General features: G+C 46.4%; 2 protein-coding genes across 10 annotated transcripts; one reads left to right on the plus strand and one right to left on the minus strand.

The window, feature by feature from the left end:
• Positions 1-54,320: 54,320 nt before the first annotated feature.
• TSPAN18 (tetraspanin 18) lies at positions 54,321-178,581 on the plus strand. 6 transcript variants are annotated; one of them, XM_032998529.2, is made up of 10 exons: positions 54,321-54,564; positions 115,939-116,069; positions 152,730-152,819; positions 157,448-157,539; positions 158,300-158,500; positions 164,126-164,200; positions 170,023-170,121; positions 171,313-171,492; positions 174,023-174,106; positions 174,861-178,581. In XM_032998529.2, the coding sequence occupies exons 4-10, from the start codon at positions 157,477-157,479 to the stop codon at positions 174,906-174,908; spliced, it is 750 nt and encodes a 249-aa protein (XP_032854420.1). In that variant the 5' UTR covers positions 54,321-54,564; positions 115,939-116,069; positions 152,730-152,819; positions 157,448-157,476; the 3' UTR covers positions 174,909-178,581. The 6 variants fall into 6 exon arrangements, with proteins under 6 accessions (XP_032854420.1, XP_032854424.1, XP_032854425.1 ...); XM_032998533.2 differs by having other exon boundaries at positions 158,300-158,494; XM_032998530.2 differs by lacking the exon at positions 54,321-54,564 and adding an exon at positions 115,670-115,734.
• On the minus strand, positions 178,572-203,781 carry TP53I11 (tumor protein p53 inducible protein 11). 4 transcript variants are annotated; one of them, XR_006165133.1, is made up of 8 exons: positions 203,591-203,781; positions 186,103-186,548; positions 185,343-185,401; positions 184,879-184,927; positions 184,390-184,486; positions 183,606-183,707; positions 181,801-182,432; positions 178,572-181,550 (listed from the first exon to the last, which is right to left on the minus strand). XR_006165133.1 is itself a non-coding variant. In XM_042790700.1 (7 exons), exons 2-7 carry the CDS (start codon positions 186,229-186,231, stop codon positions 182,299-182,301), a joined length of 570 nt encoding a protein of 189 aa, XP_042646634.1. In that variant the 5' UTR covers positions 186,232-186,548; positions 203,591-203,781; the 3' UTR covers positions 178,572-182,298. The 4 variants fall into 4 exon arrangements, 3 of the variants coding, with proteins under 3 accessions (XP_042646634.1, XP_042646635.1, XP_042646636.1); XM_042790700.1 differs by having other exon boundaries at positions 178,572-182,432; XM_042790701.1 differs by lacking the exon at positions 203,591-203,781 and adding an exon at positions 194,629-194,757 and having other exon boundaries at positions 178,572-182,432.
• Between the last annotated feature and the right edge of the window lie 74,377 nt (positions 203,782-278,158).

Below are 278,158 nucleotides of genomic sequence, written 5' to 3' on the forward strand. Positions count from 1 at the left end.
AGTATCCTAAATTGTGGGAAAAAGTCACCCATGCTTCTTGAAGTCTCCACAATCCTTTCTTTGTGTCCTCTTCCAGGGCAGAACAGACAGGAACTAAAGGAGACAGCAATCGGCCTGTATACTTAATTAGTGTAATTTCCCTTGAGTGGCCTGTTGCTTTTAGGCATAGATGTAATCTGCTGTGCATGACATCCATATCATCGATATTAGAAATAAAGGGGGGGAAAACGTCTCCTGTTTCTCTACACTATCATCTCATCCATTCCCCTTTGGTCGTTGGGAGATTGTCCTCTACAGTCAAAACAGGACTGGGGAAAAGTACTGATGGGATCTCAAAGGCATAGACTAATATATGTTGCTAAAATGACTACTTGGGGAAAGGCACAGGATTTCCTCTGTCCCTGTAGCTCCTCCATGCAGCAGAAACTAGGTGCATTGTTGCAGATGAGTGCAATTAGAAGGTCCATGCTTGTGTCTTCAAAGAGGATCTAAATACCAAGAGCGGGAGCTTGGAAGAAGTTTTAAACTCCCTACAGAAGCTGTAGGACAAGCAATTCAAGAAGCAGGTAGAAGCACCTCAATGAAGAAGAAAATCTATTATGTAGTGAGTATTTCACCTGTGTAACATTGGCAAAAGAGCCATAATAAGACAATCAGGCACTTGAGATACCTCCCAGTTCAACAAACCTACTTGTCTTACTGTATCTGTATGTCCGCTACTTGGTGCCTCCTTGTCCTGGCCTGGTAATCCAGGCCTGCATATCCAAGGCCTTTGGGATTTCCTTGCTTTTTCCCTGTTCCTCTTGAAAAGATGGCACCCACTGACCTTTGCCCAACACCTGCAGTAGGCACACAGCTATATTATAACTTGTTTTCTGATAATCTCCCTCTTAGCTGTTGGGACCACTTAAGAGTGGGGTCATCTTACCCGTGTGCCACTATTCCACACGTCTTAAGAGAGGACTTGTATCTTTAAAATAATTTTACCATGCCATGTTCTGGTCCCCATCTACAGGACAACCACACCAGGCTTTGTTGTCTTCAAGTCTAGTGGTCTGGCATCAAAGCAGCTCAGATTCATTCTGCTCCTATAAATTACCTCTGCTCAGCCAATGCTCAGCAGAGTCTAGTTCATTCAGTCAATCTGCACTTGGACATGGCGGGTAGCACAGCAGCTCCTCACTCAAATGTAGCTGCACTTTAATGTGGTCTACGTTATCCACTTATTGCTATCAGCAATGACTAATCCTATAATACGGTGTAAATTGCTCTACCACTTTTCTTATCTAGTTCCTTTGTTCCTACCCACATTTCAAAAAGATGGTTTTTTAAACTCTGGTCCTACTTCTCAATTACTGTCATTTATGTTTCAGGGAGTAACCTGCATTGTCATAAGGAGGTGTTGAAAACTCAAGGGGAAGCTTAATCAAAACTTTCGTTTAGAAACTGGTAAAATATGAGTGATAGTTTTTCTTCCCTTGGGGCTGAGGAAGAGTTAACAATTTCAAGACAGTAAAACATTGATTCCAAACGGGGCCGCAACCCTTTCAGATTGAATGTTTTTTTTTTTTTGATAGGTATTTGGATGGGAGGATTTAAAGAGGCTTCTAAGCAGCAATTTGGAAGGTAAGTATTAACTAGTGGTTAATACTTTATTACAGTGCTAGAGGGCACTGTACTGTTGAAGGTACTGTTTTTGGATCAAATATAATAGCTAGGAGCTAGACAGTTTAATGGCTTGAGATTCCTTTGCACTTTTTGTTAGAGAGACATGTTAATCCTGACAGTGTTGTAACTCATAATAATTGCACTCTTCCTGTCTCAGACATGCTGTGTTTAATTCTTTGTTGTCCTGACCCTGTGGACTCCTTTCTTCTGAAGATGTGCAAGAAAATGTAAACTGCTGCCATTCTGGATCGAAAAACATTCCGCGTGCAGTTTGCACTAGTGCCTTCGTGTTGTTCAGGCCACATAAAGTCTGTGATGCCTGGAAGACCATCAGCATTTGCCTGCCTAAGTACAACTGTGGGCAGCAGCGCTCCATAAAAATGGTCTCCTATCCAGTTAGATCAGCTTTACAGTTGATAGATAAGGATGAAATGTACTTCTAGCTGCTGTCAGCTCAGATAAACAGAACTTAAACCCCTTTTTACAGAATGCCACCAGTTGTCTTCCAACACTGTTACAAAGCTGGTGTCCATCTCTGTGACTTTAAACAGTTCTTACCTTGTGCACTTCTGTGTTACATGTTTTTCTGGGGAAAATTGCTTGTTTCATCTCTGTTGCTGGACTTTTAAACTGAAAATAAGGAATAGTGTCAGTATCTGAAAAATTCATACCTTGTCTACAAAGTTCTTTTTGCATGTTTTGTTCACACTTGTTTTTCTTTTTTTTTTTTTTTCCATTAAAATGTTGTTTCATAAACAAAATACTCATACATTTGTCTAAAATATTATGATGGCTTTGTTTTTGAATCAGAATTCAATTTCAAAGTTAAAGATGAATTTTCACTTTTGAAAATTTGTTTTGATTTTTCTATTCTCAGTTCTATTTTTTCTTACTAGAAAGGGAAAAAGGGAAGCTGGGAATTCTACCTGATTTTTGAAAATATTTGTAATTATTAGATTTCCTACAAGTATTTGTTTTCTTCTTAAAGTTTTGAAACCTCATGTTTTCACTTAGAAAAGTCTCTTAAAGTAACTTGACTAGTTCTCTTTTTGAACCTCAACCAGTGTTTATAATGTAAGTTCTTCCTATATACAAAGCATGAGGAAAACTAAATTATGCTGTTTCTGGCTGATTCCATTACCCGAAATATCAGTCCCAGACTGTGGTATCATGACAGCAAGCAAGTCTTGAATGATGAACCGTCTGTGTGATTACATGGCCCCAATTATAAATCCACATGGTTAACAGATCCATGAAATCTACTGTCCAGAAGATCTGGTTCAGTGGGAGAAAGTGCCCTGGGAAAATGCTTTCTGGCAGCAAGTAGGTTGTGGATTTGGGCTTGGGTCGCTACCCAGGTGCTGTGAAGGGACTGCATGCTACTGGTGGTTAGGGAGACGTGAAATTCTGAGGGTAAGCACCAACAGAGTAGATATCGCTATTAAAAAACAAACAAACAAACAAACAAAAAACCAGTAAATTTTATTGCGATTTTATTTTTTTTCTTCTCCAAATTGTGGGAATTAACTCTGGAGAAAGATGATCACACAGGACACCTGAACTCTCTTCAGTGGCCCTTCCTACCCTACAGAATACAGCTTCTTTCTCCACCTTGCATAGCTGTGCCTGCAAATCCCATCCTGCACGTTCCCAGGCGTCTGCTTCCAGTGCAATTTCTGCTTGGCAGTGAACTGCTATTTTTCCTGCTTCCCCTCCCATCCCCCAGCTCATGTTCTGAGCAGCTGTGAGGTGGGCTGATCCTTCTCAGAAAAAAAATCTAGCTGTTGCCCTGTCCTAGGAAGAGAATTAGCTATCCATGCTGCTCTGCATCCCATGTTTCTTTCTTCTTCCTTCCCTTTCCCTTCTCATCTCAGCTTCACTTCTCACTCCCCTGCTGATACGTTATAAACTATAATTCCCTCGTTTTAATCTCTCTTTCCCCCCACCCCCCATCTTAATGGATTGAAGACGTCAGAATCTTATAGCAAATTATTCCAAGTCCTAAGGATTCTTTCGAGAAGTGTCTGGGAAATTTTGACACATTGGGGTTTTCTGGAGAGATATTTTTATGAGTGTGCTGGGTTTGATTAAAATGGCAGCTCGTATCAGGAAAGTGAGAAAGACTCCAGCACTGTCTGACAGTCACCTGGAAGGTAGAGAAGGAACTTGAAGCTGAATTTACATTTCGGGAAGTTTCCTCCAGGTTGTATTCATCTCCTTCTCCAAAATATGTGAAATTTTGAAGATGTCCACATACTAGAAAATGTTTTCCTTCCTAGCTGTTGCACATCTGTGATTAGTTTATGACAGTTTAATTTTGACCTTAGCTCTTTATCCTGCAGTATGATGAAGTATCTGAGTTGTTGTTTTTTTTTTTTTTTAATTTATTTTTTTTTATTTTGTGACACTGCCAGTGACAAATCTTTATGCACAAAATCTTTCTTGTAGGAGATCTCATCATTCTGTATTGCAGTGGATGGCACAGCCTTGGGTGCTACAAGATCTTGCAGAGATGCAAAACCACTGGACTAAGATAACGAAGTTTGCTGCTTGTAAGAAAGCCTCGGGTAATAGTGACTGCAAATGCTCCTCATTAGCGGATACGTGCTCCTGCTTTTTTGGCTTATTCAATCCCTTTACAGCACAGTTGCATGCTCCTGGGTGCCGTTTCTGGTCTATTTTACCCTTTTTTCCAAATGTAGATGAAGCATGGGACGGTGGCCAGCACACAGGGAAGCAAGCGTAATGGCTGAAATGGGGAAATAGCCAATTAAAGGATCAAAGTCAGGGAAATTAAGCCTTGAGAGGAAAGGGCACAAATAGGGTGGGGTTGGGAAGAGCAGGATAATAATGGCCCTCAGGGGAGACACCGGGGTAGGAAATGGGACTAGAATCAAAGCAGCAGAGGGCAAAACGCAACTGCTATCCCTTGCAGGGTTTGTCCAAGAAGGGAGCGAAGGAGCACAGGAAGAGACACACCGAAAAACTGCGTAATATAGAGGCCGATTTTTAAAGCTATTGAGCTACGTTGTCTCAGTGGGGCCTACCTGCAGGTAGGGCAGTGCAGGCAGCCCTGCCAGGAGGTTTTGGTGGCTGAATTAGCTGCCATTTCGGCAATCAGCGGGCCCTGGGCACCGCCGCACAGCCGCTCGCTCCCCCTCCTCGCTGCCAGTGCCTGCATCCCTCCTCCCCCGACCTCCTCAACAGCCCCCATCATCAGACCTTGCTTTTGAAGTAATGCTTACTAATACCCTGCTTTTGGCAAGCTAGATCCTTGTTTCTAATGCCTTAGCTCTACGTAGTTTGCGACCCTGCTTAACTAATCCAGATATTTTTAACTTGGCGCAGCATGGCAGTGAGAATATTCATACTTGGGAGTCGGGGGAGCCTACACTTATTCTGCTTAAGTCAACACGAGGTGACTTGAACAGCACTGAAATAGGACATTCCAAAGATAAAATAAGAGCGTCCTTCCTGCTTAGGCTTTAATGAGCCTTTTTTTTTTTTTAGGAATGAGCTCATACTGTGCATAGGCTAAAGTTACCCCAGAGACACTTTCGTTGTAAACGATTTTTCATGGAAAATTAGATGTTTACAAAACAGGGAAAATACTGAAATGTTTGTTTGGGTTGATTTTTTTTCCCCCTGATTCATTTTAAATGGCAATATGCAAAGCAAAGTAGTTTTTCTTGTATGTCACACTGTTTCATTAAGGCACTAACAGAAGACACTTGATCTAGAAATTAAGATAAGTTGCTTCAATCAGTACTAAGTAGCAGGTGCCCTTAGTGATTAAATGTAATAGAGTATTTCCATTATTCTATTAAGCTTTATGTCAACAGTTGTTATAATTTCTCTCATATCCTGAAATACTGCGAAAACATGTTCAGAACAACATTTCACAATCCTTGAATGATTGCTTTCTGATAGTGAGGAATATAAGCATTTTCACTTCATAGAAAATTTATAAAATTTGTGTTTGGTCTATAGCAAATTAAGAAGCAGGAATTGAAATATTTTCTTTTCCTGTGAAGGATGAAGTATTCAGTTTGATAGTGCAATGTATTGCTGACAAAGTGTAGGTGCTATTCTGCTCCTTGATTTACTCTATTATCTGTTAAGAGCACAAAAGCACCTTTCTGCTGAGTAGCGTGCTCTTTCCCAGCCCTTTGGTGCTTCTCACACGTGTTGAGGGTGGTGGGGAAAAAACCCCAACACCTTAAGCCCATTACACAGCAAGCTAATTTATTATAGCAGCAGATACAGAAAGAGAAAAGCAATGGAAAAAATACTTGAATGATGATTAGGTCAGTACCCTGGGCTTTTAGCTGCCATTTAAATTTAAATACACACTGTACCAGGAGGTAAATAGGCCAAATGAGTCTACAGAGAGCCTTGGTAGCATGCAGCCTGGGACACTCATAGCAAGATACCTTTGCAAATGACAGTGGCCTGGCTTCTTGTGGTCAGCTGCCGGGAGTGACTGGCCTGTATCACACCCTCCCACATAAAGCACTGCGTGGAACAAAATAGAACTGTAAAAGCCGATAAAACTGTAAGCAATACAGTTAGTGAGGCAACAGCAAAGGGGCTCGTGCTTGGTGCACTGAGCTCTCTCAGTCCTCTCATTCATATCACGTCTACGTTTAGGTTTGACAATATCTTTTCTGGGTGTATATTACATTACAGAACTTGACAACTGTAGAATTCCAAGTCTGACAATCTTATAAGTTAATAACGGACTTTTTTTTTTTTCTCAAAGTAACCAGGAGGGAGGCATAGACAATGACTTATCTACTTAATTGAAATCTGAGGAGTTAAGTTCTGTTTTTATTTCTGTCAGCACAATCCCAGGGAAGTCAATCATATGGAACCAAGTGTGCAATTTAATTCTAAGTTGTTTGTTATATTCAAGACACTTGTGGGGTGGGATTTTACCAATCCAAACCAAAGTAATTTAATTTCTTTCTCAGCCAAGTTTTCACTGATTAAAAACAAAACCCACATCGTTTTCCTGACAACTGGTGCAAGACAGGTGAGGTAGCAATTGTGTAGGAAACAGGGGTGGGGTAGGTACCCTCTCCCACAGACTAGCCTCTTGCAAAGTGGGAAAGAAGTGAGGAAGGCTTGTGATAAGACATGGATCTACTTTTCTTTCATCTGCTACCAAAATAGTAATGTGATTCTGTTAATTTAGATAAATATCTAAGGGCCTGGTTCTACTTTGGCTTACATCAACTATTTGTTATACTGATGTGTAATACATGTGTTGCCAATTCTGAGATAACAGCTCTAGTTCAGTGTCCATTTTGGCTGCATTACTGTTCTGAGAGACATGCTATTTGCCCAGAAACATCAGTGAAAGAAACCCACGGGCTGTGGTCAGGAAAAATGGCATTCTTTGAAAAGGTTTCTCCAATAGCCAGTTAGGCCCATGCTGACCAAGATTAAATAGATATACTGCTGTGATCTTGGCTGTTGTTACACATAATTCAAAACAAAAAGGCAAATTCAATGGTGATCTGGTGGCAGGAATAAGCCCAGCTCCTTCCATAGTGCCTGGCCCCAGCTGAGGATGCTGGCCCACATGCTGTCAGGCAAAGCCTGACTTGCCTGCTGTCCTGAGGAGTCCTCAGGATACGTTCTGCCTGCGTCGAGTGTCAGCATTCACCTGCAGCACCGATTTTTGATTTCTGCAGTTTGCGGCAGAAAAAGCTCCATAGGCAAACCAAAGGTTTGCAGACCCGAGTCTGATGGAAACCTGCTGGATGCATGAGCCTCTCAGGCCACAACACAGGGAAAGAAATTTTAATCCAGGTTTCCCATATTTTCACAAAGTGGCTTTCCTCGTTAGGAGGAAGATAGAAATATAGAAAGTCTAGTCTCAAAACACAGGTTATGCTTCTGGCCTGGATGCAGGATGACAAAGACCATGTTTGCTGGAAAAAGTCATAGACCAGCTGAGGACAACAGGGACCTCTGGGCGTCACCCAGTCCAACCCCCCCCAGCTGAAGCAGGGTCAGATTTGATTAGGTTACTCAGGGCTTTCTGTGCATTCAGGTTTTGAATATCTCTGAGAACGGAGATTCTTCCACTTCTCAGGGAACCTATGCCAGTGTTTAACTCCCCCATTATGAATATTTTTTCTCCCTGATATCTAGCTGAAATTTCTCACGCTGCAACTTGTGTCCATTGTCTCTCAGACTGTCACTGTGTACCTCTGAGGGAAGCCTGGCTCTGTTTCCTCTATGGATTCCCGCTATATGATCAAAGACAGCAGTAATATCTTCTATTGAATATCTCCTATATCTAGTGAAGAAACCCAGCTCTCAGCCTTTCCTTGGTTGTCAAGTGCTCTGGCTCTCCACTTAATTAATGTGGCCTCTGTTGGACTTGCTGCAGTATGTCAGTGTCCCTCTTGTGCTGGGGTCCCAAAATTAAAGCAGTACTCCAAGTGCAGTCTCACCAGTGCCAAACTGAGGAGAATAATCACCCCTGACTAGCTGGCTCCAGTCTTGCTAGTATAGCTCAGTGCATGGTTGGCTGCCTTTGATGCAAAGGTACGTTGCTGGCTCATGTTAGATTTGTCTTCCATTAGAATCCTTTTCTGCCGAGTTGCTTTCTATCCAACTGGTGCCCACTGGGTGAAAGAACTCCTTGGTTGTGGTCAGGACAAATGGCACTGACTGAAATGTAGATTCTTAAACTGCTGCTCTTGCATGGGAGTATCCTGAACCAGCTAAAGGATTTAGAATTTCTCCTGAAACTCCATCAGGTTCCTCTCAACCCATTTATTTAGCTTGTCAATGTCCTTTTGAATAACAGCCCTGTCATCTAGCATCCAGATTTGGTACCATTTACAAACTTGCTGAGGTGCACTCTGTCCCAACGTCTACTTTAATAACATAGACAACACTTGATATTAATAACTACTGTTGCCAGCATTGATCCCTAGGAGCTGCTTGTCACCAGGCACAACCCTTTGAGCCTGGAGGTTCCTCTTGTTTTCCACTTACTTCATAGTCTACCTATTCATACCAAATCTCATCAGTTTGACTATGAGGGTACTATGGGAGACTCTGTCAAAGACATTTCTGCACTCAAGGTAAAACAATATTCATCACTGTCATCCACAAGCATACAATTTGCTAAAAAATGGTCACTTCATGATGAAATCCAGACACTAGTCCTCAGGGAGAGGCAATGCTGAGCATGTTCTCAGTGTTCCCTGGCTTCTGCCTTCCCTCCAGAGGTCTTCCATCTATCAGATCAGTTCCAGCACATACCTTCATTCGTCCAGGCCCCAAAGCCGTACACTAGTTTCCCATGCAGAGCTCAGCTTCCACATGCTTTTCTTCTCATGTTAATAAGAAAGGAAAGACGCCAAGTACTTGGGAAAGTGTGTCCCAAACCACAGTCGCACGTAGGAAGTCTCCTTTTGGACTCACTTGACAGTGTTTTGTTTCCATCCAGTCTCTGCACAAAATGTGAAGATGATAATGTCCTTCAGTGGGAGAAAGCATAAATGTTCTGTGTCAACCTGACAATCCCAGTTTATCTTGAACACACTACTAGAGATGTTTATCCCTCTATCTATCTCCTAGCATGCTGGTAAATCTCTCTCCCATTTGTCTCTAAGGTACTAAACAGTGTGATCTTTAGAAAAAACTTTCAATTATCATTATTACCAAGGTGTCTGGAGATGCTGGCGAAGTTCGTGATGCTTCTATAGTAGGTGATATCCAAACATACTTTACCCATTTTTTAGCTAAATAAGACAAAGGAAAGGCAAGACAAAAATAGAGAGTAGTGAAGCAACTTGTACAACATTGTTCAAATCAGGAGCAGAACCAGGATCTAGGGATGAAAAATCTATTTGATCACCTACTGGACCACAGCTTCTGTAAACTCGCTGTGGTGGTTGTCCACATGCCTGGGTTGCTAGTCCAGGCCACAGAATGCATTTTATATTCCTTTAATCCCTTGCCAGTGCCCCAGAGTTACCCAGCTCTTCCTAACAGCTACCAAACCTAAGGTCACATAATTCACCTCACAGGAACACAGGAGTTGTGTAAATAAATAATAATCCCTGCTCTTGCAGGCATTTCTAGAACCCAGATCCTATGCATATCAAGCTTTATCTCTGAGTCCTTCTGTTCGCCTCCTTAGACCTCTGTGTTAGGATTCGATGCTGTATGGCTCCATGCTATACATACGTAATAGTCTGCTGGTCTCAGAAGTTGATTCTGAAAATGTGTGGAATCTCTGGCCTTTGGGATGCCAAATCTTCTTCCGTTACCTGCAGAAGAATGACTTCTCTTGCTGGTCCTGCAAGTACATAGTACATTTTTCTTGCCTTCCAAAATTTAAATTACTATATTCTGCCAAAATTTCCCTCGAGAAAAGACAAACATATTCCTGGCACAGCGTGATTAGTCCCAGGGGCTTTTGCTGAGGTGTGCCCTCCAGATATTTATTTGCCCTGCAAAATCATCCTGGACGTGGCAATAAACGCAGCCTGTGTTCAGCCACCAAATTAGTGCCCCTGAAACCCGGGGTAAGAGGAGCTGGAGTGTTGGTGCTGTATGTTTATCTGAGTTGTGGGTTTGGATTCTGCAGGACCTGGAGGTGGACTCTAGCTGGAGAAAAAAACAACCCAAGGACAAGCTTCTGCTGCTGCCACAACCTTAAGGGGCAGGAAGAAAAAAGGCAAGCAGGAGCCCAGGCTGGCCTTGAAATGCTGAGTGGGGCTTTCGGAAGGAAAGGAGAGGATGAGGCGATTGGATTGTTTAAACAGCTGCAATGAATCAGCAGCGCTCTTCCCCTGCCCTCCCCTTGCTGAACAGCAGCCCCCTCTGTGCCAAGGAAAACAAAATAATCCCAAAAAGTGCAATCTACCACAGCGCAGCCGAATCACACTGCAGGGCAGAACCAGCCCACAAACGAAAGAGAAAGAGATGTTTTCAGAGGAGATACGAAGCTGACATGATAGTGGGTTTCTTAACAGGAACCGCAAAGACGATTTGTACCAGCAGCAAAGGAGAACAGGAGAAAAAATAGAGTGAGAAACACAAAAAAAAGGAAAGGGCCAAACTTAGCTTTGCTGTAAGCAGAGCCAACCGAGATAATCACAGTGAAAGTTCCTTTCAGTTACAGCAGGATGAGATGTGCTACTGCTGCCATCTGTAACCTGTGGTTCCTGCATTAGCTGGTTAGCCCAGCTAGCTAACGAGCTGCTGCTCGCTAATGTGGCACCTTCTGTGTTCTAAATCAGTAGAGCCCTCTGGGAACTTGCAGCCTCTGAAGCCATATTTAAGCCACAGTCAAAAAGTTTGGATTACAGAGAGAGCTTGGGGGTTGCTGTCCTGTGTGGATCAAAGCAGTGTTTTGAGGATGAACCCCCAAATATGAGGATCCGTAGGAAATCAGTACGAGAAACAGGTGAGTGAACATTGCTAACACTCGATATACAGTAGCACTCAGCTTATTGCTACGAGGCATCTACTCTTCACCCTGCCCCCTTCCCAGCCACTCAGCTTTTTGTCTGTGTGCCGTTCAATCTGTTAGGCCAGTGCCCACTTAAGGACAGTTATTGCAGGGAGTGCAGTTAGAGTCTTTGTAATTGCTCAGCTGATGGTGTAATGGTCTCTCTGAGGATTCAGCCCAGCAACAGTAATGATACAGCTGGCCTGTCTTGCCTGATGGGATCATTTCCACTTTATTATAACTGTGATTTTCAGCTCAATAATTCCAGAGTATTTTTAGACCCTTTGAGATAAAAAAATGTGCTGAATTTGCAAAGTTTTGGGTTTGTTTTTTTTTTTTTTTTTTTTTGGTTTGGTTTGGTTTGGTTTTGTTCCCTCTTAACTGGTGACCAGGAGAAAAATACATCTCCAAGCAAAGTCAGGCAGGGATCCCCCAGTTCAGCTTTCTTCCTGCACCCTTTCCAGAAGAGGAGGGAACCCTCAGCAAGCTGCTGAAAGATGTCAGTACATTTCTGGGGATGAACTGGGAGCCCAGGTATAATATAAAGTGGAGAGGAATATCAGCAGAGACCACTTTTCGTTCTGTCATCTTGTGGAAAAAAATCCCCCGGTGAGAGGTGAGCTTCACTTGTTCGTTTAAAAACCCGGCCATAAGAATCTCTGACCAGAAAACTGTAGGAAACAACATACTCCTAATCGTCACCACCAGCAGCCGTCCTTTTCAACCTCCAATTGCTAGAATCACCTCAGTAGCCCTGTCTTTCCTCCAGGTCATTTGCCTCCTGTGAGTCCCCAAAAAGAAAAAGCAAAGGGTTGCCCCTTGGCAGCTCCCAGAAGACGCCTCCTCCTCCTCCTCCTCCTGGCACAGGATAGAGCACGACAGCTCTAACTTACTTCTCTTGCACCTGTTTGACATGGGATGAAGCTGTGTCCTGCTGTGTCTAGGAGCGGGGGGTACAGCTGTGAAAGCTGCTTCCCCTTTGTCGTTGTATAGATCAGCAAGGGATACCTTGTCAGTTGTAATTTCAGTGTATGTCTGCTTTATGTTCTGGTATTAAAGCCCAGGGCCTCGGGCATCTATTGGATTTTGTTTAAATGCTTTATTGGATTTTATGAACCTCATATACACCAGACAGACCATAGGAGACATATCCTGGTGATATCCACAATAACCAATTAAAATCCCAGCCATGTTTTAACTCCATTTTCAATGAACTACGGAGACACAACGTTCTTCTCTATAGGGTGAACAGAGATCTCATTAACTACATTTAATTGAGAGTGGCAGCTAGTGGATTTTATACATTAGGGAGCACTTCTGTAGACATCGTATCTCAAATGCATACACTGAAAAATTATAATGAATCCCATGATCGATACAGAATCATCTTTCTTGTTTCCAGTATTGCTTCAGTTCCAGTGTTACTTGAATGGATGAGCTTCAGTTAATAAAATTCACGTTTTCCTCACCCTACAGTATTTTTCCCAAACTGACTCTTATTCTTTTCTCTTTCTTTTGGCATCATCTTTATCAATTGGCCTTTCAAAATAAGCTAAAAATATATATATATATTTTTCCCTGCTTCATTTTGATGATTTGACTCTAAGTGCATGATATTGTTTCTGTTTTAGAGAAGGAAATTAAGGGAAAGCACGGTTAGGTGTTTCTCACATCGTGTGGCACACAGGAAGGCAGTGGTTAAGCTGTCAGCCGAGCTCTGACACCCCGGGACACGGAGCATAGCACTAACAATAAAACACCTTTCCTCCATTATTCATTGGAGATTCCAGAGAAGGTGTGTGAGCTCCTTCATGTTATTGAGTGAGAGGACCCACCAGGAATGTCATCTGAGGTCGGTAATCCACTGAATGCAATGAAAAGGTGGTGGGAAGAGCTGCCATATGGCATGCATGCTTGTACACGTACACGTACACACACCCACAGACCCGCTTTCCATACCCTGCTGCGACTGAGTCACAGTGATTCCTTATGTCACCTTCCCTTGAAAAGTGTATGAATGGGAAAGTATGTAAGAAGACATTGTATTAGAGACTATGTTTAAGACGGTGGCAGCCTTTCTTCAATGAACTGTGCTAACCCAGTTAATTCTACGAGAGTCAATCATTGTTTCGGTCACTTGGTACATAGTCTCTAGAGAATCCTATTCATCATTGTAGGTCAGCTTCACCCTGTGGATTATCTCTCCGGGACGTTAATTCCCTTTTGAGCATGACAGCTTTGTAAAGGTAGTTACGTACTTCCTACAGGACATTCTAAGACCCATTTTAATGTATGCTCAGAGCTTTGAAAACATCTGCTTTCTGACTGAAATGCTTCAGGCTTGGTCTCTGTTTGAAGTTTAATTATTTTGGAAAGTTTGAAGAAATTCTTTTCTTCTGTTTGTGTTTTTGAGTCAGGAGAAAAATGAATGTCTGCCTGAGAGTCTAGCAAGAGCAATCACAGTATCCCAGTGGGGCTGTGCAGGTAGCAGATCGCTCCTAGCAGGGAAAGGCTTGCGAGCAGGAGGGCCAAGTTGCCCCTGCTGCCTCTTTCCCTGGCCCTCTGTGTCTTCACTGCCTTGCCCCCTCTGAGTGGCGACGGGAGGTGCAGCTTGTGCTTGTGAAGAGCTGGGAGCAGGGTGGCTCCCTGGCAGGAGGGAGGTGTGAGGCAGCTGCCAGGCCGTCGTGCCATCAGCTCAGTGGCTAATTGCTTGCGGAGCTTTGCCTTCCCCAGTGCTCTGCCCCTGTGTCCTGTGCTCCTCATGTGGTTCCCATTAAGGTCAGGGTGGGGGAAGGGAAGCATGTGAGTTATTGCCGGATTTACTCTCGCTCACCATGCCAAAGCTTGGAGTGCTCCGTGGTACAGAGGCTGCAGGGAGCTGTACGCAATGCACACAGGCGGTGTTTGACTGTCATTGATTGAAAAGCAGAAATTTCCCTCCCCCATCCCTTCACAAGACCCTGACCATCTCCTTTTCTTACCGCGGGCTGCACAATAAGGAACATAAACTGACTCAGAAGCGCATGAGAACCAGATCCTTCATCCAGCTGAAAACAACATGACAGGTTAAACAAAGCGATAAGCCAGGGAACGGGGCTACCATTTCCAGGTGGGAGGGATTGGGCACGCCAGCAAAACCAGCACGAGCTCATCCACAGCAGGGCAAGGGGCTGATCTCCCTCTGTCTCCCCTTCTTTGTATGTGGCTGGCCTAAGGACCAAACTGCCTAGTTGATCTCTTCCCGAGAGACTTCTTCTCTGGCAATTAGTGAACCTCTCAGAGTATCACCTCAGTTGTCATCTGGCTCCTTCTTTTGCATAAAATGAACAAAGTCTTTCAACCCTTCACGTGTAAAACTACTTTCAGGTAGTCCAAGTAGGCTTTAGTTCCCTTCCTTTTCTTTTTCTGCTTTCTGCGGGTGGGTATTCCTTGCCTTTAACTCCAGCGGCGTGGGTAACTGGCAAAGCAAGTTGAAGTCTTGGCACTATGTGCCTGCTGATTGCATTTTACTGGAGATGCTGCAATTTCTGGAGTTGGGAGGACAGTCTTCTCTTGGGATGGGGTCCGACGATCCCTTTCTTATACGTGGCTCCAAAGTGTGAACCTCTCCTGGTGTTTTGAATACTCTTCTGATGAGTAGATTCTAGATTAGAAGAGGTACCGGGTATAGGTCAGTGACCCAGAGCAGCTTGATACTGAGAGACATTAAAAACACAAAAGCTTGAAAAGGAGATGGTTACAGCCTGACAGCTCCTGGCTGGGTTTTCCTAGACAAACTCCCCATCCTCCTCACATTTAGTCTTTCCTTTGATGGATGACATGGCAACATTACATGTGTGGATTAATTTTCTTTCTGTTACATGGATAGGTTTCTGTTGGGGGTTCAACAACTTGCATGAAAGAAAAAGTTGCCCAGGGTAAAGATGATAACAAGAAGGAGACAGTAGATCAAGTAAAAGCACTCCCCTTTGACAGAGACAGCTGACAAAGTGGTTCTACACAGTCTCTGTGTATATTACAAACCTTTGTAACACAGGGGTTGTTCCTAAGGAGGAGGCTTTGAATCTCCCTCCAGCTTCATTGGGGGATGGTTGACAATGGGGCAGTTCATAAGCTGGCCTATCTTCACATAGGCCAAGATGAAGAGAGAAGGAAAATCAAGGAGTAGAATGCAGAAAAGGTCAACTTTTAGTATCTGTACAGACTTGAAAGGAATCACGAGGCATGCACAGCTCCAGCAGTAGCCTAAATATTGACTATTTTGTATCATGAACTGCACCCTGTGATGGCAGGAATATCCTGACATTTCCTTTGGGGGCTAAAGTCTTCACACCCTAAAGCTAGAGTGATGCAGTGCTCTTTGTACAAAGATTAGCCTAGAAGCTAGTCACAAAAACGACAGCAAGCCCAGAGCAAATCGATGCTCCAGGTGTGAGGTGCGTCAGGGACTGGGCACGCCAGTGCCGGTGTGCGGCACAACGCTTGTGTGCCAGGGTACCAGTGCACCTGGGGGGTCACAGGCTGGTGCATCAGCAGGGCTAGATTGGACCTGTAGACATCAAAGCTGGCTGGAAGCCAAAACTTAAGCATCAGCATTTTCAGCCTGTTCATGGTATTGGTTTCCCACAGGGCTGATTTCACATCTTTTAACTTTTTCAGCAGAACTATGATCCTCAGTGCAATAGCACCCACATGCCTTGTTACACTCGGTGAAAATGAGTATGTATGTAAAAAGCGACCTGCTGTAAGCGACTTTAGCTGTACAGGAGAGCAGGTGGGTCTCCAACAGGCAGAAGGGACAGCGCAGAGTACTGGAGGGGTAGAAGCCAGCGTGCCTAGGTCCCAGTCTCATGTCTGACTGCGTGAAATTGCTTGTGTCTTTTCAAACAAAGATGTCTGCATGCTTCGCTAGTAGCCTAAGAATGTCAGTCATACAACATTAAAAAAACCCCAAACCCTAAAAATATATAGTTCCGTGAAAATCTGGTTTTAGTTAACATTACAGTTCTGAAAAGCAATCTAATGAAACTTATAGCCGCATTGGACTAGTGACGCCTGGCTTTTTGCAGTTCTCTCAAGGTTGACAGGGTTCTCTAATGTGATAAGACATAAGTAGCTTTAAAAAAATTTTCTCCCCATAGGAGCATTTACAACTATATTGTCTCCTATGGAGTCTCTGGTATCTGCTAAGTCCCAAGCTCATGCTGCAGTTTTATTTCAGCACAGGATGGGTGCACTTAGTAGGGTTTCTCTCCCATACCCAGCCACTGATTTTTTTCTGAACTTGTACAAGCTGCATAGTTTGGGGCCAAAATCCCCTCTTCAATTTGGTTTAAACTGTCCAGCAGAATCAAAGTTTTGCTGGGATGGTAGAGGGACAAAAGGAGATCTGGGTTTCTTATGCCTTGTTTCCCTAGTAAAACGAGGCTAAAAACAACTTTGAATGAAAAATTCCAACCAGCTCCAGTCACTACTTGGCATCCCATCAAAAGTTGCTCCCTTGCTGTAGAGAAATAGGGCTTCATGGCTTCGTGAGCCTGAAAGAATGGGCTGTAGCCTATACTGTTATATAGACTACATTGTCTCAGATTTCTGTTTCTCAGGATCACCAATAGTAGGATAAAAAGACAATAGCTGGTAACAGGATTTTCTGGGAATATTTCTGAGTCTGTATTAGTGTGCTGGGGTAGAAGTGGGAGGGAATGAAGGGGGCAATTTTGTGGATTTTAATCTTCTGGATAAATAGAAAAACACCTGCAATTTGTTAGCAAGTCAGTAAAGGTGGACTAGTAATTCTAACATTTCCAGGAAGGTTAGGAATGAAACCCATAACTAATCACAGTTTGTGGGGAGGACGTGGTGATGGTTTGTCATGAACTGGGGCTGTGCCTTTCAGTGTGAGATTCTGCAGCAACCCCAAATTCCAGCAGCAAAGCCTTGCATCTGTCTCACACATGATGCATTTTCCTCCCGCATCTCCTGATGAAGATTTCCTTGCTAAAGGAGAATCTCCGGGATGAGAGGTTTCCTTGCAGGTCCAAGCTTTTGTAGGAAAAAACTCCCTGCACATCATCGGCCTGTGGTGAGCTGAGTGAGCTAACCTTAATGGTATCCCAGTTGTTTTCCAGTAACCACTCGATACATGGATGGGATCATTTTGCCATTCACCAAAGTTTCCTCTGTGCCTTCTTCTTGCAAGTGGAAGCAGACTCAGTGTGTTCTAAGGGACAGTTTCGCATTATCCCAAGACCAGGCTCCCTGACTAAATACTGTTCCTGCCAGGAGGGGCCCTGGTGCAGAGGTGGCTGTTCTGGAGCGTGTTGCTGGCGCTTCCCAGTACCTCCAAACGGCACCAGACAGACAGACTGCAGGCTGCTGGGAGGGCTGGGGTGGGGATGGAGCATCACTGGCTGTCTGCAAAACAATTACCGGCAGATAAAGCCACCATTTCTAGATGCTAGGCATGCTTGAAGAGATCCTACAACACACTTAAGAAGAATAAAAAAGCTTTATACTTCGGCAAGGAGTTTTAAATTTAATGATAGACCACTGGTTCCTGAGGGAAACACTCCAGCTGTTCCTCACCAAATCTTTTTGGCTTTCATGGATGCTGGAGTTTTCAAGGATAGTGAACCTTTCAATGAATTTCCAGATCATCAACATTATACGCTGTAGATCTGTACAGTATATTTTGCCCAAGCAGATGTAAGGCAAATTTCTCACATCCCTGCTGTCACCACTACGTGCTACAGAGGATTTTGAGTGACTCTTGCTGGCTGTTGAAAGTTGGATCAACTTCTCTGAGTCACTCAGAGTTTGTGAGGTTGTCAGTAAGGTGTAGTGGTAGTTTTTTAAGCTGTTCTTTCTGTTTTCTAGAACGAGGAAATCTATCCATATTTTTTTGTTAAAGGGACTCCTCCCTGTCTGTTTTAGCCAGTGGGACTCATACTCACATTATCCTCAGGAAAGGCTAACTATCCTATTCCTTCCTTTTGGAGCAACACACTCTCACTGGAATTCAGCCTATATACAATTTCTCTGAGTTATAATTTGGGAATTTTCTTGTGGAAGGTCCCTGTGTGCTTGCTTCAAAAAGAAACATTGTGGGTTAAAACAAAAATTAATTAAGCATCTATAGCCAGGGAGAATTTGAGTTTGGATGGAGAAAAGTATTATTTTTCTGTGAATCTCTAAAGCTTTCCCGAAAGCATTTCAAACCATTCAAATGTCACTTTAATCTGTCAGTCCTGGAGAAATACAGTAGTTTAGTTCAACAAGCTTCCTTACAAGTTGTTCAAAGCAAGGGAGACTGTGTCTTTCTCAGTGCTTCAGAGACACTTGTGTCAGCTCTCTCCCCTCTTCTTGTTACTGCTGCATATGGGCTGAAGCAGAATTTGAGTATTCGCCAGCCTTCAAAAACAGAAGTTTTAAGCCTCCTGTTGCCAAACCCAAAATGTCGTGAAATATTCAGCAGTCAGGGAAGCAGTGGAAGTGTGAAATAGCATTTCACCTTTGGGACTTTGGGATTAGGTTTTGACAAGGTCATGTCAAGAGGGTTTGTTTACCTGATCATCTCAAAACGTCCTGCTGGTGCAGACTCCTCCACAGACTTACTCAGATTATTTTGCTACAGTCAGTAGCTTTTAATCCACTGAGGCTTTAGACTGGAATAGAGGAACAGAAACAAGAGTGTTTAGGACTGAATCTCAAACAAGATGAGACGGGACTGGAATTAGCAGGAGGGTCGATCTGCGTGCATCGGCTGAGCTGGGGCACGGGAGGTCATGGGGCTCTGAACTGGAGCACTGGGCATTGTAAGGACCTGAAATGCCTAAGCAAAGCTGCAGAACAGAGCCAGGACTGATCGGTCTCTGATTCAGCTGGGCACCACACTGAAAGCATCCTTCCCTTTAATTCATTTGCAGTAATGCAAGGTTTTAAATGAGAGTCCAGGGCATCGCAGCTCCTGGATGGACTTACAGCAGATGCTGGCCCAACTCTGCATGTAGTTAACAGTATCCTGGCCCAACAAACAAAATTGTGTGGCTGTTTGGATGCTAATCTGATGTCTTGGCCGCCTAAATGCTTCATGGGCAGTCGCCTGCAAGGCTCACAGTCTTTCCTCTATGAGCACAGCCTGTGCAGCCACTGCCAACTTCCCTTGGTTCAGTTCCCCGCTGCATCCCCCAAGCCTCCCTCAGCGCTCCTACGGTGGATACCACAGGCAATCTCATTGCTCCCAACCTGTTCCACTGCAGCTCCCGTCAGTAGAAATATTCTTCTAAAGGCACTTCCTTTGGAGGAGCCTTCTCCTCTGCAGTTGCCCTCAGCACTTGCAAAGTCTCCCCTCCTCATGTGTACTCAACAGGACTTCCTTTCCATTCATTTCCTTTATTTGGGGGAACAGCTGGACAACTCCAGCTGTTTCCCTCCAGGAGCAGTTTCGGAAATGAGGTGATAACCTCAGCCCTTCTTGAGCCTTGAGGTTAGCTGGGGGAGGGTTGCAGATTAAATTAACAGTCTGCAAAATATTTGAGGTTAAGGGCAGAGAGGTTGAGAACCAGTGGAATTTTCCATCTCGCCTGGGCTGTATCCCTTTCACCCTGTGCTGCTTGTCAAGCCTCAAGGGCGCACAGCTTGCCTACTTTTTTTCCAATTATTTTAATCCTTTGGTAGTGTTAAAATGGGAAGCCTTCTAATTAAATCTGGAGCCTCACACAGGAATTAGCCCTTAAGGGCCAGCAGGATGCACTGTCAGGGGAGCAGCACATTCAGAGGCGGGGCGGGGGGGCATTACTGAGAGATGATTTTACTCAAGCACAACCCCTTTGGACTTTTCTCTGGGCACTGGTGCTGAGGAATGGATTTTCTGGGCTACTTAAAGTGGAGGATATGCAGGTTAAAAGAGGTTTATTTTGCTGTGTATACCCAACTGGAAATACATTTCACAGCCACGGAAATGGCCGATGTGCTTCTGAACTATACAATAGACAAAGAGCAGTCAACAGCCCATAATAAAGCATTGGGCCTTCTGCTCTGACTTTTCTTTTGTATGCTAAGGAGCGGTGATTAGCAAGGTTCAAAGAAAACCATGGTAAGGATGAAATAAGTAGTTTTGGAAGACAACCTATATATATATCTAAGATGTCACCAAAGATAAAGGAAGAAGGTGATTTACTGTGTATTTTGTAGTTTCTGACAGCTGTCACCAATGCATCTCATCTTCTAGAGGTGTAAGGGATGGCATCATCTGTTGGGTGATATCCTGCAGCTCTTCAATATACACTGTCATTTCTGGAGCGGTGTGAGGCCTGGAAGTTGTTTTCTACCATCTAATGCTTTGTCCCCTCTTAAGGCCATGAGCACCACAGTTGCTGTCAGGTGTCAGATACTGCAGTAGCATTTTATTATCCTTGAAGCCTTGAGCAGTAGCCACTCCATCTGTCCAGGCTGTTCTGCTTTTGGGAGCCAGCCTCCAGATGACTAGCAATGGCAAGAATCTGCCTGGAGCAACTTCAGCCAAGCTGAAAATAGCCTGCTTTTTTTTCTCTGACTGCGGAGATGTGTGAGGAAGGTCTGCTCTGGTTATTTACTTGTCAAAAAAAAAGGTAGAACAGGTGGCATCATCAACTGTCCTTCTTGATGGCAGTGAATGACTAGACAGTGGTTTTCTTGTGGTCCGTCTATCACTGGATTGTTACTTTTAAGTGGTCGATGAAAGGTAACTGAGAAAGCAAGCCATCTGACTTACATTTGCTATGCGGGGAAATTAGACAGCAGGCTGCAAGTTAAAATATAATTTTCTTTGGCTTTCTGGAATGTTCCTCAATAAACATTAAGTGGGGAACAGGTCTGTCTGTCATGTCATCGCTCTTACCTCATTTTTTGAGAATCTGGGATAAGTGTTTGTGTTCATACAGCAGAAGAGTGCAGGGTTTAAGAGAGGTGGTCAAGTAGAACTGCAACACGCTTCTGTTGAATGCCCTCAAAAGGGCTCCGAGACAGTTTCTTAAGAATATGAAATGGTAGTGGCCCTATTATTAGGAACCTGACTTTGAGCTCAAGTACCTGTTGTTTATTTGCACTGGAAGTTCCCAAGCTGTTGGCTGCCACAGACATGGGAGAAGAAAGACACAGTGAATCCAGGCCCACAAATAAAGAGAGCAGAGGGGTTTCTGCTGAATCATTGAGAAAAATCCTGCGTTAATTCATGGCAATGTTTCTTTCAGACCAGTATTGTCTTTACATGAGTTCAGTCTGATTCATATTTTTGCCACTAATATAAGAATTTATTAATGAGAGTGATCAGTGGGAGTCAGGACAACAGAGGACATTGGGAAGTTTTTATATGTAACTTGCTGTTTCAAATACGGCTCAGCTGGATTTGTAGTGATTGGTAGTTATTAGTGTCTGATAGTCCTTGGTAGGCCCTGCATGAAATAAATTAGCAAATCTTTCATTCAGTTCCCCCTCAGAAAAAACATCAGCCATAACTGACATTAATTAGATGCCTCATTGACAGTGTTGGAGGGAGAGCAAGAACTGATAGACACCGTGCTCTCATTTTTCTCCTGAGTTATCAACACACTCAGAGAAAAGGTCCTTGCAGGTCAGGTTGGGTGTATGATGGTGGCCTGAGCCATAGACTGGAAAAGTGTATCCTGATGTGGGTTTAAATGAGATTTTGATACTCTGTGCTCCAGGGAGACTAGCATTGCTTGTAATACACTGAAGGTTTTGTTTGGCTAGAGAGCCACCTACTACGGGTGCCAGCTCTCTGGGAGTCTGAGCTGTTATTCCAAGAGTAACTGTGTAGATGGTAAGCATCTGTTTCTTCTCCAGGAACCCAGCTGGCTCTGAGTCTCAGCTAGAGCAAGGGACCACTGAATATTTGTTCCGTGGATGACAGTCAGGCAGTTTCCAAAAGAGAAAAGGATTTCCTATCAGGGACCATGAGTACAGCCTCAGAGGCTGATAAGAATGTTGTTGGGTTTTTGTTCTTGAAGTGATTATTGGATGAAGCATAGGAGAGTTCTTCACCTCATAACCAGAAAAGGTGGAAGTTTGGAATTAGCTACCAGCAAGTGAAGACCACTTTTTTTTTTTTTTTTCCTTACAGACCCATTCCTCTTTCCACTCTAGCATGGTGGTTTGCTTACTTCTTTGACACCTTTTTGGGGCAATTGTAGGACCCCTTGGAAAGTCTCCCACTTGCACACCTTTTCCCTGGGATATGAGTCCCTGGAGGAGGCTTCCTGCAGACTGTTTGCTTAGACACCTGTGCATTATAATGTATGTCTAATTGAAATTGCATTAATGGTATAATTCCATTACAGGCGAGCAAGATGTTTGCTGCAATAACACTCCCAGTGGCCCCTGAATCAGCTGCAATAGATAATTTATAAAGTGCTGCGGATCTGCTCAAAGCTTCAGTGTTAAGTACAGGAGACACAGGGCTATTCATTATTAACAAGATATTATGCTTTTTGCTCAGCAAAAAGTGTGGGTCTGGCATGAGCTAAGCTCTATCAAAGGTGAGATTTGAGACTGCCAGTTTGACTGAGCTATTCCTCAGACACTGCCTCTAAGTCCGTACTAGCTTCTGAACTCTCTTTGAAACATAAAGTTCACATCTTTGTTTTGACCCGGTATTCCAAGAGTTTTGTAGGTTCTCTTTGGATTTTCTTAATTTTCATTGCAAGTTTGATGAAAAGACCAGGAGTGAAAAGAGCTAGCAGCTGATTTGAGGTAGGCCTGCTGTAAAGCAGCAAGTCAAGTTTCTCTGAGTCCAGTCTTCTGTTATCACAAATTTGGGTTTCTCTCCTCATTTCCCCATTTCTGCATGTATTTCCTAGCCTGCTTCTTCTTCGCGCTTTTGCTGTCTCAAGCATAGGCTACCACTGTTCTGACAGGAAGAAACGTGTAGACAGAGGAATGGTTTTCTGGTGTGATGGTAGGGTAGTGAAAGGGTATTCATCTTAGGAGTGGATATCCAGGCTAAATGATAGTCGGGCACCACAGAAGTGCCCAAACGGGAGGATGGGAGAAAGAAGATGTGAAAGAAAGAGGGAACTGTGGGCTTCTGAATCTTCAGCTCCCTGTTCCTCTTGCTGTCGTTCTCCCTCCCTGGAGCCTGCTGCCATGCCTGCCTGGGCAACACTGCTCTCTTTGGCAGCTCCCCTCTCTGAAGCAAAGCCCCAGACAGGCAGCACTTACTGAAGAATCTGTGTCGACAGAGACCATGAAAGGAAAGCATGTGCGAGGAAAAACTAGATGCAGCTTGGCCTTCTCTGAGTCTTGCCTCCCCTTTCTCCAGAACTCTGCAAAAGTACCTGTTCCATTGCCTTTTCAGTGATTATTCATGCTAGTCTCCTGTCCTCCTGCAGCAGAGCACTGGCAGGTTGAGTTATCCTTCTGCTCTCAGCTCTACCTCATGTTGGGTATATTTTACTCAAGTATGTAAAGGTATATTAGCAACCTGAGACGTTTCAATTTAGAACTTAAAGCAAAAGTCAGGGAAAGCTGAACACTTTCCATAAAATCTTTGCACGATCCTGTGAGGATGTTCCAGGTTATTTATCCTTTTCTCAATAGACTGTAGGAAACATTAGATGTTTTAATCTTCTGAAGAGACAGAACATTCTTTGCAAAATTCTAACCTTCTTGGCCTCTTTGTAATTAGCTCTACTAGCAAGTCATTAGCAATTGTTCTTACAACAAAATCTGAAGTCAGAGGTGAATAATCAGCATGACCTTCTTATTCTTCACTCTTCTCCCTCCGCTCCACTACATGTATGTAGTCAGAGTTACCACCAGTGTTTTGAGTAATAGTTTAATTTTAACTGTGCATTTGAGAGGAAAGAAGGGGAGGTTCTTTTGGCACTGAATCTTCCAAGTCTACGCAGGACTTTGGGTCTCTTGGCAGGAAGATGTGCATTTTTAATGGGTCACACATTGAAATTATCAGTAGAAAGTTTGCCCTCTAAAAGAAGAAACTTAGAAAAAGTTTGTGGGTTGGTTGTTTTTTTTTTTTTTTTTTTTTTAAACTATTTTTTCTTTAAAAATAGAAGGAAAGTGCAGGCTTCAGAGCTTGAGAACTGAGATCAGACACACACCAGGAAGCATGGCCTTTTCAGTTATTTATTGGGTTGCATTTTTCATTTGTAGAGCTTGGTGGTTGATCTCTATGAACTGCTTCCTCTCCTCCCAGTGCCTTTTCTTCATCTGTCCTTTACACAGCTTGAATACTTGTGGGAGCAGCTGGATTAACAGCTCTAGAGACTTGCAGGGCTAAAGGGACATGTGCATTTGTTGGGTCTAGCAGCTGAGAGTCTGACCCGGGCTCTACCAAAAGTCATGGAAGAGAAGAAGGGATCAATGTAGGGGCATAGGAACTGCTGTTGTGTACAGTGCCTGTCAGGTCTGTCTGGACGTACAGCTGCACCCGCAGAAACCCATCTGCTGGCCTCCTGACTCCCTGCAGAGATCACTAGGGAGTGTGGCTCTATTATATTAGCTGTCTAATGTTGTACGCTGCTTAGCTTGCCAGTTTGCTGCTTATCACTTTGGATTTTTTTTTTTTTTTTTTTTTAAGTAACTGGTGGCTTTTGACCTTCTGTTTAGTTTCACCACATATTCTATCGACACCAGTGGACCATCAATCAAGAATCTCTAATAAGGTCAACGTGGCCCTCCCTTACCACCTGTCCTTGAAAACAGCCCAGATAGTCTGTTATCAGCACAAACATCTTCAGAGGTGCTTTTTCTCCACCTGCTGAACTGTTCTTGTTTCCTTCCTCACCTCCAGGTATGAACATGAACCAACAGGGAAATCAAGACAATAGGCTTGACTGTGGGTCTGCCTGCAGCCCAGAACCCCACCCTGGGAAAAAGTCTAACAGCAAAACTGTTTGTCTTCCGTGAGACCAAAAGCTGTAAGTGCTAGCGGTTCAATTTGAAAAATATAATCCAAATGCCTTTCTTTGAGTTTTTAAAATTAAGCAGACTTGTCCAAGTGCCTCAAAGTTGCCGCCACTTTCCTTTCAAGCTTGCTGCCACACAGCTGGGATCCTAGCAGCCCTGGTTGCCCTGGCTCAAACAGGGCTCCTTGGCTTCCAGGCTTTCTGCCAGGAAAATCTTTAGTATCCCAGCTGGAGCTAGGTTTGTCAGGCTCTCGATTCTGCTCACTGATCAGGTACACAGGAGAACCTGTGAGGAAAAGGGCAGATTTCTGCCAGAAAATTCAATTAAGCAAGTACATTCCCATGAAATAGTTTGATTCTGTTAAACTGGCATTTTTCAAATGGAAAACCTGTTCTATCAGAAAGCTTACATCCAGCTCTGCTCATTAGTGCATCCATCCATGAACAAAAAGAAGGTTGTGCTGGAGACCAATAATTGAAATACCTAAATCCCTTCCATCAAGAGCAGAACACAGAGTTACACTTTGGTGTCTGGCTCCATTTTAGCACTTTAATGTTTACTGCAGATATTAAATCTTACAAGTCCCCTGTTAGATAGGGATTACTATCCCCATTAACAGATAGATACAGGGCTGAGATAGGGCAGGGAATAACTTGGTCCCGTAGTGAGTCAGTGGAGACTCTGCAGGAGCTTCCAGTCCCGACTGAGCTTCTGCATCAACTATGCCAGTTTCTAGAAACTCTTGCAAAAGCCCAAATGATCAGTATTTCCCAGGGTTTGTGTTACAGGATACAGATTGGGTTCGATTATAACACTTTTAGAGCAAATTCATGCCTAATTTTAACCTCAAAATAGCAGCATCAGAAGGCCACAGGGTAGCGGACAGCCCTATAAAACCACCGACTTGGGCCATCTGACATCATTCTGCATCCCAGCAAGCAAAAACCGTGGGGAAGTGGCCTCTAAGGTTCTCAGCACTGTATGTTTTGGGTAGAAGTACCTGTAAGTCTGTGCTGAACAGACAGTAACACATGATAACCATTTAACCATTGCTTCCCACTTGCAGCCAGCTTCCCTATGGCAAAAAAAAAAAAAAATAGTTTATATAATTGCTCTCACACCTTTTGAACCAATTTCAGTGAAATGTTTCAGAAGCAGGAGTTTCAGAGATTGCTAAGCTACTACAGATACCTTTTTTTTGGAAGTGGGACATTTAGGAAGAGGTGGCCTTTGAAGGAGAATGGCAATATTACTTCATCTGCTATTAGACATCAGAAATTCCATATGAAAGGAGAGAGGCAGAGAAATAAAAAGCTTTATTTAAAACTCTAACCATGGGACAAGCTTCAACTGTATTTTGAACCTTAGACTTGAAATCTAATCAAACCCAAGTCACCATAGGTGGCCAAGTTTCTTAATTTCTGGTGCCTGTGAGGAAGCCTTCGGCAAGGTGAAAGTGCTGCCGTGAAATAGTGGATATGAATCTTCTGGAAATCACAGGAGATTTTATTAATAACAAGCATCTCTAGAGCGAGATGCCCTTTTCTTTGAAGGTTCTTCAGGAGGAATTCTCATGGCACTAACTAAGATGGGTATTTCTAACAGCGGTGTTCAGAAAGAGTCTTGCCTCATCCCTATTACCGAGGGCTGAAATTGTTTGTCACGCACTTTCCATCCAGATCACGTTTCCGTACTGACTCTCCTGCCTGGTTCTCTCAGCTGCCTCATCCCCGTTTGCTGCCTTTTTGCCTTCCAGTGGAACTGGATCACACAGTCTCTTGTGATGGGTCCAGGGCAGGAATTTGAAGAGGAAACAGGAAAGACTGAGCACGTAGCCCTTGCTGACATCCCACTCAGCACTTCTCCTATCAGTGGCTGATTTAAGTGCTGCTTGCTGGTAACCACTGCCTTCCAGATTACAGCTTTGAGAGATTTCTTATCCTATTCTCCCATTTCATCCTGATTGTTGGAGCTGAAGTGGATGCAAGCCATGGGAAGAGGGGTTTATGAAAAGGCTCTCAAACTAAATTGCATGTGTGTAATGAAACTGGTGTTATTTTTCTACTCAGATTTTTTGCTGCATCAGTTAACAGTGGCATATGAATGTCTCACTGGTGCAGAGAACCGAGAGACTTTAGTGTTAAAAGCACCAGGACCCAGCAACGTCAAAGATCTAATTTAACAGGCTCAAAGGTAAAAGGCAAATTCTTAGCTGGGATTGCAAGCAGAGATGAGGAGTGAGACAATTTAATTATTTAACACCTTGTGATTTTTACATTGATGCAAACTGCTACCATTCTTATTTAGTATCATCTCACAGTCACTTTGCAAGTGATGTAAATTACCGCCAGCAACTGATAGTTACGCTAGCCATCCAAGTATGAGGTTAGTAAGAGTGTGCAGACAAGTAACAAAGGATTCCCTTCATTTCTTCCTATCTGGAGGAGAGAAAAATAAGGATAGAGACCACTGAGCTGAGAGAAGTCAGCCCCACTGTAAGTTAGGTATTGCTCTTTGAGGATAAAAATGAAAATGGGTTTTGGTTAGTGTGAGGTTGGTAATTTCTAATTAGGATTTATTGGCTGGTTACCAAACCTCTGATAGAAATGAAGACATTTGGTTTGGTACAATTGCATTTTAATTGAGCCTTCTTGCATTTCTAAGCAATCTTTAAGTGGTGTATGAGCCTTGAGTTAGGTTACATTTCCTAAATAGGATATATCAGCTCAATGCTTTTTAGCAACATAGCAAAGTTCCTGTTTAGGGAACAACACTCTGCAACATGTTCATAAAGCTTTGTTACCCCTTCTACAGAGGAGGGATAACCTTCCTCCCCACTTGCTGGTGTTCTTGTACCAAAAGCTGGGCAGAAACATTTTGCCATTTTTTTCCGCTTTTCCCTTTTCCTGCTTACCTTCAAGGGAACTCACTTTATAAACAATGATAGAATCGGGCTGGGAGGCCTTCTACACACAGAGAAGTGGTCCCAGTGAAGACTGTCTCCTCCATATGGCAGCATATGTTTCTGTGCATTTCCTGATAGAGCAGCCATCTCCCTGTGGCATTTGGGCATGGTATAATTAGCTGTGTACAGAAGCAGAGTGTTGATAACATTTTGCTGGAAGAGTGCCATCAGCGTGACTGTTCTCGGTATTGGTTGCCGTAAGTAACACTGTCTTTAGAGAACAGTCATTGGAAATCTGTGGGCTGCTCTTGCACACCCTGAGCTCTTTCATGATTTTATCGTTAGTGGCGCCTAGAGAGTAGTCCTTTGAGTTTTGAAAGTTTAACGTGAGAGAGGTTCTGGCCTGTTTGTTTAGCTATGTATTTTATTGACTGCAGTTTGACAGGATTAAGCCCAGCTGCAGACTGGCATCACGACTGGATATGCAGACTACTCCCTGTTCTGACATACTTGCTCCTTGTTTAATCCCAGCTGCTTTTATCAGTACAGAACATGACAAAAAAAAAGGGGGGAAAAAAAAAATTAATCCAGGGATATTTCTCCTTAAAAAGCTCAGTCCCTTGAAAGGTCTCTCCCCTGCCTTCCCTATAATCAAATCTTTCTACCTTTTTGCCATCCCATGCAGACAGAATCCAGTGATTATAGTGGACGATGCAAGAACTACCCAGAGTGTTATATGAAAATATGAGATATATATATATATGGAAATAAGCCTGTCTCAGATGGTACCCAATAACAGAGCTTCAGAGAAGAATGCGGAACATATAGGGCCACCACTGATGAGTAGGACAGGGTAAATTCCATCTTCCTGTAGGTAATTAGAAATTGGTTTATGGGATTATGACATCTTTATTCATTTTACACTGTTTACAGTAACCTTGCATGTCCCATTATTCATGCAAGCATCCTGTAATCTTTTGGGTATTTTTAATCTGTTGACTTCTGTGCTAACTGTAGAAGTGAGACCCAACAGTTAATAATATGATGGCCAAAATTTTTTCTGATCAAAAACGTACTGCTCTTGACTTCCTCTTCTCCATTTGTAAAATCTCCTTCTGTGCTTACGCAACGCTCGGTTTTTAGCAGAGCTGCTGAGGCATGTCTGTAACACCTGTGGGAAGAGAGGGGAAGAGCTCGTCCTGAGTTCTGAACCCACAAGTCTATGCAACGCAGCACAGCTCTGTGATGGCTTCCCTCTTTATTTGCTCACCAACAGCACTGAGTGATGTGGCTATGTTCCTCCTGATCCCAACCTAATTCACAGCTTTGCTGCCTCAGCATGATGCGCTTTCAGCTCCAGGAACATCATGCGAGGTGTTGGCTGGGGATCACAGTGCCCACGGTGCATCTATACCCTGCTGGTGGCTGTCCTGTGGCCGTGATGGATAGCCAAACACAGCACCAGCTCCTCTAGCTGGATATTCTTTAACAACAAAAGCAAGATCAGTTATTTTATTCTGCAAATAGTAGGGCTATATGATCTCACACACAGTCAGAGCAGGCACCCTGCTCAACAGACATTCTTGTGTACTACATTGTCCGTGAATAATGCACGTGGATTTTCAAAAGGAACAAAAGGAGCCAAAACTTTAGACTGGGAAGAGGTCTCTGTATTTCCCTGCTTTCGCTTGGGGTATGTCAGGGTGTCCCAAAGAAAGCTAAAGACTCAAACCAGCTGTTTTGTCTCAGAAGGACTGACTGAAGTTGGAGAAAGGAAGGCTGAGTCCTTGAGGCATGGTAAGATGATACAGGCAAGATTTTAGAGCACAGACTTAAAATGTATTTTGCTGAGGTACTACTGGCAAAGACAACAGCAGCTCCTGCTTCTACACATGTACTGGAAAAGACTTTTTTTAATGCTCAGTAGGTGTTTTTATGCCAGTTTAAAACAACCTGTATATAACACCAGAGTTTGAAAGCCCAGATGTTCCAGATTGTGTATTGAGAGAGGGAGCATATGCTACTTCTCTGTATTTATCTGATTTGAGTCTGAAGTCTAATCCTTGGGGCATCATTTATTTTGACACCTTGTTAGGTCTGAAATTGGAGAAGCTATCAGGTCAAAGTAATGGGTGCACTTTTAAGGTTTGTTGTCTGTTCCTTAACACCTTCTGACTGGGTCAGCACCCCAGAACAGCACAGTTTACCAAGTATTTTGTCCATAGCTGCAGGTAGATGCAGAGAAATTTGTCCTGACCTTTTGTGTTTCTGCAATATTAATAATGGTTTCTTCTTTGCTGTGTGTGCAAATCTGAGTTTGGCTGCCTCTGTGTTCTACGTGGTAGGTACATTTGCTGGTGTTGTGTGATGATCCTAGAGTTTGTGTAACTTTTTTCACTTTATTCCCCAGCCCTCTTGTAACTCTAGAAGCTGAGCAAATTAACTTTTGGAGAAAGTATGACTGCAATCTCAGTAGCAACAGAACAAAAAAAAAAAGTTGGAAAGTATAAAATACTTCATTTTCTCAGAGGTTGTCGGGTCCTCGAAAAAAAAAAACAAAACAAGGGCACATAAAATTTTGCCTTTTCCTAGCAAAATCACTAAAGAGATGCCTGGGATTTGTGAAGCCAGAACAGAGAAAGACAATGTTTTGGGCTTGTCTGCTGGAACATTGACTGAAAGGCTCTGGAAAAGCAAGGTCAAGTCCTCCATGTGTCCTGTGGCTGTGAAGCAGGAATGCTGACTTGTTTGAAGGAATTGGAAAAGCAGCCTGTACCCCAGCTCCCACCCTCACCCATGTTAGTCTGAAGAACTGGTGAAAAACAGCCATGCGTGCCCAGCCACATTTATGCTGTATTTTCTTCCCCACGCGACCCCACACTAGAGAGCAGGGACTGTTGGGCTCCATCTGGGGTACACTTCTTGGCCAGAATTTGGTAGTCACAAGAGGTACAAAGAGATTTCCGGCTTTTCTGACCTGCAATCTTGACAGGAAATAGAGTGGAGGGAAAGATAAAAACAAGAAGGGAGCAAATGAGGTTTTCTCAAGCCAGGGCTTCTCTGCCTTGAATTGGTGCAGATAGAAGAATGGGAGGAAGCAGCCTTTGAGGGCTGCTTGAGAGGCAGGCTTCTATTAATAACCTTGTTTATGTGATCCCAAGGCATTGTTAGAGAATTTTCTGCAGGCTGCGAGTTTCTTCTCTTGTTGCTTGGGATTTACCCACCTCAAGTTTTTGTTTTACTCAAAACACAGCATGTTTAGAGAACGCTTTTTTGGAGGAGACTGCCTTTATATCCCCTTTCTCCCCATAACCTTTGGTGTCCTCTAGAGAGACATGAAAATCTTCACGTTGCCTCATACTTAGACTTAAAAGAGCCTCCCTTTTCAGCCACAGTCCCAGTTGAAGAGAAGATTCCCTCCTTTCCGCTGCAGAGCAAAGAATGTTGGCTTGTAATTGCAAAAGCCTTTCCGTGCCAGTTCTCCCCTCACCTGTGCTATTAGCAATTAGTGTTTCCTTTAAGCTCTCCCTATTTATTCCCACCATAGCAAACGTTCAGAAAGGAATTGTGGTTGGTTGTTCCACATCCTCATGAACTGCCATTGTTTGAAGCAGCAGTGGACAAAGGCTTCGGGAGTTAAAAAAAGAACACGCGACAATAATCTTTGGCAGTACAGTAGAGTTGGAAAGTATGCTTTTAGGCAGTGATGCATACTGTTTATTGGGATATATTTTACAGTAATGAGTTAGGGCTGTCTTTAGCCCTCTCAAAGCAAGGCATCTGTGATAAACTGCCCTGCTATCACTTTATTTCCCTTTTTCTGCTTTTCCCCCTTCCCAGAACAGTGCTGGCTTCAGATATTTTCTGGTGATGATTACTCTATATGCAAAAAAAAACCTTTTAGTGATACAAGGGAATGTTCTAAACAAGTAACAGAGTGCCTCCAGATCACAATTCCTGAGGAGCCTGGGAATGTCCTTTATAGCTGCTGCTATCAGGCCAGTGCTTCCACACTAAAACCAAAAGAGTTTTAACCCTTCCCAGTGAGAGCCTGAGGGGATGTGGAGGTGCACAGCAGCTCTTGAAATTGAGCATCTGAGCTTGGTAATAGGACTGCAATGTTCAAGCTGTTGCTGAAGAACTTTGAACACAGCTGGAGCAGATGGAAAAGACATTTACCTTGGTGCTGTTAGGACGGGAGAGCTTTTCTGCAGGGTTTGTTTTTTTTTTTAATCTCTGCTTTATATTTTATTGAGATACTTTCTATATTAAATTAAATGGGCAACTACATTAATTCAGGCATGCAGCTTCCAGCAGCAGTCCCATAGTCACAGGGGTCTCTCTCTGCATTAACATATCTATGTTCAAAGCTAAGCCACCTCAGCAACTTACAGAGCAATGTACTGTATAATTTAACAGAGAGCAGAAATGGCACAAAACAAAGAACCTACGGTATGTGAGAGAAGGGAAGGAAAGCATGTCAAGAAAGCTATTAAAATGTTACCTTTTCCCCAAAGCCTACCAGCAGAAAAACCAGCAAGCCCTGCAATCTGCTCATAGCCCCCCACACCCAGCAACCATGTAAATCTGTGTCACTTTGAGGTCCACTGGCAGCAGCCTTCCTCCAGTTTTGAAAAATTCAGACATCCAAAGGCTAGTACAGCTGCCTGAGAACTGAGGCAGGAGCACGCTTATAAGGACAAGCACACTATATAAAGTACATCTGTATGGTCTGGTAACCAGGATTGTTATCTGGGGTTTGGTATAGTGTAAAAGGTAAAGCCCACGTGATGTGAACTGAAGCCAGACCTACCGGTTGTCTGGTAAAGCAATTTTTTTTTGCCAGCTGCCTCCAGCTGCAGCCAATACCAAAGGAAGACAAGTATGTCTGAATGCTGCCCTTGACTCAGTGTAGTGGGCGGGTGGCAGATATCTCAGGAATTCTTCCACGGTGATATATAAGATTATTTTAGAGCGCACCTGTAAAGATCTGGGACATCAGAAGCCTCAGGTGTGTCCTCCCATGGGCCTCCTAGGAATCACCCACATCCTAAAGGGACTGGCTGGCTGAAAAGTTTACAAAAGACCCCGCTCTGTACCACCTCTGCTGCCCTCAGCCAGAGCAACTGTTTTGCTGGTATTCTCTGTGCCTGAGCCCACTGGAAACCTATAGGAAAATCCTGCCTTCCCCCAGCTAGTAATGAGTAAGTGCTGGAGGCACTTTCCTGTATGTATTGACGCTATGTCTTTTGAAGCTGAAGTTCCCACAGTGTATAAAGGCGGTATCCCTCCCTTTGATGCCAAATGAAGGCTAGGGTCACTGTATTTGACCTCAGTAACTCAAGGTTTGAAATGGAACAAAAAACCAGTCAGTAACCGCTAGAACTGGCCCATGAGGTCTGATCTCGTGTAATACAATACTCCATGACAAAGAGCTTCCACTGTTGCCAGAGCAAAAATAGTGTGACATACAGCATGGGCAATCTCAATTCTTCACAACAGAGAATTGGGAAGAGCCTATCTGTAGAGAGACTCAGAGACAAACATCTCCTCTTACCCCCATCTGTAAACCCTTCCAGTGTGATGAAATTCCCGCTACTGGTCTAGTAACAGAATGTCTGAAGCTATCTGTCAAAATTAAACTTAGGGGGATTTGCTCCTTTTTTCAAAGAATATGTACATGCATCAAACTCTGCAGTGTTTCTAAACTATTTTACATGGGAGAGGCCTGCAAAGGGCTCCTTTGTCCAGTTTCTGGTATAGTAGCTAGCAGTGCTGACTTTCATTTCTTGAATCAATCATTCTCATCTGGGTGATGATGCTTCCCTGGGCTGTGGCATTATGCCATCCCGTTTTCCATAAGCCAGCGTGCAGACACAAAGAGTCTGGATTGCTGGCCAAGTGTTGAACAAGGAGAAAATCAGCAGGTCTAATGTTGAAATTATTGATATTGTTTTAAAGTGGTCTAGTAAATACAGTGGAATCAGCCCTGCCATCTCAGTCAGAGCAATCAAAACAGTCATTAAAGCTTAATAAAGTTGAGTGATTCATCTTCTGCCGTAATACTTTCAAATAATTATCATACTTAAGATTTAAGATCCTTGAGAGTGTAAAGTGAGAAGAAAGGCTGAGTCTAAATCCAGTGCTACCTCCTGCCCCTCCTGTCTCCTAGACCTTGTACCTTTTATTCCTGCTAATACTGCTTTGCAGTACTGGTTGTTTCGAGCTTATTCTTGGTGAACGCTGTAGGTGTTCAAGCAGTTACAAAACCCAGGTGGAAGCTTGGCCTAGATAGTCCAGGATCTCATCTCCAACAAACCCCCATCAAACCATGCACCCTTGTACCCTGTCGGTGGCAAACACCCAATATTCAGTGCTTCTGGGGAATGGGACGGTCCCGTCACGCACGCCGTGATGCAAAGCACGGTGCTGCATGGAGACATGCAGATGTGGAAGTGCCGCCTACAGTGAGGACTAATGCCTGTCTTCTCATTTATTCTGCCTGGCAGGTGTTTACCTCTAAATGTTGATTAAAACTTGGAACAGCTTTCTGCCCAGGAGAGGATATAGCTGCACACCTTGACTCTCTGGTACAGCAGATGGTAACAGCGACTGTTGTGGCGTGTTCAATGGTTAGGTGTTTCCAGAGTCTCAGGTTGCTGCTTTGCTTGGCTGAATCCCTCTTCATGAATATTGACTTTTGAAAGAGGCTTATTTAGAAGGGGGAAAATATGGCACAGATAACTGCAGTCACCAGAAGCAAGGAGCTTAAAAGCACGTTCTTATTTCTATCTGCAAAGGCAACAATAAAAAGACTCGGCAGGTTAGCTATTATATCTGCGTATTAAATAAAAGGCATTCACTGTAAGCAGAGAGTATGCATAGTTACTTCGGTTCAGCTGATGCACACTCATTAAACTGTAGCAACTAGTTTACCTGCAACTATTCTTCCAAGCCCTAAATCAGAGCCTTTCAAACTGTGTTAATGCCATACCTTCCTTTCCCTGGCATAGAAGGAAGGTCTAAGACACTGATTTATCAGAGGCACGAAAAACAATCTTGGCTGAAACCTGAACATTAAAAAAGTACACCTTAGATCCCAGCTAGGCGTTTTAGCCTTTTTCTCAGCCCAAATAAGAATTGAGTTCATAAGAAATTTTGGTCAGAGGATCAAAATATAACTTCCAAGTTTTTCTCGACATGTTATGCATTATCCTTGGTGGTGGATCACTGGACAATATCCCTATATTTATCTCACTCTCATGGAGACTTCCACCAGAAGGAATCATATGTACTTTGTTTGTGCCCAGGCTGAAACTATATTTCTTGGAAGGAATCTGTTGGTAAGATGAGCTTTTTAACAGTGAAAGTCTGCACAGTGTTTACCAAGCAGTGGGACCAGGCATCTTGATAAAGACCAGCCAGCTTATCTGCTCCACAGCACCCCAGAGTGAGCAAGTCAGGCACATTTCCAGACCCTGGAGTACTAATCAGCACCATAGTAATGAGTCCAGGTACTTTGATAATCCTTGTAAGGTACAAAGAGTAAGAAGTAACTGAAGAGCACACGGAGTGGCTGGTTCAGACCCCACCTCAGCCATTCTGCTGCCCCTGAGGCACCAGCCTGACTGGGGATTACCAACCACTTAAAGCTCTTTCCTCGCACGGATGGGAAGGGATTCAGAACTGCCTTGCTCTCCTCTGAGTGGAGAAAGTACGTGGAGCAAACAGGCACCACCTTGTTTTATTTCCTGATGGCTCCACAGAAATTGAACTGCCTGTGAAAAATGTTCTACTAAGACTGAGAGAGTATTTGACTTTAAATCACCCGGGTAAGGTGCTTTAAATCCCCAAACTAGACGGTCAGCTGTATCTCCTACCGGGGGCAATCAGAGACTCAGCTATGAGCTGTGTATCCGTTCTGCTATCCCATGATTATCTCATGTTTGTGGTATTGGACTGATAACGCAGGAAAACACTGTTCTCTGATAGGGAGCATGTACTCCTTGACGCTTAGCCAGATCACCTTACTTTTCACTGAGGAGATGGCATCTTTACAGGTAGGATGGAAAATCCCTTTCTGGGGAAAACTAGTGCCTGAAATTTCCGACCTTTGTGTTAAGGCAGAACTAAAATACATCCATTGAGTTCATGCAGGAAATTAAGCAGCACTTAAATGAATGGTAGTTATCTAGCTTTTCAGTGATGAGTTATGTTCAGTTTTGGAAAGCACTGCGTTCAGAGTGGAAGTCTCTTAAGCCAGCCTCTGAATGCGTGCATTTCTGCATTTTCAGTGCCTAAATATTTGCCATTTCCCACACGGGGATGCTGATATGGCATTAACTGTCTGCAAACATTCCCTGAAATGGCAGTCTGGGGACATTCAGTAAAAGGCTTAGTCTGGGTTATAGAACTGAACATGCCTGTGCTCTGATGCTTGAATCAGCAAGAGAAAGGTTTAGGTCCATTGTCCCTACACAATTATTTTTTTTTTTACTTTGTATAGCATGTGACTCTGCTAACCAGTTGCAGAGTAAAAGCTGGTCTAGAGCAGTTTTAGGGTTTGCTCTTCATTTTCAAATGTAGGGAAAGGCAGCCAAAACCAGCTGAAGATGATAGTCTGAGATTAGAATTTAAGGATCAGCTTCTCTGTTCATATTCAGTGAGGGGATTTGCTGAGTAGCGTGTAACCTTGTACTTTGATTTTCTCCATATGATGGGAGAAACACCTAGCAGCTCCCATCGTTCTGACTTTGATGCTGTCCCAGCATATTTTGCTTTCTTTTCTCTCACCAAGAGACAGAACATCTTGTCAAATGGAGATAGCTATTTTGGTTTGTTTACCTCCATTGGGAGGTGGGTAAAAAGCGCAGAGTTGGGACATTCAGTAGGAACAGCAGACACCATCTGCCTTCCTCCTTGATAACCACCATGGAAGGGAAATAATCCTGACCCCATAGATGAGTGACTGCATCACGCAAAGTGCCTAGAAATCCTTGGCCAAGCAACAGTGGAAAAGTAGCATAGAAGCATTCCTGCTGTTCACTCAGAACTGCCCCCCCGTGAGCTTGCCTGTTTTTTTCAAGGAGCAGAGTCAGCTCTGTGATATGCCAAAGAATTTACACAGACAGTTCCACAAGATCAGAGGCAATTGTACTAGGAATTGCATGCCCAGTGTTTATATTCCAGGAAGAGATGAGAAGAGAGAGACCTTAGCAGTGCTCCTCATCCCTGCCTCTTCCTGTACCTTGAGCTTCCATACAGTGGTGTCTGTTTATTTGACACGATCCAGAAAATGTAAACAGTTAGTTTAAAATTAGATAGAAAGCCTCCAGGGGAACAATGAAATAGAAACATCGTAGATGGCTGTGCTTATGCTGTATGTTCACTTAGGAACGGAGGCACAAAGATGAATGCGGTGGCTTGTTTATCACTCACTAAATGTATGTGAATGACTTGATGAAGTGACACGAGCATGATGTGCCACTTGCCAGCAATCTGCAGAGACTGTGCACTCCGGTACGCTGTGAAACCAGTTAGTTTAATCTAAGGGGCATGCTGTATGGTGGATCATGTGGCTTACAAAAGCTATATCTTTGTATTGTGGTGGCTTGGCCTCACCTAAAAGCCAAACTGCCCCCCAGCCACTTGTTCACTCCCTCCCCCGGCAGGACAAGGGGGAGAACATAGGAAGGGCAGGAATGAGAAAGCTCATGAGCTGAGATACGGACAGGGAGATTGCTTACCACTTACTGTCACGAGCAAAACAGATTTGACTTTGGGAAATTAATCTTGCCAATTAAAATAAAAATGTAATTGCTAATTTGGGTAGTGGAAAACAAAAAAACCCAAACATTAAAGCATCACCTTTCATCCCCTCTTGCCCAGGCTCAACTCTACTTCATTCCAGTCTCCTTTACCCTCCCCAGGCAGCGCAGGGAGATGGGGGGTTATGGCGAGCACGCAGTGGTTTCTCTCTGCTGCTCATTTCCCTCTCATATTTTTCCTCTGCTCTGGTATGGGTTCTCCATGGGCTGTGGTTCCTGTCAGGAAAATCTGCTCGTCAGTGGGCTCTCTCATCATGGGCTGCAGGAAATATCTGCTCTGGTGCCATGGAGCACCTCCGCCTCCTCTTCCTCCTCTGACCCTGGTGTTCCCTCTACTGTTTCTCACTCTTTTGTGCTCCATCCTCTCTCTCAGTGGTATTTTCTGCCCTTTCTTAGATATGTTTTCACAGAGATGCCACCAATTTGGCTGATGGACCCAGCTGCATCCTGCAGTGGGTCTGTCACGGAGCTGGCTACATCTGGCCTGTGTCCGGCGTGGGGCAGCCCCTCACCCCTTCCCACAGGAGCCACCTCTGTAGCCTCCTCCTGCCCCACTTCCAGAATCTTGCTACATACACCCAGTACCTGTATGCAGATAATTTCAGATCTCTAACGACTAGAAATACCTTGATGGCTGTACAAGCCCCAGGAAAGGCGAGCTGCATTTGCCCTGGCCCTGCGCACTTTGCTGGGGGAAAAATTCCTTCCTGCCTCCAAGTCCTGTCTCAAGGAAGAAAATGGGAAATAAAGACTCTGGAGCTGAGAAGCTGGCCCTGGGACCGAGGTGAAGTCTTGGTCACAAGCTTTTTGTGTTTTTTTTTTTTTTTCTCCATACAGTAACATTACCAGAGCCATCCCCACTGGTGGCTAGGTGATATTTTCATGATGTGGAGTTGTAATTTTGTGTGAGGAGTGGCCTGAGCAGTGAATTTTTGAGAGAAAAAGCACAGGAAACTGTGTGCAAGAGCTGATGAATCCAGTGGAGCGAAGTAGGGTGGAGACAAGAGGAATATGCCAGTATCATGAAGGGAATGATGTCTGGCAAGCTTTTTCCAAGTTTCCTGATAGCAAATGTGGTAGGATGACCACAGGTGTCTGGATCTACTGGGACAGAAGCCTGAAGACTTACTGGCACTTGAACCTTGGATCCTTGGTGGGTACATTTATCCTCTTACTCTTCTTCTTCAGCCCCACTTCCCTTTATCCAGTTTTCATTCCACCCTTCCAGAGCTGTCGCATCCCTCCAACCACCATGATTTCCTTGTTATGCCATATGATGCTCATCTCTTGGCTGGTGCTTCAGCTGTAAGATCTTTGGGAAGTTCTGATCAGTGTAATGCAGGGAAGGGGGTCACAGCCCACAGCTTAAAACTTCTAGAGGATGCAACATTATAAGGAAGAGATTAATCCAAACCCCCTTTCAGTCTGCATCCCTTTATCCACACACGGGGATCTACCACATTGGTCCCAAAGACCTTGTCAACTTTAACTGCAAATTCATAAGAAGAGCTACCCATCTATAATTTCTAAACTAAATGCACGTGGAAGAGCAACACTGGCAAGAGAAAGCAGCCTGCCAGGCTGTGGCTGTGCAGTTAATGAAGGAAATGAACCCAGCCCTATGGAACTCCCTTATGCTCTTCTCTCAACCCAAACCCCACAAATGCAACGGCATGTTAGTGGCAAGGAAACAGTAAATCACGTTTTTTCCACCCTGAGCTACAAGCTGCGGCAATCAGACCCCTGGGAATTCAGACTTCTTCTCCAGCTCAGCTGGAAGGATTAATGTGGCAGACTTGAGGGGGTTCCGCTTCAAATCCCAGCTCCCTTGACTCCCTAATTACTTCCATGTGTATTTGTGCAAGGCTGCATGTTGTCTGAGGTCTGCAGGTGGCATAGTGACCTTTGGGCTATAGGTGGGGTTTCCATGCTTCACCATATGTTACATGAATGAGTCAAGTAGTTAGAAGGCAATTGTAAGCATCCACAGCCAAGCAATCCTTCCCTGTACAGTGACTGATGGATTCTGTTTCGTTACCCTCGCTTTTCCCTTTATGCTTTCTCCAGCTGTGAAAGAAGAAGAAGGAATTTCTGGCCTTAGTTTATAATGTTTAATTAAAAAGAAAAACCTGCGTGCAAAGATAGCTTGTTTCCACAGCTTTGATGTTAGTGCCTGTGGGAAATAGATGAGCTGGAAGTGTATTCTGGGTAACAAAATGTAAATGAGCAACTTCAAGCTTTTTTGTGAGTTTCTCAGATCTCAAAATCAGTAGAGCCAGATCAGTATATTTTCCCAGTGAATTCCGTTGTGCTTGGTGCACTTGTACTGCTGATTGCACTGCTTCCTCCAGCTCCCTTAGAAGGCCTTTCCAGAAGCCACCTCAGATACGCGGCAGCTGGATGTCAGTGAGGCAGCCGTGCTGTCATGTGAGTGCTCTGCAGGTAGTGCTGTGTTTGCCAGGAAAAAGAAGCAACAGTGGCTGCAAAATCTGCTCCTCAGTGCTCCTAGGGAGCACCCTGCCACCGGGGTACAGTCTAGCTTTGCAACAACTTCTGATGGTTCTTTCCTTCGAATGGAATGGGGTAGCGCAACAGAAACTCCTCTTTGGTTTTTGCCATTTGTCTTCTTGGTTTTTGTTTTGTTTTGTTTTGGTTTGGTTTTTTTTTGACAGAAAGAAAATATAAATGAGATTGTGTCTGGTGTTTTAGAGAATATGGAAAACCTGTCAAAGTCTTTTGGGGCAAAGGAAGTGGCCCAAAAGAATGGCTCATCTCAGAAGTTTGCAGTGCTGGCTACTGGTTCCAGTGGGTTAATTCACATCCACTACTAAGGATTGTTTATGTCCTGCCTTACACTCTAGACAGCCTGGAATAGAAAACATAATAACTTCTAATTTATGTTTTTTCAGCACTTTCTTCAAATACATTTTGCTAAGATCTCTGGTCTAGTTTCACAGGATTCTTTTTTGCACAGTTTTGTTAAACTCACCTAAGATGTGTTACACACTGAAAACGGATGTATAAAGGGAATAGATTCACTGGCTTTGGATCTTCCTGGAATGAATGCTTGCTCCTGCTCTTGCCTCCTTCCTGCTGTTAAATTGCCACCAAGAGGGACAAGGTTGAATGAGAAGCTGCTGCCCGCTGTGGCAGGAGAACTTACCCTCACTTGGCTCAAGTGTCCTGCTGTCGTCTGAATCACCACATGGAGCAAGCCTTTCGCGATGGGCTGTGCTAAGGAGGACTAATTTTGTTTATTAGTATCTTTGCAGCCCTGAAGGCTACCCGGTCACGTCACCCGGGTGTGAAATTCCTGTATGTGTCACTGGTCCTTCAGTGTATCTCTGGAGCGTGCCCTCAAGAGCTGTCTTCAGGCAAGGCAGGCACCATCTCTCCAGACCTTGTGGCAGTGTCATTCGAGCCCTCTCACACTTGCACTGCCTCTGATCCTCTTTGGGCTTTTCTTGTGAACCACCAGAAGGTCTACCTAAAATGTGCTGCCCGACTTACACCCTTCTCTGCCTGTGCCCCAGAGCAAGAGGGAGCCAGGTTCTCCGAGCGTTTGGCCTTTTCCACCGCTCCCCCAGCACATCTCTGCTGGGACCTGTTGGTACCCACTCTGGCTTTCCCCGGTCTCTGTGTCCTGTGTGCTGGCAGGTATGGTCTCCACTGGTGAAGAGAAGACGGGGCATGGGAGACGTGTCTGAATAGATGCCAGGAGTGTCCCGTGATTTCTGACAACCTCGACTCGCTGCTTGGCTCACAGTATTAGAGGAGGGTTCCCAAACCTGTGCTGTCTGTGATGGCAACCTTGGCTGCAGCATCTGCCAACAAGATGAATCTCTTCTCCCCATCACCAGTTCTTCCTCTGGGCAAGTCAGGTAAGGAATCTCCCTTTGACGTGGGCTTTCGTCTTGTTGGCATGCATCCTAGGACAGGTGTAGCTGATCAGTGGGCCCCGTAAATGGGAGCGTTGACAGCTTTCCTGTGGCATAAAGGAAAAATCTTCCTGTACAGAGCAGCTGATGTGATTCAGAGCCCTCCAGGCAAGGTGCTGTAGTTCCTGATGTGGTGCCTTACAGAAGTGCTTTAGCTAGTGTGGTTTGTCCAGACTGCATGTGATGGTAATGCGCATCACCGCGCGTGGAGAAAACGGTATGAGTCAAGGTCACGCAAGCTTTCTTCCCTATGACTCCATCTGAGGCACTCTCCCTCTTTCCCTGAGGGCCCAGCAGTGGGGACAGGCAGAAAACTGGCCCCAAAAGCACTGTCAAGGCGCTGTAACGATCTGTTTGATGTCAGTCAAACCCAGCCACTGGTACTCTGTTCTGCAGGGTGTCCGACTCCCCTCTCCTCTCGCAGACCAGATGGGATCCTCGTGATTCCCTGATTGTATTTGTGGGTAGGCTGAATCGGAGGGAACATATGCAGAGGACAGTGTCTGAGTAGATTAGGGCCGTTTCAATCCATTTGTTTTCAAACACACCATGTTTGGTTTGGGCCATGTGGGGCTTGTTTGATAAAGGAAGAACCACACTAATTGAATTCGCTGGGTCAATGGCAGTTCACTGGGGGGGGGGGGGGGGAGGGAAGTGGGGGGAAAGGACTCTGCCAGAGGGATCCGTTATTAGGCAGGAAACTGCAAGAGTTTGGCTCTTCATCCTGGCAAAACTCACGGGTCCTGGTCCCCCAGCGAGCCTCACGTGAGAGTGGGAAGCCCACTGCCTAAGGAACTCGCTGCATCGTCAAGGCTTTTGCCTGATGCAGGAGGATAAAATGAGCTCGGGCTGTGTCTCTGAGCTGCCAGTCTGTCCAGTTTGCTGGTGGTGCGGGAAGGACCAAAGGTAGTGCTGAAGAAAACTCTTTTAACTGTTTCAGAGCCAGTCCCTTCTCCTTGCAAACCTTATCAAAAGGAGTCTGATGAGCAGCAGCAGCTCCCCTTCCAGACTCCCTGAGCACAAAGGCTCTGTATCCCTGAGCTAGTCGTGGAGAGTGAGCCAGCAAACGGAGAAAATCAGGCAAATAGGGAAGATAAAAAACAAATGAGTGTCTCTACTGCAGACTGGAGGTGGGATCACTACGACTAGAAGCAAGAGGTGATGTAAATAATTATTAAAAGAATCAATGAGAATAGCAGCTTTCATTTTTCTGCTGGAAATTGCCACAGGCTATGTTCAAGGGCAAAATCTATAGCTCTGCATGTGCATTCTAGTGGGGAACATTCCATCTGCCCCAATAACCTCTCTTAATAGTCCCCCCTGGCTTCAGGGGAGGCTGGCAGTGTTGACTGAGCACGAGTCTAGTCTGCTGTGATTGCCCTACAAATGGGAGGCGAGCGGAGGAACAACGGGGAGTCCCTAATTACTTCCACAGAATATAAATCCACAGTGGCTTTGACAGCTTCTGGAGCCGAGAGCGGTATCCCACTGCCTGGCACACCTCGTGTCAGAGAACAGCTGGCTGTGGTCCCACCTCCATCAACACCCCCGTCAGCGCTCTGGGAGGAAAGGGAGAAGCAGGAACACGCGCACAGTGTGACACTTCATGGAGAAATTGCCTATTAGCTACAGCAGGGCTGGCCTTATGGGTCCCGAGGCTCTGACACTACCTGAATTTCAGTGAGTAGCTCTGCCTTTCCTCCTTGGCCTGTGATTTGTGCTCAGTACCTAATGCTGCTGTGGAAGACATGGCCTCCCATGTGCCGAGAGGATGTCTTGCTATCATAAAGTCACACTAGAATGTGAAAATGTTGGTCACCATCCAGTGGGGATGTAGCCTCATTAAAGCCGTGGATTCAATTAATCTTCAGGATAAATCCTGGAAGATGGCAAGTCATAAGTCTGTACTCCTTTTCCTCCTCCATAATTGCCCTTTATAGTGATCCTGTTAAAGGAAGCAAGCTTTAATGAACATGCCTGATTGATGAGGAAACCCATTGTGAATAGAAAAACAACAGCTCCTCCTGCCTCCTTTGGGAGCTGTTCCATCTTCCTCAGGTACATTGGCATATTCCAGTGCAAAGATACAGATAGGAATAAATTGCTTTGATGTAGTTTTATCTTGGGTGCAAGAAATAGGTTATGACAAAACATTTGTATCGCCCGATGGTGTCTGCAAGGCATTGTTGAGGCAGAACTGCAATATGTACAGCAAATTTTGGTGTAGATATGTCCCAGCAGCTATCATGATGAAAGATAATGGAAACTGGCTGGTACCTGCTGTTTGGAGATCACTTCAGTGCAGTCTCTCGGAGCAGCAGTTTTTTCCAGGTGACAGGATTAGTGGCTGCTGGAATCTGAGATCGTGGTGCAATAGGATGAGGGTCTTGCTATTGTTCTGAAGAAATGATGCTCATGTCATCCATGTATTTAACTGGTTTGTTGGGTTTTCCTGTAATAAAGGATTGGTGCTAATTTCACTGACCGAAATGAAACTAAAGCACTCACTGAATTCCTGCAGCCTCTTGAATCGGTATATAAATCTCATTCTGAATCTCACAGTTTGGATGCATCTCTAACGCAGTGGAGTTACTTTAGTCTTTACTGAAATGAAGCTTCCTCTGAGTGAATCACAGTGGACTGGCAAAGCAGTGTTAAATGGCACTCTGGCAGGAAGTAAAGAGGATAATATTTCACTGGAGGAAAATTGCAGGAAGTCAGTAGAATGTCTGTTATCTTAGCTGGAGCTGGCATTTGGCCCGGTTACTAAAGATAACACCTTTTCTTTCCTCCAAGACTTGTCACTAGCTGCTTTATGACCATGTATCTTGATTTACATCTCACTCAGAACACCTCCAGCTGCAGAGCATCGCCAGTGCCTGGGGGTGACTGAAGGCTTCTCAACAGCATAGGCAAAGTTGAACTTTTCAGCCCCCGAGATGAGGGGCGGGCACGAGGCTGCTTTTTCCACAGGCGAGAGAAGACTAACAAGGAGGTGTGCGACTGTAACCGCAGGCTGAAGGGGGAGAGCACCGGGGAGCTGGGGTTGCTCCAACGACTGCTGCCGGGCACCTGAGAGCCAGCAGCAGGTAAGTGACTGCTGCGTCTCCCCCAAATAACCCTGGCTTCTGCCCGAGTGATCGCAGCCGCCGCCGGCCTCTGCCTTCCCCGAGCTCCCACGGGGACCACGGGGCCAGCGTGCCGTCCCCGCGCAAAAGAGGAGAATCACATCTGACTCAGAGCAATTGCCAAGACCTGGATTTCTTTTTTAAGGCCTAACAAGCTGCTTAATTTCCAGGATCTAACGGGACTGCTGCCCCCAGAAGATAAGTGCAAAATGTGCACCGTGATCAGCTGGATGTTTCCGTATAATTTTTATAAGGAATATGAAATAATTAATTTTAGAAACCGTTGATTATGGATGGAGGTGTATTTTCCGAATTGCACACTGCGTGTCATGCTGAGCACTGAGGAAATGCCACTCTTGCTTCATAAATGGTTGATGGGGTTACCAGGGAAAGTTACTTGTCAAGGGACGTGCATTTATTCTACAACTTGAAAAGTAAAAAGGTTATATCTCCAGCTGATATTCTCATAAATCAATTTATGACTAAGTCCCTGCTGACTGTGACAGGCCGTGATGTGAGCTTACAACTGCTCTTAGTGACTGCAGGAAGTTGCCCCATTTCTACCACAAAGATCTCTTGTGACCTTGATAGCAGCTCATCTTGGACGACTGATTACAAAGACTTTAGAACTAGATGCTTTGCTGCTTTGATATTTTCGTTCACACTCCTCTTCTGAACCCTTTTCCTCATTTCCTCGAACTTCTCTCTCTCTCTGTGTTGCCAAAACGTCATGTGTGCCTCTGGGAGGCATTCCAACTTCCAGTTGCAGAAGTGGGTCACTCCTTATACACGCACATTTACAGGCTTTTGCAGATGCCCAGGCTCTAAGCTCAGCACTAGGAGAACCTAAGCAGTGCTGTCATAGCCTGTTGCTTTCAAAGATTCACAGCATTGCCAGCCGGCATTAACTCTTATATTTGTTCTCTCTGACTGACTGTCTACAAAAACAGATCTTGTTATGATCTCCCAGCTAAGGATGAATTATTAATTTGAGATGTTGAAGGAGATTTGTGTCAGAGCCCAGCTTTGGATGGGTGACTTACACAGAGCTTAAAAGCATCTCTAGCTCATCTCCCTGCCTCATTCTGCATTCTGTGCCATTTCTCTCACTGCCTCAGGGCAGAACGTTTCAGAAAGTTGGAGTGGGAATATTTTTATTCATCCTGTTACATGAAGTTAATCTCGTGTAGCAAAGCAGCTGTGTAATGTTTTGTATTAATTCTCATGTCTTCCCTTGGGTGTGATTAAAATACAGGTGAAGGGTTTTTTTAATTTTATTTTATTTCCCCACTCCCAATGCTCTCAAGGGGCCATTAGGCTTCATTCTTAGCAGCTTGCCATCCCCTTGCCTCTGCTGGTCCTGCTGCACACGCGACTGCACTTCTCTGACTGATGGAGGGTGAAGGCTCTTTAGTGACTTGTGCACATGCTGCACGTTTGTGAGGCCATTTCTAGCTCAGGTGAAGGGACGGCTGCTCCCTGGCATATTGAATAAAGCCTTGGTTGGCGAATTCTCTATTTGCCTGATTACAGCCCTGGAACACAACAAATCCCAGTTGGAAGGAGACCAGCTGCTCTATCAATACCCCGGGCTTCCCAAAACTCTTGCTTCATTTCAGTGGTTGTTTCCAAGAAAGCCAGGATTTCCATTCTCATCCTTTCTAAAATGCCATTGCTTCCTCCTGCAACAGAGGTGTTTACCCCCATTCTGTCAGGTTAAAAAGAAAAGACCCTTCTAACTGTCTCTGACCCTCCTTTCCCTACTCACTCTCTGCATTGTGTCTTTATCTGTGGAACCGAAATGGGATCATCTGGAAGACAACACAGAGACCTGATAAAGAGTGAGTGAGAGGTTATCACAGGGGCACATGGGGGAAAAGTAGAATGTTAAAGTCCAACAGAGAATGCAACAGGGCTGGAGGCGGTAAGAGAAAACGAGCCTAGAGAAAAGAAGAGAAAACGAAAGCAGGAGAGAGGCTGTGAGACGGATACTGAGAAGGAAGAAGATGGACTATACAGACCGGACTGCAGATTGCACAGAAGGAGCTAACCTGAGGGCTCACACTGCTTCTTTCCCTCGGCCTCTCTGCTAGAGCAAGTGAAACTGTCTTAGAAGAAGTGCTGCAGAAGCGATTTGGGCAAACCCCCGTTCCCCTCTAAACTCCTTAGTCTTGACTCATCTGTACTTTTCGTGATTTCAGAAAAGTCCGGTTAACATTTTCTTCTTAATGTCTTTAACTTTCACAGCCACTTCTGCAATTTGTTATCACAGTCAGGATCACAAGTGCCGAAACGTGGCACGAAAGGCTGCACAAAAGGGCTGGTTACAAGAGGGAGGAACGGGACGCTTCAGAGCCTTTGACAGGCTTTCCATACTTCTTAGGTCGTGGGGGTTTGCTCGATTCAACCTTCTAGTAGACTGGAAGAGTATCTTGGGGATCTTTCAAGCAGCATCTAGATTCTGGACCCTTCTCTGAGGGTAGCTCAGAAAAACAGGAAACAAGGAGATGGTTCTTTTCTCTTGCTTTGAAAGCTTTTGTGTTGTACGCACAATGAATTAATCTCAGTAGGTAACTATGGGCTACTTAGCTAAGAGAATGTGTCCTAGGCATTATTTCATTGAAACCAGTCTAGTAAAACCAAGGGTGATGTTGGCTCCAACCTTTAATAAATCCACAGTTTATCTCTTCCTGATAGGAAACAGAAGCCAGTAACTCACAATGTTGTTTAAAACATTCACAGCAGGGATCAGGCAGATAAGGGACTAGCATAGTTCCAACCTGTGTTCCACAGTGGCCTACAAGAATTCTTATTTTTAAGCTGTAAAATAACCAGATTTGTACAACAGTTGTTCTGACTGATGAGTGTCCAGCCAGTGAAAGGATTTCCATCTTCAGGTAAAGAAATCTCATGTCTGAAGGAGCTGATAGAGGTGCAATCATGTGGTTTGATCACAGGTTAGGAGCCCTAAAGTCTAATCTGATTAATTAGTGCCTGGTGAAGGGTTCACAAGGACCATTCATTTTATTAATACATTTTAAAAAATAACTGATCTTAACCTAGCACCAAGTCTGCCTTGATCCCACTGCACGGCATTCGGCAGTTTCACAGCTCCCATACAGCATGGATGCTCTATTCACTGACGAGTTTCCTTTTGCTGACAGAAGAGCAGGGCTGCCTTACACACACATGCACAGAAGGACTCTTGAGACTGAGGAAAAGGAAGCAGAACTTTTGTTTCTGCCCTGGCTGTGTGTATGCTTGGAAGGGGGGTGAATGACAAGTGAAAAGAGGCCTGCAGAGATGTGCTATCTTTTATTAAAGAAAGTAGCATAACTGTGAAAAAAACAGAGAAGCTACTGGGAACAAAAGCGAGCTGTGTACTTTTCTATGACTGAGGTTGTAGTAGCATCATCATCCAACCATTGCTTCATGGACTTGTTAGGATATGACATCTCCATCTGACACAGGAGATCAGTCCAGATCTTAAAAGCCCACGTAGGGCACTGAATCCGAACATTAAAAATTCTGGGATCGTGTGTGATGTGCAGCAAACTTTACACCATGCAAATTGAGTGCCAGTCGTAATGCTCCAGTCACTGACACCGTGGTTGCGTTTCACAGCCTTCCTGTGGTCACTTTACACAGCCAGATGTGTTTATCCCAGTGTTTAGACAGTGGACAGTCCAATTTTCTGGACTTAATAAAACTCTGCTTTATGTGAAACCAGGAAAAACTTCAGGTCCTTCCATGCCAGAGGTCATAATTTCAGCGATTCCTCAGCTAACCCGGTTGCGCCCATGTAAGCCAACTTCTTCAGAATGGAGAATAGCTTTGCCATAGGACACTCTGCCACCTCCTCTTACCTAAGGGCCCAGTGGGATGATTGATTTTGAGTCCTGGTGATGTGCTGGTTTGTTTATCATTTCCTTTCCCATGCTACATGTGCTTCAGAAAAATTTGCTTGGATAGGACCTTCTCCAAGGTCAAGGGGAGCTATCACCACTTTTCTGGCTAGGGATCCCTTTCTTTGTATAGACGTTGGAATCCTTTGCTTCAGTTGGCTCTCTGGAGGGAGTCATTTGGGGAGAAGGGAAGCAGTGAAATAGTTTGATGAATGCCATCAACTTACATCCCCCAGGAGGATTCCAGATGTTTTTAGCAGATGTTTAACAAGTTATGGCAACACAACCGGCTGTGTTGAAACAAATTGCAGGGTGACCATCTAACTGTTGCCAGGAGTGGAGTTTTCAACACTCCCATCTGCCCCCTGGCAGTTACTGCTTTTCTCTGTAGATATCTGTGAACTGTGTACCATATCTTTGACAGAAAAATCATGAAGTTCTCTAACTGTCCAATAAAGTGTTATTTAATTGGAACATCTCAAGGAACAATAAACCCTGAAGCTATGTTTGTTAGCTTTCTTCTTTTTTTAAAAAAGGAGAAAGGTGCTTTGTGAAGTCTTATGAGAATAAAAATAGCTTCAGGATTTTAGTGTCAGCTGGAGTTTTTAAAGTGCATTTGAGCCTCCTCCCTTTGTGTTATAAGAGAAATGCAAATGCCAAGAGGCGTAAAAACATTTGAGGATAGATGGTTGGATGAGTAAGGCACTTGTCTGGGATCCAGGATCTCCCAGCTCACGTCCTGGAGCTGCCACAGACTTCTAGTACTTCTTCAGCATTCATTCTTCGTGCCTCAATCTCCTATTTGTAAATGGGGATAACTGTTCCTCTGTATTGGTCTCTCTTGTTATGTTTAAACGTATAGGGGAAAGGGACTGTGTTTTTTTCTGGTACAACGGGGCCTCCATCTCCATTTTGCTTGTCCCCAGTAGAAATTACTAAAAAGATTGTGGGAAAGAAATGTTGTTTCCACGTAGGGTTCAAGAAGTACAGAAAAAGCTCGGCTGCAAATTTCAGAGGAAATACGAACATTGAGAACTTTCTCAGATGATATGCAGTCGGAAATCTTGGGGTTTTGGCATAAGATCCATTTTAGGAAACGCAGAAAAAAAAAAATAGCAAGCAGTGGACAGGCTATTTTCTGTTTTGTTTTGTCTTTTTTTTTTTTTTTTTTCAGTTCAGTAACATACAGCTTTACCTATTGTTAGCAGTGGCGATGGCTATCATCTTAAATATGTTAATTTTGCTTTAAGAGTGTCCCTTCGATACTGAATATTAAAATTATGTCAAAGAATTCTCTTAATTGAGATTTTTTTCTGGGCAGAGGCCAAGGGTTCATTCAGTCGTTGCTTTTGGAGTTTTGGTTTTAGGCACCACTGCCAGTTCCTTTGTGTAATCTTGCAACTTCAAAGACAAGGAAGGAGGGAGGTGGGCAGGAAAGCATTTAGGAAAATGATGTCTACCTCTTTGAGTATCTCAATGAGCATGAAGTGTTGTTCATGGATTGGATAATCTTAAGAAGAGCATGCCTTTTGCCCTAGAAGACTGCTTCCCATCTTGTGGTCTGTGGGTCTGAGAGACATAAAAAAGTCATATGTGAAATGATGACAAAACATGAGTTTTCACTTCAGGAAAACATACGTGGATGTTACCACGTGATCAGGTAAATATGTAAACAAAGTTAGGAAAAATCAATCTTTACATGAATATTCAAAATGCGGCTTAGTTCTTGATTAAAAAAAAAAAAAAAAAAAAATTACCATGGCAAAGCTGCATGAGGGCCTGTGATATTTTTTTCTCCAAAATGTTGCTTGGATGAAAATGATTGGGAAATGCTGATAGTGACAAAGAAACAAACTCATAAACAATTTAGCTTCAGTTTTCCCAGCTGAGCCTGGGAACGCAAAACCGGGTTGAAAAATACACTGGCAAGGTTTTAATTATGATTTTAATCATGAAGCTTGAACAAACCTCTCACTACCAGTACATCAACTGCCCCCTCATGCTGTTTTCCCAGGCCTGATGGAGGGGCCCTGGGAAAGCAGTCTGATAGCAGATGAGAGAACATACTGATCAGTGCAACTTCAGTCAGCGCTACAAGTGCTTGACATTTCGGAAAAAACAAGATCGCTTGCTTTGCTGTCTTTATCTGGGAGCAGGTGATCAGGTTCAGACTGTCAGTTTGTCATCTTAAGCTCTTTGTGGCTAAGCCCTTGTTTGTTTTGCGCTCTCGGAAGTGCCACTCAGTCTGATGGCAGAGTTAATAACGTCGTGTGATTTCGACTGAGCACAGATTGCTCCTGGAATGGGTTATCTGGAAATAGTGCGGTACCCAGGTTCCAGCATGCAGATGCCAGAGAGTTTCTTTCTGCCCATCTGCCTAGGCAACGAGCTGGGCTGTGTGACAGTCCAGCTCTGGGAACCACGGCCAAGCTGGGCTGCGGTTGAATCCCTTGCTTCATCCGCCCTCACGGCAAATCGGGAAAGGCATCAGTAGAACTACTGAGAGAAAACAATCGGAAAAGAAAGGGAACGGTCTGAGGGCAAAGGAAGCGGGAGGAAAGGTGGGGAGGCTGGGGAAGGAAGCAACAGGGAGACTGTGAAGTTGAGAACCGAGATGTGAAGCACAGACAGGAAAGGGTTCATCACTAATGGGCTCGCTGTATGGAGAGACATTCAATTTGCTCAAAATCAGTACAGTTACACCGGTGAGGAACCTGCCCTGACCTGTTCATGGCTTCCCAACATTGCAGTTTCTGCCTCTGAAAACTCCAGCCTCTCAGAAACGTCACGGAGAGACTATTCAGGTTATGATACAGATGATGTAATATTCAAGGGACAGACCCTTCAGACAGTGGAAGGGCTGCAGCTCTAGGCACTTGTGAAACAGGAGAAAGTGGCTTTAGTGTTTTGGGCTAAACCGCGGAACTATTTCCTTGTTCTGATGTCAGTTCAGTGTTGTATTTCTCAAAAACCAAGTAGAACAGCCCTCTCACAAGTTTATCTATCACAAAATTGTTTTTATCCGGGGTTGCTTTTATGCTTTAAGTTCACGGAGGATATACTATATCCTTTATACATAACAAAGAATGCAAACCCCAGCTTTAAATGCAAAACTCACTTCAGTGCTGGCTGGGATTCACAAAGCAGTTCCTTCATGACAGTGAAAGCACTATAAACTCGGGAAGCTAATTTTCAATAGTGGCCCCTTAAATTGCACAGTTGAGCATGTAAGAGCACTATTGTGTCTACGCGAGCATGTGGAAGACTTGAAAGCTAGGGTCACATATAGTTGACTTTTGTTCATTTACAAAACAGTTTCATAGACTCAGGATGGAAAACAGAAAACACATACAAGTCTTAGGATACATTGTCCTGTACTTTTTTTTTTTTTTTTTTTCCAAAATATCAGAATAATGATGTCACTGGAAAAGGGGGGGAGAGGAGGGACGTTGTTGGAATAATGCCAAGAGTGCCCATGATGAGGAAGGGATCTTGTCTATAGAATTTGGAGCTGTTTAAAATACCATGGTGTTTTGGGCAAGACTAAGCCTACTCAGTTTCCTAGAAACCCTCTGCATGAGGTCTGAGCATCAGGTCGCAAAGCAGGGACAGGAGCTGGGCGGCTGGGCAGATATACACAGAGTTTCGCGGTTTATTCACCAGGGACACAGCAAAATTGCCTGGCATGTGGGGTCCTGAAACGGTCCTGTGACAGTGCAGGGGTACCGGCGGGAGGTTGTTACGGGTGAGCTCAGAGGGAGGGCCAGAGGAGCCCAGTTTGACGGGTCTGTCGAGCACAAATGTGGTCTGTGCCTGCAAGAAGAGTGAGCCGCTGCTCAAGGGGTATGACAAGCCAGCCTCCTGGAAAATAGCACTCTGAGTCCTTTGCAAAAGAATCAAATGAGGAACAAGGCTATTAGCTTGTGTCAAACTGTGTTTGATAAAGAAATGGAAATCCCTTACTCTGCCACAAAGACCAAGGAGAGGTAGGATCATGCTGTGACACAAATAAATGAATAGTGAAACAGAAATGGAAAAACACGGGCCCAAATATTACAAGAAAATATCAGACCTTGAAATGATTGCCTGTCTTAAGCAATAGACTATAACAAAACATACGTTACAAATACGATCTAGTTGTGTAATCTAGTTTTGCTATTACACAGAAATGGATTTGGGACCATAACTGTTAAATTCTGCACCTATCTCCCTATTTTTATATCACATTAGGAAAAAAAGAAAGCCAATGCCAACAAATACCTGCACCTGGGGAGCCTTGTAACTGTTCATTACCAGACATATGAGGCATTAGCTGAGATATTTATACAGAGATGCCGGTGCTTCTTTTTTTTTTTTTTTATTTTTTCCTTTGCACTGCACTGTTAGACATTCCTGTTGTCTCTTGTTCTTCTAATAAGCTTTGAGGGTCCAGAGCCTCATCCCCCCCATCTTGTAGAAATAAATATAATAATCAGGGCTTCTTATCAGCACAAGGACACGCCTGCACAGGACCGCTTGCAGGATGTGGCCCTTGCAGGATTGCTATCTCTGTTGTTACACACGAGCACCACGTTCAATTTACTAACGCCTTGCTCCTGAGCTACGGATGGTTACGGAGAGTAACCGTGTTATTTCTGCACACTTTTTCCTCCCTCAATTTCTCTCCTCCCAACCCAGCAAGGACTTTTTTGAGCATCGGGACCGGTGACGTGGGGTTTCCCTAGGGGATAGCTGAGTTGAACTCCCACTGTGGATTCCCCGGTGTCGGTTGGATGCTCTTGGACTCGGCATACAGACGTCCCACGCGCAAGAGCAGTAAAAAATATTGACCTCTCCTACACGGCTATCCATTTTTCTGAAGTTTGTAGCCTTCAAAACGCAACTGAAATTGCTTAACTGGCTCAGGAGTTGGCACGCACACAGAGCACCACCGCACAAGCCGCATTTCCTTAGGAAATCAGGGTTGGGAGGGCTGGCTTTTCCTCTCTCATAACCGGGGGCTCTCCTTTCGCTCCGGTGTGCGTTTCTGAAAGGCTCTCCAATCCCACCCTGCGGTTTTTGCTTTTTTTTTTTTTTTTTTTTTTTTTTGTGTGTGTGTGTGTGTGTGCTGGCAGGTTCCCTGACAGATCTCCGAACGCTTTGCGGCAGCTCTTCCCTAAGACCCTGGCCAACGAGAGACTTCCCACCTGCCTGGTCTCTTTTGCATCCCAAGAATCATCCCCACCCTCCTCTTCCTCCCAGCTGCATCAGGTGTTACGGCGGGGGGGGGGGGGGGGGGGGGGGGGGGGGCACCCTGGGGATGGGGAGGAGGCAATTTTTCCTCCCCACGGTGCCTTCGGCGGGTTTAGGACTCACCCCCTTGGGCCACTCTCCCCTGGGAGTAGGAGGCGGGGGGGGGGGCGCTCCCCAAACGAAGGGTTTGGCGAAGTTTTCTGGCGAGGGATGGGGCAAACGGCGAGGAAGGAGGAGAGGAGGGAGGGAGGGAGCCGGGGCCGGGCCGGGCCGGGGCGGGGAAGAGAAAAAAAGGGGGCACGGCCGGGAGGTGGAGCTGGCTTGGGCGCTCCGCGGCTGCCGGGCACCGGGCGCGGACGGCAGTGGGAGCCCAGCGCCGGCGGAGAGCCCGGTCTGTCCCCCTCGGGGGTGCCCGGTTTGTTCCCGGAGCCCGGTCTGTCCTCCCCCCGGGGGAGCTCGGTCTGTCCCCTGAGCTCGGTCTGTCCCCCCGGGGGAGCTCGGTCTGTCCCCCCCCCCCCCCCGCCGCCGGAGCCCGCTGCAGCCACCGGCAGGTAACAGCTCGGAACCGGGGGGGTTCGCTTCTCTTTGCTTTTCCTCGGGCTCGGCCAAGGGTGCCGGCTCCGCTTTAGGGGGGGATACCCACGGGAGGTTGAGGTTGGCGGGGAGGGGGGATGTGTCTCGGCATGGCGCCGTGGAAACCCCGGGGTGCTGGGTGTGCAAGTTTTCGGGGCTGAAACGCCAGCCCGCCTGACAGCAACGCCAGGAAGGGGGGGGGGGGGGGGGGGGGGGGGGTGCCGGGCTAACCCCCACTCTCCCCACCGGTAACACCGCTCCGGGAGCCCCTCTGGCTCGGTACCCGGGAGCCTCAGCCCTTGTCCTCAATATTTTTGTATTTTATCTCTCCCCCCCGCCGCTTCCCACTGCGAGCCCTGTAAAGACAAGCAGCGCCGGAGTGGGGGGGGGGGGGGGGGGCTGGAGGCTCAGCCATGTGGTCGTAGCGTTTTGGGGAGGGTGTGCCCCCCAACCCCAAGAGTTGGGGTGAAGAAGGCGAGAGGGTTACCCCCGTTCCTGACTTCACGCCAGTCCGGTAGGAAATTTGCTCTTTCCCGCTTTTGCTGCTCGGCAAGCTGTAACCCCCCCCCCCCCCCCCACCCCGGGTCAGGCCCGGCTTTTGGATCGAGATTTACAGCTGCCACAACATGTTAGTGAGGTGCCACCCCCCCGGAGAGATGCGGGTTTTATAAGCTGTACAGCTGGGCGCTTAGAGTTTTATCATAACTTTGTTATTAAAATGTTGTAGCAAGCGGGCAGACAGCATTTTCAGTACTTGGGTGGTTTTCTGGGAAGTTGAGTTGTAATTTCTTTTTTTTTTTTTTTTTTTTTTTTTTTTTTTCTCCAGCACTTCTCTCAGCAATTAGTAAGCTCAGCCTGATTACTACTTGTATTTCTATAATGAGAGGAAATTTGGACACAATTAATAGACTCTAGGCACATATTTCACTGAATAGCCAGTGGCTACCAAAGCTACTTGGCCAGAAGTGTGCTGGAGATGGCTGTGTGCCTGGCTGGGTGTACGCAAATCGTGAGCACAGGCTCGCCCTGGGTTTATACTAGTGGGTAAAAAGTGCGTGGAGTTATTAAAGAGTTGTCTTAATTCAGCAGGGCATATCCAAGCATTTGATGGATTCTACCAGTAAAATGCTTATTTCGGTATTTAGGGCTTTTGTAAGGAGCAGCAGTAGTTCTGTCTCAAAAGTAAAAACTGATAGGGATGTCACTGGGAGAAACAGGTACATTCTTCATCTATTTCATAATTTGGGGGGAATCTTTCAAATCTGACTGTGTGGCATAATGTACAGATGCACTTCTTTATAATCTGCTTTCACTGAAGTATTTGTGCAGCGTGTTAAAATAATTCAAGTGTTGGACCCTCCCTGGAAGGCAGTTAATGTTTCTGTATTTGTTGTGGCCGAGGTACAGCTTTCGTTGGCGCGGCCCAAAACACCACGCCGCACAGTTGCCATGAATTTAAGCGTAGCGGGGTGAGAAGAAGAAAGGAAGAGCTTTAACTTTTCCGAGATACTGCTGGCTGCCAGGAAAAGCGAGATAACATTTCTTCTGGCTGCCCCAGCCTTTCTCCAAAGCAGACATCTGCCACGAACCGCTTGGCTCTCCCCAAGTTGTGTGCTTAAACCCCTTGAGGGGTGCAGGTGGCCGGGTGGTTGGTATCTTTGGGAGAGGGACCGATGGCACCCCAAGGGTACTGGGGGCGAGGGGGGGGGTTGCCCAGGGCCGGCTCCGAGGGAGGAGGGGGAGGACTCGAGTGGGTGATGCTGGCGGTTTCCACGAGAGGGCTTGCTCGCCGTGCCGGGTGGGCAGCAGAGCCTTTGTGGGGACCAGGCACGGCGGGGGCAGCGAGGAGCTTGGGGGGGTTGGGGAGGGGGTGGCTTCCACTCGCGGGGTGAGTATTTTAGATTTCCTTTGTAAATTATGGGGAAATCCCTTTATTCATTCCCCTTGGGGTGCGAGGATGAGACATCCTGGGAAGAACACCAGTCTTCCGTTTCCAGGCTCACTTAAAACTTAGAGGGGATCCCAGGAACTTAATTTCCCCACAGTGGAAACGAAGAGGCTGAGTGTGTTTTTCATAAAAGAGGAGTGGGGTCTGAGTGTTTGCATCCTCGCCTCAGCTGATGGCAACGAATGACTCTATCCTGGCGTGATCTCATTTTTTGGCTGCTTTAACATGTATTATACTTCTCAGGGTGGGGCTGAGCGAAAGGGAAACGGGAATCATTGTGCGCGTATGAAAATGCTGAGCTATCCTTAAGTCCTTTGACAAGTTGCCCGCATATTGTTTAATTCAAATAATTTCATACATGCAGCATTGCAGGTTTGTTTTAAAAGGCAGAAGCTGTATCTGTAACCAGGAATAATACTGCAGTTCATAAAACATGAGGAACATCTGTTACTGTGACTTCAATTTGTTTCTCTCTCCTTGGAATAACCAAGTTGACAGCTCAGACAGTCAGGTTTAATGTCCTGTGCTAAACCTTTGGTCCTGCGTCCCGTGGCTAACGGTGACTCACAGAATCAATAAACCCAGCTCTGGCTCGGCGGGGGAGCAGGAAGGGCTTCAAACCACCTCACGCCGTGGAGCTGCTCCCCAACAGCAGGCGACGGCCGGCAGATTAGGGGGTTCGGGAAAACTGGGTCCAAGCACGTGCACTCGCCCCTTTCGGTGCGGTAGAGCTGGCTGGGATCTTGGCTTTTTCTCAGGATTAGGGCTGAGCAAGCGAGGGAGAGGGTCTGTCCTGCTGCAGGGGTAGTATTTTCCCTCCTAGCACCTTTTATCTTGCCTTAATCTATCCCAGGTTGAATACTGTAGGCAGTTGAAGTGGAGCCATCTCGTACTTTGATGTGTGTTCATTGGCTCGAACATCTCATTCTCTTGCCTGTTTTTTTTTTTTTTTTTTTTTTTTTTTCCTTTTTAAGTTAGTCAGCTCCCTTCCCACCCCACCTCTCCAAACAAAAAGAATTACAGCAGGGGAGGCAAAAAGTGAATTAAGTGATTTTGTATTTTTGTGAATGGGTTTTCTTGCTTTGCCCCTGCCTGCCTTCCTGCCTTCTGTAAGATCCCTTCCTAATTAAAATATTATGACTATCCTTATGGTAGCCCTTCACTTGTGGCAAGGATCCTAATTTGACGTCAATGAAAAAATACTAGTTTCTGGCATAGGGGCAGATGACATTTCATCAGTTAGTGCATGCCCATTTTTTTTTTTTATTTTTTTTTTAAACCACAGTGCTAAGACCATATGGGCAGATAATGAGTTTAAGCTGATGAACAGCTTTGCCCAAATAAAGGACTTTCTTCCTAGAAAACACGTTTTCCCTTTAAAATAAATAATGCAGTTCCTGTGTTTTTATTTAATTATCTTGAGTCCTGTCTGTTCTCACCAGGCTGCAAGAAAACAGACACAACTGCTCTGGGAACAGAAGCTACTGGATTTATGGGGTCGTGGGTCTTAGATGAGGAAGGACTTGAAAAGAGAAGTTCAGATGCTACAAAACTGAGGCTTAAGGTATCTAAATAAGCAGATGGTGGTCTAAGTTGTATTTGGAGAGTTTTGTGAGGTAGTGCATAGTTCCTTACATCTTGAAGGTGAGTCATTGCATGAGGTGGTAGTAGGTCTAAGGTCTGTTTGGGAGCTGTAAATAAAACAGATGAACATCTCTACTCCTTGCTAATCCTGTGAGGCTGCGAAGCAGTCCTTGTTTGGGGGTGTTGTGGCAAGATAATCCCTACTTTTGCTTTTTCAAGAGTTTTTGACTAATGTCAAATGATTTTTTTTTTTCCTTTGTTTGTTTAACTTAAACTGACTTATCAATAAAATGGGAGGGAAAGATTTTGGATCCATTTTTCTGGTTTTTGAAAAAAAACCCACACGAGTAGTGCAGTAAGGATTGGAAAGTAACTTGCTTTGGGAAATTGTGGTCTTTAGTTTTCACTTTAAAATAGTGAATCAAAACCAAGTAGTGTATTTTCATGAGAGGACAAAGCCTCTGTGTTTCTCCCCCAAGACACATAGGAAAGCGCTGTTTGGGATCTGAAATAGCTCAGTCCCTTTTAAGCTATTTCTTAGGAGTCCTCTTTTTAATTTTTTTTTTTCTTTCTTTTATTTTTTTCCCTTGGAAATGATTGTTAATCTTAATTGGAAGTAGCAAATGAAGGGAGAAAGAGGTTGTACAGAAAAATCAGTCCAGACAATGCCATTCTTTCTCATGATGCTTATTCCTTCTAAACCTTCCTTAAATACTTTGTGTTGTCCACTCCCTCCCTTCCCACCACTTCTCAGCACTGGGAAGACTACTGGACTTTAATTGTATTTCATATGAGGATATGTTCCAGATGTCTAGAGCTTTTCTTTCTGATGGTCACTGCTATCTCATTTACAATTGGTATGACAGCTGAGTTGCATTTGGTCCTACCATTGCTTGTGACTGCACAGTTCAGCATTCCTCGTGTCCATTCCTTCCCCTACACCAACACTTCTTATTTTCTTTTCACTGCTCTTACAGTCTTGAGTTTCCAAAATGATGAATGAGTTATCCTATCCTTTAGTTCCAGAGGATTCAGGTGAATTCAGTGCCCACCAAATAGTTGATGAGACTTCTTTTTTCCTTTCCCCAGGCCCCCCACCTCTTGCCTTCAAGCATTTAGCAGCTGCTTTGTTGTTTATCATTTCTGCATTGATAAAGATCTGTCATGGGCTAATTTAGTATAAATTGTCTGAGACTGAAAGAAGTGGCTATAGGAAGGCGGTGCATTGATCTTTTTTTGTTAACCCAACCAGCTGCTAAGCCAGTTTCTCAGCATGTTTTTATTTATTTTTGCACAGATAAGATTTAAAGAAACAAAGCATAGAGATATTTTACTCTTACAAGTTGACCCCAAATGGGATTTGCTTCTGCACCTCTGCCACTTTCTGTTCTCTAGCAGTGGGTGTGAAGGATTTCCATTTTCCCAAAGATTATAAGCAGCAGCATGTACTCTTCCAGGGCAGTGGAGCTGTGATGGAGGTGATGTCCTTCACTGGCCTTCCTCAGAGCTAGAGGCAGAAAGGCTCAGTATCCTTGTGAGTAGTATATGTGTGGGTTTTTTTTTAGATCTGAATTGCTTCTGCAGGTGTCTTGGTACAGGAAGCTTTGGATGACCACGTGCCTAATGTGCATGCTTCATGCTTGGTGGATTAATATGCAGCGGCTATTACACGACAATTGAGAGTATTTAGGTGGTGTCCATCTACCCTTACCAAATTCAGTTAAAAGAAAACCAAACCCACTATCTTGTCATTGTCCTCAGAGATGATGGGAGTGGGTTTTTGACTATCACAGGCTTTTATTACAGGGCTCATTTCCACACAGGATCCCTCCTGTCTGTGTAGTCCCTCTAACAAGCATTCCAATGATTGATAAGTCTCTGGGAGTTCTTGTCCTTTGGGGATTTTTTGGGCCATAAGGATGTTCCCTTTGATATATATTTACTAAATAAACCTGGTCTAAAATGGGAGTTTCCAGCTACTCGAGAAATAAATTGAAAAGTCTGACTGTAGAAGAGCCAATTCTTAAGCCCAAATTAAGTTCAAATTTTTTAGACCAGAGTATCATTTCAGCAAGAAACAGAGGATGCTTTTGATGAAATAAAAAGTGCTGAAACTGAATCTTGTCCATGTGCTTGATATTACTTGGTTCTGTCATTATTAAAGAGGCTGCACAATTTTGTGAATTAGGGCTTAGGTCTGAGTTTGTTCAGCTCGGCTGTCAATCGACTGTGTTTAGTTCATCTCTGTTCCTGCCCTTCTGTCTCCCTCATTTAATCAGCGCATAGCCACGTTAGAGAGGGACTTTTTTGGGGTGTCTGTGGTGCCTAGTGTGATCTGGAGTCAGCCCTAGTTAGTCTTCTGGAAGCAATGTAACCAGTATCCTCTTCGCTCTTGATGCCTCTGGTGCTAGGGTCAGGACAAAGTCTTACAGTCGTTGTTGATCCTGGGGAAGTGGAACCAAACCAAGCCGCTAATGTGAAAAGCCACGTAGTATAGCAGAGATAAAAATAGCTCGTATATTCTTCCAGACTTCTCACTTGAGTCATAAACAGCTTTAAATACGTTTTATGCCATCCCAGATGTCTGGAAAGCCAAGGAGACGGATGAGTGGAATGGGGTACGGGCCCATATGGTGACTTGTTAACCATGGGTCGGTGACAGGGGCTCGGGGGCTTAGAGGCCCTGGCCGCAGCTCGGGTTGTATAGATTGTGCATGATTACAGTACTGACTGCTTCTGTAGCTCTTGTGCTTCTCGTAAGGCTCAGCACTGAAATTGTAACGCTAGCAGCTTTTATTCATGGCCCAGTGCCCAGTTTGAAGAGGGGTGATTTTGGTCATGTTGCTAGACATACGTATTTATGGCCCGTTCTATCTGTTGAATTTAATCTGTTGGGGTATTTTCAATGTTATTATGGAAACAGTACTATATTTACTCCTTAGGAAAAGTTCAGTGTATGACAGCCTATGAGGAGGGAGTTTTAGAGTAATAAAGATTGCACTAAATGACGGTGTCTACACTTCTTCAGGAAAAATTATCTAAATGAACTGACTGGCATTTTGCCTGTTCTTGAGACATGGACCTTACAGGGCACTGAACTGGAACACGCTATGCTGGGAAAGCAACAACAGGGTTTGTTCTTGGCACACTTGTTGGCATATCTCATTTTCTTGGGGAGCGAAGAGAACCAGATCTTCTTGTACAGAGAGAGCTCATGCCTGTACTGGGCTGGTTTCTCAGACCCGCGGAGAACCTGTTTCTCATGGAAGTCTCTGGGACCTGTGGGTACCTGTCAGAGGAACTTCTCAAAACCTGCTGCCAGGGTAAATGAGATAGCGGTATGGAAGTTCAGTGGATTTTGGAAGAGGAGTCACTGTCACTGTTGTTGATGGACTTATTTCTGCAATCAGTTGAAAACAGAATGCTTTTGGATGTCAGTCTTGCAGATAATAATTGGTGGGGCTTGATAGTGATAATAACGTGGTGAGTCCACACTGGACATGTATGAGAAATAATTGAGAATAAAGGATCGAATGTCTCAAAATGATCTTAAAAGGGGTGAACTTCATATCGGATGTATTTTGAACTGCAGACCGCCCTCCGTTCCTGTTAATGTCAGAGGGGAATCTTGGAGCTGCTTAGGATGAGGTGCTTATTTTATGTTGATCGACAAAGCTTTTGCTTCCGATGGGAATATGGCAGAAGCACAGGCATTTAACGAGGGTCTTCTAGAGTTCCACCAGGCTGTTTTTTCAGACTAAGACGCAGGAAAAGCTGAGAGCTAGTTCTGGAAATGCTCGAGGCACGATGCTGGAAGGAAATGCTGGAAGCACCAATAGATCTCTTTGACCTACATTTTGCTTTGGCAGCCCGAGATTTGACAAGGTAATACCTTGCTGACGTGATAAATGACTGGGTTCTCAGTCTTGATAAAAGACCTTCCAAACTGATGACTTCAGCTTACAGTGATGCTTTGCCAATTAAAAACTGATACTCTTCAATGTTAAGGAAAGCATCAGTCAGGAACAACAGTCTGATGAGATTAAGAAAGACAAGGACTTCCCAGAGACTGGCTGGATTAAGAGGGTGGTTTATGTTTTTTTTTGTGCCTTTTTTATTATTTTTTTTTCTCCTCACTGTGCTGAAAGGATCAGAAGGTTTCATGCTCTGCATTTTGTGTGCGCATATTTTGATACTGCAGTGGGAAGGGCTTGGCAGGAAAAGAGTCTGAGTTTAGTTTAAAAACATTCATTTTATTTGTTAATGCTGCTGCAGATAGTTCCAAGTTTCACTTCGTAGTTGATTTCTTGTCGTATTTCTGTAACGTGATGCTCTTTGGGAACAGCTCTGGAGCTCTGCACCGGCCTTGGGAAGCAGAGGGTGTTGGGAGGGGGGTTGGACTCTCACTTCCAGGTCCTGTCACCGATTTTACTGCTCAGAACTGAGAGGTGAAAATGCCAGCATCGCTAACATCAGCGTGCTGTAGAGCCTCTTTGGATTTAGGAAGGTTGCGTTGTTTTTCTGAACATCTGTTTCACCAGCTGTGAAAATTAAGACGGTACCCTCAGCATGTGGGTATGATGAACATTCTTGTTAGCTAATCTCGGTAAAGTGCGCCGGAACCGTGACTGAGTGGTTGCTTGAAAGTGTGAAGGTTTAAAATGTTGTAAGCCACAAGCCTGCATCTTTGTTAGGGAAGAGAAGTGCCAACTGGGAGTCCTTCTGGGGCAACAGGGGCAAAGGGTTTGAGGGAAAGAAGAGGAATTTGCCTGTGATGGAGGACCTGAGTGAGAATTATGCCTCATTCTAACCTCTTGCACAAGATCCAAATGGATTTACTTGGAGCTTTGCAGAGAGTCTGTCCAGGGCTGGATTTTGCCCTCGTACCACAGGACGATGCAGTTGCATTTCCTTTTGTTATTTTTCCAGTTCCCCCTGCTCCACACACTTGCTTTTTATGATCAAAGCTTCAGTCTTTAAAGATATGCCAATGCCTTGTAATAGTGCTTAGAAGATCCCCCTTGGGGAACAGTTCTGATTAGACACTGAGGAATTCTTTAATTCTCTTCATACTTCTTACTATTAGGAACATCTTGTTGATAAAAGGTGTGGCTTTTTCCCCTTGCTGTTACTATTTCTTCTTTGTCTCCCTTCCTCCCCAGACAGTATACTTGTTCTTTATGCTCTCCCGTTGTCTCATCTTATGTAAACTTGGTTCCTTGGTTCTTGCTTTCAGTTCACCCTTTTATCTTCTACAGCACTCAATGAATGCTTAAAAATAATAAATATTAATAATAGGGCTCTTTGAACCAGCAGGTTCTCTGCTGCTTAAACTCACCTTTTCCTGCTGCTTATCCCCTATTAAAAGTTGCTATAATCTGCAGATTGTAGCTGTAATAACTTCTGTAGCCGTGGCTGGGTCTGTGACAAGTGTAGGATTATAGCTCCAGGTGGGGAAGTGGCAGCAGGAGCAGAGATCCTCAAAGGCACAAAGATGTTGTTTCGGTTGAAATATTCTTAGCAATAAAGGAAGAGAAGCCACAAAATTTAGTGTGGGAATAGAGCTATTTATCTAAATAGCTCTTCTTACACAGGTTTCCATGGAGTGTCAGTGACCTATATAGGCTAATCCTGTATTGCACATAAAACCCTATGTTTAGAAGGGGGAAAGTATTCTGTGAAGAATGTAGTTCAAGAAGGATGTACTTGTGGAGATGCTTTCAAGAAAATTCATCAGAAGTGTCTTAAATCAGGAAGACAAACTGTGAGATACATCTGTGATACTGCTTTCTTTTAATTCCCCCTGCAGACAGGTTTACCTCTCCCTAGAGCTACAGAAGAAAAAGATGCTGTCTGCCTCAGTACGTAAAGTTGTCCACATAATGTACAGGCTGGGCTCCAAAGCTTTTACCACACACATATGTACACGCAGACGTTCTTTTGGACATCAGCAGCATTTTTACTGTCTCAAATCCCACGGGCTAAGGCATGAATAAAGTAAGCAGGGACGGAGTGAGTGAAGTTTTCCCACCACGCCTCCTTTCCTCTGTTTCATAATACAGGCTACTGGTTTAGGAAAAGAAGAGACAATCCCGAGGTGTCAGGGCAAACTTCAGGAAACCTTATTTGTTTCTTCTACACGGTGTTGGCTTGTCCCTCTTTAGGGGAGGTGAGCTGTTCCTAAGTAAAACCTCGGTTGAGTGTGTTGCTTCCAGGCTTATGTCTTCAGCAGAAACCATACTAGTTACTACCTGAGGCTAGGACTGGCTGGGAGTTTCTCAAGGAAACAGTTTGTGTGCAGAAAATGCTGATTTATTGAAACCAGTACTGCTTTGTGGGAAAGGGTTGGTCTCCACTCAGTTCTCCTTGGGTGAATGTCTTGCGTTTGGGATAGAATTTCTTAGTCAAAACCGAGATGCTGGTTAGGAGCCAAGTGGTTTGGGTTTTTTCACCTATGCTGTCACAAATCCAAAACAGGGTCCCGAAAGCAGGTTTCCGACGTGCCAGAAATGCGTGTCCTCACCGCAGGACTGCTGTTCTAGAGCACGTGGGTTTTTGCATGAAGGATTCCAAGGTAGATTCCAAACCTTCATCCCTATGTGAAAAGAAAAAATATTTTAAGTCTCAGAAAATGTGGTGGGATGGGAAATTAAGTTCCCATCCAGGTGTCCTTGCATCTCTTTCAGTGGCCTTGCTGTCTTTCTTCACTGATTCTGCAGGTCTGAGTCTCCCGTGGATGTTGTCTTCACGGAGTAGAGAGAAGAATCTCTGGAGACCTTGGCAAAATAATCAGTGTGTCAGTCATGGGAGGAGAGCGACTGACCCTGAAGCGCTGCCGGTGTTTCTTGGCAGGGTTGAGGCTATACAGGGCGATGCAGCTCCTAAACCCCTGCTAAATCCCTGGAATATTATGAGAAAAGCACCTTAAGCAGCCAAGGAAAATATAGCTGAACGCTGCTGATATGTTTGTGCCTGAGCCATTATTGTTGGGCAGGGTAGGAAAAATAATGCTTAGGGCAAGAGAGGAGCTTCTTGGAGCAAGATGAAACACTCTCCTGCTGGTTTGATTGCAGTGAGCTCAGCAAAGACAGGGGTAACACGTGGTTTCAGTAACAAGCCTCTTTCTTCCAATTTCTTCTCTCCCCCCATTTTATGGAGAGGAGAGGAAAGCGGTCGTCTCTTCATCCCTTCTTAATTCTCCTTGGGGAGTGAGGAGATAGCAAGAAAAAAGCCAGGAAGGGATCTCGTATAAGCTAGGTGTGTGCTTAGCCAGGGCATTTGCTCTCTGCATCACCAAACCCCCTGGATCTGGTTATTCCAGGGCAGCTCAGCCACCTGAATCCTGATGTGCTGAGTACTGCCTTGGCTGCCGTGGGGAGCTTCCAGGGGCTGCTTCTGTTGTAAAAGGTGGGATTGCAAAAATGAGGTACCTGTTCTGATGGTGTGAGAATGCCACTCTGCCTTTACTATGTATTTTGTTCTCCCTGCTTTTAAAAAAGCGGGGGAAAAAAGACCGGGGGTTGATGCTTCATCATTGCCCAGGCAAAGACAAAACACTCCTCTTAAAGGCAAAACATTCCAGGCTCTTGCTGTGTATTTGAGGTTCAAACAATGGGAGTTTCCTGTTTCCAATAAGCCAAGTGCATCCTCAGATGGTCTCTGCTAACCTGTTTTAAGAAGACTTTTGTTCACCTTGTGGTAGATGAGGAGCCTGAGCTTGCCTTTTTGCTTTCACCCCTCCTTCTCCTTCAAGTTAAAGTAGGAGGCACAAGGTTTGTCTACAGCACACAGAAGCATGGGGTGGCAGAAGGCCTGAGCTAGTGGAAACCAGAACCAGGATCTCCATACAGCTCCGATGGGTGCAGCATGCAGGAATCCACAGCACAGAGTCAGCTCTGGAAATGGTAGAGTGGCAAGGCACTCCTGGATGTGAGATGAGCTCCAGTGTGTCTGCCCTCCGAGCAGGGATGCAGTCCCCAGATACGGCATGTTTGAAAGAACAAATAAAAATACCCTAAACCTTGCTTTTATGTGTGGGGCTTTATTTGGGGTGATAAAAAGGCAATATTTATTTTCAAATATTAGATGACAACAATCTCTTCATATGTCTTCACAAAAAAATTGATCTGAGAAAATAAAATATTTCTCTTAAATTAATCAAGTCTAAGTCTTCTATCTTTGATTGAAATATCAGCAGATTTCTGCCTCTTTCTTCTTCTGGTTATAGTTATTAAAGGAACCTCTAAGAGGCTGATTGCTAAGATTCGTTAGATCCCCAGGAGGATGAAGGTAAGCTGCTGCTTTTCTTCAGAGGCTTAGACTGGGCTGTTAATGATAGCTGGCATTTGGGAATTATATGAGAGCTTTTTAAGGACTAGACTGCTTGCCCACACAAGTCAGTTTGCATCTTCTAATCAGTGAATAACCAGACTTCTTTGCATCCATTTCATGCCCGTATTCTGCACATTTGTTAAGTATATTTAAATTCCCGAGAAAAACAAGCTATTGATCTGAGACTTCACCCTTTTCTTCTTCTGAATCAGGGATGGAGAACTGAAAAAAAAAAATCAGGATAGTGGGAAAAGAGTCCCAATGAGTTGAGAACTTAGCTGTATGGTTTAGCTGCCCTGCAAATTCAACCTCTTGAAATAAGGACAGTCTGCACTAGGGCAGTGTTGCAGAGGGTTTGCCATAACTCAGTTCATGGCTCCATCCCTGAGATTGATTTGCAAAATCCCCTCTGTGGCTGGAGCTGTATTCCCGTGGGCTTCCATGTTGCAGTCTAGGACTGGTCATTTAAAGCTGAAGGAGCCCAAGAGAAGCCATGTCGTGGGTGTGTTTCCCTTAGCATCCTACAGGATTACACCTGTAGACCGTCTTTTAACGTAAAGCTGCGATCTTCAGCTGTAATCTTTGATTCTTTATGAAGTGCAGCAGTATAGAGTGGGACCACACATTGATTTTTAATTGGAGTATGGTTAAATGTAAGAGCGCCTGAGTCTGGCTATCTTGCAGCTTTGTAGATAACTCTGCAGGGAACAAGATTTGTCACTTTCTTTCCTTTTGTATCGTCCCTGGGATTTTTTCCTTGTGATGAATTCTGCCTAGTACAGCAAGGGTTTGTCCAGATACACTACTGTTTAGCAAGGAGGTGGTGAAACAGATGCAGTTGTTGAAACTATATGATGAGGTAATTTTCTTATCCTTCTAATAACTAAATGAGTTCAAAAGAGGATTTGCACTGCAAGTAACATTTGTTATTGTGTGTATATTCCTAGACGTAAATCAGAGATTGACTGGTGGATAATGAAACAGTGCACAGATTGGGCAGGCACCTGAACTGTCCATGTGCCCACCAGAATGAGTTTGTTGCTCAGAATTTTGCTGGCAGATGTAGCTTCTCTATTTTGTGTCACGGTGACTACCTACCACTTGGGTATTGAGTTTCTGTGTGGTCCACATTATCTGAACATCTCACGGTTGCAGATGGATTGTAGCACCTTTTTGAGGCAGAGAATCCTGTTTACCAGTTTCCATTGTAGTGATGCAAGTGAAATTGAAATTCGCCAAGGGTGTTACAGGAAACTTGTAACAGACTAGAAAAGAAGACCCTTGCTTTTAAGGAAGAGCCAGAGTCACTCTTCCTTCATAGCACCTTTCCAAATTTTGCTCCTAGAAAAGATATGTCAGGTTGAAAAAATGGGGAGGGAATATTTCATGTATTATAGGAAGATTTCTCCCAGCTAAATAAGTGGCTTACGTTGCTGTTCTCTTGAAGCCTGATGTCCCATATAGCCTAGTGATATGTTGTTAAGACCTTCTCTTCTTTAGATTCTGTTAATCATGCATTTACTAAATTTGGATACAACACCTTTTTCTCTGTAAATTAAGGTCTGTGTGAAGTTTAGGTGGTTTTGGCTTTTTTTTTTTTTTTTTTTTTTTTTTTTTTGAGAGGGGAGGAGGGGGAGTGTTGTTTGGTTGGTTGTTTCTCATAGAGGAACAAAGATCTTCTGAAGTTTTGGAAGGATTGAGGGAGGGACGGGTGGAATTCTTACCTCGGTCAAAACAGTCAATATTTTGTTGTTTTGGGATACGCATTGAACTGTGGGAGACTACAGGTGATGGCCCTGGGATGTGAACCTCCTTTGTCCACACCGTACTGCAATGTACTCACTGCTACTCTTGTCTTCCTCTAAGAAACTTTAACAGGTCAGAAGTTGGTATTTAGAAGTGTGCACAGGTCTACAACAATCATTTTTCCTTTGAACAGGCTGGCTTTTTCAGGCTGTTTACCCCCCAAAAGGTTTGCGGAGAGGATCTACTCAGGCCAAATAGTCCTGAAGAAGTTAGTGACTCCTTGAGTCGTACCATTTAGTGGTATCTGAGGGGTGATGTGGTCCTGAAGCATTTGCCTGTTTTCACTGCAGCAATCCTAATCAAAGCCAGGAGGAGAGATGACTGCTTTCTCTGCCCTGAGGAGCTCCTGGGTGCTTCCTTGAGAAAGCGATTTGCTTTGGAGTCATTAAATAGGCACACATAAAAAAAAAAAAAAACAAAAAAAAAAACCAAAAAACCAAACAAACAACAACAACAACAAAAAAACCCCAAAAAAAAACAAAACCAAAAAAATCAAAAAACCAAACAAAACCCCAAACCAACTTCCTAGGCACAGGTGTGGAGCTGCTGAATATTAATGCCAGTTGCGCAGGTCGAAATCACGGCTTTGTTCTTGAGATTTTAATAGTGTTAAAAAATTCAGCCTTGATCTTGATGGGAGCTCGAGTCCCTGAGCTTGTGTTGAACCAGGGTCAAGGTTTTTAATTTGTTTGTTCTTCAGAGATGCCGGGTACCTTCTGTGGCAGCTGGAATTAGTGGGGGCTGTGTGTGCTCCGCGTTTTAGAAGGAAAACAGCGTGTGCACAGGTTGTGAGCTGCCATGTACGGAAGCCAGGATCTCTATGGGGGCTGCAGTATCTAAGATGATGCCCCTATAATTGTTTCTTAATTAAACCCCAGACACTTTACATGGTTTCTCTTGAACTTCAGGACTCTGCTTTTCGTGAGCATATTTGAGACTTCTAGCCCGGCAACTCTTCGGAGCTGTCTATTAAGGTATTAAGGGGAGGAAGACTGGTTGGTTGCCTCAAGCTGAGGAGGAAATGCTAGACTTGAGGGATTATCTCAGTGCAATGAATTTTAAAGACTTTTTGCTATACATGTGTGGAAAGCTATCAAAATGCTAATGGTTCTGCTGTCTTTTTTAACTCTTTCAACATATGGAGCTGTTGGAGGGGAGGTGAGAATGATGTTATTAAACTGCAAAAGGACGGTCCAGCCAGAAATTAAATTTTAAGTAGCTTTTAATCTGTTGGGCACAACTTTTCCCAGTGATAAGGGAGAATGATGCGCCCAGCGTCTGGACAGACCAATTCTGTATGCTCAGTTGAGCCCGTCTCCAGGTGTGGTGTAGGTCAGGTACTCCCTGCAGTTGACATCCTACAGGAAAGGGGACCTCCCTCCCTCCCCACCCACCCCAACAAAAAAAAAAAAAAAAAAGGTGAAGTTGGAATGAGGTTGCTGTGGCCGGATGATTCCAGCAGCCGCTTCCTGAGGTGACTCAGGGAGCAGGCTTGGAGGCTTGGTGCAGGCGTGTCCTCCCTTTGCTTACTCCAGTTTTTCACCGAGGAGACTCTGATCCTCCTGGCTATCTCGCCTCGCCGTCCTAACCGAGGGAAGACGAGGGCTTTCGGTGGACATGCAGCTCAGAGCATTGTGTATACTTGCTGGTCCCTGATACTGAGCAGATACTGCCTTGGCTGCCGTGGCTACCCTGCCGTCGCTGCCCGGAGCAGCCGGGCTGCCTAACTCTGCGCAGGAGGCAGGCAGGCATCTTCCTCTGGGATACCACCTGTATTTGTGAGGAACTGCTGTTCCATTTACTTAGGGTTTTGGCTGAGGTTTTTTGACATGTGGGGAATATCTCATTCAACTCTAGAGGTTCTGTTAGTGTTCTTCTTTGGAGCCAGGTAAATACTTGGATAACTGGCGATATAAATAACTGAAAATGTGAGTGTTATTAAACCCACGAGACTCAGTCATTCCTTTAGCTGCCTCTGAAATATCTTAGAGCAATGAGTCTGTCTGTGCTTATCTTTTTAATCAGGACTAGCCAGGCAATTTCAGCCCCCAGGAGAGCCCGAATCACTGAGCTGCAGGGTTATCTTTGCCATTAAGGTTGTGGCCTACAGGTTTCATTGAACTTTCAATGTTTTGCTTTGGTTTTATTTTTTTTTTTAAAGCCATATTTACTGTTAAATATTAGCTGCTGGCTTATTTCATATCTTCAGAGCACCAGTGAGTTCCATTTTGCAGCTGAAGAGTATGGTTGCCAGCACATCCCACCTGGGGTACACTATAAAAAGGATGGCTTGCAGGGATCTGTTTGGGGTTCGTACAGGGAGGGCACCAGATGAAGCAAGGTAAAGGGACTGGATAGCAGTGAGGGACTGTGGAATAAGCTTTTCCCTTCTCACTCAGCACAATTATGATGAGGTATTGCTTTGCTTGGGGCATCCTAAGCTAGATTGGATAGGGCACTGGGGAAATCAACTTTAGGGAAAACTGGTTTGACTTGGTGTCACATGGAATGGTTGTGGCAGAAAATAAACCCGCTTGCATTCTAACACTTCTCACCAAGGTGGGCGGTTAGGTGCGGCTAGGTTGAAATTCTGAGTGATATCCAATTCACCACTATGAGTCCAGTCGCGTTTAATGTATTAAACTGTTATGATTTGGAAACAGTAATAGTGGACTGCGCCTTCAGTTTAGTCGTGCTCATGCACTAGCACCACCACTCTTTGGTTGCATTCAGTGAGAAACCAAAACAGCTAGCTACTTAAACAGTGCAGTTTATGTAAGCAACAGATATAGAGGTACTTACGATTGCTGGTGATAAATACACTGTCTGCAAAGCACACGCAAATAAGAGTATATATAAAGCGCACAACAAAGTTCTAAACAATACAGCCTGGCTATAAATAAGGAAAAGAGACTCTCTGGAGAGATTTCTGAGTTCCTAAGTCTTACCCAAAGGCGTCCCTATGGGGGGGGAAAGAGAGGCTCAGCCTGTAGACTGGTCCCAGAAGTCAACAAGATGGTGTTTTCCCCCTATCCCCCACTTCCTTGGGCTATTTTTATACTGTTTTTTACCTTCGATGTGGAGTTTGAGTGACTTTAGTCATAAATACCTGTATTATGATTGGTGTAAAATTCTCTCGCCTCACATTTAAAGGTACAGATTACGAAAAACTCACGGCGCAGACTCAAAGAGAAGTGGTTGCACCTTGGAGGCGGCTAGCCTCGGGGATGGAGGTGTGTTTCAGTATTATAATGACATTATAATGAGCAAAGTTTGCACAAAGGACAGCATTTCATCAAAATCCAATGGGAAGTTGGCTCAGGGTGGCAAGTATGCAGCTTATTGTTTCTGTAGTACCATCCTGTTCCCATATCTGCTGTACCATCACAGGGAGAGACCGTGAACCCTTCAGTCCACTTCGCCCCCCGTGTTGCTTTGCAAACAATATTGTCCCGGGAATCACAGATGACCTGGTGGATTCTTCTCATACCAGCTGCAGCTGTATTCTACCCTAGAAGCCTTTTGATTTTATACCTTTCCTTAATGTGTGAACAATGCTGTATTTTGGTCATTTTAGTAATTATTCCGCACTTGGATTCTTCTAAACTATATGAAGATATGGGTGGTGCATAGTGCACTAAGCATTGGGGTACCTGGGATATCTAGTATGTGTATTGACCATGATTTCCTGTGTGACTTTTAGCAAATTTACTATCTTGAGACAGTGTGTGTGCATTTATATATTCAGAAGAAGGAATAGATATTCCCCCTCCCCGCCTTATATTTTTCCTAGCATGGACAGTTACAAACTGCTTGTCAATCTCATGTATATTTAAAGGCTGTTTTCCGTGGACTCCTCTCTCCGATTCTTTGATTTCTCAATGGGTGTCTTTAGGTATTGCAAACAATATCTTTTAATAAGAAATTATTCTCCCGGAAATGTTTGTGATCACTGGAAAAAAAAATCTCGTTACCTTTTTCTAACTTAGGCTTACTTGTTTTCTCGCACAAAGTATATTTTGCTTAGTCTTAAAAAAAAAAGAAATAAGATTGCATGCATAATTAGATGGCTCTTATTGTGTCCATAGTTATTTTGCAGACAAAAATCCTAAGGTGTGCAACTGCTTTTCAGTTTCCATTTGTTTTTATTTTGTGCTGCATGCGCGCGCGTGTGTGTGTGTGTGTGTGTAAAGAAAAGGAAGCCTGCATTTTCCCATCACAACCCCTTCTTCCATGCTAGAAGAGGAAGGTAGGAAGGTATTGGCAGTTGGGAAAAGTAGGATTTAGAGGAATGTATGTACGTGACATATCAACCTCACTTCTGTGATTATGCAGTTAAGCTCTGCAGATTAAATACTAAATGCAAATGCAAACCAAAATCCTCTACTGTTTCTGAAGAAACATGCCATTTGGCGTTGGGCTTTTGGATGAGCCTGTGAAGCGGGTTGCTGGGCTGGATGAAGGGGCAGAGGGATATGCAGGCATGGCAATAATCCATGATGATTATTGGAAGGGGATGGTTCACCCTCTTTGATAGAAAGCAGTGCAGGTGTTCATTTCATTTTAGGGTTGCCTTGGGAGAGTAATTCTTGTGCAGAATAGAATAGGAATCTCTGGCTTCTTCCTTTTTTTTTTTTTTTTTTTTTTTTTTAATTGCCTGCACAACTTAAAAGCCCTAATTCTCCTTTCTGTTGAGGAAAGAAGGGGTGCTGAAGTGTTGATTGTCAGAAACCACAGTCTAAAACTTGCAAGTTGCCATCCCACAGCTGTTGGCTTTGTCTGCCTGTACTAGTCCATGTTTCTGAGGTGAGAAGGGTTGTAGATCTAGTCCATGACAGTAAACAGGGAAGGTTCCCTGTTTGCTCATACTGGACTGATCTGTGCTGTCCTATGAAAGAAATCAAGGTTTGGCATATTGGATTTGTTACACTCTAAGAGATTTCAGATTTTCATTGTAGCTGTAATTATTTCCACCAAGAAGTTTTGTATTTCCAGATTCCCAAGACTGAAGACACATTGCCCCAGGATATGCACCAGCATGATGGGTAAGACACCTTCTGGGAAAGTGCTTGGTTCAAATATTGTCTTGAAGTTAGGCAAAAAGGGTTTATGAACCGGTCTGGAGTATTCCAGAAGCCAGGCACTCAGTTAAATTATCAGCTGTTGGATGAGTTGTGGTTGTCCATGTGTGTGGTCTTAGCCCATGGCAAATGAAAAGTAATGCTATTTAGCTGAACTCTATCATTGCTAAATTAAATTACCTCACATCAGCTGCAGGAGAAGAGCATGCACATGGAGAGCTACCACAGCTCAGCTGATGTACAGCCTACTATAACTCCAGAGAGCCATAACTTTTCTGGGGCCTCTGAGTGTCCTGGTGACCAAGAAATAGGTAATATCCAGTTGCAAGGAGAAGTAAGATCTAGCTGTGCCTCCAATTTGAGAATTTTGTTCCTAAATCTCACAACATTTTTAGTTTGGGGAATTCAAGCTGCTGAGTTTGGGGCTGATGGAAATAGAGGTTTTCAGCAATTATTGTACCTACATAAAAAAAAATAAATAAAAATTGCCTGTTCCAGCAGATGTTGATTCCCTTACCAGTAGGGAGGTCCTCTTGCCTGTAACAGGCACTGGTGCCAAACACATTTTTGTTCTCTTGGGACTGTGTTTCCTGAAGGGTTCCTTTCATCTGCAGTGAATTCTTGTGCTTTAAACACAGGAAACATTACTGGGGTTTTTCCAAATATCTGTGAGAACTTTTTTTAATGACTGAATTAAAATTGTCCCATTTGATAGACCAAGCAGCAGTCCGTTCTCATCCTCAGTTGCTTTGTCTCTCGGATCAGTGCCTTGCCTAGGAATGCCAGGAGGTGCCTTGCCCACGGATGATTCAGCAAGCCTTGGAAGCCTGGAGCCATGCCCAGTTTGGCTGCCATAACAGGGTTTGAAAGGGAATTGGTGTAAAATGATGTTGGAAAGGACATAGGCTGGCACTTTGACTCCCTTGCATTTACAATGGGAAGACCTAGCTGTTAGCAAAAGCCTTTGTAGTGAGTCTGTGTCCATTCAACTTGAGGAGAGTTTGGTACCGGTGATGTGGCACTGGCAGCACCACCGCAGCATTACGGGACCAGGGACAAAGATGCCTCTACATCCTTGTGATTTGGCTACGCATCCTGCTCTCTTCCAGGCCAGGGCTGAAATCTCCTCTTACTGGCTGCTAAAAGCTCTTAGGCTGGAAATTGTCCCATTTTCATCATCTCCCAGAAATCATTCCAACTTGGCCTACTTTTTTTTTTTTTTTACCCAGCTCCAGCCTTTCTCCTTTACTGGGATTTTCTGGAAACCAAGGTCAGAATGTATTTCTTAAACTTACATGAGGTTTAGCATCTGTTGTTTGTAACACAGATCATTGCACGTGGAAGAATGAATGTGCAAATTCATGCGCAGCCAGCTTTCACTGCACAATGCAGATGTGGTTAAATGGGAATTAGGATTAATACTGGATTTAAGATTCTCGTAGTTGTCTGATAATAACCTAATGTCCTCAAAGGCTGCAGGCAGGCTGGCAGCATTCAGCTGAAGGCCGTTGTTGTTTGCAAAACCTAAAAGAAAATGAATTTTGGTACTAAGAGTGCTTTAATTGGAGCCTTTCAAGATAGGGATGGGAAGAGCGTATACTATCTCAAATGCAGTCCTTTAATTTCTTTAATGTATGACAGTCACCTAGGCTTCTAGGTCTGATGGGTGTTTGACAGTAATATTTTTCATTCCCTTTTGTAAGAGCTTAGGGATTCTGACTGATCTTACAAATGTATAAATTGCATTCTGAAAGTTGATAGACCAAAGTCGCTGTATAGGCAGAGTGAGATATGTCTGTGTAGGGCAGCAAGCATGCCCCAGGTTAAAGTGTTTAGGGTGCTAAATGTCCTTCAGGTGAGGAGCCTCAAGAGGCCACACAAGTGTGGAGCTCCTCGGTGTGATGTGGTCAGTTCAGTCCAGCCTGGTTTGATTGTTGCTGTGGTGGAGATGACCAGTGAGAAATGCGTTGGTGAGTCTGTGCAGGTCATAAAATGAATCACTGCATTTGACATTAAGGCCCATGTTGGAAGACAGCATCTTTTAAGATGATTTTTTCTTGCTTCTCCTGTTTACTGTGGCTGCAATGCAATTTTCTGTATATCTGAGTTCTACTGAAAGTCAGACATTTAGTTACCTAAGTAACTTGTATCTTCAATTAAATCTTGATTAAGGTAGAGTTTATGCAGGCTTAGCCCTGCATTCTCAAACAGGGCAGAGGTGTAAAGTTAACCTATATATCTGGTTTTGGTTCCTGTCTTCCAGCCTTCTCTTGGATAGCAGTTTTGATTGGTTCTGCCCAAACTTGGAGAGCTGTCCTTTGCAAAATGCTTTTCTGTCATCTGCATCACTGCTACTGGTAGCCTGGCAAAGTGACGTGCCGACTCTGTCTGCTTTTCCTTTGTTTTAGATCAGCAGCCCATCCTGTGGATGGGCCTCCTTTGCAGAGGGTATCAAAGGTCTCTGCAGTACAATGATGTGTGCTACTGTCAGTCAGAGTCTGTATCTGAGCCACTGAGGCTGGAAGGAGCAGAGACATATCAACTAGATTTTAGTAGAAAGCTTGTCCCGATGCTGCTGACACAATTCAATATCCATGTTGCCAAAAAGAGAATGACTCATCTGCAGAGGTGATGATGAAGTGCCTTTATCTAGACCTGAATCCACTCTATTAATTTGTTTTTTCTTAAGCCTACTTATTCAGCCCTCACCTTGATTGATTTCTTTTGAAGTTTTTCTGCTGCTTTTGCGCTCGTCCTCCTTGCTAAGGTTGCCTTTGCTCTCTCTGTCACCTTGTGTAGCACCTGTTATCGAATAATCCTGTTCATCTTCTTAGATAATCTTTAAAACACTTACCATTAAGCAGGACATTTTTTCAGAGGTATGAAGTTTCCTTGCATACCTTAAGCCACCTGGCTCTCAGGATGTGAAGTTGAGAAACGCACGGAAGTTTTGCCTTCCCAAGGTTTGGGGCCCACACGATGACTTGATTAAGATTTGAAAGACAGTGACTTTAATGAATTTATTATTGGAAATGTCTCTGCCCCCATTGTTCTCAGAGAATAAGAGAGTGTCAGAAACATTAGGTCAACTGGAATTCAGATCTCCGCAGGGGCTCACAAGTCCCTTAAAGCACAAGTTTGTCAAAGGCAGGTTAATGGGGAAGCTTCTGTTTTAGTTTGTGTTACGTTTTTAAAAGCCATAAGCCAGGCAAGCTCTTGGTCTTTCAGCTCCATTTCTTCTTTTATTCCACAGAGATTAATTGTAAGGAACAGTGGATAGAGAGGGAACCCAGACAAGTCTGGCACCCAGCAGCAAAGGTTAGCAGAGAGGTGCATGAACTGTACCAGCACAAGAAAGTTGGTTTGGGGTTGTGAAAAGCATCCAACTTTCACTGACTCCGAGAGACCTTAGCCCTCAGCAGGAGCCAAACAGCTTGGCTTAAGGCATGCAACAGTTCATGGAAGTGCTTGTGAGCATCTTAAAACTGTTGCTTCGTTCAGCATTACGACTGGTTGGGGGAATATCTGCGTAACTTCAGCTTGCATCAGTTGCACAAATAACTTGGAGAAGAGCAAGCACAGTGATAGTGTTTAAAAAAAGAAACAACCACCAAACAAAACAAAGCCTCAGACCCACGGCAGCAACAGCCAAACCCTCTCACACGTCAGCAGGATGTGTCTACCTCAAATGTGAGACTTCAGGAGGACTTGGGTTCTCATACTGGCTGGTTTGAACTGCGCAACTATTAGGGGGGAAAAAAAAGTGGCATGCTGACCTGGTCAGTAGGTGCGTCCTGCCATTTAGGTTAAGCACTCCTTGAAGTCAAGGAATTTTTGGTGGCTGGTTTGGCCAAAGCCTTGGTCTGACAAAAAAAGAAATTGTGCTGTGTCTCTTTTGTAATAGCTGGTAGAGATGTAGGCGTGTGAGTGAACGGCTGTGTGGCTCATAGTACCTTGGAGAGCCCAGGGTGATGGAAAATGTGTCTTATGAATGCTCAGTGGCAATTTCTTATTCTTTCTTCAGTCGAGTCCACTCCGTTCTCAGCAGTGAGACTGATAGAGGCCCTTCACCAGCACTTGAAGCTGCACCTCGGCGCTAGCTCTGCTCAGAACAGACCTACCTGATGAGGCCGTGCTTTTCAAAGCGTCGGCAGCCTTGCCTGTGGAAGGCCGGCCAATGTCACCACAGCCAGTACAACTCCACCAACACTTTTTCTTTCAAGATTTCCCAACCGGGGCCAGGAACGCGCAGCCCCTGAGCCCTCCCTGTGCCCTGGCCAGCTCCGTGGTTTGATGCGGATGAACGTGGTGGGATGATCTGTACACATTGCCGCGCGTTCTGGTGGCGAACGTATGCAAGCTGCTTGCGCGGCGCGTTACTCATTTATCCCGCCATACCCCCTGCGAGCTCAGCTGCTGCTTTTATCACTCCTGATAAGCGGGGGTGTGATCTGAGGCAGAGCCAGCAGCCAGAACCGAAGGCAGGCAGGAGTCCCACGTGCATAGTTTGGGGGGCAGCTTGGTTTCTTTTCTGATAAGCCTGTGCCTCTTGCGGCAGTACAGGGCACGCTCCTTTTAAACCGTAATCATAATCCTCTTTGCAGCCGGCGCGGCTATCCCCACAGGAAGCATTAGCAATATCACAAAGTGCGGAGACTTCATTGTTTTCCCCTAATCTGCAAAGGGAGCTGAGACAAGACAGAGGAAACTTTAACCTATTGCGTGCCTCAGTGGTAAATAATTAGTTTTTTACTGAGTGGGAGAACAGGGGAAGCCTCTTAGTTAAGATAAAGTAAGCGCAAGGCTCACAGGCTTATCTTGCTCTGTGGAATTCAGGAAAGGACGTGCCCTTGAATTCGCCTGTCTGGTGTGCCCTGGTTTTGTGTTCGGGAGAAATGAGTCCATTAGAGCTGCCCTAAGTGATTGCTGGGTATAAGGCACCTCTTGCCAGGAAATGCAGTAGCTATGCTTTTGTTTAAGGCCCTTGAACAAAAGGCTCTGAATGCTTAATAATGTGCAAATTTGGGTGGGTGGGATATGGAGAAGGTTAATAGGGCAGACTAACAGAGGAGGAGCTGAGCTTGGGAGAGGAGGAGAGGAACGCTGAGGACATGGCAGCAGGCAGAGGGAAGTAAACCAGAAAAAGCCCCTTTTTGCCATGTTGAAGTTAACTTAAGTCACCACTCATGATTTTGGGGTAAGTGCAAGCTGTGTCTGCTGAAATAACGGTATTTCTAGCCACAGCAGTGTGACTCCAAGGGGCGTTGGTGTGCGACCCTACGTGCTGTTTAAGTCCTGGCTAGACCTCAACCCCTCACAAGGGAGGGGGGGGGGTGGACTTGCTGTGGGAGTGCTCGTGGTGGGGAGGAATTCACTTTGGGTCAACCCTTTACCTTCGCCAAACTTCTCTTTGCGAGCAGCCTGCTGTAAAATCCTTCTTGTCACACTTGGTTCTGCAGCTGCGGCTGCGCTGCGCTTTCCCTGAAAAGGAAAAGCTGAAGTTGGGGGGGGGGGGGGGGTGCTGCCCTGGCCTGGCACGGGGGGCACAAATCCGGTATGGTGAACGGTCCGCTTGCACGTGTGCTGTGTCTGTGGAAGTCCTTTAATCCAAAACGTGGCAAGAGCAAAGGAGCAAAACAAAAGCCTCTCAAAAATAGCATGAGATAGGGATCTGGAGAATTTGTTTTTTATTTCTTTCAAGAGTCCCTGGAGACTTCTTCTTTTAAGGGAAGAAATGTAGCTTTCAAGGTCGAGCCTTCCCCCCCCCCCCCCCCCCCCCTTTTCTTCAGACTTCAAAGGCAGTCAGCTGAGAGCTTCTTAGGAATGTTACATCTGTTCAGAGTAAACGTGGATCGGAGGGAAGGCACTTTTCCCTCTTCCAAAGTGTCTGAAATTTGTACACAGATTTTCTTGAGAGTGCGATAAACAAGACACAACCGCAGCGGGGATGGATGGCGCGCAGTAGTGACGGGTGGAAAGCAGGGAGTAGTTTTTCTGCAGAGGCATTTAGTTGAAACATAAATTTTATTTTCCTGGTTCCTAATAGAAAACATTTTAATGTCTGTGCCTTTAAAGAAGATTGATTTGGAAATCGAAACTAAACAAATGGACTGAAATGTGTACTCCCAATGCCTGCCTGCTCCTCCTCACAAACTCTGAGCTTGTGCTAGCTTTGTACCTGCTGATACATAGTCTTTTTATTAAATAGCTTGTCCTTTTGCTTTCAATCCTAATCTACATGTACCAAGCAGTGAGATCAAGCAGTTTTTCTTTCTGACTGTAACGGTGAACTGCTGTTCTTTTGGTGAATGATCCAAAGCCTATTGGCAGTGGAGGGGCTTTGGATCAGGCACTTGACATGCCACGGAAAAATGGCACTGCAAGCGTGGGGGGATACAGCAGGTGGGCTCAGCAATTGGACCGAGTTTCACACCACTCTGCCTATAATGGGTGGAAATTTATTGCTGATTTAGATGAAAGCTGCTGCGTGGCATTGCTGAGAACGTCTGGAAATCCCCTCCGCAGTAGGACTTGTGACACGATCGGGTCTCAAGGCAGCCTTGTCCCTAACTGCCTCTTCACATCTCAAAAGTGTAACTGAACTGCAAATGGGTTTCACACCAATTATTTCCCTCTTGCTTTTGAATAGAACCAGGAGGGGGGTTGTTTATCCCCTCTCCCTGGTGCAGCTGAAACCCAGAGCAGCGAGCTTGTGCTGAAGCTGTTGTTTCCTCTACACGTTTCCCATGAGGGGACCAAGGAGTGTGAGATTTGTGATTCAGTGTGTGGCTTTGTCACATGCGTACCTAGGCTGAAGATGATGGAAATCTTGGTGCTGTCTCACCTCAGGCTGGGTAAGTATGTTTCATTTGTTGCCTGCGTGGATTTTCCTTTTAAACTAAATTCTTAAATGAAGAGCAGCAATATTTAAGAATTTGAGTAAATAAGACGAGAACCCTGGCTTAATTTTTACTAATCTGTTTAACCTTCATCAGCCCAAATATTTACTTGAGGCATTGAAAATGAAGGCAGTGTAATTCTGATGCTAAAATTCGTGCACTGAGAATGCTGTAGATTGACTAATCCTTCAGAATTCCAGAAATCCCTGTCTTTATAAATAAACTTCCTGTATGAAGGATTATGACTAAACGAATGCTGTGAATTCAGATCAGCAAAGCAGAAGTATAGCGGTTGGCCCTCTTCTTGTGCTGCTTACTTAGGTATTTTTATAAGGATATTCATCTTAGTCTAAATAGACGTGTAAAGAAAACTGCAAGTATTTAAGCACGATGCTGTCATATACTGCAGGAATGAAGTTTACCTCTCTGCCTTTTTGCTAGCAACTTTTCTTTCGTCAGTTTTCAAATCGCTATCGGCTTGCATTACCCAGGCTGTTGAAATTGTTATGCTTTTTTGGGTGGGGCATTTCTGGTGAATCCGTGTTTGGTCGGTCTTTGTGCCCTTCAAGCAACTGGGGCAAGTAAAGAGTTGATGGAACTGCTGTATTGGAGGTACAAAATCGGTAGCTCCGTTGCTGAAGATCCCCTCTGCCGCCCTACTCGCAGACACTCCCCCAGCTGCAGACCAGAGCCTACAACATCTCAGTTTACCCGTGACAACGTCGGCATCTCAAGCCTGGTCCATCGTGTCCGTTGCAGGGAATACTTATAAGCCCCTATATTAATTGCCCTGTCTGTCTGAGATTTATCTGCAGACTTGCCTGGGGTCCTTATCTCAGAGAAGTTCTCTTAATATCCCTTGATGTTGCCCTATCTATTAGTGGACATCATTCCAAGATGTGAGGGCTGTAAGCACCTAGGGGAGAGGGTTTAGTTTGGCTATTGGGATTAACTAAAAAGAACGGGAACAAGTTAGAGAAGTACAATCAAAACATTTTGAGGAGGACTTCCCAACAGCATTGTTCATTAGGTTCATGGAAAGCTAATGCGTGCTCTGCCATCTGAGGACTTTGAGAGTAAACTGCAAAAATGAAGCTGTAGGAAGGACAGTGGGATGGAGTTGTTCTCTCTTGGCAGGGAAGGGTCCCAGCCAATCTTACTCGCTGCTTTTTGCTTATAAGATTCTCTGTAACGGTAGAAAACTAGAAGAAATTGCCCAGCTGCTGTGTTGTCAGGAAGATGTTTAGCCTGGAACCTGTGCTGGTCGTGGCCACTTGGTCCTAACAGGTAATTCTCCTGCTTGAAGGGACCGGTGGGGAAAGAACTGTGCCTCCCTTTACTTGCCAACATGCTCCATATGGAAATTCCTTCTCTGTCCCATGCTGGGTTAGTCAGTCCTTTTAACACTGTATCTGAGGAAGAATCACTGCAGCTAGGCAGCTAATCTCATTTCTTTCCTCAGATAAGATTGTTATCAGAGTAATTGTCTGTTTGCTCCCCTTCCCGAGTCTAATCAGAGTGGATTGTGCCAGCACCTCCCCGAGCAGAGGATCTTGGATGTTGATTGCCCTCAAAAGAAAGAGAAAATCCTCAGTGTATATTTAATGTAAACTTCAGTTCTGTTAGATGTTCACAGGAAAATCAGGTGGAAATAACTTGCTCAGACATGTCTTATGCATTTCACAGTAATATATTTGTTCTGGTCTAAAATCTAAGTTCAGGCAGGCAAATTCATGTAGCACATGCCGTGGTGAGGCTTTCAAAAGATAGTGCTGTGCACCAGTGGAATTGGTACTTTCCCAAGCTCTGGAATAGAACAAGTTCATGTCTGCAGAGAATGCATACTCTTAGGTGCTGGTGTTCCAGCCAGCGAATAATTCTGAAAAATTAGTGCTTTTTCCCTTATTTCAAAGCAAATTACAGGGGTGTGTGTGTTTTGCTGATGGGTATAAAAGAGGCTTACATATATTAATTTTTCATATATCCTTCAAGTTAGGACTAGAGCTTGTCTCTTGATGTGTTTACCTGAGGAAGCGTACTGTTTGGTCTCTTTCTAGTGGTGAGCAAACCGTAGGTAATGCAGCACTCCTGTGCGAGACAGAAGTGCCGTGTGTTCCCCGTGTTATGTGGCTGAGGAAGCTGAGACCTGGAGGCACCACGGGCCTGCCGTGAGAGTTGCATAGATAGATAAGGAGGTCTGTGCCAGAGCCAGCATCTCGAGTGGCTGCTCCTGGTTCCTGGAGGATCCTGATTCCATCTCCCAGCTCCAACAGCCAGCCCAGTAAGAAAAACAAAACATGATCCTGCCTGTAGTGGTGTTGCTGCTGTAGAGATGGAGATGTTGTCTGGCTTGATCAGACCTGTATCCCTGGGTAGCTTAATGAAGCTCTGTAGCTTTTGAGCATGATACCTAAAGCAAGCTTAAAGGGCAAGGGCATACCACTGAAGAGTGCTCATAGCTGCTGAACTTGCATGCCTTGTACATGAGAAGCACTGAGACTGTCTGATTCAATCAGGCTTAAAGGGTGTTGAATGAAGCAGGTTCTCTCGGGCACATGTAAAAGTCATCTTGGGGACCTTGAAATTGGTACGGCCACAGCTGCTTCTACCCTAATGTGCGCTTGGCGTGCTTAGTGTGGATATTCTCTAAAACTTTTATTGCATAGTTTTCTGCTTCCTGCTCCATTAGACTTCAAATCACTAATTGCAGTGGTAGCTTCGTGGCTGTAGTGTCCCTTTTAGCAGGAACCATAACCAATTTATATTTGCTGGATGACTTAACTGATGTTGCTCTCCTCTTTACAAGGAGAGAAACAGAACTGCAGAAAGAGGGGAAGAGAAATGTAAAGAGGTATAGAAGCTATTTTTACCCTTGACTATACTGTGCTGAAGAGATGCCAGAGATAGTGTTTAGAAAAGTGCTTCAGGAACTTAGAAGTAACGCGACTACATCAGTGCGACTAGTAAACAGAGCTTTAAATAGGTAGGATGCCGTGCCCCCCGTGCTGCTGGAACTTGAGCTTGCATCTCTGCACAGTGCTATGGTATCACCTTACTCAGACCTAGCCGCGGTGTGTTTGATTTGGCCCTGCTGCATGTGCCACGAATGTGAATGTCCAGCAGTAAAGCTTGTGGTCCTGAAGGCCCCTTTGTATGGTTTGTGGCCTCATGCACAGGAATTCATTTCCTTTTTTTTTTTTTTTTTTTTTTTTTTTTTTTTTTTTTTCCCCATTGCATGTGTGGCTTTGTGTGGTTTTTGTTGTGGTTATGTTTTGTTTTTTCCCTTGAAGTGTATTTTTGGCAGCCTTTGGCCCTTTAATGGGCTCTCATGCTATCAAGCACCACAGCTATACGTGCATTAAATGTGCTTTGTTATCTGGATTACAGTATGGTGTTCGCTTTCTTTGTGCGCAATTCATATTCCAGAATCTTGTTTCCAGCTGCTCTTTTTCTGTCATGGCACCGAGGACAGCGTTGTGATTTAGCGCTTCGGAGCCGCCCCTGACTGGCCGCCTCGCTCCCCGTGTTGCGGTGTTGACGGCAAAGTTGTACATCAAGGAGCTGTTGGCTGATTTACAAAAAGTGCACTTTTTGGAGGCCAGGATCCCATCTGTCCCCTATGGTACTGCTTATTCAGTGCATAATAATAACAACTATTTTGAAGCTATAACTTAAATACCTGCCTAGTAGTCCCTTCATGCTGTACCTTGGACTCACCCACCGGTTTGCAGAGTGGTGAGTCAGTTACCCCTAAGCAAAATTACCAGGTAGGTCTTTGAATCCTTAAAGGCTACGTCCTTAAATCCTTAAAGCCCTGGGCTAATCTGAGCGTTCCCTGGTGAGGGAAGTCTACCTTGAAAATTTATGGAAGTACACCATTAAACCAAACACTAGCAAAGTAAGTGTAGCATGAACATATGAACATATCTCAAGTTACTATTATTGCTTCTGCCAGGTACCATAAAAAGCTTTTCTAGGCTCTGTTAGCAAGTGAACAGAAGGGATGTCACAGAGCTGTCAGGCCCAGCCTGGTCTGTGCCACGCTCAGGAGTATGTGACATGACCGAGGCGTTCCTGTATCAGAGTTGATCTGAGGACAGTTCTCTCTTTGCTGCCTCCAACTTCAGTGCAGTTGGAGATGTTGGAATAACTGAATATTCTTCATAAAGGAGTTCTGCTCAGCTTTAAGAATGGCCATGCATAGTGTGAACAGAGGTAACCAGTCTCGCTAAACAATAGTTTGAAGAGAGACTGTATAGAGAGGTTTATAATTGAGCCCAACAACCAACCCACATGGGAAGCATGGTGTCAAATAGCAGAAAATAAAAGAGTAAGAAAAATTTTGCTTGTAACCTCTTAGGAATGTTGCAAGATTTGACTCGTTCGTATGAGTCTTCGGTTATTGATGACAATGGTCTTTATTTAGTTGGATTAATCCACAGAAGTTCTGTGCAAACCACAGACAAACTTTACATATGTACACACCATTTCAGTTAAGACGGCTTCAGCTTGGAACTTGGTAGAAGAAACCCAACTGACTTCAGTGAGAGCTGAGCAAGGCATTAGCCTACTTTTTAAAGAAAACTTAAGCAGAAATGATTTTGTGTGGATGGGAACCTGAGCCCTGCAAGACACTTCCATCACAGAAGTTGCCTCTTACCCTATAGGGCATAAAAGTCAGGAGAAAGGAAATAATTTTTTAACTAACTGCAAGGAGGCATCAAAAGCACATGGGAAAGGACAGGGAATTTATGTGTTCAGGTGATACAGGGAGTCAGGATCTCTGAAGTGAAGCCAAATGTGGCCAGTGTGGACTTTCTGGTTGCAGCATGTCATGGCCTTTCTAGGGTAGAAAGCTTGTTTCTAGCCTTGCTTTCTGTTAAGCGTTTGATATTGTGTATATTTAAGTCTGGCTTGCACCTTTGGGTGTTTCTCAGATAACATATCCCAAAGAACCCTCCTTTCTTCTGTCAAATACTAGGAAGGGGCCCAGTTTCTCCTGTTTCTTCCAGATTTATTTCTCTTCCATTGCTTCCAGTGGTTCAGGTCTGTCAGTAGTATCACACTGGCAGTGAATCACGGCAACAGCAATATTTTAAGCACCATAGTTCACAGCTTGTTCATAGTGAAAGTCCTGTCCACTTACACTCAGTTCCAAGAGACCTGTGGTAGAGAAAGTCTAGACAGAGGCTTGTCCTCCTACCTATATCCTTTTGGAAGTGGGAGCATGATGGCTACCATTATAGTTAGTACCGGGGTCTCCATGGGTTAAAATACAACTCTGACTGTCTCAAGTTAAGCTGTGACTAGGGCTGGGACAGTCCCCACAGATCTGGTCCCAAATTGCTGGAAGTGTTCTGATGTCACTGGGAGTGTCACAGGAGATGGGCAGTAGCCCTGACTGGTGGGTTAGGGAGTGCTGCTTGTGCTGTCGCTGTGAACCTTCCCGGAGATAGCAGTGCCAGATAAATGTGGCTGTGGCTCCCAAAAGCATTCAGCCTTGCCTTGGACGCAGCTTCCAGGAGAATTTGGTGGAAGGGGGAGGAGGGGAGAAGACTGATGCTCTCCTAGCCCTCTGGGTTAGACATGATGGCGTAGAAGTTCCCCGAGAACCTTTCAGTAAGGACCACGGTCAGTAGATCATTCCTCCAGTTTTGCTGTGGTCTGCCTTCAGCTCTGGCTGCCTTTGAGATTTGTACCTGAACAAGGACTTTGGTCTCCCCGTTCAATAATAAAAATTGAAAGCTGCTTTCCTGATGGCTTTGTGCTTCATATTTGCTGCTGCTTCCCATCATTAACAGCAGTAAAGTGGCATGGGGTGAAAATCAGCACTAATTTGGGAGCTTGATTGCCTGTGTAATAAGCTTCTCTGTTATTCTTTGGCAGGAACAACAGCCAATATAAAATTTTTGCTGTCACTTCTGCATGGGCCATGTACCAGCGTCAAAGTTAATCCCTCAAAATTATGTTCCATTATAAATCTCTCTTCACAGATGAAGTGGGTGCAATTAGGCAAAAAGGTCCAGAAATGTTACAACAACAAAAAAAAAAAGCTCTGAAGGACAAAAGCAGTCTGCCTGTGCATCATAAAATGGTGTAGCATCTTGCCAGTCACCTCCAGAAAACAGAAGCTCCTTGGCCACAGGGCTCTTGAGGCTTCTTTGGCAGGGACAGTATGTTCTGAGTTGACCAAGCTGAAGCTCCGTGTTTTTGTGAGTACAAGGTGTAGGATCTTGGCAGTAATTTGAATCTATTTGTGTCAGATATCTCTCATTTCTTTTCTTCTAAGTACACATAGAATATTTAATGTTGTTATTCCTGTCTGAGCCCTGGGAAATCACAAAAGATTGTCAAGGCCGTGGTAATAGGCTGACAAAATCCCTAGCATATTTAATTAGAGATTATTCTTTTAATGTTTGGGTTGATTTTGATGCTTGTTTTTTATCAAGTTACTCTTGGGTAACCTTCTGTATACTGAACAATTTCCCTGCTTTCATGAATGTCAAAGACCCTCAAGGTTTAAATGTACTAGTGTGGTTAAATTACTTTCATTTTTTAAGTTTAGTATTAAATTCTTTTTGGCTAGGGAAAATGGAAATTCTACGCCTGCTGTAACATTATGACTATTCTGGGCAGGGCTGTACAATGACTGACTTTCTACACAGAATTTAGAAACCCGGCTTAAAGCTGGTGCTTGCTGAAAGTTCATTCTTGCCCCTTTCTAGAAGGGGATGATAGCAAGTAACTTAGTTCCTGGGGGTGGGGTTTATTGTTTTGTTTTGGTTTTGATTCTTTTTTTTATTTTTTTTTCTTTTTTTCTGGAATAAACTTTAAATACATGAAACTAAGGTGCATTTTTGTTCTTACAGAACACAAGTTCTCTTTTCATCCCTGCCTTTTTCTTTGGGCAAATGCTATCAGGTCTACATTGAGAATAGCATGGGCTATGCAGAGAGGTGAAAAAATTGTCCCAACCCAATGAACAGTAGGGAGATTCTCCTATTAAAAGTCCAGTTAAATATATGATGTGCGTGGCTGCATATATTAAGTTTTGTCTACCTGTTTCTGAGTGTAAAACTTTAGAGACTTTGGAAATCCATTCTAAAGTCATCATTCAACTAAATTACATTCAGGTCAGACTTTTTGATCAAAGATGGTGATAAGATTTTGCTTTACTTTGTTTACTGTCTGCAAGCATTCTGGAAGGTTTTACTTTCAGAAATATTTAGTATTCAGTATTCCAGTTTAAATTTGATAGAATTCATTTAAGAAAATCTGCAAAAAATTTCACATTAAATGTCTTTTCCCTTACAAGGCAGTCAAACATGAGTTATGAGGACAGGGATAGGGGTGAACATGAGAAGCTACATCCAGTTTTTATCCTAAAAAGCTCAACATAGCAATATGGTTTGCCGTAGAAAGCCACTTCATTTTGTTCAGATCTGTCCTGTTGAGCAAAGGGGGAAAATACATTTATAAACAAGAGCTGCCCACACACAAAGTACTGCCATTATGCACATCAATCAAAACATTTGTCACCTTGTTAAATTCAATTGTCCTAAAGGTAAATGGCTACCTGGCATGCTGTTGGCTCTATTCTATCCTCTTCCACGGTGAGAGGATATGTTTGTTATCTAACTTGGGTAACCTTCAGTGGGCTCCGGTCTCCTTCAGGATTCTGTGCTCTCTGAACTGTGCAAGCAGTCATCACTTGTTGCTGGTAGACCCAACGTACCTGATTCCTCTTGAGAATTTGGTGGCTGCTGGTTCCAAAGGAGCCTCCTAGACTCTCCTTGTGGTGTTTTGCCAAGTACTGGGGGGAGCTTGTAGCACTTGATTACTGGCTGCTTGTGGTGGTGTTCTCCAGCTTTTCTATGTGTTTTCTCAAAGTATATTCTCCAAGCATGCTAAAATGTTTGAGGAAGGGGTCAAAGTGCTTTATATGTTAGAGTAAACCAGGGCTGAGGTCACCACCCAGTTCTTACTATTGTCAATAATAAGTTATCGCATCATTCATCAACTATATGTGAGAAAAGTGTAGGGAAACAAACTGAGGTTTTTGTAGATGATAGAATCTCTGACCGCGGCACTGAACCACGGAGTAAAACACAGACTAACAATGCGCTGACGTCAGGCTAGCTTGATGTGACCGAGAGAGTTTTTGTCTGTGAATACAAATACTGGAATAAATCACTGACTCTGGGTTTTAACATCCACGGTGGTTTTGGCCTGATTTCTGAACTTGGGGAAAGACAAAGAATGCAACACAGCATCTCGTTTTCAAATGTGTGACCAACCAGCAACAGGGTCCTTCTACCGAGAGAGAAGTCTTGACAAGCTCCAAAACAACAAACTGCAGTTGATTAGATGATGCTGGAATATGTGCCACGTTAACCACAGGATTTGGTTTCCTTCTCCTGCTGTACCAGAGCAACTTCAGGCTGCTGTTTGGGGTGGCAGAGAGAACGCGGCTGCTTTGCACACCAGTCGGCTTGAGTGGTGAGTAGCTATCGTACGCAGAATCCGTCGTCTCTCATGAGGGATGTGGCTGTGAAGTAGCTGACTTCTGAAAACAAGCTTTCTGCAGATACTTTTTCCCACCCAATAACAAAGGTCTTGTTTGGGAATGCTTTTTGGCTGCGGTCCTCGTGACCCCCCTGGGAAAGGCACTGTGCATTTGACTTGCACTCACCAAAGGAAAAAGCGAAAGTAACACAGCTGTAGTGATTTACTATGAAGTTTTGAGGCTAATTGCCTCATATGTTTAATTAATAACTGACACATTCTGTCCCTCAAAGAGCTTGGAGAACTTCCATCTGGACCCCAAGTGATTACAGACTGGAAGCCATCCCCGTAATTAAGGAGCAGGCTATAGGAGGCCTGTTCCCATTATGGGCAATTATTGTGCTTGCTACTTTTTCCCTCCTTTCTTACGACGAAAGGACTGAGAAAACAGGGCTCAAAGACTAATCTGACATAAAACCCTGACTAAAGAGGTGCTTTGTGCTACCCCATGGTAGAATGATGGGGTTATGTTTTGGTGCCAGCACCCTTTCTTTCAACAGGCTGTCGGGAGGCAGGTTCTCCAAACAGCAAATTGTGTCTTACGCCAAATTGAAGTACTTGGTCAATATTAATTGCTGATGCAAGAAGTGGATTTTTGCAAAGAACTGGGCAACTGAATATTTCTAGCGTTACTTCTCTATCTCCCCCTCCCAACTTAAGACTTTCATCAGGTTTGACAGCTGCTCATCTGCGAAGGCTCTGGCTGGCTCAGAAGCCCTCAGAGCAGAGGATGCTGTGTCTTTAAGCCTTCCACACAGTGCTGAAATGTTATGACAGAGCATCTCACAGGGGGATGCGATTTCCATGGTAACCCTACACTGTAAGATAAGCAAACTGGATTTTTTTTTTTCCTTTTTTTCTTTTTTTTTTTTTTTTTTTTTTTCCTGAGAGGTTCAAGAGCAAGGAAGGAATGAGGCGATCTGTCAGCAGGCGAGACTTGAAAAGAGGAAACCATGTCCATTAATCTTGCAGCCCTGGCTGCTTTGTGTATTAATTAGCGAATGTTAATATGTCAGAGAGCTCGGGCGCCTCACCCTGTTGTGGGTTTTTGAGGGCTTTTTTGTTTGTTTCTCTTTTAATATCTCCAATTATAAAAAAAAAAAAAAAGGGTGAGGGGGGAGTGTGTGTGGAGGGGTAAGAAGCTTTACTAGGGCATTAAATGAAGGTCTGAAATAAAGAGCCTCAGGATCTCTGTTTCAGAGCTTGTATCCCAAGTCAGGGATGGGAAGTACAGCTTGCCTGGTGGGAATGAATCTGCCATTCTCAAATTGAGAGTAATCTTAAATTTGTCTGTCTTGCCACTGATGTTTAGCAGAAATGGAAATCCCCCAATATCCTTGTGTCCTACATATGTACCCATGGAAATGTGAAGTGAACCAGAGGAGCTGTGACTTGCTTTTGTCCTCCCCAGCCTGCCCAGAGTCGTTACATGTTACAGAACTATACTGCCTTCCCCTGCCGTTGTTCTGGGGTAGTTGGCACCTTTGGGATCAGTAGTTACCCCCTTACGTGAGAAATCTTCCACCAACCAAATGGCACCACTTGTGAGAATGCAGGACAGTGTGCGTGGCAAGAGAGTCCACAAGGTAACAACGAGAAGGGAGATTGCTTCAGCCTGTAGTGAGAAGGCAAGCTCCCTCCTAAGCTGAGATGGCATCTTAGTAAATCAGAGAATATCTTGGTAGCAGCTAGTGCACCAGCTGGGTAGGAAACTGTGCTGGTCTTGTAAATGTGCTGTGTGTAGGAGTTTATTATGGGAAATATTTTGACAACCTTTATTATTTTCAAACACTTCTGTGTGTCACCAGAAAATTAGAGTTAAAGTAAATGTTTTCCCAACAGCACTCTTGTCTGTATAGTTTCCATGTCCATCCTTTATGGAGTACTGCCTGCTTCTTTGCAGGGAATTAAAGCACACTGTAAATCTTCATGTGGAATGAAAAGAAAATCATTCTAATCCTTTGAGAAAGGAATATACCAAAGGCATTCTTCACTACTTTCCTATAAGGAGCAATATCTCAGCCTATTTTTCAGGGGCTGGTGCTTACAAGGAATTCTCGTAAATGTAGTTCCTCTGACTTTCCTGCCAGTGTCGTCTTCAATTTTCCCTCCACCATGATTTGTCTCTTTTGGGTCTGTTTTTTTTTTTTTTTTTTTGTATGTGTGGTTTGGGGTTTTTTTCCCACTTAGGTTACAAAGTTGAAATGCAATAATGGGTATGGGCTCCTCTGCTAATTTGAAATTTTTCCACAGTGCATGGGATGGAGAACAAACATTCTGTTCCTGTACTAGGAATGCGGCTTCTTTAAGGGAGAGGGGAGATATTTGTGTCCATTTCACCCTCTCTCACCCCTCAAATACAACATTTGCGTGGTCTTACCTCTTTGTTTGCTCATGCCCTGCTCTACCATTAGCTTTTCTGGAGATTTCACAATTCATGATCCCAGCAGATAGCATGGAGTTGCTATTCGTTATCGGCTACACAGAAAGATTTTTTTTTTTTTTTTTCACTGCAGTTTTTGCCCCTGTTGTTCTCTCCTGTTTCTCTCCTCTTCTCCCCATGACAAAGCCAGGAGATAACTTTCATAGCTAAATACTGATGTTCTGTGAAGAGCATTTTGAATCGCCACTTGAGTGCCTTAAAAATGGAAGAGCATCAATAGAAAGGTTTGAAAGTCCACAAGGCAGTGCTTGTGCGAACATACGTTACACTCAGAAAGTCTGGGGCTTGCACTCTCTCTGTGGAAGTTGTGTTTTCGCATGCCTTTGCTACCAGTGACTGGGATTCTGGAAAAAAATCTGACCAACTGAGGTGATGATGGAAGATACCGCTGGTAACACATGGTCCCGTGTGTGGGAGCTCTTCCATCAGGTTCAGTTTGGACAGCCTCCATCATCTTTTTCCACCCTCCTTTGCCTATGCTGTTTTTCAGTTTAGCCATGCAACACTCGGTGGGGTTTGCAAGCCTGCTTGCAGCAGGGCAGGGACTTTATCCCCAGATGGGAAGAAGAAGCCCAGAGAGGTGATTTATCCAAGTAACTCAGGAAATCTGTGGTAAGGCAGGGCTTGAAACAGGGTGTCTCACAGGATCCACTCTTGCCCACAAACCACTGGACTCTTCCTCTGCACTAACATAAAACACCATGTGCTGGTGCAGATCAATGAGAGCTAATACTGCAGGAAAGGGAAACCCTCTGGTATGGAGATATTGCATGGTACTGCAAATCGACGCTTGCAGAGCTGAGATCTCTCCCTTTCTGTCAGAGGCTGCTGTAGTTAGAATTTATTTCAAATGAGCCCAAGCTCTTGAAGAGGAGTTCAGCAAAACAAGTCGCAGATTGAAGAGGGCCAAACAGCCTCAGAACCACTGTTCTGGTTTTGGGTACTTCCTCCTGAAAATCATTTTCTCCTATCGGTGCAATCTATGTAGCGGGAATAGATGTTAGCGAAGTTTGAAGTCAGGGGCCAAACAAATGTTCTATCTTATGTGGGAACTGAGGGCGAGGGCGGAGTGGTATTTAGCCCCTTGTTGAGTAAGCCATCAAAGGCTGTACTTGACAATAAGCAGAGTTAGAGGCAGCTTAATTTCTGTGGAGACTGTTCTTTTTTCCCCTCTTCTGGCTGTATGGAAGAATTCAACACTTTGGTGGAGATCAGCTTTATTTAACGTTTTGAATTAAGCTGCCTCCGTGCCCAGCGACTGTTTTTGCCTGTGTTTAATAAACTGCTTTTGATAGCTTAGATCAGTTGTACGTTACAGCCAGCCAGTGCTGGCTGGAGACGCGGTGGGCAGGGTTTGTGATCCTGATGGCTGGGGCAGAGCAAGCCAGCACAGCTTTCGCTGCCCCTCAACCCCCCCCCCCCCCCCGAGCAGGACCTCCTGCCTCCAGCCTCAGCCCTAGCAGGAGAGCCCTTCCCACGTCTGCTTCCTAACGTGGATTTCTCGGTTCACACCACGCAGTGGTCTTTATAATTTGCCTCGGACTGGCTGTCGTTAAACCCTTGCATGTGGCTTAGGTTTGTTGTCCCTCAAGGTACTGGCAGCTCTGCATCCTTGCCAAGCAAAATTAGTCCACCTGCTGCTCAGCTCCAAGCATCTCGTCACCGGAGCCCAGCAGAGCTTTGTTTAAAAAGCAGGAATAACTGTGGTGCCGCGCTGACTCCCAGCAAGTGGGAGCGGTGCTCACGTCACAGGGTGAATTGGGGAAGGAAGAAGAGCCCGGGAGTAGCTGCGTGCCTCATTTGGTCTGTTTTTCATAGGAGGGAGTGTTTAATCCTCCAGTGAGCAGGAAGGCTCTCCGGAGTCTGCTCTGGCCGTTTTGGTTAAAGTTGGTGCCCCTGAGCTTAGGGTGGAAAGGAGCAGCTGGAGAGTATTAGGCTCTGCTCCAATTATGATTTCCAGAGGGCCAGTGCTCCACAGCTAAAGCAAGATGTTTTAACAGATTACTTGCTGAATCATCACTGCACGTGGCTTCTTTCCCACACGATTTTTAACCCTCACCCCTCTTCCTGGAGATAATGAATTACTTGTGCATCCAAGTAGTTTATTCTTAGATAATTCTTTCAGCCATTGCTAAAACTTCTTCTCTCAATCTATCAGTTGTGCCCAGAACCCAGGTAGTAGGTGAATTTCTGACCATGAAGCCACTGAAATACAGACTTGTAAATCAACTGATGTTATCCGTTTAAAATTCTCCTTCCCTCACCTGCTTGCCAGCTAAACTTCCTTAAACAAACCCTGTAGGAAAAAACATGTGTCATTAGGTCCTTAAACTCTCCTTACCTTGTGTTGGTGATCCTGAAATGGGTCTGTGTATCTGCACACGCTAAGGAACGTAGTGCTTACTTGGGTCTATTGCAGCTGATTTGGAGGTTTAATCCTTGGGTCTGGAGTTTGCCAGTTTGCAGTAACTTCAAGGTTTTTTTCTAGTGTACAGAATTTTTTGGAAAAGAAAAAATGGCTGGGAGCTGTATTTATGTTCTACAAAGTCCTAATACTAAAATAGCATTAATTTCTTTTAAAACTCTCCAGGTAGTGTCCCCTGAAATTTCCCTGTCCAAAATTGTTTGTTGAAACATGTGGGAATGTAAGTATGCTATTTAACAAAATTCTGAAGAAATATATCAGTGCTATGACAAGCCAGGACCATAAATTAAATTAGATGAAAAAACCCAGGTTGATATGTTTCATGACATAAATGAAAGATGCTTTGGAAAAAAATAGAAAGAGGAGGCAGTATTCCTTCTGGATAAGGCCTCAGTATGAAAACACGAACAGCAAATGAGTTTAGTATTGAAGCCACATACATCAAAGCCAAGTTGACTGAGAAACTCTCTGGCCTAACCTACAGTTGTTGTCTTTGCTATTATTAAATGTCATGTGGTGGTGTGCAGCTAAGAGACCAGGATATTTTTCCCATCTAGAGTTTTATAAATCTGATGAAAACGGTCTTGGCTTTGCAAACCCCTTGATCTTTGTGCTAAGCCTGTAGGACATAAGTGAGCCACAGACCTCGGGCTGGCCTCTGGTGTGACTTTCACTCTGACAGAGGGATGGTGCAGAGCCACAGGAACTGGGGAGGAACCAGCCTGAGTAGAAAATGACCTTGGGGTCTTTGGCTTGTAAGTTAGAGAAAAAGGAATGGAGTATTTGTCTAAGACAAATATTTTCTTTTGACTATTCCAGTTGATGTTATTTGTAGCGGGAAGAGGCTTTCTTCAGAAAAAGCAGAGACCAAGTGTATGTTTCCATTGTCTTCTAACTTGAATAAGACCATGAAAGTCTTTGAGGAAAGCTAATTTTTAGAGAAAAAAAAAAAAAAAAAAAAAGTTTTGGGAACTGATCTTGATTTCCCTGCTCCTAAGACCTGGCTAGAACCAGGACAAACTTTTAAAATCTAGAAAAATTCAGAGACCTTTCTTTTCCCAAAATCTGTTCAGCTTGAATTTCTATTTCTTTGGGAGGTGGGGTGAGGAAGGGAGCCTGCCCAGTTTCATGCACGTTCACTGATTATAGTGCTGTAGTGCTCAGCTCTTCCCAGACCTCTAAAATCATTGTAAGTAATTGGGTAAAAGTCAGCATTTATCATACTTACTTAGGCTAGATCTAATAGTTCTTTCCAGAATTGTTTGCTGAATTGCTTGGCATGTCTAACCTTATCGGCCCCGTTGTTAACTTCTTATCCCCATTTGACAAATCTAATCTCTATCTTTCCTCCTGCAAGGAGATAGGCATCCTTAGAGTCTTCTCTTACTTGCTGTGCAGCTAGCCAGCCCGCATCCCAGAAACTTTCAGAAGGTTGCTTGCAGCTGCTAGAGAAATTCAAAAGGGTTTCAGGCTTAATGGGAATGGAAAGCAGGGTTTCTTGTCAGGGTGGTTTGCTCGTTTACTCAGTTTTATCTGTTGTAAGGACTCGAGTTTTGCTGTTTTAAAAATGGACTTGGGAAGTCTGCTGAAGTTAACATGTTAACAGTCAGAGATTGCTATCACAAGCCGAGGGCAAAGGGTATACATGGTGTTTTGTGCCTTTCGCAACCCACACTGTGGTGTCTTGCTTGAGACACTTTCCTCTAAGCTTGTAAAATCACTCTTGGCTCTGCTTATTTTCTGAGAGTATGACAGAACCACTTTGCAGGAAAACACTTACAGTGTGGTGCCTGAGTTGGACACCGGGGACCCGATTTTTCCCTCCCTCATAAACCTGGAGTGGCACCGCCAAAGCAAACGGAGTCACAGGGTTGTGAAACTAAAGTCAGCAAGCAGCAAATCCAGCCTGTGTTCTGTATCATATGCTCATTTAAGGCTGTCTTTGCTATGAGGGCTTTTCATGAAAAGGAGGACGGGAGGAAGATACTCTCTCTGGATGCATGTATCCCTTCCTGTGGGGATTTCAGGGAGTTTGCAGGCACACACTGCAGAGCTCATGTCTGCCACAACTGGGAGAAGTTGGATTCCACCCCCCTCCCCGGTGTGTCTGCATGCATAATTTTACATAATTCATGTTCTGATGCATAATGCTGTCATTTGCCACCCTGACTTCCAGCGTGCTTGGCACAGTTCAGTGAATTGGAGGGCTTTTTGTTACCCTCAGGCGGACAGGAGGCTCGTCCTCTGCGCACACATGGTGCAGGGACCTTTAGAGGGTACCTTCCCTTGCGTTGGGCACAACGATCAATAAGTGATTAATCTCCTGCACTGACAGTCAGGGCTCTAACTTTTCGTGTGCTTCAGTCTGTTCGGAAAGGCAAGGGCTTATTTATTTTATTTATTGATTTGATTTTCCAAAGGGATGTTTGCTCGGATGCGAGCGTTTCCCCCGGGGTTCCCTGTTCACAACAGGACTCTGCATCAGGGCGGGGGCCGGCCCGCTCGGCCCTTCCCTCTCGCGCAGTGCTCGGCGGCCCAGCTACCGCCTGCGTACACGCTCCAGAACGCATGTGCCCAAATGTAAACCTTCAGGTGAATTTCCTCGAATGGAAAGTCACATTTTTAGACCTTATCTTGAACGCCTCTCGGCCTCAAATTCAGCTCCGTGCTGGGTCGACGTCTCTGCTGTTGACGGCCTCCGACTTGTGCCGCAGCTGGGCTCAGGCAGAGCCAGGGGTGTTTCGTCTGCTGAGGTACACAAGGGGCAGAGCCCCAAAAGTCTCTTCTTTTGCTGCCTCGAGGAGGGTAGAAATAAGGAATCCAGTGTGTACCTGCTCAGCTACTGCCTAGCTCCTCTTTGGAAGCTGACTGTCCCTGTGGAGCGTGCCAGGGCTGGGCTATGTCTCTTTTTACCCTTTTAAGCTGGCAAGTCCTGTTGGCTAGAGGTCAGACTGCTGCTATGTCATGCTGGTATAGTTGCCCAGAGGCTCGGAAGGGCAGTCCTCTTCCAGAAGATGCTGGTGGGGATAACAGCCGCTCTCCCCTGCCTCCCTAAAGTGCCTGACAGCACCCACGAGGCTTGTGCTAGGAGGGGAGGCACCGAACTCAGCTTGGTTCTGCTGAAGCTGGCTAGGGTAAAAACAGTGACATAAAACTACAGAAAGGGTTGGGCAGTCTCTCAAACCCAGTGGCAACGTATAGGATGAAAGAGATGACAGAAAAGAGGAGCTGCCCATTGAGTAAATATCCAGTGTTTTGTGAGAGAATGAAAACTCCAGACTTTCCAGTGAACTTCATTCAGACCTATGTCTCTCCCTTTCCGTTGATCTGGACTCTCCTTCATATTAGGTATGTGAACAAAGACCAAAGAGTGGTAGAAATCTCCTTGCACTGCAGGATGTTCTCCATTTACTTATCCTGCTGTCTCTTTCAGCTCTCTTCCTGATGAAATAAAAACATTAGATGTCATGCCTCAGAAACCAACGAATTTGAACACGCGGGGTTACAGTCGTGTCGATTTAGCGTAGTTGTTAGCTACACCTGTATGAGTCCCAGAGGATGCGAAAAGGAGCTGGAGAAAAGAGACTTTGTGTTTGGGGGCAACAAGATGTTGTTTGCATTCTACCAGCACCAGTATTGATGGATGTTTGTAGCTGTGGCCTGGGCATCCAGAAGTCCCATACCCAAAGGGCAGATCTGACTGTTAGACCCAGGGAGGCTTTGGAGAAAATTGTAGCAATGTAGTTAGCTGCTGTGGCTGCATATAGGGATGGATCTCTGCTTCCTCCAGCTCCCTTCAGTGGGAATTGAGGCAGATTTCCTCCTAGTAATTCTTAGAGAACTTTGCTGTGGGTAGATTACCCCCCTGCTTTCATTCTGGTGTGCAGCGCGTTATCAGAGAACTAGCAGCTTGGAAAAAAACCCAGGTCTGTTCATTCCTATTTGCTGTATCAGATGAAGGCTTTAGCTCATCCTCATCAGTGGCCAAGAAGCATGAAGTTTACTTTTGCAGGATGACTTGGCACGAGCGTGGCCAACAAAGCGGAGCAGGTCGCTGAAACTGCTATCAACCACCCAGAACTGATCTAGCAGGAGGGTACCAATCGGAGGTGAGGCTGCTACGTTGCCTGACACGGGCTGGGCACGTAACAGTCACTACCCTGTTTACGTCAGTGCAAAGTTTCTTTCCATTTTCCTGATCCTACCCTAGCAAATTAAGATACGTTCACAACTAGGTCTCCCAAGTTTGGAAAGCCTGGCGACAGCCCTGCAGAGGGGTTCCTATCTCTACTTTTGGGGCAATCGCATTAAAACCAGCACCTCCTCACCAAGGGAGAATCAGAATACTTCAAGCTCTACTGGTTCCTCGTAAACTGTGCTCCGTTAGGTCTAAATATTCTTTGAACACCATCTTCTTCAAAGCTGCTTTTCAAGTATGAAACCAGGAGAAATTACCATGGAATGTTTCTGTTTTTTTGTTTTTTTTTTTTTTTTCTCATTTTGGTTGGGAAAGTTTGAATTCAAAATGTTTTTACCAGCTTTGTTTTCAGAAGAGAGCCACCAAATATAGCTGTGTTCTCTTTAGTGTAAGAAAGGTAAAAAGGATGCAGCGCTTTGACAGTGATCCATCTGCTGACGGCCACGTGTACCAAGTGTCAGGATGAGATTGATGGCCTTAGAATATAAATCCACCGAGGCAGGAAGAGTGCCTTCCTTTGCTTTTTTACAGTGCAAAGTGTGTGTATTGTCCGTGCTGAGCCAGTGCTGAATAATAATGAGTGACTACAGCTAGCGTCTGAGCTGGGGGAAGCCAGGCCTCGGCAGCCAGGCTGGGGTTAGGAGCACTCAGCAGCTCAGTTTGAGCCAATGACACACATTTTGCCTAAAAATGCCTTAGTCTTTTCTTCACGATTATTTAGAGGTCCGGGAAGGTACGCTCTTTTCTGTGGAGCATCTGTGAAGTAGATGTTTTTAAACCTAAAACCTGTAAGATTTGAGCTTTAATGATTTGTTTTGTTTTTAATCTCAGAAGAACTTTTAGCTGGAAAAGAGCAGTTAGGCTTGTGTTTGGAACAAAAAATTATCACTAAAACCAGCAAATAGCCTTTCCTCCTTCCAACTTGCTTCGTTTTGAAGAGGATGAAATGTGACAGGATTTTGACTCTGTTCAATATCTTAAAATCAGAAAATGAAGGGTTCTTACAAGGCCTTGTTCCCTACTTATGTATGCCTGGATTTTTCCCAGCCCATCTGAATCCTGCTGTTGTGCCTGTGTCGGACAGCAGTGCTTGTCTGGTCCGTGTCAGGGTTGGCAGTGAATTTGCAACCTGTCACCTGAGGAGGTGACCAGGGTAAGGGAGTTCTAATTCTACTTCTCAGTTAGATCTCATTTTAGACTTCCTTGAAAACGTAACTGTGGCAGTCCAGGACCTGACTGGAGCAGATGGAGGGAAAGGATTAGGGATATTCTGCCTTATCCAGCTCCAAGCTCTTGATAGCACTCAACAGAAATGATTCCCTGACTGCTTTTGCAGTTTATTCCTTACTCAAAGAGAGGATTTGTCCTTGGTGGCTACTGTCAAGTAGAAAGCTGGAAGCCTGACTCCACATCACTGAACAGCTCCGTGTTTCATGGATATTTGGGTTTTGTTTATTATCAGCTGTGTTTCATTTTGGAAACAGGATCGAATCCCTGAAATACAAGGCTCCTGTTTCAGTCGGGAAGGAGAGATTTGTAAATGTCCATGTGATGGCAGGTGGTTTCTGGCAGCGTGTTTTCCTTTCACCTGTTTATGATTTTGACCAGGTTCATAGCTGTTATTTGTAAAATCCACTTCTCATTAGGCGGAAGCGCTTCAGAATTTCAGGACCTGCTGCCTTTTCCCGTTTTCCCGGATTTCTCTTCCTCCCTAGCCACCTCTTGTTGTCTCTGCGCCGTGCTGAACAAGCCCAGTTGCTCTTGCCAGCACCTGGTTGTTGCTCGTGTTACCAGCACAAACCCCCTCTTGCAGAACAGCCCTGAGGACAAGAAGCTGGATCAAAGAGGTGACAGGGACATTTTGCCGGGCGACCGACCTGGGTCTCCTACCCTCGCTTGGAGGAGCGAGGTGATGGTTTCCACTCCCTGCCTTGCCGATGCCTACAGAGAAGTTTTGCTGCTTTGGTTCATGGGGGAGGCTGCTGCTCTGGGGGTTTCCTGGCTCGGGCAGAACAAGCCATGCTTGCAGATCGCTTGAGTGGTGCTTTCAGGAAGGAAACGCAGGAGAGGGAAAACACCTACCTTTTGTTAAGAATACAAAGTCATATTTAGAGCTTGCTCTTCCACCTTGTGCTGAGGATTTTCTGAGTTTAGAGGAGTTTGGGTGCTTGTTGACGTTTGAAAATACGGTTATTTTGTTCTGAAAAGACGCTATTTTGTTCTAAAGGCAATATGGATAAAATGTAGTACTTGGAAATAAATTTCTAAATTTATTCTCTCTCGCTTGCTTGCTACGGTTTCTGCTGGACTGGGAAGACAAATTAAAATGAGACTAGACCACTAGGGCTGCAGTGTGAGGAAATTAGAATACCCTCTTTGATCCCAAATGCTCAATCAAGAAGCATTTGCCAGCAATACCAAATGGGATTTATTTGTCAAGTCCTAGGTAGAGGCCAGCAGGGCCTGGAACCGAACAAAAGGAGGAGGTACCCTACTATAAACTTGGATTCAACATATTCGCTGTTAATCTTCTTTTACCTACATAATATGAAGGTTATTAACTTGACTGCAAAAGGACCTACTGGGGAGTTAAGTGTCACGTGGAGGGGATTATTATATTTTGAAAAGAATTTGTGCTGGTGACTGTAACATAATAAATGTATTGGGTGCCTCTTTAGATCTTCTCTAAGTGGTAAAGAAGCATTGATCACCCAGTGTGATGGGGGTTGGGGAGCTTGTTTTTGATGTTTTAATACCAAGTCAGAAATGAGAGCTCAGAGTTGTTAATGAAGGAGCACATACATTTATTATTATTACTCATTTTTCTGTCTTAAAGAGACCAAGAGGGAGTTGGTACAGAGGGGTGAGAAATAAACCATTAGCATCTTCACATTTGCACTGCAGCCTAATCTGGGGAAATGAAGCTGGTAGTTTTTAAGCCTCTTGCATATTTGCCAGGTGAACTTTTTAACTTGATCCCTCCTTTTACTTTTTTTCTAACCAAAAGGCTTTTCCACTTATGGATTTAAAAGGTCACAAGGTTAAGCAGAAATCAGAAGCTGATTTATTGTATAAGTACCCTTAGCAGGCGTTTTGGCCAGTGTTGTATGAAAGTTATTTTAGAGTTGTTACATTTTTTTTCCTTTCACTGAGACTCTGAAGAGATGTGATTTTTTTTTTTTTTTTTTTTTTTTTTTTTAATATGCCCACTCCACTTGCTTCTTGTTCGCTTTGCTGAACCTCACAAGCTCCTCAGTGCAAGAATGATTTTCTGATTTTTTCCAAGTAAATGTCCAGCTCAGGGGGCTGGGGGCTGAAGGTGGCAATTCCAATATTATTTTATGCTGACCTCAGTATTCACGTTTTGTTTCTCCTGCTGGTCAGCACCTAACAGGGAAGTCTTACGGTTGTCAGGAGCAGATGGCGTATCTGAGCAAGGCTGGGTTGTGCGAGGGAAAGGAAAACGATGGCTGCTGCAATACAGTATGGAGTGAGGGGTCTGGCTGAGGGAGCTGCGTTAGGTATTTAGAAATGCATCTTTAGCGGAGACACAAAACAGAGATCCCGACTGCTTATGAACATCAGAGATCCCTTAACACGTGTTGCAACAGCGAGCGCCTTAGCCAGGGTATCTGAGGTAATTAGTCAGCCTGCCTGCATTCCTCCTGCAGCCTCAATTAATTATGAGGCTCTCTTTAACTTCTGGTCAAAATCGTTCTGTAGTGGTGTTATAGGATGTTAACCAGCTGCCACCTACTGCTTCCATCAATACTTTATAAATAGCGTACAAAGGGCTTGAAAGCAAGGTCTCTTGCTCATCAGCGCAAGCTCTACTCCTGCTGATTTCTTCTTCCTGAAGAAGTTGGTCTAAGAAAAAGATGACACGATCCTGCCTGTACCAAATACAAATGTACCAAATACAAATGCTACAGCAAGCAAATGCCTTTGTGTGCTTCAAGGGGAAATCTGTTGGTTTTAGTGTTTCGTCCTTTTTTCTCCTGAAATACAAACACAGGCCAGCAAAGAGAGATATAGGCAAATTCAGTGGGAAGAGCTGGACTGAAATACATCTAGAGGTGGCAGCTTCTTCGGCAAGGTTGACAGGGAAAGTAGGTTGTATCTTTTATTAGGCCTATTGATATTGTTGGGGGAGGTAACCTTTTAAACATGCAAATGTGGTTTCTCAGGTCTGAAATAGAAGCATCAGCCTTCGAAACTAAATAAATACATGTTGAGAACACTTTCCCTGAGTTTAGCAAAGTTATGTTAATCACTTAGACCATCTGTTGGAGAAAATGTGGTTGTGAAGCTGGGATAGGTTAGGGGTATGTTAGTGAGAGAAGAGGTGATGAAGTTGTTTGTCTTTTTGGGACAGAGTCAAGTGACCGTTGTAAAACTCTTTGGGAACTGAGTTTTAATTGCTTGTTTTTCCTGGTGATGTTACAGTTTGTTTTTAAAAGTAAGTAAGATTTTTTTTAACTCTTTTTTTTAAAAAAAAAGATACGTTTTCTAAGAGGCCCAAAACCCATGATGTGTTGGCTCCTTATCCTCATGACAGCAAAGTTCCTGAAGGTATCAGGAGGAGGAGGCTGGGAGCTTCCTACCCTGCTCCCTTGCCTGAGCTGGAAAAGCTCCGAGGTGTCCCGGGCAAACTCTGCACAGCCTCTGCAGCTGGGGCATGAGACACTGCAACTTTGTCCTGAGAGAAAGGAAGGCAAGAAATACGAAGAAATGAGCTCAAGTCAGTCACCCCAAGAAGTGTGGCTTGTTCCTAATGGCCAGCTGGCTGAGCTTTCCAGCCTGGCAGCAACTCTCTTCCTTAAGCACATTGTGAAATGTTGAAAAATGGTTTGGATGTCATTATGACACTGGCATTTCTTCAAGAGGAGCTGTCTGTTTGTTTAGCAAAGCTCCAAAGGAGGTGCTTGTTGTCCTAAGATTTCCTTTGACTGGTGACCCAAACAGGAGGAGAGAGTGTCCAGGGAAGGGACATCACACAAGAGTGGCTGACTGCTGGCAGAAATGTGACTAATCTTGACTCGACAACTGTGCCAGAGCCACTTCCAAATTGTTGGACTTCACACATAACAAGTAGTGTATTTGTGACCATTCTCCAGTCCTTTTCAATTACCTTCTCCCTCCCAATTCCAAAGACATTAGTCTTGTTTGAATGCTTTGTTATGCCACACTGATGCGCTAATGCAAGTTGTAATCTACCCTTGTTACATCATTTACTGCCAGTGAATCTCATGCAGACCAGGAGAGGTACAATTACAGGGAAAAGCAGTATTTAGCAAAAACTAACCATCTGGTTAGGTTGCCCTGCTGCTTTTGGGGAGATATCAAGTTACACCTGAGAGCAAGTTCTTCATCTGGTCTTGTACCTGATCTGAAGGAAACAGTACAAGTGTTGGAGACCACTTGTAAAATATACAGGAAGTATGTTAAGTCTCGTGGTTGTTAACATTCCCCCAAATGTGTAATTTACAGAGGACTGTGGAGATGGGATGTTGCACTGTTGAGGTGCAACAAGCAGGGAGCTGCAAAGGAGGGGCAGGTGTTAGAGCCCCAAATGAATGAAGATGTGACCCAATTAAGAGTAACAAACCCCCCAAGTTGTTTGGGAGGGAGGTTGTTCCTCCCTTCTGCTGCTCTGGTTTCTGTGATTTAGCAAACTCGGTTGGTTAGTCAACGTGATTAGTGCCTCCAGGGCCATCTACTGCAGTGCCCTAATTTCAGGTCAAGATGAAGGGAATAAAGGCTTCTGTGTGAAACAAAGGCTGTTGCTGACCATTCTCCAGCGTTATGCCAATTGTATAACTGATAAAGCAAATGAAACTCAAAATTGATGAGAAAAGTAGAACCATTAAATTGTTCTTAAATGTTGCAAAATCTCTGCAGCAACGTTGACTCCTGCCATTTTATTACTGAGGTCAAGGAAACCTAATGCTTTTACAAGATCCGTGGCTCTGGGAATTCTTTCCTTCAGAATAAGACCCTTCTAAAAATGTGCTTCCTGTTGCTTCTGGAGTAGATCTCATCACAGTTGAACAGGGCCAGCTTTCCTTGTGTCCTGTAACCTGCCGTTTCCCTCATGAACTGGAAGGCTTGTGAAGTTTCCATCAGGAACTGCTGCTGTGAACCTGAGGTTTCTTGGCGACTGCTTGCTGCCTCTCCATGCACTACCGTGATAAATCCGGCAAATGATTGACTTAACTTACTGGTGTAAAAAGGTCGCCAATCTCCTTTTTCCAGCTGTCACGTCCAGTTTGGAATCCCTGTCCTGCAGCTCTTAGAGAGCTCTTAAGGATTCTTGGAAAATCCAGCTTGAGGAAGGTTTGTTTATTTTTCATTTTAATTGGACAATAGTAGTAAATCTGTTGCTTTGAAGTTTTAAAGGATTAAAGAGGGTTGTGCTGCATTGTACTGAAGGTGTCACTTCTCTTTGCGAATCAAGACAATTAAATTATTATTTGGTATGATGATCTGTGAGAATGAGATGAAATAATGACATTAGTACATTCAAGTACAGGTTCGTTGACGTCAGATTTTGCTCAAATTTGGTGAGAGCAAATCAGCCATCAAGTTTCATCATCTTGCCTCCATCACTCACTAATGGCTTATGCCTCAGGGATCAGCAGAATTATAACTAAAAATATTATCCTAATACACCTGATCAGTTACAGACTATAACACAAGAAAGAAAATGCCTTTTCAACCCCTGATATAATTACTTATGTCTCTTCATGATGAATCATACATGTTCTTGTGATAGCTACATGGTAATTTGTAGCAATTTTAAAATATCATTTTCTATCTAAGTTCTATTGACAAATTGTCTACAAATAGCTTATTGACTTCTCAATTGCATGAGTTACTTGAAATTATTCATAGATTGTTTCTTGGTTTGCTGGTTGTTTACAAGTAATTCCTTTTTAGTATTCGGTGGCTGGTATTCAAGTGTTCAGCTTCCAGCTGCACAATTCAGTTTGTATTTTGACATATGGGTCACACAACAGTATTTCTTCTCCTTGACTAAATGCATGTAATTCATGGGATCTAGCTTCTTGCATGAATATTTGCCTTGAATTACAAAAGTCTTATTCTGCAGCCATTCTTTAACATTTGTTTAAAAAGGATTGTTTCAGTTTCTGCTGGTAATCTTATTTACAAGAGTATTTATGGAAATACTAATACACAGTGGACATTACCATAAATGAACAAATTTGCTGTAAAGCTTCAGCTATGCACTCAGCTGCACTTTTATTACTTTAACTGTGTTTGCCCATCTTCTTTCTGTGATATTAAAATATTAATCTTTATAATACTTATTTTTTTTTCCCCTATGTGAAATTAAGCAATTATATGAAAAAGATCCACATAAGTATTGTTAACAGGTATAAGCATTTCCTGTGGAAACTGCATACAGTGTCCTCCATCCTCGGTGCTGGCTGCCCCCTGCCTTATGTGTGTCCTTACATCTGATTTTAAAAGATTATTTCCTTTTATACGTTCCTAGAAGCCCGCGGTTCTGTTTAAAATCACGGTGCCATGAATATAAAAATCAACAGATGAACAAAATCCAGCACTCTAACTGGACAAACCAAAGCCATTAAATGAGCTATAGCCAGCCACTCTCCCAAGTCCCAGTCTTTGTTCTGTGGTCTCACAGGCCCCTTTCTCCTTTGCCCTCCCCAACAGCCCCCCTTGCTCCAGAGAGAAAAGATAAAAAGATTGCAAGTGCGGAGACATTTCAGTCCAAGGATTTCATTGCAAAGCAATTGCAGAGAGCGTGTCTGAAATTCTTTCATACATTTCTGAAATAACAGTGAGAAATATGCTCTCTTGCTCTTCAGAGATAAGGGAAAACTGCCCTTGACGAACTAAAGTATCCAAAATGCAAAATTTCATTTCTGTTTCTTAGCACATGGACCATTTTGAAAACACGTCTATTTCTTCTTTTTTTTTTTTTTTTTTTTTTCCTTTGCATGTTCAGATAACCACAGCGCAAGGCGTTGTGAGTCTGGCCTCTCTGGGTTCTGTTTGCTGTGTTTCCCTACACCTCTCACCGGTCCCTGGGGCTCGGGAGGGTGTTTATTACAAATGAATGTTTAATGTCTGCCTTGAAGAGCTACTTGTCTGGCTTGGATTTGCTGGTTGCAGTGCTCTGGAAACAGCTGCCCATGGAGCAGGGCCCTGCTGGGCGCCGAGAGAGGCTCGTGCCTCTGGCAGCCGTTTTTAGCGAGGGATTTCTTGTCTTCGTATTTGGCAAGGAGATGACACTGGTGATCCGGTTTGACCTTCCGCGTTGCCAGTTAGCTCCTGGTACAGGAGTGCGCTGGCTGAGGGCGAGCTGCAGGGACGGGAGGGTTGAAGGAGATCCCCGACTCACCCGGCCCGGCGGGAGAGCAGGGCAGCGTGGCCGCCCTTCGAAGGAGGTAGACGAGCTCCTGGTGAGCCAAATGCTTCCTCCACCTCTCGCTCCCAAGTCTAGCTCCAAGCGGGGAAGGAGCCCTCTGGGTCTAGACTCTTCGTGCCGTAACCCTGCTCTGCCCGCTTGCACCTGGGGTGGCAGCTGAACCTTCTTACCTGCCTTTCGTTTAAACACAGCTGGCTTATGTCGCAGCTAGGAGACGGGGTGGGATGAATGCTTTGGCACCTTTGAAGCTCTGGCAAACTCACTCTGAGGCGTCCTTAGGCGAGGCGTACACACGCTACACCTCTCTTTCATCACTGGCCTGAGGACGACTTGCTTGTGCCTCGGAAGAGGTGTCTGATGCTTTGCTGGGACGGACTGGAGCTCCGTGTGTTGAGAAACCTCTCAAAGGCTGAAAGCAATCAGCACGGCTTGATTGCACCATCAGTGCGAAAGAGCAAGGTTTCACAGCCTCCTAAGGCTTCATCCTTTCTCCCAGTTGCTGGGCTCCCTTCCCAGGTGCCAGAAAACATTTCTCAGCTGGTGGAAATTATTTATTCATGGTCCTAGCTTGAGTGGTCTGCAGACTGCTGCATCTTGCCAACTGGTAGCCAGGCATTAGAGCCGACTTTAAATAGTCATTGATTATAAGCAGCAGCTTTCACCAGGTGAGTCAAAGGGAACAAAGGTTTCCCCTTGAAGAAGCTCTCTTCGGTTTATCGCAGCTAGGAGCTGCTTTCTGAGGGCCTTTAAACACCTCACCCCATCCAAAATGAAATATAGCTGTCCGGAGCAGGTAATGCTTACTTATCAGCGGCACCGTAACTGCACTGGGAGCCTTTTTGTGTGCCCAAGAGTCCAAAACAAACAATGCAGCAGAGAGTTTTTGTGCAGTTGATAGTTTCCTTGTCATGGCTTCCTGATTGCAATCCCTGCCTAATTATTTGGGATGCTGCCTCCTCTAGTCTCTTGTGGAATGGTGCAGTCTAAAGCTAAGTGCTAGTAAAAGCCGCTGCGGTTGATTGTAAAGCCAATAGGCTGATTTTAGTTCACACCCTGTCTTAGTCAAACTCCTTTACAAATTGTATTTGGTCTTTTATTTTTCTGTGCCTCTCAGTCTCACTGTTTCTAGTCTGGTGCAAAATGCTGAAATGCAGATGTGCCATTTATTGAAATGCTGAAATTAAAAAAAAAAAAAAAGAAGAAATAAAACAAACAAAAACAAGCGTGGGGGAAGGTCAGGAAAAAAGGTAAGGCCATGTTCATTTTCAAGACATACTTTTGCAGATAGCTCCATACTAGAAAAGCAGAATGCATGGTCTTGGATTTGCAGTCTTGCCCCTACAATGGCAGAGAGTATCTGCAGTCCAGTTATCAGGAGGAAACTTGAGAGTCAGAAGCCCTCTCTATTGCTCAGGCTGATAAAAAGTGGCATTTTGGCTTCCACAGCCTATTACCTGACCAGGCTCCAAAAGCAACATAGACAGTAACATCGACATGTGCAGAATTTTGGAAACACTTTTAAAATTTGTGGGGTACTGAGCAAGGCAGAACTCCCACCATTTATTTCAATGACATCTAAACGTTTTGGGAATAGATCAGACTTTTTTTTTTTTTTTTTTTTTTTGCTTCCAAAACTGCTTCTGTAGGTCCAGGTTTTCAGAAACAGCTAAGCATTTCTTGCCTGAGGAGTCTTGGATCCTCAGCCCGAGATGTGTATAGATGCATCCCCAAACCACTGACCGCTTCTGAAAACTTTGTCTTTCCCAGTGAAGCTTCTCCCTATCAATCTGTTTGGGGTCTGGTTGTGCTTCTGATGCAGACACGGAGTTTTGCCCTCAGTTTCAATGGAATTGTTGTTTCCCTTGGCTGTCCCTCCTCTTGTGCTCAGCAGGCTCAGCAGTGCTCTTTCACTAATTGCCTAACAAAGTCCTTCAGAAGGGTATTCTCTGACGATATAGTGTTTTTACAACAGAAAACATTGTCTCACATTTTAATAACTGTATTAATAGCTGGGAAAGCGAGGAAGCGATGTTCCTTTGCTGTCACACTGTGACAGTGAGCCAAAGAGTTGGCTTTCTGTGGCTTTCAGAGGGGTGGCACCCCATTTCTTCAGTTCTGGGAGGTCCTTTGGGAACTGGGTTCGTTCAGCATTGTTGCAGGAGCTGCGGAGCATTCTGTTTTGCCTGTGCCCTGTAATAACAATAGTCCTTGAACTACATTGCTTGACCAGCTCCATACTTGCAACTTCCACTCTGCTACCCTGCTTTTGATTACTAGTAGTTTGAAGACGGTGAATGAGAAGGCAGAAGAGAAAGCCAGTGGGGTGGATTGGGGGAAAAGCAGATGATGAGAAACATTTGCAAACAGGGGATGTGCCCTAGTAATGAAAGCTGGTATGAGTCCTCAAAAGCACCATCGTGAGAAAATACCAGCAAGAAATAAATAGCTGCCTTCCCCCTAGTCAGTCCATTCTGATGTACTATAATTTTGCTGAATGCCACATAGTACAAAATGGCTTTAAGGTGCTTGTTCAACTGAGTCTTAGCTAAGGAAAGAATTACCTCATCTCTCTATTTCTACCACGTACTGGAATTGCTAATACATTAACTGGTAGTCATGTTTCTTTTGGACCATTGGAAAGTTTCAACCATTTTTATATAGCATTCCAGAAGAATATCTGTTAAATTTGCTCTTTCCGGAAGGATTAGTGATCAGAAGTTTTCTTTTCTTTTTTTTTTTTTTTTTCTTCCCCTTTAGTTTTTTTATTTTAATGTACAGAGAGTAGAAGGTAAAAAAGAAAAACATAGCTCTTAAAATACCACAATTTTCTATTTTTATATTCTGGGAGATGAAGAAAAGAATGGATGTATCCCTTTGCCTGGTGCTAACCTGGAGTTCTTCCTTACCTTCTGCTGCTGTTTGTTTGGCTGACTCTGTACGTTCTTCATCTGTTCCAGTTACTGGCTTTCTGCAATGAATAGGTGCCTTTCTGTTGCACAGACAGAGTAAACCCGTTTGAGGCCTTAAGATTTATGTTGTGAATAGTATTTACGTTCTGGCATCTCATTCTTGGTACTTGAAAATCTAGTAGCTATTTCTGTAGGGCTCAGCTCTTCATTTACTATTTTCCTCCCATGAACAGCCTTTACTGCACAATGACAATATAATTTCCAACCAAGTCAGTTAAGCTTTTCTTCCATGTGGAGTGTGTGTGTCTTTGCTGGCTTGCATGTTCCAACGAAGATTTCTCACTGATAATCTTGAAAGCTGCTCTAATTTGACTAAGTTTGGTAATTTGAAAAAAATCAAATCTTTTGTGTGGTTTATTTCCGTTTATGCACAGCTAGAGCCACCTCAAATTCTACAGATAAGACAGTTAAGAACAGCACGGGGTGGGACGCTGAGGGACAGAGGTTTGGGTGATGTAGCACATGGGCGAGGAGACCTGACCTGCTCTGTGGGGAAAATAAAGAAGGATGTGAGGGGAGAGGGTGGTTTCCTCTGTGTCTTGGAAAATCATCTTACTTTTCTCTTTGAACTTAGCAATCTGATTTCATGTGCTGATCACAAGATTCATCAGTCTGAAGGGCTGAAACCTTTGAGCCATGTGCTGGATGTTTGGAACATGATGAAAATGCCAAAACACGTGGTGTGTAATAGCTTTGTTACTGTGGTCAGGAGGATTTAGGCAGAGTTGCAGGCACTGGAATGAACTTTTGCAAGCTTTTACTCTTCATTTCAAGAGGATAATGGAACAGCATTGCATATCCTTTTCCATAACTGGCTGTGGCTTTCTTCTTGGCCTTTACCATTTGATTATTGGTTTTTGTGTGCTTTTTCCTCTTCAAATGCTACTGCTAAGTCCTTTAAAATTATTGTGTCTTTCAAGAAAAACAATCAGGTCTTAAGAGGCATTTTTGGGGGGCTGGGGGGAATCTGGAGTTTGTTTAAAGAAAGGGGATCTGAAGAAGATAAAGCAGAAATATCAACTATGCAGAACTAATGATGCATTCCAAAAGAGAATTGAAGAGCGATACAACTCCACGAAGCACTCCATTCTATATTAGCTTTTTCACTGCAAAATCTTCTGAAGGACCAGAATCACACACACATGTATTATACATAAAACTCTGTAATGCATACGAGTATATTTGGACCTAACAGTGCATGAAGAAGCCCATGGCACTCTTACAGAGCAGGCAAATGACACTAAATTCCCTAGGCAGGAATCAAAGCCTTTCCAAAGTAACCTCACTACTGGCAGATGTTTGGATTGCTATAATAGATTTACCCCCTTGCTGCACATAGAGTGCGTGCTGTCTTGAATGTCTGTTTTCTTTCCACCCTTGGATGCTCCTGCAATTCTGGGAACATCCTGCCCAAAGGTGTCAACGTGTCTGCTCAGGTGAATCTAAGGGAAGAGATATGAGAGGTAGATGAGAGCCTTAGAGAAGTATGGTACAAACCAGCCAGATTGTCAGAGCTAACAGAGTGACAGCTTGAGTGTGAAAACCCAAGTGCTGTGCCGCCATATCCCAGGGATCAGCCAGCCCTTTATTCAAGGGAAAGGGAGAGAGCAGCAACAGCAAACCTAAATTAACAGTTCAAGCTGACAGAAAGCTTTATTTCTGAGGCAAACAAGAAAGAATAACTTGAAAAACAGTTAGACTAACTGTTGTTTATGCACTACAGATATTTCAGACCCAAGAGAAACTAAGGAAGTAGCGGTACTTCTTAGAAGATGATGTAAAATGATTTTAAATAGCTATTAATAATGCAAATGCTTCTGTTAGGCATCCTGCTTCCTCAAAGTAGGTAATTTAATCCTGTTGCTCAGGAAGTGCCATTGGTTTCTTTTCCCAATGGGTTTAGGACACAAGAGGGCATGTGGATTAATGACAGGCAGAGATGGTGGGAAAATACTCCATTATCCTTAGCCTTTGGTAAGCCTGGGTAATTAGTGAAACCTTTACAAGAAGTATCTTTAATTTAAACGTATTTTCAAAATAATTGCCTCATCTTGTAGGGATATCATCCGATTGATAACACACAGGTAAAATATGAAACAGCTACTTCAGAAGTACATGCACAAGCGTGGTTCTGAGTTGGTCAGCTGAAGGCCCCATGATTAAGTATATTGGAATCCTATACAAAACATCGCGTACCAGTATTCACTGTTCATTTAAAGGGGGGCAGTTAGCCTCTTTGGGGCAGTTTTGGGGTGCCAGCTGAGAATTCCTTATGCTCATTTACATCAGAATCCTTGTGCCTCCTCCTCCTGAAAATGCGTAGCACATCAGTAGGCTGTGGACTTGGCTTTTAAGGATGGACTTTACAAGCTGTAAAAGAAACAACTTTCAGGGAAAGAAAGGAGAACAAGGAAGGAAGGAACAATGATCTCCATAGTGAAGGAATAGTCTTGAGACTGAAGATTTTCTCTTCCCAGTTCTGTCACTGGCTTCCTGGCTGATCTTTACCACTGGTATCTCTCTGGATTTCTACTTCCCATCTGTAACAAGAGAAATATTACTATTTCCTTTTTTCCTGCTTTTCTGTGTGTTTAGGTAGCAAGCTCTCATGCTGCACACAGTAAAAAGCTTGGTTCTGTGGGGCCTCACTGGGACTCCGGCGATACGAGTAGTAACAAAGAAGCAGGAAGGTGTCCAAAGGTGTGTTTTTGGAAAGGTGGCCAGTAGTTCACTACTTTTTCCTTTCTCTCTTTCTTTTGGGGGAGGCAAATTCCTGTACCTTAGTAACCAGGGAAATTAACACATTTCTGAAATGTAGCTCTTAGTACCTTGGCACGGTTCAGTGTCATGCTCGGTAGGCTCCGTGGCTTCTTTGTGGTTGAGATCCCCTGTTGCAGTGGTTACCATGAATACATCACTGCTTGCCATTCTTGTTATTGACCCTAAATCGGGTAGTTTTTCCATTGCGGGGAGTAGGAAATAGTCTAAATTATTTTGTTAGTATCGAATAGTACTTGTGTTAACGGTTAAGCACACAGCGGTGTTGGTGGGGAAATCAATAGGGTGAAAGAGGTGGATTTGGTCAGTGTCTGATCACGTCGTTTGATGTGCACCTAGGCATGTGCTGGCTGTTCACGTTCCCCACAGCATGTTGAATAAATGCCTCTTTCTCTCTTTCACACAAACACCCCCCCACACACACACACCTCCACATTATATACCAGTTTCGGAGGTGTGTCAGATCAACCTGGGGCATTGGATGTTGTGACCTACAGCTTCCCTTGGCATAATTTCTGTGGGAAAAAGTTATTCTGCTAGATAGGTATGTACCTTTCATTTCCAGGCATCGTAGCGATACTGTTTTTCAGCGGGGCAAACTGTGGTTTGCCCAGAGCCTGGTCTGTAACTGAAGCTGCATTTGCTGCTCCTGGGAATGCCAAGCCTTACATCTGATCTGGAATGCCAACGAGCCCATATAAAGCTGTTAATGTCTGTGTGAGGTTTTTTTCAGTCCTCATTACCGACCTGATAGAAAGATAATTCCTCAGCTGCTGTTCCAACCTGTGAGATTTTACCCACTTAATTAATTTTCTTTCTTGGTAAAGAAGATCTGTTTTCTATGCACAAGAATTTGCACTTGAGTTGCTTTTGAAGGCCTCCTCTCATGTGTGTATCAAAGGCAACAGAGGCCCCAGAAGTTGGGGGGTGAGCCCTCGGGGCAGCTTGCCTGTGGAGGCTCAGCTTGGAAACGCTGCCGTGAGTGCTGAGGGCAAGCTGGGGGGGGGGGGGGAACCCCTTTCCCTGCTCCCCCCCTTTCGCCACCACGCGGCAATAAAATGGAAGCTTGCGACGTGACCGAAGGATAACCAACTGCGTGCTGAATGCCTGCTGAGAGTTAAAAATGCCAGCCTGCACCACCCGCCCCAACCTTTCAGCGTGTCAGCAAGCTGTCTCTGTAAATAAATACACATATCAGACAATAAGCAGATGCCTTTTTAACATGCACTGTCTTGGGCTGAGATATTCCTTTCTAGTGCAGCTCATCTCAGCGTCTGTCAAGCTAATGCCAACTCCACAGCACCCTTTCAGTTGTATTTAATGTGCAAGGATTTGTGTTGTGGTACATCTGAAATATAATGAGGAATTGGCTTGTTTTACAACTGTTTCGGTGTTATTTGTGATGTATAAAATGTTAAATGGGAGTGCTTTGTGTTCCTCCTGATCTCTGTGTCAGTGTATAGTGCAAACTCTTGTTCCTTATGCTTGATTAAGTGGCTTTATACAAGCTTTTGTATGATTGTAGAAGTATACACGAAGGAAAAAAAAAAAAAAAAGAGTTGTTTGCAAAATACACCACCATCGCGGGGCCTCAAAGCAAACAAACAATGAAGTGGGGAGGAAACTGTTTTGAGGGTTGGATTTAAAATAAAAATTAAAACTCCAGCTTAATTCCAGCAGAATTTCTTGCACTCCTTAAATCAAACCAAACTCAGGAGCCAGAGAGTCTGAAGCCCCAAGGGTGTATCTTAGTGCAGTGTTGTGGAAGGGGCACCCATGAGCTGCTAGGCTGGGTCAGATCTTGTCTAATCCAGGGTCTTGTCTCCGATAGCAGCCAGCAGTAATTATAGAGAATGTAAGACCAGGGCAACTAACCAGGAGAAATTCCGTGTTAAGCTTTTGTTTGTTTTTGTTTTCATATTAAAAATGTATTGAGCCCAGATGACCTGTAGTCTACTGGCTCTACTCCTCTTTTGAGAATTCACCTACAGGACTAAAGGAGTGTTGGATCCCCTGGTGCTGCTGTTCCTCTCTGTCCCTCTGCAGCAGCCTCAGAGGAGGTGCTTGGTTTTTATTGTCCTTATTCACGTTTCACACATGCTACTGCTTTTGCTCTAGTCAGATACAAAGGAATTGCATTTGAAAAAAAAAAAAAAATCAGACTGTTTCTGCAGGCAACAAGTCTTGAAGACAGCTCTCTGTCAGCCTTTTCTGAGGTCTGCTGAGAGAAAGGAGAATATTCCTGCTGCTTGAGACACTCTCAACTGGATTAGATATAAACAAAGTGGGGGGAAGGGAGAGGCATGATCCTCCACTGGAGAGGAGGATTTAGATGACCTGAGATATCTTCTGTTTCTTAATGCTCCTTGAATAGTGATGATTGAAATCTCTCATCTGAGAAAGTACGCACAGAAGACAAAATACAATATTAGTGGCCTTAAATATGTTAGAGTGCTCTGCTTCTGATCACAGTGGTACATCAGTCGGAATAGTAATAGGGAAAGAATGGGTTTTGCCTACATGGACAGCACTGTTCTTCCATAATGGAAAGGGAAAATTGGTACTAAAAATGCCATTGAATCAAATTTTTGATGACTCTCAGTACACCTGCCTGTGACACTTTCCATCCTGTGGTTTCAGAGCACTTTACAAGCCTGAATAAATTAATCTTTTTTTCCTCACTGTCTCTGAAGGCTGGGAGTTACTATCCAGTACTGCATGTCTGAAAGGAGTAGGACCATGTTCAGTAGGACAGGGTTCTGATAAAGCAGCAGCTGCTTTGTCCTGTGCAGAAGTGTACGGAGGAGGGGGGCACTGATGCTCCCTGGTGCTGCATGTGGATGGTTGGCATTGGTTTTGGGACCCTGGAGGGGCTGGGCAGAGTGGACGGTTTTGATTTTGAAAGAGAGTAAAGAAGCAAGGTAGACTGGGGAGGAGAGAAGTAATACTATGAAATGGATTTGCGTGGCACCAGCTTCGTATCTGCATTGGAGCTGTCAGGGCGAATGAGATCCAGACTCGGTGCTGTTCTCCAGAGAGAAGCCGTGGCGGAGCGATTGCTCTGTTAAGTGCTGGCTCCACCTCTGTGCCCTGGGTCTGGCTGACTTCTGCAAGGAGAAAACCGACAAGATCTGGCATGATCCCTCCTCCTTTCCCACTGGCCTTTCCTGCCTTGCTCCAGGCTCTGATTTACCTTCTTTTGCCTGCTTGTTGCTTTCACCACCTCAGCATCTCCCACTGAACCCTTCTCCTCCTGGCTCTGTTGGTATCTCCATCCCACTCTTACCTCCCTCTCCGCTCCATCACCTTGCCCTCCTTTTCATCCTCAACCTTTTCTGGCTCATTCAACATACAGTTGTACTCTAACTTCTATCCAGTGAGTGAACCTGTGTGTGCATATTTGTTACGTACAACACAGGCAGGGAGGGGTGTGTGTGTCTTAAACTTTTAATTGCCTTTGTTTTTTCACACACTACTCCATCCTCTGTTCCGGGACTTGCCTTTGGGGGTCTTGCAGCATCTCTTCGTGGTGTTCCTGTCCTCTCCTGTTTCCCTGGTGACTCTTCACTTCAGCACAGAGGAGCAGGAAGGGAAGATGCAGAGCAAATCTGTTGCTCCTTTCTTATTCTGCTGCAAATAGGCCAGTCCTCCTTCTGCCTTCTGGTCAAAGCCCTTTTCTGGCCGGTCTAAATGGACTGGAAAGTAAGGAGGAAGATTTTTTCCTTTCAGTCCAGGCCTTGCCAGGGTCTTAGGGTCAGGGCCAGATCCTTCCCCTCACCTCCTTCAGGTGTTCAAGAAACAGCTGATCTTTACCTAAGCAGGAATAAGCAAGTAAAGCAAGGTTTTCCCCTCGGGTCCAGTATGGAGGTAGGTGTCTTACATATTTTTCACTGCTGTTTCTGACAGGTTGACCAGCCTGGATCCCAGCGTCAGGGACCCCAAGCAAGGATCCTGACTGATGAGTGCTTAGCACGACCTGATTTCTTGAGGAGAACAAGTAATTCTCTGAAGGCCTGCCCCCTCAAAGCAGCACGCAGGTAAGGCAGGCAGTGCTCCTCATGCTCAGGCTCAGCTGCTGCTGGGTACGCTGCACCAGACCGAGCAGAGGATTGCTGATGTTCCTTTGGCTCAGGAGGGACTTTTCCCTGTCATGTCTGTAGAGGTGAAACCTTATGTTGTGTTTACAGCACGGGGAATGTTTTTCAGCAAAAATGTGCATTCGGAGGATCAAGACTGCTCATATGGCTGAGATAAATATAGGCTAAAAGTGTGGGATGCATATGCTGAAAAAAGCAAAATGTTACATATGAGGTATTAATAAAACAATACTTACACCTCTTGTTCTAAAATCATTTTATACTGAAAATTACCTTGTTTTAAACAGAAGGCTTTTTAAGAAAAGCAATAAAGAAGTGTATGTTGGGGGGAAGGGGTTAAGTAAGAAATTAATTTAATAATTTTGTTTTCAACTGGGCAAGATGTTTCAGGTCATCCAAAAGTGGAAAAAAAAAAAAAACAAAAACAAAACAAAACAGTCAGAAAAGCCTTCCAGTTCTAATCGCTATGACTCATGGAAACCAGATCTAGAAAAGATGAGGCCCTTTAGTCCAAACCCTTAATCCCCTACTAGTATGTAACATTGTTCCCAGTAGCGTCTACCAGTCCTGTTTTAAATGATGGGATTTTCCCTTGTCCCCTTGGGATACTATTGCACAGTCTAATAGAATTAATCTGCTTACTTCTCTTTCAACCCTTGACCACTGCAGCTGCAATTAGTAGTAGGCGATGGGAGGATTCTGTTTCTTACGCTGTATTATGGAAGGCTTAGGGCTGTATTGTGTTAAACCAGACATCAGTTGCAAGCCTGTATGCATGAGTGTGGCTTATCTGTCAGTACTTATTACAGCCCCATAAATGTCTCTGAACTACAGAGTTCTCAGACTCCAGGAGCTTTTCTACAATCATAATTCAGGATCTGATAAGGTACAGACTAATGTATTTGAATGCCTGTGAGAAAGATTGTATGATTGGAAACTAAAGTGAAGTGCAAAGTCATATGCTGCTTGTGCTAGAGACTCCCAGAAGCAATTTACTTCTCTGTTTCTGGAGCATTCTCTGGCCTCGTTTTGAACTTCTGTCTCGGACAATTTGGTAGGAACTGTATGAAATAGCTTTTTGCTGTGTGTGGTGCTGCTGGAGGTACAGCTGCATCTTTCCATCTGTGAATTTCAGGCTTGTCTTAGATCAACACTGTGGGCTTCTGCTGATGTTTTCTGAAAGGTTCCAGTCAAAGAATCAGATTGTCCTGGGTTTGAGTGAGTGGTGGGGTTTTGGTAGCAGGGGAAGGAGCTACAGCAGTGACCCCCTGTGAGAAGCTTCTCGAAGCTCCCCCGGCTCCAGGTTGGCCCCGCCTCTGCACCAAGGCTGAGCCCATCAGCTGCGCCTCTGCAATAACGTATTTAAGAAGGGACCTGGGAGGGAGAGTTGGAACTGTGATCAGGAATTGTGACATCTGCGTAAACACCAAGGTCAGTGGAGGAACGGAGGAAGAAAGGAGGGGGGAGGTGTGCCAGAGCAGAGACCCCCCTGTATCCTGTGGTGAGACGGCAGGGCGGCCCCCTGCTGCCACCCATGGAGATCTACGGTGGAGCAGATGGCAACCTGTAGTCTGTGGGGGACCCTATACTGTATCAGGTGACTAAGCCTGAAGGAGGCCAGGACTCTGTGGGAAGAATCAGCCCCCACTGTTGTAGATCAGTGCTGGGAGGATTGCAGCATGTGGGGGTGTCCCATTCTGGAGCAGCTTGGAAAGGGCTGCAGCCTGTGGGAGGGACTCATGTTGGAGAAAGTTTGTGGAGGACTGTCTCCTGTGAGAGGGGGACCACGATGGAGCAGGGGGAACAAGTTCCAGAAGCTCCCCCCACTGAAGATATAGGAAGTGGCAGCACTGCCTGCACCCCCCATTCCCTGCCCCTGTGCTGCCACTGGGGGAGGAGGTAGAGATATCGGGAGCAGAGCTGAGCCCGGGAAGAAGGGAGGGGTGGGGGGAAGGTGTTCTCAAGATGTGGCAATGCTTCTCACTGTCCTACTCTGCTAAGTGTTGTTAGTGTCTGTAATAAATGTATGTTCTTTCTTTCTTCCCCTAACGAGTCTGCCTTTTGCCTGTGACTGGAATGGGTGAGTCGCCCGTCCCCATCCTTATCTCAATTCTAGAGCCTTTCGCTTTATTTTATCAGCGCTGGAGGGGAAAGGGGAAGTGAGTGGCTCTGTGGTGCTCGGTTGCCCTCTGAGCTCAAACCATGACACAGATGAATATAAAGTCAAATAAAATGGAGCTGGAAAATCATAGCTGGTCTTATTTTGTCTGTCTCCACTTAACACAAAGTGGAGCTTCCTTCTGTGATGCAACGCCTGTTTTGCTCCTCAAATCTGGAAAAGTTTTAGTAGTGAGAACTGTTACTCAGTTTCTAAAGCACATGGATGGAATTTCAACCCGTTTACACCTGGAGACTAGAGCAACAACTGATCTGTACAAACTCGTTGCATGGAGACTTGGATTCATCCTCTTCCAACGTGAATTAAGACACACATCCTCATACAGAAAACGACTGCAATGTAATTGCTGTTGGATGTTTGAGTGAGGCTGCAACATGAAGCAGGGCTGGGGGTCCTGAAAAACTCTGCACGTGCCAGCCTTCTGCATGGGCTGTGTCTACAAAAGGAGAAGGTTCCAATCCTGTTCTTCCTCTCTCCCAATAAATCCCTGGCTCTAACATGCCATAGCTTTATTTTCCTCAAATAAAAAGCCTAAATATAAACTTAGCCACTGGTCCAGTGTTTCCTTATCAAGAGAAGTTAATTAAGCCTATTCAAATTTTACTAGATTGCCTGTGTTCGTCAGATCAGAATTTCTTAAACACTGAAGATCGAGTTGCAAAGCTTTGATGGGTTCAGTGTGTCCAGTGCTAATTTTCCCCTTGTTTTTAATCACTTGAAATCCTTTTCCAGCTTGGTGCTTGGCTGCTTCATGTGATTTTTGTAGCATACTTGAAAGGATGGGGAGATGGTGGCTGAAGCAAGGTGTAGTGATCCGTAGCGCTTTATATCATATGTGGCTTACGTTCCCTGTCCCTGCTTTGCCAGTCGAGCTTTGTTCCAGTAAAATTGTCAGTAAACCCAAGGCAGATAGGTACCACTTCTCCTCTGTTCTTCTCTTTTTCTTCTCCCTGAAAGTTTATCTTGCTGCTCGCTTTTTAAAAGCTCTGCATTAGCTGGGGGGGCTGTGAAGTAAAAGGCATGCTTTAAATACAGATGCTGGTGATAGACCTTTCAAAACCTGCATTTCTCAAGCCGGGAGCTATTGACCCCTTTCAGTGCAATCACAAAGAAATCCAAGAGGAAATGGAGGGTGAGGGCCAGCAGGGAATATATATATATATATAATTTTTTTTCCCCCAAGTCGTCTTCTTACTCCACCCCCTGCCAGGCTGGCTATTGTTTGAGACTCCACATGGGATACCAGTTACCATATAAGGAAAATGGCATCATGCTACATTCTTTAAAAAAAAATGTTTTTTACAGTTGCTTTTTTTTTTTTTTTTTTTTTTTTCTTTGCCGAAAGTTGTTCTGCTTTTGTGGAAGATCTGGGCAAAAGGAAAGTGGTAGGCTAGAGTGTGCATGTTATACAGTCTTGGTCTGTGCAAAAGATTTTGCTTTAGGTGAGTTATCACAGTTTAGGTGATTAAGCAAAGCAGGAATAGCAAATGAGGTTCGGCTAATATGACAGGAGCAGAGAAGGTGGCTGCGCATTTTCCTGCATCCTGAACTCAGTAAGAAGTCTCCTCGCCTTTTGATTTTTCTTCCTTAAGAGGATGCTTAGGCAGGGGGACAGAAGCATGGAGTGCCCCTCTGTGCACCTCTTTAGTCACAAGCTACTATTTGTTCAGTCTGTGTTCCCAGTCCCGATGAAAGCACACCTGGACTCTTCCAAGGGGATCCTGCCTTTTGCTCCCAGGGTGTTCCCTACCGGATTGTCCCTATTTCAGTGCTTGAAATTTTAAAGGGGTGAAAATCTCTCTCCACCAGAACTTTATGATTTGTGATTGAGAGCTGGGACGAAAACAGTGAAGTGGGGCTTCCACTCCTCTCCGCTGCCTGAAGACGCGGCGTGTGAAATGGTGCTAATCCTCTAACCGCACCGTCTCAGGTGAGGCCGTGGGGCTTGCACAGACCTGAATCTCCCGCTCCCGGCTCTTGTTCTGCTCGTTCCTGCTGACGTGCTGCGGGAGGGATGTGCACCAGTTTGGGGCACCGGCTTCCTCTGCTCAGCTCAGTGCCCGAGTCCACTGCCGGGCACGACCGTGCTCCGACTACCCCCAAACGCAGCCCTCAGGAAGCAAGGCTGCAGGCAGCAATATTTTAGAGGCTGAGGTGCTTCTGCACGCAACAGGGGTGGGTCAGAACATGTGCCGGCTCAGGAAAAGGACTGAAAACACCCCTGAGGTTTTGTTTTTTTTTTTTTTTTTTTTGTTCCCGGGTAGAACCGTCACTTGTTGATGAACAGAAACTGCCCGCTTTTTGGAAATAATTCTGAACTCCCAACGAATCCACTTAGCGACTCGTGCAAAGGAACAGCTGGAGCAACAGGAGCATAAGCAAGGCTGAATCCCTCGACCCCAGAAAGCAGAGGCAGAGTCGAGAGTGGGAAAAGCAGAGGTCGGGGAGCTGGGAACAAAGCCATGGAGAGGAGTGAGTGCGTGCTTGCGCATGTGTGCCTGAGAGATGAGCACTCTTTCTCTTGTATCCTCTTCTCTCAGTAACTGGGATACAGTCGTTAGCGGTGCTCCCTGAGGTTGCCGTCTTCTGACTCCTTGTGATGCCCTAGAGGTGTTGATTCTCCCTGTAAAAATCCGTTCGGCAACTGATAATGTTGCAGACTTAGTAAAAAGAAAAGCAGACAAAAACCCACTTCCTCTTAGAAATAGTAGCGACAGATGTTGGGGTTCATTTGCCACAATCATGTTGTAATACTGAATCTGTGTTATGCTGAGGTGTGATTACAGAAGTGGAAAAAAAGTAAAATACGTTCTATAAATACTTTTTTTCAGAAAATTATTTGATGTGATGATGATTATTATTATTATTATTATCTGCGTATGCATATGCAATATACACTTTTCTTTTTAAAATGTTGAACAATTGGACAACTGTAAAGAAATTGCAATTTTGTAAAAATTGAGAAAGAACTTTTTAAAGGTTCATTCTTTTTTATAAAAGCCTGAAAATGGAGATTGCATTGACCAAAGGAAGTAGGTATCTTATTGAGAAAGTTCTATCTTTCTTTAGTTTGTCTTTAGACTGTGAGTTAAATTGTTTGGAGAAGCTGTGCTACTCATATCTCTGCAAAATGAGTCTCCAAGAGAATCCTCCCATATGATAAATTGTGCTTATACTAGAGATACAATTATGGAAGCCTCCGAGGCTTTAGTAAAATGCTTGAATTTGCACCAGAATGGCTGAGGAATGTCTTTACATAGCTTTTTCTTCAAAAAAAGATAATTTGGTGCCTCTCAGATGCTGCCCGCTGTGGCATCAAGAGGAGATATCACTCAGAGGGAGTGGTGTGGAACGGTGCGATGTCCCGTGTGCTCAGTTCTCCAATTCTCAGTGAAGCAGCTGACGCTTTCCGACATGTACGTGGCTGCCGTTGGACATCTGGGTTAACATCAGGCAGGTAAACGGGGCTCTCCTCACCCGACAGCTATTGTTTCAAGCTCTCTGCAAACTCCCAGACTTCGTGTTTCAGCTACAGTCTGCTCACATTTATAACCGTCCCAATAACTGTCGTGGCCAACGATGATAAGTTTGTTGCGTGCACATTTATAAGTGAAAGACGAGCATCGAGGGCCAGCGATACATCCAGAGGGCAGGCGCGTTGCCAGCGCTGTTTTGGCTCGTTTGAAGAGTGCCTGGCAGTGGCCAGTGGCCACCTTGGGCTCCTGGAGCTGAGGAGCCCCACTGGGGATCTCAGCTGGGGTAGCAGGAGGTGCCAGCTCTTAATTTCTGCTGCTGAAGGCGCCGTAAGCTAATTCATCAGGCTGTAAGTGGCTGCGGAGGTTGGGGTGCGGGTTTGCTGCTCCTGTCTCTTACGGGTCTAGGGGTGACACGAATAGCCAGAGGGCTCAAACGTGGATTGACCTTCTCAGAGGTATTGTCCCAGAGACCTGGAGTCGGTGCTTCCAACGCTAACCGCGACACATGAGGGCACTGGTTTTGGCTGTGCGTGTTTTCCCATGGAGCCGGGAGCTTGTGCGACATGTAAATGATAACGAAGAAGGAGGAAATAAATTGTCATTAGGGATAGACCTCCATCGGTTCCTGTCACTTAGTTCTAATGCTGCAGTGGTAATGTAAAGCTTTTTTTTTTTTTTTTTTTTTTTTTTTGCCTGAGTGTTTCATGGGTAAATTGCTTTGTCAAAGGAAAATGGGGTTTACCCAGTGTGACAGGGCAGGAAAGCGAAGCCGCCTTTCGTCGTCGTGCCAAGTGCTGGGTGGAGCGGCTGAGACACGGTGTCACTCAGAACGGCAGTGAAGGCTTTGCATCGCTTATTTTGAGACCTGCAGAAGTGAATTTGCTTTTGATTTGTGAATTTTGAAACATACTGAGCGAGTCTGGGGACTTAGTTTAAGAAGTGCTAGAATTACTCTCTCACTGTAGAGATTTCTCAGGAAGCAGATACATAAGAGGGGTATATGTGCGTGTATTTTAAGCTTTTTTCTCTTGGGCTTATGAATAAGAGCTGGGATCAGTGAAAGGTGATAACTATTAAAATCAGTAATAAGGACAATATTACCCTATAAGTACTGAAGTGGGTTTGGGGAGTTTTGCATTCAGTTACTAGCTCTGTGCCTAGCCTGCATTTTGACAGTGGGAAGTAGCTTGATTCCTGTCTGCCTTTCTTCCCCATCTGTGGAAGGATGGTCATACAGCTGGTAAGTTTTCTCTTGTAGAAAAAGGTGATAGAAATATTTTATTTGTGCAGAAACACACCTTTGTTAAACTTTTCATTCCTTTTCAGAGAAAACTGAAGATGAAAAGGTTTTAATTCTGGAGGGTTGATCTTCATTTTTTTTTTTTTTCCCTGTTGCTTCTCCTTTCTGTGACAAAGCAGGAATGGGGAAAGGAGTTAAAAAAGGAAAGAGGCAATCCATTAATTCCTTCTCCTCACGTGAGGAATTGCCCATCAAAAAATCTTACATTAAAAAAAAATGAAAACCCGTTGATTTTTAAACCTGCAGAATATGAAAAAGGTTATTATTACTCTTGAATCCCCCAACCTGTTTTAAAGCTGAGGTTTGTTGCTTGCATTGCTGTGTCTATTTAATGCAAAATCTTGAGAGCTCTTTTGTGAGAGGAGCCTACGCGTAGGTCAGCTGCTGGCCAGGCTTGTGCACAGTAAAGATAATGATAATCTAATGGCTGATTTGTCCTTTGTAACATGACTCATTCCCCAGTTAGCATCTAATGGATGTGAGCTGCATCCTTGGCAGACGTTACATTTGTTGACAGCGCTGGCGGATAAGAAACTAGGGTCTGAGCAGCCTTGGACGTGCTTGTGCTGGACGTTCAGGGCTGTTCTCGGTCGTGTGTGGCAGGAGCTGTAAGGTAGAGATGGCACGCAGGCATTCTGTGGCCGGGTGACATGGGGGGATGCGGCGGCAATGCTCTGCCCTGTGTTTCAGCTTCAGTGCCCAACACAGTGAGGTTTTGAGCAGGGGGCTGTCCGAAGGTGTTACTTCCCCGAAAAAGTGGAGCGCAGCACATGTACGAGCAGACCAACCATCCCCAGCGGCATGTGCAAATATAAATAAATTCCAAAGAGGTATGCTCAAGCAACGTAAACTTTGCTTTTTAATCATTTGTGGGAGGTTTCTTTTTGAATCCCCCAACGCTCACCGGGTGCTAATTTTCAGATGGGCTGTGGCACCGACTTGAAATTTTAAAGCATATAGCAGCTTTAACAGGCTCGGTTCCTCCCCGCGGCATGGCACGAGCCAGCCCCAGAGCCCAGGAGGGGTAGGAAGAAGCTTTTCCTGGGAACCGGCTGGTCTGTAATTGCCATCTGGAACTGTTTCTGGCACCTTTCCCTGGCAGCTGTTGATGACGGGGTATTAGCTACCTGACCCACTGGTTTCCCCATGTTCTGCAGCAGGGGTGGCTATCAAGCTTGGGCATTCCTGCCTGCTGTCTGGGTAGCCCTTGTTGGTGCTGGAGACAGACAGACGGACACAAAGTGCAATACAGATGACGTGCATATCGAGGCAGAATTTGTCACTGACTCCTCAAACTGACCCAGACCATTTATAACCTTTGTGGCTGCAAAGTACATCTGAGAGTACATTCCAAGGAGGCTAAAAATAATATCCTCAATGTTAATTTATTTCTCCCATGAGTAGTCAGTCAACAAGAAGGAAAGTAATCAGTTTGTCCTTTTCTTTTTTATTTTTTTTTTTTTTTTCCCTATGCTTAAGTGTTCAGCTCTCAGAACGGAGCTGTAAGTTTATCTCAAGTTATTGGCCTGTTAGTTGGATTGGCTTAATGTATGGATCACGTTACTGGAAAGTGGAATCACTTGCCAGAACTGCTTTTGCTTTTCCATTTCCCTTTCCATCTCCCAACTTTGTCTGTTATCTTGTAGCAGCACTGAAGACCAAACTCTCACTGAATTGATTGGAACCAGGAGTTGGCATTCTGCTATTCAGTCTCCTTCTGCCAAAAGCCAGTGTTCAAAATAAAGACTGTAGATTAGACTACTTACATGAATACGATTTATGGTAATTTAAAATATCTGAAAATCAGTACAGCAAAGCTCTGATTCTCCTAGTGACTTAGTATGACCATGTGGTGGATAAAATTGAGTATATAAAGCAAGTCTGCATCCCAGGAAAAGGACATACGTGATGGTGCCTTTTAAAAAGGAGTAATGAAATGCTGGGTTATTTTTCTTTGTTTTGTTTTGTTGTGGGTTTGTTTGTTTTTTTTTTTTTTTTTTTTTTTAAGATGGAGTTTGAAATTCCTCATTTGGAAAACTTCGAACTATCTAGATATAAGTATAAACCTGAATCCAGATGTTTAGGACTAGCAATATAAATTCTCAAGGGTACTCGGTAGTCCTGAGTATTAGGTGTATGAACCTAAAAAACGTTTAGGACTAGCAATATAAATTCTTAGGGGTACTCAGTAGTCCTGAGTATTAGTTGTACGAACCTAAAAATGCAGCCTTGGCTGCTTGAGATCTTGGTCTTTTCCTATGTGTTTTTTTTTATTGATCGAGAATAATGGTAATTGATGAAAAGTGTAGTGATCAGATCTTTCTTCTCCTGTGAATAAAAAATCATCTGTGTGTATCAAGTCTGTGAATCATGACTCTCTAGTAGATCATTTTTATGGAAGACAGAAATTACACACCCTTTTTTCCAAAATCTTCACAGAAACTATAAATCTTCATAAAATCAAATTGAAATTAAGCAAATAGTTTCAGTCAACGAAAGGGCTACATATATATTTGTAAACATCAAAATATTTCCTTCCATATTTTTTAATGCAACATATTTTTATTTTAGAAATGCCAAAGCTGATTCTTTCAACATTTAAAAAGGAAAACCACATTTTCATGTTAAAATTTTATCCAAACTGTTTATAAAAAGAGGGTTTAGTTTGCTCGGTATGGTGTTTTGAGGGTGGTGGTGTGTTTTGTTTTTTAAGTTAGGAAATGTAAAAAAATAAAGCTTAATTTTAGATTGAACAAAACTGTGGGGAGTTAATGTGAAGAAATACCTTTGTATTGGTTTGTTTCAGAAGAAAAATCTCCCAGTTCAAACTGAAGCAATTCTTCCCCTCTATTTTGGGGGGTTTTGTCACCCAAACAACAAAATCTGTTGATCATCTTGCTGTGTTCTTTCTGATGATACTGATGCAGAGTAATTTTTCTTGGGTTTTGCTAATGGGAGATTTGTCTGTGCTCCATTGCCAGAAGAGTTTGGAGTTTTTCTGGTGGGAGAATGACCTTTAGGGCATTACTCTTGCTTCTGATGGTGAGCTGCTTTTGTTGCTTGTAGTTGCAGGTTGCCTGTTTGCTGTAGCTCTTGTTCCTATTTTCCCACCCAGCTGTGAGTTACTGAATGCTCTCACCTGAAAGTCGGGGAATAAAGTACGAGCACTCATAGTTATCATTAATTGTTTTCTTTGCTAATTCTCTTTTATTGTGTCCCAGTGACTTGCAGCTGAGGATTAAAATAACTGCCCTCAGCACCAGCAGTAGGCTCTGTTTGAAAGCTCTAAAGAATGTTGTTTATATTTTGCTTCTCTTGCCTGTATCCCTTGTACAATACCTTCCCCGACGAGCAGCTCTCTCCTCCCCATCCCAAGTGATGCTATTACTGAGGAATGTTGGATGGATACCATTATACACACGCTGGAGGTGCCCCCAGATTTGGGGTTTGAGCTTGATTTAAAGGGGAGGCGATGCAGAAAGGGAATGTTGTTTTTAGTAGGGACGCAGGCTGTAGTGCTTTGCAGGACTGTTTGAAATATGCTCATCAGGCAGGGAGGTCTGTGGGTGCAGGGGAGGGCTCGGCGAGTTTTTCAGATGTTTCCATGCACTGCTCAGGGCTGCTGTCCCAGGCACGTACTTCGTTAGTGCTTCTGGGAAAGGCATTCTGGGAATAATCAATCAGCATTGCCCTGGGTTTCTTCTCCATTGGAGCTGCTCTGTCATGTCTTTCAGTACTGCTTATTTGGGTTTTAATTTCTGAACGGGGGATTGATTTGCACAGACTAGCACCGGGCAGAAGAATTTGGTCTTGCAATGGGATAAGTCATCTGGCCTGTTTTCTCTAAAGCACTTAAACGGGTGTTTAAAGTTGTAGGTCCTGAAGAAGCCAGTGGTGGTAGAGCTTTGAAGCGTCCTCTGAATGTCTCAGTGGTTTCCTAGATCAAGATTAAGTTGTCCCTTTGGATCTTTGCTGTCACTTCTGATCTGGAGCACTCCTTATTTCAGAAAAGACCTCTGTGCTTCATCTTTGCAGGGGTGCCAGATCGCTGACCTGCCCCTTTCCCCATCTTTCTTCTGTCTTTCCTCTTTCCTCTGCCTCCAGATTCTTTGCAACTCAGCTCTACCACAGTCAGCTGCTTGTTGTTTTCTTGTGTTTGCAGAGGAAATGTTGCAAAAGGCTTTTTGCAAAAAGGGCACATTGGGGAGGGAAAGGCTATAAAGCAGATTTGTGTGATTCAAGACAGTCTTTAGACGTGTAAGAATTTGGGGGGGGCAAAGCTGGTTTGATGTAAAAGATAAAGAGAACTTTGCCTTCCCTCTGAGTGAATCAGTGGGCAAACTGGGACTGAAATCCAGAAGCGCTTGGCACCTGGGTCTCAAATCACTTCTGACTCTAAGCCAATGGTTGTAAAATTGGTGCAGTTGGCTGGGGAGGACACCCCCTGGATTGCAAAGGATCCAGTCCTTTGCAGCAATAGTGGGAATTGCTTGCTGTGAATTAATCACCCTGAGACACCTGTATAATGCGCACTTTGGCCAGTCCCTTCTTATGTTCCGTGTCATTGCTCACAAAGGAGCAAAGAAGGACTGTACTTATTTTTCCCCGGAGTTCAGCTGGAGGTGACACTATATTCCAGGGAGGTAGTTCTTTACCTCTCTTAATAAGTAACTTTATACTGTGCTGTCTCCTACAATAACAGCTGTTGCTACTAGAAGGAAAAGAAGCTATTTGCCAAGGCAGTGAGTCTGTATAAATTCAGAGGAGGGAAGGCAGGGTCAGGGAGCTGTGATTAGAGCAGGAACCATGAGAATTCCCAAGCTCCAAAGAGTGCTCCTGATTTTAGCATTTCATGAACCCCATAGGTAGTCATGGTGAATGAAAGCAAAAAACCCAACTGGATGAGGAAGGTTAGACTATCTCTTTGTGTTTGCTCTACAGCGTTGTATCATGAACGAAGTTTATGGCTCAGATCCTCAAATGGTGACACAGCATCAAGTAAGGTGGAAAAGGACAATTGTGACCTCTTCTTCGTACTAGGCACAGGGTTTTTTTGAATTAAGTCTGGTTTGAATCAGAGCTTCTTAGTGCAGCAATGTCATACATTTCTTTCTTCTATTTGTGATCGTTTTCCCCTGTATATCTGCAATTATATAGCGTCCATCTGGCAGCTCCAGCAGTTGTTTGGGAGGCAGCTGAACACTACAAAAGCTCTATGAGTATACTTCCAGTTCTCTGTCAAACAACTTAATCCTCTGCAATTAGTGTTTGAGTGCCAGTGGGCTGTAGATCATCTGTGAATTGAAGGTGCTCAGGGACCAGGTTTGTGTGGTTTTTAGCTCTTGTCTGTAACTTTCTTAGTTCATGGTGTTCTTTGTTTTTTCCTCAAATACTGAGTCTCTGCCAAAAGTAAGTCCATCCCAGTCTCTGTTAACATCAGCTGTACATGGGAGGAGAGTGGAACAGTGTGTCGTGAGTAAACCTGCCCAAAGCACTGTGAATTAAAACTGGAGTTAGTGGTAATACTCCCACTCATCTTCCTGGCACTAGAAGTTTATCCCCTTACTGATGGAGAACTTTTTCTTCTTGTGAATGTAAGGATTGATGGATCATTTGTTCCCAGCTGAGCTTTTCTCCCACAGACCATCTTTGAAGCCTGGCGATGGGTGTGCATGTCCACTAATCGGGACACTGGTAGGTTTTGCCTGCTCCAGGAGCACACAGCTCCAGGAATTGAGGCTGCTACCTGTAGGTGGTTAGTGAATTTGGAAAGTTCTTGCAGTAGGAAGAAGGTGAAACTAGGTGAGAGCATACACAGCACTGAGAAATAGAGGAAAACGTCGCAGTAAGTGTTGCAGGCTGTCCCTGGCACCTTCTCAGCGAGCAGTTCTGGGAAAGCAAGTAGCCCTCGGGAGACCTGGGAGCGTGCTTTCCTTGTCAGAAGGTAGTTGGAGATCTTGCTTTACACTCTGCCTTTATTCCTTAAGATGGGAAAAGCTCCTTCTCTCCCACACTCTGTGAAGCCCTGGGGGGGGGTGTGTGGGGTGTAGTACCTGCCCCCGCTGCTCCTCCTGTGCCCTGGGGAGGTCTGCAGAGCCTCAGAGATGCCCAGTGCCTGGACACAGGGCAGCCCTGCATCTCGGCCCTGCAGCGAGAGTGGGGGCAGATCTGGGGGAATTACAGCCCTCTGCACTTGCAGGCAGGGGCATTAAGTCCACCTGGTGCAGCTTGTAAGCTCAGAGTTGGTTCCCTTTTCCTCTGCTATCGTTATTATTTATCATTGTTATTGATAGGAGAAAAGTGCAATCCAGCTGCTCAGCGCAGAGATCTGAGGGCTCCCACAGGGTGAAGCGCTTCATGCCACTTAAAAACCCAGCCATTGTGCTGTCTCTTGAAGAAGCATTTTCTTTCACATGCTTGTTCCGAGCCTCCTGCTGCTGCTCACACTACAACTGCTGACAAGTAGCCTTCCTGGCAACATGGCACCAGAGCCTGTGAGCTGCCTTCCCTCTGGCTGAGACCCTGGGAGAACAATATAAAGACGACAGTTGACTGTTGAATATTTAAAATACAGTATTTCCTCTTAAACATGAAAATGCTCTTTGCACTTCATACGCATCACTGCTTGGTGACAGCCATTGGCCAAGTCACGCATTATTCCTGTGTTCACATAGGACTGTGCTGACTGCACTGCAAGAACTTTCTCCTCTCGCCTTGGCCAAGCTCATCGTTAGCAGGACGCCCTGTTGTGTAAATGCCACTTGAGTCTATGAACTTTACTAACTAGGATCAGTCCAAAATAATTTTTAAGCTTAGTTACTTTAAATTTGGGCTAGTTCAGACTGTAATGCTACAGTTTTTGCTGTATATGTCCGTAGAGCACTGTGTTGTTTCAAAGAGCACCTGGGAACCGTGTCAGTGAGCGTTAGTAAAATGACAATAATTAACTTTTAGATTGAGAGTGCACAAGATCTTCAGTAATGAACCAGAGTCCTCCTGTCCGAAGCACTGTAAATTTACATGACAGAAATACTGATCTGAGAACCCCTACATTCAACTCTAATGTAAGATCAGTAAACAAATTAGTATAATGCAGCTGGGCACTAAATGAACACCTGAGTAAGGCCCTGTTGAAGTCAGTGACCTTTCTACTGACCACACTAGGCACTGAGTCTGGTCCTAAATAGGTTCCATGTTGGGCTTCTAAAAATGCGTTACTATAATCTCCGTGGCATGGAGCTCAATGATGGACAAAGCTTGTTCGCCGTGAAGGTTGGCTCATCTTCATGGCTGGAGGACAGCACCTAACTTTGAGCTAATATGAGAAACAAAACTGTTGAAAGAGTGAAAACCTGGAGGGTTTCGAGACGGACAGTAAATGGGAAATTTAGAGCAATTTTTCCTAGGTCTTTAGAAAATACTGTTTGTGAAGGTATTTGCATCTCTGCAAAACGAGTGCAAAGTGATTGTTGACACAAGCGTGTTGTTCTGATGTTGTAGTTCACACTTTGTATTTCTATTTACACACGTATGAAGAATGGCAGAGGATGGTAGATGCGGCTCGATGAGACACCTTGTGAGGCGACTGTTGAAAGGCCGGGCTGAAGGTTGCAATCTGCTTTGTCTTGTCTGTGTGTGTGTGTGTATAAATATACCTGTATACATACATATATATGTATGAAAATAGGCACGAAAAGCCACTGATTGTCATAAATAACACTATTCACACAAGCTGCTGTAAGCAGAGAGGAAAAGCCCTTCTCTCTCCTACTGAAAGCAAGGTTAGACATAAGATTGCTATAGACTGTTACAGGGTTTTTTGTCATATATATTGTTTATTCCTCACTTCTTCCTGTCTTCATAAATAAATTGGCTAGGTGTTTTACCAGCTCATTTTTTTGTGCAAACCAAGTCTGTATGCTAACTAAGGGTATCGATAAAATGCAGTATCTTAATCAGATTTTAGTATTAATGTACCTCTGACCTGTTGGATTAAGCACTTCACACTATATAAAATTTTCCTGTTTAAAAGCGAAAACACACCCCTTCATCTTCCTGCATTTTTTTTTTTTTCTACTACTATAGACAGTAGGCAATAGGGCTGCATAATTTCTGGTGTGAAAGAGTGGATGGGAGGAGCAAGTGTGCACTCTGGTTCCTGACGAAATGAAGAATGGAGTAACATTTTTGGGAACCATATTAGCATGAAGGAGCTTTAAAAGACGGTGACCGGAATGGAGATTGAGATTCTTACCTCCGTAGACACATCTGTGTGAAAGACAAGGCTGGACTGAACATCAACTTTAATGAGAGAGTAAGGAGTTACCAATACCCAACCCCCTCCTTAATGGGGAAAAAAAACCCCATAGCTCACAACATACAGGAGGACAAACAGTTACGGAAGTGCAACAGATTCTGACTGAAAAAACTATTTGAAAAAACTATCTGAAAGAGTTCTAACCCAGAGTTAGCTATGCCACACCACCTTCTCTTCTAGCCCACTTATGCTAGTAAGTTCTGTGGGAGCAATTGAATTGAACACGTGCAGTATTGAAACACTGGATTTAAAAAAATGAACCTGATCTCAAGTTTTGTTTCAAAGAAATGTTGGGAGGGTTTTTTTTTCACAGAAGATACAACAGGTAGATCCAAAGCCTATAAAAAGCTTGAAGTCTAGTTTCAGAATTTTATTTAGTCAATCCACAGGTACAGTATTCACTAAAGAGTTTAGCAGTGTGTTGAGCTCCAATTCCTATGGGAAACTGAAAATATGAAAGAGGCCAAAAGGTAGCACCAAAAGAGGCATATTTATTTTTGTAAGGTTAAACAATTAACCCCTCTTTCTAGATTCAGCGCCATCCAAAGTTCAAAACTTAATGGTACAAGATTAGTGGACTTTTAACTGCCGTCTTTCCCTCCAGCTGTGGGACATCAAAGATGTATAAACCTTCATCTTCTGTGGTTTTATTGAAAATGCTCTTATCCTTCTGAGTGATATGGAAGGGATGGGATATTACAGCTGCGTTTGGGCATGGCTTCGGTGCATTTTGCTGGTCTTTCATGACATTTCAGAAAATTCCTTTGCCCATTATTGATTTTTTTGTTGTTGTTGTTGTTGTTCTTTTGACACAAATTGCCTGGAAAACAGAAGGTCTTGGTTGCCTTCAGAGTGATTTATGTGATGATGATGAGTTAATGTATTGGAGACGTCATATACATACGTTTGGAGTTGGTTAATTGAATTAAATTTTTTAAATTAGTATGACAGTGTATCAGGCTATTAGGATGAAACCCAACCTCAAATCACTAATTAAATCACTAATTAGAGGAAAACAATTAAGATTGAATGCTAAATTTAGATTCAACTGTGATTTACAGGATGGATTGTTTAAAGAAGAGCCAACAAAAGGAATCTTGGCTCTGAAGATCACCAGGAAAAAGCCTCTTTATATATTATGTCCATGTAGCAACCAACTCCAGAGATGAACTGCTCGAAGTGACATATCTGATTTATTGCCCACTGCAACTTTGAGAGTGTTTCCAAGCTGAAGTATCTGTTATGGTTAGAATGAGTATAATGGCATTTTATTTTATTTTAGAGAGAGAAAGAAAATAAATACTTTTTTAATGGCTTCTGGACGTGGATGACTTCTGTGGTTACTTTTGCTTCTTAAGCAATGCCAGCCTGGGCTGCTTGGTGTCACTTCACTTTCCTTACAAAGGGAGCTGAGACTGGTCCATGGGAGGAGAGCCCAAGTGCAGGGCCCCAGCGCTTCCCCCATTGCAGTGGGACAGCGCCGCAACGGGGCTTTGCCAGAGGCAGGCAGGTAGATCTGGCAGGGCAAAAATTTATACTGTCACCCTGGTGGGAATTTCTGAGCAGGTAGTTAGGATCCATGCGCCCTGTAGAACTTTTGTGCTGTTTCTGATATATCAGTAGGTCTGCAGCTGGTTTTGGTTCTGCCTCTTAAAAACAGGGATGTGTTAGTGCGTTGCAGTTGGAGAGTATCTCTTGGTGTCACGACATCCTCATCTCTAAATCAGAGAGACGTGGATTTGACAGATCTCTGGGTAGGCAATTGTCTGGATGGTCACACTCAAAGACTTGTGGTCAACAGCTTGATGTCCGAGTGGAGAGTGGTGATGAGTGGCTTTCCTCAGGGATCGGTGTTGGAACCAGTGGTTTAACATTGTTGTTGGTGACAGGGACAGTGGAATCAAGGGCACCCTCAGCAAGTTCACCCATGACACCGAGCTGTGTGGTGTGGTGACACGCTGGAGGGCAGGGATGGCATCCAGAGGGGCCTGGGCAGGCTGGAGAGGTGGGCCCGTGAAGTTCAGCAAGGCCAAGTGCAAGGTCCTCCCCATGGGTTGGGGCAATTCCAAGGACAAATACAGGCTGGGCAAGGAGTGGATGGAGAACAGCCCTACATAGAAGGACCTGGAGATGTTACTGGATGGAAAACTGCCTGTGAGCCAGCCCCGTGCGCTCACAGCCCAGAACCCACCCGTGCCCTGGGCTGCAGCCAGAGCAGGGGGGGCAGCAGGGCCAGGGAGGGGATTCTCCCCCTCTGCTCCGCTCTGGGGAGACCCCCCTGCAGTGCTGGGGCCAGCTCGGGGGCCCCCAACAGCAGAAGGACACGGAGCTGCTCGAGCGGGGCCAGAGGAGGCCACGGAGATGCTGGGGGGGCTGGAGCAGCTCCCCTGGGGGGCCGGGCTGAGAGAGTTGGGGGGTTCAGCCTGGAGAAGAGAAGGCTCTGGGGAGACCTTCGAGCGGCCTCCCAGGGCTTAAAGGGGGGGCAGGAGAGGGGAGGAGGGACTCTGGATCAGGGGGTGGGGATGGGACGAGGGGTAACAGTTTTAAACTGAAAGAGGGGAGATTCAGATGAGATCTGAGGGAGAAATTGTTCCCTGGGGGGGGGGGGTGAGGCGCTGGCCCAGGGTGCCCAGAGCAGCTGTGGCTGCCCCCTCCCTGGAAGGGTTCAAGGCCAGGTTGGACGGGGCTGGGAGCCCCCTGGGCTGGGGGAAGGGGGCCCTGCCCCGGGGCAGGGGGGGTGGGACTGGATGGTTTTAAGGTCCCTTCCAACCCAAACCGTTCTGTGATTCTATGTCCAGTTGGAGTTCACTGTGGAAGATGCTAAGATCTAGCTAGTTAGTTGGCTTATATACTGTTCACTCCATTACTATCTTTCATCCTAAGTTCCCAAACTGCTTCCTAACACAATGGAATTGCAAGTGGCCTTTTGAGTAGGGACATAAGCAAAACACCAATGTGTTTCACTGAAAAGCATTGCTCTCCAGACTCAAAAGACCAGGAACTTTAATCTGTGTAAAACCTTGCATCATCTTTAAATTAGAGTTGTCCAAAAAAGGTTTGTTCTGTTTCATCTATCTCATGAAGCAGATGTCAGGTTTTGAAATTTTAGGGAGGTTCTCTTCTCTTCTGTTTTGGTCTAAAAATATAAACGCTTCTATACTTTTCAGTAGAGAAACAAGTGAAAACTATATAGTATAGGTCTCTCTCACTACAACATGCCTTCTTCAGGAACCACCTTGGCTTGGCCTGGTGACATTTTTAGGTCAATAGTTTAGCAATTAGGTTATTTGTTTTCCCTGGCAGAGCTGGGAAGACCAGGAATGTCAGCCTGAATCTTCTGTGTCCCAGGTTAATGCCCCATCAGCCACACCTCTGGCTAGTTAAAATTTTCTCTCTTGTTTTGGTTAAATGTTCCATCCTGGCCTCACATAAATATCACAAAATGCCTGGTTTTGAGTCATAAACTGAAATAACTTCTCAGCTGACAGATTCAGGCTTCATCTGGAAGATGCAACAAACTCTTAGAAAATCTATGATACTCTATCATGCAGAATGATAGGAAATAGATGAGTAGCCTGCCCAAACTCAACACCACTGGAAATGCTGTCCAGAGAGTTGTATCTGCAGAAGGTTAGAGTTATATTTTGTGTAGTATCAGAAACTAAGCAGTTGTTCATATATCAGTAGTTCACATATCAACAGGCCCTCAAAATAAGCATAAGATTTCACCGTACAAAATGCCACTTGCACACAGTTTGTACTGCAAGGCAGTCTCTTTAGATAAATAGAAAAGTAAAGCTGTAAAGGTGAGTTGGGCAGCAAAAGAAAAAGAGATTTCAAGAAGCCACGAAATACATCTCAGAGCTCATGTTTTTAGCTTCTGGCTAAGCTGTCTGACAAAAACTTTGCAGTTCAAACCTTTTTCAATACTTTCTGTCTGTGCTGAGGAAAAAGAAAAAAAAGCTAGTGAAAGCAAGTTCCTTCAGATATGATCCATCTCTTTATGTCACTTATATTGCCAATATAGGTTTGTGTTTTGCACAGCCCTGGACAAAATTAACTGGATATCCAGCATAACCAGAGAACATCATTGCTAGGTTGGCTAATAATGAAGAAAAAATGAACTACTCTCCTATAAACTGTCTGTTCACTGTTCTTGGCTGATCCCCTCCTGCTCTCTATTTTAATATCCTTGTCAGCCTGCTGGCAAGACGCTGAAGCAGCACCAGCCATGCAGTTAAAATATAGAGTAGCCAGACGTTTCAATCAACTCAGATTTCCTCGAACACTTACTGGACATTCATTCCAATACCTATAAAAATGTCTACGCAACTCGTTGCTTGGTGTTTCACCTCATTTTGTAGCTGCTACTTTACAACACTGATTTTAAAATGTAATTTTACAAGTGTTGCTTTTACTGACTGTATTTTATTTTTCATTGTGCATTTTTAAATGCTATAAGTATGAACAGGGTGAAGAGGGGACTGGTGTTGTAACAGGTAATAGAGAGTTCTGGTCATTCTTGGTTCTGTTGCTGTTAAATATTTTTCCACTGCTTCAGGTGATTGTAAAAACTAGTATATCATGAATATTCAAAATATATTAAAAAGGCAACTCAGTCTTTGGGAAGAAATGTTCTGTGTTTGGTCAGATTGACTATAGTTAAAATCTTTGCTTGTCCTGTAGCTCTGGGAAAGAATATTTTCTTTTCCTTTTCTGAGAAAACCTGTGTGGATACAGAAAAGTACCTCTGGTAAATCAAACCTGATGAAGAAAAGGGGAGGGTTTTTCCCCTATAGACACTTTTGTCTTTCACTAAACTGTGGAGTCCCAGGGTCCAGCAGCAAGGTGGGTGCTTCAATGCAAGACACCGATGTATCTTCAGAAGATTCTGGGGTGGAATGTGGACCCAGAAGAGGAGGGATGTGGTGCAGGGACTGCGTGCTGCCAAAAAAGCAACGTGAGGGTGCCCAGAGCAGTGCCCATCCCAGGAGCTGTGTGTGATCCTTCCTTTTGACAAAAGGGGCTGAGAAAGGAATGGCAAAGGGGTTTGCGCATTAGAAGCATAACTGGCTCTTTTGCAGTCAGCCAGCACGCCCCAGATCCGTGCTGTCTGTCCTTCCTCTCCCTTGCTTTCCCTAACAGTAACTTCCCCACACTTCCCCAAAAAACTTATCAGGAAAAATGGGGGGGTGGCAAAATGGCTTATTGAAAATCTTATTCAGAATAGAGCTGCGTTAATAAGCTGGTGTGCCTGATAAAAAGAAAAAATAAACAAACAAAAAAAAAACCCACCACCCTCAACATGATGAAAAATAAAACCCACTGAGCCTTCAGCATCCTGCCTGAGTCACTAATTCCCCAAGGCAGAAAACAAAGCAAGTCAAAAAAGTTTGTTTTCACATTTCAAAGCCAAAACACGTCCAGTTCGGATTTAAGATGAGTCCTGGGAGACATCTCTTCTTTAATGTAACACGGGGCCAGTAGAAGTGAGTTGGCAAATATAGAAATTGATTTTTTTTCCTTCATCCTTTAGAGAAAGCACCTATTAATTTCATGCATGCCCACGTGTGTTTTGTGAGTGGAGCCGCCCCAAAGCATATGAGGAGCCGCGACTGCTAGCCGTAGGGCGCAGGGAGGGTTTAGATGTACAAGTCAGATTTTCCACAAACGCAGGTCCTTGCCTGGCTCCAGCGGCCAGAAACCAGCGGGACTTTGTCCTGCTCCTTCCTCCCTGTCTGGCCGCCTGCACAGGCTCTCCCCATCACTCCTCTTTGGGTGCTTTTTGCCCCTTCGTGAAGTCTCTGACAAAGTCTTCAGCATCATAAGGTTTCTACAAATAAATCTGCAGCTCATGAGGAAAACAGCAGAGTACCCCTCCCAGTTTCTTGAGGCTTTATAAATACTTTCCCAACTAAAGGCAGTTTATAAATCTATTCAACTCCAGAATTGCACAAGTCTGATGGAAAGTCTCCACTTATGATGGGATAAGAGAGCAGAGAGAGTGAGACTTTGTGCTAGCAAATGACCCCTGGCTGGAAGCAGTCTGTTAATGCTTTTAAATTAACTACTGCTGCAAAGCTCAGGGCTCGAGCCAGAAGCACAAGAGAAGGTGCATTATTATTACTGCTCTGATTATGGCAGATAATCTTGCTGTTCTCATTTACAAATTTAATGGTTTGTTAATAGTGTCTGATTTGGGAATATAGTATAGTCTATCAACTAAGGGTGGCATAATGGCATTAATAAGGGTAATTGAGGTTGTTGCTATAATCTTGTTTGCTCTTTGGTTTGTTAATTGAAAAAGACTTATCTTAATATATGATAGAAACAGTGTCGTTCCTCTGTGAAGCCTGGGCATCTTGAAGGAGAAAGGGAAGTGTCAGTCCGCGCTGTTTATACATTATGAGCATACAGAAGTGAACCAGTCTAATACGTGTCAGGTATCGCGTGTCTGCGTTTATATTTTCTATAAATAACAGCATGTGCTCTTGCTTATGGCTGCGTGTGTCTCTTGTTGCAAGAGGGGGTGTGTAAGACTGGGATACGTGGGATTGATTAGCGAGCCCTTACGGGAGGAAATGGAAATGAGAGACAGGCAGGCTGCGGAGTGTTTAACCCTGGAGAAGAAACCTGGCATTTCATCTTCTATCAGCGTTTGCCCGTAACTACTATTAACATTAATTATAGAGATACTTATGTGAACACCCCGTTAGCCCTAATTAGAGTTAATGGAAGATGCGTGTGGATGTTAACAGGACAAGAGACAGCCAAGCTTCCATTTCTAAGGTTAAATATTCAGTAGCTCCCTCTTAGACATCTCCAGCATCCTATAATCATGCAGTCAGACTTAGGCAAAAGCAGAACAGTTTCTCCTGCCTTTTCTTTTTTATTTAATTTTTCTCCTTTCTCTTTTCCCTTTTTATTGTTCCTTTTTCCTTTTTTATTTTATTTTCTTTTTTTTTTTTTTTTTCTTTTCTGTTTTTCCCCCCAATTATGGCCATTTTACACTATTTTTGCTTAAATTAAAAAGCAAACAACAATGTGGCAGTGACCTCAGTTACCTTTACTAGTGTAATTGTGCTACCTCTCCTCTATTCACAGTGCACCTCAGTGTCAGGCTTTATTAGCAGACCATTTGCTGTCCCTTTTACTGTCCTTTTACTGAATGCTAGTAGAGTCACTTAAGAGGAGCTGGAAGGACTTGGCTTTGTTTTGAACAGAGACCTTGTGATAAAGAGCTCAGGGCCTGAACTCTTGAGTAGGTCATGTAATATCTGAGGTCTGTAAAGTTCCTATCACTGTGCTATTGTTTGAATCTGTAAAGACAAAAAAGACCTTCCTCTCGCTTGCACTCGGTAGCTGTCTTTGGTATTTTGAAAACCAGCATCACTAAAGAATTGAGGCTGCAAACTTTACAGGTTGCCTCGTTGTCCTGCTGTTGTGTATGATAGCACATCCCTGCTGCTAACCTTGGCCCAGCAGGTCAGTGTCCTCATGGAAAATGGCTTTTCAGGGCCGGCTTGGAAATTCGTCACCCTCCCTGAGCCCCTGAGGTGGTCACACACTCCTCAGGGCAGGGTGTCTTTCTTTGTGGTCCATTTCCTTTGCCGCCGACATACACCATGATGGTGGATTGGGCAAAAAGTGCTTTTTTTTTTTTTTTTTTTTTTTTTTTTTCCCCCCGGACCTGTTGCACAGTTGTGGGTCTGCCTGTTCATCTGATCATCTCTTACTGCTATGCAAGCACAGCTCAGGGCCCCTTTTGAATACTGCTGAGTTGCAACCTTATTACTTACAACCTGTAGCTCCCGGGTGCTCACTGGCTGGAGCTGCAGGAGCGGTGTTCCCCCAGCTTTCCAGCTACGCTGGCTTTCTCCTTTTTCCTGAAGCAATTCCAAGCATAAAAACGTCCATGCTTAGCCAAGGTCTCACCTGTGCCCGTTTCCAGAAGCTGCCCGAGGTTTACATGTGGGGACCTGGGGCTGGGTGGGAAGTCGGTCGCTGCTCACCTTTACCCAGAGGATGAGCTGGGGGAAGGTTGGTAGATTTTGATTTAGCCATTTGTTTGCCTATCCTCTGGACGTTTCTATCCATTTTTCCAACTGTGTCATTGAAGGCGCCTGTTTTATTTCATGGTGGCCACAGGATCTGTTCAGCTTTGTAATTAATACTTCTTTCTTGATTTAATATGTAAAGTAATGCTTTCACAGGTCAGATCCAGATGGGCATTTTTTCCTTTTTCTTATTTTTTGTGGCTTTTGTTTGTTTGTTTGTTCATGGGTGTGTATTTTTTAATGGCCATGTAAAGTTTAAAGTGCCCATATTTAAACTGGTGGGACAAAAAGGCTTTTGATGGTATTTTTCTCTGCAATTTGGAGTAAGCTGTAATGGTTTGAGAGTACTTGCTGGACACTGTTTAAAGTGAACAGATGCTAAGAAACCTTATTCTATGTTATGCAGGTTTGCAAATTTAGCTCTTACCTGCATAGTTAAAGTGGCAAAATCCCCTACTGTAATATGGCTTACTTCAGTTTATGGGAAAGAGCAAATTTTTCTGGTGTATCTGCATTTAGATCTGTTGACAAAAAGGATGGATACATCATCTTTAAAAAGGAAAAAGACCCTGCGTTATGAAGTTTTTATTAAATTGCTCACTAAGCCTTCAGGTACAGTAGGGAAGAAACTGATGCTCTAAAGGGAATATAGTCATGACATATCATTTGATTTCAGCTAGAAAAATGTGGCCTTGCTTGGAGCAGAAGCTGCCTCTCTGATGAGGCTATGGTCTGGATGTGTGGTTGGGAAAATGAAACACAGTCTGAGCAAAGATACTGTCAAACCCACCGAGGTTAAGCACCCTTTGCCCCAGGCGAGTTCCCTCGGTTTTATAAGCCACTACAGCTAGGTTGTAAAATGGAGGTCTCCAAGCAAACCTAAGGTAATAACCACAGGTGGTACCTTAAAGCTGCCTTCGTGAACTAAATCCTGCATTTTCTGTCCTTAAAATAAACAGAGGGTGTGTGAAATAAATTCCTCCATATCTTGCCTATGACTCCTATAAATGTATCGTACTGCTTGAAGCAGATATTCTAAGTCTTCAGCCAAATTCTTGCACACCAACGCCTTAATTAAAATCAGTTTGTTTTGTAGGTTAATTGCTGATACCATATCTACCAGTACAGTCATTTTTTCCTTTTAAATGGCTGAGTGAGATCTGACATTAAAAAATAATCCTGTCCTAAAATGGATTTTTTTTTTTTTTTAAATCTCTAGACCAAACAATAGTCCAGTTGAAGGGACTAATTTCAGAATCACTGAGCCAATAGTAAAGATTTAAGTAGCGAGAAAGTCATTATTCTGGGTGTTTGGTATCGGCTTAACAATATTACATTGATTTACAGAAATGAATCCCCCTGGTCGGTGCTAATAAATTCTGTAGTTATCTGGTCACCTCTGAATTGCCTTCTTTACCTGAAGGATATCCTGGCTATTACCCCAAAATGCTTTGGAGTCACCTAATTCATTTGTAATCTTCCCAGGATAGCAGGGAAAGCAGCAGATAAGTATTACCTGAGAAATCTGAGTGGTTTTGCCCTGGGATAATGGAAGGATTATGTATTATATGAGAAGAAGTCATCTCGCTAAAAAACGAATTTCAGGACTGGTATTTCGTATAGGATATATGAAGTGCCTAAATGGGGGCTTGCATGGCATTCGCTTTTATTCTCTCATTCATTCTTTTTGACTCACAGATTTGTCTGGATGCTTCTGAGCACAATCAGATTTGCTAAATGACAAACTCGTATGCAAAAATCAGATGACAGAAAAGATTAATATGGTATATGATACCTGGTGTGGATAACAGTGTCAAGACCATGCGTTGTAGCAAAGAGGGGAAGTTAGGAAATAAAGGATAAAATACAGCCTCTCAATCGAAATTTGAAGCAGGGGAATTGATGAGGAAGAGAAATACCCGCAAGCTTGGTGGGGTGCTGGTTCGGTCAGCCAGGGCAAGGTGTGCTGACGCTCGCTTCACCGGCTGCAGAACTCGGGAAAGCCTGGAAGAGGGAGACGCGGCTCCGTCGGTGAGGCGTGCTCAGCTCTGATCAGTAGCAGCATTTAAACAGCAAAACCGGCGAAGGACAAACCGAGGCAAAGCTACTCTGCAGGGTTTTACCGGGTGGGCCAGCATCATCACCTGCCTTCTGCCTGGCCCGTAGGGAGTGGGCGGGCTGGGCAAAGGAGCGCAGCTTAACGAAACGACAGGTCCCTAAACACATCTCCCGTGTCTCGTATTTCTCAGTGCATCTCCTGTACCTCATCTTCCAGCTCATCAAAGTCCAGCTGCACTCGCCTCTGGGGCACCTGGGTGCACAGCTCGAAAGGATGGAGGTTAAAGACCTGCGCGGGAGGAGGCTGGTGCCAATAACCAGGTATATCAGAAGGCCAATTTACATGGGCGCACCCTGAGTCCCAGGTTAATACGCTTCATCCAAAAAATGTGAGAACAAACCTGGGCTGCAGATAGGTGGTCTCTTGTTGGGGGAAGTTTTGCACTGCAGCTTTTCTACTTTGAGCATCAGATAATTGGAAGTGCCTGCCTCCAACTCCCGATCAAGTCTGTGCTGACTGGAAAACTTTTGTTCCTGAGCTACTGCTGAGCGAGCAGGTGTGAACCCTGCATTTTTTTAAAAGCTCCCCCGCATCCACCCTGCCCAGACTTTATTAGCAGCCAGGATACTGGCCCTTGATCCCAAATGCCATGAAGACTCCCATGCCTCTGCTGACCTCCTGGAAGAGTTAGTTCACACCGTTGTCAATGGGGAACAGCGGGCAGGGTGGTGGTGTGTGTGCTGCTGTGGTGAAGGTGAGTTTCCAAAATACGCTGGGTTGGCAATAGCTCTCAGCTCCGGATGAAAATGCCTTTTCCCTCCAATACACAAATGCCTGTAGAGCAACCTTGGTGCTGTCCAGGAGCCCTGGGGCACTGGTAACACTGGTCAGTGAGGAACCTCAACTGTGTCGTGGAGGGTGTCTGCCTTCGAGATGAAATTGTTTGCTGCATCTCTCTTCCTATCAATAGACTGTTGACTTGGGATTCTCCTAGTGAGAAGGTGACCGTGTGAACCCCCAGAAGATATTTGCAAGGAGTGTCTGTGTGAGGGCTGCAGGAGAGCGTTTTTGGAGACATCAGCCCTAGATGGATACTTCCACAGTTTTGAGCACATCATTGTGGGGAATGTGGCAAAGGTGGAGTACCAGCCATCTGATCTTTTTCTGTCCAGTTGCTATGAGCTCAGAACTGTGTGGTTCATATGAAGGACCCCACCTGGGGTCTTGTACCTGAACACTTTTAAAGAATGCTGGCGGTGAATCAAAATGCTTATTTTCATCTAAAAATGACAGTATTTAGGATACTGTCTTTCTGGGCGCTTCGTTTCTTCAACTGCTTTCAATACAAGCAGCCTGGCACTCTTCTAGGTTACTGAATAAATTCCTCAGATTCCATGGGTGGTCGATAAGTGTTGTCATTAATTATATTAAATATGGGGGACGATGATGACGTACCAGATGGAAATGACTTGCCAGAGTCTGTAAGTTTCTGTGAGAGATGTTAGGAGAACTGGAGATAGAAGTGGTCTGAACGCTAGGTAGGGGACCACAGAAGCTACCCAGGACACTCGCCGGATGTCCTGAAGCAAAGCCACATCAGCTTTATAAAGGACACTGAGCTTCATAAAGGGCTTTCAGACTGTAATGTGGAAAGCAGTCTAAGGTTTAAGTGGTATTAATGTTCTGATGCAAGGCAGTTTGTGTACCATCAGACATGCAGAATGCTGACCACAAATCTTGTTTTGAAATTTGTCATAAAATTTATCACGACATGCGTTTGCACAGCAAGACTCCACAGTGTTTTCAGAGAGATTCTTCTCCCCTTGCTGACAGCAGTGATGGGAAAAGAGGTAGTTAAATGCTGTGTCTGTTGAGACAACTTTTCTTGTCCTTGATGCAGATAACAGAGCAACTCTGCAGCCTCACTGCGAGAATGCCCCAGAAGGGCTATCTCTCCATGCTGAGAATAGCTTGGACATCTTGTTGGTCCGTGTGTTTTCTCAGCCTAAACTTGGGCTGCTTTGACTGTTTGCCCCAGAGACCTGGTTTTGATGCTTGCAAAATACATGTTTTCTAGCTGAAAGGCAGCATTGCTTTCGAATTTCATGCTGATTGAGAAAAGAGACATAGTATAGGCGGGGGTATAGTGAACTTCAGCCACTGAAAACTGGTGTGATTTTGCAGTCAGAATTCAGCCCAGTCCTGAGTGATGGAGCCTATGGAGTCCTGCTCCTCGCAGGGGATCTGGTTTTATCACTACGTCCCGTTGTCCTCCCTAAAAAGGTTGCCTGGAATGTGTAAAAATAGGAATTGCCAGATTAGGCAGACTGTGTTCTTGCTTCTTTTGAGTGCGAAGAGCAAGGTGCTCAGCAGACCAGCTAGAAATGGGATTTTGTACTGTTTTAAGCCCATATGAGCTGCTCCTGCCTTCATCATTCACCAATACATTTAGAATTATTCCAGTCCCCCTGATTTGAATTAGAGGAGTTTTAATATCTTCAGTTTCTCCTGACTTCTACTAGCAGGTAAAATATCAGTGAAGACTGAGTACAAGAAAATTCATCAGCATCCAATTTCCGTGGTTAAATTTGCCGTTTCAGTTTTGAAAGTGTTCTTATGATGCCCTGTCAGTGCATGCCGATTCTTACATAGATGTATGATTAATGATTCTTTAGGTTTTGCCCCAGGCTATACCCACTCTGCTTGCAAGTGATGCTGGTAGTGAAGTTTCCACTGCTGCCATTATGTGTTATTTAAATTACAATAGAGCTAAAAACCTGAACCACTTCACAAGGAGAGATGCAATCCTCTCTCCCTAAAGTTCACAAACCTTAAAACAAAGCCTGCCTGGGGAGACTCTTTGGCACTATATTAAATATCCTTGCTGAGAAATGGTTTCTTACAATTATGGCCTTCCTAATAGGCACCGTGGGTAGTATCAACACAAAGCTATCTGCATTACATGGTTTGACCTGCTTTAACCCCAGCCAGTCTCCTGGAGATGTAGAAAAGATCTGTTCCATACAAAGGTCTAGCCTTTCAGGCAAAGCTGAAGCCATTTATTTAGAGTGCTACAGGGGATGTTACACTTTTAGTGGGTGAAAGTCACCCCACTGAGGCTATCTGAAAGGCTGTGCATCCATGTCATCACCATGTAAGCCGCTGTCTTTGTGTGCAAAAATGAATTTCCCCCCCCCTCCCCCCCCCCCCCCCCAAGTCTCTGCTTAAGACTGCTGCAGATGCGCTGTGCTTAGGGAATAAGGATATTTTGGGAAAGAGGGTATATTGTTTGTGATGTTCCCTCCAGTAAGGGGTCAAAAGGTATGCTCTTTAAGCTTTTAGCTAACTTTAAATGTTTGACCCAGACTCAAACCTTAATGAAGACAAGATTCCTGATTTTGCTAGGTTTCCACATCCTTTTTTTTTTTTTTTTACATTTTTATTTTTATTTTATTTCTCCCCTGTAGAAGTTCTGAGTCTGTTGGCAGCGTAAGTGGGATTTGGATCAACCTCTGAGCAGTTAAGTGGTAAGGAGATTTCAGTAAGGTTACTCGGTTCCCCTCCCCGCATGCGGAAGGATGAGGTTATTGTGGGAGAAGTGTTACAGGCGGCGACGGAAGCAACCTCCCCCATATTCTCACCTCAGCAAAGTAAAGCTGTCACCTCCTCAAGACTCTCCAACGTACGTACCCTCTTGTTGCCTAGTTTTCCTGCGGCGTGAAGCAGATGCCTCCGGCCCCAAGACCACCCCCCCCGCCAAGGGCGCGGAGAGATGCCGGGGGGGCTGCACGAGAATTATTTCTTAATTCCTGGAAGTAGTGAAGCGCGCTCGCCCGGGCTCGACGGCAGCCAGGCTCCCCGCGACTGATGCTGGGAGAGGTGGATGGGTTGCTATGGCACTGGGAGGTGTCCCCAAACCCCACCGCTCCGGCAGCTGAGCCGGCTCCCAGCAGCATGTCCTAATTGCAGCTGTGCAGCAACAAAACAAGTACTCGGAGATTTCCATAAAGGCTATAATCAAAGGAGCATCCCTTGCTTTTTAATATGTGCTGAATGGGTTCATTTGTAAGCTTATTACGGCTTCAGAGAGAGAAGCTATTAGGGTGATCATTAGCTGCCCGCGCAAATAGCAAGGAAAACTATGGCATGTTCCAGAATAACTCCCTTTTTAATGTCTGCGCTTTCAGATGCATTAACAATAACCAGCCATGCTGTCTTTCATGTTTCCCTTGCCATGAGTCAGGACAAAAGAGAAAGGGGAAGGGGGGACAGTGAACTGCGGGCTTTCAAAATAAGTTCAGATAGAGAGGAAAATGAGGTGTTAAGAGAGCAGCAAATTCAGTACCATGACATTGTGTGTCTGTTATCCACTGGGAACGCAAAAGCAGCTGGGAGCCAGCCTGCGAGTCTTGGCTCATATCTCACTTAGTCCCTCTACTCCTGTCATCTACGTATGAATTGTGCTGAGGGTCCTTTGTCTGCCTGGAACCTGATCGTTGCTGGAGCGCCTAGATTATACATCTTTTGAAGGAAAAGAGAACGTTTAGAAACACATATGCCAAGATTATGGGATTCATTAGCTCTCATTTATTTTCCTGCAGAACATCTGAAGCTTTATTGTGCGTTGTGGCCACGGTTCTCTCTCTGCTCCCTCTTACTCTTTCTTAATCAGAAATATCTGTAGCAAAAGACATTGGCTGGGTGGGTGTTCATACCTTAATTGAGACAGGACTGGATGAGATCAGTCACATTTAACTTTCAAACCACATTAGCTGCAGTTTTATGTCTTAGAGTAAGTTAAGGGTGCTGATTACAGTGAAACTCAGTTTAGATTTGCGCTTGGAATATATATATGTGTATCAGTTTGGCTATAAGCAGACTAACTTAGATTTCATGTCTGCCCCTCTTCCTTAGGTCATTTCTCAAGTCCTTTGAGCATTCAAGTTTTCCCGGACATATCACACCTATAGCTTGTGAAATGTATTTGTTTCCTAAATAAATAAATCACTCTGAATTGTGAGCTCTGTGGAATAAAGAATTTCCTATCGTGTTTAGAATCCATGGCACTTTGGGACGCATTATTATTCTTGTTGTTAAAAACATTTAAAAGATGACCAGAATCAAATAAATAACGCCACTTCTCAGATTTCTAGCGATATTATTTTTTGGTTTACTTAGTATTAGTGAGATCCCTCATTTAAGATCTGCTTTTCTTATAGTATGTTTTTACTTGCCTTTGCTTTTCTAGACTCACTAAAGCTGGCTAAACCGGCTGTTTTGGTTTTGCAACTGTGTAGGTAGTTACCTTGAACAAAGAGAGTTTGTTTTTAATTTTTTTTGTGTAAAACAGTTAATGCATCCCAAGTTCTGTTTGGGATTTCTTTCTTAAAAGCAATTAAGATTATTAGTCACCCAGTGAAATGGTGTTAAAGGGTGGATTTCTTTTTCCCCACCTACGCCTTATGAGAAAGCACTGAAAACAAGAACAGAAAACGAAGCTAACCTACTGATCTGGAGCTCCGTTCTGCAGTAAAACAGATGGTAAAAGCCAGGTTTCAGATTCCCTTGCCCATGGGCCCTTGCCTGTGCCTCTGCCCGGGCAGATCTGGGGCTGCTTTTCCTTGCCAAGGCGAGATCATCATCATCTTTTTGATAGGACAAGGCCCTGTGGCTAATAGTAATCCGTTTTGATCACTTCCTTACTTTAAAACCAATCATTTTCCTTCTCTGCATTGTTTCCCTGAAGTCTGGAAAGTATCAGGAAACTTCTTAAAATATTGGAAATCATGGTCTGAGGAGGAGAAGGTTGCCACAGCAACTGCCCAGCGTTTCTAAGACGTATTCTTGCATCTTTCAAAACAATCATGAATGCCACAAACTGCTGTGGCATTTGCTGCAAACAAAGCACGTCGATAGAAAAAGGAGACTAGAAAAGAGTGCCGAGGAGTCAGTTGTTGTAAAGGTGAGACGTGTCAGGCTTGGGGAAGAAGTGGCAGGCATTTAAACTTCATGTTAAATGCCCTGAGCATCTGGAACGCCGTGCAAGCGTATGGAGTGTTTCAGCACTTGACAGTATCTGACATGACAGTGGATAATGTCACTTGGCTTGTGATGCAACTCCATGATCCACTCGGGAGGGTGACATTTCTTCCAACCTGAAGGGAAAAATTTTCAGACATGGGAGGCCAAAGTTAGCCGCCTCCCTCTTGGTATGTTAAATAGACTTCTCTCTGGGACAGAAGATGCCTGTCAAAGAGTGCAACTTGTCAGCCAGAAGCAATTGCGTTTTTCATGGGTTTGGGACTGGTCTTGGTATGGACTGGTGAGGAGAAGGCTGTACTGAGAGTCAGAAGATCCAGCACATACATTCGCCTTTTAGCCTTGGTTTTCTTATCTGCTAAACAGAATTAATATTGTTACATTATCAGTGCATATAATCTTTGGGTCATCTGTTTAGAAAGATAGACAATCAGTACCATATGGTTCCATTGTACTGCAGTTAATACGAGGGAAAATACACCTGTGAGCTATCTGAGGCCTTTTTTTTTTTTTTAAGGAACGGAACTTAAAAGCATTGCAGGCTATCAGATGTGTTGGTTCTGTATGCAGTATCTTGTGTGAAAAGCTGTATGAAAGAGCCAGACATGATTACCTATTGAACTCCGCTTGGGAAGGTGCCAAAGCGAGCAGCTCATGTTTCGAGCAGCGCTGTATGCACATTTGCACTAGCTGAAATGGAGTGGTTTGTGGCCCGATGCTATCCTGGCACTTCGAACACGTACCCTAGCGCTTGTCCAGACGTTACAACATCTGGGAGAATAGGTTCTGCTCTGGGACTTCTGAATTTCCATTTTGAATGTCTGTGTATGTGTGGGAGATTTTACCTCCATGTGATCTCACGTATTCCATGCATACTTTGTGCAAAGTTGCAGATATAAAACATAGATGGCAAGTGTTGTATTATTGGTTTTGTTGCAAAGTTGGTGTTATGTGAAGCTTTAAGAGGTTCAGCCCAGAACTCTTTTTCTTCCTGTGTGTGACTGATGTGCTCTCATGCACAGCCCTTTGGTGGCAGAAATGTGTCTTCCCTAAAAGCAGACAGACAAGAGTCAGGAAGGGATCTGGCCCAGTTCTCCCGAACACTCTGCTTGGGTCGGAAAATTAGGGTAGTTTTAGTAGCAGCAGCTCAGATTCATTTAAACACCATCCCGAGCCTCATATGATTTTAGTGTTATAAAAGCCAATCAGGTTATTGTTTTAAGGTATAAGATGCCCCTAAGGGTTTTGCTCGCTCAACTGTACGGAGGAATTAAATGCTCTCAGGCAGTGCAACAACCTCATTCACTCCAGTGTTGCAAGGCAAGGCAGTCATTGCTGGTAAATGGGCCAGTATTACAGTGGCATTAGCATTTTAATGCAACTAAAGAGGAGGTAGATTGACTGTAATTTAGTATCTAGTTGCATGGCCTTGTGCAGGTCCCCTCCTCGCTGCTCTACAGGGGCCGATTATAGTTATCCAGTGCACTTTGGGATCTAATTGGATTTACATGCAGTAATGTGTTTGTGCCACAGCAATGACGCTGCTATGCAAGCACTGTGAAATTCCAGCGCAATTAGTTATTTATGTAGGAGCCATAGTTACAGGAAAATGCACGGGGCTGACAGCTTCTGCCAACCTCCAGTTCAGGAGCAGCAATTTTTTTCTGAAGCCCCTGCAAGGGAATGATGTTAATCTGATCCTGCTTCCACGGAGATGTTTCTCCTCACCCTTCACCACAAAAGCACTGACCTGTTGCAGAGATCCACCGGGACATGACTTCCGTCTTCAGCTTCTCCTTTTGGCTGAATATACGGGCTGGCTTGTGTTTCGGTTTGTCTAGATCCCACGAATGTGGTGAGCGAAGGGGACTGGCAGCAGCTAGAGGTACTTGTGAAGCGGGACACCTGGGAGCCATTTATCTGGTGGTGTCTTGGTTTGGGCTGAAATAGAGTTAATATTCCTTTTCAGGGACTAGATGAGTGCTGTGTTTTGGATTTAGCTTTGGGTTTGGTATGGGAAGAATGCTGATAGCACACTGGTGTTTTCAGCTGCTACCGAGACTTCAAGGACTCTCCGACTCCCCATGGCCTGCCCGTGCGCAAGGGCACAGGGAGCAGGGAGGGAGCACGGACAGAGCACCGGACCCAAATTGGCCAGTGAAATATTCCATATCATGGAACGTCATGCTCACTATATAGAGGAGGGGTGGTTGGGAAGGGGCTCTCTCGCTTCCAGGATTGCGATTGTGGGATCTTGGTATCTCTGGGTCGCTGGCCGTGAACGGGCTGGATATTGGTTAGCGGGTGGTGAGCAATTACACTGTACATCGCCTGTTTATAGATCTCTTTTTGTTTTCCCCCATCATCGTTATTGTTCTCATTTTATTGCCATTATTAAACTGTTCTTATCTCAGCCTGCGAGTCTCCCTTCACCCCTCTAATTCCCTCCCCCATTCCCAGGTGGGGAGGGGGAAGGGAGGGTGATTAGCTGCCGTGGTTGGTTGCCGATCAGGCCCAAACCACAACAGTGGCCTTCTTGCAGTGCTGAATGTGCAGGAGACTGGATTTCTCCCGAAGACAGGCCTTGCTTCTCCGTCTTGCACCCTCCGCTCATTTCTTGCCGCACTTGCTACCTGTTGACTACCTCAGCCTCTTTTCGCCCGCCCCCCCTCCCTCTCTGCTCTGGCTCTCCAACCGTCTCGGCGTGGGGGCCGTGAGTTTGGCCGCCTTTTCCCTCATCGGAGCCCGCTCCTCGTGCAGAGCCGCCCGAAGAGCGGCGAGGGCGAGGAGCAGCCGGTGCTCAGCGCGGAGGCCTGAGGGGCCGCGGGGCGAGGGGGGGAGGCAGGAGAAGGCGCCAGGCGCTGCCGCTCAGCGTCAGAAGGATGCTAGGCCTCGGCCCGCGCCCCAGCTTCCCCCGCGTTTCCCCAGCGACTGCAGTGAAAGGCGTCAGCTTGCGCCGCTCACAATTAGGCACAGTGGTTTTGTACTTTCTGCAGTTCCCCCTAATGACGGCATCGTAGCTATTAACCAAAGAGAGCCTGTTTGGAAGGGGCTTCCTCCCCTTTAGGGCCATAGAGTAAGATGGAGTATTGCTATTGTTTGGCACCAAACACACTCTTTCATCCCTTCTGACACAGCACCTGCTGGTACCCATTGAAGCATTTAAGCTCTCCCTCTCTGCGGTGCTGTAATTTCTTTAAAATATTGTGACTTAAAAGGAATAAAAAAATAAAATTCTCCCACGCAGACCTTTGAGGGCTTGCAGAGATGTAATTATATGCACACGCAGTGGGATCAGGAATCCCATCATTCTGATTATTTTCCTAATGATAGGTTTATATAGCACAGTGTCACATCTGCTTTAGAGTTAGAGCCATCTTCTCCTGGCGGCAGCTACCCCAGGATAGTGGCATCACAGGATGGGAAAACCGAAGAAATTGCCTCTCAGTGGCACATGCAAAACACAGGATGAAATGTGTGTGCTGTCCCCCACCCCCCAAAAGATGATAAAAAGGTAAAGGTGGGCACCGGGCTCTGCCTGCCAGAAAGGGTGTCTCTACTGTGGGGCAGTGACAGTGTCTCCTGTCCTAGCTGTAGACTCCCCAAGCCCTTCTCCAGAGGTCCCTGAGCCTGATGCAGCCGTCTCCCAGTGGGTCACGTATCACCCTCTGAACTTCCACACTGGTGGGAAAGCTGTACTGATCCACGGCATCCTTCATACACAGCGTTGTAAAGTGGGGCAAGTCCACCGTCGGTCGGCAGGTGCCTTCGATACGCCGCAGCAGAGATGGGTCGATTGGCTAGAGATGTTTGTACCCTCCAGATTTCAGAAGGGAATCCATCCCTGCTCATCATTCAGAGATGTAGGTCCACAGTGACAGAGGAAGGACATGAAACGTGAGGGGTTAATGCAAAACAAAAAGTCTATGAATATTCATGATATGTTCTATATTGTAATAGTTTCAGCCACCTTGAAACTCTTTGTTTGCTTCCTGCCAACAACAAATGATAGAGTCTTACTCACAGAAGTCTTAAGGGCAGGCAATTTTCATAAGGCTCATTCACAAATGTTTGTGGGAAACAGATGTGAAATGCACCCCCCTCAAGAAATCATAATGAAATGCTGGCAGTGAGAAAGCAGTGATAGACCCAGGTGACTTCTCTGATCCCTCAGAGGGAAGCAGTGGCTTCAGCAAAGGTGTGAGTATTCCAAAAGGATTTGTGAAGGATGAGTGAGTGAGTGAATGAGTGACAGGGCTGAGCAACCTGATATTGAATATTGGACCCTTATGGCATGGGGTGCTGTTTGAATAGTAAAGGCTGCCCCTTCCCCACAGGTCCCACAGTGCAGTGTTGGAGCTGTGTCGGATGGGTGGAAAAAGCAGCCTGGGAGAGGGTGCCCTGAGAAAACAACAGTCAAACAAGCGTGCTTTGCATGCTGGTCTCACCTCACCTTTGCCTAGCCAAAGACTGTCATCAGCATTGCGCAGGCAGAAATTCAAATTTAAGGAGAAAATCGTAACTGTAAGCTCAAGGGCAGTGGTGGTCTCTGCACCCAGGTGTCTCTTCCTGCTCCGGTTTATCCAATGCCTTGGGGCGGGCAGTGCGGCAGCTTCGCCGTTCCTCTCTGCTGCTGCTTCCCAGGCAGTGGCAGTGAGGCAGGGGGAGAGGAAGGAGTTTGCTCAACTTGGCATGAGAGCTGGCTGGAAGAACGAGGGACAGTGCCCAGCGTCTCGGGCTGTTGCTCCTGATGGCTGGGCTGGGCTTCCTAAAGATGCATTCCATCTCCCTTTCTCTGCCTTTTCCATTTTCCTGGTAAATGGGCTGTAAAGTCACAGCAGATTGAAGTTTGTCTAAACCTCCTATAAAATATTGAAGGTGCAGCTGGTATTAATCTAGTCCTGTTGTGGTATGAGGTGCACGTGTAATGGGACTATAGATTTACATGTGGTCTGTGGGCATTTAAAACACCCCAAAGGTTGTTAAAAGAGATTCTGAGGAAGTGGATCCCTCACTGGGTATTAAAAGCTCTTCATTAGTGCTAATGTACAGTAAATTAAGGTGGCAATTAGACTGAGCATATTCATCAGGATGGTGTGTTTTAATAAATTGTGTATTTATCATGATTGCATTTTATTGACTTCTGCAGTAATTGCATCTTTTTCTCTTACAGGACAAGCTTGGCTAGAGAGAGATACATGGGACACACAGACAATTAAAGACTAGAATAGACGTTGTTCTTCAAGTCCCAAGATTTGTGAAGGTGAGTCTTGTTTATGGTTCTTTCTTTCTGCATGCCAGATGCTTTCTCTGTATCTCTGTCAAGGTTGGTTAGGTGTAGCTATGGTGTGCGGGAGGTGGTTAAGAAATACACAGCTCATCTGCCATCATGACACCTGCAAGGTGTACTGCAGCAAGTCATCTTTGGTCTCCTAATTAAACTGCCCTATCTCTATTCTATCTAGAGGAGAAAACTGTGTGGAAATAATAGTCTTGAGAGGGTTTTCTGGAAGGCGCCACCTGTTAGATATGTTCTCTTAGCAGACCCTACCACTTTGGTTCAAAGGAGTTGGATACTGCTTGCAGATAGTGAACACAGAACTCCCCTTGGGAGGTGGGTACTCCATGGAGGAAGGCAAGCATGCTGAGCCAAGTCTCCGTACCTACGTGCCAAAGGGTGGGCTGCCGTGTTGCTGGGGAGAAGACGCAATGGAGCGATCCCAGGTTGTGGTGGTCCTTCACCACTGGTGCACCTTAGAGCTTCAGGGACATTTCTAGGGACATCCCAGCTGGGACAGCCTCGAGAAATTGGTGCATTGACTTGGAAGAGAATCTGGTCCCCATTTTCTAACTCCTTTATAGGCTGTCCGGCAGTGGTTCTGGAGAGCTTCAAACATGTCTTCTGCTTTTACATGGTTCCCTTGGGCATTGAATGTGAAAGTAGGTGTGAGTTAGCACCGTTTGCTCCTCAAGCCGTTGGCGATTATTTTGCAGGAAGTACTGCAGAACTGGTTCTTACGTTTTAAAGGAAGCAACAGATCAGTTCAGTGGACAAGGTCTTCATGCACATTGACCGTGAAGACGCATTTATGTGGAAAGAAGATATACATGGACGATGTGATAGAGGAGAAGTGACTGAAAAAGTGGTTTGCATGAGGGTTGGACAAGGTGACCTCAAGACGACTCTTCCAATCTTGGTTATTCTGTGATTTCTATCAGGTATTCGAGATGGGGAAACTGTGATGAGCCATCAGGCAAGTGCACAATGTCTGAATTTTCTGTAGCTAAATACGAATAGTCTGCAGAAGTATGTTAGGGGAGAGGATTACGTGGTTGGAATGGTAGGCAAGGAAAATGATTCACTCGTTTTCAGTAGAGGGTAGGAGTGGTATGATATGGAAGATGCAAGGATTGTGACTGGTGAAGATAAGGTGCTCCTTAGAGTTCTGACAGACTGGCACATCCGCAGGATGGTTTTCTTCCTTTCGCCACGAGGTAGCTTGTGCAGACCTTGGACAGCTGTTTTGAAAAACCTTTTCACAAGGAGGGTGGTCAAACACTGGAAGAGGTGCCCAGGGAGCCTAGGGAATCTCAGTCCCTGGAGATACTCAAAACTTAACTAATGGGAGCAGTTTGCTCAGGGTCAAACTTTGAAGTTGGATGAAACTTTGGAACTGGCCCAGGTTGGAGGCAGTGAGTGTTTGTACTCAATGACATCCAGAGGTCCTGTTGAACCTAAGTTTCTCAGTGGTTCCATCTCCAAGGCAAGGCTAGAAGGGCAATCGAAGTGAAACCACGGGTTTCAATCCAATGTGAAAGCGCTATGGGGGTAGAGGGAAATGTCAGTGGTAGCAAAGAGAAACTTGGAAGCAGTTTTTGGGGGTGTGGTTGAGCTGCTGCCTTTAGATATGTGAAGTTCAAGGGTAGCTGCAAGGCGTGCAAAAGCAAATGTCAGAACGAAGAAAATAAATGGTGGCTGGAGAGCAAAAAAACATGCATTGCCTTGAAAAACTAGACTTTATTCCTAACTGAGTGCAACAGCTGGGGTATGTTTCCTGGCTACACTGCTGTGGATTTTTAGCCTCCCCATCACCTTGAAAGATAAAATTCATATTAGGGTGGGGGAGAAATGTAGAATAAGCTGCCTAAGAAGAAGCTGAACATTTATAGCTACATTTCAGAGAAAAACAAATGCATCTCATATGTCTCATGGCTCTGAGATGGGACAAGCCAGGGAAAGCATCTGTCAGCCGCTGTCTCTGCAGTTCTGACTGTTAGCGTTTGCTTAGCGTTAAATGTCTCCTGCAGAGGAGAACTTAATCTGTCACAAATTTGGGGCCTGGAGGAGGGGAGAGAAGATATTTTAAAAGGTAGATTAAGACATATGCGTTCACTTTTTATCGGACTTGCATCAGTGTGTAGTAGGAGTAACACAAAATTTGCCTTTTGTGTGTATGACTTAAAAGGAAAAGCGGAAGGAAAAAACAGCTCTGTGGGACAGGATTGTCTTTTCATGTCAGTCATTTTCCCCATACAGCCTGCTATCAGGGACTTCATGTACCTTCAGCTAATTAGTAAGTCAGTAGTTGGCACAAATATTTTCATAATTACATTATTTGTAAGTAACATTATTTGCCTTTTCCTTGTATTGTTTGTAAATAGCATTAGTTATATACTCTTCAAAGTCTAGAGCACTACTGCGAAGTGAATTAGATGATAATACATTTCACGTATGCTGGAGTGCTTGAGCTCTGACATGGAACAGTTCTAAGTGCTATCTGAGAGGTCAGATCATGCTTTTGGTTGATTGACCCTGTTTTAATCAGTGCGATGACAGGATCCAAATGGTGATCCTGCATGTGCTGTTTGGGAATCTGCAGAAAACACAGCAGAAACTGGAGGGGGTGTGTTAAGCTGCTAAATGCGGGTCTCTCCAAGCTGGAAGTTCCAGCACTGAAACAGTTGCTCATAGCTCCTGTTTCTCAGGTCAGATCAGTGGGTCGGCATTTTCTGGAAGTTTGTTTGCACTGAGCTCTGATGATGTGGAGGCTCTGACATGCTCTGTCCTTGGCTTTGCCAGCCCTGCTGCCACTGACTTCCATTTGCACATCCTGAGTTGAAGGATTTTGGGATTTGTAAGCCCCACTGGGTGTGTTCCTGGCTTGGAGCACAGCACAATTAGTAGGGTTGCACGTAGTTGTTGCTTCGCTGTGTGAAGCGTGGTGGGTTTCGAAATTACAGGTCTGAGCCCAGCACCACCACTGGGGACAATTTCTTGCCCAGGCAAACAAGGGAGGCCTCATTTGTCAAAGCTGAGTGTGCGTGTGTTCCTGCTGCTCCCAGGTGACTGTGTGGCCCCACCAGTGAAGTTTTCAGGACCCGATTGCTCAACAGAACTAGAGTCTCCCTTCCCTGCTTACGCCTAGGTTTTGACATACTGAGAAGATGCACAGGCAGGAACAATGCAAGGAATTGTAGCTTAGGTTTGTCTTTGAAAAGAAAAGGAGGCCTGTACTCAGCTCATGTAAATCAAGAGTGATTCCAAGGGAGCGTGCTCTTCTTGCAGAGGAAGCAGACGGAGAGATGGAAAGTAAAGAAAGGCGGGAATGTGGCTTATCAAGTCTGCAGAGCAGCAAGACAGCGTTAGGCTGGGGAGCTGCTGCTTCTTGGACAACAGGAAACGTTTTTCCTGTGGATGCCTCTGCAGAGGGATGAGTGTGAATGATGTGAAGTGGCACATTAGGACTAAACTGGTTTGCTTTTTATTCCTTTTTTTGCCTAAGACTACTATGGTATGGATCATGTGAGTGGGTGCTCAAGGCAGCAGAATTCTTTCAGATAACTCTCAGACTTTGGCTAATGTACTGGGATTAAGCCATCCTTTGTTTCAGTGGAACATAACTTTTTTGTGTGCTGATGGGAACATCCAGGTGCCACTAATGATGGGGCTCTTGAAGTTCTGGTATTCTATCGATTTGTCTGTATTTTCATATCCATCTCTACTATAGTGCTCAAGCTCATGGGTTAGTGGAGCTGAAGGTTCACCTTTCCCACAAAACTGAAGAATTCCCTCCCCAGCTCCTTACCCTTCTGGACCTCAAGATCTCCTTCCTCTGTGAGATTTGCAGACATGGCTTTAAACACCATCAGGAAGCTGTGGGCATCTCCTCCAGGCCCATGTCAGAGTTCTGTGCCCCACTTCATCTCCTGCAGTCGTGGTCTCAGCTTTGGGTCTCTCTGGCCAGAACAGTTGTGTATCAGAGGTATAAGAAAATTAACTTTGCAAAGAAAAATACTGCCCTCGTTCTCAGGTTCAGATTCAGGTCTGTGTTTCTCCAGAAGCGAGGTGGACTTGAAGACTGGCTTTGTGGATCTTCTCAGGATTCCTCTAGCGAAGGGGATTCCCTGGGCAGTACCCAGACAGCAGAGACACTCTGCTGTCCTGCCTCAGCTACGTGAAGGTGCAGAGGGAAAGCGGCTGCGTGTCCACGTGAGCGTCTGTGTCACACCATTTGTGTCCCTGCCTGTTTTGCCACTAGGAAGGAACTGATCTGATTTTTCAACCAAGTCAAAGAAGTGCAGCAAACACTCGCTGTGTGATAAAGATCTGGCTCTTACCTCAGGCAGCCCCTTGATGGGAGCTCTGCCTGCGGTGGGTTTTCTCAGCTCTTTGGCTAAAGCAGAGCGGTTCCCATGGTCACAGAGGGACTACAGGGACTTAGCAGAGATCATTATCTCTTACTAGCCTGTGCTATGTTGCCTTGTTCAGGTAAGAAATTAGCTCTTCTGTGTAATGAACTTTACAGGATCTTGGGGGAAATACAAATGGAGATAGGATTGTGTCGCTCCAATAAAAAATGAGTGTGCTAAGATAGTGCTGGTGTTTTGCAGGAAGAATTGGATCAAGGAGCCTGAAGACCATGGAAGGAGACTGTCTGAGCTGCATGAAGTACCTGATGTTTCTTTTCAACTTTTTTATATTTGTAAGTATTTAGAAGCCACTTTCTCCCTGAATCCTCCTGTTTCCAGCAGGCTGCTGCTGCTCCCCAGCAGGATAAGCTGTGATTTGGTAAAGTTGCCATGGTACAGAATATCCCCTCAGCTTTGCAGAAGCAATCACTGAGAGGTTTGCAGCATCCAAAGATGCTCAGACATTCAGCAAGCCACCGCAGTGGTCACTGTTGTCTGATTTATTCCTGTCCTTGGCAAGGGAGACCAGAAGGAAAGCTGTAACTAGTGGTGTACTTAGTCTGTCCTTGCATGGCAGAAGTAGTTGTTTTCTAGCCCTGGGTGTCCTGCTGAGGTTATCACTAGGGAATGAAGTTATTTTCCTACGACATGTAGACTCATTCTCGGTGACCTTGGTGCTTCTGTCTTTGACAGGAGGGGTGGGAACATCCAGCCACCCTGGTCTCTGGCAGGGACGGTGCAGTGTGCCCCTTCACCAGGCTGTCCCTTACAGATGTGGCAGCTGCTCGAGACTTGGTCTTTCAGCACTAAACAGGGAGTAAACAGTTGGTAGAGTGATGTGTCAAGAAAGAAAGGTGCTTTCACTGCAAATTGTTCATTTAGTGAGCAAGAAATACTAAGAGTAGCATGTCAGCAGTCACCTCCTTAGCAGACAATATGTGCCAGGGAAACACAAATTCTCCAAGTGAGCACCTTTTATCAAAAGAGAGCAATGAATCCAGTTGGTTTATGTTGACCTCCCTCCCTCCCTCTCCTCTCCTTGTGCCCTGACAGCTGGGAGGAGCGTGCCTGCTGGGAGTTGGGATCTGGGTCATTGTGGATCCCACAGGTTTCCGAGAGATAGTGGCTGCCAACCCTCTGCTCTTCACGGGAGCGTACATCATGCTGGCTATGGGCGCGATGCTCTTTCTGCTGGGTTTCCTCGGCTGCTGCGGTGCCATCCGTGAGAACAAATGCCTCCTGCTTTTTGTAAGTGTCCTTGCTTCTTCTGGTGGGCCTTTGGTGCTTCCCAAGAATGGGGGTGACTGGATAGACAATGGGGTGGTAACTGCATGAATGGGTGTCTGTTATTGTAGCCGTTATTCCCTCAGATATTAAATGGGCTTAGGGTAATTTTACACACAGCTAGAAATACAGAGAATTTGCTTTTCACTGTACCAGATTTGAGCCCAGTGGGTATGCAGTCTGAGGGTGTATTTTGACCTTGTTAAGCTCTGTTTCAAAATGATCCTATTTCGTTGTTTGGTTTTGGTTTTTTTACTTTTATAAAAGTGACCAAAAATGGTCCTCTCTCGGCCACCCGAAATCCACTGCTCCACTTGTGTATTGATTCCTCAGTGGTTCACAACAAAGCAGAGGGAATACATACAGCAAAGCATCTGTGGAACAGAGCTCCCCATGTCAGCAGAAATCCCCAGCTCAGAACTGCACGGTGGCCTATCACTGCAGCTCTCAACAGCTTGTCACTCCCTTACGCAGCCTACTCTGCTCCTAAAATGAACCAGATTTGTCATCTTGGGGCAAATTTTCCCCTGAATGATAGGGTCACATTTTTAGCCTGTGTCATTAAGTACTATTTACAATGAGCTAGCCTCTAAAATAAGTCACTTCTGACCTCTGCCATAAGTTCTGATACTGCAGGGTTGCCAGCCATCACCTCTGACTGGAAGGCATTACCAGTTATGTATTGAAAGAGAAAGATCATTAGTTTTATTTTTTATTTTTGTCAAACATGACCCTTTGTTTCTCTCTCTGGGTCTGTTGGGGCTTTGGGGGGTTTGTTTGTTTTTTGTTTGTTTTTTTTTTTTTTTGTGTGGGGGGGGAGGTTGGGGTTCTTTTTTAAATCTTGATCTTACAGTGTTTTGTTATGATTGTACCTTGCACAGCTGCTTCATGGAGCAAAAGAGGCTTGTCTCTAACTTTAAACAGAACAGAAAACTCCTCTTTCTTGAATGTAAAACCATTTCTTCCTAGAGATGAGTGTGGCTTCACTGAGATAAATTCTCTCGGGCCCTTGACTCACCTACCTCTTAAATTCATATTCTGCAAATGAAACCCCTTTTCCAGAAGCCACTGTGGATTTGATTTCTAGTGACTCATCTCAGAATTAAATCAGAAAACCAAATGTATCACCTGTGAAATCATGGAGATCTGCCCAGAGAGAGCTAGTAGAATGCAAAGGATCAGGCTCAATGAGCCTGAGGTTACTTCAAAGCCTCTCCCTGTCAGATTAAGAAACTAAACATCATGTTTGATGAGAAATACTGATTGTAAGTGTATAGGAGGGTAATATTTTCAGTTTGGACCCTGTCTGCTGCATACAGATTGGGGTCCTGGCTGGAGGAAGGGCACACTGGGCCATGCTCTTTCCCGATTTAACGTCACAGAATTACATCACAGTTTGAATGGTCCTGGTGTTTTAGTTATACTCCAGTGCACTCAGATTTGTGGGTTTGCTTTTCTGACTCGTAGAGATAGTTCTGAGCCCTTCTGCTTTATTTATTTACTTTTATTACTATTTTATTTTAAACTTGGAATGTGAGAAATACATGGGCTGCAAGTAATGCCCTGGACTAGGAGAAACTCTAACAGTAATTACTGGATGAGGAATCAGTGTTCCACTTTGATCAGGTCTTCCAGGGCTTCTGGTAACAAGCTCTGTTAAACAACCTACCATCCCATGTCCAACATCAGTGAAGCACTTGGACGAGGATCTATGCTGATACCAAGTGAGAAGAGATACGTTGCTAATTTCTGCTTTCTGGGGGGCTGCACCAGCTGATGTTAAAATGCATAAAACATCTGTAAAAATAGAAATCTGATGGGAGTAAGTTTTAGGCATTGAAAAGACAAACCTTTCATGAACGTATGCCAGAGAGACTGGGAACACCTTGTAAAACAGTGTTAGGCTTCACGGGGTTGGTACTTGGGGAGAAGCTGCTAGATCAAATCAAGTCTACCTACAAAGTTAAAGAATTGATGAGCCAGGGAGCTGCTTGAGTGAGATTTCAGTGATGCATAATGTATATCTGAAGCTTTTAGTCCAAATGTAAATAGAAGATAGAAGGGACAAGACAGATGCACAAATGCATGTTCTCTAGATTCTGGCTTCTGTGTTTGCTAGGACTTTTATTTTTCATTAAGCTGCTTGTCTTTTGATAGAAAAACATCACTGTGGAACTTAACATGTTGCATTATGCGCAAGGCTGTGAGGTGTTTCTAGATTTCCCAGCGTTTGGACTTGGCTCACAAAAACCAACAAACATCAGCCTTGCAAATCAGACACTGAATAACTTCTGGATTGTCCTGACGACCCTCTGACTGCAGAAGAACACCATAAAAATCAGAATCCAAAGTGCTTTTGAGCATACAAGATTGCACTGCGGGACTGAATTCAGCTTTGCAACAAGGACAGTCCGTGTTAGCTGGTTTACTTTTGAGTTCAGACGTCCTATTTTGCACTCTTGGGAAATGGATGCAGTAGCCCCTGAAACTTTCCAGTGTGAAAATGTGGGTCCTTTGGGTTAAAGGCAGTTGCTGCTCTTTTTGGAAGAGCACTGCTGAAACTTGTACAGCAGATGAGAGCTGTGAAACAGAAACATGAACGACTGATCTGTGGAAACTTCCGATAAACCTGTAACCCTCACCAGGAGCTGAGGCAGGATTTTTGACCACCATGCAGGACCGCACTCCTTCACCTTGCTCACCTTGGGTGTGGGGGGTGCCCAGCTTCAAGTGTTGGGTCTCAAGCATGGATTTAAATGCAAGGCTGCTGTCCCCTACGCATTAACCAGTTGGCTGTTTAGTGCTCTTGTATATCAGTAATCAATTTAATTTGGGAGGCAAAACATAATGAGCAGATTTTGACTCTCCTTGAAATGCAAAATGAGAACAAGTTCTGAAACACTGATGATCCATCTTCTTTTTCTCATCAGCCCTAATGGGTGCTCGTGTTTTTTCTACAGTAACTGTTACAAATCTGTAATGCACGCTGCACAATGTAAGTGCAAATCAGTTTGGGGATGATAATGAAGCTTATCAGAGATAATCTGGGAATGGCTGCTTCCACTTCTGCAGAGACCTGTGCTGGAGCTTGGGTGAATGTGTGTCTCCCAGTAATCAGTAAATGAAATGCAATTAGCAGGGTGATGGGATTAATCACTTGATCACCACCTTAGACCTCTTAGTGACTATGCTGAGATCCCTTGATGGATGATGATGTGAATTTGCAAAGCATCGTTCATTCTCATCACTTGTTCTTTGCCCTCCTGTGGTGAAATTAAAACAGTCTCTGGGCAGAAAAAATAGGAGCCACAGAGAAAACTTCAGCAGTAAGAATAAATTATAGAGTTAACTAGTTCAGCAAAATCAAGCAACAGCATTCTGTTAGCAACCGAAGTCCCTGCTCATCTGACTCTTCTTGTTTTGTCTTTTGATCCCAGGCTCCTTTTCTTTTGTTTCCACTGCAGAAGCAGGAAGATAAATGGGACAGGATGGTGCGTGCACTTTTCTGGTGGGGAAAAATCACTTACAGCTCTGATAATTGACAACAAAACAACACTTTGCCCATTCCAAGCAGGTAGTTTGAATTCTCTCTCCGTTACCGAAATGCACGGTGCATAGCATTTCAGACACTTTATAAATCATTGCTTGGGGATCACAAGAGTACTTCTGGCCCCATCTTCCTGCCTTCTGCTTCAGAAAGACCTTCAATAACTTTCTCGCACAAAAGTCATCCAGGCTTCTCTTGTGTTTATTTCTACTTCTTGCTTCAACCACCTTTGTGGGTAACAGGTACCACATGTTTATCACCCTCCATGTGATGTGGTCTTACTGGGTTCTCTGTTCATTCCTGCTTTTCTTGCGTGGCAGCAAAATCTGAGTTCATTTCTAAACTTTCACTCAGTTTTGCAAAACCATCTTCGAGTTTGTGGGCTAATTCTTGGGATCCTTGAATTTTAGAAGGGCTGACTCTTAAATGGTGATTTCTCTTCATGGCTATAAGATCATAAAAAATGTCCATCTAGTTCAGACTTACAGTTTCTCAAGCCCATTATTTTGTCTCCAAGAGCGGCAATCAATGCCATTTTGGGAGGGGGTGTGAGCCTAGCCACTTTCTGCTCTGTTCCCATAGTTGTTCCTCAGCGCCACCATTTGTAGTTTTAAGGCTGTTAGAGGGCACATCCCTGCCTGTTCCTTTTATTGTTACAGACCAAAGCAGCATCAAACTAGCATGAGGCACCAATGTAACTGAGAGTCGGTCCCAAAGGCAGGCTGAGTCCTGAGCTCTTTGATGTGAGTGAGTGCCTTCCTGCCCCGGGACTTTTGTTCCCTTCAACACTCTTTTCCTCTCTACTTGAGCTTTACCTCTAGCTGTGTACCAGTTTTCTGTGCCACCCGTGGGCAGGAGGGGCTGAGGTGGGAGCCTGCAGCAGGAGGCAGGAGATGCTCCGCGGTACCTGAGCGCCCTGGGTAGGCAAGGTCCCGGGGACAGCACCCTCGCAGCAAGACATCACTCTCTCTTGGGGATGAGACCTCTTAAGTGCATCTGATTTACTTCGGGGAGGGGCGGTGGTGAAGGCAGGGTGAGTCGTGCCGGCGTGGTGACACCACCGAAACAAGATGCCATCAGAAAGACCGAAGACCAGACTTTTAGACTGAAGCAGCAGAAGGTTGCAAGGGCAGCCGGATGAAAATACAGTTCCAGCTTAAGCCAAACAACCACGTGCCTCTCTGTTTGCTTTCATTCCTCTTCCCTAGAATTACGATGATATAAGTGTAATGGGTTTACTTCAAACTGGATGCCTGTTTCTCTTTTGCTACAACTCAACCTGCTGGCTATTGTCTTAAGTCTACAGTGTGCCCTTAGTTTAAGGGTATGGATATGCACACTTTGGATACTACACAGGACATGGATGATACTTGCAAAATAAAATTAAAGTTATGATGGTGTGCTATCAACTTTCTGCATGGTTAATGCTTAACTCAGTGCAACCCCATTGTGTGGAGGGATATATTAACCGAGGCTAACTTGTACTGAAATGCAGAATAGGCTGAAAAGAGTCCATTTTTGGTCTTAAGTGTAAATATTTGAGTCTGTCCCACTACCTCCTTCCATACAAAATGAACCATGATTGTGTTAGAGTAAAATTGTTTATGTTGTGATGAGGGGTGTGTGTTCATATGTAGGTGTATGCATGTGGTGCATACACCTGTGTCAGGACAGTTTAACCCTCTACGAACATCTACACAATCATATAACTTTTTCCATCAAAGCAGGCTTTACTGGTTTAACCTGGTACAGCTTTATCTGGGGATGCTATGGGTCCTGTAGCCTTATTCCCTTTTACCCATTAGAACCAGGAAAAAGCATTTCAAGCTCCCATGTCCTGTGACATGGTCAGAGAGGGACTGTGTCTGCTCCGGGTTACTGCCTCCGAGGGTTTTTTTAATTGTCAGGGAAAAAAAAAGTTTTCTCAGTTACTTTTTCCATCTATTGGTGACTAGCAAATTTCCTATTGCATGCACCTAATGGTATGTCTGTGTTTGTTTTTGGTTTTTTGTTTGTTTTTGTTTTTTTTTGCATCTTCTCTCTTCCAGTTCTTCATGTTTATTTTGTTAATCTTCCTGGCGGAGCTTTCAGCTGCAATCCTGGCTTTTATCTTCAGAGAAAATGTAAGTATCCAATGGTGGACGAACTCTGAATCCCAGTGGGATTGTACCCAGCTGGATCATGGTGTTAGATGGTGGCTGATTCATTTGTAGAGTGACTGTTTGTTTCAAATACCAACAAACCTGCTTCGTTACCTCCCTCCCTCTGCAGAAGTGCCAGCAAGCCAGTGAATGTGAACTAACCTGGTTTGTGCAGTCTGGATGGCTTATGTATACACTGGGGGACTACTTAAATCCTGAAGTTTTTAGAGACTTCCTGGTTCTTTTGCAGCCAAACTAGCTGCACGTTCCATCAGAGAGAAGTTTTACAATAAAGTCACACTAAGGTTAAAAGCAACTATTTTCTTTTTTCAATATAACATGTGTTTAATATTAATAGTGAAACCTCCTGTTTTCCCAACAGAGCCAATGCTTGCTCTGCAGTGCAAAAATGCTCTTGTGCAACTTCTAATCATATTCCTTCTTGAATTTTCATGTTCTGGTGCTCACCAGATTCTTCTCAATGCTGCTTGTAAGACATCCCTCCTGACCTGCCCTGAGCAGGTCCCCCCATGTCCCATTTTGAGTCCCATCAATGGATCCTTTGCATATTGCCCTGCCTACAAGTTTCTGGTCCTTCTCTCCACAGCTTCATAAGATGTAGCCTTTCTCTACTCTGCTGTTGTGCATATTATATGGCCATCATCCCTCCCCTATGCTAGTAGTAAGCAAAATCTCCTTCGTTTTTCTAACCACCAAAGGTTTGTGCATTTTTTTCATGTTCCCAAATGTGCAAATAAGAGCCTGACTGAACTAGGTCAGCCCATTTTTGAAATGGTAGCATCATCCCATTTGTGAAATATGACTCTGAGTGATGGCTGTGAAAAAATCATTGTCCAGTAGAGGTGGTCACTAGTGACTGTTAGTATCTATTTTGTTTATTTGGCCTCTGCCTGTAGTAAAAGAATATACAGCATATACTGAATGTGGCAGAAATGTGGCATGAGTGTAGAACAGCCATGTATAATGATGATTTTCCTGAGCCAGGATATACTTTGAATTTTATTCGTATAAAAAGATTTTGATAAGCAGAGAATCAAGACTTAGGAAGCTCACAGCAAGACAGTGTGGTGTTTATGCAGTAGGATGGTCTTGGGGGGAGTTAGTGAGAGGATTTTTTTTTTTTTTTTTTCCTTTTCTCTTTATAAGCTGCTGGGTTTTTGTCTTTGCCTTAGATCTAAGGGCAGTGGGGACTTTGTGCACAGAGTGGGTGTTGCATTCCAGCTGGGGCTTTGAGACCATGGGAACCTCTCCATAAATAGGTTGCAGCATGGGGGGTCTGGTGTGCTCTGGTCATCGCAGCTCGGCTGTTAGGAGTTCTTTGCGAATTCCTTTGGTTCAGCACAAGCAGCAGACCTCACCCGTAGAAACTGCCCCGCAGACCCAGGTACAAGCTTCACGGTGGAGAACGTGGTCCCCGGCGCTCCTACCTTCCACCTTCCCAGTGGGGAGCTGGGAAAAGGTACCACAGCCCAGCCAGGTTCTCTGCGAGTCCCGGGTGGCCGCCGGGCTAGCCCTGTCCTCTTCCCTTGGGCGTGAGAGGAGCCTGCTCACGTCTTGCTTCTGGGCAAAGCATCGGCACCTTCCACTCCCACGGAAGCCGTGGGACACGTGAGGATATGTTAACTCGCGGGGTATTATTTGCAGTGGTTATTCTAGACATCTGTGGCATCTGGCAGTGTTTTGTGAGATAAAACTTGAAGGGGGACCAACTTCTTGAGCTGGTCTCGTGGCTTGTATTGCCAGCTTCCCGCTCTGTCAGGATGACTGACAGGAAGGGCTTAAATGGGAAGGAATGAAGAACGTCAGGTCCCAGCATAGCTGGAGATAGCTCTGTGCAAAAGTTAAACTCAGTCTGCAAATTCTTGTCGTTTGTGCTCTCCTCAGGTTTCTGCTGAAAAAAAAAAAAAAAAACAAAACCTTGTTTTCCTGTTGCTATATATTTTGGTGGTAGCTCTTCTGGCTTGGTAGCTACTTGTGGCTAATTTTGCTGTACTCTTTGGATAAGGGTGAGGCTAGATGGCTGGACAGGATGTCCGCGGGGACAGAGGTAGTCTTTCAGTGACCCCATGTCGGGAAGAATTTTTCAGAGTAAGCAATTTAAGGTCAGGTTCAGACGTGCTTTTCTCTTCCCTGCGAAACGAGTTATTTTCGAGGCGTGTGGTGATAAATGCACATTTAGGCAACCTCAATTTCTTGGAACCAAGTGTGTTCCTGTGATGGTCATTGCATAAAATGAGACAAGAGAGAAAGATACGCTCTACTTGTTTGCTTTCCAGATAATGTTCAGTACAGCTTTCTCTCGTATGGCGTTTTACAACCAAACTAGCTCCCAGACACTCAACAGGGTTAAATTATTAATAGCTGAGGGAGTGAAAGAAATTAAGAGACAAAGATAAGGGAGAAAAGAGATATTTTCTGCTGAGATTTGATGTGAGAGGAAGAGTCAGTGAAGCAGCGTGTGGTGGTGGGGTGAGTGAGAGAGGTGTGCGCGACTGTGAGCTAGTGTGAACTGCAAGTCCAGTGGACTCCCAAAGACCTGTTTAAAAGCAGTCTCTGAAGAGGAAGGCTGTTGTTAATCAGCTAGGGGAGTACCGGAGTTTCTCTTCCTTTGTAAAGGAGGTTTCGGAGGGTGGAGAACCCTTTTTCATCTAGAAGACGCCCCATAAAATAATGTCTTCCACGAACAATAGAGAGAGGCTGTGAAAGAACAATTTGGCTTCTGTTACAGGAATTGCTCTTTTTATGCCCTTTGGAGGTCTGGATAGGAAAAGCCCTGGAGGGATATTGACTTCCCTTCTTAGTGAATTGTCTATAGCAAACAAGGAAGCGGGATGGTAGGAACAGATGAGTCCAGTGTCAGCGCCCCGGACAGGCTCAGGATGCTCAGGATGCTTTTTAGCCCCAGTTCTGACACTTAATAGACAAGTGGCTTTGGCTCCTGATACCTCTGTTTTCTCAGACATAAGGCAAAAACTAAAGAACACGAGCTGTCCCTCCCTCCGTTGAGCAGCTGGAGGTCTCCTGGGTGGAAGGCACTGTGGAAGTGAGAAGTGCAGCACTGGTGACACTGTGTCAGAAATGTTTGGATGCTCCAGGATAGGAGCACGTCCTGTTTTCCAAGCAGGCACCGTGAAGAAGCCAGCTTCTTGCACAGCATCCCATATTCCTGATCACAGCACTGTGTGAGAAGGCCACGACCCCCCTGGCCAGTGCCGGCACACTTGCGTTGGGCAGAAATGCCCTCTTTTTCATAAATCCCCTTCATCTGGCTGCAGTAATCCCAGCCAAGCTATTTTTTTTGAACCAGCGTGACAAAACAGTCTCCCTTCATTCACTGGCGTGCAGACGCAGGCATGCATGTGCCTCTTCTGTATTGGAGATGTTCCCCTCAGAACAGCTAGAAAAAAAAAAAACACAGCTGAACGGTTCTTTATTGTTCATGACTGTGGCTGATGTAATTGCGTCGTCAGAAGTGTGTGCGAAGAGCTGGTTTTATTAGTAGGTCCTTTGCTCCCTTCTGGCTAGTTCTTGCCATAGTACTCCAATGCTCACAGACCTCATCAATGCCGTTAGTGGCTTCGGTGGGAGGGGGGCCGTGGGCACGAGAGTAGGACCATCGTACTGACTTTTATCCTCCTTTGTCAGCAATTTTTTAAAAGAAGAAAGATTCTTGTGCTGATCGATTTTTTTTTTTTTTTTAATTTTTCTTTACATTTTTCTGAACTGCAGATGCTCAAGAAAAACAGTCTAAGAGCAACAAAATGGAATCAGTTATTTTCCTGGCAAACTTACCCTTCCAGCACTAGGCTTCGTTTTAGGCCAAGTCTCGTAAAAATCGCACACAAACTCTGAACAATTTCCTCTGGGGTTGCTGCTGTCAAAATAAAGGTTTCACTTTATATTTAAATGACTCTTTTGTTTTAGACCCCGCCAAAGGCAGTCAGCTGGGATTATTACCAACGGTAATATCAGTTTCAAAGTCTGCGCTTCAGAAACAGGCGAGCATCAAAAAAATGTGCTGCTGTCTCTGCAGGGTAGGATGCCGTGTGGATGGAGTACGCAGAGAAAGGGAAGGAAAGGAGAACACTGAGGACATATTTCAGAATTTTTCTAACCCGACCTTCCCTAGTGCACGAAATTCCTGAAGGAGAATGTCGTGTCCTCTGGTATTTTGATATTCGAAAGCAAAAACTGAGTTAATATCTGTCCCATAAAAGTGATTTAGGAATTTAGCAGCATATCTAATTAAAAGGTAGTGAGATTGAGCTACCTGCGTCATTCAAGTCTTTGTGACAAAGTTTTACACAGTATTGATTTAGTCAATAAATTTGGTCTTAGTTTGTATTTGTAAAAGGGAAGTCAGTATTAAGTGGTATTCAGGGGTCTTTTGAAGAGTGACCACAGCCTTCTCTTTATTTCCTTAAATTTTCTGATACAGTTACAAAGGAAAGAAATAATTTTGTGCTTGTGCTTTTTTGCTCAGCCATACATCTCATACATATGTATGTGTATGTGTGATATTTCACGTTGCATATCAAGAACCTGAAACCAGCTTGTAGCAGTATATGTTACTGCATCTGCAGTGCTGTATGAATAACAGAAAAAAAAAAAAAAAAAAAAAAAAAAAGTCTTTTTCAGGCAACTTAATTCCTGATCTTGCAAATATGCAATGCTAACGCAGTGCTGTACCCAGCCAAGTCCAACCTCCTTCACTGAGGCTTTTCAGTGTCAGAAACATTTTGCCTGTATGGATCACAAAACACAAGGTATTTTGGAGAAAGGACCACACAAGTCAAGACCTATTGGGAACCTGAAAAGGGGATTCCTTGAAGTTTTCATCCTGGAGTGATAGAAATGCAACGAGATTGAATCGGGGTGTTCAGTTTAACAAGACTATTAAGTTTGTCTATTTACTAGTCCTCTAGAGAATGATACTAAGTAAATGTAATTTCAAGGTGTCTAACTTTTTGAGAAGACTCTGAGCCAAAACGTTAGTTCAGTTTTTCTATTGTACTGTAAATGTAAACAGGAGTGAATGAGATTCCATTCGTTTATATTGCTGACTTTAGGAAAAATGGTTAAATTATCTAAACACTGGAAATTTAAAGAGGACTTTTTTCTCCATGTGTGTGGATTAGTTTAGATAACCTAAAGCACTGTCAGGGAAATGGTCTCTTTTCCTGATTCATAATCTGACTTGAACATTTCATATTCATTATATGTTTTCTACTTCCTTTTCATTCCCAGAAAGTTTCATATTAGGGCTTCATTCTGCTTTCTCTCACGTGGAAGTAAATTCAGAGCAGTTCCCCTGTCGTTAGCAGGAAGTTAACTGGTATAAAATGAAAAGTGAGGGGAAAATCATGCTTTGGTTGCAGACCTCATGAAGCATAGCAAGTTAAACTACTATTTGGGTGCGAATTTGAAGATCTTTCTAAAATCTGTTTTAGTCCTGTTTCAACTTATGAAATGCTTTCAAACTATGCTGAAAAATTAAAAAAACAACCAACCCTTAGGTGTAAACATTATCTGGCAAGTATAGATATAATTCAATCCCTGATTTTTAATGAGCAACAGTTTTATTCAACAGGTACCACTCACCCTGGATATAGTTAGGGTTCAGCCAGTGGCTTTTCCCGTGTTTCTCCCCTGAGCTTTGCAAAACAAAGAACAAACCCAAAACAACCGAACAACCCCCAGCATTCTCAGAAGGGAGCTTTGGGAAGATCTTGAGCAAGGTGTTGGCAGTAGCCCTGACATTTCCACCCGTCTGTGCGTTTCAGCTGACCAGAGAGTTTTTCACCCAGGAGCTGAAGAAGCATTACCTGCGGAACAATGACACGGACGTCTTCTCTTCCACCTGGAACTCTGTTATGATCACAGTAAGTCAGGCCGTGCCAGTCCCATGGCTCCACACGGTGCTCAAGCACAGCGCTGGGGTTCGTGCCGGTGGTGGGAGGGAGATGAGAATTCACCTGGCAGCCGGTCTTTCTCAAGTTGGTCCTGAGAGAGCCTCTGCCTCTGCCAAAGCCAGGGGTGTTTGACCTCTCTGGGTACCCCCAGCTTTCAAACAGTGGGCACCGAAAGCCGTGGAGCTGTCTGCAGCTGAATATCCCTGCGTTTACCCTGGGCCTTTCACCCTACTTCAGAATTGTTGCAGGCCAGCAGTGGCCAAAAACTGGTGCTAGCTAGTGGCTTTTTGTTAGCGCTTGTGAAATGAGCTGGTAGGTGGCAGATGAGGTGGGAGCGTGCCTAATGGTATTATTTTCAGTATAGAAATATTAGCCGTCAAAATTGACTTGGTTATTACAGTCCTAATCAGGCAGGTTACAGATTGACAGTCATTGGAATTGGAGTTGTTATTATCTACAAAAAGAAATTCTGTATGCGTGCGTGCGTGTGTGTGTGTGTACACATGTGAACTTGGTGCTCAGTACAGCCCACAGCGTATCTCTTCAGAAGTGAAGAGCAGGATGTCAGGCTCTGCAGATGAAAAGTCAATTTTAATCTTAAAAGAAAAAGATGATTGCTGCCCTTCGTGCTGATTCAGGACTTTAATAAAGACATTTCCTTTTGCTGACTGAAAGAAGACAGAGTCAAAGTATGACTTGAATCCTTAAAAAGAACCTGACTTGAATCCTAAAAAGGGACTTCACGTGGATCACCTAGCAGTGCCTTTGGGCAGCAGCAATCCTGGCCGTTAGCTGTGGGGAGCACGGGCAGTCGGGAGCCTGGACCGCACTGCTGGCTCCCTTACAGACTTGCTGGGTGATCTCAAGCAAGTCATTCTGGATGTGCTCCAAAGCCCTGTGTAGCTGGTGGCAATATTCCCAGTGGTACCTTGGAGTCTACAGTATGACATGGGAACAGTGGGACTTTATAAAAAGGCTTTGATGAGACAGAAGCTCCAAGGTACAAGCACAACCCCCTTCTTTGGAAACAACAGTTGTTTTGTCTCTGCTTTGACTAAGGCTTTAATCCTTACAAGAATAGGTCTTTGGTAGATTTCTCGTATCTGCTTTCAGGGAAAAGTGTCAACTCTATTTCCCTTTCTTCTCCGTGCCTCTCCCTAGTTTGCCTGCTGTGGGGTGAACGGACCAGAAGATTTTGAAGCTGTCCCCCACCTTCCATACTCCTCGTTGGAAAGTACGACACCGGAGGCTTGTTGCCAGCGAGAGCTCCAGAGCCGGGAAGGGATGTTTGTCAACAAGGAAGCCTGCCTCACAGGCATCGAGAGGTTTCAAAACCGACAGGTAAGGGAAGCCAAACGCTGGGAAAAGGAGTTTCGCAGTGGGCAGAGAGATGGCTGCGATGGGCACGGGTGAAGCTGGCAGGTTGAGCCGTTCTGACTGTAGCTCACATCCTAATTGCACTTCTGCTGACAGCTTTTGAAGTCGCGGCGTGTGCCCGGTTTCGAAAATACGCTTTCACTGGGTGTACTGCTAAGTCCACGCTGTGCTGTATCAGCAGAAATATGAAGATTTTCCCGAGGGGTTGAGAGATGAGGGTGGAAATTTGCATCCAGCTTGATTGTGTTTCTGAAGGTTAGTGCTGTCGCTGAGAAGTTAACTAGCAAGCCAGCACAGGTCGGCGAGGAGGTTCTGGAGTTGGCTCTTGCTGGCTGCTGTAGTGGCTCCAGTTTAGTGCAACAAAGATTCCTTATCAACAACATATGCGACCAAGAGATCAAGGGTTAAACAGCCACAGAAAACCATGTCTGTTTTCCGAGGAAGGAGAAGTGTTGGAAAGCTGCATTTCTTTGCTCTTTTACTCTTTACAGTAGAAAAAGGGCATTTATTTTGCCAGGTCTGCTTGACTTGGCAATTTTTCCCAGCGCTAGACTGGAACAAGCATAGTGCCATTGGCACTGATGCTAGAGCCATGTTTCCTTGTAGTGTCACTAAGACGTGAAGTTTAAGAAACTTTCTAGCAAAGTTCCTGGCTGTGTTCACCTCAGCATCAGTAAGCCAGCTGAGCTCTGCACTGGCCACACGTACAAGCCTCCTTTCCTCCCCAGGCTAAGCGCTGGTCCTCTCTTCAGCACTTGATAGCAGATTGTGAAAGAGAACAAAGGGGTTGGGAAGCAGCGTGTGAGCTGCTCCTTGCCTGGAAGCTGGGAATGGTTGGCAAAGGCACTGTGGGTGAGAAATCGTAGCGGGCATCACTGCACTGCTTCTGCCAGGTCTGATTGCAGCGAGTAAGTGGGGAAGAGAGAGAGGAGGGAGATGACAAGGAGCAGGGCGGGAGGGAGAAATGCAGTTTGAGAAAGAGAGTTAAAGCAGGTAACGGATTTAGCTTTCCCAAAGCGGCGATGCTGAGGCCCAGCTGTGGAAGGTGGAAGGTCTCCTGTGAGCCCGTGTCACCGCAGAGTGCTGGCGGGAGAAGCCACGTGCACAGCCAGCGTCACTTGAGCACACGGCGACGCACTTCTCTGAAATGGGAGAGGCACTCCCAAGCAACTGATGGCTGAATTCAGGCATTTTCTGGGGCAAGGTCGGGCTCTTGGGACACCGTGCTGGTAGGACAGGGCCGGCCGCCCTTGTGCTCACCCCAATTTGAAGCCAGTTGGGCGGGATGTGCTGGAAGTTGGGTTAAGGTTGGAGTTCCGGCAAGCACCCAAACATTTTCTTGCTGAGCTGGATGCTTTTCCCTGAAAACTGGGTTGAAACGTGGCTGGGACAGAGATGCTGCTGAGGGGTCTCATGTTGACAAGAGGATGGTTTTAACAGCTCGGTTACTGCCCCAAGGGTCTGCACTCCCCAGGCCTGCCTTAGGAGTGGATCCTCCCTGTCCTCTCCCTGGCTCCTCTCTGGTTGTGTCTCACCTGCAGTGAGCAGGGTCTGGCATGGACACCCGTATGTAACTGGTGTGCTGCCTTTGCAGTTCAGACATTTTCTTTATGGGCAGACGGAAAAAATCAGGTGATTGAAACATCCCAGCAGTACGGAGGGGATTAAACGTGTATGTGTGAAGTCTATGCTCAGTGGGAAGGAGAGCTACTTTCTACATTGGACAAACTCCAATCTGCTTTTCTCTTTATGCGCGACCTATTTGCAGAAATTTGCTGGTGGGTTGAAATTTTAGGCTGGGAGAACTGAGGCCAGGATAAGCTGTTGATTTCCAGAAACATCCTGAAACCTTTGCAGAAGATCTACCTGCTGTTAGTTGTATGAGCAATAATAAATGACATGAAAGATGATGGTGGCTATGCTGAATAAGTGGGGGAATTGCTGTAGTGCATGGCCCTGAGTTCTTAATGAAATTAATTCTATTATAGCCAGAAGATCAGCAAGTGTTCATCCATGCTCCTTTGGGGGAAGTCACAGAGAAAAGGTCCTGGGGTGTGGAAGAGCTGCTGGCTGTTAGAGAGGATTCAGGAATCTCCTGTCTTGGCTTTAAATAAATCCTTTTCCCTCACCAGCCTGGGATGCCTTTCTGCCCTGTAGGTCCTTTCCTTTGGGCTTAGCCTCTGCCTTTTGCAGACGGAGTGAGTGCCTCTCCTGTGCTGCTCCCCTCTGCCCTGCAAGAAATCACTGTTCCTCCTGGTCGGTGAGGGGTTGTGGGGGTGAACCACTCCCATCCCACCACAGAAAAACCTTCTCTCTTCCCCTCCCTGGCACTGTCCCGTGGGTCTCTGCCTCCTGTGCTGCGGGGCTGGGTGGGGAGGGTGCCGTGCTTGTGGTGCCTGGATCTGAGAGCACCTCTTGTTCTGACGAGGGCCGTGCTGAGAGGACAACACAAGGGGCTGCTCAGGCGCGTCTCACCACCTTTTGTCCTTCCTAGGGCTGCTACACGGTGATCCTGAACTCCTTTGAGACCTACGTGTACCTCGCAGGAGCCCTGGCCATTGGAGTGTTGGCTATTGAGGTACTTACTGTGGTGTGACCAGGAGAAAAGCAGTGTTGGTAGATGTCCAGCAGTGAGGCAGATGGGCCCACACAGCCACCACCCTCATTGCGGCAGCACCCCAGCAAGCTGATTAATCTGCCACTTGGTTAATGTGTTCCAACCCTCGCCTTTGCTTTAAAAACTCCTGGTTAGAGCCTGAAACCGTACTGGCTCCAGAGCATCTCCATTATCCTGCGCTAGTGCCTGGCTGTTTGGTGATGTTTCTGAGGAACAGGCTCCCGCCAGACACGATGTTAGCCCAGGAGTGATGTCCCCACAGCGTCGGTGGGGCAAGGCTGGGTGCTTTCCCCAGTCCTCTGTCCTGTGCAAAGGAGAGGGATCTGGGCAGAGAGCCCCAGCGACCCCCTCAAATGCCACGCTGCACCCGTTCTGGGCAGCAGCAGCGATGGGCAGAGCAGGGACCGCGGAGCCTGCGCCCCTCCAGCACCTTGGGAGTGACACCAGGCTGCCGCTGTAGCCGCAAACGGTTTGGCGGAAAGCAGGGGGAAGAGTGGAGGGTTTGCCTTCAGGAAGGAAAAGAAAGTTTTGCCACAGCCTTCCCTGGGTGATGAGAAAGGTCCCCCTCGCTGCATCACCAACTGCTGGGCAGGAGGGAGTGACAGGAGTGGTCCCAGGGCCGGGGAGGGCTTTGCTGATCTTCTGGAAGATCCAGCTGACTTTTGTGCTTCTCTGTTTTGTTTTTGTCCTCTTCTTCCCGCCCGCACTTCCCTAGCTCTTCGCCATGATCTTTGCTATGTGTCTCTTTCGAGGGATCCAGTAAGAGGTGGCCCATGAACCACCCGTTGTTCCCCACATGTTTTCAGAAGAAGGAAGAAAAATCAGAAGAAACAAAACCTGAGAACACCTGAAAAACTTTATTTTTTTTAACAAAATGGGGTAGGGGGATAAAAAAGAGAAAAAAGGAAAAAAAAAAAAAAAAAAAAAAAGAGGGTTGTAATATATGTATGACCAAAAGGATTGTACTTCAGGGGCTGGAACTTTGAGGTGATGTGCACTACACTGTACGCCGGACCCTTGCCCAGAGCCACCCGCAGCAGCCATGGAGCTGGAGCCCAGCGCAGCCGATTGCACTGGAGGCTGGTGGAGCCGGCGGGGGGGAGTGCGGGGACGAGCACAGATTGCCTCTCCCGCGGGGCCGGCCCTACCCTGCGTGCCTTTAGCACGCTTCAGGCAGCCGAGGACTGAGGAACAGACGTGCAGGGGCTGGGTAAGGCAACAGGGTGGCCGACGTCCGGGACTCTCCGGGTGGGCTTTGAAACAAGCTTAGGCTGGCTTGCCTAAGAAGTAGGTAGTCATCATTTGCGCGGTTCTGGCTTTAATTCCCAGCCACAGAGTGAAAACGCACACTCTTCAGTGGAAGCTTTGTCCCCGTCACCTGAAATGTCTCAGAGAAGTCAAGCGCTTCGGTGAGGCCGGCTTCTCTCCGGAGCCACAAGCTCACTTAGCAATGGGACTCAGCTAAGGCTGGCTGGTGATCAAGAGTTTGGTGCCTACCTTTCTGTTTTTACCGAGATTTACTGTTCCTCATTGTGAAAGAGTCCAAATGGTTCCCTGCTATGTTCCCATCTCCTGGGAAAAATAATGGCTCTGGTCAAGAATCATCGATACTGCTGCCTTCCCGAGAAGGGGAGGAAATAGCGTTTAAATCTCGTTGGCCTTTGCCATTCCCTTCATACTTGCAAAAAACGGTTTGTGGTGCTCTGTTAGCATAAATATTTGCAGTGGTTCCTATGTGCTTTCCAGCCCTACGGGAAGCTCCGGGCATGTTGCTGGAGGGAGAAGGCTGAGGCTTGTCAGGCACTCCCATGCTGTTTGCCTGCAATGGGCTCGTGGTGTCAGCTCTGCTCTGAGGATTTCCCCCGAGATCCGCTCACGGGTTCATGACAAAAGCACCAAGTCAGAATTGGTTTAGTCTGCCTGTTAGTTGAGAGCGCTCCCTCCCCTGAGATAGTTTTGACATTTAACTAATGTGCCATCTACTTAATCATTTGGGACTGAACTTGAGAAAGATGCCTGGGACTGGACCTTGGTTAGAGGTTAAGATGGAACTGCTGAGGCCCCAGGCAGGCTCTGAGAGCACCCAGTGTGCAGCCAAACCGCTCCAGCCGCTGCTCCAGTGGCTGTGGTTATCAAACCGGACAGGTCATTGGTTTCTCTCCTCTGGAAGCATCAACCCCTGTTACCCTAATTGTTTATTTGGTCACTCCCTGACCCCAAGCTCATTTTGCTTGGGGAAGGACAGAAGGGGCTGCGGTTTCTTGTTTAGCTTAGGTCTTTTTACAGATTTTATAGGCTCAGATTATGGAGTAGTTTTATATGGGCTTACACCAGCCCCTCTGAAAGCCATAAACACCGGCAAGGAAGGAGAGGGGAGCAGAAGGCAGCAGCGAGGAGCCGAGCAGTAACCTCGTGCCCTGGCGTTGCAGCAGCAGGTACAGCATCTGGCTGTCCCTACACCGGTGGGGCTGTGTCCCTTGGGCTCTCCCAGTCACACTGCACAGGCTCCAGGGGAGGGAGGGAGGGAGGGAGGAAAGCGGCAGAAAGCCTGGTCCATCATAAACAAAGATCCTGGCTAAATAGCCAGGCTGGGGGAACCGGGATGCTGAGGAACAGGAAAGAGGCATTAGAGCTTTTCCAAGCTTCATTTGGGAATAACCATTTGCTCATCAGTGGGAGAGGGCCCGGGCAGGTAGAGCTGCAGCCCCCCACCCCGTGCTGCAGTCAGCATATTCCAGCAATGAAATAGGCAGCCAAGGCTGCTGGGCGGCCTCAGATGTTGCATTAAACCTTGCGGAAAGCTTTTCTGAACTATTTCCCTCTGGACCTTCTTTTAATGAGGCATTTTAGCATTAAATTCTGGTCTGTTGTTTAATGAAAGAAAACAGTTATGCTAGCCAAAAACCAGCAGTATTTATACTCGACAGCAGGTGCTGCGCTTAAGATAGGAAAAATCTGTTGCATCTAAGAGTCTTGCAGGGAACGGGCTGAGCAGAGGGGGGGTTTAACTGGTCTGCTTCTGCCTCAGGAGCTGGTGTCAGTGAGTGTTCTGGGAGAGCGATTCCCAGGGGAGGAACAAAACCGTCAGCAGAGATAGTAAGTTGGCTGGAGGTGAGCAAGAGAAGCAAAACCGCTGCCGCCAGCCTCCGTTTTTTTCCTTTCCCCTCAGTTTATTATGCAAAGGTCTGGCTGTCTCAGGTCAGAGCCTGGAAGGTGAATACCCCAATTTGTGCATGGTGGGTGGCTGAAGGGGAGAAAACAAAACAAAACAAAACAAAACGAAATCTTTTTCTGCCACCAGTGGCATGGGGGAAAAATCTGTCCGAGCTGGGGGAAGCGGACCAGAGCAGCCAGAGCGTGAAGTGATAAATATACACACCTGAAGCAAGTTCTCTGCCAGCTTGTTTCTCTTTGGCTTTCCTGATTCTGTACTCGTTGCTTTTAGCTTTCTCCCTTTCTCTCCCTAATGGTGGTCCCTGTATCTTCAGAAGGATCTCTTACTCTTCCATTATTCCGGCCTTTGCACAGCTGTTTCTTACCTTGTCTGATCCCTCATTGCTCTTTTCTGGATGAAGACTTCAAATCCCCTCTGCAGCTGGCTAGCGTGCCACTGGGAACGCGGCCCGAAACCCCAGCAGAGGCCAGGCAGCACATTTTAAGCAAGAACTGGAGATAGCTGTAAAGATACCAACAAGCCTGAGAGGACCTGTGGAAGCTGGTAATGGGCAGAAGGCATTTCCCCCCCGGGGGGGGGGGGAAGGGAATTTAATGAACAAGCAAGCCCAGAAAGCAGATTCTCGCCGTATGGCAAAGCATGTAAATTTGTTGATTTTTGTCCCTTGGTTGTGTGGCTGCCCCACCCCCCCCCCCCCCCCCCCTCTGTTGTACAGTAGTTTTCAGAACAGCAGGCAGGAGAAGCAACTGTATTTTTATATTTAACAGCTCCGGTGGCTATTTTGGGGTTGGGGACTCGAGCTAGATGGACTGCTGGCTGGAGAGCTCTGGGCAGGCCGGGGACCAGAGGGAGCTGCCGGCTCCTTCGCCGTAGCACTGTGACCACGGGATGGAAGCAGCGGAGAGCAGCCCGTGCCTGCGAGCCCACAGCCCCTCTCAGTGCCCCTGCCTCCCGGCTGTTATTTAATGCTCACATGACTGTCACGAATGCCTGGGAAAAGGGCTGCGTGTGAAATAATGTTTGAAATCTATTTTAAAAAAAAACAAAAACAAAAACCTGTAAATGTTCTTTTTATTAGATAGTGGAGCTAATTTATCCTGTATTCCCTACTGTAATGCTTTTTTATATTGAAAGGAATTTTTTTTTTTTTTTTTTTGGTAATATAAACCAGAACACAAGCCTGAAGCACTCTCTGCACGGTTTTTGTGTGCATTTCTTAAAAAAAATAAAAAAAATAAAAGAAAGATATTGTGACAGTGAAGTGAAACGGCTTTAATTTTCACTATTTGCTTGGTGTTAAGTACAGTCACTTTCTTACCAGAGGAGAAAGAATAAACTCAGGTACAGCAGCTAAAATGAGGTATAAACTGAAGTGTCCCATTCTCCCCTGCCCTCCCCCCCCCCCCACCCCAAGTAAAAACCCTTGACCAGAAAGGAGAGGTCGGCTTAGGACGGACAGAGCCTCTCCTTTGCCACCAGCTCCAGTTTGCCAGATGTTGGTTAGGCATAAATAAGGCGATGTAGGGCGTGAGTTAGGTGAATGATGAGCCTTCTTCACCCTCGAAAGCAAGAGCTCTGTGAACGCAAGGGTTTGGGTCCATCGCTGGCAGAGAAAGGGGGTCAGCCTTAGCCCTGGCCTGTGCCTGCTCAGAGCACAACCCCCTCTGGGGACCGCTGCTCCCAGCCCTGCACAACTTTACACAACTGCAGGTAATTCCTTGCAGTCTCCCTTGGGAGACGATGTCAGTCCAAGGCCTTGCTCACAGTTTTAACGGGCAAGGAAACTGAGGCCTGTGGAGATGGAGTTGTTTTCTCAGCAGATCAGTAGCTGAGCCTGAAGTGACGCCCGCAGGCTTTTTGATCCCAAACTATATGCTCAGCTGCCACCGGCAGCCGTCAGGCCAGCGCTCCTGCCCTTAGGGACACAGTTCTGTAGAAACGTTTCAGCATCCTCCTCCCTTTCCTCCCCCCGTTCAGGACAGAGTGAGGATGATCTGGCACAGCTGGTTTGTGGCGGCGCTGCAGATGCTCTGCCCGGGCTCCTGCCTCAAGCCACCCTGAGAAACTCCATCTTAGACCTCAGCTGCTACAAATTCACCTCCTGGAGTGGGTTCCTCCTGCAGCCCCTTGCTGATGAGGAGGGACCGTGCCAGGGACCACAGCCATTGCTAGGCAGGGCCATCCATTTACCCCTTCTCACTTAGTTGTAGAAGAGGTGTAGAGCCCCAGTTCGCTTCCATACTTTCTACGTGGCCCATTTATAGCAAGATGGAGCAAGCATGAAAAGAAAATAACTTCTTCATCACTCGCCTTTCAGGACTAGGTACCAAGTAGCATGAAATCTCTCACGTGGCCACTCCTCTGGGCTTTGCTCTGTATTGGAGCAGAAGACACTGACTGGCCAAACTTGAAGTGGCTCACTGGTGTAAGTTTTGCAGCTGCTAAGCAGGGGACCAGAGGAATCTGGCCTCACCTGATTTAAAGCTCCTTTGGAAAGCTGTAACTGCTTCCCCCACCCGATTTAACCATCCACAAATCTTTGCAGAACTGCTCTCACATAGTGCAGTAACTCATTTCTCTCACCTGCAGGATGACATTTTAAGGTACAGTAATCAAGCAGCCAGAACTAAGTTCCTAGGACCTGTGGTCTATGCAGATGGGAGGACAGCATTGTGACGACCCTCCCTTTCCTTCAAGATCGCTTTTGCTGCGGTCAGTTTTACTTGTCTTTCCTAAAAAACGTAATTTCCCACACTCACACTCCCCCCCCCCCCCCAAAAAAAAAGGTGATCAGTCTGTGTATACATTCGTGTGACCCCCAAAACACAAAGAATCAAGCTTCACGTGCCTGTACCAACAACTACGGCCCAAGTGCTGAAGCCACTGCAGCTGCTCGTGGAGGTGGGGCGTGAGGTGAGAGCCACAGCCACGGTGTGCCACACTCCAGCTGCCCCCCACAGCACCGCTCGCGCTGATTTGTGCTGCCCTCCAGGCTGCACTCGCCTCACAGGGAAAAGGTTTTCCTCTCAGAGCCCAACTCTTCCACCTGCACAGGAAGGCTCCTCTTAAATAGAAGTTTTAGTTGCTCATTTTCGTATTTTGGACATGTTGAAAGCAGCTTGGCAGGCACGTGTTGTTGGGTGGCTCCAGCATTTAGCCGGCTGTTGGATGTTGCCTCGCCATTTGATTTACTTCTTAGGAAAAAAAAAAAATTAAAAAATCACAGTTGTGATGTTTCCTGGTTCAACTATTTCCAATATTCTCACCTGACAGACATTTTGCATGGCCAGTAGGTACAACGCACACAGTGTCCCAAGTTTATGCAGCTGCTTCTAAACGCCAAAAGCACTAACACAACATACAGTAACTACCCACTACCTTCTTCTAACTCTACTAAGATATTGAACAGCAATAGCTGTAGATCCCGGCCTCACCAGTGGCTTGAGGGCTGTTGTTTGCACAAGCACTTCTGTTTGCGTAGGCATCTTTCTACTGGGATTTTGGGACGTCAGCTCTATTCCAGGGCATGCTTTGATCCAGTCAACAGTAGCACATGAGTAATCGGTCCGTATCCTGTACGCAGACCTTCTGGCTTCAGTCCCACGGAGAACAAAAAATGCCGCCTCCAGCCGTGGACAGGGATAATCCGCAAGGAGAGCGCTAGGAAGTAGGGCAGCCAACACTGTTAAGCCCAGGAGGTGTTGGAGAAACTGGCCAGTGAGTATTAAAGCACATTTAGTCCTTCCTTGACTGAGCTAGAGAAGGCAATGCCTTCATCCGCCCCTCTCCTTGCCGTTCTTCATCCCGGTGAAGTATCTTAACGCTACAAACTTTGGTCCTCTCGTCTCCAAGTCAGAAGAGGTGCGATGCCTGCACATCAGCAGAGCTGGAACGCCGTCTCCCACAGCTGGGGCTCGTCTCCAGAAGCCGCTCACTGACCCAAGCAGCTGTACTGTTGCTGGCTCTGCTCTTACTAGCCCTAACCACAACAGCGCTCCAGCCCCTGCTCAGCTAATCGGCCGCTGCCTCATACCCACCACTGCTGCTACCGTCGGTAAAGCTGCAACTGCAGGGAGCGTTCTGGGGTGAAGGGGACCGGTCCCCAGCCTAGAAACTTCACGAAACAGCCCAAGCAAAGGGATGTCTGTGCTCAGCGGGTGATTTCTGATAGCTCCCTTTGCTTCTCATGTATTGTAAGTTCAAGTCTCTCTGCTGGTCCCCGTGCTGCCCCTGCAAAGGGAACAAGCAAGGAGGGAGGGGGTCTCCCTCTTCCCTTCCTCTATCTCCTGCCAAGCTTTGCGCAGCACCCGGTGCAAAACCATACAACGGGGCGGCACCTCTAGCAGCAAGGGAAGAAGAGCTGTTTGCAAAGCACTGAGCTTGGCCTAGCCCCAGCTACCTGGACAGTCAGTGCTTGCTAAAAGGGGAAGGAAGGGGCTGTACAGGAGGGCACACGCTGCCAGGCAGCTGCAAGGCTTACCCAGGGCAGTCAGCGAGTCCTGCGGTGCTTGTCTTGCCGTCCCGTCTCCTCAAGGATTTGGTTTCAATGTGCTGGTCTGATTTTGTGCTTTGTTCCAGTGGGTTCGGAGCCTGTGATCCCATCGGCCAGTTCCCCACCCCACCCCCCCACCCCCCCCTGGGAAACCGGCTCTTTTCCCTGAGCCTGCCAGGCCCACACACCTCCCTGAGCCTTCCTCCCGCTGCTCCTCACCTCCTGCAGAGGGGCTGTGGGGGATCCCACCTGATGCTGCTTCCCCCCCCGCCTTCCCGCCCCCCCATTTCACCTGGTAATGCCACCAGCACCCGGTTACACATCGATTCATGCCGGTAAGTGGAAAAGAAGGAAACCGCTTTAGAACCGAAAGGGACTAACAAAACAAAAAAAAAACACAACCAAACAAAAAAATTATAATTATAACGCAAAATTACCGACACAAACTCCCCCCTCCCACCCTTCCCATGACAAAAAGCCCAGGAATTAGACTTTCTTGGGACGGCGTCCAACTTGGTAATAATAATAAATGCTGATGAGGATGAAGAGGGCTCGGCTGACCAGGAGGAGCACAGCACCTGTGGCTATCCGGCTACTCTCAACCAGGGAGACAGTGGTAACTGGAGGAGAAGGAGGGAGACAAGGCAGAGGTTGGTGACGAAAAAAAACAAATGGAGACAAGTAGCGCAAAGCTGTTTTCTACTGCCCTCTAACGCTTGAGGAGCTTCCAGCACAGGCTCACACAAGACAGGGAGCCCATGGCAGAGGTTCTTCACTAGCTTGGTTTCACAGCCTTGAAGTTAGCCACAGGCCCACGGTCCCCAGGGTTCTCACGCAAACCCCACTTTAAAGGCAGCCACAGCCCGAAACGGTCATGCGAGCAGATGCGCATTTCTGCCGTGCTCGGGTGTTAATTGTGGAAGCTGCGTGTTCCTGTATTTGCTTTGTGGCTCGACCCCTTCAGTGCTGATAAACCTTTTTCAACTTCAGAAGCAGCTACAAAACACGCACAGTCCACACACACAACCACCTCTTTTCTGAGCATCTCTCTATTTTGGCTACCACCACGTAGCCCGTAGCTAAACCAGCTACCTTACAACACAGTTAGTGAGCTACCAATACACACATACAAGAACCCCCTTCTTTGTTAAATATAGATAAGCTCCCTAGAAACAAGCTGAACTGTTATTCTCTGTTTTGGTAAGACTGAACATCCCCCTTTTTAGTGTAGGTTGCTGCAGTCATTTTTTGTTAGCCACAGCACCTAGGCAGCCCGCTCCAGGAGATGACCTGTGCTGCTTATGAAGGCCAGCATGTTTTTAGGGAGAAAAATAAATGAATCATCAGAGGAAGAGGTTTCCCCTGTACCTGGGCACCCTTCAGTGAGCAGCCCGAGGCAGAGGCTACTCCATGGGGAAGGAAAAAGGGAGAGCAGCTGGCAGGGAAGATGCTCCTGGGGCCAGGTTACCTTTGCCAGCCCCGCAGAGCGAAGAAGCCATCTCCAGCACCAGCCAGGCACGGCACGGGATCAGCTGGGGTTTGGGTGCCCCGTGGCTGTGCCAGACAGGCAGCAGAGATTCCCATCAGTGCACCCCGACTCCCAGGGCCTCACCCCATGGCTCCTCCAAGCCTCGTGTTTACCCCGTCAGCCCCAAAGGCACTGCTCCCGTTTTGCATCCCGTCCCTCGCCACTCACATGGGTTGTTCTGCCCGTCTCCCCTTCTGTGGGGGATAGGCAGCGTGTACCCCCACCCTTTGCATCCTCCTCCCTATGCGGGGGTGCAGCTACTCACCCAGGAACTGCACGGCAAAGTAGCATGCCTCCGTCAGCAGGGTCCAGCGGATGATGACCTTTTCGGCCGTGTACAGGGCGTTCCACATGATGAGCGAGATACCTGGGGAAGGCGGGGGGGGGGGGGGGCGACAACATCAGAACACAGCTGCCCCCAGAGGGGGTCACCGGGAAGGGGCAGCCCACCCCTCGCCTCGGGGAACCATTCCGGGCTCCCACGGGTGGCCGCTGCGTTTCCAGCCATCCCCACGAGGTGCTGCTGCAGGCTGTGGGAAGGGGCCGCCCAGCCGGCCCACGGCATCCTGCCCCACCGCCTGCCCTCAGCCACAGCCGCCCACCTCAACTCGTTTTTCTTTTCCAGACCATTTCTCTATGCTCCCCTCACCTTCTTATCCGTTGCCCCCCCCACCTTTTGAGCCCCACCCCCGGGATGCCATCACCTGCACCTCCTCTCCCACTCCCATGAAGAGGGTCTGGCCCCAGCTGTAGCCCAGCACCCCTTCTCCCAGCCCGTCTGCAACCTCCCTTTGCCGGGGCATTGGGGTACTCCCCCAGGTATTTAGAGCATGCACAGCCCTTCTTACCCTACCTGCAGCGTGCCTGAGCCCCTCCTCGGAAAAAGCAGCAGTAGCTGAGCTTTTTCAGAACACCCCTAAACAATATTTTTGCTAAGAGTGGACGTTCTGTTGCTAGCTGCAGCTGCCCAGCGACGCACAGACTTTTCCACCACCTCCTGCCATTTTGGCCTCTCGTCCCCTTCCTCTGGCCCCAGGTACGGCACTCACTGAGGAGGGCTCCCCCGTAGAGCCGGATGGGAGTCTTGCTGCTCATCGATTCCTCATCAAAGACGGCGTCGTAGAGCTGGTCAGGGAAAGCGAGGGCCTGGCAGAGGCAAAGGAGAGACTCAGCAGCCCGCGCTGGCCAGGGGGAGCAGTGCTCCGACATCAAGCCTTTATTGGATCGGAGCCGCTGGGCAGGTAATTGGAAATTTAGGAGGTATAAGAAATATCAGCGGGTCAGCTACTGGCTTCACAGCCGGTTTCTACAGCCGAGGCAGCCATGCCGTGTGTGGTTTATGACCCTGCTAATGAAAACAGACGCCGGTGATGGGAGCCAACCGCCAAGGGCGCTGCTGGCAAAGTCATGGTGAGGGTAAAGGCCTCGCAAGAGAAAGTGGGGGGGGGGCAACTGCTGGAGGCAGAGGAGAGGGAGAAATGCCGGGGGGCCGAGAAGCCACGCTGGGGCTGGGAGCCCAGGAGCACCTCCTCACTTACCATGATGGCGACCCCGGAAAACATGATGGCGGAAACCAGCTGCCAGACCCTGCGTGAGAGGGAAGACAGAAGACCCGGCATGAGCACGGAGGGGGGATCCCATCAGTCACACACTTCGCAAAACATTCCTGGCTGCCTGCTCGGTCATCAGCCTTCGTCCTCCCTCCTCGCACAACCGAGGCAGCCACAAGCCTCCCGCGGGGAGGATTCAGCTCCCCGCACCCAGCCAGCTCCGGCCTCAGCACGCAGACCAGCCTCGCTGGCGAGGTTCCCAGCACCCGCTGTGGGAATAAACCAGCTGGAGGGCCTCAGGCTGATTTACGGGGGCAGAAAGCAGAGCTGGTCTGGCCCCGTGGCCCCTGAGAAGCCCTTGCAGGGAGAGCAGCGATGGCGGTGCAGTGGCCAGAGCTGTCAGGGATGTCGCGGCTGAGGGCCCGCAGCTCCAAGGTGGCCCGATATCGTACCTGAGCCCCAGCGGTTCCCGGACAGCAAACTTGATCTCATTTCCCAGCACTTGGCTAATCTGAAATTCAAATAAAAGACACACGAGGTGACTGAGCAGACCCTTCCCCAGCCTTCAGGCAGGATTCACCAGCCCAAAAGCACATACCTAACACCACTGTGGGGGTTTATCTCGAAGAGGGCATGGACGAGGACAAGGGATTCATCTGTGAAGGCAGGAGCCAGGCAATGCCCTGACAGCAAGTTCTCCAGAGAGCACCCAGGACTGGGCTCCTGTGGGACTCACCCCTTGTCCTCCAGCTCTGGTATTTTGCTGAAATGGGTTGTTTGTTTGCTATTCAGGCCTCTTCTGAGAGGCACCACTTAAATTGCCACTCCAGTGTCTGGGCCACCAGCACTGGTGGTGCCATGGTCCTGCAGCACCAGCTCCGAGCCAGCTCATGGGTGTCTCAGCAATACAATTTCAGGAACGGATTCAAGCGGCTTGAGGGCAGAGCTCACCCCATGACCTCCAAAAAACCCCCTTGGGCAGCTCCCGTGCGCCCAGCAGGCTGCATGGCCCATCGCTGCTCAAAGGTGGCATTGCTTGTGCCACCACAGCCTTCACCCCTCCCTTGGCAGGAGCCCCAGGGAGTTGTTTTTTTTGCCAAAGAGGCTGCAGAAGTTAAGACGCTACAAACCCACCCCCCGCCACCTGGCTTTGCCTAGGCAGAAGGTCTCTTTTCCACCACTACTGCACGCTTCCCTCTCCCCTGCCCTCACCTTTGAGCGATGGACCTCGCCGTCGTCGTCCTCCCCGCCGACCCCCAGGATCTTGCGCGTCTTCAGCCTGCTCACCAGGTCGGTCTGGCTGTGCTTCTTCATCAGCGGCGGGGGCTGCTTCGCCGCCATGATGGCGGCCCTCCGCCACCCAGCCCCCGGCTGTGAGGCGGCGCGAGGCGGGTGAGGGAAGCGGCTCCGCCGTCACATGAAGTTTCACGAGGTCCAGGGAAAACAAAACAAAAAAAAAAAAACAACAAAAAAAAAAAAACCAACCTCCTCCCCCTCAAAAAAATAAAACAAAAAACCAAAAACCCCAAGACCACCACAAAATCTTCTCGTTAGGCCAGCAGACAGCTCCTCATCGTCCCAGGGCAGCGAGCCCTGGCAGTGGGGCCGGCCCTGGCTATGGGTGGCTCATCTCAGGGTGATCCCACCGTCACCGGGATCTGCCGAGGTGGGAAAGAAAAAAAAAAAAAAAAATCAGAGCAGTGTGGCTTTAGCATGGGCATTAAGCTACAAATGCTTTTGACCTATAAAACATAGTTTATCATCCCAGCATGAGGCAATGCCCACTGGTACCTCTTTGTTGTTCCCCAGATTAGAGGAATTAAATGCATCGCAGACCAGGGGAATTAAAGTTATTAAGCAATGCTTTGCCTTTTGTCTTTCTCTGTGCCATACATCATCACACCCTTCAACTGCCATTTCAGCCCAAATACCACACAACTCTCAGGTATTTATTTGTGTCCCCCCTCCAGCTGGTGCAGCCTCGCGTTATGCCAGAACACACCAGCCCCTGAACAAACCGGAGAGAAGACCTTCCTTGTGTTGCTTTCTGGGAAATAGAAGATGATGGCAACTAGAAAGTACAAACACTATCTGGGGTAAGAGCAAGGCAAAGATAACTGACAGAAGCTACGTTGGAAAAGATAGCTTCTGTCTTGGCATGGTGGTATAATGGTAGAAGTGTCAGGAGTCCCATGAAATCCACCTGTATCATCCTGCAATCATACAACCCTGGAAACCCTCAGCTCAGCAAGCCTTTTCTTCTAATTTGACTTCATTTCATCTGGGCTCAGCTGAACACAAACACGTTTTTCCATTTACCGCTTCGCCCTCCCAGGGACCCCCAGATGAATCCCCGCAGGCTCCGGGCAGAGCTAATCCAACCCAAGCAAGTGCAGGGCTCAAGCACCGGCAGCCCCACGCCCCATCCGAGCCCTCCCACGGCTGCCCCGGGAAAGAAGGATTTATGTTTGTGTCTAAAACGTTTACGAGTCTTCGGGGACTAATGAAACGAGGTGCCGTTTGCTTTGGCATTGTGCATGCAAGTGCCGTCCTGCTGCCTTGCGAAGGATTTCCCTCTCACGGGGAAAACCCTTCCCAATGGTTGTCCAGACCAGAGCTGACAGTCATGTCTGCAAAGTGCCCAGCGTCCAAGCTATAAGAGGTCTCGCTGGGACAGTGCAAAAGCCTGAATCCTCTGATCAAGGGTTTAGTAAGACCCCTTCAGCGGACCACAGGCAAAATCCTTTTCAGCAAGTCAGTTCAGCGGCTCAGGGCTTTGCAGGGGCTTCTTTTGGATCGTAGGGGGCTTTTGTTTGATTGAGGGTTTTTGCTCTTATTCCACTGAATAACTAAACCCAGGTTCCTGGAAAGGCAGCACAGAGTCAGACGCAGCAGCCAGGATCCAGACATATTTCAGAAGTGGGACAATGGAAAACAACTGCTCAGGAGGAAGGTGGAAGCTGTATACTCATGCCTACAGTCTAGCAAAAGGCAAGACGCTCAAAAGATAGCTGCTAGCACTTACTTACTTTAGGTTGGAGTTTGCCAACCCAAATTGTCACAATAGCTTGTGGGTACTCAAATCTAGATAATCTGCACACAAAATCCACCCCACACCCAGAGTGATATGTCAAAAAGAAAAGCTTGACCTCTTTTTCATTTTTTTTACTACAGTTTTTGCAGCCCTTTCCGCTCCTGGCAGACCCAGACTCACAAGGTTGGGTGACGAGCGGTTTCCCACAGAACCGCACTGCTGCTGAAACCAGAGATCTGTAGCTGTGGTTTTCCTAGCCTGGCATTTTCCGACCCAAGTTATCCAGCCCAATCCTAAGGCAACACCCCTCTGCTGAAGGCTCCTCTCTCACGCTCAGCCTCAGGACCACCCTGAGGCCATGCCACGTCCCTCATTGTGACCCAACTCAGCTCCTGGGACCCGGGGGAAGACAACCCCAAGCAAAGGGCTGGCGCACAGTGCCCGAGCTATGCCACGCTGCCAGAAGGACCCTCGCACCCCTGCAAAGGTGCTGGTACCTATTTGGCCACTCTTCCTCCCCTGCGTGCTTTGGCAGGGAGCAAAGAGAAGTGCTTCCACGAAGACCTGCTAGCTGAGGGAGGCTGGCAGAGCAGCACCATCCTACTGGCCGTGGGCCACCAAAGCCCTCCCCAGGGATGAAAGACCTGAGGATTGCTGGTATTGATAGGACTTGAGGTGCTGAGTATGCTGGTCACACCAGCCTGGCACCTCTTGCCTTTTTGCCAGGGAAAGCCTGCTGCCCACACCTCCTGCTCTCTCCTCTTCATGGTCAGAAATGGCAGGGGAAGGGAAGATGGGACAGCAAAGAAAAAAAAAAAATGAGAAAAGAAGGAAGAAAAATGAAGAGACATCTTCATATCCAGAGCATCTCTCTTAAGGGCAACAAGCAAAGGAGGGTGATGGGGGTTGAAGGGGTTGTCCATGACTCACTGATGAAGACGGTGAATAACAGCTCCGTGATTACAGAGGCGGTTTTGCAACTCTGACCACAGGCCAAAAGATCAAAATTTGCCTTCAGCAGTTGTCTCGCCAATTGCTTTCATGGCAGGAGTTGATGGAAATTTATCCACGCCATCATTAGCACTGCTCTCCCATTAAGAATTTCCACTATTTTTTGGTAAACCACTGGCCAGGAGCTGGGACAACGTAGGGCAGATACAAGTGCCAATAAAACACTCACTGAAGGCCATTCTGGTATATAAAACCACACTCCCACCATACTAAGCACAGCTACAGCATGGCCCTGCAGTCAGTCCCACGTCTCATTATCCCCATCTTCCAGAGAAAGAGCCAGTCTAATGAATAATGAATATTAATGAATAATGAGCTAACAAATGCATTAGTGCTAATTCAGTGACATTCAGATAGAAGATGCAGAGGATTTGAAAATGTTATACTTACATGAATGTATCCTGACACACTGACAATTTAGAGGATGTTTTCTATTAGCCCGTGCATTTTCAAAGGGGAACCTCCACCTCCTCCTTCTCCCGCGATTCTTTTCTCCTTAATCCGTTTTCTGAGCATCCCAGGGGCTGCGCAGATCAATCCCCATAAACAGGCAATTCCTACTCCCCGACACAGCTGTCAGTGATGGGCAGTGCCTATGTGCAGTTGAAAGGGGGTTGGGTTTTTTTGTTTGTTTTTTTTTTTTTTTTTTTTCCTCCAAAATCCTTTTCCTTTGCAGGCTCCTTTCAGTATCTGTTCCCTTGCTCAGCTGTTCAGCACACTGCACTCAATTTTGATAGCTACTGCTTTGTGGTGCAACGAAACCTCACTGGTGCCACGCTAATGATAGCTCAATCTCTCCCCACCTCCACAGCTCTTCCCCCAGCATCTCCACTTCCCTCCCAGTGTCTGGAGAGCAGAGGAGCTCTGCAGCACGGGAGAGGGGAGATGCTGCAGCAGCCAGAGCTGCTCACCCATCAAGGGAAGTGCGCGGGGCTGCGAGAGGGGAACCGGACCCTGTTCCTGCAGGCACCTGAAGTTCATTGCCGGCGGCTTGGGCAAGGCGCTGCCGAGCAGCTGATGGGTGCTATCCTGCCCGCCTGCGAGGATGCTGCTCCCCGGGGGGACCCCCGGGGCGGGGCTGCTCCCTGTTGCTTAGCGGGACATTGTTTCGGTGGCACTGCCATCCATGGTGAAGCCTTTTACCTGACAAACCTCAAATTAAAGAGGTAGCACTCCAGTACCTCTCACTCCAAGGGTTTGAGAGCACTTCCAAACTGCAAGCAGAGGAAGAGAAAATGAACCAGAGTCAAGGCCAGATGATGAGTGAAAGGTTTATACATTTATGCTGGCCACAAGTTTGTTCAGCTCTGTGAGTCACACCAAGGAGAGGACTCTTGTTATCCTGTCAGGCTCTGGTTTTAGATTTCCCAAGCCAATATGCCTGAGACAATTCAACATCTTGAGCCCACTTTGACTTGTTATGCCAAAGAGTTAACCAAAGGAGCAGTGGATGTGTATGTCCCTTCTAACAGCCCAACAGGGCACTTGCCATGCCTAAGCATCTTTCATGGACCACAGGTTGAGAACCGCTAGTAAATACAAAGCAGCAGAACTGCTCCTTAACAGCAGCAGAGTTCCCTGGGAGGGTAGCCACAGCCAGGCCGATGCCCACAGCAATTCTCTTACAAGGCAGCTGTAACGCATTTGTGCAGCCCTTCTGCTGTTCCTCCAGGTGCTGGTGGTCCTGTCTCCTTCCCGGTGAGGGCAGTGCCAGGTCCACAGCTGCTGCTCTGGACCCCATAATGACTCGGTGACAGAGACAGCGAGAAAGTCTGGGCTCAAACACACAGGCACGGCAAGGAGAGGTGGTGGATGCACAGGTCAGAGCACTCATACAAGAGTAAGGCAGGCCAGAAAGGAAAAGATAACTCCACATACCATTTTCAACCAGACAGACATCTCTTCCCTCTTCTTGTCCAGGAGGCTTATTAACAAAGCATCTCAGTGTTTTATAATCTCACCTTACTACAGCCCTGCACCTTCAGGACAGATGATATCCCCACTCAGGAAGCACCAGTAGATTAAGGACAGGATCTACAGACGTACTAAGTACCCCAAATCTTGCAAACATTACCCTGTTGCCTAATCAAGTGGGATCTAAGACTCTTTTTTTTTCCCCCCCCTACATATGAAGGCTCAGTCTGCTTACTTTTACATGCATAAAATCTCTTGGTAAACAACCTCAGACACTTCAGGGCACTGAAATCCTGAGAGATGAGGCAAATCCCTTGTGTGTAACCCAACAGCACACCCAAGAGCCACAAAGCATCTTTGTGCATTCTATCCAAATGGCCTAATAAAAGTTTCCCAGGAAGCCCACAGTGGAGCAGACCCCGAGCCAGAATTCCCCACGTCCCAGGTAACCACCAATGTACAGCTGTACTCCAGCACCGTGTGCTCACAGCCCAGAACCCACCAGTGTCCTGGGCTGCAGCCAGAGCAGGGGGGGCAGCAGGGCCAGGGAGGGGATTCTCCCCCTCTGCTCCGCTCTGGGGAGACCCCCCTGCAGTGCTGGGGGCAGCTCGGGGGCCCCCAACAGCAGAAGGACACGGAGCTGCTCGAGTGGGGCCAGAGGAGGCCACGGAGATGCTGGGGGGGCTGGAGCAGCTCCCCTGGGAGGCCGGGCTGAGAGAGTTGGGGGGGTTCAGCCTGGAGAAGAGAAGGCTCCGGGGAGCCCTTCGAGCGGCCTCCCAGGGCTTAAAGGGGGGGGCAGGAGAGGGGGGGAGGGACTCTGGGTCAGGGGGTGGGGATGGGACAAGGGGTAATGGCTCTAAACTGAAAGAGGGGAGATTCAGATGAGATGCAAGGGAGAAATCCTTCCCTGTGTGGGGGGTGAGACACTGGCTCAGGGTGCCCAGAGCAGCTGTGGCTGCCCCCTCCCTGGAAGGGTTCAAGGCCAGGTTGGACGGGGCTGGGAGCCCCCTGGGCTGGGGGAAGGGGGCCCTGCCCGGGGCAGAGGAGTGAGAATGGTTGAGCTTTATGGTCCCTTCCAACCCAAACCAGTCGATGATTCATGCTGTATTTCTGCAACTACATGTCCCAAACCCATGGTGAACCAAACCAGCTCCCTGCCTAGATCTCTATCCAGAACAGGGATCTAGACGATGAGGACCTCTCTGCCACCAGCCAGCTGCAGCAGTCCAGCACTATCCCTGTCTCCCAGTGGATTACTTCCATTTCAGCTGCAGCGCCGCCCTGCATGCTTGGGGCTAGCAACACATCTTAAAACAACAGAATAATTGACATTTTTTTAGCTGGGAGGAATATACTGTGACCCACGCCCAGGATGAGAGGTGTAGGTTCTCCACCCTACAGAAGAGAAACTCTCCCAAAGCAATTTCTGCAGGCCAGGAAGCCTCAGAGACCTACAGGGAATGAAACTTGATCAAGCCAAAAATAAAGTGATGCTCAGGCAGCAAAAACAATTAGCACCCAGCCACCACGGCAGCATAATGTGGCTGCTGCTCCTGCTCAGTCTGGCACAGTCTGTGCACCTAAGCAACAGGGATACTTCAGATTTCTCACCTGTAACAAGCCAGGTAGATGGGATTCCCTTCCCACATAAACACCAGCCCTTTCACTACAGAAGGTTCTTTGCAACACCAGTAGGAAACATCTCTTGCCAGGGGTTCATTCTCAACTCTGCCACGGCCCTGCTGCTTCCTTAAGCAACTCCAACAGGCACAGGGATGCTGTGTCCTCCCTAGGGAAAACCTACCAACCTAGCCAGTATCTCTCCTGACCTTACCCACAATGAAAACGCAAAGTAAAAACCCCTAGGGTCAAAAAGCATCTTCTCCAGGTGCCTCCAGGTCATCTCCTGCAGAGAAGCCAGAGGAAGGCTCAAAATCAAACGACCTGTGATGCACTGAGGGTCTCCTCAGGCACATCCAAAGCTCAGGTCAGACATGCCCCACGGCCAGACACGCCGGGTGCCCTCCGATGCCATGTGTGAGCGGTGCAGAGCTGGCCCCGCAGCCACCGTGTGCCTCAACCACGAACGCAAGGGATGTGGCCAGCCCCGCGCCACCACTCGCCAGGGGACAACCCACAGCCCAGGCAAGAGTTCATTTGTGTTACTTACGCCCCGTTACCGCTGCAGGCAGAAAGGGACACCCAAAGCCTGCTCAGCCTGTCCCACACCTCCTGAGCTCTCCCCTCCGCCTGCTTCAGCCCCTGCACCCTCCTCACCGCCTGTCTTCTGCAGCCCCCAGGCACCCTGGCTCCTGCCCGCAAGCAACCTGTGGCCATAAAAGCATCCCACCCCAAGAAGCACCACGATCGGGTGCCCGTCTAGAAGGCATGGCCCAGCTCAAGGGTTTTATTTCCCATGATTTTCAAATTTCCTTTTGCAGGAAAGTTTCGATTTCACAGGAGATGTTATATAGCAATCAGAATCTATATACTATTCAGCTTCCTCAAGTAGCCCATCCCTTGCTGCTCAGGCATGTTTTGGCTGCAAATACAAAGGACACAAGATACAATCTGCTGCTTCAGCAGCTCCCATTTGTATTACTTACATACCAGACCATCCCCTCCATCATCCTTCCCCCTGCTGCAGAGGCTCCCAGCCCAGCCGACCGCAGCAATCCCTCGCCCCAAAATCTCCCCTCGCTCTTGCCGATGGCTCGGGGGCTCAGCCCATTGCCAGCCCCTCGCTTTCAATTTTCCCAGGGAGCTGGGAGGATGGAAAGAGAGAAGGAAATACAGTGTATTGGGATGGGGTGCTGTTTTTCTTTAAGGGCATTAAAAAAGAAGAATTCCTCTTTGATTTCCCAGCTGCCTCGGACAGGTGTTTGTGGGAGACAGTCCCAGAAGCATAGCGGGCCATCTGTCCTGCAGATGATTTCTACAGGGAAACATTAGAAGGAAAAATAAAACCGATACACGTGCGCACACACACACACACACACACACAAATAAAAAAAAAAACAAAACAAAAAACAAAACAAAACAAAAAAAAAAAAAACAACACCAAAAAATCGAGTAAATCAACCCTTGCTACTGAAAAAGAGCAGCTTTAAAAAGCCAGGAGAGCCCTGAAACCAAACAGGGTAATAAAGGTCAGTTTTACAGACAATCTGATGCAGCTCGGTATTTCATCTCCTCTGCCTCACACCTGAGGAATGACACAGGCTCAAAGAAACTCTATGGAAAATAACCCTGAGACCAGGGAGAAGCCCAGACACATGCTGCTTAACCGCGATACTGCTGAATCATCACAGTAAAATGGGGCTTCTTGGCACTTCTTCCCCCAACAACCTCAAACCTCCCCAGATTTTCTTTCTACTGCTCCCCCAAGCACTTGACAATTTCCACTCACAAACCCTCCAGGAAGCTGGTGCCCTTTATTCCCAACAATCCTCTAGCTCTGTCCCTTTCCAGAACTCAAAAGGAAATCATAAGAAATAACAATTTGAGGGATTCGGTCCCCTCAGCCACACAGGAGCACAACATCTCTCTGTATACCACCACTGAGATGGTGATTTCAAAGACATTCTTGATGGATTCTCCCCAAAAGAAGATGAACTACATCTCCAGCAACATTATTTCTTTATCTGCAGTCCAGTAACTTACCTAGGACAACGCAACTACTGCAATTTATAAAAATACCAACATGTCTACAGCCCTGAAATGGAAGATGATATGAGTCAGGCTGTGCCTCTCCGGCACCCCAAAAGCAAGATCCTGACCTGTTTCATGGGTGGATTTGCAGCCCCAGCCTGAGAACAGCTGCTGCAGGACACCCCAGCACCATCAGATTTTTTTCCTCCACTTTTGTAGAAAACAAAGGGTTCCTCTTCTCCCATAGTCTGTCATGATATGACCAGATGTGCAGTCTAGGCATACACAAAGGGGGGGGAAAAGGGCAGACAAATAAATTTGCATTAAGCGGGGAGATTGCCTTTTGGTCTAGCCAGGACACTTCCTGCGTCCAAGGCACATAGGCACTCACAAGACTCATACCTCTCATTGTGCAAGCAACAATTATTTGTTTTTACAACAGAGAAGTCAGACCTGATCTGAAATGGCCCAGGTAACCATCAGTCAACAGCTGAGTTGTCACCAATCCTACGTTATAGAGCATTGCTCGCATTACATGGCCACATCCTGTAAGAACATATTATTAAATATATATATAAATATCAAGTACGTTTTTTTTTTTTTTTTTTTAATATACACAACCAAAAGCTACGGTTTGATTTCTGTGAACTTACTTTGCATCCCGCTGCACGGTGACGCTCTCTTGAGGCTGGTTAGTAAAGACAATTCAGGCTGCCAGACCAGACGAGTATTTTGGCATTCACCTATATTTTAGTCTCAGGGGAGAGAGAAACCACAGGGAGCAGTTTGTCCCAGATTCCCTGCTGGGAGATGCCAGCCAGGGCCTTGACTCCTGCTTTTAGGTTAACCATTTAATGTGCTATGCTAGATATCACCGATACCACCTTTCATCTCCTGGCCCTGGACTACCACCCTCCACACCACTCAGACCCACCTGCAGCTTGGGGACATATTCTCACGTTCTCCCTAAACAATTTGCCAATATTAAGCCCTGCTTATTCGCACACAATTACAACTCTGGGTTTATCACTCCCTCGTGGCTCCTTAGACTCAAAATAAGCACAGACATGCAGACGGGTTCGGGGAGCTGCTTAGCAGAAGGCCTCCCAACAAAACACATACTTAGACTACTTGGTAGCCTATCCCCAAGTGGCAAAAATCTCCCTCTGACACCTTAGCGGTTGCTACAGCAACAGATTAATGCTAAAAATGTTAGATGCAAAATTCCCTGTGTTGGGCAACCAGGAGCTAGGAGGACAGATTTAGAAGAGCAAAACTTCTAAATAGCTGCTGACAGAGCTAGCACAGGCTTTGCTAGTTCACAAGTCGGTGGTGAACCACCTCAAAAGAAATTCCTAGCAACCCGCCAGCGGGGCAGGTGCATGGGGATGTGTCTGTTGAGTACCAGACCTGCAGCATCCCCCAGACCTGCAGCATCCCCCAGACCTACAGCATCCCCCAGAACGAGGAGGAGCCACGAGTACCCCGCTCTCCTGCAACAAAGCACTTGGAAGCGAAACCAGGTGTTTTCAGGAAGAGAACAGCAAGCCTGGAAGTAAAAAATACTAGATGATAGGTTTGGCAGTGCTGCTGCCCCTCCATGCAACCAAGGCCCGGTTATTTAACCTCTCGCACCTCAGTTTTCCCACCTGTATGTGAAAAGTAACTCTGCTGCCTGAGTTCACATGGCTTATGCTCGGCAGGTATAGCACTTCAGAGGCGACTGCCCAGGCACCGTACCCCGCCTGCTTACGATACCCTGTGCTGCTGAGGAAGACTATGTGCTCCCCTGCAGCACTCGGTTCATTACACGTGATGTGTCAGCCGCAGAAATGCCCTTCCTGGCCTGAGGAACAACCAGCTTTAAGCAAGACATCCTTTTTTTTTTTTTTTTTTTTTTTTTTTTTTTTTTTTTTTTCTGTCCATCTTCATTCCCTGCTGGCAGGAGAAAGCAGTGTGGCAACCTTGGGGTGAGCCCCGCATCACCACCACCTTCGCACACGCCGGCAGTTCTCAGAAGATCCTCCTGGTCAGGTGAAACCCAAGACCAAAACACCCTTTGCCACTGCAGTTCTTGGGTCAAACAGCCCTGAACTACCCACGGGCTCTCACCACAAATGCTGCACCCACCCACACCACACCACCCAGGAGCTGATACAAACCTGACTTTGGTTTTAGTTGCTGCAAAGTCAGGGGAAAAGGCTCTGTGCATGTCGGCAGGGATGTGTATGTGCTCGTTTGTTTATGCATGAGCTGTCAACGCCCGAATTATGCACAGATCAACAAGGCTCTTTGAATTCCCCAACTGTGAAGTGCGTGACATTTAATCTCAACCTTCCTTTTGGATTTCATAATGTGCATTATCAGCAGTGGGTATTCAGCACACAAGTACCCTTTAGAAGGCTTTCAGCAGAAAAAGGAAATAATATAAAGAAGATTGAAAAGACAATGCCTCTGATGGGCGAGAGGTTCTCTGGCTTCCACAAAAGGCCAGCCTATGTGTACTGTGAGGGTCACACACTGCGACAGTCTGTCCCCAGCACAGAATAAAAGTATTTCACAGGTGCAGAGAGTGGGGCTTGGAAGTGTCAAATATAGCGTGAACGTATAGTTCTCTTCCCCGCCCCCGGGCAGTAGGGTGCATCGTCATACCCCAGAGGTGCCTATTTTAGGACAGGGTGCATCATCTCCTGCAACAGCTTGCCTCTTCCCATAGACCACAGGAACAGCCTAGAAGCTGAGTGAGACCAGGTTTTTGATTGCTTTCATATAGATGGGCAAGACAAATTCTTGATCCTTGCAGTTAACTTTTCACTACCCAATGCTAGGCAAACACTGAATCACTCTTGCTCATCTCGCAGCATGCAGTCACACTTTGGGATTGTAAAAAAACTAGACAACAGCCTGCAAGGAAAGGGTTCCCTTCTCTTCTGCTGGGCCTTTAGAAGCTGTGTCCTAAGTAGACCTGCGCTTATTAGTCACAGCCACAGAGGATGCACATCAGCCTAAGGAACTAAAGCAAGAATTCTCATTTTATAGCAGAGAAGAGACGAAGGGGTGTATGCCAGCATGTGGCATCGATAGCCTCGGTGACAGGGGATGTCTGAGAAAAAGCAAGAGGTGCCACAGTCAAGGAGCCCTCTCCCCATCTCACCTGGCACAGGTGAGAGAAGCTTTAGGAAAGAAAGGATAAAGGTACTACTGACTAGTCCTTCTCCTTGCCAAAATACACAGTGACTCCCTACCTTTGTTTGCTGTACCCAGGGAGGAAGAGGCAACATGGACTTCCAGGAAGCCAAGTGCTACTGGCACCAGCACTGACAAATCAGGGTCTCAGGTAAGCATGAAAAACACAGAGTTGCCAGATGTCTCATCTCTACTGTCAAGGCTTGTTTAAGGACTTTCCCTTGCTTCTGTAGTTTTAAGTCTCAGACACTTGAATGCAACAAGCTCCAGCAGCATCAGCATCCTACAACAGCAGTATGTGTGTGCATACACACACAGTGTGCTTTGCCAGTGTGCCTGTGTGCACATATACACACCTCTATCAGCGAGCATATAGCACTGCCTCCTGCTTAGAAGAGCCCACGACGTCGAAGTGTCAGGTTTTAGGCAACACCTTCCCCATTACCTTACCTGTAATGTCATTCCCCAGCAGTTGGGGCTCTGGGGATTGCAGGTCTCTTCTCCCCCATGTTCTTTTCAAGTACTGAGGAAAGGCACTTGGTTTGCACGGTGCTGTGGAGCGCCGAGTAAGTTGGCTGGAGGAGATAAGCTCCAGTGCTTTATTATCCCTCCATCCATCAACCCTCAATCCATCCTACTCGTCCAGAGATTTAAACAGTGGGTGTTGGCACGGCCCATGGAAGGGACTTGTTGAACTCGTGATGTACAGTGGCTGGGTTTCTGCCAGCAGACAAGGCAAGAATGCATTCATACACTGCAATGAGCAAACGGCTGCACTGGGCAGACCAATGTGGGAGGAGGGTGGGAGGATGCTCTAGAGGTGCCTGCTCTTCAGAAGCATCTAAGATATGTGCCCAGCACTTCCAGAGACTCCACTGGCAATGCTGGTATTAAAAGCAGCTACATTTTCTCCTCACTTACCATAAAAACAACCTGGGAATGCACAGACAGATGGTCTAAATTCTTCAATCCTGTTCGGTGTAGCCTTTGACTCCTGGCAGACTTCCACTACTGCTTTCTGCGATGCAGTTTGGGCACTCTTTGTTGCTATTAAGCAGCTTCTACGGTAATTTTTTTTTTTCCTAGGCCACAAAGATAATTTTGGTGAAAAGCCAACACCACCCAGCTCCTCTGGACTCAGTATTGTGGTTTTTGAGTTTCCCTCTCTCCTCAATGCGAGGAGGCAGCTTGCATTTCTACCTCCTTGGAATACACCGAGCATTCACCCTGAATGACGCGCCAGGCAGCTAAAGTTAAGCGCCCAGCAGAAGGATTCAGCAGGATTTAAACTCATGGACTTTTAAGACGCTTTGTTTCCTAAGAAAATAGCCTGCTTCCTGGGACTCCTTTCTGCTGGCAACACAGGCCCCCTTTTCCACAACACGCTCCTTCCTTTAAGGCTCTGCAGAGCACGGCAGAGCGTCTGCCATCAGGCCAAGCCCCGCGGATCCCTCTCAGCTCCGCAGCAACACCGAGGCTCCTGCCTAGCCGGGGGTATGTCGTACACAGCAAAACAGCCAGGAAGGCTCAGTTAAAACCACCTTCTTGGCCGTAAAGAAGATGGGTTAGGGAAGCTCGGTGTGCGCAGGCTGACCTGGGGAAGTTGCCTGCTCTTTGTCATGGCCACCTGCACTTACAGCAGGCCCAAAACCAGAGCGCGGCACCCAACACGGGCTGGATTTTAGGGCTCAGCGGTGGGATTCCTGAAAGAACCTCTGTCGGCTGGAAAAGCTCCTCAACTCTTTCCGTGCCCGCAACCACCTGGAGACCAGAGGTTTGTGTTTCACTCCTAAGACGGCACCACTACAGAAGAGCGCTTCTGCCGCCATCATGGGTTACCCAATGAAAGTGTGCTCAGACAAAAACACCGGCTGAGTCACCCACAGAGTTTCCTGACGACTTGTGGGTTTTCTCTGTAGGTCTCTTGTTCGGCTGGCTGCCGACACGGCCTCAAACTGTTTACTTTCTCAACCCAGGCAGGATATGCTAAAAACGAGAGGGCCGCAAGGCAGGCACCTGCCTTCCTCCTGCCCCTCTGGGCCCAGCAGTTGAAGCGCTGCCTGATTTTAATAAGAAAAGGAGAGATTTTTCTCCTCTTCGAAGCAGCAGGCAGCTGCAAGGGGACTACATGGCTAATGGCCCCGTAAAACACAGAATCCCTTCAAACAAAGAATCAGGCTGCCGGTGGCCAGTATTACCTGACACTCCTGTGTGCACATCTCCCATAGTGCCAATACCACTCCCCAGGAGACCGGACAACCGATCACTGTTGGATTGATTTCTAACTGGTTTTCTCCCCCTGCTCCTCTCAGCGCCTTTGACTGAAATTATCTTCAACCCAATCCCTAACAAAAACTTGTCGGAAGCCCTGCAGCAATGGAGCCAGCTCTCAGGCCCTATGCTCAGGCTTCTGATTTTCGCCCCGTGGGTTCAGAAAGCACACGGTTTGCGACCGCCAGCATCAGCTGAAGCCTGTCCCTGTTAGGACTAAACCCAGCCACAATCATTTTGAGCACTTCTCTGTTTTGGTGACAGATCTCTCCTCCCTCCTCCCCCACAACCACAGTGGCGGTCACTATAAATCTGGATTGGAGCTTTCTTACAGACCCTGACTGTGGCTTTGGACATCCCTTTCTGTCCTTGGCTTTGCTGGGTAAAGCAGAGTACGTGGGTTCAACCAAGGTCTGGTATAGATGAGTCAGGTACAGCCTAGGCAAGGATTTCCCCATCCAAACCAATGCAAATGTGCTCAGTGAATTAATATGTTGCATACAAAGGGATAGAAAGACATTTAGGGCTTTACCTAACTGAAACACACACCCCTCACAGGACGAGGGTGAGAGATAGGCCCACGTTGTGAAACCCAGAGGGAAAGTTTGCTGCCAGGGCTGTGGGGCTCGCATGGGCTCCTGTGTGGTGGGTCATCCGAGCCTCATTTTCTCCATCTGTCACCCGGGAGCAGCCCCACTAACCAGCACCACAGATGGGCACTGAAACACTGAAATCCATTAACCCCTGCAGATGAGAAAGAGCTTCGCAAACAGAAGAAACCCAAGAAGACCAGGGAGTCATTTATCATTTCCCTTCGTGTCTGAACCATCAAACTGTCTTTGGTTATAGCTGGATTTGTCTTTGTGAACATCTTTGAGCATTTGGATCAGGAACTCTTCAAACAGGGAGTGAACGTGTGCTAGCCTGCGATCCCCAGGACAGAATCAAACCTGTATTTTCCAAGGGAAAGCAGGAAGCAACGCGAGCAGGGAACACCTGGTCACTTCTTAAGTGCTGTTTTTCCTGATCTGGAGAAAGTCCCAACGTATTTTGGGGCCAGCATTAGGTCTTTTCCTCCCAAGACTTGTTTTCACATTCCTACGTCAGAAATACAAAACCCAGAAGATCTACTTTCCATAAATAATGTCCCAACGGTGCCAAGGTCACCAAGCTGTTCCCCCTGGCGCCAGGCCAGAAGCAGAACATAAACAACCTTAACAGCTTTCTGGTGCACGTGCGATTTTGATTTTTTTTTTGTTTTGGTTTGTTTTTTTTTTCCCCCTCCCTGTGCCAGGGGAAGGCTTGAAACCAAAAAGGAAGACGGACACCCTCACTTCATAGCCCCGTTGCTCTTTTCTCACTTTTGCCAGCTCGGAAGAGCCCCCAGCTCCACCCCCGTGGCGTGGCAGCCCACCCCTCCTGCAGGGGACGGAGATACTCTTTGTGTTGGAACAGCATTTAGCAGTTCTCCTGAGAAATTTGGGCATTTATAGGATGAGGCGTTACCAAACACATAGTAAGGAGCAGATGGTGATCCAGACAGCTCAAAGCATAACCAGCATGTGGAACCATCCCTCCCAGTCCCATCCCCTACCGTTAAACACTTTGACCTTCAGATAGCGGCAGGACAAGCGAACACCAGCTGCAGATGTGCTCTGGGCATTTTGCACACTTCAGCACTCGATGCTCATTGAGAACAATAGAAAAACGTCTCTCTTTGGATCCGGCCCCAGCCTCCAAGCAGCTCCAAACGGACCGAAAATCTCAGGGCTGAGCATCTCTGTGGTTTATGCTCCCACAGATCAATGGCCACCCCAACCCCACCCCGATGCAAGCCTCCAGAGATGCTCTTCTGCCCGTGTATCTCTCTACAAATCCTCGCTACAGGACCGCAAGCAGAAGGGATAAATTTCCCCTGAGACTATATGGCAGACATCATCTCTTCACACTCCGGGTTGGGACAATCCACCTATCCAGAGAAGAGCTCCCCCAGCCTTGCTCTGCACGGCAGACAAAGAACTAAAACACGCATTCAAAAGCAACCAAACCCCACTTTTCCTGGCTGCCACCAGTACCTGTCTCCGCTCTGCTGAGGGCACTGGGACTCCGTAGGCTCACAGTGTTCCTCCCAAACCGCTCTGTACACATCAGGTATATTTATGCAACTCAGCTGGGATACGGTTATGGCTAGTTGAGGCGACTTCATTCTGAGTCGTAGGATTTTGTTTATTTTTGTTTTTTTCGCCAAAACCTTTCTAAGAAAACCTCCTCCCAGGGGGGAACATCCCTGCCTGAAGCATAACTACTATTTAGTTGTTTAAAAACCACTTTCCTCATACACATGCCCTGAACATCATTATTCAGCAGACTCTGCTTTAGTGCAGATAGAGTTACTGAGCAAGTTATTTACACCAAGTGCAGAATAGCCAGTGCTCTTGCACACTCCGTAGTTTCTCATGGCTCAGCTGTACTGGTGGTAGCCCTAATGTCAACAAGGCTTTGGTTGCTGCTGGCATTTGTAATTCCCAGCCTCTGCAGACAGAGGAGATGGATTAAATGGTGCCTGTTCAGCCACTTGCAGCTCAGGCTTTGCCGGCCCCGTCTCTTGGGCAGCTGCGAGAGGGACGGGAACACTTCTCAGGTAAGGGAAGGGCTCGGTGGACTCGCAACTCCTGGGGCAGGGCTGCTTCTTCCTCAGCCCTCTTTGCTCAGACGGAGTGGAAAGCCCAAAAAGCTTCGGCAGCTCTCAACAGAGCAGCGGCCCCGGCTCAGCTGGGACAGGCAGGCCCCGCGAGTGGCACGGCACGGCACGGCACGGCACGGCACGACATCACACCGCCTTCCCCTTCTGGGACAGCGGGGGTTCTGCCCTGTCCCCTCTCCCCAGCTCCCTCCTGCACGGCAGCTCTTGCACCCCGGCCCTCTCCCTCCATCCCCAGTGCCACCCAGTGCGCCGTGGCCAAGCCCTCCCCGCAGCCAGTGCTCCCCAGCACACCGTGCCAGCCGCCCTCATCCCAGCGCCAGGCTGACTTCCCAGCCCACGCAGCGGTCCGGACACAGCCTCCCCCTCTCCGGCACCCATTTGGGGACCGCGGTCCTCCCGTGACTCTTCCCCAGCAAGCAGAAAAAGGACGGGCACTTCCAGGAAAGAAGCAACACGAGAAAGCCGCGGCCGCAAAGCTCCCACCCAAGGAACCCACCTGCGCATCACCTCGGAGGGTGGCATGCGTGTGTGTGTGTGTGTGCGTCCCCCCCCCCCGCCACTCGTGTCTCCAGGTAACCTGCCACCAGGATGCAGCGCTCCACTACCTCCCACTCCACCCATCCCACCCGAACCACGCACGGCCAGGATGGAGACGATCCTTATCCATCCATCCATCCATCCTCCCACCCAGCCATCCACCCAGCCAGCCAGCCATTCCGCGCCCGCGCTGACTCCGGGGACCCCCCGCTCCGTGGGGACCCCCCGCTCGCGACGGGCGGAGGGCAGCTGCCAGCAGCGGGCTCCCGTGGGGCGCACAGCCCCCGTGGGGTCCGCGCCACCACCCCACCCCCCCCACCCGCCGAGTCCCCGGAGGGAAGCGGCGGCGGGGGAAAACCCCCACGGCGCGGAGGGACGCCCACGCTACTCACCGCCCTAGCTCACGTCCCGGCGGCGGCGACGGCGGCGTGGCGGGGGGACACACGGAGGTCCCGAGGGCTCGGCGCGGCTGCCCCATGGGCAAAGCAATCCCGGGGGGGGGGGGGGGGGGGGGTGGTAAGGGGGCAGCTGGGGCGGCCAGCCGGCGCCCCACAGCCCGCGGGCGGCCAGACTGAGCCCGGGCCCCCCCCCCACTCCCGGCACCGCCTTTACCGGGCCCGCCCGCCCCGCCCGGGCCGGCCCACGGCGGGCGGGACCCGCCGCCACCGCCCGCCCGACGGGGCGGCCCCGCCACGCGTTCCGTGACACCCCCCCCCCCCCACCCCCAAGCTGCCTGCTTGGCACCGGGGGTTGTGCGTGGGTTACTTGTGGGTTCCCTCTGTGGGTTGCGCATGGGGCCACGTGTGACCGCGGAACAAAGAACAGCGTCCACGGAGGGGGGGCTGGTTCCCCAGGGGGGTGGAAGGAGGGGGGGGGGGGGGGCGGGGCGCGGACACCCGTGGAAATAAATGAGGAACGGGGAGCAACGAAAGGCCCCGCGCCCCACTGTCCCTCGGGGGAGCTGTCGGAGGGGCTGTGGCTGCCCCGCGTGTTTCGTGGGGGTGGGGTGAGTCGGCGAGGCTGTCCCTCTGTCCTTCTCTGGCAGTACAAAGGAGGCCTCGGCCATGCCTGTCACGGGCCCGTGGTTTTAAGGACCATTTTTACAATTCCCCTGCGAAGGGCGAAAGCAAAGAATCGTGGGCGCCGGGGAAGACGCGGGGTTTGGTTGGAGGGGGGGTTGGTGCCCAGGGGGCCGGTCCCCCCCCCCCCCCCCCCCCCCCCCACCCGCCTCGGCCAGAGCCTCTCCTGGAGAGAGAACCCCATCACTGAGCCCCTCCAGAAGGATGCTCAGCGAGCGAAACGGGCGTGCTGGCCTTTTCATGAGGTTTCTGGCGTGTTTGTTTGACCCAGCTCATTTCACTGATCCTTTTTTTAGAGGTTTAGTGGGGGAACGTGTGGACAGGAGAAGGGCAAGGGAGAGGGAAGCAAAGGGAGGCGGGATGGGGTGGGAACCTCTGAACTCGCTTTAACCCCACGGACAAATCCTAATGGGGAATCGCATCCCGAAACGTCCCGTGCGATGAGGTCAGTGCAAACACAAGGGTGTCTTTTTGGAAACGGAAGGCTCATCCGCCGGGAACTGGGCTGAAATATCTCATTTCACAGCGGCCAAGTATTGAATCTTTGGGAAACAGAACATTTCTTCAGAGGGAATATCTGACATTTCAAGTAGCTGCTTTTGCTGCATAACAGGGAAAAAAAAAAAAAAAAAAAAAAAAAAAGAAGCTGAACATGTTATATTTTTTTAAAAAATTCAAAATTCCCAAACAAATCCAGTCCTGACTTGGAGCTAGTGAAACATTTTACTGTGATAAAGTTCAGAATTTTCAGTGTGATTGTGCCAGAACGTGTATAAGAAATTAAATATTATATGTACTCCATCTGGGCTTTGTGGCATTGAAATATGATAATATAATACAAAAGCACACAGAGCAAAATGAGAAGGCAAAGCTGAAACAATCATATTTTACATTACTGAGATGAAATAACTATGATATTGTCAAACAAGAAAAGTCAAAATATGTCATGCTGGCTTTTTTAAAGAGAAATTTGCATTCGAGTAGATCTCTTGAAATTGTTTCAAAGAAGTAACGAGCAGACAGTTTTCCAAGGATAGCTTGGGCTGCTGCATCGGGGTAAGAGTTTCAGAAGTAGTAAACGTCATTTTTTAAAAGTGATTCAAACATTTGTGTCATCCGATGTCACGAGGAGCTCCAGGGTTATTTCTGGCACGAATAAACCTGCTTTTGAAAAATACTACCCTCAGACGAGATTTGAATTCATAAACAAGGGGCAGAGGCCTTCTGCAGCGACTGCTTTATTTGAGAACGCCCGGATCTCCCACCCACCCACCTTTTCCTCATTCAGAGGCCTGGGAAGAGCCTTTGTCCTCCCCCACCGAGGATTTCAACGGCAGGACAACGGCTGCACAACTGGGCTCTCAGCTCTGCCCCTCTCTCTTTGATGCTGTATCGCCAGGGTGGATCATGACAGCCTCGGGTACCGCTTTTTGAGAAGTCGCCCCGGGGCTTTCGTGTGCATTCCCCTCCGGCTCCCCCGAGCAGCCGGCGGATGGATGGATGGATGGATGGATGGATGGATGGATGGATGGATGGATGGAGGCATCTCTCCCCTCCGACTCCGTGCAGGCAGGCAGCGGGGCTGTGAGAGCAGCTCGCCGGAGCGAGCGGCAGCGGGAGGCACTTGCGAGGAGACTTTTACAAAAGGGCAGCAGCCCGGCTCTGCGGGAGGCTGCTCCCACCCGCGCGGCACGATGCAACCTTACACGGGCCCGAAAGCTCTTTGGTTTCCTTACCAGCAGCTTCAGGACGTGCGCCATCCAACCCTCGCCGCAGCATCTCCAGCCGGCGCCCGTGGCTGGAGGGGGGCTAACGTCTTCCCGCAGCGTTGTGCCGCAGGGCTGGGGGAATCAAACGGGTCAGAGTCACCGGCTCGCTGTCCCCCCCCCCCCACTCCCCCCCAGAGCTTGAGCTGAGGCGCTTAGTCAGGTGGTGGAGAAGGAAGGATGAAAAACCAACTCCGAGCTGTGGGTCTGGGGGAAAACCAGGATGGAGGTGTTGCAAACAAGGGCCAGGGAGGAGGGCACAAGCCCAGTGCTTGCATGAGAGGGAAAAGGGAAAGGAAAAATTTGTGAACGGACCCTAAGGAATGTCCTGCGCTTGGGGGAGAGGCGGTGGAAAGAGGAGGTGACTCGCAGGGTGGGATGCAGAGGGACGGGGGTGTCTGAGGTCCCCGGGCAGCAGCAGGGAAGGGAGAGAGCAGCCCAGGGTGCCTCCCGAGCTGCGCTCATGAATATCTGGTAGAGGAGCATCTGCAAAGGAGAAGGGTCCTGCAGCCTCCCTCCTCACAGGGAAGGAAGCCTTTTGTGTAGTGTGTGGAGCCCTAGATCAAAAGCACAGCGGAGGGCTGTTTGTGCAGACCTGGGCTGGAGAAACACCAGCCTGCCTTCTGCATCACCAAATAGGACAGCCTGTTAAACATGATGCCTCAGCAACGTGCTAAGGCAGATACATCAGCAGGATTTGTTATATGCAGCGTTGAACACATTAAAATACATGGTGAGAGGAAGCGGCGCGGGAACCTAGAGCGCAGATCCTCAGCTCTGTTAGGCTGTGAGTGGAGCAAGCCCCCCCCCCCCCCCCCCCCCCCCCCCATGCTGGCAGGGAGGATTTGGCTGTTTCCCGGAGGAATGCTGAGTCTTCATTTCTCTCCGAGGCCAGTGGGAAACGCGGAGGAGGCAGGTGAAGCCCACGGGTGGCACTGCCTCCCGCTCTGCCGTGAAAGGGTTGTCCCCTTGGGTCATCTTCTCACGCCTGGTGATACACGTGAGGGGTATGAGTGGGTGCACCCTGCCTGTGAGAAACCAGGGGCAACGTATGGAGAGGCAATAGAGAGAGAGCAGGGTGCTGCGAGGTGCTGAAGCTGGCAGTGAGATGTGCTGGCTCCTTAGATATCCCCTCCCAGGCTCCGGGGGGGTGAAGGTGGTCTCTGCCCAAGGGGCTGGGGGGCTGTGGCCATCTATAAGCAAGCCCTCCGCCTCCACAGCACCTTATGGGTGCAGAGCTGCTTGATTTAGTCCCGTTAGCAAGACGTGGGGTGGAAAGATAAAATTGCTTTGTGGAAGGGGCTTGGGGAGTGCAGCGCATCCTTCTCAGCCCGGGGAAGCGAGGCAGCGAGCTTGCATGGAGCAGGCCCAGCGAGGTGGCAGAAATAATCAATACGCTGTAGATGAGCACGTGGTAGATGGTGGGGTTTTATTAGCACCTCTCACAGCTCTGGCCATCTGTCCCCTTGTGTCCCCAGGGTGTTGACGCGAGCCCCGCAGGTCCTGTGAGACATTTGGGCTAGGATGGCTTTTCGTGGTGGGACCTAATTCTGCCCCTGAGGTGGGGCTGGAAGGTGAAGACCATGACGGGGACACTGTCTTCGAGCTAAGCTGTTTTAACAGCAAGGTAGCCTTCTTGTCTGGGAAGGGGAGCACAGAGACCTGGTGCAGGGTCTGTGTCCCCAGGCTGCTCTCTTACAAGGGTGCCGCGTAGTCAGAGGGACAGGCATTGCGGGAGAAAAAAAAGCTCTTGAGAAAATTGTGTTTTCTGCTCTGTGAAAAGCAGTGAGGCCTAGAAAGAGGGAAAAGTAGGTTCCACATTGGCACGAACTTCTTGTTCTTCTTTCAAGGAAATCTCAAAAGCTGTTGTTTCAGGTCAAGGCATTTTGATTCAGGGCGTGCAAAGGGTTGCATCTGAATCTTTTAAATAATTTTGTGTATACCCAATTAAGCAGAAGAATTAAGTGATGTTGGAATAAAAGCTTTAAAAAAAATCTTCAGATGTTACCTGAAGCAGCATAAGACATACCGATTCTTTTTGCTGAAATGGCATTTTTAAGAGAAAAACAAAACAAAACAAAACAAAACAAAAACACAAAAAATGAAAGTCGCTAAGCTATTCACAGAGTGTCATCTGAAGGCGTTGGAAGGAGTCTGTGTACACCCAGGTATCACTGAAAGGGGCTCCAGCACCTGGATGAGGATCCTGCAGAACCTTTGTTGTCTCAGCAGGATGGGCACGAACTCCATCTACTGTAAAAGAAGGTCACAGGAGGACAGAGCAATATTTTTTTTCCCTCTTTTTCTTGCCCCTCAACGGTCTCTGACGCCCTTCTGAATTGCCACCCTTGTTTTCAAAATTCTGCAGTGCTTTTTTGCTCTTACCCTGTAGCTGCTTTTCCCTCTGCTAACTCATCCCATCAGCTCTGAGCCTCTCTGAGCATCCATGAGTGCCCTCTTTTCAGTCCTTTTATGCTCTGTTTCTGAGATTGTCTTGTCGTCGCTGTAGCATGTTGAGATTGTTGCTGGCTTCAATTTTCACCCTTTAGATTGTCATTTTCTCACACTAGGAAACATTTCCTAGTGTTTCCTTTGAAAGAGGCTACAGAAAATGTGCCGAGTGGTACATCTATAAGGTGTAAGATCAGACGAGATGTTTAGGCTACATAGTCCAAACTCTTCTAACCATCACAGCTTCTTGAATTTCACCTAGTTAGGGCTGTATTGTGTTTGACAACCTGTGCTTCTGCTCGGCCGTGGCACACTTTCCGGAAAGGCAGTCCAGACTAGCTTTTACCACAAAGCTGCTTTGCACAAGGTGCCTTCCCGAACGCTGAAGTCCTCCAGTCAACACACAGTGGTGAACCAAAGCAGTTTGACCCTGTGTCTCAACCCACGAATCACCTCGCCTCCCTTCCACAGGGCCCGTGGGGGGGCAGAAGCAAAAGCCATCCCGTCGTGCCCATCCTACAGGCAGCAGCTTGAAACCAGCAGCAAGTCTGCAGGGTGGGCACAGCCTCCCTCTGCGTACGCAAACCTGGTGGGATGGGCAGTCCAGTGCCTCTCCCGTTTCAGAAACACGCTGCGATGTTCAGTCAGCCTCCTGGAAAAATCAGGCCTTAATTCTCCCTGGAGATTGCTTGGCATCCCTCTCTGGTCACTGGCGGTTGCTGTGCTCTGTACTTAAAGGACGTGGCGTGTCTGGAAGCAAGGTGTGATGTGAGCTTCTCAACGGTGCTGGCCTTGCGGTGTTGGAGCAAATATGTGGAGCAGTTGTGTCCAAAGAGGTATCGTTGGAAGCCGTGGCACCTCAAAGTTTCTCCACGTGTGTTCTCTTCCTCCTGGACATCTGTTTTTGGCACCGGGCAAGTCTCTACCTTGGCTCCAGGAGTAGAAGCTTTGTGGCTTCTGTATCTAAAGGCCCTACATTCAGTCTTCACAGGGGGCTGCTCTGGGAGCATATGTACAATAGCATTGTATCTGCTGATACTAAATAAGACACCACAGGGTCACCTCCTGGATTAGCACTTAGCTTTTCTCTTGAGCCTTCCACCTGGGGTGAGTTATCCCCCAAGCCCTCCTTGGTGCTCAGCAAACACCGAGCAACCCAGCTCCCCTCAAGGAAAACGAACGAGCTGTGTGTAGGGCATCAGGGAAGCGTAAATCTCAATGGAAAGGTATTTTCTGAGAGTCAACTGTCAAAGTGTGGCAATGTTAGGAGGTAGCAGATACTATCCCAGCAGGGTCTGGCGCCTGCCGGCTTTCCCGGGTGCTGTGCCAGCGATAGCAGCGCCGTGGTCATACCTGGGATTATATTTCCATGCAACTGTCGCTTATAAATGCTCCCTGATTATCCCTTGTGCTGGGTTTCTGCTTCCCTGTGATTGCAGGCAGGTGGGCAGCAGGCTGTGCTGGGGGGGGACGGACCACGGCTCCTGCCCCCCCCCCCCCGGTTCCCGCATCTCCCTCCCGCCACTGGAAACTCACCCATGTCTGGAAACCACAGTGGCTTTACCCCTGGGATTGTGGCTGCTGCAAAATGGGAGAGAAGGAAGCTGCCATCCTCGCTCCCCATCAGGAAAAAGGCAGCAGGGAGGGATGGTGGCAGGGCTGGATGGGAGCAGCGCCCAGGGGAGGCCACCGCAGCCCCCCCCCCGGCAGCTTTGGCACCCGCTGTGGCATTTTCTTGGGGAAAGCAAAGGTGATGGAGAGCTGCCCGCAGGAAGAGAGCTGCCCGTGCTTTGATTTGCAGGTACAGGAGGAGGCAGGCGACGCAAGCGGGCTGCCTGTCCTCTGGTACCCGAGAGGAGCACATCTTACACCCTAGCGAGGGGGTCTCCCGGCCAAAACCAGGAGGAACAGAGCAAAGGGGGAAAGGGCTGTGGAGAGCGGTGTTTCAAAGGTATCAGAGCTAATGGAACGAGGTGGGATTTCCCCTAAACCCAGGCACCACGCTGGGGTCTGGTAATGCTCTCGCCCATCTGGAAGGCTGTGAATGACACCAAGGGGCTGCAACAATAGGAGCTATAGAAGCAAATGAATAGCGTATAGAAACAGGGACAAAGCTTCCTCCCAGCCCTGTCCTCTTTGATTTGAGCTGAAAAATTAACGAACACGCCTTGCTCGGAGCCCTTGCTTCCAAGGGCAGCTGTGCTGGGTGCTCCAGTTGCAACCGCTGAGTTGTCCCACTGCAGAGTGGCTGTGCTGCTCTCCCAGCAAAACCAGGAGCAAGGGGCTTCCCTCCCTTCCCCGACCCCCCACCCACCTCCCAGCTTTTTGCTGCTTTGGGTTTCTGGAGGGGAGGGAAACCTCAGGTGCCAGCTCAGCCGAGGTGTTTCCAAACCCCCAAGCTGCACTCCATGCCAGCCCCGGTGCTCCTTTCTGGATCAGCTCCTGAATATGTTAGCTTTCTTTTCACCCTTTTGTTAAAAAGAACATTCCCCCATCATCCAGACCAAGCGCGTGTCTCATCTCCAAATCACCCCGGGGGTGCTGGTGACTGAGGAAGGGGCTCTGTGCCTTTCGCTGGGGCTGATGAGGGCGGAGGGAGAAACCCATGAGCTCAGGAGGGGATCTGCTGGAACCGCAGCTCGCCGGTCAGAGAAGCTGTGATCCCCAGGGTGGGCTCCCAAAGAAGAGGGAGGCAAACCACGGTGGTGGAGCCTCGCAGCAGGATTTCCCCCTGCAACCTTAAATGACTGCGCGCCGCGTTTCTAGTGCTGCCCGTTGTTCTCTGCACGCATGACGAGGTCTTTGTAATTAATTTATACGAGATGCACGGCCAACCGTACTCACGCAGCGTACTGCAGATTAGATTTAACATCAAAGAGCAATCGTGAACGTTTCTTGGCATATATAGGCCACCTAGTTTAACATTTCGGCTATGTTTGTAATTAACTGCTTCGGCCCCTGGATGAAGCCTGCAGCTGGAAGGTGCCATCAGGGCGGGAAGAACATCCACCACAGACCTCTTTGCTGATGTGTTTTTCAGAGCCACGGCCATGCAAGCCAACTCTTGTCAAAATTCAGCGCACGACCGTGAAGCTGAATATTCAGAGCAGGACCCTCTGTAGGGCTGGGGCTGGTGGTTTGCTGCAGGTGTAGCTCCCCTGGTGGGGTCCCCTTCCAGTCCTCCCTGCAGCCTCCCGTGGGGTTGCTACCCCGTGTCACTGCTACTGCAGGCAGCACCTCAGAGGAGCAGATGCCCACCTGCAGCCCGTGGAGGACCCCATGCCAGAGCAAGGGTCTGTGCCCAAAGAAGGCTGGGACTCGGAGGGAGGCCCCCCACTGTTTGTAGTTCATTGCTGGGAAGACTGCAGCACAGGGGAGGGACCCACACCGGGGCAGTTTGGGAAGAGCTGCAGCCTGTGGGAAGGACTCACGTGGGAGAAGTTCATGGAGGACTGGCTTCCGTGGAAGTGACCCCACGCTGGGGTAGGGAATGAGTGTGAGGAGTCCTCCCCCTGAGGAGGAAGGAGCAGCAGAGACAGCATGTGATGAACTGACTGCAGAACCCATTGCCCATCCCCCTGTGCTGCTCAGAAGGAGGAGGGAGAGAAATCAGGAGTGAAGATGAGCCCAAGAGGAAGGGAGGGGTGGGGGGAAGGTGTTTTTAAGATGTGGTCCTACTTCTCACCGTCCTGCCCTGTTGGATTGTTAAGTGGTGGTGGTGGTGGTTGAATTAAATCAATGCTCTTTTTTCTTCCCCTAAGGAGTCTGTCGTTTGCCCATGACCATAATGGGTGAGTCATCCCTCCCTGTCCTTATCTCGATTCCTGAGCCTTTTGTTTTATTTTTCTCCCTTCCATTCCTGAGGGAGAAGGAGTGAGCGAGCGTCTGGGTGGTGCTCAGTTGCCTTCTGGGCTCAAACCCTGACAACATCAAAAAATATGTGTCCCTTGGTGGCTGGGAGCACTTCCACACGAGGAAACGGGGGCTCGTGAGGAACAGGCTGCAACAGACCATCTTGCATCTGCCTGTGGTATCGGCAGGAAAGATGCTTTCAAGGAAAACATGACAATTTATCGGGGAATACTCTGGCCCTGCTATCCTGTCTCAGCTTTGCTGGGGCAAGGTGAGTCGATCAGCGAGGAGCCGCAGGCACCTGCAGGACCCTGCCCAGGAGGAATCTCTGATGCTGGAGGAACCAAAAGAGGGGAAAAGCGCTTTGTAAGGGAGCTGGGAGTTAGCGGGTGGCTGCTCAGGGGCAGCAGGGTCCAGGGCTGGCCTCGTGCAGCACCAACCTGCCAACCCGCTGTGTGCAGGGTCCGCGGCGGGGGCCCAGCGTGACGGTGCTCCACCAGCCCCTTGCGAGGGAGAGCTGTAACCTGCTGCCCACGGCCAGGTGTCGGGATTTGCAGGGTCCCACGTCTCTGCTTCGCATCAGGCTGAGGTCGGGCAACGGTGGCTGAGGCTTGCCAGCTCCCTCTTTCCCTGCTGACTGGGAGCGTCCGACCCGGCAGCAGCTCGCCGTAGCTGTAGCATTTGCTCAGCACATGGTGCTCACCAAAAGAATGGTGTGTAAATGATATGAGCTCAGTCAGTGTAAACAAGGGAAAGTGGAAAAGAGAGACAAAATGTGTACGCAGGTTTGCCCTGGTTGACAGAGCAGGGTGAAAACCAAATTCCTCAACCCTTGGTTGGTGGGCTTGGCATTGGATGAGAGGTTGGATCTGATTTCCACACCAAAGAGTTGCTTCTTCTTTAGTCTTTTCTGCCTCTTTCACCACCAGCCTGGAGGGCCGCTTGTTTTTAATGTCACCAGGAGGTAGCTGCTGGCCTGCCATCCGCCCTGGCCGGGGGTTTGGACATTGAGGCATTTAGTCGAGAGCACTTGGCAGCTCTTGGCTGGATCCTGAGAAGACCTTTCCCTTGGACAGTAAGCCCTTGGTGACCATCTAGCAGGATGGAAATGTTCCACTGCCTGATAGCTGTATAAATATAATGCTTGGCACCTTTACGTATATACTTTTAATGCCATGAATGCCTTTGCCAACTGCCGTATTTTCCAGCGTGCTGACTTCTGTTCTCGGTATATTTTGCCAACCTACTAAACATGTTTTCAGTCCCATTAGGGTAAATAGAAAGCTTCCTGCATCTGGCCTCTTCATGTCTCTGGGCGCTCCGACAGCCACTTTCATGCCAAAAGTCGGGCCAGTTCTGGTGCAGCCGTTCCTGGGGTGCAGCCTCCTCTCAGGGAGCAAGGAGGAACAGCAGCACTCAGCAGCACGGCTGAAGGGAAACGGGGACCTTAAAAGTGGTATTCAAATTCAGGGCTAGGTCTGAGGAGGAGCAGCTTGGGAGGAAGGGACAGGAGTTCATGCTGGCAGGTTCTTTGTTTTGAAGTGAAGCAGACGGTCTTGTCCCCGCGTGTCCCTGCGTCCGCAGCTGCAGGGATGTGCAGACACAGCCGAGGTAGCAGGTGGAAACAGTAAATGAAACCATCCAGTGTAGCTTTGGACCAAAGCTGTGGTTGCCCTCTGTGGCAACAGCCTATCCAAACCACTTCCATTTTGACTAGGGCCACGGTAGGATGCGGGGTGTACTGCTTCTGCCTAACGTTTTAAGCCTAAGTGATAGAAGAAGTAAATTAGCAGCACAAATGGTGACAAGTTGCTTTCCTTTCTAATCATCAAAATTAAGCTTTGAATACAAATTAACCATAATAACAAAAGGCAGGCTTGAAATAAGGCTTTAGACCATGTTTCCAGTCACCCTCTTCCCGAACTTTTCTATCCGTAGCCAGAAAGGGCCAGTTTTACCACTGGAGGAACCTCACCACAAGAGGCTGAGTCTCTGGAGATGTCTGTCATCCAGGATGAGCTCCAGCCCTCACTCCTACCCTTGACCCGGTGCAGACCTGGCCTGGGTCTTAAACACCATACCTCTATTCCCCACATAAAGAGCCAGGAGAAGTTAAATCCCGTATCAGCTGGCAGCAGGGCTGCGGAAAACAGCTTTTTCTTTTCAAATCTGTGGGTCATCCCCTGGACCAGACACAGGTTGGACAAAGCTATGGGGTGGTCAGATCTGCAGGGGTCCGGGCAGAGCGAGGCCCCAGCTTTGCACTTTCCCAGATCATCCATGTGGGCAGAGGTGCCTTCAACTCTTCTCCAATGTCCACCATGCTTTCTTGTAAAATTACAATGATATTTTTCCAAAGAAGGGTAAAATATCATTTCACTGGGGCACTGGGAAGTGAGTAGGACCAGGTAGCTCAGGAGACAAATGGCTTAAAAAAAAAAAAAAAAAGCACTATCAGGGAGATAAGAGCCTTCTTTATGGGAAACACTGGGAACTATTTTGAGGGAGCGCAATTAGCAGTCTAGAGCTCTACCTTTGTGGGAAGAACATATGGGAAAGAATGAGATGTTCATCATTTCAACCCAAACTTGCTTATCACAAGTGCGAGTTCCAGCTTGTGTTTGGGAGTGGATCTCCAAAGGCTATGTACTCCCAAATTACACTGAAAATAAGTAGAAGCCAATTAACGCTTGGCAGCTTTCCTAGGGTCGTAACTGACAAATCTCACTCATTCTATTAAGAAAAAATTTGTATGGGGAAATAAAAACCACCACAATGTTCACACTCTTGACTTTTAAAACCCAAAGTTGTTTGCCCCGGTAACTTCAGCACAGGCTGGTGGAAGCACATGAGCTTGTTGTCAGGGACCTAAGCCCCTTGCAAGGTTCACCCATATTTCTTTAACCCTTATATTGTCTAAGGTGACTTTCTGAGAGTTTCTTTATTTGTGCATTAGTGCAGAAATTATACAAATCCATTTCCTCAAACGTGCTTCATTACGGCGAAGCTGTTATCGCCGTTCAGACTCGCACTTCCTTATTCAGCAGAATCACCTCTAGCAAACAACCCAAACACCTTCACCTGGCAAAACACCACGTCTGAGTCATTTTTACTAATCAGCAGAGATTTTCGTTGACGGTTTTGGGTAGCAGCATGTCAGCGTACACCCAGCCTAGGCCCACGCTGTGGTGGCACCGACTCTGCGACGCGTTGTGCGCCGGGCTGTGGGTACATACCAGTAAGGTCTCACAGCCTCACTGGGGCTGTACAGTCAGACCCACAGCCACGTGCCTCCCTTACTAGGTGTAGGGGTGAGGGGGGACTGCACGGAAAGGCTGTCGCAGGCCTACTCAGTGCCAGCAAGATAGTGTTAAAAAAAAAAAAAAAAAAAAAGAAACAACAACAAAAAAAAAAGAAACAACAAAAGTCCCTGTCTGGAGGTCTTGGCCAATTCCAGCCAATCCTGAGCAGAACAAGGTTAGGGATAATTGGACAAAATGTTCATCCACTTGGTGTTTTAACGTGAGAGAGTACAGATTCAGAGGCAGGAGCCCAGCAACAGCACTAGCATTGAGGCTGCTGCTTAGGGCAACTCCTGCAAGACGTTCCTGCTCTCGCCAAAGGGTGATTCGAGAAGGAGAGCCCAAGGGTGATTCGAGAAGGAGAACCCAAGGGTGATTCGAGAAGGAGAGCCCAAGGGTGAGTCGAGAAGGAGAGCCCAAGGGTGATTCGAGAAGGAGAGCCCAAGGGTGAGTCGAGAAGGAGAGCCCAAGGGTGATTCGAGAAGGAGAGCCCAAGGGTGAGTCGAGAAGGAGAGCCCAAGGGTGAGTCGAGAAGGAGAGCCCAAGGGTGAGTCGAGAAGGAGAGCCCGAGTGCATACAGAAGGTACAGAAGGACAGGTGCCAAGCCCAGGACTCTACATTCAATTTTGCAATCTTATTTTCCCTTTCCCTTTTGGTGGGTTTGTATGTTGCCTGCAAACACGCCATTAAGTGGACTTGTCCCAGCGAAATGACCCCTCTGGTCGTAAAAGATCTTCATTTAATTGGCAAAAAAATCCTCAAGGCACACAAGAGAGCCTTTGCCTGGGTTATAAGAAACAGCAGTCACCATGGCATTTTAAGCTGTCTAAGGCAATGTGTACCTTAAGTTAAAAGATTAGTGTTTTGAACTGGCTTTGTGAGCATTTGTTAAGTCTCACATACATACACCCAATGTACCCAGCATAAACAGTGGATTCCTATTTTACAGACGTGTGAGCTCATTAGGGCTGACCTAAACCTCCTGGTGCAAGTGACTGCCAGTTTCTCCAAGGAGACAGTCAGGAGAATGACAATGAATTAGTTAAAGTCTACCTGCTTTTATCCTTTAAAAGGAGTTTTGGGGGAGTTTAACGAGACCTAAGCTCACACGCGTCGCTTTTTCCGCAGTGCCTTGTTTTTGGCAGTGCGGTACCCCGGGCTTTCTCAGCCCACCATGACGGGCCCCCACTGCTGCCATGTTGGCAGGACAGGCTGTGGAGTTGTCCCCCTGGACCAGACTACCAAAAAGAGCCTTTTGCTCAAACTAACCTGAGGATAAAGTGCCATCGGACGGCTCCAGCCCCCCAGCAGCTGGGCTCAAACCAAGCAATGAGTTGGGCAGGGCCGTGTCTCTGGGGCTGGGGCAGAAAGGGGGGGAACAGGGACATGGCATGGGAGTGGGGACTTCCTTCTCAGGGGGGCGAACGACTAGATTTGCTCTGTTGTGCCTGAAATTGTCTCCTGAAGAAACTATTGCTTGTGGCAAAACCCAGCAAATGGTGGTGTAGCTGGGCTTGGGCACACTCCAGGGTGTTTGCTCTGGGGGAAAAGAAAAAGACTACTGGTTTTCCCCCAAAAAACAGAGAGTGGAACACAGGAAGAGCAATAAAAGCCAGCTTGAATTCCAATGGGTCCTTGAGTTTTAGAAATAACGTAGGCTGCATCTGTTTTTTTTCCCATAACACAAGCGAGAAACCAATTTAATTCCACTTATAGTGAAGCATAAGATTAGATGGGACTAAATATGTGTGTAGGCTGTTTATTAGCAAATGGAAGCGAGCAGCGAAGGAAAACAAACAAGCTTGTTTCAGGGAGACTTTGTCACTGTATCACCGGTCACAGGCTCCCCGAGGAAAAGCAGAGAAGCTTCTAATTGGACTTATGCAGCAAGGAGCAGCTGGCAAAGATCCCTGCTCAAGTGTAGGAGAATTGTGAAATGTGGCTTCATTAAAAAAAACGTGCCATTTTGCCTAGTGATGGCAACGTCTACACGGTTTGCAAACATTAGTCGTTTTGAGAGTCGGTTACCCAGTGGTTGGTGGGACTGCTAGCCCAGCTGGGTGGGTACGGAGGGTTCAGAGAGCTGAGCTGGTCAAAATATGACCCCTGGAAAGTTAAGAAAAAAGAAAAAAAAAAAAAAAAAAGAGTTCATTTCCAGCCAGTTCAACTGCTGGTGAAAGCCTGCAAAGGAAATGCTTATTTTTGCAGGGCTGGTACTTTGGCCACTCGGGCTGCACGGGCCAGGAGGAGTGATGGGTGTGGGAAGGCAGCCCCAAATTTGCTCAGTTTCGGCTGCTGGGGAGGTTTAACCTTGGGATGTTTCCAGGCATGTAGCGAATGGTTAAAGTGCTCTGACTGGGAGAATTGCTGCCCCCCAGCCACCTCCCCCTCCGCTCTCCTGCAGAGCACCTCTCTGGTGACAGGGACGCCTGTGTGGCTCACGAGCCACCTCTGAGCAGCACTGCCTAGCTCCAGCAAAGTAGTCTCACTTCATTTGTCTTCCAAATGATATTCATACATCCCAATATGACTTTGATTTTTTTTTCATCAAAATGTAACTACGGTCTGAAGTCTGCATGTTTCATGCATTATAAGCTCTTTTCTTCCAGCAGACCCACTACCCATCCTGCCACCTCCATCTTCTATTTAAGAATTTGATTATTCCTTCCTAAGTATATTACTTTGTACTTGTCGCTATTGAAGTGCCTCCTGTTATTTTCAGACTATTTCTTTAACTTATCAAGACCGTTTTGAATTCTAATCTTATCAAATGTGCCTGCAGTCCCTCCCAGATTAATGCCACCTGCAAATTTAATAAGTATGTTCTCATTCCATCATCTAAGCCATTAATGAAAACATTGAATAACATCTGCTACAGGAATGATCACTGCAAAATCTCAGCTGATGAATCATTCCAACTTCACAAATAAGCGTGAGCAGTTTTAAGCTACCCTTATACTCAGTCTATAGAAGCTGCCTTTGGGCCATTTTACTCTAACTTATTTATAAGTATGTCATATAAGACCCATGACATAAACCTTACCGAAGTGAAGACACATGACATTGACTGCTTCTGCCTCATCCAGAAACCCTATTACCCTGTCAGGAAGGAAATCGAATTGTGTTGATGTGATTTATTCTTGACATATTCCTATTAACTTCAACTTTCCTCAGCCTTGTCAGGTAGGTGCTTGCAAAAAAATTGTCCGATTATTTGTTTCAGGATATTTTTCCAGAGATAGAAGTTCAGCTCCTGGCTCCATAATTCTCTGACTCCCACCACTCCCTCCCTTTATTCAAATGAAAGGCTTTTTCTCTGCCTGGGAGCAAAAGCTCTCCACGGTGGCCTTTATCTTCAGAGAGTCGCCTTAGGTCAATGTTTCCTCTGGGCTTTTGAAAAATCTCTTCTCCGTCCGCACAAAAGACAACGAAAACCAGGGGTGATGCTGTTCCTGCACTTCAGTGCTACTCGTTTTGGTGGTATACAAAACAGGAGGACATTTCCACTTTTCCCCTCCGCTCCGAGCACCAGGTAATGCCTACGGCTACAACCGGAGCGGAGATGCTCTGCTGCAAACCTACCGAGCCCGCTCCTTCACCCTCTGCTGCGCTAGGAACGTGTGCCGCGCCTCGCCAGGCTCACCGGCCGCGCTCAGGATCAGCACAAGCCCATCGGGCTGATTTTAGAACGGCTTGCTTATCGGTTAGCCGCTTCTAAAGAGAACTCCGACGATGAGAATTAGTAACGGGTGAGGCCATTTGCAGCTTGCGGGAGGACAATGAGAGAGGAATTAACAGCACCGTGATACCGCCGAGTATTGTGATGCTAATTTTTTCATATAAAGGGTCAGAGGGCTTCAGGCGGTTGTGAAAGGGAGTCTCGCCTGCCCACTCCCCGCTGCATTTTAATTGGCAGTGGAAGCGGAGTACATGTCGGTGCTGGGAACACTGGAAAGAAGCCTCGGTCCCTTCACAGCCTCCCTCTGCCTTCCCTGCCTGTTCCGGGCATGAGATTGATGATGTGGCCACCAAACCGCGCTCACACCTATTCATTTTGGTGGTGCCAGGTATGGTTGGAGCTACGGTGATGCCCATGCTCAGTCTGGATGCCCAGAAGCAGCTTCACAGGAGCAGAGGGCTGAGCCTGGCCCCGATCCTCCCTGGGACAGCTGCCCACAGCCACCACAACCTTCTGCAGCAAGCTTCAGCGCGGCACTAGCAACCCTACAACAAGGGTTTAAGGGGTGGCTACTGATAGCTGGTCACCTTCAAACACAGCCTGAGACCGGCGAGCTGGCGTGGCAGTGGGGCAGAGAGTAACCGTATCACAACAAATCCACCCACCAGGGCGTAACGTATATCAGGCTTCTAAAATAAATATATTGGGGGAAGAGAGGAGCAGCAGGGAAGGCAGGCAGACGTGCAGAGCGGAGGAGTCATCCCACTGAGCGCATACATCCATCCAAAACCCTTTCAGGCTAGATATGCCTGGAGGAAAACCAGTTTCCATGAGGAGCTTCGGCAGGCACGGTCCACGGCATATGCGAACAATGGTCCAGATGCCGTGGCTGAAGTGAAAGCCTTTATCAGTCAGCACTGTTAAGGCACACGCGGCTCTGGGGTTAGACACTGAAAAGCCCCTGGCATATGGGGAGCCCAGCCTCTTCTTTGAATCCCTCCCCAGCCTGACAGATTGGGGCATGAAAGGGAGTCGGTGCTGCTGGGGGAATTGCCAGAAGCGGGCGGTGACTGCGGGCAGCGGCGGGGAGGGATAACCCCCCCCCAGGATTGTTGCCTGGCGCTGGTGGCACGGCAGGCAGCACGGCAGGGTGGGGGGTGCCCGCGTGGGCTTACTGCTGAGCATCCCTGACGCCGTGCCCCCCCGCACCGGCGTGGGCAGGGCTCTTCCACCCAACGAGCCACAGAAAAGGAAGCGGCTGTCAAAGCCGTGGAGCACGCGGAGAGGGGAGGGGGGGGACGCGGTGGCAGAAAACACAGGGGTGAGCCCTTCTCCTCCACCTCTTCTCCAGATAGGTCTCTTGGGCTTGGCATAAATGATGTGCAAGTGGGTAAGAGAAGGAATCATCTTGTTCAAAAGCACTTTGTAGCACTGTTCTCCCCCTCCGTCCTCCACAGCCCTGGGAGGCAGCAAGGATAGCAGGGGGGATGGGGGTGTAGCGCATGGGGGGCATCTTATTTTGCATTATAGGGCTTGGTACCTGCTCTTCACCGGGTAGCAAGGGCACCTTCCCCCTCGCCGCTGGGATATGTGGAACTGGTCCTGTTTGGGAAGGCTGCATACAGGATGGGAACAGACTATGCAGGCAGAGAAGCTGGAAAGGAGGACTGGTTTTGGAGGGGCGGGATGGGTACGGGGCAAGGTCTGGCAAGGTGCAAGACTGGGAGAGGCTGGGGGATCCATCCAGTGCTGAGAAGCAGGAGCTGGAGGAGAAGCCGTGAGCGACAGAGGCCAGGAGGATGCGGGGAAGGGGGAAAGGTGGGGGGACAGGCACCGTGGCATTTGGAATTTAAAACTTTAGGATACCTCTGCGTTATCCCATCCAGCTTCCAGCGATGCCCATGAAAGCCTTACCTTCTGGGGCCAGCATCGCTGAGCCCCATCGGTGTGTGTGCTCCATGGGGTCACCCTCTAACCGCACTTGCAATCACTGCTGGTGATAAATGGTTTTTCTGCACCCAACTAAAGCCCTATTAGGCTGATACGAATGCGATCCAATAAATGGATCCAAATTAAGTTGGGCAACAGCCTCTGTATGGAAAGTCCAGTTAATGAGAGAGCATTGTATCCAGAGGGTGATGGGTGGGTTGGAGGAGGGGTCTGTGCTATGCACAATGGTTTCTCAGTGTCATATGCTGCACAGAGGGGATTTTTATTTATTTTTCTCCTCTTTTATTCTGGGACGGCACAAAGGAGGAAAAAATAACTCCTTTTCTACCCCCGAACTAGACATTAATATTGCAGCTGTGCAAGCAGCACCCACCCTGATTTGCCTGAGAGAAAGTTAAATGAGGGGAGGCTCCCAGCAGCCCACAAATTATATTACAGGGGAAGAAAGATTCAAGCCTCTCTTCTTTGATGCCGGTTCGTTTATCGAGCAGTATTAACCCTTCTGTCAGCTTCTTTGTTTGCTGGCTTGAAGATATCCCCGACCAGGCTCCCTGGATGAGCTCATAGTGACCTCACCCTGGCGCAGCTTCCCTGCACGGGTCAGGGGGGGCACCTGTAACCTCCCAATAACCCCAGCATCTGCCACGCTGCTTCATTAGGGGCTGAGAGTTAACGCTGGATGGCCAGCTCCCGCGTGCCCTACATTGGTAATTAGCTTTCCAAGGGGACGACTGGGAGCAGCTGAAAGGGAAAGAAGATTCATTACCTACAGTGGGGAGGGAAGGGGCTTCTTTCCATCGCTAACCACGCCGGCTTCACGTAGGATCTGCCTTTAAGATCTTCCTTCTGATTTTCTTTTGCTAAGCGGTAAGCTGAGCTATGGAGATAATTTGTCTCCTGATGCTTTCAGCTCTGCCTTTGCCATACAATGGGGTATGAGATGCGGTGCTTAAGGGTTCGTTGGATGAATCAGTGGACCCTGGTGTTTCTGCAGGGGAGAGTGTAAGTGAGGTGAATGTTTCTGACAGATAGATACCGGCTCCAAGGCGAGGATACGGAGAGATGTGGGATCCTGGACTGGAGAAGAACCCCCCAATCTTGCAGTGAACAAGAACTGGAGAAGAAGAAAAGAAAAAGAGTTAAAAACCAAACTAAAAATAGAAACGACATAAGTGCTTACAAATGAAAATAAATGGGGATATTCCATGGTCTAAAAAAAATGAATGCAGATACTGAGAAGTAAAATGTAGAGAAGCATGCATTATGGAAATAAACAAAATGAGTCAGGGTTAAAAATAGGTGAATGCTGAGAGCACGCAATGTTTAACATTTACTAACTATAAGAGCAGGAAGGGATTCAGACCCAAGCCACAATGAAATAAAGAGCATTTTAGAGAACAGCAGCCCTCCCTCCCCCCAATTAAGCAGCTTTAGCTGCAGAATAGGACAGTCAATGACTGGGAAACACGTAAGAGAGAGGAAAGGGAAGCGACCAAATGAGATGAAGGATCAGGCGTATTTGGACTTGGACTTAATTGTTGCTAGAATTAATAAGATACGTCCAACTTGTATATCATACCCTAATGCTTTTGTTTTCCATTTTATTCTCCTTGGAGAGTAGTTACGCAAGTCAGTGTAAGGGTAATGGCTTACAAGTCTGAAGTTGGCATCCACAGCCCTCCAGGGGCTGTGTCCCTCCCGCCTTCCCCCCCAGCCTGCCTGTAATCTGTTTGTTGCCCAAGAGTTGTTCAGAGCTCTTCCTATTTGTCCGTGCAGCCCCTGAGCTGCAACTGGGAGAGCAAATCGTAAGAATTACTGGTTTAAGACAGCAAACTTGTCCTCCGTGAGAGTTAACATGTCCTCTTGGATTTGGGGAATGCAATTACATAGCTGCCTACAATGAGGAGGGTTGATGTTCGTACTGGAAATAGGAAAAACCACAATAACAGGACCGAATTCAAGAAAATTGCTCTGATCTTTGATTTGCGAAAGGGAGAACAGCATTCCTCATCCGTCACTCACTTCAGGGATCCTGAGCCTTCTACTCTATTCTGCACTGTGTGTGAGGGATTAAAGAGCTTTTCCACTATATTGAAGATTATTCTCCTTCTTTAAATAGAATTGAAAGAGAAATAAAATCCAGCTGCACCTTCTCTTACAAGAATTGAGTGGGACATGTTGAGATGGTCTCTGCCTGTGATCTCTGTGCACCAATCATACCCGAGGAGGAGGAGTACAAATAACACGTGCCATGAAGAAACGAGGCACGTCCGCCTCGCTCCTCGTTATTGATCCCACGGGCGGGGAGGTTTTGTCATTAGCCTCTTTAGCTTCATAGCTCAGGGACTGCCTTCAGGCAGGGGCAGTGCGAGGCAGGGGCACGACCCCCCAAGGAGGGACCTCCACGGAGGGGGTGACCTTCAGGCCACTCATCCAACTGGGTGCAAGGGAAAACCTTGCAGTGCACCATGAGCCCCAAAACACCCTGCGACAGAATAAGGCATGGGGCCAGCCTCCTTGGTTTGTGTGCGACAGAACAGAATATTTTGTTGATAGGAAGCATATAGAGGACCCCCAAAAAAGGAGCCCCTTATCATCGGTAGGCCATTATAACAGACCAGAGGAGATTGCTTGCTCCTTCTTATTACCACCAGTTTAAGCAGTTTGTTAAGCAGTGAATTAAAGAAAAACTTCATGTCTGGCTGTGGCCTAAACCTTTCTCAGGACACAGAAGCAATAGCTCCGATGAAAACCAGTTTGTTCCTGGCTCTCATGGTTAGGGACCCAACAGCCCATCCAGGATTGAGGGACCATGGCTGCACCGGCTCCACTACAAGCCCACAGAACACTGCAATTGCCCAGCATGCTGCCAAACCTGGCCCATGCCCCCCAAAAAAACGCTAACATCACAAGCCGGTGCACTGAGTGCTCTAGAAACACCACAAGAAGTACATCTAGAGCACCGGTGCCTCTTGTTTCTGCGCCTCCAACCCTTTATACCTACGCTTTCCCCACAAAACTAGTGAGGGGAATTAGATGCTCAGACAAGGCTCCTGTTAGTTTCCCCCCATCCTCCTGCACTGAAGCAGGACACATTTTGTTTTAAGAGCTCTGGATTATTCTGGTCGTGACAGGAGGGTCTTGGAGAAGCTCTGGGGAAGGTCAGGCCCTTTTTAGGCTCTACGTCATGAGAATCATCACGGAGGGACTCAGTAGTTCTCCAGCACAAAAAGACGAGATGGATTATCTGACAGGAATAATATGGGAGTTTTTTTCTTAGAGTGACAGAAGAATCCCCGTTTTTAACTCATTTAGTCACGGGCTATTGAATATTTTCACCTGAGTCCAGGTCCCTGTGCCAGGCCAGGTGTCAGCTGTCCTTGCTGCATCCACCAAGGTGATTACTGAGTGATGCCCTGAGTTGCCTAGTCCTGCTCATGGTAATAAGCCCCCAGTGATACGGAATACCTTGATGGGTATAATCCTTCAAGGCTAATTTGTGCTTCTAAACCAGCTGTTAAAAAGGTGAAATTTCTGCAGATCTCATGGTGTGGTCCCTCCTCAAGAGACTTCTGGTGGCATGAAGGCATTATTTTCATTGCATGTCATGTCACTGCTCTTTTTTTAATACTAAGGGAATTTACACAGCAAAGCACCCGTAGTCCCAATGTTGTGTTTGCAGTATCACAGCTGGAAGCCATAGGGATGGTTCTTTTGTCACAAAACAGAGAAGTGTAACAACAAGGTGGAGACTAAGCGGTAAGAGGAGCGGGATGCTGTAGAAACGTGGGTCTTGTTTTGAGGCAAATGCCACTGGACATAAAAGCAACACATCATGAGGTGCACTGGGGTGTCATGTTTTCCACAAATTGCTGTACTGCTCTGACTTAGGCTTTTGGGGTCATCCAGGAGGCCCTGCTGAAGACAACAAACCAAAAGGCCCAAAGGAAAAAAAAAAAAAGAGGTTAGGCAAGACTCTGTGTTATGCCATTAATATGTGTTGTTCTCCTCTTCCCAGACTCTAGATCATCCTAGCTCAGCTCTCGTGCAGTGTGAGAAAGAGGCTTCTCCCCAGTCCTCTGGAGAATATGGGGGTGGAAGGAAAACGAAGCGTGAGTAAAGATGCCTTTGCACGGGCTGGTTAGGATTCAAAAGCTGAGGCCAATGTTTGTCCTGAATTTGGCTCCATCCCCAAGACTGCTAGCGAGTTGTTCGGCATGGTTTCTGCCTCGGCTGTTAGAGAGGAGAGTGTTTAGAGAGAAGGAGATGATGTATTGTGGTTTCCACAGAGATATGACCCATGCTGCCCGGCTCAGCCACCCCAAGGCTGCTTCGCACCCAGTTTTAAACACGCAGAGACCATCTCAGGCCCAGCACGACCCAGCCCCGACACTGCTGCTGCAAACCCTGCCGGGCTTACAGCCCTGGGGATGCGTCTGAGGAGAGGGAGCACCGGCGCCTTTCTCGTGGCTGCTACCACCCTCTTCACCAGGCAGCACCAGTCTGAAACCAATGCTTCTCTTAGGAGAAGGAATAGAGAAAACATGGTGAGAATACTTGGATGAGGAAGAGGATACATCGCACCCGTCTCACACGTCGGGAAACCCCGCTCCTGGTCCCTTCATCCATCAACACCTGCCCGAGAGCTTACAACAAGCCGGCCAGAGCCAGAGATAAAGATGATTCAGCCTTTTGCAGACATCTGAAATGGGATCTCGGGATGATCTTATATCATAGATGAAGCGATGAGCAAGAGCATTTGTGGAGGGAGAGGTAGTACCTGTCATGAACATCACTCCTACAGCTGGGAAAAAAACAAGCCTTTTCAGGGAGTTTTAAATTTTCAGCCCAAATCTAGAAGACATGTTCATGTTTATCTATCTCTATTATTAATGAAGATGTCAGGGGATATCAATTAATTTCAGTGGGTTGGGCTTTTTTTGGGTGGGGGTGGGGAGGTAAAGACTGGGAAGTTATTATAACCCGCCCTTTCTGGTGTCATTCAGTGTGCCGAACCGCATTATGTCTGGGGAGCTCCACATAAACACCGCTGAGTCAAACCAGAGATTATATTTGGTCTCTAACAAGTCTGTCTCATTTTCCAATTTTGTGACATGAGCTACACTGGTGCATAAGTGGGAAGCAAATATGATGAGTATATAAACAAAATAGGGAATATGAGTCAGATCCCGCATTCAAGCCACTGGAAACAAGCCACATACTCCCAGGACTGTGATTGTGGGGATCAGCAAGTTTTTGGTCCACCTTGTGCTGGGATATGGCCAGTATGGAAGAAGACCTGCGTGTTGGTCAAAAGAGCAGAAGTCTTGGGCCAGTGTGGTCAATAGAAGGTGGCTTTTCCCTGCAGCAGTTTGTGCCTACTGTATGGAAAGAAGGACAAAAAATTTGTCACCTTTTCAAAATCTAACACTGCCTTTTTTTTTTTTTTTTTTTTTTTTTCCTCCTCCCACAAAATGCCCTTTGTGGAACATGCAGTCATGAGCCTCGCTAATTGGCTTCATCTTGGGGATAAAGATCTCCTTTCTGGAATCAGTCAGCAAATACACTCCCGAATTTGCCTCTCTAATTTGGACAAGTGACCCTTCCCTTTTCTCAAGTTATCAAGGATGTAAGCTTGTCTACTTAGCCCTGAGGTTTAACAGCTTCTAGAGGCTCATTCTTCTGAAGAGAAGTAATGTTTTAGGGCATTTTAATTAAGAGGAGATAATAACCCAGTAAGAACTAAAGCTGGATGCCACTCGTCTTCAGTCCAGCTAATGTCCAACCACCCCCCTTAGTGATGCCCACAGGAAGGAATTCTCAGTGTCTGAAAACTATCAGACCAGGGGCCCTGAGTTCCCAGCAGCGAAAGCATCTTTGGCAAATTAATCTAATTTCCTCAGCTTCCTACTGAAAATTGCAATCGAAACTTCTGAATGGTGTTACTACTTGGCCAGTTCTTCTCTCTGACACTTCCTTGTCCTTTTACCTTTTTTTTTTTTTTTTTTTTTTCCCCAGCAATCTTTGGTTTGCTTTTTTTTTGTTTTGTTTTTTGGGATTCTTTTCAGGGAAAAATCCTCTCTTGGCAGTTGTTACTATTGCAAGTACTACCGAGTAACAGTTTTTTATCTTGAGACCTGATCAGGGCAGGTTAATTGGTGCTATTCCTGTAGGCCTGCATACACAATGTTTGCCATGCCTTCACCCTTTTGAATGAATACAGCTAGACGTGCATAGGTTTTTCTTTAACAACTGCACATGAATTTAAATTAGATTAGATAAAGCTGATTTCAGGCTTTTTTCCCTTGTTCAGACATTGGTATCCGTCTGAATCACGCAGCTGTAATTTGTTCATGAGCATTATTTCAGGCATCTCTTTAATAAATGTGGTCATTTTCTATTAATTTGTTCTTAATGATGTAAAGCTAAAGTCTGCTATAGACTACCAAGCTGAGTGGGTCCAAAGCATATGCCTGTTTATCGTGCAGGGAAACAGCATATTTAAAGGGTTGTAGTCGAGTAACTAGAACATCCAAACCCCAACATTTCCTGGGTTTGGGACAGCAAATCTCATCCCATGCCCTGACTAGAGAAAGCAAAGCTGAATATTGTCTATCATTTCATTGCCTTTGTGCTTTGTGGCCTGAATCTCACAAAGCCCGATTCAAGGAGCGTGCTGGGATCTCTTGCCCATCACTGCCACGCTTGAGACATTGTTGAGCTTTATTGCAGAAAAGCATAAGCAGACACTGAGCCCGTCAGCTGCTTCCCTGGCTCAGTGTGCAGTCTCTTCATACTGTTCTTTTATTAATTTGTGGTTGTTCCTATCTCTCCAGTGAACAATGCTTCTTTAGTATGAAACTGGTATCAGCAGTGACAGTCATGATTGTCCTCACTTATTTTGATTATTCATATTACTCCGCTATTTATTCACCTGTCCTGGCTTACTGATACTCACCTCTCTTTTGAGTCAAGACTGTTTGTCTTCAGTCCTTCTCCACCACTGTCACAATCTGTCTTAAACCAGACTTGAAATGTGTAATGAAAGTTGAAATACTTCTTTGCAATCACTTTTGTTGCGCTGGTCTTACTCCACAGAATAAAGAAGAAGAAAAAGAAATAAATCACCAAAACCCAGAGCTAATGCAATTCCTCTGGTAGTTAGAATTTGAAAGCTAAGCAATTAGAACAGCTAACACGGATGTCCCTGACAAAAGTCAGATTTACTTTGTCTGCCTTAGCCCCACAATGCCAAGAGTTCAAAAGGGATGTTCGCCTGGAGTTCAGTGCAAGAAGTTCTAGTTAGAGAGACCAGCAGGTCCTCTGTATGCGCCGCAGAGCCCGTGCCGTTATGTTACAACAGGAGTATGGAGACTCTGTCAGAGCTGCTCAAGGACGAAGGTGACGTGCAACAGCGTGGGACTGTTGCAGACAAGGATGCTCCACGATCCTGCTCTTCTGCCTCTGTTTCTTCACAAAAATGTGCAAAAAAAAAAAAAAAATTAGATAAGAAATGCTAAGAAGGGAAAAGAGAAAACCACCTAGACAGCAAGGAATGAAGAGAAATAGGAGGCGAGGACGGAGGTAGGCTTGCAAAATCAGAATTGTGCGTTGTAATGTGATTGCACGGGATGAGGAGACTTGATGGGAGATTATAAGCACTTGACCGCAGCAGCAGTGAAGGAGGGAATCAGTCACACCCTCAGAGGACAGTAAAACAAAACGGCAGGACTGATGCTAACTAAGGCTGGGTTGGGTGTTCAGCTCCCTGCCAGCAGACGTGGGGTCCCCAGGAGCAGGACATCGTGGTGGAGCCCTTCTAGCCAGGCTGGCAGAGGTGGGGAAGGGCCGGCACAGCCCAGGGGTGCTCCCAGCAGTTCTCGGTCACTGGTGGGCGGCCGTCGGGGGCCCAGGGACAACCTCTCTGCAGTCGCATTCTGCGTTGCAGGGAAAGCTGCTGCCTTCCCGATAAACCTGTGCGCAGCTGAGGGTAAGCAGAGATAAAGGAGATTATCTGCCTCCAATTTAGGGAATACAGAGTTAGTGGACTTCTCATATATGCTCAGCGGGTAGGTTTAGCCACTTTTTATTTACTACTACACCGTTTAAACCAGTGCAGTGGTGGTCCCCAGGACATGCCCTGGCACTCTGCCCAGAGAAGATCAATCTGCCCATCATTTATCTGCGGCACTACATGGGGATTTTGCCTTGGCCTGACTAGGCGTATCAGCCATAAACAAATCCAGCAGTAACCTGAGAAATTTTTGATTTCTCTTTCCCTTTGTCAAATGAATATGCCACAACATTCATGTTGCAAATCAATGCCAAAATCCAAGGGTTGTATCAGCACTGTCTTCTGCACCAGAGAGCAGCTTTATTGGTAAATCATTTTGGCAATTCTATTTAAACTCTTTTTTTTTTTTTTTTTTTTCCTAGAAAAGGAGGGCAGCATCTCTAACCGTCCATTTGTTTGTACCCTGCTAACACGCTTGTGCTGTCTGGCACTGTGTGATCTGATCTTAGTGTGGCTGGAGCTCAGATGCAATAAAACCAGAGCAGAGAGAAGCAGTTGACACTGTGATGAACAGAGGGAAGGTGAGGGGTGAAGCCCCCTGAGCCATGCTCACTGGCAAGGGGGTCCCCGTAAGTCACAGCATGGCTGATACCGTCCTGTGGCTGCCAGGGCAAAACAACAGTGAAGTGCTTCAGTAATGTCTTAGCATCTTCTGCAAATAAGTAAGTGTCAATAGGCACTTTCAATCCCCCACAGCATGGTTTTATTAACACTTATTGCAAACATACAAAAGATGCAATAGAATTAATCTGAGAAAAAAGGATGATGGTGCTGCAGTGTGTTTATGATTGGAATTAGTCAGCTACTTACTTCTAGGCAACAACTGGTTTAGTGTTTAAGCATGAATATTAGTGCTTTGTGCTCCATTTTGTTTGGGAGGGAGAAAAAACTCATTCTTTGTTTCCCAAGGAGCACCAAAGTCACTAATTGCTTCTAAAAATGGATCCCCTCTCTCTACACCTTTGACATTTAAAAGATGTATACTGAATTCTGTATGTCAAACGTTGCCCGCATCTGTAGCCACTGAATGGGGTACCTTTGCCCCTGGAAAATGCAGAAGCCTTTCCATTCGACTGGCGAGGGAGCGGCTCAGACCCACAGATGTTCGCAGGAGAGCAAAGGCAGGCCTGGAAGCAAGACCTTGGCCTCTGCTTTTCCAGCGTGTCCATGAACGGCAAGGCAGAGCTGCTCTTGGTAGTAATAAAAATTTTTGAAACTTCTGAACAAAGATTTATATCATACACCAAGTCCCAAGTGGTCTTCAGTGGCCGTTCTGAGACATTGCTATATCAGACACGTCCTAATACCACACAAGCATGCAGGGAAGGAAGAGACAGCTTTCATGTGTTTCCTTGCTCTTTCCTCATCGTTTCTAGGTGGTAGGTGGTGAATGTGTGCACAAGCTGTATTTAATGAGACTGGTCTCTGACCTGTCTTGCTTCACTCAAAAGTCCCTTCCCCACCCCCAAAGCTTTAGGTGCAAGAGGTAGCAAACCATCTACCAACCTGCTACTAAAAGGTATATTGATTTCCACTAGACAGTCCTATTCATACTCCTGATTGTATGTGTTTTTTCTCCTTTGAATTAGAGTCTGGCCTGAAGCCATATGACAACAAGCAATGGAAAATGTTCCAAGAATAGATAGCTTACTGTTTCCCCTTTGTCAAACATTGCCACTTGGGGAACAGAGAAGTTGAAAGTAGCAGCAAATTATGCAAAATGCTTGAACAAGAATTACAAGATGTGCCCAGATAATGATATATTTTTTTGTTTGCAGTCTTATTCAACTATAGAGCATTAAAATGAGCTTTCTGTGGTGCTTTCCATCTTCGGACCGGGGCTCACTCTGCATGCTAATGAGCCCAGCACCGCCGTGCTCCACTGCAGGGGCCATGATCATGCTTGCCCTGATCTAACCATCTCAGCTCTGGCTGAAGCCACGGAGCATCACGAAAGAGACTGGGGACTAGTTTGGTTGGACCAAAGACAATGTACAATATGTTCTCTCATTATGATTATTATTATTGTTATTGATATTGTTATTAATGTTGATATTGTTATTGTTGTTAATATTATGTTGTTATTATTATTATTATTATTATCAGTCATGTGTTAGAGATCTGACAGCCAGAGCTGATGTTCTTTAGTCTGAACCACCTGCACAAAGCAGAGATTTATTTCCTATCCCAGTATGAATGAATTTTAATCCCTGGGGGATTTTGGAATTGGCTCTACTGACATGAAAAAATAAGAACATTCTGGGGACAAGTGCCATAACAGTTAAGCAGATGAATCTTCAGAGGGGTAGAGGAAGATTATCCACTCCTACAGATAGGGAATGGGACAAGGAGACTTTCATATATATTTGTGAGAGAAAAGGAAAGTAAACCTGTATCTCCTTATCCATGCTGTTGCTTTAAATATAGGTTCAGCCCAATCCTTCTCCATAAGTGTATAGTATAAAATCATGTACAAATACATGTGCATGTGTGTGTGTATACACGTGTGTGTATGCAGAGCCAGAGAAGAGTCTCAGCTCTGTTCACCTCTGATCAGCCCCTTGATGCCTAAACTGTATCCTTTCAAGAGTGCCTTGACAGGCCTGTGATAAATCATGAAGAGCCACACAAGTGCTCAGGGTTTGTTGCTCTAATGCCGGAGCATTCATCTCCCAGCGAATCAACTGGAAGATACTGGTCCTCTGCTGCTCTACAGAGCACCAGGTGTCAACACACTAGAGTCAGGTGCACTAACGTGCAAAAAAAAAAGAGACCCTCTCCCACCCTCTTGCATGACCACTGGTACAGGGAAAGCAGCAAGCTTGCAGGGTTTCCCAGAATGGGGAAGCTGGGTTTTGGGCTGCCCCTTATCTCCAGGAGCTGTTTCGCCCTGTGGGAGCCGTTGTAACCCTTTCTATTTTGTGCAGCAGTTTTTCATGGGTATTCTGGACAGAGACCACACTCCTGAGCCCTCCAAAGACAGGTCCTTATTAGTAACAGTGATTTTGTTTGTTGTCTTAATAGAATCATAGACTGCTTTGGGTTGGAAGGGACCTTAAACATCATCCAGTCCCACCCCCCTGCCCCGGGCAGGGCCCCCTTCCCCCAGCCCAGGGGGCTCCCAGCCCCGTCCAACCTGGCCTTGAACCCTTCCAGGGAGGGGGCAGCCACAGCTGCTCTGGGCACCCTGGGCCAGAGTCTCACCCCCCCCACAGGGGAGAATTTCTGCCTTACATCTCATCTAAATCTCCCCTCTTTCAGTTTAAAACCGTTACCCCTCATCCCATCCCCACCCCCTGATCCAGAGTCCCCCCCCACCTCTCCTGTCCCCCCCTTTAAGCCCTGGGAGGCCGCTCGAAGGGCTCCCCGGAGCCTTCTCTTCTCCAGGATGAACCCCCCCAACTCTCTCAGCCTGGCCTCATAAGGGAGCTTGTCTTTTCTCTTAATGACTCGTGAGGCTGATGGCCTTTCCGTCACTGTGCACTGTGCCTGTCAGGACCAGGCTCTGAACTGCGAGCTCTCTCCAAAGGAGACTTTCCTCTCACCCTGAATCCTGATCATCCTTGAGCTGATGTTGCTTTATGCCTGCACGTTGGTCAGGGAACAGGGTAGTTATTTCCTGTGCAAGAGGCCCTCGTGGCAGCTCAGCAGTTCTGTATACCTCCATTTTTTATTTCTCTCTGAATTTCTGAGCTGTACCCTCCGGGTTCTGGATCTCAGTACAAACATGGCTAAAAGAATTTGCCATCACAGTTAAACTAACTGTAGCAGTTCTTCTAATACAAGGCACCAGCCTTCCTTACAGTCCTTGCCTTGTGCTATTGATGACCCCCCCCTTTTTGTGGGTGATAGGGGAAAATTAGTGTACAAATGGTGCCGGAACAGAGAAACAATTTTGCATTTCACATATATCACACAGCTTTATTTTTCTCTCACTTTTCAGCTGTTATCACAGCATTTATGGAGGAAAGGAAATGTGTGGATGATTTGTGGAGGAACAGAATGTGCCTTGAATAGATATGTGGATTTCCAATGACTTGGGAGCTGTCAAGATGAGCATTAAATGATGCACATGATGTTGTATAGGGCAGTCAGGTTTAACTGTTACTGCTTGGGTAGGGGCTAGGAGGGCTTTGTACACTGCCAAGGTGTATTGGGTCTGAGTGGCAAGGTTTTGGCAGCGGGATGGCTACAGGGGAGGTTTCTGTGAGAAGCTGCCAGAAGCTTTCCCTCAAGTGTAATGGAGCCAACTCCAGCCAAGGCCAAGCCCACCAGTGATGGTGGGGATGATGTATTTAAGAAATGGAAAAAAACCCGCACGACAGCAACGGCAGCTGGAGAGAGGAGTGAGAATATGTGAGAGAAACAACTCTGCAGACACCGAGGGCAGGGAAGAAGGAGGGAGAAGAGGAGCTCCAGGCGCCGGAGCAGAGATTCCCCTGCAGCCCATGATGAAGACCACGGTGAGGCAGGCTGTGCCCCGCACCCAGGGAGGTCCACGGGGGAGCAGATCCCCACCTGCAGCCCGTGGGGGACCTCACGCTGGAGGGGGGGGATGCACGAAGGAGGCTGTGACCCCGTGGGAAGCCCACGCTGGAGCAGGCTCCTGGCAGGACCTGTGGCCCCGTGGAGAGAGGAGCTCAGGCTGGAGCAGGTTTTCTGGGGGGACTTGTGACCCCGTGGGGGACCCACGCAGGAACAGTCTGTGCCTGAAGGATGCACCCCGTGGGAGGGACCCACGCTGGGACAGTTTGGGGAGAGCTGCAGCCCGTGGGAAGGACTCACGTGGGAGAAGTTCATGGAGGACTGGCTCCCTTGGGAGGGACCCCACGCTGGAGCAGGGGAAGAGTGTGAGGAGTCCCCCCACGAGGAGGAAGGAGCGGCAGAGACAAGGGGTGATGGACTGACTGCAACCCCCATTCCCCGTCCCCCTGTGCTGCTGGGGGGGAGGAGGGAGAGAAATTGGGAGCGAAGCTGAGCTGGGGAAGAAGGGAGGAGCAGGAGGAAGGTGTTTTAAGATTTAGTTTTTATTTTTCGTTGTCGTACTCTGATTTGATTGGCAATAAATTAAACTAATTTCCCCAAATTGAGTCTGTTTTGCCTGTGATGGTATTTGCTGAGTGATCTCCCTGCCCTTAACCCACAAGCGCTTTTTTATATTTTCTCTCCCCTGTCCAGCTGAGGAGGGGAGTGATAGAGCTTCGGGGGGCACCTGAGCATCCAGACAGTGTCAGCCCACCACACAAGGCTCTTTGAGCTTTATCTTTTATGAAAATATTATGGGACCTTATGACTCTAGTCTATTTGTAATGAATCAGCCTGACACCATAGGCAGCAGGGTGTAGGGAAGGAAAAAATGTCAAGTCTGAGCATTTAAAGCACAGGGTTTCTAACGCAATTCAGTTAATTTGTGTTTCTCAGCTCTGGGGACATATACCTCCACGTCAGTCATCATTTCTGACCCACATGAGCCAACTCATGGACGTTTTGCAGGGACATTCAAGAAGATGGTGAAGAAGTGGATGCATGGATTTGAGAAGGGTGAGACACCATGTTTTGGCCACTACACAGCCTCCTGCTTTCCAAACTGTTTGATGGATTATGAAAAAGGCACAGTTCAACTCGTCAGGGGAAAAATGCACAAATGATTTGTAATGAATGAGGACTTACTTGAGTTGTTTAGTCTCTTCTCCCTTGACTGTATATTTTCACGTATTTTTTCATTTTGTTTGTTTTCAGTCATCAAACAATATTTACAGCTTTTGTTTTCTAAATTCCTTTTGGGCCACTAACAACTCCCTGCAAGTCAAGTTCTTTTACTGAGACTGTTCAAAAAAGCTACCACTGCAGCAGTGTGGTGAATAAATCCAAAGTTTCTTGTTCATGAACAGTTGGGCACATAGCTCTGACAGTCCCATTCACAGCCCTCCATGTCAGAGTAACTATCCTGTGTGAGTGTTCAGAGGAAACAAATCCCAGTGAGACAAAACCAGGCCAAGGCAAGTTAATTTAAATGAATATTCAAGAGGCATTTTTTGGCAGTAACGGTCCATCTTTAATCAAAGAAGAATGGCTAATTGAAGACAATTAGCTTCAAAAAACATTGCTTCCCACTGGTCTTGCTGCTGCCTTGCTTTCCCCCCCTGCATGCACCATTCACTTTCTTTCATCAGTTTTGTACATAAGAGCAACTACACAAGTCGTAAGAAAAGTCCATTTAATGCTGTAACCCTTCCAGCAACTTACAGAGGGAGTTCAAAGTGTGTAATGAACAGGAGAAGCACAAGCTCACAAGAGTGGGCTTTCTGAGGCACCAGCTTTTAGCTTCATGTGATTTAAACTGCAGGGACTTCCAGTGCTAAGGTTGAACCCAAATTGTTGCGTTTAGTTGCCATTGGTATTCCTACAGTTAATACGGCTTGCATTTTTAAAACCATTTCTGCTTTTGATTAGAATGGTCTCCTGTGGCAATGAATATTGAAGTTTAATTATTGTACAGCACTCATGCATTTTTCTCATCATTGTGAGCATAGGATCAAAGTACTATTTAGGTCTAAAGGGACGTGTGGAGATCGTCTAGTCCTATTCCTAACTGAATGCAGGGCCAGATTGAACTGGGGTGCTTGGGGCTGTCTGGGTCCAGAAAAGCTTTGAATAGCTCCTGGGTTGGGGATTGCTTCCAGGAGTTCCCACGGGTAGATGAGGTATGGCTTTCCTCTGCGAAAACCACGGTAGTTCCTCCCTTCTGTACCATTTATATCTAATGGCATGGGCAACTGGTTTGTAGTTTCTCAGATCAGCCCTTGAGTTCTGGTTTTGAAAATGGTGCCGTGGTTCACTCCTTCGGTTCTTCTGGCATCAAGACTAGTTGAAGCAACAGGTAATATCCCAAAATCAGTGGTTCAACAGTACCATATTTACACTCCTCTTAAGGTGTGGGTGAAAGCTGGTGATTTGTGACTGCTCATTGCATTAATTTGTTCCAAAAGTTCCCCTACATTTGGATCGGAGAGGCTTTGACTCAGCCCCTGTATAAAATAACTCTGCTGTAGAAACCTCCCCGAGCTCATCCGCAATAAACACTGATGCAAATCATTCCCTTTGTTTTCTTTGATTGTTTCTCCCCTGAAGTGCTCCTTTGACACCTCCATCATCTGTTGGACCCGGCAGCTCTCTAGCAGGCTGGCAAGCTCTGCCAGACAAAGTCTGTGAGTGCTTTGGAGGCAGAACTGGCTTTTCACCATGGATCTGATCGGTATCTAGCATTAGGGATCTCCGTTCTGCTTGAGGCTCCTGATGATTACTGCTGTTAGCCAGGCACTGTTATTTGCATCTAGATTTTGGCGTTGTTTCTTAAAAAAAAATAATAAAATAAAATAAAAACAAAACAGTAAAGCATCTCAGGTCTGATCTCCTGCAGATGTATTCATACACAGCAGGACAGCCTGCTTTTGGGGGCTGTGTCCCTCTGAAGAATGTTTCTCAGTGGTAACTCCCTCAGGGGAATGGCTGTGATTTGTCCCACACAGGTATCATTTTCTTTTTGTGTGAAAACAATCAGGAGCGATACATCTGCAAGCACAAAGAGCTTTCTGCGTACCTCTCTGAACGAGCACACGCCTCAGAGGAGCGCGATGACAATAAACTTGTTATTATCTGCCTACGCAGTCCCAGCCCTGCCCTCCACACAGCGGAGCTCAAATCCAAGTCCCTCTGGCAGGAATGACAACCGAGCCGCAGGTACGGTGCCGGATCCAGGCACGGCACGGGGTGTTTCAGGCAAAACAGCGGCGTCTGTACGCCGTGCCCGGTGAGCCCCGTGGTGCTGGATGTGCTGGGGAGAGCTCCTCTCGCTGCAAAAGCTGCAGGAAGGGTTTCGGGGTCACCAGCTCAGCTGTACCTGTCAAAAAATCTCCGCGGACTGCGCTGGAAGCGGCCCCTATTCACAACTTCAGGTTGTGAATAAATCGGTGATAAATTCAGGTTGTTGATAAATCGGTTGTTGATAAATCGGTGGCGGGTGTTACCACATAGACTGGCAGCGGAGGGATCTTCTGAAAATACATCAGTGACCAAACAGGACAGAGTAACAGAAGAGTCTGCCAAGAACAGAAATTGCTGCCCTTCTTTGCCTAATAAACAACAAACACACAACAGATCAGATTCATGGATGAATCGATTTTAAACTTAATTCAAGAAAGGAAGTTGTATTTGACAGCTTAAAAGCTAATGCGACCTTGTGCGTGACCACCTAGTAATGAAGGTTGTAAAAAGACAGGAAATATGTGATAACACAGGCAAGGGAATTCTGAAATCTCATAGAATTTGCAAGAACACAGAGAGATCAAACCAGTAATTCTTCAGCAATCTGACAGGAAAATAAACAGCCTTTTTTTTCGCATCTTGATGAGAAAATAAATAGATAATTTATGAAACGAAGTGTTTGGAAACGCAGATCTAGACCTCTGTCACACCGTAATCAAGGCGTTTATCACAGTACTAAAGCATACCTACGCAGTAAACTCATTATAATTAGGTTACACCGGGTAAAGCACTGGGTACATCTATAGCATAATGAATGAGCAGAGGCACCGCCAGGTTTCTGTGCAGTGAATTCCATGTGGTGCCATCGAAAGACCTCCGTCAACATCAGATGTATTATAGGGAGGCACATGAGCACCAGAGAACTGGGAAAGAATCAGAAAATTGAGATAATTGCTGCCTTTTTTGTGAGGCAGATTGCATTTCAGAAAGAGTACAGAGAAAAAGGAGACCTATTTAGATAAGACTAATAATACATATCCTGGATTTTGGTCAGGCACGCAAGTATGCACCATGTCCCCTAAATCATAACTATTTTTGTTATTAATAATGCATTCCAAATTTTTCTGTAAGGACTTTATTGAGCTTGTGTATACATAAATGACTAACTAGATAGCAGGAATGGATTGTCCTAGGGATGACGTGTCCAACAGTGCAAAAACAATTAGTCTACGGCATGAAACCTGGCTTCTGTCAATTTGATGGATGTTACATGACCAGGATGTTGGAGCTGCTCCACGCTATTCATCAGCACTGGGCAACATAGCGCATTTTTACATTTCATCTTGTGGATTATTTTCTCATGTGCAGTGACACTGGGGGGAGTACAGAAAGACCCTTTTGGGTCATCCCGTAACTGATTGGAACACCAGAAGAAATTAAATGTGCCATTGTCGAAGTGCACCTGCTAACTGGATGCGCTACCTTCAGAAGATAGTCATCCCTCCGTGGTTTGCTTTTTCATAAGGACTCTCTAAGAACTGGTCTTGGACCAGGACTAAGGTCTTGGTCAAACATCCCCAAGTGCTGTGAAGAAACCCATCTCACTTTTTCATGCATGAAATGTGCTTTGGCAGGGCAGACAAAATCAGCAGAAGTATTAATTTCCTTGCCTCCAAAGGTGGATGGAAAGCTGAGATCATCGCCACGGGTAAGAACAGGCAAGGCAACCTGTCACAGCTGATGGCCATCTCTATCCCGCTCCCTCCAACTCGTGCAGCGCCTACCCTTCCTTCCCCCACCTCCACGTCACCAGCACTTTGGATCACAGTCCAGAAGTGACGGATTGGTAACACAGAGGCAGGTGTGGATGCTCTGAAAGCTGTAGCTGCAAAACTACGCCGAGATGGCACAGGGCCCAGAGCTGTTTTCTCCCAAGCTCAAGTGCAGAGAAATCTGACAGCCCTCCCAGGGACTGAGAACTTCAGTATGAGAAAGGATTTGGAAGAGCTGCCCTGAAATAAAATCTGTTTTGTCTTTCCCGGAGCTGATGGGAACCTCATGTAAATGGAGCGAGTCAAACTTTACAGCAAGGTATGGCGTAAGCACCCCTGAGGACATTGGCTCAGTCAGTAGGTGCCTGAGGAGTGCCCTCCTCGCCGAGGAGTTAACCTCCATGGACCACCAGCGCTGCCGGTCTCGCCAAGGCTGTGGAGCACTCACAGTCAGTGGAGTGCCCAGGGGGCTCTACAAAGCCATGGGGGTCCCAGAAAGCCGTCTGGCCTCTGTAAGTCTGATTTTAATTTATCAGTGTGAAACAGCGAGAGCTCTTGTAGAGACCTACCTGAGAAAGTTCAACCCCCCAAATGCCAAATTTCCACTCTTCCACTGTGACCTGTTGCAAAACTGATAAAAGAGAAGGTTGATGATCTCATTGCATTAAAAATTATTCCTATCTAGACCTCGAAAGACAAGAAAAAACACCCGCAAGACCAACCTGGTTCCCCAGGTTCTCTGTGAGTGAAAACATTCATCACCACCGCTGGACTTTGTATTAGCAGTCACCATTAAAATTAACATAGAGAAGGAATGGCTGGTTGTCATCACTGGCAAAGACAGACAACCACCAAAGCTATTGCTTGTATTAAATACCATCGGTGATTAATAATGTGGGGTTTTTTTCTGTCTGAGATGATGAGTAGCAGACTGCAATATTTAGAGTTCAGTTAATTGAACAGCACACATTATGCATAGCCTGCATGAAGCTTAAAAGCTTTCAGAGGCAAAAATGAAATTATATTGGCATCTAAATTTGGATTAATTACCTTATCATTAGTTAATATTAGCCACGGTGCTTCTAATAGATAAAAACCTATATTAGTACCAAGAAATAGCATCATCTTGTGACTGAGTCTGTACTGCAATGCATGCATGTTTTCACTGAGGTGTAATGTAGATGATGGACCAGATTTATTGCTGGCATCAAGATATATTAATGAGAGTTTTGTTCACTTACAGCAAAGAGTATTCTGGCTCACAGAAACAACATGGGCAATTAACCATGAGCAGACGGTCAAGGGAGAAAAAGTTTTTTTATTCAGTTATTCAGAAGTGATCTGGTTGCTTTTCTAAGAATTTTCGTTTACTTAAGCAGGAGTTTCTACGCTCAATACTGTCATAAATAAATGAAAGTCTGTGACTTCTTATGGTTTAAGAAGTCAAACTAGGCAATGGCATAAATTCAGAGATCCTAAAACCAGCTTCCTTTTAATACTGCTGGATCAGAGACCACATTCATGATTTTGCAGCCTCTCTTGGTTTTGCACATTCCACTTGTCTCTCATGTGCCCAGTGGGATGGGTTTCTTGGGAGCTGCTGAAATCCATCTGGTTTCTTCGCTTCCAGGGCAGGGTCGGAGCAGCGTTCGGTGCCCGTGGCGGAGACCCCGGAGTGACGGGGCAGGAGGCAGGACTGTCTTTCCCACTCTCAAAAAGTCACCCCCGCACCCTCCCATTTGGCAGCAGGGCTGGTGGGGCCACCAATTCGATGCCGTGTGCGTGGGATGATGCCCCACAGACGTGTTACCGTGCCCGGAGATGAGTGGATGGAGTCCACAGGAGACCACAGGCCCCGGGACCCCACAGCCTCTGGTGGTCTGACACTGTAGCTCCGGCTGTCCTTGGCCCTCAGCCACGCTTCAGAGGACAGTGCAAACAACCTGCTGCAAAATAACTGGCCCTGGCTGAATATTTTGCCTTTACTCTCTGTTAGTGTGCAGCTTATGTTCTGGAACACAACAGCTGACGTTCCTCCCAACTTATTCTAGTTTTCTAGCTGCAATTTTAACCTTTGCCGTAGTACTTGAGACTATCGTCCTCTGTACAACACGCACTCCCTCCTTGGGTCCTGCTGAGTTCCTGACTTAAATACCAGGGAGTCTCACAAGCTGACTGTGTGCTTGTGAAAATGACTTTTTTTTCCCCAGGTTTTGCCTTTACTGAGTATCAGCTTCAATGAACGTCCTCTTATTTTTCTACTAGGAGGAAGCATTAAGGATTTACTGTCTCTAGCCTATTCATATTTCATCCAGTTGAAGCATGTCCTTCTTACTCATTTCTTTGTAAACTAGACAGTTTCTATCTTTTCAGTCCGTCTCTCCATGAAAGTTTTCCCATGTCTGTAACCAATTTTTTCATCCTGCTCTTATATTACTTTATATCATGGCAGAAGAGAGCTTTATCCTAATTAAGGTTGAAAGTGCTTTTCTGTTTTATAACTGAAATTTTCCAGGGCTCAGAAATGCACACACTTACTTACACAGCCCGAAAATTTGTTGTCACTCACAGAGATACAGGACAATGCCGGAGGTCCAAATGTACAGTCACTGAAGACAGAGGTCATAAGATCTAGCCACTCCCTGAAAAAAAATGTTTCCGCTTTCCTAGTTAGCCTTATCTCTTGTCCTCCAAAGATGTCAGGAATTCAACCTATACTCTAGGTAATTTTTCCCCGGGAGCGTGGCCCTGGAAGGATGCACCTGGTGTTTCCAAGGCTGACAAGGACCTGGATGCTGCGGCGTGGGAGAGGAAAGGCCCCTGCAGAGATGTGGGACCGTGCTCAGGAGGAAGGACCATGCTCTCCCGGGGCTGACTTCTCAATCCTCTTGAGCTTTGCAGAGGAGACCAGGCATTGAGGTGGGACAGGCTGGTTTCTGCTGGGGCAAGAGCAGAGGGTGACAGACCCCAGCCCCTGTGATGCTCATTTGTGCCATGAAGTCATCCACACCAGCACAGCCCTGGTATCAGGTGTTAGCAAAGCCAGTGGTCATGGGTTGGGTTTTTTTTTTTGGGGGGGGGGGCTGCATCCACCTCCCATCGCCGTCACAGAGAACAGGAGGGGGTACGCTGGCACAGACACCAAGACGCCAGTCTGCCTTTGTAGAATTCCTGAGGCTTTTTACCCCATTGCTAACCAAACCATTACCAAAAAAAAACATTTTTCACTAGTTTTGTTGGAAGTACAGAACTGGAAGTTAGAACTGCCTTCAGCAGATGCTGGTGTGAAAATGCGGAGTTTATGAGATGTCAGAGTAGGAGTGAGGGGATGCTGGGAATATCTGTGGTTTATACTAATCTCCATAAAAATGAAATCAGTCTGGTAAGTCAGAAGGGAAGATGTCTAAGTTCTTGCCTCTTTTTTTCTTTGTTAGAACAAAAATTTCTCTTTGCACCAGTTTGAGATTATTTATTTTCTGCAGTGTGAGATTTCTGCTCAGGTTTTAACAAAGAGCATTCCTTAATAGCTAGCTGTTCTTGCCTATGATACACGCCACTTGCAGGGGAACTATTCATTGGTTTATTTTTTCTTCTCTGAACAGCAGGAGGAAAAGTAGTGAATTCTCCCTCTCTCTCTCTCCCAGCTTTCAGCCACGGTAGTGACAAAGCCCGAGGTATTAGGAGACTCATCAAGGCCAACTCTTCTAGCTTTTGTGTTGGGTTTCCCACTTAGTGTGAAAAGCTTTCATTTAGAAATAACTTCATATAATGGCACTGAATAAAGAGAACTGCTCACATCTGCCCTTTGCAGAAATAGTTTCTTTGAGCTGTGATGCTTCAGCGTGTACTTTCTTGGAAAATCTTTTTTCTTCCAGAGCAGAAGATTAGCTTAGATCATTTGTCTGGGGGGCAATCACAGGCAGTAGCAGCTCTCGCGCTTTTTAGCTGGTGGGGAGTTTAACAGAAAAAGCTGTAGGAGATGTGGGGGTGTGTGCATGTCTGCACACACGTGTAATACAGTGGAGGTCTACAAGAACAACAGTGTACAAAACATGGCCATTATGGGTTATTCATCAACAGATTCATAGCAACAAGGTGAGGATTCTTCTACGTGTCCGTTTAGACACTGAGCCCAGGTTGCTACACGCCTGTCTCTGCAAACTCAGGGACTGCCAACAAAATCCCTGCTGAGGGCTGCTGCCTAGGAGCACAAGCGCACGAGAACTCAGTAATATGAGCTTGTTATCTGTTACTACAGGTTGGAAGGAGTTTTTGTAGTTACCTTGGTTGCACAAGACAAGTAGAACTCCACTGAGTTACGCCACTTCTCTCACTGTTAAGAATGAGAAAGAAAAATATTAACAAAGTTTACAGATTTCTGCTGGTTTTCTCCCCACCAGCCCAGGCCAGGTGCTCTCTGATCATAGCTGGTTTTCCAATCAAGTAGGGAAATTTGCCGTTGTTTGTTCTGACTGGGGTATTTTTGACAACCCTGTCTTACCTGGTGTGTTTCTGGGGACACGAACACGTTTTTATCACAGTCATCCCTGTGACAGAAGGTGTACTTCAGGAAGCCTGAAGTAGGGTGACCTATTTTGGGGTGTATGGATTTGCAGTATGATGCCAAAGCTCTGGTTCCTAGCTGCCGTACTGCCTGGCTATGTGATGTGCACCAAATTATTTCATCTCTCGTCCTCTATTTTATGTAGTTAGACTGCAAGCCATTTGGGTCAAGACCTGCCATTTCCTGCCCTTGTACAGAATATCTTGAATGCCTGCAGGAAAAATGATAATCAAGAAGAAAACAACCCAAAAGTAGAGAGAGAATTCCTCCCCAGCCACGCAGAAGTTGTGGTAAAATGGTCAGAAGAGGTCCTGGATATAGACAATTTTATTATAGGGAGTATCTGGCTTTACTTCAGCGTTGATCCCTTTCATCCCTGGGGCTTAGAAATGATTTTTCCCTTCCTGTAAGAGCTACTTATAACCTGTCCTCCTTCACATGCAAAGCTGATGTGGCTCCAGGCTCAGACAGAAAGGCTGTGGACCCATGGCCCTTTCCAGCTGTGTCCATGCACAACAGGTTGTTCTCTCCCCTTTGCTCCAGTTGACAAACTTTCCCATTCCTCTCCTCCAGCATCTGCTGCCTATTTTGATCAAACCGAGCCTGCCTCTTCCTTTTCCTTTAATTGTGTTGAAGAAATGAAAAGCATTTGCCTGTGAAATGTTTACTCAGAAAGGCAAAAATATGTTCCATAAGCAATACTGAGTTTTCAACTTCCTGCACAAAGCAAGACAAGATCTTTTCCTTTCCTCTTCTCCTGTCTGTCCCTTTAGAGGTGATTTGAAGGTGAGGCACTGAAAATGATTGATCAAAAAGGGAACGCCTCAACTATTCTCTCCCTTAGGGACTGATTTGCAACGAGAATTTGAGAAAGGATTATTTTATACATCATGTATATCTAGTGCCATGGGTCATCACCAGATTTGACAAATTCTCCTCTCCTCCACACTTCACACCTTCAGATGAATTTTATTTTAAGATTTTCCACAAACAACAGACTAATGCCTGGGAGGGTAATTCAAGTTGTCTCTTTTGGACATTTCCAAGTTTCTTCATTATCACTGGAACTGTGACCACATGAAGATCAAGAAAGAATGTCTTGTTGTCTTGTGTTAGTGTCTCCTGAAGGTTTGTTGGGTTTTTTTAACTTGTTTGGTTTTGAGATTATTTTACTTAGATCATAGTATTGCTATTGTAGGCCTGGATGACTAATTAGCCTAGAATTAGAAGACGGAGTTTTTGCCATCAGGGTCATTAGCTTCACTCCAGTCCAGACCCTACATTGTCTTTCTTTGCCTCAGTGGATCTCACAGGATGGTTGTCGTTGGCGGGGACCTCGGGAGGTTGTCTGAGCTGTCCTCCCTGTGAAGGTACAGCTGTCTTCACAGTTCGATCAGGCCTCTCAGGGCTGTGTCCAGCTGAGCTTTGAGTATCAAGCGGTGGAGATACAACAGTCTCCCTAGGCACCTCTTCCATTGCCTGACCGCTTTTACAAGGAAGAATGGTTTTCCTTACATGCAGCCAAAATTTCCCTTTTTGAAACTTGTCTTCATGGCCTCTTATCCTCTCCCTACCCCGAGAGGAGCCTGGCTCTGTCTTGCCCCGTGAGGTAGCTGAAGTCAGCCGTGAGGAGCCCCGTAAGCCTTCTCATCCCCAGGCTGCAGGAGCCCAGCTCCTTCGGCCTTTCCTTGCGCACCACGCGTGGCGGTGCCCCTCCGATGGATCTGCTTCGGCTCAACCACGTGCTGTCTTCCATGGTTTGGGAAGAGCTGTTCACGCGTCCCCTGACGTGGATCTCAGCTGGCAAAACATGGCAGGAGAAGGATGCGGGACGCAAACCTGCCTCTCTGTGTCCGCTTCCCAAATTTGCAATCGTTAAGAGGGTACCCGTGACCCGTGAATATCTGTGCCACTGTTTGAGAATCGTTGACTGAAGCATCTGAGATTTGTTCAAAGACCTGTATTTATCCTCTGCTATTTACCCGAAAGCCAGATATTACCTCCTCCTGGAAGTGTGGTGTCAGGACAATAACAAGTCTGCCCTGTTCCAGGGATGACACTAGACTACATTATTTTTGATAGCGCTAGAAAGTGGAGAACTGCTGGATATGAGTAAAATCTGCAGATAAAACGTGTGAGAAGGAACTTGTAATACTCCTCCCTGATCTTTGTGCTCCTGAACATCTTTGCCAGAAGACCTATTCCTCAGTGCTTGGATTACTGTCCTCTGTCGTGTGCTGTCAGTGTAGCCATCCAGGCAGCGACATCTGACAGACGGTGGGATCTGCTGGGAAACTGTTTTTCCACATGTAAAACAACAAACAGGAGAGTGTGGCAAGGCTCACTGGAATGGAAACTGGCTGAAGAAGATAAAGCAGGAGGAAAGGCTAACCTGCCTATGAGCCCAGAGCTGAAGGAGAAGCACCAGAGCAGGATGGCTTAGGAAGAGAAGAATCATGCACCTGCACAGCCAGAACGAGCAAGGAGCCTCCGTCTTCGCTGTTGCCGTTGGGTGGTTTGAGAAAACCCAGACTGTGGGTGTTGGGGGCTTCAGGTGCTCTGGCTGCTACCTCCGTGGTCAGAGCGGTGGTGGCTGGGGCAAGGGGAGGAAGGGACCGCGCTGCTCGCCCCGGCCAACAGCGATGCTCCCGGAGTGCAGGCAGACACCCTGATGCCACGGGCACGTCTGAGGAGGGGCAAATTCCCCCAGGGATTTTCCCAACCCACTGGTGACCCATTGCGCTTGATAGCCTTGTGAAGTAGGGTGTGCCCTCCCCAAAAGTGGGATGAGGAAAAGGAGAAAGGAAGCAAAGTTCGGTTTGTGAAAGAGTCGAAGTGAAAAATCAGCATGTAGTTGTGTCTGTGCTGTCCCTCATCTCTACGCCCTCATCAGCAGTGCTTATCAAAAGGATGTTACTTGCCTTTCCCTGTCGTATGTAACCTTTGGGTTATATTTTGCCTTGAATTCAATGATAGATTGTATGAATCGTCCTGCTAGCACGGCCTGCTTCCCTTGATGCATCCGAGGATTTCCTGCTGGCTGGAGTTGCATTTCCCTGTTTTGTTTGTGCTATATATACGTGCGCTTTTATGGCGTAGGGTTATTTCAGGCAGAACAAGACATCTCCTCTGTAGGACGGCATTTGTAGCTGGCATTTGAGAAAGCCATTGTGAGTCTTCACCAGGGCTCAGAAAGTACTCTAAAGCTACAGGGCACTAAACACAGCTTATCAGTTAATGCTACTCCTGGATCTTGCCCTCCCTTCTCCAGCTTGGTCCCTGCCTTCTGTTCACACAGAGTTTGTATCAGCTATATTTCCATCTGTTTGGCTTTGTGGAGATGTATCAGATTCCCTTTCCCATACTGAGTTACAGCAGTTCTCCACTTAGCCCATACCCACATCCTACCTCTTTGTTCTCCATAAGCTGGCCAAATAAAAGAGGTTTTTGATCCGTTGTCACTCCCACAGATATTTCAAATTTTTGCATCAAAACAAACCCCTGCAACTTCCAAACGTTTTCAGCAAATCTAAAAAGTCCATCTGTAAATATTGCTCCTCATATATAAAAGTGTTATGACAAGATCAAATAAGAATATATCTGCTATTTCCCAAATCAGGAAATTGTGTGATGGCCAATCTGTCTTCTCTCTTTCCTCTGCAATTTGCAGGCAAAGGAGATGGAGGGAAGCGAGGGCCCGGAGATGCTGTTTGCTCATTGTGAGATGTGTTTATTCGCCGTTGGTTGATAGCTAATTAAGTTAGCTCTGTTTCTCTGCTTCTTCCCTAGGAACTGCCCTGGGAGGTGCAGAGAAAGCTCATATGTTCCAGTGATCCAGACAGCCCTGCCAGCAAGAAATTTATCTCCCAGCAAGTCTTTTCTAGTCAAACAAAAATTACCATGCAGACCGGACAAACTCGGGGTTTGCACTGAGTGATGGCTCCACAAACCGTTCAAACCAGAGCACTGTATGGTGGGAGAGCAGCACCAAACCCTGGTACTAGAGACGGGGAAAGAAGCAGGTCTGTGGTGGTGCTGTGAGGCGGTGCTGGTGGTGGAGGAGGCACTCGGTTCTCTCACTGTGAGTTTGGAGCTGGCCCGGTAGCACAGCAACCCTTCCCAGTACATCCCACTGGCTCCCAAACAGGCACAGGGCGCGCTGGTGTGTATTATCTCAGTGGCACCTATTGCAACATGCACGTGCTTCTCTGAGAGTCACCTTCCCCTACTGCTGGGACGTGAGGGCTGTGAGGGTGACACAGCTGTCTACCCCTTCCCTCCTCTCCCACCAATATGCTTTATTTAAAGCATCTCCCACATGTGCGTTTATTTTCACAATTCTTGTATTAGCGGTCACGTACTTAACTCCTGTTTTATTGGCGCTCAGAGAAATGTTAACCGTTGTTTCTACCACTGGGTTGCGGAGGGGTGCCAGTTTTAATACAGGCTTTTTAAAACTTTTCCCCCCCACACCTTGAAAAGCACCACTTGGCTCTCCCCACCTGCCCTGGGATCTCGCCAGCTGACAGAAGGTGTGAGAAATCTCAGTGCACAACGATGCCGCGAGCGCAAACCCCGCACAAACAGGAACCGAACGCTGCGCGTAACCACTGTGATGCCAGAGGAGGAGAGTGACAGATAAACTGTTGGGTGCCTCCCTCCGACGATTCATCCAGGATTATGTCACCTTCCAAATCTGACCCAAAGAAAGCACACTGCCGATGGCAGGATATTAGTCCTGTGGATATGCACATTATGAGCTGACCATATGTGGTGTGAAACCACCTGGCATTTCTTGCTCTGGGAATGAAATCATTAAAAAAAGGGGCAGAGGGAGTGGAAAAGTGTATTTCCTGCAAAGATAGCCTTGCCTCTCTACACATACCAGATGCATATATCCTGCAAAGGGTCAACAAGAGATGCCTAACTGAGCCTCTGAACAAGAGTTTAAAGAGCACAAATGACAACTTTCCCCATTTTCGGACTTGAGAGGCAGGGAGGGGGGTGGGGTTCACCACTCCCTCCGTTCCAAAGAGCCTTGCATCCTGATGTCACTTGGAGAGCAAACAGCAACAGCCCTGTGAGAGAAGAAACACGCTGGGGGAAAACGAGGGACGTGGTCACTGCTGAGCTCATCAGCTAACAAGGCCACTGCCTATCATATCCCTTCTCTCTGTGCTCCAGGCTGTGTCGACACCGAGGAGTATATTTAATAGCAGATGTTTTTGAGACTAAAACCAGTAGCTTTTTCTGTATTTGGCATTGGCTCTGCCCTGCAGCATCCCCGCAGACAGTGGGCAAGTGAGCACAAGGGCCCCCTTGCCCCAAACAGCGGCAGCTTCTACCCGTTCCCCGCTGCTGTTTCTGATACGGGTCCTGCTTCAGTTTTGCCTCTTATTGCTGGGGATGCTCTGGACAAACCTGGGCACTTGCTCCAGTGCCGTGTCTCTTCCAGCTGGTTTCTTTTTGCTTTGTGGGTCCCCGCCAGGAGGAGGGAGCCGGTGGTGCTTCTGAGCTGTGCCCTACGAAGCTGCTAAAGAGCAATGACCCAGCCTTAGCTGCCCTCTCCATTACTGTCACTGCTCTGATTTATTCTACCCTGCTCTGAAGGGCTAAAGGAGAGTGTTTAGGTACTTCCTTCCTTGTTCTCAAACACACACCGTCTCAGGGCTGGCCCTATAGAAGCACGATGATACTCTCCATTCAGCTTCCAAGGCATCACGCAAGTGATGAGTCTGCTCTGTCCATTTAATTCATCTATGGCAGAGAGAGTTTATGCAGGGCCATTTTCCTAAGCTTGCAGCGTGGGCCCCTCTGAGACAGCTACAGGCATCCTCTGGGTCTTTAGCATCACCCACGCTTCTGTCCCACAAGCCAGCATTTCCCACAGGGTCAGAAAAATGCAATTTAACCAAGTGAGGGACAGACTGGAAGCCGCCACCACGGTGTTCTGCCTTTTTGAGAGCCGTTTCCTTGTCACCACAAAACAAGCGTCAGACTTCCCCAGGCTGAGTCAGTCGCCAGCCACCTCGTACAGATCATCAAGGGCACCACCGGACCTGCAAACCTGCATCTGCATGGCGTGGTCTGCACCTCCAAGGGTTCTGCAGTCAAAAACATTTTGCCTGCTGCTGCTGCTGCAAAACCAGCCTGGTACAAGCTGGGAGAGCTGGGGGCTGTGCTGGCTCGTTTGGGAGCTGGCTGGTGAGAAAGGATGGTGACCAAGGTGGGTTTTTCCATTGTCAACCTACATGGAAAATATTTAAAATACAAAGAAAGAAAACCCCAAACCGCAAGCCAGACTGAAAGGAAACAACACGGCCAACTGAGTGGGTTGTTTTGGTTTTTTTAGAAATCGAAATCCGCACATATTTAAGAAGGCTGTGCTCTAATACATACATTTTTTTCTCAGTCTAAACTGGCTACATTCGCTGACAGGTCCTTGTATGTGACTTGTCATATTTTTCTGCCTTTTCCTTTACTCTGGACAATGCCACTTCCAACTGATGATGACACGTGTTCAGCCACGTGAACAAAAATGATATATTTTTTTTTTCAGTAGGTTTGTACCTCTTGTGTACTTGGTAGCTTCCAGATCCTTTCTTGTTTCAAGGAAAAATATTTTGTTTAAACTTCAGCATTATGAAAAATATCTAGAGTTGCACAGCAGAGGAGATTGTCTCCTAACTGCATTTAGAAACAGAGGGTGATTCTGTAATGTGTAAGCAAAAGCCTCATCTTTTCTTAATCACCTTTACTGGTCATGTGGCTGTAGGTTCCAGAAGTGAACACGATGAAATGTAAATATCTGAAGGAGAATGTGGATGCAGGATCTCTGGCCAGAGGTGCAGTTTTCCCCAGGGGACTCCCTGCCACATCTCACCTACACGAAAGCAGAAAGCAGCCCATCTCTGGCCGCGTTCCCACCCCCCCGGCCCAGCTGGACCTATTTACCTTCCCTGGGAAGGGCTGGCTTGCAGAGCTGCTTACGGGGGAGACAGCCACCCCCCAAGGGCTGTAGATGGCTGTACCCCCACCCCTTTTGTATTTCTCCATGTTTTGGGGCTGGCTCAGCCACTGCCCTGCTGCTGCACAGCCCCCGGACCCTCCAAAACTCAAGCTTCACTCCCTGCTCCTGTGCAAGCAGAAAAAGATGGGGTTTTCCCCCCAAACACTGAGCTTGCACAGCCGTGTTTTCTCAGCTGTTGCCTCTTGGAAAAGCCACCCCAAAGCTCCAGAGAGTGCAAGCTCAGTCCATCACAGATATACTCAGCTTCGGGGGGGATGTCACCAGGCTGGTTCAATGGAAGAGCAAGAGAGAAGCAGCCCCGCTTCTCTGCTGGACATCTGCCCTCGTTGCCAGCCTAGCCGCCTTTCCCGTGCCCGAGGAAGACCTGCTGCCCCACGTTTGGCCACCACCTCTCTGAAGAGCAGGGCCTTCCCCCGGGATGCTGCGGATGGCTGTACCAGCCCCGGTGGTGCCTGACAGCCTTGCTGAGGAGCCAGCAGTGCTGGAGCTCTGAGAGGGGCTAATTACACTCTTATTTAGTTAGATAAGTGTAAAGTAAGCTTGGAGCTGGTGACTGGCTTTTTTCTCTCTCCAGGGCAGAAATGGCTGCTGCCAACTGCACAGGCAGCGTCTCTCGCCTCTGATTTAAGGAAGCCCTGAAGGTCTAGAGGGATAAATATATTTCCTCGATGTAACTCTTTCTCCAAGAACATTGCGACAAGTGGACTGTGATTTGGACATGACTTACCATGGGACATGTGTACACTGGACCTGGAGACATCCACTAATAAATAGAACTCACTCATCACCATTTGGACCTTAGGACTTTGCTTACTGATTCCCTCAAGATTACAAATTTTGACCTATTTCTGGTAGAAAACACTGTGTAGGTAGGCGGTGGTGTTTTACCAAATTGCTTGCCTAGTCAGAGCCAAATGATGCCATAGCAATAGCAGCAACAATCCTGGACCTGCAGTGTTAAAGCCCTTTGATGCTCACGGTTCAGCGGTCAGCACACAGAATAGAGGTTTGTGCCCAGAGCAATGGAAAAGGACAGGGCTGTGACTCACCATGTTGGCACAGAGGTCCCTGGGAAGCACCATTTGGCCCAGTCTTCTCCCCACCTGCATCTCTCTGGTCTGAGCACTGATGCTGTCAACTCTGCTTAAGTTCAAAATACCTCTGTGCTTCCTTCCAGTAAGGGGACACACGTGCTACAGGCTGCCAAACAGCATGAAACTGTACCAGCCTTTAAGGCAGCCTGAGCAACAAAAGGCGGAGGAGAGGAAGGGTGGCAGAGTCTGGCGGTGTAACAGAGACTTCCCGAGCACCTCTGTCTCCAGCAGCGATGTCTTGGAGTAGGTGAGAGTCCAAAAGGAGACGGAGGAAGAAAACAAACAGCTGAGATGGAAGGCACATGCACCCTTGAATGTGAAGAAGGTAAAAGCACGGTGCACCTAATGCTGTCTCACTCAGCTTGCTCTCAGTCTGAGTCTATAACGCATTAGGACAGCTTTACTAGGAGCATTTTTCTTCTTCTATATTGTTAAAGACAAGCTGTGGACCATTTGACGCAGTTGTCCTCTGCGTTCCTGGAAGAGGCCTGATAATCACAGGGGCAAAAATGTTAATGGTAGGATGCTCTCAAACATATTGTAGTATTGACATGATGTTTGCCAAGGAATTGCTCAGGAGTGGATGGGGGAGGAACCACAAATACATACGGCTTACCGTGAAAATTCAAAGACCTCCCATGCATTTTGTGCACGGTAAGATCCTGTGCAGTGGTCTTATTACACCATGGCACAAGGTGTCTTCACCAGCCTGGTTAGTAGGTTAGTTTCAAGATGTCACCTATTTGTTACTAAAATGGGGTGTTTCTTCTACATTTAGGCTTGAAATAATTTTGATATTGGGGAAAAAAGGGTACTCTGTGGCTCTCTGTCATGGTTTGAGCTCAGGGGGCAACTGAGCACCATGCAGCCGCTCACTCTCCCCCTCCCCTTCCAGCACTGAAAAGGGGAAAATAAGCCAGGCTTGGGATTTGAGATAGGACAGGGAGGGGCAAATCAACCATGATGGTCATGGGCAAAAGGCAGACTCGTTAGGGCATTTAAAAAAGAACATAGATTTATTACAGTCACTAATAACAACAATAACAACAACACTTAACAGAGCAGGACAGTGAGAAGCATTGCCACATCTTGAGAACACCTTCCCCCCACCCCTCCCTTCTTCCCGGGCTCAGCTCTGATCCTGATATCTCTACCTCCTCCCCCAGCAGCGCAGGGGCAGGGAATGGGGGGTGCAGTCAGTGCTGCTGCTTCCATCTTCAGTAGGGGGAGTGTCTGGAACTTCTTCCCCCTGCTCCATCGTGGTCCCCCTCTCACAGGAGACAGTCCTCCACAAACTTTCTCCAACTGGAGTCCCTCTCATGGGCTTCAGCCCTTCCCGAACTGTTTCAGCTTGGGACACCCCCGCATGCTGCAATCCTCCCAGTGCCAAACTACAACGAGGGGGCTGCTTCTTCCCACAGGGTCCCGGCCTCCTTCAGGCACAACCACATTAGTCAATTGTGTGAGGCCCCTCACAGACCATATATCAACCTCTGCCGCACCACAGACCTCCATGGGTGGTGGGGAGGGGCACTCTGCCGTCTCCCCACAGGATACAGGGGGGTCTCTGCTCCAGCACACCTCCCTCCTCCTTTCTTCCTCCGTTCCTCCACTGACCTTGGTGTTCAGGCAGCTGCAGCAACTCCTTCTCGGGTCTCCTCTTAAATACGTTATTTCAGAGGCGCAGCTGATTGGCTCAGCCTTTATGCAGAGGTGGGGCCGACTTGGAGCTGGGGGGAGCTTCGAGAAGCTTCTCATGGGTGGACACCGCTGTAGCCCCCTCCCCTGACACCAAAAATACCCCCACACCACTCACTCAATCCCAGGACATTCTCCAAGAGATTCTGAATCAGATAGCTTGGTCCATCCTTCTCCTTCTTACCTTTTTTGCTTCTGAATCCTCAGATCTGGGTAAGTTTTTCCTGGACAAGTCTATTCGATGGACCTGGTGTGTCAAGCAAGTAAATTATCAATTCCCTCTTCTTTCACCACAGACTGACAGCACTGCCTGTGTGTCAACCGGGGAGGTGGAGATGTATGGAACAGCAGCAGATTGCTCCCCATCAAGTGTATGATGTCACGAACTCAAATTTGACAGTTTCTCCCATATGAAAATCTCCCTCAGAAAGTGAAATGTTGACTAATATGATTGCTCCTGACCTAGGAAGTTGGATATGTCCAGAGTCTGGACCTTGGGATGTGACCTGGGAGCGTAAGAATGAACGAATGAACGTATGTCAGAGCAGGATGTGTGAGGCGCTAGGTTGACAGGGCATGAATTGTGTCTGCAGGGTTCCCGTGGGATAAATTTCCCACGTGAGGCTATGAACATGAATGAGTCAACTCCTGAAGTCCTTCATGGAAAAAGGTGAAGGTGACCTTGCTGTCAGGAAGGACAAAGTGTACTGACTGCCATCCTGGAGTCCGCACTTTTGAGACTCCTGGCTTGGTTTGAAGCATAGACTACTGGAAAGCTGGCAAGAACATTCTCACATGGCATTTTCCAGACTCAGTTTTAGACTCAGAAAAAGTGAAATAAAGATGATAAAATCTACTGACTACACTGTCAAGGATCAAAGTCTAATCATGTTCCAACAATCTTCTCTAATTTTCATAAATCTGTGGTATCAGAGATGCTTTTTGAAACTAAACTTCTGAACTGTGCACAGTGCAACCCGATGTCTGATGAGCAAAAAGAGAGGAAATAAATGCACGTTATATTTAATCCTGTCTGTAATTAACGTGACATTTTATGGTGAGTGAAACTAATTTTCTCAAAAGATATTAGATATGGGAAAGATAGCTGACAATTTAGTAGGAAAATAAAATTGGTGCATTAGAGGCAGGCTAGAGAGGTTTTGATTAGCTGACGTCCTTACAGCAACAGCTAGGATGTGTAACTCCACTAACCACTATTCTGTTCTTGTGGGCAGATGCTCTCTTCTAAGATGGTTTAGGGATAAATTTACTGCTGTCTCTCATTAAATAATTAACTTTCCCTCTAGATCAGTGCAGCCTGCTCCTGCTCAAATGCATCACATACTACAGTGGTGACTGTGCTGAAATGGTGAATCTGAGTGTCCCACATACGATTCCTTCCCCTACAGCAAGAGACAGTGACAAGTTCTTTAAGATCCATCAGCCACACTATATTTAGCTTTTTTTTTTTTTTTTTTTTTTGATCAAGATTTGTCATGGAAGAACAAACTGTGTTGTTCACAAGAATAATCTCTCCCACAAGGAAGCACTTTGAACAATGGAGATACAATGAGGGCTATAATTATATAAACAATCAAATCACATTGCATCATTAGCTAAAACAATCATGGCTAAATGACAAAGAGATAGGTACAGGTGCATACACCTCAGCATCTACTGAGCATATCTTTTCTAGAGCTGTTTGCCATATTTGCTTCCTGCCTCACACACCTTGCACCAAAAAAGTGTGTTACACTGACCCCAGATCTAGCCCTACCTCAACCTCTACAAGAACTGTCCAGAATAAAGACCAACAAAAGATAATCACACAGAGATTTACCCATCTTCTTGGTTGGATTTTGCTGTCTGCTGGGAACTCGGTGTGGACACAGCAGTGCTGTTATTTGGACCCAATTAAATAATTTCAGTTCGATTATAATTTCAAGCCAGAGTAGGTGTATCAACACACACCATCTCCACAACTTGACTGTGTATTTTAACGTTATCCCCCAACTCTGGCATGCTCTTTTTAGGAACTTTTGGTTCCTAACAGCCCCAAATGTTGTCACCGTGTCTCTATCAGGCATTGGGATATCCAGTGTCTTCACGTACATATTTGTTTCCCAAGTAGACTGATAAATTATAAGAAGTATGGAACAGGAGCTCCTGTCCATTTAGAGATACTAAATTTGATGCTGCCCATCTGTTTGCTGGGAAGAAGCAGGTTTCGTGGGCTATTTACAGCCCATGAGGAGGTAAGATTTACTGAGATCTACCCACCTGGGACAGGCATTATTTTTACCTGAAAATGGCAGAACTGTGTCAGGCAGAGTACCGTCAGCAGAGCAGGAGACCCAAGTGGTTTAGTTGTCAGGACCAGGGGTTGCAGGAAGAGGCGAGGGTGGGAATATACCCAGCAGAAAGCCCGCTGGAAAATGTGTAGGGGCTATTTCATGCTGCACAACTGGCACTTTAGGAGAGGGCAAATAAGTGGGAAAAGCTTGGCACAGGAATGGGACTCAGCTTTGGGAAGCTATTGGAAGAAAAGACTTCACTGAAGCTTTTTGAGTTGGAGTAATTAGCTCCATAACTGAGGAGCAGAGGTGCCTTGCAGTGAGACCACAGTCATAGGCGTCTGTCTCTAAATATAGCAACTATTTCATTAGGCCTTGCATTGCAGTAAAGTCAATGTGATTTTTTTTTTTTTTTTTTTTTTTTTACTCCATGCTTGTCTATTGCTGGGTGATTCAGAGGACTGGCAAACTATCATCTTTCCTTTCTGCAGGAAGCAATAGGCTGAAACGGGGCTAACGCTCCACTCCCAGTGCTCAGTGCTCTGATGCAAGACCAGAGGTCCCCAGGAGCCTGCAGACTGCTCTCCTGCTCAGCAACGAGACCGCTTTTGGAGGTATAAACCCCATGGTGATCTCCCCATAAAGCACCTCTAGATTGTGAAGTAACCAGTTTCCAATGCAGAGGATGATCGAGTATTTTTGCATTTAGGGTCTGGCTCATAGGACCCCAGAGTATTCTCTGGGCCAGCTGCCCCTGTAGAACATCTCTGGGCTTTGAATGAGTGCTTCATTCATATACACAAAGATAACAATTGGTTTTCCCAGGCTTTCTTTCTCTCTTTTTTTTTTTTTTTTTTTTTTTCCATGTAAAATACTCTTTCTTCCTGAAGATTTACAGCAAGGAATAAAATGGCAAATTCAGGCTCCTTCCATTTTTTTTTTCCTAACTCTGACATAAAAACAGCTTCCACCAGAACTTGCCGTGCAGTTGTGTTTCTCTTTAACGTGCATCTTCTGAGACGTGTTGGTTCTTTTGGGAGGGAGAGAGGATAATACAGAAATTATACCAGTGTGGCCAGCAAGTGGGAGAGTAATCAAATTCTTGGCTTTTTCTCCGCTCTCCGCCAGAGAATGCTGCCCTTTAGACCACACGCTGAGGTCCAGGCGGTGCGAATGCTGTTCAGAGACAGAGGGACAGGCAGACAGAAGAGCAGCGAGCGAGCAGGCAGCCAAGCAATGGCCTGCAGAAAGAATAGATTTATTTGCAGCATAAGCGTAACACCAGTGGGGAAGATGACTTTCTCTGCAGTCCTTAAAACTGCTCACCTCCTGCCTTGAAGAAAACACTACAAGGCGTGGGACTAGGTCCTGCCTTCTCTCAAAAGACCACCCAGAAATGCCTGTTCTGGTTTGACAAGGCAGCGTGTGTCCCTGCATTGCAAGCAGATCTGTTAAGGGTTGAACTGCTGTCCACTTAATTGTTCTTACATGGACTAACACACGGGACTCTGATGCAGTAATTTATTGCTGTTAATTATTCTGAGCCGATTTTGAATGAGCTGTCTTCACATAAAAAAGCTTTGTACTTTGGCTTCTCAGCTGCTGCTCTTTAATAGAAAGCCAGGCCACATGATGAAGTGAGCAGAGCTCAATCATGTTTTAACTTTGTATAATGCAACAAATCTACCCGAGCCAGGGCTGGCAACAAACCCAAGGTTTCCCAATATGTAGACCTACTTGGACATCTCCTGCCATCTGGGAGACTTTTTAGCTTTTCCCCTGGTTGCAGATATCCCACAGATTTGAGTTCTGGCTCCGAGCAAACTGTTCCCTTCTCCCAGCTTCTGTCGTGGGTGAAGGTTTCCTCAGCAGCAGCTGGCACAAGAGCCTGCAGCCCGGAGCAGCTCATGTCTCTTAAATTATCTTGCCTCCTGGCTTTATTCCTTCCTTTCCTGGTCTCTGTGCTTTGCTTTCTCTCTTTTTGTATTTCTGTCCCCAGTCCAAGGTACTCTTTCTTGTCAATCTGTATGTTTTGGTTTTAATTCAACATCAGGCATGCTCTGTTTGTCACTGGTGAAGTCTCTGCAGGATGGGTTACTTCATTTAGAGGAGTCTCCTGGGAGACAGAGATGAGATTTATTTCTTGCAATATCCAAACTTGTACCGCTTGTGCTTTAATCATGAGAAAGCAAACCAGTACTGATGAATTTGATACTGATAAATCTCAGCTGAAGGCTGCCGACTCTGGGCAGGCTCCCAGCCCAGATAAAGCCAGCAGTCCCCTCAGGTATGAGCCCGCTCCTGCCTTTCTCAGCCTGAGCTCAGGGTGCAGTTGTGAGCTCATACAGACTGTGAACCAACAGGGGAATCACCGAGCAAAAGAACATGAATATCTAGAAACAGTTGGTGCTCATCGCATTAAAACACTGTATTTGAGGAAGATGAGTTTCAAGGATTTTTCTCTCTAAATATCAAATATATTTAAAGATTAATTCCACCTTTTTTAATCAGTCCCTTTGATAGCGGACAGAAAGCTGAAAACAGCTCCTTGAAGAGTGCTTTTTCCTGCTTCTCCCTCCTCCACAATGTCCTCAGCAGATCACCAGGACATCCTCAGCACAGACGTGGGAATCAGCCCCCAGGGTGCTGTCAGCTGGGGAATTTCAGCTGGAGGCTGCTGAAGACCCGTAGCCATTCCTACCTAAATTCACATATTCAGGTTTCTTTTTTTTCTTCCTTTCTGCTTCTCAGTGGCACAAGAAAACGGGTGATGATGATATAAACAATGAATGAGAAAAAAAATAGGTCTCCCCAAACCATCCCAAATAATTCTTTAAGAACGTGCCAGATGGGGATGGGGAAAACAATTACTGAAGGATAAAAATGCTTTTCCTCTGGGAAGACCCAGCCTGGAGAAGGATGGCAGATAGGATCCCTGCAAAGGGTCCTGCGCTAGCCCTCTGCAAAGCAAAGCTCAGCATGGGCTGGCAGCTGGCACCTATCAGCCTGACCTGCAATTCCCACACCTCTGCTGGTCATCATCCTTCTCTGGTACATATCAGGGATCCTTTTCAGTTCCCCAGGCACCTGAGTTATAGTTTTCTAGCTGCTTTTTTTCCTCCTGAATGGGCTTGCTTGGAGGAAACCTGCAGCGATGCCCACAAGCACATTGGCAACGCTTCATGCAGCGTGCAGGCAAACTGAGGGCAGTGGGTACCTGGTGACACTGTGCAGTGCTGCCACAGCAGGAAATTATAGACCCTGTCACTTAGTCAGATTTTTAAAAAGGATTAAATTTTTGTATGGATGGAATTTGCATGCGAAATGATGCTCATTAGGAAATAATTATGCGATAAGGCCATCATTGTGCTTCAAGGCAAGGCTGATTGCCATCTGCATCAGGGAGAAATCACTGCCTTCCCGCTCTTGGAAACACTCTGTGATGGCCAGGTCATGCTTTTGTCACCAGTCATTGAGTCAGGGATGGGATGCCCTGCTTCAGCAGGACCCTTGACCTGTCCTTACAGAGAAGCAAGACATATATGTGAGGGACTAGAGCTTTCCTCCAGTTTGGAGGTGTGTTAAGTACAGGGTGGTGTTGCACGGGGTCAGCTGGGACTGGGCGAGCGACGCGTGCCCTGCCCACAGCTTTCCACTCCCCGGGAGCACCTCAGCTCTGCTTGGGTGCTCTGGGACGCTCAGCACTTCTCACCAGCATCAGCTCTCACTCCTCGTTCTGTCCAAGTACTTCTCTGATGGGGTTGTGGATCAGCAGTGCATCTGCACGGGGACAGAGATGCATGGAGCCCATGGAGCGCTCCCAGACATGCAGTGAGTCCCTTCTGGAGACAAATAGAAGCCCCAGACCCCTTGGACGTGCCAATTGTTTTACTCCATCCCATCACGAGAGCCTTTTAGGAAGGGTTGTACAACATGAATTTGCTCTTTCGTTACAGAACACTCAAGCCCCCTCATTTTTTTTCCGGCAAGTAGAACGAAAAAGAAAGGGAGAGAAAAAACATGACTCCATCTCTGAGTACATTTAGCGGTGGCAAAGAGCTTCTATGTGAGAAATGGACATTGAAACATTAAGAAACCTACTACAAAGAGCACTTTAGTCATGCTGCCTTGTTTGCACACTGAGCTCCTGCGGGGGTTTTAGGACAGGGCTCTAAATAAAACAAGCAATCCTCATAGTGTCTCAGCCTAAGTGCAACAACAGCTTTAAAAGACCAGAGGAAATTCTTCTGATCTAGCTTGTTTCCTGCAAACCTGTAAGATTTGAAGATTTTTTTTCTGAAAATAATTGCTTGGAAGCAAATGAGTATTTGCCTAAGTTGCAGGTAAAACACAGAACACCATCACATATACATATATATATATTTATATATGTACTTAGGTACATGTGTAGAGGAAATTGGAGAAAGACAAACTAGTGTGCGTGCAGGTGCTCCACCTTGTCCACAGTGGCACTTGTACACGAGTGTGAGATGTCCTGAGTGGCTCGCAGCCACCTTGGCTGGCTCTGCATCCCGTTCCTGCACCTCCTGGCCCCGTTGCACCAGGGAGGGAGCCCAGTTGCAGCTCGCCCTGTGTTCTTTACAAGCTGGGATTGTTTGCAAAACTCTCAGAAAGACGCTCCAGAAACAATACTAGCTAGAAAGTTAGATACTTACAACCTCCTGCAGGTGAAATGGCATCAAAATGCATGTGAAGGGAATACTGCCATGGTTCATAACTGCCACGGTGAGCTATTGATACCTGAACTGTTACATCGGCGTGATTAAGAATCACTTTGTCTCCTACGGCAGGCAAAAATGTATTAGCAAAGGAAACACACAGGTAATGTTATTATGCAGCAAAGTAATTAAATACAGCCCTTCAAAGGCAGAGCAGTCTCGGTGCCTCCTGGCACGCAGACTCCTGCTCGCAGACGCCACCTCCTCCAGAGCAGCAGGTACCCGAGGGCTCTGCATCCCCTCGGGAAATGCCAGGCGCCCGGGAGCCTTCCTGCCCCCTCCAAAGGGTCACCCCCCCATCCCCTGTCCCCCACTGGAATGGAGCTGGCCAGTCCCTCTGGGCCCACGCAGGCAAACACACGCGCGCCCCTGGCACCGCGGTGTCACCAGGGACTGGCTCTGCAGCCCCCCCATCCCCGGGGCAGGGACGGCCACTGAGAATGATTAATCTCCTGCCCGTCCTTGCTAACGACAGAAAAGACAGCCAGATCGATGACTGAATCAATTAACATTTCCACTTTGATCCCCATTAGGATGGGAGTCCTGGATGCACTGGGGAGGCGTGGCTTTTACCTGCACCTCTTAGTGATGTGCCTTCCCCTTCAGGCTCCAGCATCAGGCCAGAAGAACATAAAAAATCCCCCAGCTTCTCCCTGGCAAAGGGCTACTGCCTGCCTTTCACTGGATTCCCAGGATGGCAGCTACCAATGGCTCCCTCCAACAAAGATCTCCACGTGTGCCTGCAACAAGCTTTCAAAAAGGGACAGATGATGGGAACGTGGGAGGGGAGATAAAAGCCCTGTTTTGTTCCCCCTGTGTCTTTGCAAACGGTCGAAAAAAACAAGAATCAAAATACTGTCCAATTCAGCAACGCACCGAATGGCATGGAATGAGCCATTTCTGGCACGGGCGGTAGATTTCCAGACCTGATTCATGAAAACTTGGATCCAGAAGGCACACTGTGCAGTGCGAGCTGGGGAAGGCAAGGCAGCATCACACTGGGGAGTGAGCTGAGCAACAGGGGTGGGTCGTTTGGTGCACTTGACCTCAGCTTTGCAGAAGCGACAGCTCAGAAATGCTTTCTAAATGTGGGTGATGTGCCCTGCTTTGCTCTTGTGGATGTTATCTGTACCTTTTCATCAAGATGCAATTCAAGTATAGAAGTGTTTCACCTTTTGTGCTAGTAGCAATACGAGGAGCAGAGCAATATGGAATTTGGCCTGAAGAATTCATTCAGTAATCAAAAAAAAAAAAAAAAAAAAAAAAAGAAATGGATCGCTTTTCATTTGAAGCAGACACATTACCATGACAATGCAGCACCGAGGCAGAGGTGTAGGAGCAGCCTGACACGGCAGAGAGGATCTCTCTCTCTGGAGGAACTTCCCACCCAGTGTCAGAGCACTCGGGCGAGTAGTGAGCGCGAAACCCGGCGCCCGCCGCGGTGGTTTGGACCACGGTGTCAGCACTCCTGCTCGTCTCTCTGCCAACTCTCTCAGACGAGCTGAAGCAGCGAGTGTTGAATCCCAAGGATCTGCCAAGGAGTGAGGGTCGGGGCACCCGTGGTCACTCGGGTCGTCACGGGGTGAGTGGGACAATCACCTTTTGCTCCAAACACACTGTCCCGGCCCAGAGACAAACAGAACGAGGCCAGGCAAAACCAACATCCCTCTTAGTGAGAGGGAAAGACTTTGGGGAGAACTGACCCAGGACTTCATGCCACAAAGGGAATTGACTTGCAGTACTGGGAATGAGGTGTGACTTCTTCACATCTTTGAGACTTTGATGTCAAAGGGAACCTGCCAACAAGCAGTCTGAGAAGAAGTAAAATGGCTAGGATGTCTCTAAGACAAAAGAAGATCACAGCTTGGCACGAAGCTACTTTTCCTGGCAGTGCATAATTGACATGAAATGAATTGCAAGCCAAAAAACCAGAGAAATCAGCCTGTTCTTTAGGGCACTGCCTCTAATGGGGGGTTGAACGCTTTCTATTTCTGGCTGAATTATTCTGATGTGTGAAGCGTGACAGATTGAATCGCTGCCCAGCATCTTATTAGGTTTATTTACTAAAAGGCAAAAAGCATGGGAAGACAAGTTAATCATACCCGAAGTCTGCCTCCCCCTCCCCACTGTCTCCCTCACCTGACAGTGCAGCAACACGCTATTAATTTTATCAGAGATCCATGAGAAGCAGGCGGCAGGGACCCTGCGTCACCACCAGCTGATTCCCCGGGGCTGTACCCCGAGGCCGGCGGCCCCCCCCCCCCAAGATGTTTGGGGTGGGAAGCAGCCCGTACCCCATAGCATGATTTGGGAGGCATGGCCAGGATGCTGGAGCTCTGCCCGGCTCAGAGGTTGGGTCTTGCACTCTCTGGGGTAGCGCTTGCTGGAGCATGCGGAGTTGCCTTTGGGGGAAGGAGAGAGCGGGGAGGGGGGGGGGCTGGGAAATGGCCAGCTTTTCTGCTCTTTCTCATCTTGGAGAGAGAATTCAGAATACATACCCAGCCCTCCCCACCCAGAGAGTCCCCAGGTACTTCAGACGCATGCTCACAGCCACACTCTGCGTATGAAATTACATCTGTACGTGAACCCGGAGCTCCCAAAATGAGGAAATATGCTTATTAAAAACATATTTATTACTTTAAAAGAGTCCTCAAGCAGCATTATTATTAGCCTGTAATATTGCTGCTTGCTTCCCATTGCCTGCAGTGCTCTTTCAGAAGTCTGAAAAGAACATTTTTTTTTTCCCTGCCAATTTTCTCTTTTGGCTTCACTAAACATTTAAAGGTTAGTAATGGTTCGGTTCATGTCTTCATTATTTCTGAGGAATCCAGCGCTGCGACAGAAACGGCACTTGTGGAAGCTCTCAAGTGATGCTTTCACAGAGTTTTGTTTCAGGCTGTACTGAAATGAGTTCTTCGGTGTGCAAAGAAGGGGCGGTGTTTTTCCTGCCCCATTTACAGCTGCTATAACAGGAAGGCCCCCAAAAGTGACTCCTGGCAAGGCAGGCCACCCAACCGATGCATTAATCCACAGATGAATTGCAACGGGACCTGCTGTGTGTGTGCAACCTGACAGCAGAGCGACAGCCCCAGCCCCTTCTGCACCTCCCCACCGGAGACAGGAGCAGAAACCGGGACTGCACATCTTTGCAACCTGCAGCAGAGGAAAGGAGCAGGCAAAAATCTGACCCGAAGGAGAAATATCGGACTCTTTCTTGAAAATATATAAAAAAACCAAAATCATTAAAATGTTTCATCTCCACTCAAGACTTGCACCCTTGTGCTGTTCTGAAAAGAATTCCCATCTTACATAGCTATGGAAATTCTATCGGTCAAGATATGTGCTTTTTTCAAGGAGACAAATGCATTACTGGCGTAACTGAGTTTTCTTCAGTTCTTGGGTTTACAGCCTCAGATCTGTCATTTTATTCCAACAACGCCTGATACAGGACTCAAGTGAGTGTGCTTTCGGATGAAGGCTAGAGAACAAAGCTGGCTTTTTCCTCCAGCTGTCCTTCAGACCCTGATTCCCTTGCAGACATTAGATCTCAGGTTGCATTCGGTCTATCCTATGCCAAAACAAATATGACTAAAAACATTGGCCATAGAATGAGCCAGAAGGAGTATAAAGGTCTTAACCCTGGCTTGCCCAGAGCTGAGATAAATTCTGTAAACACTGTGCCCTGTTTGGATACTTCTGTAGGATTTATAATTCCTGGCTGTGGGATGTGTGATTCGGGGAGGGGGTGGTGTTACGGCTTTTATTTATCTTCCTTTATTTTTTTTTTTTCATCTTTAAACAGCTCTACATTTGACCATTTCTGAAAAGCATTTCTTTCTGGTCAGCTGTAGTAGATAAATTCAATTTTTTCACTATTAAGTTACAAGAAAAACGCAGGAGAATTAATCAAAAAGAAAGGCTAAGGTGAGCAGTGAAAAGTAGCGATGTTTTTGAAAGAAAAGATAGGCCATTTACATCACGGGATTTGGGACTTTTGGTCACTTTTATTTACCTACAGGTTAGGAATGTAAATTTAGGTGCCCATGTTCAAACATTTGCCCAGCGTGCACTGGAAATATTCACAGCTCTTTCAAAAGCCATGTCATCCCGGCACGACATCAGAGTGCCAGAGGATCATTTGGGTTGGAAGGGACCTCTGAGGATCATCCCGTCCCAGTCCCCGTTCACGGCAGCACCAGCTTAGGTCATGTTGCTTGCCCTTTGTCCTGCCAAGTTGTGACTATTTACAAGGATGGAGATTTCACAACTATTTCAACCGGCCAACCTGCTCCAGTGCTGCACTATCACTCTTTTGAAACGGCCACAACAGAAGCTGGGCACTCATCTCAAAAACTCAGCTCTTGTGCTCTAAATGGAAGCCCTTGTGTTTAGGATCCAGCCTACCGCTCCTTCCCCTATGTCTTGGGAGGTTGATGTCCCAAAAGACCACCCTTTAAATACCACCTCCATGGAATTATCTCCAGCAGGGACAGAGGAGGCTGTCCCAGTCCATTGGTGACATCTCAAGAGGTGCATGGGGGTGGATTGGTCATGTTTGGTTTCCCCCCTTCCCTGTCCACCTCAGGAGCTGATGGAGCTGATTCAGGAGCAGGCAGCAGGACCCATCGTTCAGCAGCCACAGAGTGACCTTTGCCTCTGCCCGGCTCCACTAGCAGATTTCTGGTTGTTTAAAATTCCCTGTGACCCTTCCCGCATTTAGATCACCCTCCTCTCTTGCCAGAGACTGGAAAGCAGCTAAATGGCACTATTACAGATTAAGCAGCAGGGTAGTGGGATTGTTACTGAGGGCTCAGTGTAAGGCTGCCTCAACTGTGCCTACAGCCAGCCCAGCCCATCTCCCAAGAAAACACAAAAGAATTTAGCTGTAGGATGCTCATCACTGCAGTACGTCTAGCACAGTGCAGGCATCCGACACAATGAAGAAATAAACAAATAATGTCTAAAATGCTCTGTTATCTTGGGTGGTCTTCATCTGTCCAGCCAGAAGGCTTCCAACTAAGCAACCAAGAAAATGCCCAGTAAATTAAGTGTGTTTTGCATTGTTCTCTATTTATAGCTAAATATAAGGTCTGAGGGAGGAAATTCCTCGGAGATCAGCACCCACTGCAGTGAGTTCAGCAGCCAGCATCCCTAGTGCCTCATGGCAGTGCTATCTTGGTTACTGCTGAACAAGTCAAGACCTCAGGATGGTGAGACTTCTTGAGCTGTATCTACAAGGATCTGGGCAGCCACTGCAGTTCAGAGAGGGGGGAAGATGATGTTTTGTGCCTCTGTAGCATGAGCCAACCTCTTCCTTCCCTGCTAACTGAAACTTCTGAGAGACTTTCAAAGGCTGAAGTTGGGCACAAGGTATTCATACTGCAGTCCAATAGCCTATCCTGGCCTCACAGCTCGGAGGGATGCAACTGGTTTGGGAACAAAAACGGACCCTTGAGGGTCGTCTTCTCTGCTCTTAGTTTCCATAGGTTTCTAAATGTAGGAAACTTGACATATTGTCTCTGGAGCATCCTAAAGCACTCCGTTTATGAAGAGAGAAATTAAATTGCTTCTCTGTGCATAGTTATTGCCATACAGGCTTGTCTGTAAGAGTTGGAGAGGCAAATCTGGAATGATTTAAACAGATTTTTGCCTTAAACATACATTTCTATTACACGTTAGTCTACCCAGATGGTGGGTGACAAGGCAGTGTTGATAACGCATTTCAGATCTCCCATCTTCATATTAATATCTCTTAGCCTTTATGATAGTATTTTAAGAGTAGAAGAGATCAAATATAAGCATATAGCTATGAAGCTAAGAGCCCACAAAAAAAAAAAAAAAAAAAAAGTCCACAAAATTATTCTACAACATTGTTGCAGGATCTGGATTAGATCCGAGTGAAACTATCATACTCGCAGGCATTTTTGTTCACTGTTTTTGTTGGTTGCATGTGCAAAATGGTGAGGCAGCAAGAGGAAAAAGAGAGCCGTGTTAACTAGTTTGTCTGTGAAAGACAAAGTGGCTGGGCTTATATGTCTAAATGTCTTTCACATGGACAAAGCATGATCAGGACTCAAACTCTGAGTCCTTTCATATTCATATACCATCTCCTAGGGAGCCAGCACTTGGGGGACTACTGTGTCAGCATTTCCCAAGGGTCGGGGTCCAAGCCCTGGATTCAGGTTTTGAGGCTTTTTTTCATGATGGCACATGTAGGCTTAAGATTACTTTTCAAGCCTGAGAGCTGACTAAGAGGTTGAACAGAGACAGCCAGTGATATTTCTCCAGGGAGAACCTACGATGCATTTTCATCGGCTTTTTGGGAGCCTGGAGCATTACCCTTCCCAGAACAGCTGCCACTTCATACACCAGGAAATATTTCTTAATAGTTTAACTCGGTTAATGCACCTTTTATAATAATTAAATGCCATGACATAGGTATCCACCTGAAAATTATATTCACCATGGGTCCAACACTGTACAGGCTAATTCCTCATCAAACAAAGGCACTGAAGAAAAGCAAGTGCCAGTGGTTGGTGATTGTAAGCAGTCAGTGCATAGTGTTAAAAAGCAGTGTTTGTAATTATGGTTCCAGCCCACACAGCTGGGGAAAGATTGCTGCCACTACAGACAAATAACATTAGTAATATTTCATTTCATACGAAATGGAGAAGGCTGCTAATGATAGAGAGGCAAATACAGTTCAAGTCTACGCTCACCCTATTCTTTACTGATAGTGCACGTTCTAGTCCTCAATACCTACATTTGATATGTCAGCCATCCCATTTATCCTGCTGGAGAGCCAGATTTACTGCTGGCTGAAGCTAAAGGCTGTGTGTCTCGCTTGTGCCAAAGGGGAAAACTTGGTTCCACTGAAGTCGTGTGGCAGTTTTGCCCCTGTTTTCAGAGGGGACCAAGACTTCACCCTAAATGTCTCTAAATTCCTGCTGGATGGATGGATGTGCTTATTGTCACTGTGGATCAGCCTTTCAGAAACTTCAGTGATTTAGTTCTTCCACTACTCTTGCAAGACCAGAATACCCTATCCTCCTTGTACATGGAGGTGGGATTGGAAAGTCTGTAGGGAATTTCACGGCCCCTGTGCCATTACCACCACTCTTGCCAGCCTCCACCCAAAAGTGGTGCCTGACCAAGATCACAAGGACAGCATCATTACCAACATGTTGAAGCATTCTTAACAGAAAACCACCTCGTATTAACAATGTTGTTTGCTGAGCAGTGTGTTACTGCAGTGCTGAGCATATTTATGACAAGCCCTCAATTGGAGCTGCTGAGAACCATCAGAATCACCAGTCAGGGAAACTCTGAAATAGTGTTAAACCTGCAAAGGCTCACCGTCTGTTGACAGCTTGAATATGCTCTAATCTGCATCTGAGTGTTGGAACAGTTCCTGCAATGGGTTGCGAGGAGAAGGAAAATGAGAGAGATTAGAGGTAGTGGATCTCAAACAGATGTTGCTGGTCTGAAACTAAAATTGTTGGTAAGAAAGTCTGGCCAGCCTGCTTAAACAGGTGGTCGGGCTGAATTGTCCTGTGCCTTCTGGGTTTGAAAACTTGGACGCCATAAATATAGAGGAGAAAAGAGCGTATGGATTATTTCAAAATCGTATGATAAAATTTATTATCCTTGTAGCAGAGTAATACTTTGCATATCTTATCTGCCACAGTCTAATCAGATTGCTTGTATAAGAAACTGGACAATAAAATGGCACAGGCAAGCAAGACCCAGCATCTTGCAGAAAAGGATACATCCAAGTGGGCATTAGGCCTAGAGCCAAGCAACACAATTATTAATGCTGCCATAACTTTTGCTGAGCCTAAAAACAGCTCCAGCTCCAAGACGATCAGCCACATCAGGGTTTGCTTGCACTGAGGTAAGAGACTGCTTGGACCTCCACCAGTCCATTTTCTGGGGCAAGTGCCAGTGGACTCCAGACAGATTTTCTTTGCTTGGGCTTGGTTCAGTCCCCTTCAGTCATCTCCCTGACCCGAGAGACCTCACCCTGGGTGGCATTTTGTGCTTTGTCACCTAAATCTGCTTCTGTCGCCATGGTTGTCCCATCGCCCGCTGTGTCGCTGGTCAGCACGCTCCCCCTCCTCGCTCCTTATGCCTTACGAACTTGCCATGGCACATTTCTCCCTCTGCTGTCCTGGAAGTCGACGTTATATTAAGTTAACTCCTTTCATCTTTCTTTCAACGTGCCCGTTGTCGCTGCTCTTCTCCAAGGAGCATGAGAAATAATCTGTTTGCTGACAGTGCCGTTATGAGCTATTGTGAAATTTATTCTCTTTTCAAAATCAAGAAGAGATTTTAATGATAAAGGTTCTCTGATCTTAGGGACTTCCAGAATTAGTGGTTACAATCCCCCTTGCCCATACTCACAGCAACCCAAGTAGGGAGGCATTGCCAAGGCTGAGCAAACAGCAAGCTGACAAATGGTGCCAAATTTTAAGGCTGCCTCCTTGCACCTCCGCCCCAGCTCCTCGAGATGTGTCCATGCCCACTCCCTGGCAAAGGGTCAAGCAGAACCAAGCTGGGGCCTCATTAATCACCCACTCAACTGCTGCATCCTCTTGGATGTAAGGAGCTGCTTCAGCATATCTGACCTGCCCAGGTTTAAAAATTATGTAGAATATCAATTCATGCCCTTCCTTTCCCCCCAGACGCATTTATTCCGTGCTCTATTGAATCAACCTTCCTGCTGGATGTTATTAGGATTTACAGGGTAGCCTTGTTCTTAATAGGCTAGGAGAGTTGTGCAGCCCTGGAAAGGACAAGGAAAATTGATTGTTATTGTGGGTGCTGTTGTGCAAAAGTCCTTGAAATTGTTGCTCCTTCTGTGCATGCAGCCAAGCTCTTAAGATCTCCTGAAGTTTGGCAAAACACCCCGTCTGCAACCCATAGATGAGTTTAGGTGAATCCGTCCCCCCATATGCACAAGATTCATCGTGAGACAGTTCAGTATCTACTGGAAATTTGAAGAAGTCTTGCTTGCTGTGGCTGCTGGTCTTCAATCGGAGGACTCAAAAATATCATCTTAGGTCTCTGTCTCTCTCTGAGTCCAGAGGGTAGAGCCCTTCTGCTGCTCCAGTGCCAAAGATAAAAACGGGCTGCTCCTCTGTCCGAAGGATCCTGGCGGTGGAAAGGCACTTTAGGCAGCTGTAAGATGCACCCAGGCTTCATGTTCCCCCCAGCCCCAGGCAGAGGTCTGGCTGCCGGTGGGGTGAGGAGAGGGGTCTGTCCCCAGAGCGTGTCTGGTTTCCAGCTCTGCCCCTCTCCTCTCCTGCTGTTGCCAGTTCTCAAAGGCTCTCATGCTCCAGGGCAAGAAAACTAATTTAAAGAAAACACTGCTCCTTAATGCTAACACACGCCAAAGGTGCAGGCAGCCTTTTTTTCTCTCTAACTACAGCGAGAGCAATGTCTGTAATTATTTTCTTCGCGCTAAATATAGCATTTGCTGAGCACGGAGGCTGTGTCTCACTTGCTGTGATTATCCAGTGCTGCGGCCCCACTGAGCTCTCCAGCTGAAGCAGGGCCAACATCGCTCTCCTCCGGGTCACTAGGCACATGCCTGGCCAATATTGTTTTGTGCCAGGCTCCTCGGCACAGGGAGAGGGGACGGCAGTGCCGGCTGGGGTGCCAGGATTGCACCAAGCCAGGAGCCAGCCCTGCCACGGTGCTGGGCTCCGCCAGGCCTGGGTTCAGGGCTCCTCTGGTTTAAGGGGGGGGAGCCAAAACGTGGAGAAGAGCCGTGTGATGAGAAGGCGAGGCTGATATCTGAATGAAAATTTCTCTGTACAGCGCAGAAGAACTCAGGCAACAGCAGGGAAATAAAGGTCCAGAAAGCCAAGCGCGTGTCGGAAAGGGGATGAACCAGAAGCAGCTTCTGGTAGTGTTTTCTGAAAGGGAGCAGGAGGATGGGTCCCCAGGGTAGGCTGGAGCTGCTTTTCTCCTGGGAGATGCTTTACTGTCTTCCAAAGCCTCCAGGACTGTGTCTGCTGCCCGCCCACCCACCCATGGCTTACACTGTGCTCCGCGTGGGTGGAGAAATTCCTCTTCTTATTCTTAAATCTCCCCGGGGCCGAGTAAGAGAGAGCCTGTGTCAGGGAACGCTGCCATGAGATGGGAGATTTCATTAAACAAGCCCTCTTGGGAAGGGCATTAACCAGCTGAGTACAAAGAGGAGAAGCTTTAGCTGCCACGGGCTGTGTGTGGGAAGGGATGCCAGCCCCTCCGAGACAAGATTTCTCTGACCGTAAACAAACAGAAGAGAACAGAAATTCATGTTTAATTCCTGGAGATTTTCTCCCTCAAAACAAATTGCAGGGACAAGGCTTTCCTGCCTCCGGCACAAAGCATCTCTCCAGCTGCCACCAGCCGCACGGCTGAGTGTTGTCCCCCTGAGGTGGCCGCAGCAAAGCCACCCCAGGCAACCTGGTTTCACTGGCTCTACCCCAACCTGTGTGGTGACATCCAGGGGTGGATGTGGTCCTCTGGGAGGAAAAGAGACTGAACACTGCAAGGATGAGCCTAAGGAGGCCAAAGGAAATGATCTGCGCTGCTGGGAATGCAAGGGGAAAAAAAAAAGGGAGAGACAAAAAGAGCAGTTCTAAGCTAAGCTGCTGAATTCCTCCTGGAAGGATACACCTCCCCAGGAGAGCTGGGCCATAAAAAATGTTTTGCTTTTTTCTCTTCCAGAAGGTACTGGCTAACATTTGCCAGCAGGAAGGCAGCCTCCCAGATAATACCACAGCCTGAATTCACACAGAAAGTGGAAGCCCAGCTGGGCGGTTTCCCTTTTCAGCAGATTTCTTTAGCACATGGATATTTTTTCACCACTATCATCACTGTTTAGCAAATGACAGATCTGCTGGAGTGCCTCGCAAACAGTTTTGATTCACTCAGGGCCCAGCTCTGTTTCCCAGAACCATAGCTACTAGGGACAGAAAACTCCATTTTCTCCATCTGTTGGGCACAGAAGGACTTCTTTTGCACCCATGAATATAGTTTTCCAACATTTAATTGCTTTGTTTTACAAGCCTGACGCGATGAGGCTGCCCCTGTTCCCCTATGGACTGCTGTCACCACCTCGGACACATCTGGCTTTGCCTAGCCCTAAACTGTCCAACTTTGGAGAAGTTCCTCAACCACACATCTGTGCCTCTTCAGGCAGTGCACTGCTAAGATATATAGATATATAGAGAAATATAATAAATTATGTGTCTCTCATTCTTTTGCACCCACTAAGATCTCAAAGTATTTGCTGGACTCTAATATATGATGGCCACTTGTGGATTGTGGAAATATCAGTATATCTTGGCTCTTTCATAAAAATTTTCTTCTGTATGTGCCACCACCATTTCAAAGAAGATGAGGATGCCAGCCGTGTCTTGTAGGTGGTGAAGTTGATGCACGAAGATATCAAAATTATTTTCCTGAAACCACACCGCCAGGTCCAAAAGCAGAGCCTGAGCTCTCTCAATCCTTTGGCCACGCTCCGTCCATCTGACCCTTCCCCAGGCCTTGGGGACCTGCTCATTGCTCGTGCTCGACTGCGATACTCCTCCGTTTCCCCTTTCTGTGACAAATGATGCCAACCCCTGGTGCTACGCTTGCCCGTGTCACACACTGATTTGTCCCAGTACCAAGCCTGCTGTTTGCACAGGCCATTCATTAGGGATAAGTAGAGCAGGGAGCAATGAATGTTGCTAATTGCATATAATTATAGATCCCAATTCTCTTCTTATGCTGTATGTGTGTGTCTGTTTATAGGGCAATTACACAGTAAATAGGATGCAATTAGAGTGATCTGTGCTGAAGGGCTGCACTTGTCACTGAATGCTGAACTGGATGGACTCCAAATGGGGATGCCATCTCCTTTCGCCGGAGTTCCCCCAAAATCAACATCTTGTCAGGTTCTTCAGCTTCAGCCCTGACCATCTAAAGTAATTTTCACAAGTTTGTATTGTTCTTCTGCCCCTGTGGCAAACATGTCTCGGTAATGCACTGTCTCTACTAACTATTCTCTTAGTTTTCCTTCTCCTGCTGTTCCTTTTTCTCTTGGCTTAAGCATATATACTACCTAGAAACATGTGTCACAGCTCTAGGTCAGGGTCCTACTAAACCAGGATTTTGATGGCAGCCTAAGAAGGTAATGAGTGATCAGCTGATACCAGATGTTCACGGTGTTCCCTGCATGGAATGAGATTGCAGGCCTTGGTCTGGATGGAAAAAATCCACAGTATGTAGCTGCTGCTACATTGGGAGTCTCAGGGGAGTGAAAGGTAATATACTTTCCTGGTCCTGCTTGCTAGGATGGAAGAGGTTATCTATTTTTACAGTGCTCAGCAGAGGGAGTGTAAACTGGTCAGAGCTCCTAAACAGTGCTTCAGTGTTAATGTTAGGTAATAAGAATATATTTGGCAAGGAATGCTGGTAAGGAAGCATTCCCTCCTGCTGTCTCTTCTCTCGGTTCAGTGAATAAACAAACCTCAACTCCTTACAGTTGTCAGTCCAGCACTTCTTACCAGAACAGGCATCTTGAGCAATACAGATGAAGCTGGGTCAATAGAATTTCTGCTAAGAATAGCTGTACAAACATTGCTTTGGGCTTTCTATAACATTTGCCTGTGAGCTTCTCACATCCTATCTACAGAGGCTACTCAAACAAGCACATTGTTTAGTACAACCACTTTTTTTGCCTAGTCATGAATGCAAAACCTGAATTCAAGTCAGACATTGGACACATCAGTAAATTGTGTCAGAAAAACTCTGACTGTGAAACCTTTCTGGCTGTTATGGGGGTTGGAGGAAACCATGATGCAGTTTGATGGTGTTGTTTTTTTTTTTTTTCCTACTCTGAACTTTTACTGTATAAACAAGTAAACTGCTGGCAAACTGAATGGCACTGAGATTTTAGAAGCCACCTGTGACAGAAAATAAAAAAGTCAGGTTTCAGTAGTGTTCACCCACAAGCTAATGGCTTGACAGATCAGCTTCTGAGTTGTTCAATGCAGTCGTTTTGGGACTGCTTGGTGTAAATGGTTATTTCATCACCCTTATGAAGTGGATCAGGAGGACGAGTCCCCAGTTCATAGCATCCCTTGAGATAAAACTAGCCCAGAAGGTCACTCAAAGAAAAGGTCAGAGATTCAGGCAGGCCTATCTCTGACCTCCTCACAAGGGTTTCCAGGGAAGGTGAAATTCACACCAACATGGGCCAGAGCATGGGGGAGATGCAGGTATTGCTACTTCCTGGCTGCATCCATGCTCACCAGGCAAAACGAGTTCTAATTTTCAAGCTTTTTGGCTTTATGCATTTAAATGCTGGACAAATAAATCCATGCTTCCTTGAATTTCTCACCAGGCATGGAAGGTCTCTGCCTGAGCAGCCCTCGTGTCCTTCCCTCTCACTGGAAAAGGGACTGGACAGTGCCATGCTCACCTCTTCATGGTGAACTTGCGGACACTGCCACGATTAATTCTCCCTTCACAGGAAAGGACTTGGAAAGGAGAGAGGGCCTGGGCTTTCTAGCCTTGGCAATGACCACCAGAATGGTCTGCATTTAGTCTGGTGAAAAAGCAAAATGAAAATGCTTGGCAGTGCACCCACAGTCACAGGAAAATCCAAGACTGGAGGAAAGCAGCTTTTCTGTGAGATTTGTGAGTAGTCTCCATCTCATTTTCCATTGGAAAAAAATACCGGAATGACAGAGTGTTGTCCAAGGCCATATAAAGCCCAGAGATCAGCTGCTAACTCAGGTCTGCTTGGGACACCCTGGCTCAGCCAATTCATCTCTGGAAAAGGGTTGGAATGATGCATAATACCCAGTTGGCATATATTCAGGATTTAATCACAGATATGAAGGAGCTAGAGCTGGACAAGACTAGCACCCATATACAGGCCTGAGCAATCACTGCTTCTGCGAATTAAAACTTTGAAACTCTGGGAGCTTTGAAACACCTGAAATGGAGAATGCATAGTGACCTCTTCAGACCCACACAAGCCTGACCTGAGTAAAGTCCAGCACAGCAGCTTGCTGTCTTAACTTCCTACCTTCTCAGCCTGTTCCTTCCTGTTTCCATTTGAGAAAGGCTTGTGGATCTCAACCCACCTACCTCAGATGGCTCATCACAGCTGGAAACTTCCACCACACCCCCTGCTAGCCCTGACAAAACTGCCTGACATACTGAGATTACCCATGAGATGGCTTTTGGCAATTAAATGGCAAATCCCTTCTGGTCCAGCTGAAAGATGGTACCTTGCTTTCCTCAGGAAAGGTTTATTTCTTTTCTAAGCACTGAATTGCTCTTGATGATCCTCCAAAGATTTGCCTAGTAGGAGAGAAAATGAAAGGCCATGAAGGAATACATTAGAAACTAAGAAAACCTTACTAAAGATACCCTGAGAGGTTTCAAACGAGGATACTAGTGCAGCTCCTGTCATTGTGTATTTGAGAATAAGAACTGGATTATTGTCACATGTTAGACTAAATTTTCTCCTTGAAACTCTCTTGACTGGAGATTTTCTGTCCGCATCTCAGGTTGAGTTGTTTTACCGCGTGCTGAAGTTCATCTCTATGATATCATGACTAGAACAGCTGGGCATACAAGATTTATGCTTTTGTCAGCAAATGTCCAGTAAGGGGGTTAGTCATGAAGCCTAAAGCAGATAATGTCCCTCTTCAAGGAGGTTTTCTTCACTGTTTATAGAGGGACCGTGGAGAAACTAGATTTCTTATCCTACCTGTAGTGTCCATGCTGTCATGAGTTTAGTGATTCAAGCACCCATCCCCTACTAGAGTGGTGCCTTCCCCCTTGTTGCACAGATAGCAAATCATTATCTGGTCACATCCACTTTGTCACATCTCATCAAGACTGGGAACGGCAACCTAGATATGGAATTGCTTCTTGTCTGTGCCCAGTCCTGGTGCGTTCCCAACGGCACCGGTGAGCCGGGCAGGCTGGAGCAGAGAGACCCAGTGAAAGAGTTGCAGTAGCTCTGTGACAGTGCTTTCCTCTGAAAAGAGTTAATTCCCTACCATGGCATTCCTGATGTGTTTATCTATTTCCCACAGATATTTGAAGAAAGCACATAAAAGCTTGCCTAGAGAAAAAGACATGCATCAATTCGCACAGGGCATACTCTCACAGCTATCCCCAAAACCTTGGAGGGGGATGTGAGTGATGGGTGTATCATGCTTCCCTGGGAAGAAAAACAACAGTGCTCCCACATTCCCACAGCGCAAGTACTTGAGAGTCATTAATCGTCACAGTTAGAGATTTTTTGTGCTGAGACTGTCCACACTGATGTGTTTGTAGGACCCATTTGGCAAAGCATTTCAGAACGATGGGAAAAAAAAAAAAAAAAAGCATTTAATTTTTTGGTGTCTCACAAATCCAAAGGGAAACTAAATCCTGCCAAAAAAATGGATCTTAGAAATTAGCTCGGGCTGCTGGAAGTCCATCCCAGTTTCTAAGCTTATGATGGGGAGTTAGGAAAATGCCTATGAATTTCTCCATTTTGGAGATAACTTAAAAGAGACGGTTTTAGCAGAAAGGACTCAATCCCGTCACCCTGAAAGTGAAGTCCAGTGAAGCTGTGTTTGCTAGGAGCTCCCCCAAATCATGGGTCCCTCTGAAAGCGTGCCCTCTCCTTGCACCCCTAGCTTTGGCCCTCCACACCGCACAAGGGCAGCGGCCACCGGAGCAAGCCCCGCAGCCGCCTCTCCGGCGAGCGGGGAAGGAAGCCCCACGGCACCCAGGAGCAGCCCTGCCAGGGTCTCACACCTGGGGAGCAAAGCCTCTGCTTGGAAATGCCCGGGGAGAAACTCCCTCCACCCCCTCTCAGCTCTTCAAGTTATCTCCTCACAGATTTTTATTTGCCCCGGCACCTCTGTTGGCGCTGGATCACATCCCGTGTCTCGTGTGTTGGCCATTTGTTTGATTTCAACTCATTTAGTAGGCCCCAAACCAGTTGAATGGAGCCCTGCATTACGGTGGAAAATGTTCATAACCACTAGAAACGGAACATTATATGAATGTGAATGGTGGCTTAGCATGAATGAGTAACTATAATGGGCATCTTACATCATCCTTGCCTTAGTTAAGCTAAGTGGAATTTAGGTGATGGACAAATACTGGAGTTGAGAGACAGAGATGAGTCAGGACTTTCTATAAGAAATAGGTCAAAAGAGCCAACTTCCTGGCAAGTACCAACAGACATGCTCTTCACCTTACTTAGACCGAGGTAGGATGGGAGGCACATATTTAATTAGCTCATCTGGAGGCCAATATTTTGTATTATTGATTAAGATCATAAAAAAGGGGTCTTGCATTGAGGCTGACTTCTCCTCACCCGTGTCCCTGCAGAGGTTCTCATCTGCAGAGGCTGAGCCCTTCCTAAAACCTAATCTCTGACTTTAACTGAGGTAAGACTTTTTTCCTTAGCACGGATTCCCTTTTACGCCTCTGAATTAATCCTTACTTTTGATTATTTTTACATTTCTTTCTTGTTTTCATTGTACAGCCACACAGGACTCCATTTGCATTGACTCCCAACAGACCAGCCCATGACCTTGCTGGGTCACGTTGCCCTTTGCTCCTCAGCGTGCTGTGTGATCGGACCATGGGCTGATCTTCTCCTCGCCTGTTTCCATGAAAACCAGTTCTCTTTGAGGTTGCTTACTTGAGCTTTTGTGGCTTTCCAGCCAATGTCTGGGGCTTAACACATCTCTCCTCTTGAATGCCAACTTCCTTGAGGCAGGAGACAGTCTTTAAATGCTGGAGTCTGAGATGAGCACACAGCTGCGTGTTTCTATTCATTCAGGCATGGCTGTCTGTCAAATACATATAATTGGATATTTATCCATACATTTGCATGAGGAATCAGAGGAACTGTCTACAGAAGCAGAGACCCTGCATTTCATGGGCTAGCTTGGATCCCTTCTGCCTTTAAAATGTCATCCTCTAGTAGCTTCCCAGAGGGTGACTCTGTACCCAGACCAATTACGGCTGCAGATTTGAGCAAGAAGTTAATTATGAATAAAGAAAAGAATGGAGGAAAGAATTCTGTGCTCTGTCCTTTTGGCATTAGGCAATTACTGCCCAGCTCATTTCAGAGGTTCATGCTTTTATTCATTTAGAAGTGCCTGGCTGATTTCTTCTTGAGTGGAACTAGAGAGCATCGTATACCACCAGTATTTACCTTTAGCTGAGGAGCCCTCTTTTAAACCTGGTGCTTTGCGACTGCCTCTGGTACGTATGTTTAATAAATATTTAAATGCTGGCAGAACTTCATACTCCGTGCACTTAATCTTTCAAAATCATGTTGCTGTTAGAATGCCCCTCCCATGAAGTGCTGGTGGCAAAGTGCCTTATCTCCTCTGAAAGCTTTTTTGACTCCCAGCTGTACTCTCTCTTGTTTTTTAGCCAGGCTTTCAAAATGACATACACAAACAACCAGCTGCCAGATATTTATGTGGAACATTAGCCTTGCAATTAAAGAGAGAGAAAAAGAAGCTCTACTTTGGGGTCCTTCAGAGTTTCATTACTGCCTGTTCTGCTCCATTACTGCATTTCTTTGAAAAGTGAACTGCATTAGGGGGCCCAGCTGCAAGCAGGTCCCATTGATCATCAGCTGCCTAAGGAATTATCCATGCTAAGCCAAACGAGTAAAGTCATGCTGAAGGTTATGAGTGACTCCCCAGTCCTATCCACAGCTTCTACCTTCTGGTCAAAGGAGCACAGTGGAAAAAAAAGATCTCAGGCTGGCGGTGGAGCCCATCTGCAGACACCGAGGCTACACTGTCACTGTTGTTCTGCTAGCAGGT

The sequence above is a fragment of the Tyto alba genome, unplaced genomic scaffold (genome assembly GCF_018691265.1).
Source record: "Tyto alba isolate M040663 unplaced genomic scaffold, T.alba_DEE_v4.0 Super-Scaffold_18, whole genome shotgun sequence".
Classification (NCBI taxonomy): domain Eukaryota; kingdom Metazoa; phylum Chordata; class Aves; order Strigiformes; family Tytonidae; genus Tyto; species Tyto alba.

Coding starts and splice junctions, on each gene's coding strand:
- TP53I11 (XM_042790700.1), bottom strand. CDS start 186,231: ATGGCGGCGAAGCAGCCCCCGCCGCTGATGAAGAAGCACAGCCAGACC. Junction 184,487..184,878: donor TTTCCGGGGTCGCCATCATG/GTAAGTGAGGAG, acceptor TGCCTCTGCCAG/GCCCTCGCTTTCCCTGACCA. Junction 183,708..184,389: donor CTACGGGGGAGCCCTCCTCA/GTGAGTGCCGTA, acceptor CGCCTTCCCCAG/GTATCTCGCTCATCATGTGG.
- TSPAN18 (XM_032998529.2), top strand. CDS start 157,477: ATGGAAGGAGACTGTCTGAGCTGCATGAAGTACCTGATGTTTCTTTTC. Junction 158,501..164,125: donor GCCTCCTGCTTTTTGTAAGT/GTCCTTGCTTCT, acceptor TCTCTCTTCCAG/TTCTTCATGTTTATTTTGTT. Junction 171,493..174,022: donor AGAGGTTTCAAAACCGACAG/GTAAGGGAAGCC, acceptor TGTCCTTCCTAG/GGCTGCTACACGGTGATCCT.